This window comes from Artemia sp. Qi Xiang Cuo, chromosome 12, assembly GCF_049724085.1.
Source record: "Artemia sp. Qi Xiang Cuo chromosome 12, ASM4972408v1, whole genome shotgun sequence".
NCBI lineage: Eukaryota > Metazoa > Arthropoda > Branchiopoda > Anostraca > Artemiidae > Artemia > Artemia sp. Qi Xiang Cuo.
In genome coordinates this window covers 52,452,470-52,701,464 of record NC_142805.1, presented here as the reverse complement: position 1 = coordinate 52,701,464, position 248,995 = coordinate 52,452,470, and the positions used below count along the sequence as shown (strand labels likewise).

Genomic DNA, 248,995 nt, shown 5'->3' with positions numbered 1-248,995 from the left:
TATGTGACAGGCAAAAGTATGGGATTATTTGGTCTCTGAAATATAGACATTAGTACAAGATTTTCATAAAATACAAAAGAGTACAGTTATGAAATATGTAATGAAAAACAAAAGGATCTTGACTTTAAAATAAAAATTACTGGCTTTCAAGATTGGAAACTTATATGAAAAAAAAACAAATTGTTTCAGAAACTACTACTACTACTAACAGCCCACAGCAGCCCCAAATATCACCCAAGAACAACACAGCTATGCACACTCCTTTTCTATCTCAATCAAGTAAAATATTTGGTGAGGATGGAAGGACATTTTTTTTTCTCAGAGATAGCAGCTGTTGGAAGTGGTGTGAAGAAGAATTGAGACAGTTTGTATATATCAGAGAAAAGCTTAAAATCTAAGCTATACATCAATATGGTTATTATTAAACTTATTTAATATCAATCACTTGAAATTATTAGTTTATTGACTTAGCTACATGGACCTCTTTTTGGAAATATTAATTATCCTATTTTGATGTATATGTCCTTTCGGTGTTTGAGTTTCATTTACATATGAACAGAAAGCTAACTTTCTTCTGATTCTAGAAATTTCACTTTTATTGTTTGATATTTATTCTATAAATCAAAAATACTAAATATAATTTTTTCTCTTCAATTGCATTTATGCTGACAAATTATTGGTTAAAATTATACCTGTATATTAGCACTACAGGTCCAGAGGACCTTAAAGCTCTGCCCAATCGGACAACGTTAAAGGGGGGCTGTGGTGGGTGGGTCTAAACTTCCGGCCCAGTTTACCCCATGAAGATAAAGTCGGAGGAGGATGAAATTTTGCAAGTTTCTTAGTTTGAGCTTGGGCTACAAAATGCGATTACCGCCGTCTCTCTGCGACCTCTAGGACCTGAAATCGCTTAACATTGTGGTGGGTCGCCTCTTTATAGAGGCACAAGTGTGCCTCCTTGATATACCGAACTGTCTATTGTGGACTTTCCGAAAGGTCTGACTTCTGTTTTATTTGTTTTGGAAATGTGGAAACAGACGTATTATTTTCCATGGAGTGTGTCTACAAAAGTTGCTGAAGTTTTTTTGAGTTTATGGGAACTGCAAAGTAAGAATTTTCTAAAATGTCTGATATTTGTTTCTGAAATGCCAAAACAGATGTGCAATTTTTGTATTTCCTCTCTTCAAGGAGTATCGCTAATAAAATATAAAAGTATCATAATATATAAAAGTATTATAATATATAAGTAAAATATAAAAATATAAAAGTAATAAAATATAATAAAATTTAAAAATATAAAATAAAATAATAAAAGTATCGCTAATAAAATATAAAAGTATCATAATATATAAAAGTATAAAAGTATTATAATATATAACTAAAATATAAAAATATTAAATATAATAAAATATAATAAAATATAAAAAGATAAAATATAAAATAATAAAATTATTGCTAATAAAATATAAAAGTATCATAATATTTAAAAGTATAAAAGTATTATAATATATAAGTAAAATATAAAAATATAAAATATAAAATAATAAAAGTATCGCTAATAAAAGCCTGGTATGTCTGAAACATTTTCAAGTTGCTAGAATTGTCTATTGCAAACTGTCGAAAAGGTCTGACTGTTGTTTGGATATTTGGAAACAGCTGTGTAGTATTGTTTTCCAAGAAGTGTATCATCAAGTACATAGTCTATAAAAGTTGTTGATTTTTTGAATATCTGGGACTGCGCTAGTGAGAGCTTTCTAAAATGGCAGGTAGATATATTTGCCTGAAATCCCGAAACAGATGTACAATTTGTCCTTTTTTTTTCTCCCTCTTCAAGGGGTGAGGTATGAGTAATAAAAATTCGGTATAAATGAGATTTATTCAAGTTACGACAACTGCCTATTGTGAACGTTCAAAGAGGTCTGTCTATCGTTTTATTTTGTTTAGAAACGTGGATGCATTTGTGGTGTGGTTTACCAAGAAGCGTCACCAAGTATAAATAGCCTATAGAAGTTGCTTAGGATTTTTTGAAGCTCTGGGTTCTCAGTTCTAGTTAGAACTTTCAAAAAAGCCCCTTTTTTTGTGAAAAACCGAAGCAGATATGCCGTAAGAAATGAATTCTAAGAAAAGATAGTTATATTCAATAAAAGTTGGGAATATTTCTATTGGAAACTTTCTAAAATGACTCTTTAAATACCGTAAAAAATATGTAATAAAAACGTTTATTTTAAATGTTTTGTAAATTATATCCAAATATGTTTAAAACTTTTGTTTGATTTTTTTTTTTTTCAATTATTTGAAATTTATACTTTTAAATTTATAAAACGCCTTACCAATCGATGTTATCTAAAAAATTTAGAAAGATTTGCTAGATGTTTTCCTGAGAAATTTGGGACGGATTGTTTTTGGTACCCGACTGACGGACGTTATTTTAACAGTAGGCTATACGACAATTGTAGTTCAATCCCGCTTTCTAGGGCTAAAATGAGAGAAAGGTTGAGATGGCTAGGGCACGTTCTGCAGATGAAGTATGGGGGATGTCCGAAGAAAAGCGGGCTAAACTGACAGCAGCTTGTTCTTGGCTGCAGTGGGAGGATGTTGTACGGAAAGATTTAAGGGAAATGGAAACTCTCTGGGAGGGTGTAAAGAGAGAGGCTCTGAATAAATTGGGATGAAGGAGGAGCGTGTGTAGCTGTGCTGGCCTCAGGCAGCTTGGTGCTGTGGTCAGTTGTTATTATTACCAGTAGTAATAATCTTGTAACTCAAATCTCTGTGGATATTTCCAGTAAGAACTGAACAAAAGCTGAATTTTGAATGAAGCTGAACCTTTTGGTTGGAGTATTCGGTTTTATGTTGACCAACTTGTAAAGAGCTGACATAAGGTCAACAACAACAACAAAAAATAATTGTTATGTTAACTGTTTATTCTTTTTTTTTCGTATTAATTTAACGGTAACGGCGAGCGGCGTGTCGAAGAAAAGAGTAACGTTACTGTCAAATATACTGTATAACTAATGTTATATATTTATGTAGTATGGGGGGGGGAGGGGGTAAATTCCCGCAAAACAACATATAGGAGGAGATAAGTATTTAAAACGTTTTAACATGGTTTTCAGAATTTTCTAGTGTTTCTTTTAGAGATGGCCCGGGCAATATCGTCAATTTTGGAGGGGGCAGATTCATCCCTCTAGGGCTCGAACATTTTCTTTTTAGGTATTTTTATGGAATTTTATACAGTTGTATTTTCATTGGAAAAAATTGCCCCTCCCCCAGGTTTGAAAATGTATTTTGTCCTCCCTTTGCAACATTTCGTGAATTAACGCCAGTGGTTCATATACAAAAATGATACCAGTTTGATTTACTAATAAGGAAATTAATGCCCCGAAAAGCAATGATTTAACCCATCTGTAACTAGCTTAGTCTAAAATTTATCTTGGTGTTGCTTGGTTCTGGAACCCGATGCTTTAAAAACGCTTATGTGTTTATGAAATAAATTATAAATTGAAACTATAATGCTCAGGGTCTTTCCGTAACTTAACTTCTTGAGACTATGCAGTGTCTTCGGCAAGTGTTGAAAGTACCTAAGACGGGATGCTCATTTAATGCAATTAAATATAAAAAAGTTCTTCAACTGAAAGTAAGGTGCAACACTAAAACTTAAAACGAACAGAAATCATTACGTATATGAGGGGGGGGGGGGGTCGGGGTAAAAAAATCGCTCTTGACGTTAAAGGCTTCTATAATTTTAAAAAATATTATTATTTTTATAATTAAAATAAAATTGTTTTTATGTAGTAATTCTTAAATAAATTATAAATAATACACCATTGCGCTTAAAGAGTGAGGTTCAAAGCACCACCAACCCCCTCAGCCAAAAATAATACGACTACTAAGAAATATGTAGGACTACTTAATAATTTTTTTTTTGTCTAGAAACTTTCAAAAAATTCATTTCGTTAACGAATTTTTGCTATTTGTCTAGGAGCTTTCTAAAACACTTTAGAACTATTTTCTGAAATAAGTTGTCATATGCAGCCAAAGATAATACTAAGAAACGCATATTTAAGAATTTTTGTGTTTGTCTAGGAATTTCCTAAAATATATTTTTTTTTAATTTTGTCTAGTGACTTTCTAAAATATTTTCTAAAGTTATTTTCTGAAATAAGTTACCAGATGCAGCCAAAAAAAACAGTATTAAAAACGCATACTTAAAACTGTCTTATTGTCTAGCAGCTTTCTATCATTTCGTTTTAATTTTGTAGGAACTGCAGATAATTTCGGATACCACACTGCCTTTCCATGACGATAAAATAAAATTTCAAAATAGGAATACAATCATTTTTAATAGACAGTGTATAATGAATTTCACAAAAAATACCAGATATTTCGGTCACACATACAGTGACCGTCATATACAGTGACTGTATATGTGACCGAAATATCTGTTATTTTTTGTGAAATTTATTATACACTGTCTATTAAAAAGGATTTTATCCCCATTTTAAACTTTGATTTTATTGTAGGAACTTTCCAAAACTGTTTTTTCAAATAAGCTATCAGATGCAGCCAAAAAGAATACTAAGAATTGCGTACTTAAGAATTTTTCTTTTTGTCTAGGAATTTTCAAAAATATTTGTATAATTTAGTCCAGGTAACCGGTGGATGTGATAACAGATATTTACTTCTTTTTTCTAAGAATTGGGTTATCAATTACAGCCGATTTTTCTAAGAATTGGGTTGTCACACGTAGCCGCAAGAGAGGCACTGGGAATTTTCTTGACAGTACTTTCTAAAATGTTTGGTAATTATTCGGTTTTTTTATTAGATACGGGAACAGATGTCACAGGCGTCAAGTATGGAGGGAAGAGGGACTCCTCCCCATTATTGTTGGTGACTTGGTATAAAAAAAACTTAGTCGGGAAAATCATTGTTTTACTGTACTGTCTCACTATTTAGATTCCAAAAACGAGATGATTAGGATTAATATGACAATAATTTTAACTAATATCTTCTTTATCTTTTTTGTAGACTGGGGGCGGGGGAGGGACCCCCAAGAATTTTCTGACACCCTCATTTCTTGTTTTTTCTGTTTTTCACTCTTTTTTTTTAAAGTAAATTTGTCAATTTGGTCAATTATTGGCACCCGTGTCACATGTCTGCAATACAGGGACCCTTGGGATCATTTCCTGCTTTCAAGATTTTTCTGTTTTTAGTACAAGTCCCTCCGTTTCTTGTTTTAATTGGGGGTTCTCCAAATTAAGAATCATCCCTCGTCAACAGAAATACACATATAAATTAAAGATAATGATACTAAAAAAAGTAATCATTTTTAGGCAAATAATCAGGGTCGCATTCACGATTTTTTTGGGGTGGGGGGGGGGGGGTACAAAAGGATTTTTTTCGGGGGTTTTCTAAAAAAATAAAACTGCATCAAAAATTTGTTTCTATTCATTTCTATTACGTTTTTACGAGTCGAACACATATTCGGGGAGGGGGGGGGTTCAAACCCCCTAACCCCCCTGGAGTAGGGGGGTGATTATTTTAATTTGCAAGTTCTCATTTTTTCTGGTTACTTCTGGTTGTACTCGGGGGGGGGGTATTAGCCCCCCCCCTCTTATTTGTAAATGTATTTTAAAATTTATGAATTTCAATTAGTCAGCGTCAGATTTGAAATATGGAAAAAAGTATGTTCGATATTTAAAATTTTAGTATAACATAAAATTTCTTTGTTTCAGACAACTTCGTGGCAGAATTGGAAGCAAACCTAAAGCATATTGAAGTTGTACGAGATTATGTTAAGATTGTACGCTCTTATCCCCTCATTGATTTAGATTTTTTAAAGAACTTGAAGGAAATTGGCGGTAGAAACCTAGAGTAAGTATCATTTTCTTTAAAAGGTGTATCACCAGGGCCACTAAGAGAAATATTGAACACAAGAATCAAGTATCAGGGTACTCAATGACTTTTGTTGGACCCATTAGTAGTCGTATTAGGCCTCATAATCTGGGGGGGGGGCAAGTTTTAGGCCTCATAATCTTGGGGGGGGCAAGTTTTAGGCCCCATAATCTTGGGGGGGCAAGTTTTAGGCCTTATAATCTTGGGGGGGGGCAGTTATACCGCAGGAGAGTAAAAATGAAAAACAAATTGAATTTAATGTCATAAAAATGGGGGGAGGGGTTTCTGCCCTCCTGGCAAGGCCTAGAACCGCCACTGAGCAGGACCAAAAGATCAGTCTCTAGGGTCTCGAAAAAATGTTTTGCCCAAAGATCAATCAGAAGCATTGTCAAGAGAAATTTTTGGGCCGGAAGATTAATCGCCATGGCCGTTGAGCTAGATTTTTGGGCCCATAGCTCAATCAGTTATCCACTAAGAGTATTTTTTGTCCAGGTATGGGCACTTGTTCGGTCACTCTTCATCGAGATAAGGTTTCTGAACTATAGGAAGAAAAGAAGCAAAAAATATTCCTTTTACAAAAACTGACTCTTTAATTATATTCAAATAAATTTTCTAGTTTTCTTCCTCGCGTGTTTTCAATCAAGTCAAACTGATTCCGGAGGAAAACAAGAATTCGGCATTGTTATACATTTATATATATATATATATATATATATATATATATATATATATATATATATATATATATATATATATATATATATATATATATATATATATATATATATATATATATATATATATATATATATATATATATATATATATATATATATATATATATATATATATATATATATATATATATATATATATATATATATATATATATATATATATATATATATATATATATATATATATATATATATATATATATATTACATATTTATTAGGCTGAATAAAAATGATAAAACATTTTGTGGGTGGTTTTTGATAAGTCCACCTGGTTTTGCCTCACAGCTGGGGGACCACGCTAAAATATTCAGAAGAAGTTTTTTTGGGGACGGGGAAGGTGGTCTTGAAATTTGTGTTGGGGGGGGGAGGGGAACGGTGAAAAGCCTTTTCTGACCCTTACAGAAGAGTATACGATACGATTAATTTATGCCTTTCATCCGCCAGGCCAAGTAAGAGAATAAAGGATTCTTTTTTTTTCATCTGCTTCAGGGATCAGATCCTCAGACTTAGTTTAAAAAAAAAAATCAAGTTTTTATTTCTTGCAATACTTTTTTAGGTAATTTTAACATGTTCTCATTGTTTTGTTTCATGGCTGAGGGGCCAAGCTATAACGTTAAGCGGCATTCACAAGCGTGCCAGCTAGAATCCCATGTCTAGACATTTGTCTAGCCAGAATTCAATGTCTAGGCAACGACCATTCACAAGTTCGGCGCTTAACTAGACACGCTAGACAAGGCGCTTGGCTAGACATTGAGTTCTAGACTCTAGAACTCAATGTCTAGGATTTTCAATTACAACCAATCAGAATGTGTCAAGTTCCACTATTTTCATCTTTTATGTTTACATTTTTAATCTGAAATTTCATTTTTGATTTCTCATTTATTGTTTTTCATTTTAGGCAAATATGCAAAACCAGACATAATAGTGAAGCACATTAAGCCAATTGCTTGGCTTATCTTGTCCATTATCTTGTGACAGTAAAAATAGAGATTAAAATTTTGAAAGTTTTGCCCACATAAGCTCTCTTGATTGGCTAGAAATGACAATTTGAAACTAAATTTGTAGTTTTAGCTAAGCACCGAATTTTACTTGTGAACGGTCATTGCCTAGACATTGAATTCTACCTAGACACGTGTCTAGACATTGGATTCTAGCTATACACGCTTGTGAACGCCACTTTAAAGAAAAGTTTTTAAGTTTTGTTCTTATGTTTTATAGCCTTATAGGAATGGAAATGCTTTGGTGGTTCGAGACAATGAGAACCTTCAAGATTTGTTCGGGAACAACACTAAGCTCAGGATTCTTCGTGGAAAGCTGAGTTTTTCATTCAATGCTCGCCTTTGTCATCGAAAAATTATCGAGCTGAGCACTCAACTGGGTATGGGTATCCCGTCTGACTCTGACGTCTCTCGCTTTACAAATGGACAAAAAGCTTCGTGTAAGTAAATATTCCCATGTCCGAAAGAAATGGTTCATATCGCTTTTCAAAAATTCTCGTGTTCGTCAGATCCCTCAAATTGGTGCTGAGCCCCCCTCACCAATCGCTTCGAATCCTCGCTATCGGTGGCCTGGTTCAAAAATACCAGAAAAAAGCTTTATCTAATAGGAAAATCTATGCGTGTGATCATTACATTATTTGGAAATAATTTTTGTATATTATATTGGAAGGAATCGGAAAGGGCATGTTTAATAGATTAAACAAATAAATACAATAAAATTATTTATGTTGCTGTGTTTCTGATGTTCTTTTATGTTGTTATTGTATTTCATGCCTTGGCCATGGTAATAGGTGGTAAGCAGAGTTGGCATCCGGTGAAAAAAACCCGCTAGGGGTTGTTTATTTTTTGTTCCTTTAGTGATTTTCTTCAATAATCGAGTAATTTATCTGATTTAGGAATTTTTTTTTGCAAGATAAAAATCGCTACCGTAGTAATAGTGATAAATCACTAGGGGTGGCAACCCTGGTGGTAGGTGACGTTGACATTCTTTTTTTCACTTTTATTGTAGTGTTTGTTTTTCATTTTATTGTTTCTTCTTTCCTCCTCTTTCTCTTTCCCTCCCGGCCGTAAAACTTTGGCTGTAAAACCATTCCCGGCCATAAAAACTTGCTGTTAAATGTGAAATTGAAATTTTTCCTGTTCATATTTGTTGCTATTATTGAATAAACAAATTTTGAACTCTATTCTTCGGTATTATTTTGATACTAATCATTTGCATCTCTATCCATCATTTTTATTGTTGACATTTTGTATCACTTTTGTGTTACAAAGTGTGACTCAAGTCATACCATTCAGGCTGCATTCTGGTGAACCTTTTCTGTATATTATAATGAATCTGACCCTGGTGAATCCTTTCATCCCTAACATTGGTTTTTGTGTCGCTGAAACTGTGAATCGCAATTGTGATGCAAAGTGAGATTCAAGTCATGCCATTCAAGCTGAATTCTGTTGACACCATTCTATTGAGCAATCTTGTTTTTCATTGTTACAAAATCTTTCGTCAACTAAGGAATCTAGATTCAATCTGGTTTCTCTTATATTTAATTCTACATGGAAAAACACAGAAGAAGACGTAAAGGGATAAAAGACTTGAATAGAAATGAAAATTTCGCCGAAGACCTAAGAATAAGTGAATAGTATTGTTGGTTAATTTGTGTATGTTGAGAATAAAAGACATGAAGAAAACTTGTCAAAGGTGGCTTATCTTTTTTGGAGGAGTGAGGCTTTTTTTTGGGGGACCATAAACTTGGTCCCCAAGTTTATTGAAGCTTCTTAGTAATAAACAATCTTTTTTTTACTTACTACCAGTTTGATTATTTATGGTGTATTCAGCAAAATTTCGTTTGTTAATCATTGAGAATTTGCTAGGATTAGTGCTTAACGGGAAAGGCTCGTTTACTTCTGAAAAAGGCTCATCCCCTTCATCCCCCTTATTCAGGCATATCATCCAGAAAAACATAGCCATCCGAAGCAGGGGCGCGCCCAGGGGCAGTGCTTGAGCACCCCAATCAAATTTAAAAATAAAATTTATTTTTGTCACTGTCCCCCCCCCGCTCTGAAAATCTTCTATTTTTGTGTCTGATATGAGGAGTTATAGACATAAGTGGCTAAAATCCTCTCTATGGGGATAGATATTTTTAGGATAATTCTTCCAAGAAAAGTTCAACTTTCCGTAAAAATTATGATTATTATTTCAAAAAAATTCAGTAAAAAAAATTAACTAATAATATTCGGTACTAATGTCGAAAAAACGCCATCTAGTGAGTGGTGACAATTGTCATTTTTTGTGTAAGAATAATTAATTTAATTAGTATAATTGTTTAAATTGGGGCAGTAACAAATGTCTAATCTCGGTTTCTGACAGAAAAACCATTGCGAAGCTTGAAAAATGCCAAGAATCGCCAAACGCTTTATTTGTAGACCCTAGCGCCAGTTTCCGCTCTTACAAGTCCCATACTCTTTGGATCAGAATAGAAGGAGCTGCTCAAACTCAACTGGTCGTATGAATAAATATTAAAAGTTGAAAAATAAAACTACTGTCAAAAGATAGTAATTGAAACTAAAAATAAGGGAGTATATGGAGTTAAAAGAGTTGTGAAACGACTTTTAAAACTTATGTTACAAAAAAGGACGGTATATAGGCTAATTGTATATCTTCGCAAATTTAAACTTCCATTAAAATTTACCATTTCGGTTTTATTTTTAGCATTTTTTTAGTTACTATTGTATTTTATCTCATTGTCATATTAGTGCAAACACGCTGGAAATTTAAAGGATACAGTGTCAGCAGATATAATAGGTATAGGTCTAAACAGCCAAAAATATTATGGCAATCAGAGGGTTATTCGGCTAGGATCTCTTCCTCAAAGAAAGTCGTGAGGCTAGTCGTGATGAAGTGAGGGCCGGTTCACATGGATGTCGCCAGAGAGGCTAACGCAATGGCACACTGTAGGAGAAAAAGAAATTTTATTTGCGACCTCAGATCCTTTATTTTGTTTTCCCGCTCCTCTCACGGTCTTTATCCTCTGATCTACTTAAAACTAAGTCATTTTATTTGAATAATAGTATTACACCCTATTAACACAATTAAAATGCTTTAAGTGATTGCACCAAGTCATTGATAAATGGCCACCCGTCCATAGAAATCCTCCCCCCCCTGCGGTGCAATTTTCTGGCGTTTTTTTGTGGTTCCTATATGCTTTGTGTCATTAACATATCATTTGTTAATTTTTTTTCAACTATTTATAAAAATATTTTTTTTTTTTTATTATTTATAAAAATTAATTACTCTATTAATATTTACTCTATAAAAAAAGACGACAAAAAATAGCTGAGCCATCCTTGTGGGTACATTGCTGTTTTAAATTTATCAAGGTCGGTCTAGACTCTAATGCTCTGTTTCAGACGAAGGGCGGAAAAAAAGCTTTATTGGTAAGTAGGTTCTTGAGGCCTCTTCCACGTGTTCATGTCGAGACATTTTTTTTCCGCAATCATGACCCTCTGGGGCGCAAGTCTGTCTACTCTGCGTACTATGATGGAAAATTCTACTACGCCATTCAAACTTAAAAGACGGAAAATTGTTGCTGAATATAACCTACTAATCTACTGGACTGTATTTTTAACGCCTCAACTATTTCTGTTGAAGAATTGGATTTGCTTTCAAAGACGAAGAGGAATAGGCTAAAATTCAAATTGAAAAATGCTTCAACGAAATATTAGCGTATTCACTGAAGATACAAAGAGCTTTGAAGGAGAAAAAAATGGTACTTTCCCATTATGCGGCCCTTTCGGGTTAAACGCTATAGAGTAGGCAATGATAGCGTGGTTTTCATTGCGTATACGATATTAAACTTTGTTTTTTTTTGTGGTTTAGGAGGGGGAGGTACCTAGATAAGGTTACGTATTTAATATATGGTATGCTTTGCCCCCCCCATAATGTGCAAATATATAGCCCAAATTTGTTTCTAAACTATTATATATTCATCTTATTTTATTTAATTAGCATTTAACCAAACTTGAATTGTGAGAAAGGCCCGCATAATGGGAAAGTACCAAAAAATATTAGAAAAAAATTGGTACTTACGTATTATAGCGACCTCACTCAAGAGGTAAAGTTAGGTTAATCATAAGAAAATATACCAAAATATGATGAAAATATAATACTTTAGTAACAAAATTATGGAAACTACAACAGAGAATCATAGAAAGGAGGCCTCCCAGAACGCATTATATTAAACCTAGCCTAACCGCCTCTATATATTGAATATTTAATTAAAGTATACCTGAATCTCACTCAGGCTAAGCTAATTATCTCCGAGTGCACACAGAGAAACGGATTTTACATCAGATCAATAACAACAGAATGGTCGATATAATTCGCAAGTACAGAAAATTCATATGCCCCCCCCCTGCTAGCCATACAGGCACTTATTATATCCGTGAAATAGAGCTTGATAAAATGTTTCAATGTGTCGATAAAGGGGGGATTTACCGCCCCACCCCCACCGGCCCGGACCTCGGTTTGTTTTTTTTTAAATAAGATTCGTTGCGTTTTTGAGAGCCCCCCCCCCGTTTTTATTGAAAATCGGACAAATTTTCTCGGGTACATAATTATATGGACAGAATAAGTGCCTGTAGGTCTGGCAAGGGGGCATATGCCCGATGTTGTGTTTCAGGTGTAATTGCAACATCTCCTGAAGAGACTGGTGTTTTTTGTTTGTTTCTTTCAAATGAATAAATCCGATTATTCAAATCCCAATTTATAGTAGATTCATGGATAATTAATTCTTGACCAAAGACATTTGTTTTCACGCGAAAACTTTCTAAAGGTCCTTCCTTAAACTTTTCTTAAAGAGACCTAAATTTTCATCTTAGTATTTCCCATAAAGTGTAAACAATTTATTCTAAAAGTTGCTCGTGAAAATTGTGCAATCTAACTGAAGCTAAGCTACAAGTTGAATTACTTTTGTATAGGGTCGTCCTAGGGGAAAGATATGAATCCACGACACCTGGGACTATTGGAGGGCGCAGGAGATCGTCAGTCCAATAAATCTTCAAGTATTTCAAAAGTTAAATGTTAATAAGCTGCAGGGGTGAATGTGTTGAGATATAGGGGTATACCGTTACTTTCTTTTGTTTTATTCAATATTTTAAATAAACCACTATTTTAAGCGTTATTTCGTTTGGTTGCTGCAACAAATTTAAAAATGCTTTCAAACTCATTTTCAAACAGTTCGTGGTAACGAACTGTAAGTAAGGAGCGACCCGGCTCAATGGTAACCGAAACTCTAAAAAACGCAATTTTGATACCAGTTGATACATCAAAAGAATCAGATTTTAATTCTGATTTCAAATATATAAGTTTCATCAAGTTTAATCTTACCCATCAAAAGTTACGCGCCTGAGAAAATTTTGCTGATTTTCGAAAAAGGGGGAAAGACCCCCTAAAAGTTATAGAACCTTGATGAAAATCACACCATCATATTCAGCGTATTAGAGAACCTACTGTAGAGGTTTCAAGCTCCTATCTACAAAAATGTGGAATTTTCCATTTTTTGCCAGAAGAAAGATCACGGATGCGTGTTTATTTGTTTGTTTTTTTTTGTTTTTTTTTCCCAGGAGTGATCGTATTGACCCAGTGGTCCTAGAATATCGTTGGAGGGCTCAAAGGAACGGAAATTAAAAGTTATAGTGCCCGTTTTAAGTGACCAAAAAAATGGAGGGCAACTAGGCCCCCTCCCACAGACTTTTTTTCCCAAAGTCACCTTGTAAAAATTTTGAAAGAGCCATTTTGCTCGCACGGTTGGTAATATTCTAACTATGTCTTTTAAGAGGACTTTATCCCTTGATGCCCCCAGGGGGAGGGCTAAAAGTTAGGAGCTTTACCCACTTTTAACAGCTTGTCTTGGTTATTGAGACGCATACAGACGTTTTCAGGGGGAATATTTTCTGGTAGGGGTGGGGGTGGGTCGGGGGTTATATGGGAGGATCTTTTCATGAAGGAAGTTTTCACGGGGGAAGGGACATGGCTATGAAGGGGGCGCCGGATTTCCCATCATTATTTAAAACAAAAATCAGAAATTAAATATAAAAAAACAAGTTTTTCAACTGAAAGTAAGGAGCAACATCAAAACTTAAAACGAAAAAAAAAAATATTAGCTATATGATTGGGTTCACCTTCTAGTCAATGCCTCGCTCTTTAAGCCAAAGATTTTTTAGTACTTTCATAAGAGCTATTTATTCTAATTAACGGCCTTTGTGATTAAGGGGTCATTTTTAAATAATTGGAACAAAATTCGAACTTTAGCATAACTAAGGTTACGTAAGTTAATTTGTAAATTACGTCAGAACCAAATTTAGAGACAGCCATTTAGCAAAAGAAAAGTAAAATTTTTATGCAAATTTGTTTGCTTACCCAATGACGGTGAGCCAAAATAAAAGCTGCATTAACTAAAAAACGATCAGAAATTAAATAAACAAACAAGTTTTTTAAACTGAAAGTAAAGAGCGACATTAAAACTTAAAACGAACAGAAATTATTCCGTATATGAAAGGGGCTGTCCCCTCCTCAACGCCTCACTCTTTACGCAAAAGTTTGACTCTGTCTCACAACTTTATTTTTTAAAACAATAAAAAACTTTAGCGTAAAGAGCGAGGCGCTGAGGAGGGAACAGCCCCTTCTATTTTTAGGAAAGAATGTGTCACTCCGTAGCATTATGGCTTCTGAAACTGGGATGCTTAATATATACCTTTTCGATACTATTTAGTTGACTGGTTATATCAGAATTTTGACATAGTATTTTGGCTCTCTTACGCCATTAAATAAAAAAAACAAGTTTTTTAAACTGAAAGTAAGGAGCAACATTAAAACGAACAGAAATTATTCCGTATATGAAAGGGCTGTCCCTCCTTAACGCCTCGCTCTTTACGCTAAAGTTTTTTATTGTTTTAAAAAATAAAGTTGCTAGATAGAGTCAAACTTTAGCGTAAAGAGCGAGGCGTTGAGGAGGGGACAGCCCCTTTCATATACGATTTCGATAATAGCCCCTTTCGATAATATCAATATTTAAAACAAAAATCAGAAATTAAATATAAAAAAACAAGTTTTTCAACTGAAAGTAAGGAGCAACATCAAAACTTAAAACGAAAAAAAAATATTAGCTATATGATTGGGTTCACCTTCTAGTCAATGCCTCGCTCTTTAAGCCAAAGATTTTTTAGTACTTTCATAAGAGCTATTTATTCTAATTAACGGCCTTTGTGATTAAGGGGTCATTTTTAAAGAATTGGAACAAAATTCGAACTTTAGCATAACTAAGGTTACGTAAGTTAATTTGTAAATTACGTCAGAACCAAATTTAGAGACAGCCATTTAGCAAAAGAAAAGTAAAATTTTTATGCAAATTTGTTTGCTTACCCAATGACGGTGAGCCAAAATAAAAGCTGCATTAACTAAAAAACGATCAGAAATTAAATAAACAAACAAGTTTTTTAAACTGAAATAAAGAGCGACATTAAAACTTAAAACGAACAGAAATTATTCTGTATATGAAAGGGGCTGTCCCCTCCTCAACGCCTCACTCTTTACGCAAAAGTTTGACTCTGTCTTACAACTTTACTTTTTTAAACAATAAAAAACTTTTGCGTAAAGAGCGAGGCACTGAGGAGGGAACAGCCCCTTCTATTTTTAGGAAAGAATGTGTCACTCCGTAGCATTATGGCTTCTGAAACTGGGATGCTTAATATATACCTTTTCGATACTATTTAGTTGACTGGTTATATCAGAATTTTAACATAGTATTTTGGCTCTCTTACGCCATTAAATAAAAAAAACAAGTTTTTTAAACTGAAAGTAAGGAGCGACATTAAAACGAACAGAAATTATTCCGTATATGAAAGGGCTGTCCCCTCCTTAACGCCTCGCTCTTTACGCTAAAGTTTTTTATTGTTTTAAAAAATAAAGCTGCTAGACAGAGTCGAACTTTAGCGTAAAGAGCGATGCGTTGAGGAGGGGACAGTCCCTTTCATATACGGAATAATTTCTGTTCGTTTTAAGTTTTAATGTCGCTCCTTACTTTCAGTTTAAAAAACTTGTTTCTTTTATTTAATCTTCTTTAAAGGAATCAACGAATTGGGTTTTATTTTCATACCAAAACATATTAGCAGTTGCACTTCGACTATAGTCATCTGAATATTCTAGTACATTTTTAATAGTCAGTGATCCAAGGCTCGCTATCGTTCAAAAAAAGGGAAGGGGTGGCTCACATCAGCTGCAGTTGGTTTGAGGGTGGGTTCTAGGGTAATCGGGGGCGCTTACAACGAATATCGGGGTATACAAGTTTGTATGCGTGTAGAACATGGTCATTTTAGCCTATAAATTGATATTTGGCCTGTAACGACGTCATACCACTCTTGATTTTTTTTTTATTGAAATTAACTGAAAACTTTATAAAATTAACTGAAATTAACTGAAATTTAATAAACTTTAAAATTTAAACTTTAAAACTTTGAAATTTAGTAAAATTAACTGAAAACTTTATAAACTTGACATATTCTGAATCCTAAGAAAAAGTACTTTCACTTGGTATTTTTAGTTTTTTTCCCCACAACTTTTATTTCTTTAGTTAATTTCTATTTAATTTTGAAAACAAGGGTTTTTTTAATATTCCTTTTCTTAGTTTTTTCAATTTTTCTGAAATTTTTGCCTGCATAAGTTTATTTTTTTATGCTTTATTTGAATTTTGCTTGTCATTACGAGTCAAACTTTGAGCCTTTTTAAAAAAAATATCAATTCTTGAGCAACTATTTATTTTTTCTAAATAGCGTCATAGGTTTCAGAAATTAGCCTACAATGACCAATTTAAAAAAAAAATTTTTTTGCTGTTAAAAAAAAATGAAAAGGAATCAAACTGCACTTCATTCTAACCGTCCAAATGTCCTTTACATGTCGTTAATAAAAACAAAGTCGAGACTGAAATCTGCAAGAATATCTAAGCGTTTGAACAAGAAAATCCCCCCCAAAAAGAAACTTTTCTGAATAGTGGCGTTTTACTCTAAATATTTTCAAAAAAACCTATAATTTTTATTTCACCAAACGATAGATCGCTCTTTTTTGAATCAAATAATTCATTTACATTCAATCAATCAATCAATTCATCAATCAATTTATTCAATCAATAAACTCAACAAAATACACTTCAATATAAACTCCCCCGTAAGGCTCTCTGGCCAGGAAAAAAACAGGGGAGAAACAAAAATGAAACAAATACAGAAAAAACAAAAACATTTTCAACATCATACATTCACACCTTTAAGAGACTCAACACAAGAAAGCAAAAAACAAAATCGATAAATAAAAATAAAATCATAAAATACAATGATCCACATAAAAATAAAGAAGCAAAAAAATATATCCAGTTCTATACAAATAATATTTTTAACCAGGAAAAAAACACAACAGATGCCTCGTTCTGCGATCGCATGCGCGAATTTGGTTTCCACAGCAAAAAAAAAAAAAAAAAAAAAAGCCGAGCATCTTACATATCGGGTTTTAGTTGCATAAAGTACTTAGCCATAAAAGGCTAATTTCTCCTCTATAGGCTAAAATCGTCAAGTTCTAGATTAGTGCGAGCATGTGCACCCCAATATTCATTTTAAGCACCTTAGATTACCCCGGTATCCATAGTCAAACCAACTGCGGCTGATGTGAGCCACCCCCTCTTTTTTTTTAACTATAGCGAACCTTGGATCACTGAATATTGCATAAAGTACTGAAAACTACGACATAAAAGGAAAGGATATTCCGGCAACAACGATTTTAGGGGGTATCTGTTGTCTTACGTGAGGCACACCATGTTGGTACAACTAGTTATGAAGCGTGTAAACAGATAGGAGATGCGTTGGACAGCATTGCTCCGCTTTTGTCGAAGCACAACGAGTCCAGATCTACCATAAGGAATCATAGCCTCTGGATCAACTATTTAGATCTTATCCGTACCGGAAACGACTATCTTTATGCTGAAAGAGCTGCGGACTAGGGATCACACTTAAACACCACAAAAGAGAAGATTTCGATTTTCTTAGTACCTGGAAACGATAAATACGCCGCAGTTGCGCTTAACTACCTAGAAAAAACGCTACGCCTGCCTGAAAAAGCGCCAGAAGTTCACAGAGAGTTTGTAAGTGGCAATTTTGTTGTTAGGAAAACAACCGTGCCGTTTTGCAGCATTGCATGTGATCTGGCTTTATAGTCGACCGTGAATCTGGACATCAAAGGTCATCGAAGAGTGTCTGGTATCTTTGGTACGACAACGAATGAAAATGCCAGGGACGGATATCTGGCTACTCACCCCTTTCTCACAGCAGCCACCAGAACGCTGAAAGTAAACCTGAATATGGATGACGAGGCAATGAAGCATCATGAAGATACCACTACGTTTACGAATCTGACAATAAAAGGTAAAAATCGGGTTGTGGACTTGGTAGAGTTGCTTGGAAACCCCTTGAAGACAACGAGAACAGAGGTGTACAACTTTATGATAGGGGATGAGCTCCAGAAGCCGTAGCAAATAGTCTGCTGAACTTCCGAGACATTGCCTTCGAAACCATGAGCTCGTATCTCAAAGGGACATCCACGAAAGTAAAAGTTGTCATATTGCCAACTTTCGCCTCTGTTGCCAAAAAAGGAAAAAAGAAAGAGCCACAAAAAAATGTTTTGGGAAACTGAGCTGCTTAAACGATTTCTGCGTCTTGCAAATTCAACACAAACTTCGTCCCTCTGTAAGCTGCTGAAGTACGAGCTACAGCCATATCCGGCCTCACTTGCAATATCATCATCAAGTCGTAGGGAGCCTCAGCTAAGTACTGGTACACAGTCAACAGCCTTGAACTACATTCTGTAATAGTCTGGCTTGCAGTTATGACCAAAAATTATTCTACATACACTTTTTGAAGACTTTCCTTGATCTGACTGTATAGTTGATGTCATGAGTGTCATAGGGTGTTATCGACCAGAACAAAATGAGACACTAGCAGATTTTGGAATAAGAGTTTACGATGGGATTCTTAGGAACATACCCGAAGCTTGTCAGTCTATCCATTTGGTTGGTGACAGGTATGACCGTCTTAGTGACGATAGAACCCATGATTACTACTCGTACAACCTCAAAAAAGTATCTGGCTGTCGAGAAAGAAGAGGAGATCCTAAAGGAAATATTCCCAGCCCGTTCACTTCCTCCAGCAAAGTTGCAACACTCTGAGACGGGATTCTCAGTAGTTTTTTTCGAGGTCTGGGAGTACAATTTTTCAACCCGTCTGATGGTTCATCTCGCTGGAGGTTTCGAGAGTCCATATAAAGCTGTTACCGTTACGCCTCATGGAAGCTCTATTGATGACAATATCTCGTCTTGCCATGAGGAGATAGACACTCAGATATTATACCACACGGCAGTTGCCGCAAGACGAAAGAGCACCCTTGTGATAATACAAGCCAACGATACTGATATCGTCTTACTAGTTGCATACTACTTCCAGTATCTTGCTAATCTCGGCCTCAAGCAGCTCTGAGTTAATTTTCCGTGCTACTGCATACCTATGCATACGGCAGCACAAAACTAAGAGTAACCTTTTGCAACGCCTTGCCGCTTGTCCACAGCTTGATTGGATGCGACACCACAAGCTTTCTGTACGGAATTGGAAAGGTCCACTTTTTTCGAGCTGCGAAGTCTTCAGGACTTTGTTGGAGTCTTTAGGTGATGAAGTTCGAGCCCTTGCAGAGAAGCCATCATCTGCGAAAAGTGATGGTTTAGTCAACGTCTGTAAGCAGCTTGTGGTTACAGTGTATGGCAGAAGTGCGACTAACTTCAATAGTCTGAATGATCTTCGAACACTTTTGTATTCAAGATTGGAGGATTTGTGGCGTTTACCACCAACTGATATCTCGTTTCTGCTTCATTTGAAAAGGTGCATTTTCCAGTCACTGATTTGGATCCAAAGCCACAAGCCCTGTATTGCTTTACCTAAGGGTACCGATATGGGCTGGAGAATTGAAGATCATGAACTAAAGCCAGACCTAGTTTCTGCGATAGCGCATGGGCTAGCATCGTTTTCGTTTTGCAACTGTGACAAGAGGAAGTGCGGCTCGCACTGCAAATGCTCCAAAATAGATTTCTGTAACAGCGCATGCAAGTGTGGAGCTGACCCCCAAAAATGCCTACTTTCCGATGTGAATCAGAACAAGTCCCAAGACGAAGATGAAGAAAAAAAAAGAGATTTGAGCCACTGTTTCATGTTCAGTTTTTGCTACTTGATTTTTTATTTGTTTTGATATTAAACTGCTAATGCAGTCGTCTAATCCTTACTTTCAGCTGACCATGACAGTTAACGTCTACTACGTCAGTGGTCGTTCACCCGATCAAACCAATTGGATCATTAGCCCCTGCTATGCTGGGATTTAAAGAAAATAGAATCTTAAATCAGTCTTAGTCACCTCTGCACCACACGGGCTTCGCCACCTTGAGGCTCGTATATGAGCCTACGTAAGCCAGATTTTATTACTACTACAGAAAAAATAAATAGTTGCTTAATAATTAAGATTTTTTGGAAAAGAGGCACATGGTTTGATTCGTAATGACGAGCAGAATTCAAATAAAGGATAAAAAGTATAACAAATTCGCACCTGCGATCGCAGAACTAGGCATCTTTTTTTTTCCTGGTTAAAAATATTAGTTATATAGAATATAAATACATGATTTAATTCAAAAAACAGCGATCTGTCGTTTGGTGAGATAAAAATAATAGGTTGTATTGAAAATATTTCGAGTAAAACGCCACTATTCAGAAAATTTTATTTTTTTTTTTTGGGGGGGGATTTTCTTGTTCAAACGCTTGTATATTCTTGTAGATTCTAGTCTCCACTTTGTTTTTATTAACAAGGTGCAAGGGACATTCTGACGATTCGAAGGATGAGCGGTTTTATTAGTTTTAATTTTTTTTAACAGCTAAAAAAAAAAAAAAAAAAAACTTGGCCATTGTGGGCTAAATTCTGAAAGCTATGACGTTATTTAGAAAAAAATAAATAGTTGCTCAAGGATTAAATTTTAAAAAAAAGAGGTAAATGGTTTGACTCGTAATAACGAGCAGAATTTTAAAAAATCATAAAAAAAATATACTTATGCAGGCGAAAATTTAAGAAAAATCGAAAAAACTAAGAAAAAGTATATTTAATTACTTGTTTTCAAAATTAAATAAGGGTTAACAAAAAACATAAAGATTGTGGGAAAAACTAAAAATACAAGGTGAAAGTAGTCGTTCTTAAGATTCAGAATATGTCAAGTTTATAAAGTTTTCAGTTTATTTTACTGTGTAAAAAAAAAATCAAGAGTAGTATGACGTCCTTATAGGCCAAATTTTATTTTATAGGCTAAAATGACCATGTTCTACACGCGTGCGAACTTGTGCTGCCCGATATTCGTCACCAGCACCCTCGATTACCCTAGAATCCACCCTCAAACCAACTGGAGCGAATGTGAGCCACCCCTTCAAAGATAACGGTCCCTGGATCACTGACTATAACAGTAGTGGTTATACCTACATAATCATTGTTGGTATACCTTCATATTTTCATTACATTTTCCATTGATAATATATTCAGCATTTCTGAACAAATTAAATCCATTATTTGTTAAAGTAGCTTCATTATTTTATAATTATTTTGCATATTTGTTCCATCCAATCGTGTTATTTTCACTTTTGTACAAAGGTAATTATCACTTGGTAGAATCCAGGATTCCAAATCTTTTAAAATGATATTATAATTTAATTGTTGAGATGCATTCACATTGTTTTCTCTAATTTCTGTATATTCATATTTGGTTCTAGAATTATCAACAATAGAATTTTCAAATATTTCCCAATAAGGAGTAACAACTTGATTCACTGCCATTTATATACGGAAGAAATTATTTAATAAACTTTAAAAGATTTTTAAACAGTGGAGGTGGATCTTCGATTGTCACTAAGGGGTGCAACAAGAGCATCCCCTGGGTTTTAATTTAAGACCCTTCCCTAAAATCATTGCATTCAATAAGTGTTTCCGCTGTTCATCAAGATGTTTATTGAAATATCTCTTGTTATTTGAAACTATATCTTTTAGAGATCGTACATCAATTAACTCTATTTGATCGTAATCTAGTCAATCTTTTCAATGTTCAGTCGCTCTATTTTTATATAGTTCCAGTCGATGTTTAATCACAATGTTATAGATACAACGAACTTCATCTTTTCTATTTCTTTTATGGATGTTTTGAATATTTCAGGATTGACAAAATTTTTAAAGAAACTACTAATCCTGCTACCATGCAGTTTTATATGCAATAACTGTTTCTTATTGATCAACATTTATTATAGATAAATTTTACTAAAGAATTTCCTAAAGGTTGGATGATATACTGATTGAGAATCGATCTAGGGATGAATTGAAATAACGAGTTAAGAGATAATTTAAACCTTCTTCATCATACAACCCATTGGGTATAACAACGTTTACCCATTCATCCTTATTTTGTTCCCTGTAATCAAGCGTATCATTTTTAAATTGATCACTAATGCTATACCATAAATACCATAGTGTATATTGAGTTAAAGCTATTTCACAATCAGAGTTTCGATCTAACGTGATTGGATGACTTGTATTATACTGTTCGATTTCACGTTTGTTACGAATAATAATAATCGAAACCGTTTATTAGAAAAGTATTTTTATTCATAAAATTCAAATTTTGATCGTTTTTGTAAATAGTATTATAGTTATTTTTCTTAATAATTTTATGTTTGAAAAATGAATCAAGCTGGCCAATAGCGTCATTTCTCATTTCATCAGACGTACTTCCAGCTTCTCTGCTACCTAGCAAACTATATAATTTTTCAATCATATCATTTGCATTCATGTAAATTTCAGTTTCTTGCTCAGGTTGTATATTTAATAGCTTTTAACCTTCTTCTGTATATTTTTACGAACTGAGACTTTTTTTCTAATTCACCAGATTTATAACCTTTCATCTTTCCTCCACATCTTTCAATAAGGGTTCCTGAATCATCTATTGCATCTGTTAAATATTGGTAATTTTTTAAATAAAAACGTAGTGATTCAAAATAGAATCCAACAGACTCATAGTATTCATTTCTTTCTCTCAAAAGTTGTTCTTGTATCCCAGAATCAGAGTTACCAATAAAATTTGGTGTATTCGGGTACAAAATAACTTGCCTCCAGGGAGCTTGAAAACTTAGTGGGTTGCTTAAAGATTAATCCAATCGTTTAAATCATTTTTTAAAATCAATTTCATTTTCATGTAATTTGTTAATAATCATATTAGTAGTTTTTATCTTCTACTTCAACGATTGGAGCCAATTTTTCAGCATAGTCACGAAATCTCTAAGGACTTGCTTTAAGGACCGTTGTTGAACTATATTAAATAAAAAAAAAACTAGTTTTTTTTAAACTGAAAGTAAGGAACGACGTTAAAACTAAAAACGAACAAAAATTATTCCGTATAAGAAAGGGACTGTCCCCTCCTCAACGCCTCGCAACTTTAGCGTAAAGAGCAAGGCTTTGAGAAGGGGACAGCCCCTTTCATATACGGAATAATTTCTGCTCGTTTTAAGTTTTAACGTCGTTCCTTACTTTCAGTTAAAAAAACTTGTTTTTTTTATTTCATTTTTGAATGTTTTTGAATTAATATAGGTTTTAATTTTGGCTCACCGTACAAGAATAATTAAAACAAACTTTGCATATTAATTTTACTTTTATTTGGTTAAATGGCTTTCTCGAAACTAGTTTAATTTTATTTACGAACGTTTTTATTAGTAATAAATATAAGTAACTTACGAATTAACTTACGTAGCGAACTTCTATATTCGTATATTTTTCATACTTATATTAGGGGGCTCGCCCCCTAGTCAATACCTCGCTCTTTAAGCTAAATTCCGAATTTTATTCCAATTCTTTAAAAATGACCCTTAATCACAAAGGCCGTTACTAAGAATAAATAGCTCTTATGAAAGTACTAAAAAATCTTTGGCTTAAAGAGCAAGATATTGACTAGGGAGTTAACCCAATCATACACTTAATATTTTCTATTCGTTTTAAGTTTTGATGTTAGGCTATTCTTTTAAAGGATAAAACAGGTAAGGAAATTATTAATGCTTTTACAGATTTATTTAAAAATAGAAAACCTAAAAAATTACAAACAAGTAAAGGTAAAGAATTTGTTATGATAAATGTTCAAGTATTTTTTAAGAGTCGTGAAATTCATTGGTTCTCATCTGAAAGTGAATTTAAAGCTCAAATCGTTGAACGGCTTAATAGAACAATCAAAGAGAAATTATGAAAACATTTTACTCATAACAACACAAAACGTTGGATAGAACAATTATAACAATTCTTTTCATCGATCCATCAAAATGAAACCAATAGAAGCGATTAAAAAAAAATGAAAACAAGGTATACACTAATTTATTTCTTGGTGTCGACATTCAAAAAACATACATAAACAAATTTAATGTTGGTGATTTGATTAGGATTGATAAAATTAAAAGTGTTTTAGATAAAGGTTACCGACCCATTTACACAACTGAAGTGTTTCAAATAGCTATAGTGAAACATAAAACCCCTATAACGTGGGAACTTTCGGATAAAACTGGTGAACTCATTATTGGTGTTTTTTTACGAAAAAGGACTCGAAAGTTATTCAATAAAAACTTTCATTCTATAAATGAATCCTATAAAGTTGAATAAGTTGTTAGTGAGTATAGTGAAAAGTAGAGAAACACAAAGAAATCAAACAGTTCGTGGTAACGAACTGTAAATAAGGAGCGACCCGGCTCAATGGTAACCGAAACTCTAGAAAACGGGTTTTAGATACCAATAGATACATCAAAAGAATCAGATTTCAATAATAAAACAACAGAGTCTCTCAAACCCCGTAAAGCTATTTTAAAATGTATAAGAATTATTTATTTAACAGAAATCCTCGCTTTTTGAATGAACAACAAGTAAAGAGAAAATCACACGGAATAAAACAACAGAGTCCCTCAAACCCAGTAAATCTATTTTAAAAGGTATAAAAAATATTTATTTAACAGAAATCCTCGCTTTTTGAATGGTCATCGATTAAAGAAAAAAACACATGTAATAAAACAACAGAGTCACTCAAACGTCGTAAAGCTATTTTAAAAGGTATAAGAATTATTTATTTAACAGAAATCCTCACTTTTTGAATGAACACTAAGTAAAGAAAAAAATCACACGGAATAAAACAACAGAGTCCCTCAAACCCCGTAAAGCTATTTTAAAAGGTATACGAATTATTTATTTAACATAAATCCTCGCTTTCAATTGAACGGAAAAAATATAAGAATTATTTTTTTAACAGAAATCCTCGCTTTTTGAATGAACACCAAGTAAAGAAAAAATCACACGGAATAAAACAACAGAGTCCATCAAACCACGTAAAGCACTTTTAAAAGGTATAAGAATTATTTATTTAACAGAAATCATCGCTTTTTGAATGAACGCCAAGTAAAGAAAAAATCATAGTGAATAAAACAAAAGAGTCCCTCAATCTCCGTAAATCTATTTTAAAAAGGTTTGAGAATTATTTATTTAACAGAAATCCTCTCTTTTTGAATGAACACCAAGTAAAGAAAAAATCACACAGAATAAAACAACGGAGACCCTCAAACACAGTAAAGCAATTTTAAAAGGTATAAAAATTATTTATTTAACAGAAATCCTCGCTTTTTGAATGAACACCAAGTAAAGAAAAAAATCACACGGAATAAAACAACAGAATCCCTCAAACCCCGTAAAGCTATTTTAAAAGGTATAAGAATTATTTATTTAACAGAAATCCTCGCTTTCAATTGAACGGAAAAAATATAAGAATTACTTATTTAACAGAAATCCTCTCTTTTTGAATGAACACCATGTAAAGAAAAAATCACACGGAATGAAACAACAGAGTCCCTCAAACCCCGTAAAGCTATTTTAAAAGGTATATGAATTATTTATTGAACAGAAATCCTCGCTTTTTGAATGACCATCAAGTAAAGAAAAAATCACATGTAATAAAACAACTGAGTCCCTCAATCCCAGTAAAGCTATTTTAAAAGGTATAAGAATTATATATTTAACAGAAATCCTCGCTTTTTGAATGAAGAACAAGTAAAGAAAAAATCACACGGACCAAAACAACAGAGTCCCTCAAACCCTGTAAGGCTGTTTTAAAAGGTATAAGAATTATTTATTTAACAGAAATCCTCGCTTTTTGAATTATCATCAAATATGGAATAAAACAGCAGAGTCCCTCAAACCCCCCCCTCCCCTGCCCTCAGAAATGGGGGAGCGAAGGGCCTCTGAGTCTTCCCCTTGAGGCAGATCCCATTTATTTTCGATTCTGAGTATTTTTGGTTTTCCCTCCTAAATTGACAAATCCTACACTCCAATTTGCAAATCTCATTACCCCTTTTTAAATGTCAATCAAATAATTCTGATTATAGTGTCCAATTTTTTAATAACAAAAAAAAAACCTGTCTGCTTTTCAAAATGTTCGTATTTGGAACTCTGTCAGTTAACACTAAGAAGTGAATTGGGTAATCCTCTAGCAAAAACAAAAGGCTTAGCAGTGATTACGTGTCATTTTCGACCCATTGCTGGCGACAATTCAATCAGAGCAGAGTTGTGTAAATGGAATTTCTTTTCGCAAATTGAGTTAGCTTAATGCAAATGAGATATAATTTTGATATTTCTAATAGTGTTTGCGATACTGGGGCAAGATCTCAGATACCTTTAAGCTACAGGCTATTAACCGGATTCAATATGTACCCACAGTATTTCCATACACCTATTAGCCGATAAACCTGTCTGGTTGGCCCAGAAACTTGTCTGGTTGGCCCAAAAACCTGAACTCCTAGCTCTGAATCTCTTTGAAAAGGTGTAGAGCTTCTATAGAATAACGTTGAAATTGCTATACCTCCGAGCAAATCCAGAAGGCCATGTGAGGGAGTTCTGAATCTCTTTGAAAAGGTGTAGAGCTTCTATAGAATAACGTAGAAATTGCTATACCCCCGAGCAAATCCAGACGAAGCATACTACTATCCTATTTTGAAATGCCTAGTTTCTATTTAGAAAATTACCAATATTTAACAGATGCTGTAGATGAATCAGGAACCCTTAATCAAAGATATGGAGGAATGATGAAAGGTTATAAATCTGGTGAATTAGAAAAGAAAAGTCTCAGTTCGTAAAAATATACAGAAGAAGGTTAAAAGCTATTAAAATAACTTTGATACTATACAACCTGAGCAAGAAACTGAAATTTACATGAATGCAAATGATATGATTGAAAAATTATATAGTTTGCTAGGTAGCAGAGAAGCTGGAAGTACGTCTGATGAAATGAGAAATGACGCTATTGGCCAGCTTGATTCATTTTTCAAACATAAAATTATTAAGAAAAATAACTATAATACTATTTACAAAAACGATCAAAATTTGAATTTTATGAATAAAAATACTTTTCTAATAAATGGTTTTGATTATTATTAGTGGTAAAAAAAGTGGAATTGAACAGTTTATATACAAGTAATCCAATCACGTTAGATCAAAACTCTGATTATGAAATAGCTTTAACTCAATATACAGTATGGTATTCATGGTATAGCATTAGTGATCAATTTAAAAATGATACGCTTGATTACAGGGAATAAAATAATGATGAATGGGTAACCGTTGTTATACCCACTGGATTTCATGATGAAGAGGGTTTTAATTTTTTCTTACTCGTTATTTCAATTCATCCCTAGATAAATGCTCAATCGGTTTATCATCCAACCTTTAGGAAATTCTTTAGTAAAATTTATCTACAATACATGTTGATCAATCAAAAACAATTATTGTATACAAGACAGTACGGTAGCGGGATTAGTATTTACTGTAAAAATTTTGTCAATTCTCAATTATTCAAGACGTCATAAAAAAATATAAAAGATGAAGCTCGTTCTATGTATAACACTATGATTAAGCCTCGACTGGAATTATTTAAAAATAGAGTGATAGAATATTGAAAAGATTGAATAGATTACGATCAAATAGAGTTAATTGATGTACGATCTCTAAAAGATATAGTTTCAAATAACAAGAGATATTTCAATAAACATCTTGATGAACAGCGGAAACACTTATTGAATGCAATGATTTTAGGGAAGGGTCTTAAATTAAAACCCAGGGGATGCTCTTGTTGACACCCTTAGTGACAATCGAAGATCCACCTCCACTGTTTAAAAATCCTTTAAAGTTTATTAAATAATTTCTTCGTACATAAATGGCAGTGAATCAAGTTGTTGCTCCTCATTGGGAAATATTTGAAAATTATATTATTGATAATTCTACAACCAAATATGAATATACAGAAATTAAAGAAAACAATGTGAATGCAACTCAACAATTAAATTATAATTTCATTTTAAAAGATGTGGAATCTTGGATTCTGCCAAGTGATAGTTACCTTTATACAAAAATGAAAATATCACGATCGGATGGAACAAATATGCAAAATAATGATAAAATAATGAAGCTACTTTAACAAATAATGGATTTAATTTGTTCAGAAATGCTGAATATATTATCAATGGAAAATGTAATGAAAATATGTAGGTATACCTACAATGATTATGTAGGTATAACCACTACTGTTATAGTCAGTGATCCAGGGACCGTTATCTTTGAAGGGGTGGCTCACATTCGCTCCAGTTGGTTTGAGGGTGGATTCTAGGGTAATCGAGGGTGCTGGTGACGAATATCGGGCAGCACAAGTTCGGACGCCTGTAAAACATGGTCATTTTAGCCTATAAAGTCAAATTTGGCCTATAACGACGTCATACCACTCTTGATTTTATTTACATGGTAAAAAAAACTGAAAACTTTATAAACGTGACATATTCTAAATCCTAAGAACAAGTACTTTCACCTGGTATTTTTAGTTTTTCCCACAATCTTTATGTTTTTTTGTTAACCCTTATTTGATTTTGAAAACAAGGTTTTTAAATATACTTTTTCTTAATTTTTTCGATTTTTCTTAAATTATCGCTTGCATAGGTATATTTTTTTATGATTTTTTAAAATTCTGCTCGTTATTACGAATCAAACCATATACCTCTTTTTTTAAAAAAAAATTTAATCCTTGAGCAACTATTTATTTTTTCTAAATGACGTCATAGCTTTCAGAATTTAGCCTACAATGGCCAAGTTTTTTTTTAATTTTTTTTAGCTGTTAAAAAAATGAAAACGAATCAAACTGCACATCATTCGAACCATCAGAATGTCCTTTACACGTTGTTAATAAAAACAAAGTCGAGACTTGAATCTACAAGAATATACAAGCGTTTCAACAAGAGAACCCCCCCCTCCTTCAAAAAAAAGAAAATTTTCTGAATAGTGGCGTTTTACTCGAAATATTTTCAAAATAACCTATTGTTTTTATCTCACCAAACGATAGATCGCTCTTTTCTGAATCAAATCATGTATTTATATTCTATAGAACTAATATTTTTAACCAGGAAAAAAAAGATGCCTAGTTCTGCGATCGCATGTGCGAATTTGTTATATTTTTTATGCTTTATTTGAATTCTGCTCGTCATTACGAATCAAACCATGTGCCTCTTTTCCAAAAAATCTTAATTCTTAAGCAACTATTTATTTTTGCTGTAGTAGTAGTAAAATCTGGCTTACGTAGGCTCATATACGAGCCTCAAGGTGGCGAAGCCCGTGTGGTGCAGAGGTGACTAAGGCTGATTTAAGATACTATTTTCTTTAAATCCCACCATAGCACGGACCAATGATCTAATCGGTTAGATTTGGTGAACGGCCACTGATGTAGTAAACGGTAACTGTCACGATCAGCTGAAAGTAAGGTTTTAACGACTGCATTAGCAGTTTAATATCATAACAAATAAAAAATCCAATATCTAAAACTGAATATGAAACGGTGGCTCAAATCTCTTTTTTTTTCTCCGTATTCGTCTTGGGACTTGTTCTGATTCACTTCGGAAAGTAGGCATTTTTGGGGGTCAGCTCCACACTTGCATGCGCTGTCACAAAAACCTATTTTGGAGCATTTGCAGTGCAAGCCGCACTTCGTCTTGTCACAGTTGCAAAAAAAGCGATGCTAGCCCATGCGCTATCGCAGAAACTAGGTCTGGCTTTAGTTCATGATCTTCAATTCTCCAGCCCATATCGATACCCTAAGGTAAATCAATACAGGAGTTGTGGCTTTGGATCCAAATCAGTGACTTGAAAATGCACCTTTTCAAATGAAGCAGAAACGAGATATCAGTTGGTGGTAAACGCCACAAATCCTCCAATCTTGAGTACAAAAGTGTACGAAGATCATTCAGACTATTGAAGTTAGTCGCACTTCTGCCATACACTGTAACCACAAGCTGCTTACAGACGTTGACTAAACCATCACTTTGCGCAGATGATGGCCTCTCTGCAAGGGCTCGAACTTCATCACCTAAAGACTCCAACAAAGTTCTGAAGACTTCGCAGCTCGAAAAAATTCACTTCATCACTATGCTCTTCCTCTTGTCTCTTAATGTACAATACAGTGAAATTGCTCATTTTTGTAATATTCCAAAGAAAACAAAATAATATTCACAATAATACTATCGAACAAAATCCAATTCAGAACTGTGACACTAACTAGCTGTTTCCCACTTTATATAGAGTATTTTCCAAGGCTATGGGGTTTTTTCCCCAAATCCTGTTGACAAATCAGTTAAGTAACTAGGTTTTCCCCCAAAGTCTTCCATTGTTGAGAAACTAATTAGGTTTTCCCAAAATCTTAAATTGTTCACAAACATGCTATGGAACTAATGTTTTTCCCAAGGTCTCTATTGACAAAAACATTTCTGGTTTTTTTCCCCGTGACCTTGAGCTTAGGACTCAGGGACTACGTACTCCCTATCGAAGGTGTATAGCGGCACAGTAAATAGTATCTAATATACTACTCACATCCAAGAAGAAAAGTTATGTCAATCCTAATGAAAAATGCAAAATCTCATGAAAATATCATACTTTAGTTTATATAATAATATAATTTGGACTATATAGTTGCACATTAGGGAGGTGTGGGGGTAAAGTAACCTAAACTCACCCCCCCCCTAATGTTCAAATATAAGTAGAGTTGCTCGTCTGGATTCTAAGATGCCCCCGTACAAACAGGTTTTTTCTAGGAGTTACATATAAAAACACAATTTGCAAAGTTTAACGACCCAATTTAAATGTTCAATGTCTTTTTTTTTTTTTAAATATAAACAAACTCTTTGCCAAGATGACAGACGAACTTTAAAAGTTAAATGTCTTTTTTTTTTATTTAAAAAAACAGGTGTGTCTTATTTTTACTCGCCTATTATTTTTTGTATATAATCAGGTTCCATATTTGATTATCCATCAGTTTAGAATATTTTATATTCTATATATCATTTTTTATAATTACATAGAAAAAATTGATAATTATAGACTTTTTATTGTGAGTAAAAAATATTTGCATTATTAAAAATAACGTGTAATTAATATAATTAAATCATTATTTAATTAAACTATAACTAATGGATGATTATACACTTAGAAATTACTTCTTTAGTTTACGAGATTTGCGAATTTTTTTCGAAGAGGTATTAGAGTAAAAGTATTGCGATGGTTAAGAATGCCTCACGGGGTAATTAAAGAATGGGGTGCTTACATCAGATACTTAATAGATTTGACGATTACAAGAGACATTGCTAGAGTCAAATATATTTGGTGTTGGTGATATTATGACCCTCCAAGTCCCCTGAGGATAGGGCTGCACAGTGTATCGGTATCGGACGTATTATTTTTGGGCGTATTGCTATCGCAGGTATCTATACAGATTTTTAGTAGCTCGTATAAAAGATATTACTCATATCTACGTTCTTCCTATAAATTAAACCATCAGCAACTTCGATTTTAAATTTTACCGGCTTAAATTCCAATCTGCTTAAACTCGTAAAAAAAAAGCCAGTCCTGGATAGAGCCTAAGCTATCTATATTTTAAATACGATGCATAAAAAATAAAACAATATGGTCTGTCTGATATTTATTCAGAATATTAATGAGGGCACCGTTCCCCCCTCCCCAAAACCAAAGCTCACGTAGGATAAAATAAAAATAAAATTTTTTTTATTTTTAAATTATTAACTTCAATATTTTAAAACTTATATGATTAAATTTCAATCTGCATAACATCTTAAAAAAAGAACGCCAGTCCTATATGGAGCCTAAGTTATCTATATTTTAAATACGATGCATACAAAAATAACACAATTTTGACTATTAGGTCCATTTGATATTAATTTTCAATACGATGAATAAAAAAACACAATTTTGACTATTAGGTCCGTTTGATTTGGTGTGTTTGATATTTATTCAGAATATTAATGAGGGCGCCGTTCCCCCCTCCCCAAAACCAAAGCTCACGTAGGATAAAATTTTCTTATTTATTTTTAAATTATAAAATTCACTATTTTAAAACTTATTGGATTAAATTTAACTCTGATTAAAGGCTTAAAAAAACGACAGTCCTAGATAGAGCCTAAGCTATCAATATTTTAAATACGATGCATAAAAAACACAATTTTGACTATTAGGTCCAGTTGATATTTATTCATAGTATTAATGGGGGGCGCTGTTCCCCCCCCCAACAACCACCCCTCAAACAGGATAAAAGAAAAAAAAAATTTTATTTCTTTTTAAATTATTAAAATAACTATTTTAAAAATTATAGGATTAAATTTCAATCTGCTTAAACTCATAAAAAAGAACGCCAGTCGTATATGGAGCCTAGGCTATCTATATTTTAAATACGTTACATAAAAATAACAGAATTTTGACTATTAGGTCCATTTGATATTAATTTTAAATACGATGCATCAAAAATAACAAAATTGTGACTTTGATTTAATATGTTTTGTTATTGTCAATAATTTTAATAAAAAAAACAAACTTTTGACTATTAGGTCCTAGGTTGTTTGAGAATTTAGTATAATGGGGGGGGCAATTCCCCATCCCCAACCAACCCGCTGCATTATTTACCAATTTTCTTATTAAAATTAAATTTATGCAAAAACATATTAAGAAAATAATATTATTAAATTAAAATATTAATAAAGTCGTAAAAAAAACGACATTAATGTATATATAAAAATATCTAACTAAATTCTAATAGCGGCATAAAAAACAACATTTAGTCGCGTATTACAGTGTTAGCGGTATAATTAGTCGAAATGGGGGGCTATGGTACAACTCCCCAGAACAAAACAACACACAGGATAAAATAAAAAAATGTTATTTCTTTTTCAATTATGAACGTCACGATTTTAAAACTTATAGGCTTAAATTTCAATCTGCTTAAACTCATAAAAAAGAACGCCAGTCGTATATGGAGCCTAGGCTATCTATATTTTAAATATGTTACATAAAAAATAACAGAATTTTGACTATTAGGTCCATTTGATATTAATTTTAAATACGATGCATAAAAAATAACACAATTTATACTATTAGGTCAGTAAGATATTTATTCAGAATATTAATGGGGGCGCCATTCCTCCTCCCAAGAACCAAAGCTCTCGATTAATAAAAGAAAAAATTTCATATCATTTTAAATTATGAACTTAACGATTTTAAAACTTATAGGCTTAAATTTAAATCTTCTTAAACTCGTAAAAAAGAATGACAGTCATAGATGGAGCCTCAGCAAGTTATATTTTAAATACGATGTATAAAAAATAACACGGTTTTGACTATTAGTTCTGTTTGTTTTTTTTTTAGAATATTAAAGGGGGCACCGTTCCCCCTCCCCCAACACCAAAGCTCACACAGGATAAAAGAAAAAAATTGTATGTCTTTTTTCAATTATTAACTTCATGATTTTAAAAATTATTGGCTTAAATTTCAATCTGCTTAAACTCGTAAAAGAACACCAGTCTTAGATGGAGACTAAGCTATATATATTTTAAATACGATGCATAAAAAAAGTAACACAATTTTGACTATTAGACCCGTTTGATATTAATTTTAAATACGATGCATAAAAAAATAACACAATTTTGACTATTAGGTCCTTTTGATATCTTTTCAGAATATTAATATTCCTCACCCCCCTCCGCAATACTAAAACCCATCCCAACACATTAAATATATTGTGCATATTTAAAGGAGACGCATTGCTCGTTAATCAATTTTTAGTCTTAAATATGATATATTTCTACAAGCTTGTTAAGAACCGTTTTAGCCAAAATACCCTCTACCTGAACATCTGTCAAAAAGCGTTTGAATTTTGGTTTAGATATGTGGTACGCTTTCAATCAGAAACTCAAGATGATAATATAGTTAAAAGTAGTTATACTAAAATTTGAACTTATCGTGAAAGGCGAGGTGTTGAAGAGGAGGGAACCCCCCTCATATACGTCATAATTTTGGTTCATTTTAAGTTTTAGTGTTTCTCCTTACTTTCAGTTGAAATTTTTTTTGAATATTTCTAATACACTAAAACATAGAGCGCTACAAACATCAGAATCAACTTTAGAGGGAAAATTTATCTGTAAAAGAGGGGTTATTATTTCCTTACTAAATTTTTCTTCTTTTTTTTTAAGGAGGAATTGGATTCATGCAATTACTCTCCCCCTGAAAAACGACCGAGATGGAACGATACCACATCGATGCAAGCTACCAAAATACATGGTGAAAATATCCCTTTACACATTGACAACGATTCGAGTGAAACAAGAAAACAGTTAAGGGCACTTCTAAAAACACAGAAAAAGGACAAACAGACCCTTCTGTATAATGGTAGAGATGTGAGACGCTTTAGTCTATTAAATCACGCAATTAAATACCCTTTGATATCGTTTTACCCAGTGATATAGTTATGCTAAGCATTACAAAACACGAAAATTCTTAAACGACAAAAGATATTTTTTTTTTTTTTTTTTTTTAATTTTTCTTTAAATTTTGTTTTAGAAATTAAAGGATATTAAATTTTTAACAAGTTAAAAACGTTTAATATTTTTTTTTTTATAGTTTAGGTTAATATTGAGCCCTACGTGCCTGAAATCATGAATTATGATATTTAATTATCTGTTTTTGTTTTAAGACACCATAGATAGTTGAAACTCTACATAAATATCTTCATTTTTAACCTAATTGCGTATAGTTTAAATAATTCTAGGAGGATGAAGTATTTTTCTACTTAACAACTGCATTAATAACTTCCAAGATGATAGGACAGTATGACACAGAATTTATCAGTTACCGAGAGTTCAATAACTCCCCTCGCAATGACTTCCAAGGGTTTTATGACTCCTCCCCACACTGAATTCAGATGGTTTTAAGACTCATCTCACGACTCATAACTCAATTCAACCTTGAGTGAAGGTATAAAAGTTTGATGAAGTATTTCTCTGCTTAACAACTACATTAATAGCCTCCAAGATGATAGGACTGTATGACACCGAATTTATCAGTTTGAAAAAATCATCTTGCGGTGTTATATTCGAATGTGCTTTTTATTATTGTCTATGGATCTCGAAGAAATTGACTGTTATCATTGGTTAGTGAACTATAATCTGTTTGAGTATGATAAAAGCTTGTGGAGTACTACATTACGTTATATAAACAGACTGGGATTCTATGATAGAGTGATTACACCACTTAATAATACTAGTCAGGAACTGAGAAATGTCCAGGAGGAAGTCAGTGAAATTTGCAGCTTTTTCGGAGTTGAAGCGCTCTATGTAAAGGGCAATGTACCTACAGATAAAGTTTTAATTCAAAAGTGTGACCCTAGGATTCCACTTTTCAATCTAGAAGCGTTTAAGTGTCCTAAATTTGAAGGGGGCTATCACCGTCCTGAAGACGAGGTTAGGTTCTTCGCACAGTGGATACCTAAGAACATACCTGATCGGGATAAATCCATAAGACATGTTAAAAACTATCCTATATCATGGGACCAGCGTGTGTGGATGTTTAAGAGTGAACTCTAAGTAGTATATTTATGTGAACATTTGTTGTTGTTGTTTTTTTCTCAAAAAAAAAATCTGTTAATACATTTAAGCAATAAATATCTTTAAGCTTAACCCCTTCATGTTCTTTAGAATAGTATTTATTCAGATGACTACTGACTCAATACGGGATACAACCTGATAACCAAATTCAATATTTGTTATCTACCAGAAACTTCATGGAAAATGAACAGCTCAACATTAACTGTTTTACCGCTTGATCAATTTCAGACAGAAAAGATCAAAAGATATAAAAACTTTTTCTATCTTCTACGTAAAAATTTAGAATAGAACTTTTAATTTATTTATGGGTTGACGAACTTAAAAACTGATGTTGAAGATTTTTATTTTTCTCTGGAGAACCTAGAATTGAAATGTAAGTTCTTTAATAAAATTCGGAATTGAGTTAACTTATCATGATCACAGAATAATTTTTTCTATATTCTACGAAAAATTTGGATCACTACTTTAAATTTTTCCATCTCTTTGAGAAAATCTGAACTGAAATGAAAAATTTTTAGTTTCTCTGGGAAAAAAATAGAATTGATCTGTAAGTTATTTCTTTTTTCATTGAGAAAATTCAGAAGTGAACTTGAACTTTTCTTCACCACATTGAGAAAATTAGAAATTAAATGAAGCTTTTTATCTTCCTGGAAAATATTCACATTCATAGTATAACTTTTCTTATCTTCTACACTAAAATTTAGAAAATTACTTTAAATTTGTTTATGTCTTTCGGAAAAATTACAGAATTAAAGTGGAGATCCTTATCTTCATAGTGAAATATTCATGATCAAGGTGTAACTTTTTATATCTTCTACAAAAAATTTGGATGAAAGCTTTAAATTTATGTCTTTGGGGAAAAATCTGAATTGAAGTTGACCATTTTTATATTATTTGTAAGAATATAATTGATCAATAACTAATTTCTTTTTTTATTTGTAAAACTCAGAAGAGAAGTTAAACTTTTATTAACTTCCTTGAGAAAATTTAAAATTGAAGTACAACTTTGTCTTTAGTGAAAATATTCACACTGGAGTTTTTTATCTTCATTGAAAATATTCACGATCAAAGTATAACTTTTTCTTGCAAAATACAAAATACTTGTTACAAAACCAAAAGATTTCTAACAACATTAAAAATAGTTCTTACATAATATAAAAGTTCAAACAAAATCAAAAGCAGTTCTTACAAAACAGAAATAATTATTAAAAAATACAAAAATTTTTAAGAATTCCAAAATAGTTCTTACAAAACAAAAATTATTCGTAATAAATACAAAAATACTTTACCCAAATCCACAATAGCTCTAACAGAATATAAAATACTTTGTGAAAAATACCAAATACTTGCTTCAAGACACTAAATTTCTAACAACATACAAAATAGTTATTATATCATACAAAAAATTCAAACATATTCAAAAAATAATTCTTACAAAGCAGAAACAATTCTTTAAATATACAAAAATTTGTAATAAAATCAAAAATAGTTCTTAAACAACAAAAACTATTCTTAAAAATAGAAAAAATCCTTTACAAAAATCAAAAATAGTTCTAAAGAGTTAAGAATATCTTCTGCAAAATATGAAATACATGTCACAAAGCACGTAAATTCTAACAACACCGAAAGTAGTTCTTACAGGATACAAAAAGTTCAAACAAAATCCGAAAATAGTTCTTAAAAAACAAAAATTATTCTTACGAAATACAAAAATATTTTAGACAAATCCAAAATAGTACTAACAGAATAAAAAATAGTTGTTGCAAAATTCGAAATACTTGTTACAAAACAAAAAGATTTGTATGCATTTCCTTGGCACCTTTCCAAACGAGCGGGGACTCCCCACTGGTTCCTACATATTGCAAAAAGTGAGCAGTACGAAAACTCCACGTTTTCAACCAGACTGGTTTTTTAGGGACCACTCGGGAGAGAGAGGTACCGACGACAGCGCTTGAGTACATTTTTTTAAGGGTCAGTGACACCAGGTTACGTGCGCCCCCGGAACCGGGTCGAAATGAACCTTAAAAAAATGAAATAAAGATCTGTCGACTTTACATATCTCTCCCGATTGGTCCCTAAAAAACCAGTCTGGTTGAAAAGGTGGAGTTTTCGTAATGCTCACTTTTTGCAATGTGTAGGAACCAGTGGGGAGTCCCCGCTCGTTTGGAAAGGTGACAAGGAAAGGCATACAAATAATTTTGTTTTGTAACAAGTATTTTGAATTTTGCAATAACTATTTTTTATTCTGTTAGTACTATGTTGGATTTGTCTAAAATATTTTTGTATTTCGTAAGAATAATTTTTGTTTTTTAAGAACTATTTTCGGATTTTGTTTGAACTTTTGTATCCTGTAAGAACTACTTTCGGTGTTGTTAGAATTTCCGTGCTTTGTGACATGTATTTCATATTTTGCAGAAGATATTCTTAACTCTTTTAGAACTATTTTGGATTTGTGTAAAGGATTTTTTCTATTTTTAAGAATAGTTTTTGTTGTTTAAGAACTATTTTTGATTTTCTTACAACTTTTTGTATTTTGCAAGAATTGTTTCTGATTTGTAAGAATTATTTTTGGAATATGTTTGAATTTTTTGTATGATATAATAAATATTTGGGATGTTGTTAGAAATTTAGTGTCTTGAAGCAAGTATTTGGTATTTTTCACCAAGTATTTTATATTCTGTTAGAGCTATTGTGGATTTGGGTAAAGTATTTTTGTATTTATTACGAATAATTTTTGTTTTGTAAGAACTATTTTGGATTTCTTAAAACTGTTTGTATTTTTTAAGAATTATTTCTGTTTTGTAAGAACTGCTTTGGATTTTGTTTGAACTTTTATATTCTGTAAGAACTATTTTTAATATTGTTAGAAATCTTTTGGTTTTGTAACAAGTATTTTGTATTTTGCAAGAAAAAGTTATACTTTGATCGTTAATATTTTCAATGAAGATAAAAAACTCCAGTGTGAATATTTTCCCTAAAGACAAAGTTTTACTTCAATTTTAAATTTTCTCAAGGAAGTGAAGAAAAGTTTAACTTCTCTTCTGAGTTTTCTCAATAAAAAAAGAAATTATTTATTTATCAATTATATTTTTCCAAATAATATAAAAAGTTTCCACTTCAATTCAGATTTTTCCCCAAAGTCATAAATTTAAAGCTTTCATCCAAATTTTTTTTAGAATATATAAAAAGTTACACATTGATCATGAATATTTCACTATGAAGATAAGGAGCTCCACTTTAAGTCTGTAATTTTTCCGAAAGACATAAACAAATTTAAAGTAATGTTCTAAATTTTAGTGTAGAAGATACGAAAAGTTATACTATGAATGTGAATATTTTCCAGGAAGATAAAAAGCTTCCTTTAATTTCTAATTTTCTCAATGTGATGAAGAAAAGTTCAAGTTCTCTTCTGAATTTTCTCAAATACAAGAGAAATAAATTTTATATAAAGAAAAGAATGTACCAGATAAACTAAAAATTTTTCACTTCAGTTAAGATTTTCTCACAGGTATGGAACTTAGTCATTGATTGGTCAAAATTTTTAGTATCCTATATTAAATATTATTAGGTGATCATGAAAAGTTAACTCAAGTCCGAATTTTATTAAAGAACTTACATTTCAATTCTAATTTCTCCATAGAAAAATAAAAATCTTCCACATCAGTTTTTAAGTTCATCAACACATAAATAAATTTAAAGTTCTATTCTAAATTTTTCCGTAGAAGATAGAAAAAGTTTTTATATCTTTTTGATCTTTTCAGTCTGAAAATGATCAAGCTGTAAAAAAGTTAATGTTGAGCTGTTCATTTTCCATGAAGTTTCTGTTAGATAACAAATATTGACTTTGGTTATCAGGTTGTATCCCGTATTGAGTCGGTAGTCATCTGATTAAATACTATTCTAAAGACCATGAAGGGGTTAAGATTAAAGATATTTATTGCTTAAATGTATTAACAGATTTTTTTTTGAGAAAAAAACAACAACAACAAATGTTTACATAAAAATACTACTTAGAGGTCACTCTTAAACATCCACAAACGATGGTCCCATGATATAGGATAGTTTTTAACATGTCTTATGGATTTATCCCGATCAGGTATGTTCTTAGGTATCCACTGTGAGAAGAACCTAACCTCGTCTTCAGGACGGTGATAGCCCCTTCAAATTTAGGACACTTAAACTCTTCTAGATTGAAAAGTGGAATCCTAGGGTCACACTTTTGAATTAAAACTTTATCTGTAGGTACATTGCCCTTTACATAGAGCGCTTCAACTCCGAAAAAGCTGCAAATTTCACTGACTTCCTCCTGGACATTTCTCAGTTCCTGACTAGTATTATTAAGTGGTGTAATCACTCTATCATAGAATCCCAGTCTGTTTATATAACGTAATGTAGTACTCCACAAGCTTTTATCATACTCAAACAGATTTTAGTTCACTAACCAATGATAACAGTCAATTTCTTCGAGATCCAAAGACAATAATAAAAAAGCACATTCGAATATAACACCGCAAGATGATTTTTTCAAACTGATAAATTCGGTGTCAAACAGTCCTATCATCTTTGAGGCTATTAATGTAGTTGTTAAGCATAGAAATACTTCATCAAACTTTTATACCTTCGCTCAAGTTTGAATGGAGTTATGACTATTGAGATGAGTCTTAAAACCATCTGAATTCATTGTAGGGTGGAGTCATAAAACCCCGGGAAGTTATTGCGGGGGGAGTTATTGAACTCTCGGTAACTGATAAATTCTGTGTCATACTGTCCTATCATCTTGGAAGTTATTAATGCAGTTGTTAAGTAGAAAAATACTTCATCCTCCTAGAATTATTTAAACTATACGCAATTAGGTTAAAAATGAAGATATTTATGTAGAGTTTCAACTAGCTATGGTGTCTGAAAACCCAAACAGCTAATTAAATATTCTAATTCATGATTTCAGGCACGTAAGGCTCAATAGTAACCGAAAAAATAAAAAAAAAAATATTAACCTTTTTTAAATTTTTAAAAATTTAATAGCAATTTATTTATAAATCAAAATGTACAGAAACATTAAAAAAAAAAATATCTTTGGTCATTTAAGAATTTTCGTGTTTTGTAATGATTAGTATAACTATATAACGGGGTATAACGATATCGCAGGATATTTCATTGCGTGATTTAATAGACTAAAGCGTCTCACATCTCTACCATGATACAGAAGGGTATGTTTGTCCTTTTTCTGTGTTTTTAGAAGTGCCCTTAACTGTTTTCTTGTTTCACTCGAATCGTTGTCAATGTGTAAAGGGATATTTTCACCATGTATTTTGGTAGCTTGCATCGATGTGGTATCGTTCCATCTCGGTCGTTTTTAGGGGGGAGAGTAATTGCATGAATACAAATCCTCCTTAAAAAAAAAGAAGAAAAATTTAGTAAGGAAATAATAACCCCTCTTTTACAGATAAATTGTCCCTCTAAAGTTGATTCTGATGTTTGTAGCGCTCTATGTTTTAGTGCATTAGAAATATTCAAAAAAAATTTCCACTGAAAGTAAGGAGAAACACTAAAAATTTAAAATGAACCAAAATTATTACGTATATGAGGGGGGGTCCCTCCTCCTCAACACCTCGCCTTTCACGCTAAGTTCAAATTTTCGTATAACTACTTTTAACTATCTTATCATATTGAGTTTCTGATTGAAAGCGGACCACATATCTAACACATAATTCAAACGCTTTTTGACAGCTGTTCAGGTATAGGGTATGTTGGATAAAACGGTTCTTAACAAGCTTGCAGAAATATATCATATTTAAGACTAAAAATTGATTAACGAGCAATGCGTCTCCTTTAAATATGCACAATATATTTAATGTGTTGGGATGGGTTTTAGTATTGCGGAGGGGGGTGAGGAATATTAATATTCTGAAAAGATATAAAAAGTACATAATAGTCAAACTTGTTTTATTTTTTTTTGAATCTTAATTAAAATTAATATCAAAAGGGTCTAATATTCAAAATTGTGTTACTTTTTTTATTAATCGTATTTAAAATATAGATAGCTTAGGCTCCATCTAAGACTGGTGTTCTTTTTTACGAGTTTAAGCAGATTGAAATTTAAGCCAATAAGTTTTAAAATCTTGACGTTCATAATTGAAAAAGACATACAATTTTTTTCTTTTATCCTGTGTGAGCTTTGGTTTTGGGGGAGGGGGAAAGGTGCCCCCTTTAATATTCTAAAAAAAAAAAAAACAGAACTACTAGTCAAAACCGTGTTATTTTTTATACATCGTATTTAAAATATAAATAGCTTAGGCTCCATCTAGGACTGTCGTTATTTTTTAAGAGTTTAAGCAGATTGAAATTTAAGCCAATAAGTTTTAAAATAGTGACGTTCATAATTGAAAAAGATATTAAATTTTTTATTTTATTAATAGCTAGCTTTGGTTTTGGGGTAGGAGGGACTGTCGCCCCCATTAATATTCTGAATAAATATCTAACTGACCTAATAGTATAAATTGTGTTATTTTTTATGCATCGTATTTAAAATTAATATCAAATGGACATAATAGTCAAAATTCTGTTATTTTTTATTCATCGTAAATAATAGATATAGAGACGCTTCCACCGCGACTCCGGTCGTTCAATAGTACTTTATTAATATTATTTATAAATTATCCTATAATAAATTTAAACTTTTATATAAATTATGAAAAAGTAATAAATATTTTTTTCTTAGTTAATTCTTTATCGGTTTGTCTTTTTATTGGTACAAGCGCCCCCCAAAAATCCTATTACTCAATATAAATCGTAACGCATAGTACAAATTGTGTTTTTTATGCATCGTATTTAAAATATTTATATCTTAGGCTCTATCTAGGACTGTCGTTTTTTTTATACTTTAATCAGATTTAAATTTAAGCCTATAATTTTTAAAATAGTGATGTTTATAATTGAAAAATAAATAATAAATTTTTATACTAAGTAAGCTTTGGTTTTGGGGAGAGGGAATGGCGCCCCCATTAATACTCTGAATAAATATCAAACTGACCTAATAGTCAAAATTGTGTTTTTTTATTCATCGTATTTAAAATTAATATCAAATGGACCTAATAGTCAAAATTGTGTTATTTTTTATGCATCGTATTTAAAATTAATATCAAATGGACCTAATAGTCAAAATTCTGTTATTTTTTATGTAACGTATTTAAAATATAGATAGCCTAGGCTCCATATACGACTGGCGTTCTTTTTTATGAGTTTAAGCAGATTGAAATTTAAGCCTATAAGTTTTAAAATAGTGACGTTCATAATTTAAAAAGACATAAAATTTTTTTTATTTTATACTGCGTGAGCTGTTGTTGTGGGGAGGGGGACCAGCGCCCCCATTAATACTCTGAATAAATATCAAACGGACCTAATAGTCAAAATTGTGTTTTTTATGCATCGTATTTAAAATATTGATAGCTTAGTCTCTATCTAGGACTGTCTTTTTTTTAAGAATTTAATCAGATTGAAATTTAAGCCTATAATTTTTAAAATAGTGATGTTTATAATTTAAATATAAATAATAAATTTTTATACTACGTCAGCTTTGGTTTTGGGGAGGGGGGAACGGCGCCCTCATTAATATTCTGAATAAATATCAAACAGACCTAATAGTCAAAATTGTGTTTTTTTATTCATCGTATTGAAAATTAATATCAAATGGACCTAATAGTCAAAATTGTGTTATTTTTGTATGCAACGTATTTAAAATATAGATAACCTAGGCTCCATATACGACTGGCGTTCTTTTTTAATAGGTTAAGCATATTTAAATTTAATGCTATAAGTTTTAAAATCGTGACTTTCATAATTGAAAAAGAAACAAAAATTTATTTTTATTTTATACTACGTGAGCTTTTGGTTGTGGGGAGGGGGGACCGGTGCCCCCTTTAATATTCTGAATAAAAATCAAACAGACCAAATTGTGTTATTTTTTATGCATCGTATTTAAAATATAGATAGCTTAGGCTCTATCCAGGACTGGCTTTTTTTTACGAGTTTAAGCAGATTGGAATTTAAGCCTGTAAAATTTGAAATCGAAGTTGCTGATGGTTGAATTTATAGGAAGAACGTAGATATGAGTAATATCTTTTATACGAGCTACTAAAAATCTGTATAGATAGCCGCGATAGCAATACGCCCAAAAATAATACGTCCGATACCGATACACTGTGCAGCCCGTTCCTCATGGGACTTGGAGGGTCATAATATCACAAACACCAAATATATTTGACTCTAGCAATGTCTCTTGTAATCGTCAAATCTATTAAGTATCTGATGTAAGCACCCCATTCTTTAATTACCCCGTGAGGCATTCTTAACCATCGCAATACTTTTACGCTAATACCTCTTCGCAAAAAATTCGCAAATCTCGTAAACTAAAGAAGTAATTACTAAGTGTATAAGTATCCCTTAGTTCTAGTGTAAGGAAAGAATTTCTTCCTTAACTTAATGACAATTTCTTTTTAATAATGCAAATATTTTTTACTCACCAGAAAAAGGTTAGAATTATCAATTTTTTATATGTAATTATAAAAAATGCTATCTCGAATATAAACGATTCGAAACTGATGGATAATCAAAAATGGAACCTGAATATATACAAAAAATAATAGGCGAGTAAAAAAGAAGAGACACCGGTTTTTTGAACTAAAAAAAAAAGACAATTAAATTTGAAATTGCGTCGTTAATCTTGGCAAGATGTGTGATTATCTGTAAAAAAAAAAAAGACAGTGAACTTTGAAATTGCGTCGTTCCTCTTGGCAAAGAGTGTGATGATCTGTAAATACTAGAAAAAACCTGTTTGTACGGGGGCATCTTAGAATCCAGACGAGCAACTCTACTAATATATAGTCCAAGTAATAGAAGTCCAATCCATTCTGTCACCGGTTATTTGTCTTTGTGGCTATGAAACTGGTTTTCGTAGATCGTACATTATCTTTAGAATACTGTCATCCCCAGATCTATCCTCAGGGACTGCGTCGGTCATGTTAAATCTAAAGGTATAGTTTTGGAACCTTTCAACTAGTGCTAAACAAAATGGCAATCTCAAACTTTTAATCGAACAATATTTGGGGAAAAAAGAGACATGGGAGGGTGGCTAATAGCCGTCCGATCTTTTTGGTCAAATAAAAGGGACACCAGAAATTTTAATTGCCGTTCAAATGACCCTTTCACGATGTTCTAAAACCGTTGGTTCGATGCAATCAGCCCTGGGAAAAAAGGAAATTAACGCGTATCCGTGATTTTTCTTCTGGCAAATAATATAAAATTCAACACTTTTGTAGATAGGGGCTTGAAACCTCTACAATCAGGTTCTCTGATACACCGAATCTAACGATGTTATTTTAATTAAAATTCTTTCACTTTTATTGGGTGTTTCCTCCCTCTTTCAAAAATCAGGCAAATTTTCACAGTTTCTTAGCCTTTTATGGGTAAAACTAAGCATAATGAATCTTATATAATTGATAAATTAAACGAAAACTTACCAAGTTTGAAGTTTGATTGTAGTTCTACTCCAGAGAATGAGCACTAGTGCAGCTGCGAGTTTAACTGAGAAGGACACGTGCAATTGCATTGATTGACCAAAACAACGGCAGCATTTAATGGCCTTTGTAGTATCCGCTGGTTAAGCTCATAACGAAACGCTCAGAATTCCACAGGAAGGGAAATTGGGAGGACAGTTGAACTCTCAGCTACGCTGGCGCTCCTTCTTTGGGTTAGGATTACAATCAAACTTCAAACTTGGTAAGTTTTCGTTTAATTTATCAATTCTACTCCAAGAGGACCGCCTTAGCTCCGGCTTGGAGTTCAGCTGAGATTTTAAAGTTCAGCATGAGCTAAACCAACACTAATGATCAAAAATAGCCCTCTTCATTAAAAGAGGCTGTTGTACAAAAATTCATTTATAGGAAGATATTTCAAATATAACAAATTACAGTGAGTAATTTCAAAAGACAGATAACTGTTGACCACTTTCAATTGGTTTATTATAGAACCTTGCAAACGTTTTGGCATTTGTCCTGCCTACATATTTTACGATTTGATCCACATCAACTCCTCTTGCTTTAAGGTGGGACGTTGAGGCAGACCTTGTGCTATGAGCACCATAAACACTGATATCTATACCTGCAAGAAATAAAACTTCTTTTTATCCATCTAGAAATAGATGACTTGGACGCAGCAGTATGAGGCTTATGATATGTAAGAAAAAGTGCGTCGTTTCTATTCGGATATGATGTCTTTTTAACATACCTAGCTTGGTGCGTCGCCGGACACGGGGACGACTCTTAATAAGGCCGAAATTTAACTACTAATTTGTGGTTGCCCGGTTTCGATGTTTTTAACAACACATTGATTTGAAAATCAAAACTTCCATCGTCATTATGTATCATATTACTAAGTGATAAACTGGCCAAAAACTGAACTCTTTCACAAGCTGATAAAATCAATAAAACTGCTAATTTTTGTGTTAGTGTCTTTGATTGAAGATTTTTGATATCCCAAGCTGGCAATCTGAAGAGACCAAATACGCGTTTTACATCCCAAATGCTAGAAATCTTGGGTAGACCAGGCCTTCTATTAAAGACACCTTTCATGAACTTCTTGTTGATGTGATTACTGCCTAACTGAAGGCTTGGTAAAATTGCCGATAAAGCACTCCTCGCAGTATTAATAGCACTGTATCCAACACCTGAGTGAAAAAGTTCCGCTAGAAAGGTCAAAGTCTCCGGTAGAGTTGCTTCCAAGGCCTGGATTGTGTTTCTTTCGCAAAAGTCGATCCATTTTTCAATGTAAACTTTGTACTGGCGCTTAGTCGAATCCTACCATCCATCCATGATAATATCGACTGTGGAGGGAGAATATCCTTAGTGGTGAAGCCCTTGACGGAGACGACACAAGCCGCTAGGCGTAACGTCTTGGACAATGGATGGTGCAAGGTCGGTTTCTGTGGGAGAGACAAAGTAAAAATATCATTTGGTAGAAATATTGGACTTCCTATTAAAAGCTTTAATAGTAAGGGATACCATACTTGTGTGGTCAAATTTGGAAAGATCAAAATACCAGTGGCCTGATCTGTTTTCACCTTCTGAAGGGTCCTCAGAAGTAAACTGAATGGGGGAATACATAAAAGAAATAAGGCTTCCAATTCAATGCAAATGCATCTACGAAATAACATTCTGGATCTGGTTTCCAAGAAACAAATGGTTTAATCTGAAAATTTAATCTAGTCGCAAACAAATTAATATCTATTGACTGACATGCCAAAAAATTCAAAATAATGAATATTTTAGAATCCAATTTCCATTCCTTTTCATTATCAAATTTTCGTGATGCTTTATCCGCGATATTAGCAACCCCAGGCACATGTTCTGCAGATATCCACCCTTTGCCCTGCAATACTACCTGCCAGACCTTATTTGCGAAATAATTACAAAATTTAGATTTTGATCCTCCCATTTTATTTATATAAGCTACTGTGGTTATATTGTCAGAACGCAGCCGAACATGCATGCCTTTAATATCATGGGCAAAACATTTTCATCCCAGATAAACTGCCTTCGTTTCTAAAACATTGATATCAAATCTCTTCTCTTCAGAGGACCATTCACCCGTGGCCGTTTTCATGGAATATTCATCCACGAGTACCCAACCTAGTTTCGACGCATCACTACACAAATATTTGCCAATTGATCTAGACATGTGAACTGCATCTGTAAGGTTTTTGACAACCTTTTCTTTAATATGCTCAATTTCTAGCTCAAGAATCGCATTTGCTGCCTCTAAAACGCAAAATGTTGAGTGAACAATTGTCCGCTGCACTTGAAGTGCCTTAGCATCCCTCTATTTAGCCTGTGATGAGAGAATAGCTCAAATTTCACTATTCACCTTTGGAGGAATAGTTTTATCGGTATTCGCAGCCCTATGGTGGCGCTCAAATAACTCTTTTAGCTTCACTATTTCCAAAGGCTCAGAGAAAGCTCTACTTGCAACTTTGGCAAGTTTCTTTTGGATCTTGGGACCCTCTTTGGTACCAGAATGTTCTTCAGAAATCTTTTTTGAATAGAGCGTCATTTGACGTGTTTTCTTTTAATCTTTTACCTTTTCCGGAGAAGCCTTACGCTTTGCGTCATGGATTTTTGTGGGGCTCCGAGAGCAAGATTTTTCGTTCCTAGAACTAATTTTAGGACTCCGAGAGCCATATCAAGCACTAGTTTGAAACTCTGGGCTCCGAGGGCCATTTGTTTGATCCCTATCACTCTCACTTGAGAGTATTCTGCGACGCGAATGAGCTTTGTATTGCCTTCCACGCCTCTCACGATCATAATCTTCATCGACTAAATTGTCCAACAATCCAATCACTATCACTCATTATTTAATTTGGTCCAAATCAAAGCGAATACTAACGTCAACTGGTGTTGCTTTGGTCAATCGAGGCGATTGCACGCGTCTATCTCAGTTGAACTCGAAGGTGGAGCTAAGGCGCTCCTTTTGGAGTAGAATTTGAATCAACTTAATAAGCCGATGATATACTGATTGATGTCAAAATTGCGTTTCAAGAATTTCGGTTACTATTGAGTATTGTAGCTATATTCTTACAGTTCGTTACCGCAAACTGTTTGATATATTAGCACACAAATCCAAAAACTTAAAAAATAGGATGTTATCTCCGTTAATTAGGTATTTCAATTACAAATCAGAAAATTTGGAGAATTATTGGAGTTTTGATTAGATATTAGAAGTAGAACTCAAAATCATTAGACAATTCCCAGAGTAGATATCCCCCTCCCCCTTAATCCCAACCGACTTCAATCATCGAACTACAATCGATTTAATCTACCTATCTATTTATGTTACAAATCCTATTATAAAACGCACTAAGTCCTATTTTCTTTTTCAATTATTTATTTTATTTATTTAGAAAATTATATTTAATGTATAGGGTACCCGCGATCTTATTTTTCAATCATTCAATTTCTGTTCTATTTGAAGATGTAGAGGGTGTATTCGTATCCACCATTCACTCCAGTTTCAAAGGTTTTAGTTTTAACGGAAGAAAATCTAATTTAGAACTGATACATCACAGAAAAAAAACCATAAATATGAAGACAAAAATTCGACCTGAGCAAACGTTATAAAATAGGAAGTATAGAACATTTTTGCAATTTCGCGATTAACCAGTTCACCTATTATCTTGATGATAATGCTCTGAGGTAATATCTGATATGAACATATGGTGGGAAATCGGAAGTTTCAAATGCGGCATATTAGCACAAATGAAAATCTGAAACATATAAGGAATGATAATGTATTACTGTTTTGTGGGTTTTCTTTTTTTAAATAGCTTCTTGTATAATTTATTCGACTGAATCATAAATATTTGAGCTATGTATTGGAAAATAACTATAATTAGGAAAAAAATCACTAGTTTTCAAATGAAAATCACTATAAATCACTAGCTAGAAAAAATCACTAGAAATAGTGATAAATCACTAGGGGTCGCAACAAGGCCGTAACCAGGGGGGGGGGGGACCCAGTTTGAACCCCCCTTCCCCCGAAATTTTTGACCGAGTCGAAAATTAGTAAAACCTAGGCAAAAATCAGTATAATTAGTTGAAAACTGAGTAAAAAATTAGTAAACCCCTCCCCCCGAAAAAGTCAAAAATTAGTACCCCCCCCCCCGAAAAAAATCCTGGATCCGCCCTTGGGTGGCAACCCTGGCAACAATGTTTAGATGTTCAGTTCAGATTATACGGCTGAAGGATGTGGACCTGAGTGGCCGTGTAGTCAAGAGGGGTCCGAAATTCGTCTCATCATCATCGGCTGAAGGATGCTGAGTTAGAGACCTACTAAAATTTTGAATGTTAAATTAGGTTATAGCACCATTAAAATAATGGGACTAAATTAGGTGGTAGCCCCATCCCGTTTAAATAATGCGTTAATAGGAAGCTTTATTTATTTTAAGCGTAGGTTTTCAGGCCAAAAAAAAGAATTAACTAACTCAGATCCACAACAGGAGTAAACCAAATATTCACAAACAATAAAATTGTTTGTCTTGGGTGAAATGAAATCTGAATTTCGAAAGGAAATTTAACTTTTATCAGTACCTAGCGTTAGAGCTTCTGATCCAACAAGCTAATTTGTAGGCCTAGCCTAGTGCAATTAGAACCGAATAAATTAATCTGATCATATAGTGTCTGGAGCATTGCAATTAGAAGCAGGATAAATTAGGTCTTCATTTAGTATTTGTCCCTCATTAGAATCCTATATCCCGTAATCAGCGTGTTGAACCTGAGCCATTCTCCTGTGTTTCCAATGAAGCTCTAAATCATATTAGAGGAAACAGGACAAAGGTCAGAGAGATAGAATGTGTTCTAAAGAGGAATATTCCTACGTGTAAGCATGATTTATACAAAGGATATATATCCCTGAATTCTGGGTCATAGAGCCTTGTAAGGGGGGGGGTATTTCATGTTTTTGTTATTTTTTGGATAATAAATCTTACCTTAGTTGGATTAATTCGGACATGAGCGCAGAAACAGGAAACATTCTTTCCCGAAATGTCTAGATTCTTTCTATATGTTTCACATAATTAGATCATTTCCTTAAAATAAACTCATCTCTTTCAGTGATAAACCCTTACGTATGCACAGGGCTTAGTGTCCTCCTGAAACTATATTGGAATCCTTATCCAATATTGATATACACAGTCTACACAGAAAAATAATGTTTTGCGACTGTTTTATTAAGCAATAAAAAAGTTATAAAAATAAAGGCTTTTATTGCATGGGTAAGAGGGTATATTGGACAACTGACACTCACGGTCTTGGTACTGGCTGGCTTCATCATTTCTAAATTTGGGATTTTTCGGACGTCGAAACTTTAAAGCTCGCTAACAGAGGGACTGTAAAGTCTAAATTATCTCTGGGAGAGTCCCCTTTACTTTAGCTGCGTGTCAATCAAGTTTCAAGCGGTTCGTGTCATTTTCGTGCAGGTGTATAGAGATCGGAAGTGGAAGACACCTATGAGGAGGGTGATGGGTGCTGGAGAAGTTAAAACCCACGTTGAGCTTTCAATGATCGAAATTAAAATCCCTGTGTGGTTATGCCCGATGCGAGCTGCACCATGCCTACCGTTCTGCTAAAAAGGTCAGCAGTGAGAAGGGGTCTGTTGGAGGGCCAGCGGGCGCACTTTGTCCCATTTATGCAAATTGACAAGTTTTGAATGATTATGGCTTATAAAAGGTATGCAATTCCTAAATCTCTGCTCAAATTTGGGGGAAGATAGGGGAGGGTAGGAAGGATCAAAGGACTAATTGGCGTCTCCAATCATAAAGATTTAAGTTCCATACACAAATTTGGTTTTAACAAGATGCAGCATGCCTATATTTCCTACCAAAATGAGCCTGTGAAGAATGAGACACTTGAATAATTGATGAACCCTAAAGATTCGCTTGCACACTATACTTGCTGCATCTTTTTATTATTCAGATACCCCAACAAATAAACAATTTCCCAAGAGCTGTTTTAGGACCTTGCTTTCACTCAAATCTAAACTTGAAAAACTTGAGATACGCCTTTCGTCTTGGATTTGACGACAGGTCAACAAGAGTATGGCTTTATCCTCATCTTCTACTTTTGTCAGCCCATTTTTCATCTTTTCCTGCAATCGTTCATTAATCATAAGGGACAACTTCCATAAATTCTGTTGACTTGGGAAGAAAATGCTTCAGCTTAGGAGCGAAGCTGTAATGGACTGCTCAGATTAAGGAGTTTCTTTGGGATCCATTTCTCATCAGACTTTTTGGTTAAAATTTTTCGGTTGTAAAAGGAACCAATGAATGGGGATATTAAGATACCTTTACGAATAGGATAAGCCATGTACCAATAGACCGGTTCATTTAATCAAAATTTGACGCTTAATCTAAAAAATGAAATGAAGAATTACTGCCCTTTGACCCACCGAGAGTAGTGGCGTAGTGTCAAAACCCTCAGAAACTGGGTCTCAAAGGAACCCAGTGCGAAATATTTTTTTTTTATTTGGGAAACTATATTACAAGTATAGTATCTTTTTTCAGTGCAGAAAACTGAAAATAAAGAGAGAACTGGTGCCAAAATGTCTGATAAAATTGATATTATAGTCACAGTTAGGGCCCGCATCCATGATTTTGTTCCGGAGATGGGGGGTACCAAATAGCTTTACAAAACACACAAATAGTTTGTTTACATACATGTTTACCTAATTTACGAGCTGGACAAAAATTTTGGGGGACGATAGGGTTCAAAACGGGTAGCCCCTGGATGCGGCCCTGGTTTAAGTATTCAACTCTACAATGCAGTTGTAGCCCAAACAATATTTTGCTTCCAATACCCAAAGTCACTGCTTTGACAAGCCACTGTCCATTTGCATCGGCAACACATTGAAAAACAAGGGTGAAAGGGGGCACGGGACAACGGGGAAACTTATCACTGAAGCTTAGTATTGACTTTCAATGGCACTGGTTAAACTTGCAAAAACAATAAAAATGCAATGTTGCTGCGAATGCTTTAGCATCACAAAACTTAAATTACGTCAAACAAAATTATTATTTCTATAGAAAATGTACATACTGTTGCCTGCATGACGGCTTCCATAAAAATATCTATCAGAAATGAATTATATGGCAGATTTAATAGCAAAAATGAGGCTTTCAGGAAATAATTTATGGACAAACAATTTTTTTTTGTGTTTAGTTAGGGGCTAGGCGTTCAACTCCCCCCCCGCAGAAAATACTCCCTCGTGGCTCGGTGGTCTCCAATCACTTTCAACTTATAAAAAAAAAGACTAGAGCTCTCAATTTCTGATCGAATAAGCATCCTCCAAAGTTTCCACGACCATGAGGTAGAGGTGGGGACGAGGGAGGGGCCGTCCCACTCCAATGTGGAATAAATTCTGCTCGTTTTGGGGTTAAATATTACTCTTTAGTTTCATAATAACAGCATAGACCAAACATATTCCCGGAAGTAAAAAAGGATTAAATATCAATTTAACATTTTTGATACGTTTTTCAATTTTTTTGTAGGGGGCTCATTACGTCAGAAATTGAGAGTTAGTCCTTTTCTTATAAGTCGAAATTGATCGGAGATCAGCCAGCCGCAGGGGAGGGGGGGGGGTCCGGATTCCGTTTAGTTATTACAAATTTAATTTTTAATTTTACGGACCTGTAACAGATATAAGTTTATTTTGATTATATCAAAAACTCTACTTCTTAGGACAATATATTCATATCAGTGGATTAATTAGTCTCAGATCTATCCATTCATCGATTCGGAATTACGATATCTTTTTGACTTCTCCCTAGAGAATGGCATAAATTTACAAAAAAAAAAAAAAAAGGTCTTTTCTTCAATGATTTTCAACCTATTTTCCAATCTAAAAAAAATGCAAAGCAAGTTTCGAAAATACACCCGGTAAATGGATAAAGTTGGACTTCAGCCATCAAATGACAGCAAAGTTGTCGTCTTGTGGGGAAACATTAAAATTGCTGGACCCACAGCATAAATATTCTACAGTATGGAAAATATGGTTCAGAAGAGGAACACATCATAACGCGTGGAAAAGGAAGCTTCCCTTTGCGTCACAGCAATAGCTCCAGTTGCTACTTGGCATTCCCATCACAATGTGCCAAAAATTTGTCAGTACGCACGCGCGAAGGCGGAGTCATGAGAAATGTGCGAGACTGATCTGTCCCAAAAGTCTTTAGCGGAGAAGATAGGAATCTATCGTACTGTATGATATTTATGTTGTGTGCAGGACCGCGGAAAACTTGCACAGGGGGGGGGGGGGGTATAAGCCCTTTATCGATGCGGAACGTCGCTTCAGTTTGAACAGAGGAAAGTTTCTTGAAAAAAACACACACTATTTTTCGTCAAAGTTACCATACCTAACAAATCTAAACAGCCATTTGAACAGTAAAGAAATCTAGTTTCAATTGCTTTTTGTTTATTAAATGAATATTGTAAAAATAATATAAAATGATTCCCAATAATTCTTCATCGAGCACCTGAAAAAAAAACAACGTATTAAACAACCGAAGAATTACAAGTCATAAATGCTACTCTAAACAAAGAACCATGAAATATTCAAAACAGTTAAGTAATTCAGTAAGTAACTGAATTGGTGAAAAACTATTCTATAATATTTATTATATACACAAGTACAAAAATAAATTTTGATTTCGGGGCTGTCACAAAAAAAGGAAAAATCTGACTTCTGCTCTCAAGGTCGAAAAATCTGACAAAAAACTGACTTGATACGGTGCTTTCACCCAAAGAAAACACAAATTTAATACGTCAGAAGACATTAGCCAATAGCTTCTGGCATGCTCGTAACTAAGGGGGAGGGGGTCACTGGGTTTAACCCCCTATGAAATTTTGTCAGACTCGTATAACGTACCGGAAAATAATGCAAGGGAATTTTTTTGACCAATTTCTAAGCTTTTATACCCCCACCCCCCAAAAAAAAATCCTGGATACGCTCTCTAGCTTAGTTTCAGAGAGGGATGTTTAGCCAAAAACAAAAAAGTTGACTTGCTTTATCTGCTGTCACCATCAATATAGTGCCCAATCACAAATTTTGCATACCTTTTTTCTTCATTTACTTGTAAAATTACAAAAAAAAAACTGTTAGTGATGATTATGAAAACTCACAACCTTTTTGATTCCCCCGAAAAAAAAAAAACATTAGGGGAACTGTTTCAGTCAGAAATGATGAAACGAAAGAAAGAAATAAGATTTAATGCTAGCACTGAATCTTATGAAGAAAAAACAGATAATCAATCTGAAGTAGTGCCTTGACAGATCGTGCCCAGTGCCTCGCTTGCCTAGAAAGAGTTTAGCCGAAATTTTTCTGACTTATTGTAGAAAATATAAATTGACGGCAGGCCTGCGATTTATTTCAGTAATGATCCTAAAGCTAATAATCAAGTATCTTGAAGCAGGTATAAATACATGACAGGATCTTTCAGGCCCGTACCCCCTCTACATATTGAGGTTATTCCAACATTTCTTATAATTTCCTTTGTTCTCATATAAATCACCAGTTTTCGGAGCCTTTCTTCGTATTTTTTAAAACCTCAGAAATTTGGTCGAAATTTAAAGTGGAGGAGATAGACAAGTACTTGGTGCTAAGAGGCCACTGTGGCACCACGAAGTAATAGCATAAAGAAAGGTCAGGGACTCGGAGTTTTTGCTCGGTTCACCAACCTTAGCTCCGGATTCAGACTAACCCACAGATCCCAATGGAAGATATGTTGATCAGTCTTGACAAATACTGGATTTTGTCTCTTAATGTGGGGAGAAGGCAAGTACTAGGTGTCCCCAGGAGAGCCCTGTGACTGCAAGGGTGTCTTCTCCCTTAAGAAGAAGTGAATGGCAATACTCAGGTTGTTCTATATTTCCCATAAATAAAATTTGGATTGCAGGTTAGTACACCCATCAGAATGAAATCTTATTTCAGAACATATTTTTCTTAACAAGGAAAAGGAAAGCCTCTGTAAACTTTTATCATACTAATCTAAAAATTAGTGAGTCCTTGTATACATCCTGTTTAAATTAGGTTTTTCTCGTCGTTAACGAAAATACGCATGGAGTTCGCTAAAAATACCGTTACCTGGCGTTTAGATTCATTCATAACAAAATTTCTCTTTCTTTTTTTATCGGAACCGAAAATAAATACTTATTTCTCTTAAAAGACGTGTAGCGTTGTAAAACGGCAAAATTACTAGGAAAAAACACTAAACGTTATGACAGTCTGTAGGATAAGATTTAAACAGAAAATTGATTTTGTTCTGTTATTCAAGACTATAAATAAGACAAATAAATGATTCAGGGTGCCACCTGAGAGGCTCAATTGATACCCGAATTTCTTTAGCTGGAGTAACGAAATGTATTTCGTGGTAACAAAATACAGTTCGGTTTCCGGTGATTTCCCCCTGAGAAAATTCCCCCCCCCCTCGGAGATTTCCCCCGGTAACCCCCCCCCCCCCGGAGATTTCCCCCGGTAACCCCCCTCCCCCCGGAAATTTCCCCCGTAGGAGATGCCCCCCCCCCGTCATTATCCCCCACTGAAAATTCTCCACCCCCTCTAGGAAATAATCGCCACCGGAGACTATCCTTGCCTCAGACTTATTTGCATCGGATGTCGCCCATGGCTCAAAAATTGTTGCAAAATTCTTCTCTTTCTCGGCGGCCTAAAATATAGGAGCGAGTGGAGTACACTTTTTAATGGCCAAGTAAATAGTTGGTTATACATGGTAATACATGCACGGTTAAAACGCTACACTTTAAAACTACCATTACTTACAATAAGCCTCAGGAACTCCAATGACACAGCGTTCCCGTAGTTTTTTATCCGCTGTAGAATTCTGGTATTGAAATCCACTCACTTTTTCTTAATTAGTTCACTGGACTGTACTGCCTTTGCCTGAGTCACAACTACCCTGTTAAGTACTTGTTTACACTTGAGGATGTCCAAGAACTTCCAAGGGCTAGGGTGATGAGCCGAAACTGATGACTGAAATCTTCTATGAAAACCCTCAACATTGCTGTTTGTCCTGGGGAGTTCATCTTTCGCTCTGTCGAACATATTCCAGACACGGGGCGGAAAGTTGCAAGGCACTCTCCTACTTCCACGTATTCTACCGATGTAGTTATCTTCAAAGTAGGTGACGATCGGCCCAAACACATTGTCAGTAAGTTTTGCTACGACAGCTGTGAATCCAGAATGTACTTCCGAAACGGGCATGAATGCAAGAGCAGCTAGCATTTGGACGGAGACTGCAAATTCATGTTCGTCCCTATACCTCGTCTGAAGGCCAAGGTTTTGTACATTCCTGTAGATACTCTGGCTTAAGTGAAAAAAAAACAGCCCTTCACTTCAGTGGCTGGAAAGCCTTTCCTGAAGGAATCCTGCACGCCCAACTCGAAATCAGACAATACAGATGTTGGACCTCCATTCGTCAAATGAGAATTTAGTTCGGTAAGAATTTTCGTATACGTGTCCTCAGACTTGTTAGGCAGCAGTGCGTAAACGCATGGAATCACGCGATCCTCGTACAGGCAGTGCACAACGTAAAGCTGAATTCTAATGTTTGGTACGGACGCATCAGTTCAGCTCCTCGATTCGTCTTCTCACTGGTTCGTCGACAGAACGTTTAAGACCGTGCCAGAGTTGTTCTACCGCTGCGGGGTTTCAAGCGTCTCGGTTGCTTTCCTACTTCATCTGGTTGCGGAGTTCCTGTACTTGAAAGTTAGACTGGTTGGGAGCATGTGAATGTTCGTTCAAACGCCCAACCATAGCAGCATCCTTCACTTTGATCTTTGCCTTACACTCGCCAAGCCTTTCCACCGCCTGTCGTCTCGAATTTTTGAGTCTCCTAAGAGGGTCAGAATCTCCTCCAGGGGAAAATTTCGAGGGGGGAGAAATCTCCTACGGGGGGAAATCTCCTAGACCCGGTTCGGGTTCCGGTGATTTCCCCCGAGAAAATCCCCCCCAGAAATTTCCCCCCGTAGGAGATCCCCCCCTCTCGGAAATAATCGCCACCGAAGACTACCCTTGCCTCAGACTGTAATTCACCTTACAAGTAAGTAGTGTTGGGCGATAACGTAATTAAACAGTACATCGATATTTTTACTTTCGATATTCAATAATCGATATATCCATTTCGATATTTCCGATCAGTTTATTTTGTTCGGATTTACTCTTGACTTTCCAAAAGTCCAATAAAAAATTGTAACTAAAGCTTGCTTTGCACAATTTTTGTAAAACTTTGAGTAATATAAAACCAAACAATAAAAACAAACTTCGATTGCATAAATTAATATAATAGAAATCCAGATTTGACATTACTTGGGCTCGGAATAAAGAAAAATAACCTACTGGCTCTACTTTTGAATATTCAAAATCAGTAACATGTCAATATTTTTCCCTGAGAATTGATTCTACCTTTCAGTGATTAAATAAATAAGGCTTTTTTTTTAAATGAAAGTAAGGATCAGCATTAAAACTTAAAACGAACACAAATTATTGCATATATGAGAGGTATATTACTCATATATGTTTTTTTAGCATAAAAAAAGCTTCTTGTTCTAATTAAGCGACCCTTTTGTTTCAGAGGTTGTTCTTAAAGAATCTGGACAAAAAGTCAAATTTTAGCGCATAGAGCGAGGCATCCTCCCGATGGAAAGTTTACCTCGCAGAAAATTCTCCATACTCCCAATGGGAAAGTATCTCTCTCGCAGAAAATTTCCCCGGAACATCTCTAGATGTAAAATTAAATCAACAAAGAGAAAATAACATAAATTTCGTAGAGGAGTTCCGGTAAATTTTCCCCTTGTAAGTTCACCCTCAGAAACTTCCCTGTTCATAGAAAATTCTCACCCTGGCAAGTCCCTCCTCCGCAAAAAATGCATGTTTTCTTCCCAGGCAAGATACATAATGTACAGCCCTTCCCCCAGGTACTGTGGAGGGACGTTAAAATTTATCCAGAATATCTTTAGATGAAGAATTGAGTAGGCTAAAAGGAAGTAGGAAAATTTTGTTAATTTCTGGCAAATTCTCCCATGTAAAATTCTCCTTTGTAAGTTCATCCCCGAAAACTTCCCTGCACATGGCAAATATAACTCGTAGAAAATCCCCCCCCCCCAAAAAAAATTATTCCTTTCCCAAAAATGGCTGTTTACTTACAAATAAAAAAAAATAATATACGTAGACAACAGGCAAAATTCATAACTTACAGCCCTTCCCGCAGGTTGTGGGGGGGGGGGGGTCATGTCATTTCTAGACGCACAGTTATTTGATCTTTCAGATATGCTGAACAAATTGGATATCTCAAAATTTTGATCGGATGACTTCGGGGAAAAAGGGCGAGGGAGGGGTTTAGTTGCCCTCCAGTATTTTTGGTCACGTTAAAGGGACACTAGAACTTTAAATTTTCGTTTGAACGAGCCCTCTACATATATTCTTGGACCATTGGTGTGGCACGATCACTCTGGTGAAAAAAATATCAATAAATACGTATCCGTGATCATTCATCTGACAAAAAATACAAAATTCCACGTTTTTGCATATGGGAGGTTGGAACCCTTGCAGTTGGGTTCCATAATACGCTGAATCTGAAGGTCTGCCTTTCATTAAAATTCCTTGACTCTTTGGGGTTGCTTCTCCCCGTTCTCGAAAATCAGGCAAGTTTTCTCAGGTTCGTAGCTTTTGATGGGTACACTAAACTTAATGAAATTTACGTATTTGGAATCACCATATAAAGGTAATTCTTTTGATGTACATATTGTTATCAAAATCCCATTTTTTAGAGTTTTGACAACTATTGAGCCGAGTCACTCACCCGCCTTGGAACTGATTACCTCGTACTCATATTCCTGAGACTCGTATTACGAAACTTCCACGACTTGAATGGATCAGTTTTTCTTGGAACTAAACACTCTCTATTGAAAATCTCTAGAGCCTTTACAGATTCGGCTGCTGGCGAAGCATGCATTGCATTGACTACTGAAACTTCGCCATATACTCCTCACAAACTAGCTTGATTCTGTCACGGCTGAATCACAGGGACATTTACGGCACTTGCATCTATTGATACAGATTCAGCAGCCAGAAAGGCCAAATACATATCTCTCTCTATTGTACTCTGGAGAAAATCATCAGTGGAAATATAAATTTTCACAAAACACAGATCAAGATATGTGGCCATCATGACGGGTAAGATCTAAGCAAGGGATATAGGCCTAGAAGGCATTTTATACAACCAATTCCTTTGGAGGTCCTCAGCAGTATTTGAAAATCCACCTTCACTAAACGTATTTTGAATTTGAGAACAGCTATGCCAACTTATGGATACACTTATCTATGCTGTGTATCAGCATGTATAAGGTAATGGATTAAATAAATAGTTGTTCTTCTTCTCGGCCATTTCTGAGACAATTTTCTATGTTGGATTTTTTATGCAGGACACTCACCGGTAAATACCAGAAAAAATTGAAAATAGTCAATAATTTTCAAATATCGTTATCGATATTTACGTTTCGATATTCGATATCGATATCTGCTCCGATATATCGATATATCAAAATCGATATTGAATATCGCCAAACACTGCAAGTAAGGAGCGACGTGGCTAAGTAGTAACCGAAACTACAAACAGAATGTTGATATCAATGGATACATTAAAAAAATAGGATTATCATGCTGATTCCAAATATACAAGACTCATTAAGTTTAGTGCTACCCATCAAAAGCTACGAGCACGAGAAAACCCGCCTAACTGTCGAAAAAGGGGGAAACACCCCCTAAAAGTCAAGGAATCTTAATGAAAATCACACCATAAGATTCAGCGTATCCGAAAACTTCACCGCAGAAGTTTCAAGCTCCAGTCTGCAAAATGTGGATTTTTCTTCCAGAAGAAACATCACGGATGCGTGTGTATGTTTTCCCCATGGGTGATCGTAACAAACCAATAGTCCTAGAATATCGAAAAAGGGCTCATTGGAATGGAAATTAAAGGTTCTAATGCTCTTCTTAAGTGACCAAAAAGATTGGAGGGCAACTAGCCTCTCTCCCATACCCCTTTTATCGTTAAAGTCCGATCAAAAATTTTCAGAAAGCCATTTGTTCAGCATAGTTGAAAAGTCAATACCATTGGGGGGTAACATGACCCTCCAAAGCCACCCAGGAAAGTTCTAAGTCATGAAATTTTCCCATTGTTTACGTATAGTATTTGTTATTGGGAAGCATAACATATTTTTTTTTTTTTTGGGGGGGGGGGAGAATTTTCTACTTGGAGGATTTTCCGTGGGATGGAAATTTCTGGGGGGTGAACTTTCCAGAGGAAATTTTACACAGGGGGAATTTGCCAGGATTCCTATACAAAATTCTTTTCCTTTGTCTTACTTTCTCTTTGCCGACTCAATTTTACCTATGGAGATGTTAATGGGAATTGTCCGGGGGGGGGGGGAGGAATTTCTACCGAGTTGGAATTGTCTAGAGTATCTTTCCATAAGGGGGAGAGAGGATTTTCCGCAGGAAAATTTCTCCATGGGGGAGTTTTCCATGGGATAAATTCTCCAGAGGGAATTTTCTGCGGGAGCAACTTATTATAAGAGGGGGAGGGGGTGTTTTCAGGAAAACTATTTCATGGAGGAGGGTATTTCCGGCTGTTTGTTTTAAAAACAAACACAAATTAAAGTTTTTTTTTAATGAAAGTGCGCTAAGAAATTTTTTCACCCGGAATCGTCCGCAAGAAATATTCCTGGAAGGGGGGGAATTTTACATGGGAAGAACTTTCCATGGAGGGAAGGAATTTTCTTTGGAGGGGTAGCCAGATTTTCCGGCATTATTTAAAACGATCAGAAATTAAAAAAAAACAAAAAAAAACAAGTTATTTAAATTGAAAGTAAGGAGCAACATCAAAACTTAAACGAACAGGAATTATGACGTATATGAGCAGAGCTACCTCCTTCTCAATGCCTCGCTCTTAAAGCTAAAGTTTTTTTGTTAGAAGTTCTAAAAAGGCTAATTATTCTAATTAAACAGCCCTTGTGTTTCATGGGTCGTTTTTATATAATTGGGACCAAAAGTCCAACTTTAGCGTACAGAGCAAGGTATTGAGGAGGGGGCAACTTCCCACAAATAGGTAATAACTTCTGTCCGTTTGAAGTTTTGATGTTGCTCCTTACTTTCAGTTGAATTTTTTTTTATTTAATAAGAACAACAGCCAGGTTTAACTTTAAAATATTTCTGAACAAAGATAAAATATTGGAAGTTCATAAATCTGATTTTACATTTTTTATTACAAGAAGCGAAGGAATAATAACCTCAAAAAGATATTTTTTCTGAAAATACAAATTTGACTACTTTACCTCTGGGGACTACTGGTGACATACTCTAATGGTTGATCGGCTAGTTACGATAATAACTCCGTCATCTTGCAAATCTTTCAGGGCATCTTCAAACATTTCACGAGTGATCATCTAAAATTAAAGACGTAACTTTTACCTCACAATTTGATTTCCGTTTACAATACTGTTTATGGAATAGTCTAAGCACCATATCCAATTTATATATATATATATATATATATATATATATATATATATATATATATATATATATATATATATATATATATATATATATATATATATATATATATATATATATATATAGTCAAGACTCAGTCCTTCACTATATAAACAAGTTACACTTTTTCCACAATTATTGTTTCCATGCATTACACATTATTATCCAGAGGGACATATACCGGATGGGTACTTCTCCAGCGTCACGACAAAATATCACCCTAGGATACGTTACACATATCAAACATGTTTGAGTATATTTGTAGAGCCCACGGGGTACATAGATAAATCTATATAGAAGCGGAAATCCCGTACGCTCAGGAATTGGCAAACAGTTGAAGAAAATGGAGCAAAAAAAAAAAAGAAAAAAAAAGAAGTAATGTCCCTAAGGAAAAGCAAGTCTTCCGTACAAGTAGAGCCTTGTCACAAGTAGTGTATTGGGTCTATACAACGACATTTCCGGTACACTCAGGCTCTTGATGATGATCTAGCATCTCTCCTAAAAGGCATTTGTTTTGAAGACCCTATTTGAACTGGTGCAGCCCATGATGGATCAAATTCAGGTATTGTCACAAAATCATAAAATGCGACTTGCTCGTGAAAAAAGTGATGCAGTAGTATTCGTAAGTAAGAACAAATTGAAAGACCTTGCTAAAAAAATGTATTGTCACCTCATATCGCTGAAAAACCAGGCATGAATATCTGGGGATTCGCGTTACATAGCGAAAGCGCGGAAAGCCACCACTCCTCTAATCCAATGTCAAAGAACCATAGGCAGCGCGCTAGCGCTGCCTAAGTAAAGAACGATGTGGGCACAATGTATTTTTTTTTTCTTCTTCTTCTTTCTCCATACCTGGGCACTTCGTATCGAAGGAGTTGTCGTAGAAACTTCGAAAAGGGCTGATTCGATTGGAAATTGGAGTAGCTAGTACCCTTTTAAACAATAGAAAGTGTTTAGAGGGTAACTAGCCCCCCCCCCCCACGCCCATCATTCCCCAAACACATCCAATCAAAATTTTGAGATAGCCATTTTGGTCAGCATAGACTTATTTGCATCGGATGTCGCCCATGGCTCAAAATTGTTGCAAAATTCTTCTCTTTCTCGGCGGCCTAAAATATAAGAGCGAGTGGAGTACAAGTTTTAAATGCCCAGTAAATAGTTGGTTATACACGGTAATACATAAACGGTTGGTTAAACTGTTCACTTTAAAACTAGCATTTATTGCAAGAAGCCTCAGGAACTCCAGCGTCCTGATGTTCCCGTAGTTTCTCATGCGTCGTAGAATTCTGGCATTTAAATCCACTCACTTTTTCTTAATTGGTTCACTGGATTGTCCCGCATTCACTTGAATCACAACCGCCCTGTTAAGTGCTTGTTCGCGCTTGAGGATGCCCAAGAACTTCCAAAGGCTAGGGTGATGAGCCGAAACTGAAGACTGAAATCTTCTATGAAAACCCTCAACATTGTTGTTTGTCCTGGGGAGTTCATCTTTCGCTCTGTCGAACATATTCCAGACACGGGGGGGGGGGAAGTTGCAAGGTACTCTCCCATTTCCACGTATTCTACCGATGTAGTTATCTTCAAAGTAGGTGACGATCGGCCCAAACACATTGTCAGTAAGTTTTGCTACGACAGCTGTGAAATCCAGAATATACTTCCGAAACGGGCACGAATGCAAGAGCAGCTAGAATTTGGACGGAGACTGCAAATTCATATTCGTCCCTATACCTCGTCTGAAGGCCAAGGTTTTGTACATTCCTGTAGATACTCTGGCTTAAGTGAAAAAAAAAATAGCCCTTCACTTCAGTGGCTGGAAAACCTTTCCTGAAGGAATTCTGCACGCCCAACTCGAAATCAGACAATACAGACGAATACAGACATTCCCCAAACACATCCAATCAAAATTTTGAGATAGCCCTTTTGGTCAGCATAGACTTATTTGCATCGGATGTCGCCCATGGCTCAAAATTCTTGCAAAATTCTTCTCTTTCTCGGCGGCCTAAAATATAAGAGCGAGTGGAGTACAGTTTTTAATTGCCCAGTAAATAGTTGGTTATACAGTTGGTTAGTCAGCATAGTTGATTTCCAGATAGAAAATAAGCTTTTGAGGAGGACACTCCCCTACAACCCTCGGGGCAAGGGTTTTAAGTTATACACTGGGGGCATATAAGATTTTTATAGAAGGCGTTGTCGCAGAAACTTCAAAAAAGGGCTCATTCGATTGGAAATCCAAAGGGCTAGTGCTCTTTTTAACAGTCGAAAGTGATTGGAGGGCAACTAGCCCCCCACACCCATCATCCTCCCATACACATCCAATCAAAATTTTGAGATAGCCATTTTGTTCAGCGTAGTTGATTTCCAGATAGAAAATATGTTTTTAAGGAAGACAATCCCCCACAACCCTCAGGGCAAGGGTTATAAGTTATGCCCAGAGGGCAAATACAGTTTTTATAGAAGGCATTTTCGTTAAAACTTCAAAAACGGCTCATTCGATTAGAAATTCAAAGGGATAGTGGCCGTTTTAATAGTTGAAATTAATTTGAGGGCAACTAGCCCTCCCCACACCTATTATTACCACAAACACATCCAAACAAAATTTTGAGATAGCCATTTTGTTTAGCGTAGTTGATTTCCAGATAAAAATATCTTTTTGGGGAGGACACTCCCCCACAACCCTCGGGGCAAGGATTTTAAGTTATACCCTGGGGGCATATTAGGTTTTTATAGAAGGAGTTGTCGTAGAAACATCAAAAAAGACCCATTCGATTGGATATCCAAAGGGCTAGTGCCCCTTCTAATAGTCGAAAGTTTTTGGTGGCCAACTAGGCCCCCCCACGCCCAACATTCCCCCAAACGCATCCAATCAAAATTTTGATATAGCCATTTTGTTCAGCGTAGTTGATTTCCAGATAGAAAATATGTTCTTGAGGAGGACAGTCCCCTACAACCGTCAGGGCAAGGGTTTTAAGTTATGCCCTGGGGGTATATAAAGTTTTTATAGAAGGCGTTGTCGTAGAAACTTCAAAACAGGCTCATTCGATTGGAAATTCAAAGGGCTAGTGCCTTTTTAATAGTCGAAAGTGATTGGAGTGCAATAAGCCCCCCTCTCACGCCCACCTTTTACCCAAACACATCCAATCAAAATTTTGAGATAGCCACATTATTCAACGTTGTTTTAAGTTCTGTAAATTAGGTCTTTGAGGATGAAAACCCCTTCACAGCCCTCAGGACAAGGGTTGTAAGTTATGTCCTGGGGACATATAAAGTTTTTATAGAACGCGTAGTCGTGGAAACTTCAAAAAGGGCTCATTCCATTAGAAATTGAAATGGCTAGTGCCCTTTTTAATAGTCCAAAGTAACTGGAAGGCAACTAACCCCTATTGCTTCCCAAGGACGGAACCTGATTAGCACTTTACGGAAAAAATATAAATGTTTTTACGTTCATAACTTTAACGAATCAAATAACTTTAACATTTTGATGACTAAACATCAGCATATGTTTATTACGGTAACAATGCATTCATTTGTATTTTTTCAGTAGTGATAATTTTGATCTGGCCTTGGGAAGGCACAGGGGTTTTGCGCCCTAGTTATGTTAATTTCTGATCAATTCGAGTTTGAGTCGGTTTTTTATTGTAATTTCTGTTCGTTTTGGGTTTCATTTATTTATCGATGCTGATTTGTGGTAGTTTCACGCATGGTAGATTATTTGATTTTATTTTTGCTCATTTTTGGTTTAATGGAGTTGTTTACTTTTCTTTGAAAACTTATTTTGTGGAAAGTTTTTTAATTAATGGCGGGAAAAAACTGGGTCTTAGTGCCAGACAAGATTACGTAAATATGTCAGACGGTACTCAACCAGTTCTGTCGTAAGGTGTGGTGTCCTATGTTACTTCGACTCAAGTTATAAGGCACATTACTCTTTTAACTTATTTACACTAAGTTCCTCCCACAGCTGAAGACGTATAAGACAGCAATAGATCATCTCTTAACAAAGAGGCTACTTGACTTTGAAATCTGTTCAATATTATTTGGAAGAAAACCTTGTCTCCAATCGTCTGAAGATTGATTCCTCTCCAGTTCTCGTATGATGATCTTTTTTCTTTCTTTAAAAGTTGACAATAACGGCTTTCTCCCAATCTGAAAGGAGTGTCTCAGCATTCCAAATCATTGCCAACGTATAGAGGTCTTAGGCTCTCAGATGTGCTTAAGTAGCTCTGGCGGTATGTAATCGTGGCGAGCTGCTTATCCCAATTTACCACCTTCAGTACATTGCCTTGCATGTATAGCGATCTGCTGTCCCCACCAATAGCAGCTTGTTCAGCTTCATCTACTGGGTTTTGGATATATATAATTTGTATCCTCTCTGGCAGACTTCTTACGTCTTTATTGACATTTTTGTATTAAACTTCTTTCACCTACAGAAATTTATAAAAAGGAATAAAGTAATAAAAATGTTGGCCAGCTGAACATTCCTGATCAATAGACTCAGAGAAAGCAAATACGAAATGGGAAAGCGAAAAACCATCGGGACAGCTGCAACTCATTACCCCTTAGAAATGAGTAGAAATTGAGCAGTAGAAATGAAGTAGATCAGGGAATAGCGCTGCTCCCCCAAAATATTGGAATTATTTATTAAACAGATGAATCACCGATTTACTGAAAATCAGGGATATACAAGAAATCCCAGACTTTGTTCACTTTTGCACACATTCAAACCTCTGCATTCCATGGAGCCATACAAATCCTTGAAACAAATACTTCAAATAAACACCTGCAAATTACAATTTTTCAAGTTTTTTTTTTTTAGGAATAGAAGTGGAATACGTCTTGAAACTTTGTGTCACATTTCTTGTTTGAAGCTAAAAGTCATGGACTTTGAAAGCTCTCACAGATAAACATTATGATGTCCTGGCATCACCCTTTTTGAAACATTTCTATTTTGAGGCTCTTCTTCTGATAGTCGAGTCAAACGTTTTTTGAATCATCGAGGCCAATGACAGCAAAACGCACACACCCAATACATAAATAGGTTTTCCTTTTGAAGTATAATCGGTATCGTCTTGAACAGACAAATAACTTCGAAGAATGGATAAATGGTCAAACCGTGTTCTATTAGACATGTTCCCTCTGAGTTGAGAATCCTCACTTTCTTATTTTCTTCGCCAGATAACTATATAAACGAATAAAATGAAAACCTATCAAGTCACCTTTCATAAATACTTCGTCGACCCCCCCCCCACCAAAAAGAAACCCCTTAGAATTTAAGAGTTTTGAATAAAACACATGTAGTTACCCACCAGTGCCACCGGGACTTGTTTGCTTTAATAGTTGTATAGATATATCATAGTTGTGACACTTTGCAAATTCAGCTAAATATAGCTGAATTTGGAGTAAATTTTCAACGATATAGTTTACATTATTTTAACTGACTAGCACTACATAGTCTTTTGAAGTTATAATACCTGCATCATGCGTGAGTCACAAAAGTTGATTTTGTTCAAAACTCTAGTGATCTTAACTCAAGCTGGCGTAGTAGGCACGGTGCATGAGAGCCTATCATGTTCTAGTGTGACGAAGAGGACAGAACTTGGGGAAATTTTTAATCCTTCTTGCCAACAAAATATCAAAACCTGGATTTTTACTAATATTTTGTTTGTGTTGCAATAAATGTTCATTTGATATATATATACATATTCGTAAGAGCCGTTCAAATTATGAAACAAATAAAGAAAACCAAGCCCGTTCGAATACTAAGTTCCTTGGCTTAACTGAAGTCCTGGCTTAGTATACCCACCTAAGAATTATGACATCAAAATGATCTGAGACTGATAATAAAGCTTGGTGAATAATATTCTAGGAATGACGCTAGACAGTCAAAGCTAGATAAGTAAAGCTTTAGGGCGAACTTTCTAAAACATGGATAAATTTCACAAAAGGTAAAAATATAACTTCGAGAAGGAATATGAACTTGCGCTATCGATTCGGCTAGAGACTCAGCAAGATAGTAGAGCTTTAGTGGAGGTCCTATCCTTGCATGGTTAGTACTATATACGAGAAGAGCATTGCTGCGGTTAATGTGGGAAGTGAGCTTAGTAATTGGTTTCGCCATGATTTGGGAGTTAAGCACAGTTACGTTCTATCCCCATTTGTATGGGTGGTTTTCATGGAATTTGTTCTCGGCAGACTTACAAAGTCACTAGCGACATTGAACCCTCTCATCTCCACACAGGAAACTCGAGAAGAGAAAGTCAGCATACATATACAAAAAAAAAAAAAAAAAAAAAAAAAAAAAAAAAAAAAAAAAAACCACCAGATGTAACCCTATTCATGACACTAAACACATTTTTAGCTATCCGAAAAATCACAAAACAGGAAAACTAACAAACAACCAGGGGAAAAAAGGGATTCAAATCGGAAGGTAAAAGTCTCCTAGACTTATTATGCTGATGGTTTGAGTGTCCTAGATGAAAATGTTGGAAAAATGAATGATTTTTTTTGAGGTTTTGAGAATTGACGGTAATAGGTTTGAAAATAAATGTCAAGAAAACTAATTTGCTTAGAATAGGAATAGATGAAAGTCAAGAGGTAATGTTGGGTAACGAGACGATCGATCAAGCTTTACTTACTTGGGTAATATTGTTAGTAAAGATGGTGGATGCAGTGAAGATATTAAAGCAAAATAACGAAGGCCCAGGGTGTTTATTTGGCATTTGAAAAAGGCTTGAAAGAATATGAAGATTAGTCTGCGAACAAAGATCAGTATATTGGAAGCTACAGTGACTTCAGTGGTGAAGCATGTTTCTGACATTGGGGCGCATCAGAAGACGGAGGAAGATTTGTTAGATGTTTTCCAGAAGAATAGTCTATAGAATGTTTTGAGTACCCGTTTCACTGAACTTATTTTAGACTCTAAGCTGTACGAAAAATATGGTTCAATGCCGTTTTCAAGGAATATATTGAGAGAAAAGTTGAGATTGATAGGACACGTTTTGCGGATGAAGGATGACAAATCGATAAACATCGTTCTTTTTGGCCCTCCATCTAAGGCCAAATAAAAACAATCCTCAAACGAGGTGAGATGAGGTCACAAGAAAGGATTTCAAGGAAATTGGAACTTTTTGAGAAGGTGTAAAGAGGGAAGCTCTGAAGAGATAGGAATGAAGGAGGCACATTGTGTTGGCCTCAACCGGGTCGGTGCTACAGGGAGTAAGTGCTAGTAGCAGCAGCTACCACAACAGTTTCAGAAGTCAAATCGACTAAAGATATTTTTCCTTAATCTGGATTTATTGTTGGATGCAAGTACCATAATCTGAAAATTCCCCGCATAATTTGAGCAAGGTTGTCAGGTGTTGCAAGGCATTATCATCGACGGTTTCATGCCTAAAAGTTGCACATGACATTTTGACGCTCCCGAGATAACCATAGGCAGCGCAATCGCGCTGCCTAAGTAAAGAACGATGTTGGCACAATGTATTATTTATTATTTTTTCTTTACACCAGGGCATTTCGTATCGAAGGAGTTGTCGTAGAAACTTGAAAAAGGGCTCATTCAATTGTTAATCGAAATGGATTGTGCCATTTTTAATAGTCAAAAGGGATTGGAAGGCAACTAAAACCCCTTTAACGCCCACCATTTCCCCAAACACATCCAATCAAAATTTTGAAATATCCATTTTCTTCAGCGTAGTTGATTTCCAGATAGAAATGATGTTTTTTGGGGACACTCCCCTACAGCCCTCAAGGCAAGGGTTATAATTTATGCCCTGAGGGCATATAAGGTTTACATAGAAAGCGTTGTCGTAGAAACTCCAAAAGGGGCTCTTTCGATTAGAAATTGAAAAGGCTAGTGCACTTTTTAATAGTCGAAATTGATTGAAAGGCAACTAGCACCCCTTCCACGACCACCATTTATCCAAACACATCCAATCAAAATTTTGAGATAGCCATTTTGTTCAACATAGTTGAAAGTTCAAGGTTTTTATTGAAAGCTTTGTCGTACAAACTTGAAAAAGGGTGCATTCGATGGGAAATTCAAAGGGCTAGTACGCTCTTTAATAGTCGACAGCGATTGGAGGGAAACTAACCCCCCTGTCACGCCCACCTTTTCCCCAAACACATACAATCAAAATTTTTAGATAGCCTTTTTGTTCAACGTAGTTGAAAGTTTTTGAAATTAGGTCTTTAATGATGAAGACCCCCCCCCCCCAACATCCCTCAGGGCAAGGGTTGTAAGTTATGCCTGGGGGCATGTAAGGTTTTTATAAAAAGCCTTGTTTAAGAAACTTCAAAAAGGGCTAATTCCATTGGAAATTGAAATAGCTAGTGGCCTTTTTAATAGTCAAAAATAATTGGAGAGCAACTAACCCCCTTCTCACGCCCACCATTTTCTCAAACACTTAAAATCAAAATTTTGAGACAACCATTTTCAACGTAGTTGAAAGTTCTGGAAGTTACGTCTTTGAGGATGACAATCCCCTCAGAGCCCTCAGGGCAAGGGTTGTAAGTTATGCCCTGGGGACATATGATTTTTTTATAGAAAGCGTTGTCGTAAAACTTCAAAAAGGGCGCATTCAATTGAAAATTGAAAGGGCTAGTGCCCTTTTTAATAGTTGAAAGTAATTAGAGGGCGACTAACCCCCCCTCTCACGCCCAACAAATCCCCAAACACATCCCATAAAAATTTTGAGATATTCATTTTGTTCAATGTAGTTGAAAGTTCAGGAAATTAAGTCTTTTAGGATGACAACCTCCCTCAGAGCCTTCAGAACAAGGGCCGTAAGTTGTATCCTGGGGACACATAAGGTTTTTCTAGAAAGTGTTGTCATAGAAACTTCAAAAGGGGCTAATTCAATTGGAAATTGAAAGGGAAAGTGCCCTTTTAAATAGTCGAAAGTGAATGGAGAGCAACTAACCCCCCTCTCACGCCCACCATTTCCACAAACACATGCAATTAAATTTTGATATTGCCATTTTGTTCAAAGTAGTTGAAAGTTCTGGAAATTATGATTTTGAGGATGACAAACCCCCCAAACCCCTCAGGGCAAGGGTTGTAAGTTGTGCCCTGGGGGAATATAAGGTATTTTATAGAAAGCGTTTTCGGAGAGACCATATTTGCTTGGAAATTGAAAGGGCTAGTGCCCTTTTTAATAGTCAAAAGTGATTGGAGGGCAACTAGGCCTCCTCTCAAGCTCTCCATTTCCCCAAACACATCCAATCAAAATTTTGAGATAGCCATTTTGTTCAACGTAAATGAAAGTTCTGGAATTAGGTCTTTGAGGATGAAACTCCCCCCATTGCCCTCGGGGCTAAGGTTGTAAGTTATGCCCTGGGGGCATATGAGTTTTTTCTATAGAAAATATTGTCGAAGAAACTTCAAAAAAGGCTCATTCCATTGGGAATTGAAAGGACTAGTGTCCTTTTTAATAGGCTAGTCGAAACTGATTGGAGGGTAATTAACCTTCCTTTCACGCCACCCATTTCCCCAAGCACATCCAATCAAAATTTTGAGTAGCCATTTTTTAATGTAGTTGAAAGTTCTGGATATTATGTCTTTGAGAACTATCGCCCCCCCACCCCTCAGAGCAAGGGGTGTTAGTTATGCCCTAGAGGTATATGAGGTTTTTTATAGGGCATTGTAATAGAAACTTCAAAAACAATGAAAGTCTAGTGCCCTTTTTAATAGTCAAAAGTGATTAGAGGAAAACTAACACCCCTCCCCGCCCACCATTTCCCCCCAAAAAACCAATAAAAATATTGAGATAGCCATTTTGTTCAATGTAGTTAAGAAGTCCAGAAATTATGTCTTTGAGGATGACAATCCCCCCACAGCCCTCAGCGCAGGTTTTATAGAAAGCGTTGCAGTAGAAACTTCAAAAACGGCTCATTCGATTGGAAATTGAAAGCGCTAGTGCCCTTTTTAATAGTTAAAAGTGATTGAGGGCAACTAAATCCCCTCTCAAGCCTACCATTTCCCCAAGCACATCCAATCAAAATTTTGATTTCAACAAAGCGTTCATCGTAGTTGAAAGTTCTGGAAATTAGGTCTTTGCCAGCGTTGTCGTAGAAACTTCAAAAAGGACTCATTCAATTGGGAATTGAGAGGGCTGGTACCCTTATTAATATTCAAAAGTGATCAGAGGGCGAATGCCCCCCCCCCATGGCCATTCTTTTCCCCAACACTTCCGGTCAACATTTTGATATAGCAATTTTGTTGAACGTAGTTGAAGGGTTCGGAAATTAGATTTTTGAGTATGACAGACCCCAACATTCCTCAAGGCTAAGGTTATAAGTTATGCCCTGGGGGCATATAATGTCACATAAAGTCTTGTCATAAAAACTTCAAAAAGGGCTCTTTCGATAGGAAATTGAGGGCTGTTGCCCTTTTCAATAGTCGAAAGTAATCAGAGGGATAATAGCCCCCCCAACACCCATCATTTCCCCAAAAAATGTCTTTTAAAGGTTTCTTTCTTTTAAATGAAAAAATCTTTTAAATGATTTTGCTTATAACTTTAAGAAAACAAAACTTAATTAAGATTTAAAGAATAAATATCAGCATATGTATATTAAACTGACAATGTACATTTTTTTCAGTAAAGTACAAATTATATTCAGGATTTTAGAAAGCATATGGTTTAAAATCCTACTCAGATTTATTTCTGCTTGTTTTGAGTTTGATTTATTTTAATTTCTGTTTGTTTTGGGTTTCATTTATTTATTGATACTCATTTGTGATAGTTGTATGTTTGGTAGAGTATTTGTTTTTTTGTTAATTTTTTGTTTAATGGAATTCTTTACTTTTTTTGAAAAACTTATTTTGCGCAAAAAGTTTCTTTGATTAATTACCAAAAATAGTTTGACGAGTAGGGCAAAGTATATTAAATCACACTCTGAGGCTCCTAAACAACAATCTCCTGCTAATGCTCTAATATGTCACACAATACTGGGAAGATCCCCCAAAAATGAATCTGAATCTTGATAATCACTATATAATTACTTATATCAACCCTAAACAAGGTTTTTTTTTAATTTCCCAATAGAATGCACATTCCTTCATAACTTATTACGTTTTATGAAACCAAGACAGGAAAGGATATAATAAATGAAAAATAAAATGAAATAGGTGAGAAAACCAGGATTTTCTCAGCCAGTGGCAAATTATGAAGACGAAGAACAAGCAAATATTTCGACAAGGACCTCCGTGAAGTCGTCCTCAGCCTCAGGTAGACTTCACCTTTCTGAAACTTCGATTTTCACTGGATATACGGGCAGGATGTCTTAAATTAGACTGGGGGAAAATATGAATTGAGTCTTTTGAAATTATGTTGCTATAAATTGAGCTTAAGGAAATATTTCCTGAGTCCCTAACTATAGCCAAATTCCAGTTTATATATATATATATATATATATATATATATATATATATATATATATATATATATATATATATATATATATATATATATATATATATATCAGTTGTATCTTTAAAAGATTGCGGCCATTTACAGTAGATATTAAAGTTACCTCCTCAAAAAGAACCAAATGTTCGGGATTTTGAAAGATATGGGGGGCCAAAGCAGAATCAAAGCTATTGAACTGTTCGTTCTAAGTTTTAAGTATGTTCGAACGACTTGGCGGGGATCATTGTCGAAGTATTTGCGTGTTCTTCGTCTTCATAATTTGCCACTGGCTGAGAAAATCCTCGTTTTCTCACGAGTGATTATGTAGTGATTATCAAGATTCAGATTCATTTTTCGGGGATCCTCCCAGTATTGTGTGACATATTAACGCATTAGCAGGACATTATTGTATAGGAGCATCAGAGTGCGATTCCATATACATCGCCCTATTAGCAACTCGTCACCGTCCTTATTTTTAAAAGTCACTAAACTGAGCCAAAGTCGGTCCCCTGGTACTAAAGAATTGACCAGTACCAACAATAATTACTATTCTGGCTATCAGAATAAAATAAAATATAAATTTTGTTTTCTAGAAGGGAATTTGATGAACTGAATGCACAATCTTCTTCTAGAATGAAATTTTGCCAAGATCACTGTCAAACTACCCTTGCAAATATTTATCCCCCCATTTGGTATTAATACGAGCAAATTATTCTCCTTAAACAAATATTACGCCTCTACTATTGACCTACAGGAGCACACCTCGTTAATCACATTTTAGGTGGATTTCAATAACAGTGTTGCTAGTCCGGTACAAAGAAAGTATTCATTACCTAGGAAACGTTGATAAACCTCTCATGACATTTTTCAACCGAACATGAAGACAAAAGAAAGGTTTCATTTTCACGAAGTATACTTAATCAAAGCCATATTTCCGGAGAGAATTAGACAACAAAAAGATCAAGATCCAAAACCTCAATTATAACGTACACCAAAGATTTATTGAAAAAAGCAGGTTTCATGACGACCAAAGAAAAACCGAGAAGGAAAACAAACGATAAAGTTACTAAGGCGTTCACATGACGTTTCACCACGTGTCTGCCTTCAGAAGTAACTCCTGATATTACTTAATTGTATAAAGGACACATGCTAAGCGTCAATTCAAATACGCAATTCCAATTTTGCTTTATGTTGATGGCTATGATGATTCATCAATGGGTTTACCCTACCTTTTCAAGTCATAGAGTGTCTCGGGGAAGCTTTTAAGCATCATGTTTATTTAAACTTGAATTATTTTTTATACATCCGTAATTTTTATTATAGGCAGCGCAATCACGCTGCCTAAGTAAAAAGCGATGTTGGTACAATGTATTATTTATTATTTTTTTTTCCTTTAGACCAGGGCACTTCGTATCTAAGGAGTTGCCAGAGAAACTTGGAAAGAAGGCAACTAACACCCCTTCCACGATCACCATTTCCCCAAACACATCCAATAAAAATTTTGAGATAGCCATTTTGTTCAGCGTAGTTGATTTCAAGATAGAAATTATGTTTTTGAGGAGGACACTCCCCCACAGCCCTCAGAGCAAGGGTTGTAAAGTTATGCCCAGGGGGCATATAAGGTTTTTATAGAAAGCGTTGTCGTAGAAACTTCAAAAAGGGCTCATTAAATTGGAAATTCAAAGGGCTAGTGCTCTTTTTAATAGTCTAAAATGACTAGGGGGTAACTAACCCCACTCTAAACCCCGCCATTTCCCCAAATATAGTCATTCAGAGTTTACATTGAGCCATTTTTTCAACGTAGTTGAAAGTTCTGGAAATTATGTCCTTGAGGATGACAACTCCCTCCCCACAGTCCTCAGGGCAAGGGTTGTAAGTTATGCCCTGGGGCGTATAAGGTTTTTATAGAAAGCGTTATCGTAGAAACTCCAAAAAGGGCTCATTTGATTCGAAATTGAAATGGCTAGTGCCCTTTTTAAAAGTCGAAAGTGATTGGAAGGCAACTAACACCCTTCCTCGCCCACCATTTATCCAAACACATCCAATCAAAATTTTGAGATAGCCATTTTGTTCAAAGTAGTTGAAAGGTCCAGATATTATATCTTTGAGGATGACACTCCCCCCACACCCTTCAGGGCAAGGGTTGTAAATTATGCCCTGGTGGCAAATGAGCTTTTTATTGAAAGCTTTGTCGTAGAAACTTGAAAAAGGGCTCATTCGATTGGAAATTCAAACGGCTAGTGCCATTTATAATAGTTGAAAGCAATTAGAGGGCAACTAACCCCCCTCTCACGCCGATCTTTTCCCCAAACGCATCCAATCCAAATTTTTAGATAGGCATATTGTTCAACGTAGTTGAAAGTTTTTGAAATTAGATCTTTGAGGATGATAACCCCCTCAGGGCAAGGGTTGTAAGTTATGCCCTGGGGGCGTATAAGTTTTTTTTTTATAGATAGCGATGTTGTAGAAACTTCAAAAAGAGCTCATTCAATTGGATATTAGAAGGGTGTGTGCCCTTTTCAATAGTAAAAAGTGATTGGAGGATAGCTAACACCCCTCTCACACCTACCATTTCCCCAAACACATCCAATCAAAATTTCGAGATTTTACTCGACGTAGTTAAAAAGTCAGGAAATTATGCTTTTGAGGATGACACTCCCCCCATAGCTCTCAAAACAAGGGTTGTTAAGTATCCCTGGCGGCATATAAGGTTTTTTTTTATAAAAAGCCTTGTCGTAGAAACTTCAAAAAGGAATCATTCAATTAGAAATTGAAACGCTTAGTGCCCTTTTTAATAGTCGAAAGTGATTAGAGGACAGGTAACCCCCCTCTTACGCCCACCACTTCCCCAAACACATCCAATCAATATTTTGAGATAGCCATTTTGTTCAACGTAGTTGAATGGTCCGGAAATTATGTCTTTGAGGATGACAACCCCCTCACAGCACTCAGGTTAAAGATTGTAAGTTATGCCCTGGGGAATATAAGGTTTTGATAGAAAGCTTTAGGGTAAAAACTTCATAAAGGACTCATTCGAATGGAAATTGAAAGGGCCAGTGCCCTTTTTAATGGTCAAAAGTGATTTGACGGCAACTAACCCCCCTCTTACGCCCGCTATTTCCCCAAACACACCCAATCAAAATTTTGAGATAGCAATTTTTTTCAACGTAGTTGAAGGTTCTGGAAATTATGTCCTTGAGGATGAAACCCCCCTCCCCCCGCCGTCAGGGCAAGGGTTGTAAGTTATTCCCTGGGGGCATATAACGTTTTTTATTGAAAGCGTTGTCGTAGAAACTTCAGAAAGGCTCATTTGATTGGAAATTGAAAGGGCTAGTGCCTTCTTTAATAGCTGAAAGTGATTGGAGAGCAACTAACGCCCCTCTCACACCCCTCATTTCCTAAGACACATCCAATCAAAATTTTGAGGTAGCCATTTTGTTTAACGTAGTTGAAAGTTCTGGAAATTAGGTCTTGAGGATGACAACCCCCTCACAACCCTCAGGGCAAGGGTTGTAATTTATGCCCTGTGGGCATATAAGGTGTTTATAGAAAGCGTTGTCGTAGAAACGTAAAAAGGGTTCATTTTATTGGACATTGAAAGGGCTAGGGCCCTGTGTAATTGTCAAAAGTAATTGGAAGTCTTGATATTTTTATTGTAAAGATTGATGTGGATACAATGTATTTTTATTTTTTTGTTTAGACTAGGGCAGTTTGTATCGAAGGAATTGTTGTAGGAACTTCAAAAAGGGCTCATTTGACTGAAAATAGAAAGGGCTAAAGCCCTTTTTAATAGTTGAAAGTGATTGGAGGGCAACTAATCCCCCTACCCCACCCACCCTCCCGTTTGACCATTATTTTTAAGAACTAAACGTTGCCTTAAGATTAAATCAAAATGTACTGTGTTAATGCTAATACCCAATAAGGGTATTAATCTCAGCAGTACCCCAAAAACGACTGAGGGTATTATGTTCAAAACTTTCGGGGCTACTTCTGCTCTTAAAATTTAACCAAACCAAAAGAGAGTAAGTGTATCCAAGCTATCAAGTTTTCTATTTCAGGTCAACTAGAGGAGGTATGAAACTAAATTAAACACTACTATTTGTGTCCAATTTTTAAAAGGGCGTTGTTAAAAATTGCTGAAAATTTTTCTCCAGCATACAAATAGCAGGCCATACTATAAAGTCTTGAAAAACGGAAAGATTTCAAGTATAATTTTATTTTTCCTTGAAAGGACTATGTCAATATCAAACGAACAGAAATTAATTGAAAAAATTTTCCACAAAATAAGATTTTCAAAGAAAAATAAAGAACTCCATTAAACCAAAAATGAGCAAAAATACAATCAAACAATCTACCAAGCGTGAAACTATTACAAATCAGCACTGATAAATAAATGAAACCAAAAACGAGCAGAAATTAACATGAGTAGGGCTCAAAACCCCTATGCCTTCCTAAGGCCAGAACATAGTTTGCACTTTACTGAAAAAAATAAAATGAATATACATTGTCAGTTTAATATGATATTTGATTTATTAAAGTTACTGAAGTAAAAACATTTATATTTTTTCAGTAAAGTGCAAACTATGTTCTCGCCTTGGTAAGGCATAGGAGTTTTTAGCCCTAGCCATGTTAATTTCTGCTCATTTTGTGTTTCATTTATTTATTGATGCTGATTTGTGGTAGTTTTACACTTGGTAGATTATAAATATATATATATATATTATATAAATATATATATACATATATATATATATATATATATATATATATATATATATATATATATATATATATATATATATATATATATATATATATATATATATATATATATATATATATATATATATATATATATATATATATATATATATATATATATATATATATATATATATATATATAATTATGAATGCATTTTAGTTAGCAGTTAAAACACAGGACAAACAAGGGCAGTTTCTAAAAAGCTAATTTCTGCTTCATATATATATATATATATATATATATATATATATATATATATATATATATATATATATATATATATATATATATATATATAAAATTATGAATGCATTTTAGTTAGCAGTTAAAACACAGGACAAAATTTCTAAAAAGCTAATTTCTGCTTCAGATTTGCCTTTTAACATAGATATTTACTGACTCACACCACAAAAAAAAGAAAAAAGAAGAAGAAGAAAGGCATTAAATAATAATTATCTAGAGTGCATTATGAATAAGAAAAAACTTTGAGAATAAGACAAATACGAATTCTTTTACAGAAAGTTCTGTTAAAGATTTATTGTCTTTGATTTATTCAATTTTTTTGGGGAGGGGGCGGGGTATTTTCCTCTGTTCTTATATCCATTAACCATTTCCTAATTCAAAAAAGCTGTATTCTTGGAACTAAGTATTAAATCAGAAACTAAGGGGAAACAATCTTTTGATCTTACACTGAAAAAAAAAAAAAAAAAAAATCATTTAAAGATATACAATGAATTGAAAGTCTCTTGCCTTTTCTCTCATAATCCTAATTAACAAATTTTACTCTAAGGGGTTAAAATTTTGCAAAGGAATTGAAAACAGCAGTCATTTCAGCTCATCTGTGCAAACCACATATTATTGGGCAAACCACATATTATTGGGCTAACTGATCTCCCTTTTGGTAGTTATTAAGAAAACGTTAAGAACAAAGATAAAAAAGTTTTAAAAGATTTAGAAAAAGATTATTCTCTAATAATAACGAAAGCGGATAAGAGCAATACAGTAGTAATCCTAGAAAAAGATGATTATGATAGTAAAATAGAAACAATTCTAAATGATACTTCAACATATAAAAAACTTAACTCAGAATCAACTGAATTGTATCTTAAAAGATTAAGAAAAGATTTAGAAGACCTTAAAACAAATGGAAGTATCACACCCCAGATGTATTACAAGTTCTTTCCGAGGGGATGAGTTAGCCCAAGAATGCCAAAAATACATAAAACAGGTATCCCTTTAAGACCTATAGTTTCAACAACCAATTCACCAACGGTAAAAATCGAGAAATGGGTAGCAATGACACTTAAACCTTTATAGTATCTCCAAGATTCGTATATAAAAAACTCGGAATTCTTAAAAGATAAACTTATAAGTGTAGAAATATCAGAAGAATCTAGATTGTTTAGTTTTGATATAAAATCAATGTATACGTATATTCGTTTTGATAAATCGTTAAGTATTTTATCCAAAAAACTTGAGGGACATAAAAATGAGATAGAAGAATTATCTTCGGGAATCGAGCTGGAAATTATATTAAATTTAGTTAAAATAACTAGCAGGTATACTAATTGCTTCACGTTTAGAGATAATTTTTACCATCAAATTAGGGGATTGGCAATGGGAGGGCCTTTAAGTCCGTTGTTAGCAAATATTTATGAAGAGTATGTAGAAAATTTATCTATAGAAACATATTTTTTAAAACATAAATTTTGGGGCAGATATATGGATAATATTGCAGTTATTTAGGATTATGGAGAATTACATATTGAGGGTTTTTTGGAACTGTTATAGTATCTGAGGGGAGAATTAAGTTTAACAATTGAAAAGGAAAGCTAGAGTGATTTACCGTTTCTAGATATTTTGATCCATAGAAATAATAACGAACTAGCGTTTTCAATTTACCGTAAACCGACTAATAACAACCGTTACTGGTCTTTCGCATCAAATCATCCGATCCAGGTAAAAAGGGATGTGGTTATTTCTTTAGTTGATAGGGTATTAAAATTAGCATCACCAGAATACATAAGCAATGAACTAATTTTTATTAAGAATATTCTAGCAGGTAATGGCTCTCATGAAAATATGATTTCTTAAATAATTGAAAAAAGGAAAAAAAAGTTGATGGAACCAGAAATATTAGAAGATGGGTCAAATGAAGAAACAAATTACATAACTTTGCCTATTATTCCAATATTGTCAAAAAAATTAACAAGAGAATTAAAAAAAAACATAATATAAATACAGCATTTAAATCAGGACAAACTATAAGCTCTTTGTTAAATAAAGGGAAAGACAAGGTACCGAGAAATTTGCAAAAGGGAGTATACAAAATTCCATGCTCTCGTGGTAAATTTTATGGGGGAAGAACACAACAGATTTTAGAAAATAGGATACAGCAACACAAGAATGCCATAGATTGCTCTCTAAAACAAAATAAAACACCGGAAACTTTTGAGTCAGCTGTTGTAAAACATGTTTATAATTTTTATCATCACAGTATTTTATTTAATCAAACAAAAATAGTAGATACGTCTGTAGGACTTTTACAAAGCTTCAGGGAAATTATAGAAATAAAAAAGATAATATATTAGTATCAATAGAGATGAAGGGGAATTTAGGATCAATTCAATTTATAATAGTTTAATTAAAAAACAGGTAAGATATTCAACCTGTACTGATTTTAATACTAGTTCTGAAACGAAAGATGACCTTGCGAACAAAGGTCAGAATGGGTTAAATGCTGGGAAAAGTAAACGAACTGCAGCTAAGCTTGCAAGCAAATGAACCCGTTCAATTTATAATTCAAACGTTGGTTGATGAACTTGTGAGATTTATTTAGGGGTTATGGGCCGGGGGTTAGCTGACCTTTATTGTTTTGGTTTAAGTATAAACATATTCTTCATTTTCTGATGAAAAATGCTTTATAAAAATTGAAACCCGTTTTTCTTGCTTAATTTTCGTGAGAGAGAGAGAGAGAGAGAGAGGGAGGGAGTGAGAGAGAGAGAGAGAGAGAGAGAGAGAGAGAGAGAGAGAGAGAGAGAGAGAGAGAGAGAGAGAGAGAGAGAGAGAGAGAGAGAGAGAGAGAGAGATAGAGAGAATTTGTCCCCCCAAATTTGCAGCGCTTTACACTATGATTACATATACTATGATGTCAGGAATTTTTCCAGCCACCAGTTTCTGAAAAATTTAATTTATTGTAGTTTATTGAATCGAGTGCGAGGGTAAATATAGTTTATTCCGAGGGGAAAATGTGGATTTCATTTTTTATACTTAGCAAATGGAAAAGAGTATTATTAGACATTCATTATAATCTCTCTTAAAACTATTTCTCATTCGCATCATACTTCATTGACAATTTTCAATATAATATCTTCCTTTATTCTCATCTGTTCTATAGAAAAATATGATTTAATTTCTTTCAACGACTCAAGAAAAAAAAAGCTTTTTAAAGCCAATAGGCTTAGCTATCTAGAGAAGTTTTGAAAAGAAGAATTTCTTTCAGAAGCTTCAAGTGAAGCATAAAAATTTGATATGTCACAAAAGATAGTCGATAAACTTCGCCTTCAATAGCTTTTAAATTGGGAATCATGAAGAAATATTAAATTAACAAACAAAAACTTGAAGCATCGGATATAAGCGAGAACAAAAGTGCTCGTGCTCAGAAGAAACGAATATACTTGACATTTTTCCTGTCTAAACGTTTTTTTTTTTAACAATAAATAGCAGACATCGACTTTCTATTTTTTTTTCTATATATTTTTGTTTATTGAGGTATTCTAACATTGCTTTAAATATTTCAAGAACATCTCTTAGAAATTGGCGTTCTATTTTAAAAAAAATATTACTCAGCGTGAACAATCCCTTCTATTTGAAAATTTCGGAGTATATAAAACTTCACAAACGGAAAGAAGCTAAAATCAACGCTGTAAGCCAAAAGCCAAAAATTTCCTTTTTATTTAAATAAATTTCAACTTACTCAAATAAAGTCGTACCTTCATTTTGACAAAACAAAAGGAAACCCAAAGCTTTCTAAAGCTGACTTTTCCCAAAGAGTTTGAACTTAGTACCATCAGCCGTTCCGGAGATATTTGTGATGCACGTTTTAGACAAAGTACATGCATGTAGCCTGTTTTGAGTTAATTTGACATCCTGGTCAACTCTTCCTGACGGTTTCAACTAAATACCCCATTTCATTCTTGAGATATCCTTTCTATGCCATTTTGACAACCTGGATAATCTTTAACTATTTATGTTTAGTTCAAGAGTAGTAGTAATAGAAGTAACAATAGTAGCAGTGGTATTAGTAGCCTTGAATATTTTAGCTTAATACCCTTAGCCACAACAGTAATAATAATGCGCACATAGTGCCTTTCGGCTAACTGAGCATCCCCCTCAATATGTCCTGACAACTTAATACTCTACGCGGTTCCTTAGATATTACTGACACGCCCTTTTGAAAACCTGCATGCACATACTGTTTTTTTTTCTTAAGTTCATTATCCCTCTGAACATTCCCTGAAAGTTTCAGCTTAATTCACTTATCCTTAGAATAAGTGACACTAGTAGAAATAGGAGGAGTAATAGAAGCAGTAATAGTAGTTGTAGCATGAATTTAGTGCCTTTTGGTTGTTCAACACGCCCTGAAAGTTTCAGCTGAATAATTTATAAGGGTATCAGCAATCTATTGCTGATACTCTTTTTTGACAACCTGCAAGCACATAGTTTTCATTTGGTTAAAAGCCCTTATCAACATTCCCTAAAAGATTCGTCTTAATATCATTATCCTTAGAAAAAATAGTAGGGGTATGATTAATAGCAGGAGTAGGAGTAGTTGCAGCAGAAACAGTTGTAGTAGTACTAGTAGCGGCAGTAGCAGTAGTAACAGTAGGGTACACATAGTTCCTTTTGGTTAGTTCAATATTTTTCTCAACACACCCTGAAAGTCAAATTAATGATATGTTGCTGATACTTCCTTTTGACACCCTACATTAACACAGCGTTTTCATTTAGTTCAATATACCCCCTCAACATTTTCATAAAATTTCGTCTTAACACCCTTACCCATAGGGAAAATAATAAACTAGCAGTAGAATTAGTAGGAGTAGCATACATATATTGTCTTCTGCTTCTTCAGAATCTCTCTCAACGTCTCCTAAAATTTGATTAGTTCAATATCCTTCTCAACACACCCTAAAAGAGTCAAATTAATGAGATATTGCTGATACTTCCTTTTGACACCCTACGTTAACACAGTGTTTTCATTTAGTTCAATATCCCCCTCAACATTTTCATAACATTTCGTCTTAATACTTTTGCCCATAGTGAAAATAGTCCACTAGCAGTAGAATTAGTAGGAGTAGCATACACATATTGTCTTCTGCTTCTTCAACAATCTCTCTCAACGTCTCCTAAAATTTGATTAGTTCAATATCCTTCTCAACACACCCTAAAAGAGTCAAATGAATGAGATATTGCTGACACTTCCTTTTGACACCCTATGTTAACACAGTGTTTTCATTTAGTTCAATATCCCCCTCAACATTTTCATAACATTTCGTCTTAATACTTTTGCCCATAGTGAAAATAGTCCACTAGCAGTAGAATTAGTAGTAGTAGCATACACATATTATCTTTTGTTTAGTTCAACATCTCCCTCAATGTGTTTTAAAATTCTAGTCTTTTCACTTTAAGCAGTTTCTGAGATACGCCCTTTTTGCAACATGCATGCCCATAGTGTGCCTTTGATTTAGTTTAACATCCCCCTAAACATTCCCTTAAAGTTCCATATTCTAACCCTTAACTTCAGTAGTATTAGTAATCGTAGTAACAGGAGTAGTTGTAGTTGCAATAGTAGGCAAATAATGCCTTTTGGTTAGTTCAACATACCTTGAATGTTTTAATTTATTAATTAAAAAAAAATTCCGAAAAAATAAGTTTTTCAAAGAAAAGTAAAGGCCATTTTAAACTTAAGCTCAGGAGATATAAATACCTGTTAAAATTCAAAACGACCAGAAATTACTATTAAAGAATAAATGAAACCCAAAACGAACAGAAATTAAATAAACAAATAGATCTTAAAGCGAGTAATGCTTAGATTGAATATGAAAATCAAGCTTAAAACGAAAACAAATATTTTGCTATTAAAGTATAAATGAAACTTAAAATTAACAGAAATTAAATAAACAATCAATGCGAACAAACATACAATATATATTATGGAAATTAATAAATAAATCTTAAAACGAGTGAAACTTAAATTTAATATTCAAAACAAGTTTTAATCGAACAAAAATAGCTACAAACAAGAGTTTGGGTATCGTCTCACTGCAGAAGCCTAAGACCTACTGCGTCATTGGCACTTTACTGAAAACAAATTATATTACAAATTTTTTCTTTTGTACTTAGTATTGAAAATAAATATTAAAATTACAGTAAAATTTTGAACTGATGAGCTTTTAGCAATTAATATCATTATGCAAATAATTTCTTAGACCACACTGCTTTTCCATTAAAAACAAAAAAAAATTTTTAAACACGAAAAACGGGTTTTAATTTTCTAACAAGCAGTGAACTACAAAACAATTAATTATGCACAAAAGCTCCGAATATTTCGGCCCGACATCCGGGAGCCTTTCTCAACGGAAAAAAAAAAAAAATAAATAAAGCAAAAAAAAAAAAACTTAAATTACATTACAATAAAACATACTAAACACATAAAGAGAACAAAAAGCAAAAACGAAAGAAAAATATAAATAAATAAGAACAAAACTCACATATTAATTAAACACTTCCATGCACTGAATGTCTTTCAACTGGCCTCCTCTCAGTATATAAATGGAAATATATTAAATAAACACTTCCATGTACTGAATGTCTATATTGATTCTACTCGCCTCCTCCCAGTATATAAATTGAAATCTATCAAAAATGAAGAATATATTTATACTTAGACCAAAGCAATAAAAGGTCAACTAACCCCCCGTCCATAACCCTTAATTAAATTTCACAAGTTCATCAACCATTTTATGAATTATAAATTGAATGGATTCGTTTTGTTGCAAGCTTAGCTGCAGTTCGTTTACTTTTCTCATCATTTAACCCATTCTGACCTTTGTTCGCAAGGTCATCTTTCGTGTCAGAAATATTATTAAAATCAGTATTGGTTGAATATCTTGCCTGCATTTTAATTAAACTATTATAAATTGAATTGATCCCAAATTCCCCTTCCTCTCTATTGATACTAGTACCCCCATATATTCTCTTTTTTATTTCTATAATTTCCCTGAAGCTTTGTAAAAGTCCTACAGACGTATCTACTATTTTTGTTTGATCAAATAAAATACTGTGATGAGGAAAATTATAAATATGTTCTGCAAACGCTGACTCAAACGTTTCTGGTGTTTTGTTTTGTTTTAGAGCGTAATCTATTGCATTCTTGTGTTGTTCTAGCCTATTTTCTAAAGTTTGTTGCGTTCTACCCACATAAAATTTTCCACAAGAACATGGAATTTTGTATACTCCCTGTTGCAAATTTCTCGGTATCTTGTCTTTCCCTTTATTTAACAACGAGCTTATATTATGTCCTGATTTAAATGCTGTATTTATATTATGTTTTTTTAATTCTCTTCTTAATTTTTGTGATAAAATTGGTACAAAAGGCAAAGTTATGTAATTTGTTTCTTGATTTGACCCATCTTCTTCTAATATTTTTGGCTCCGTCAACTTTTTTTTACTATTTTCAATTATTTGAGAAATAATTTTTTCCGGATATCCATTAACTATTAGAATATCCTTAATAAAAATTAGTTCATTTATTATGTATCTTGGTGATGCTAATTTTAATACCCTATCCACTAAACAAATAACCACACCCCTTTTTACTTGGATCGGGTGATTTGATGTGAAAGACAAATAACGGTTGTTACTAGTCGGTTTACGGTAAATTGAAAATGCTAGTTCATTACTATTTCTATGGATCAAAATATCTAGAAACGGTAACTTATTCTCTGTTTCCTTTTCAATTGTAAAAATTAACTCTCCTCCCAAATTATTTAAATGTTCCAAGAAACCTTCAATTTCTGATTCCCCGTAATTCCAAATAACTAAAATATCATCCATATATCTGCCCCAAAATTTAGGTTTTAAAAAATATGTTTCTATAGCTAAATTTTCAACATACTCTACATAAATATTTGCTAACAACGGACTTAAAGGCCCTCCCATTGCTAAACCCCTAATTTGATGGTAAAAATTATCTCTAAACTTGAAATAGTTAGTATATCTGCTAGTTATTTTTACTAAATTTAATATAGTTTCCAGTTCAATTCCCGAAGGTAATTCTTCTATCTCATTTTTTCGTTCCTCAAGTTTTTTGGATAAAATACTAAACGATTTATCAAAAGGAATATACGTATACATGGATTTTATATCGAAACTGAACAATCTAGATTCTTCTGAAATCGTTTAGTATTTTATCCAAAAAACTTGAGGAACGAAAAAATGAGATAGAAGAATTAACTTCGTGAATTGAACTGGAAATTATATTAAATTTAGTCAAAATAACTAGCAGATATACTAACTATTTCAAGTTTAGAGATAATTTTTACAATCAAATTAGGGGTTTAGCAATGGGAGGGCGTTTAAGTCCGTTGTTAGCAAATATTTATGTAGAGTAGGCTATGTTGAAAATTTAGCTATAGAAACATATTTTTTAAACCTAAATTTTGGGGCAGATATATGGATGATATTTTAGTTATTTGGAATTACAGGGAATCAGAAATTGAAGGTTTCTTGGAACATTTAAATAATTTGGGAGGAGAGTTAATTTTTACAATTGAAAAGGAAACAGAGAATAAGTTACCGTTTCTAGATATTTTGATCCATAGAAATAATAATGAACTAGCATTTTCAATTTACCGTAAACCGACTAGTAACAACCGTTATTTGTCTTTCACATCAAATCACCCGATCCAAGTAAAAAGGGTGTGGTTATTTCTTTAGTGGATAGGGTATTAAAATTAGCATCACCAGGATACATAAGAAATGAACTAATTTTTATTAAGGATATTCTAATAGGTAATGGCTCTCCGGAAAAAATGATTTCTCAAATAATTGAAAAGAGGAAAAAAAAGTTGACGGAGACAAAAATATTAGAAGAAGATGGGTCAAATCAAGAAAAAAATTACATAACTTTGCCTTTTGTACCAATTTTATCACAAAAATTAAGAAGAGAATTAAAAAAACATCATATAAATACAGCATTTAAATCAGGACATAATATAATCTAGTTGTTAAATAAAGTGAAAGACAAGATACCGATACATTTGCAACAGTGAGTATACAAACGTCCATTTTCTTGTGGAAAATTTTATGTGGGTAGAACGAAACAAACTTTAGAAAATAGGCTAGAACAACACAAGAATGCAATAGATTACGCTCTAAAACAAAACAAAACACCAGAAACGTTTGAGTCAGCGGTTGCAGAACATCTTTATAATTTTCCTCATCACAGTATTTTATTTGATCAAACAAAAATAGTAGATACGTCTGTAGGACTTTTACAAAGCTTCAGGGAAATTATAGAAATAAAAAAGATAATATAAGGGGGTACTAGTATCAATAGAGATGAAGGGGAAGTTGGGATCAATTCAATTTATAATAGTTTAATTAAAATGCAGGCAAGATATTCAACCAATACTGATTTTAATAATATTTCTGAAACGAAAGATGACCTTGCGAACAAAGGTCAGAATGGGTTAAATGATGAGAAAAGTAAACGAACTGCAGCTAAGCTTGCAACAAAACGAATCCATTCAATTTATAATTCATAAAATGGTTGATGAACTTGTGAAATTTAATTAAGGGTTATGGACCGGGGGTTAGTTGACCTTTTATTGTTTTGGTCTAAGTATAAATATATTCTTCATTTTTGATAGATTTCAATTTATATACTGGGAGGAGGCGAGTAGAATCAATATAGACATTCAGTACATGGAAGTGTTTATTTAATATATTTCCATTTATATACTGAGAGGAGGCCAGTTGAAAGACATTCAGTGCATGGAAGTGTTTAATTAATATGTGAGTTTTGTTCTTATTTATTTATATTTTTCTTTCGTTTTTGCTTTTTGTTCTCTTTATGTGTTTAGTATGTTTTATTGTACTTTAATTTAAGTTGTTTTTTTTTTTGCTTTATTTATTTTTTTTTTTTTTTCGTTGAGAAAGGCTCCCGGATTTGGGGCCGAAATATTAGGAGCTTTTTTGCATAATTAATTTTTTTGTATTTAACTGCGTGTTAGAAAATTAAAAACCGTTTTTCGTGTTTAAAAAATTTTTTTTGTTTTTAATATCATTATGCATCATTATGCATGTTCGCTTTGGGTTTCATTTATTCTTTAATAGTAATTTCTGGTCGTTTTGAGTTTGAATTTTAACAGGTATTTGTATCTCCTGAGCTTAAGTTTAAAACGGCCTTTACTTTTATTACAAAAACTTATTTTTCGGAAAGTTTTTTTTTTAAATTAATTTTTGTTCGTTTTTGATTGCAAAAAGTTTCAAGTTTTTATGGCATGGGGGGGGGGGGTGCTTACTGTCCCATTATTCTTTACTTTAAAAACGGATATAGAACTTTCAATTGAAAACGAATAAGGATTTTTTCAAAGTCTATAAGATTACATATTTGTAAAAAAACTTATATATGAACAATAGACAGCTTGCACAACTTGTGGACAGCGATTGACAATAATGAATGGATTGAAAAAATAGCTCCAGTAAGTTGGTTTAGACCATTTCGCTTGCTGACACAAAGGGTTGACGACTGTTTGGAATTGACCTTAATAGGAATTTGTGTGCCAAAGCAATTTTGCATCTATTACAGAGTATGTATTTTAACCTTATAATTGGATAATTATAACAGATTTCCTATGTGTTCTTCACTTGAAAAACCCCTTCACATAAGTTATAAACCCTCCTTAATAGGTTATGCCCCAGGCCATTACTTAAAATGCCTACCCCTGGGCCCTGGTGGGCTGTGTCGACGCCGGAGTTTTTTGTTATCAGAACTTTGAATTATTTTAACAAAATGTCTATCTCAAAATTTTATCTGATGCATTTAGGGCGTGGAGGGGGGAGAGGGGCTAGTTGCCCTTCAATCTTTTTTGACTCTTAGAAAGTGAACAAGAACTTTCAATTTTCAGTCAAATGAGCCCCCTCTAAAGTTTATACGAGCATCCCTTACATAAGAAATAATATGAAGGATTCGGAGAATCCTTAAATTACAACCCTTGCCATGAGGGCTTTGGGGGAGTTGTAATCCTCAAAGACCTAATTTCCAGAACTTAAAACTACGTTTAATAAAATGGCTGTCTTAAAATTTTGATTGGATTTGTTTGGGGAAAAGGTGGGCGTGAGAGGGGGGTTAGTTGCCCTCAAATCACTTTCGACTATTAAAAACAGCACTAGCCCTCGGAATATCCAATCGAATGAGCCTTTTTTGAAGCTTCTACGACACCGCCTTCTATAAAAAACCTTCTATGCCCCCAGGGCATAAATTACAACCCTTGCCCTCAGGGTTGTGAGGGATTGTCCTCCTCAAAAATATATTTTCTATCTGGAAATCAACTACGCTGAACAAAATGGCTATCTCAAAATTTTGATTGGATGTGTTTGGGGAAATGATGGGCGTGGGGGGGGGGAGGGGGTTAGGTGCGCTCCAATCACTGTCGATTATTAAAAACGGCACTAGCCCTTTAATTTCCAATCAAATGAGCCTGTTTTGAAGCTTCTACGACAGCGTCTTCTATAAAAAACTTATATGCCCCCAGGGCATAACTTAAAACCCTTGCCCTGAGGGTTGTGGGGGAGTGTTCTCCTCAAAAATATATTTTATATCTGAAAATCAACTACACTGAACAAAATGGCTATCTGAAAATTTTGATTGGATGTGTTTGGGGAAATGATGGACGTGGGGGAGGGGGGGAGGGGGCTAGTTACACTCCAATCACTTTCGACTATTAAAAAGGGCCCTAGCTCTTTAATTTTCAATCGAATGAGTCTATTTTGAAGTTTCTACGACACCGCCTTCTATGAAAACCTAACATGCTCCGAGGGCATAACTCAAAACTCGTGTGCCGACGGCTGTGTCGGCGAGTCCTCCTCAGACACACATTTTATATACGGATATAAGCTACTCTGAACAAAGCGGTATTCTAAAAATTGTTTTTAATGGTTCTTAGGAAAAGGATGGGCTTGGGGGGGGGGGCTATTTGCCATGACAACATTTTTGACTATTATAAAGGAAACTAGAACTCTAGATTTTCATTCGAATGAGCCCCTTTTGAAGCTTCTACGACGACCTTTTCCATATGAAGTGACTATGGAAAAAATAATAATAATAAAATGCCTTTTACTATATGGCCTTTACTATAGGCAACGCTACAGCGTTGCCTCTGATCACTGCAAGCCGTTCTTGAGATATTGCTGATATACCCATTTGAAAAACCGCATGCACTTAGTGTTTTGGTTTAACTCAATTTACCCTCAGTATTCCCTGAAATTTACACCTTGCTACTTTTTAGCCTCAGTAGTAGTAGAAGTAGTAATAGTAGCACCAGCAACATCAGTAGTAGTAGTAGCAGCTGTAGTAGTATACACACATTGCTTTTTTGGTCAGTTGAATACCCCACCCCCCATAATGCCCTGACTGTTTCAACTTAATACCCTAAGACGCTCCTTATTCCCTGAAATTTAAACCCTAATACTTTTTAGCCTCAGTAGTAGTAGTAGTAGCAATAGCAGTAGCGGTAGTAGCAGCAGCAGCAGTAGAAGTAGCAGCTGTAACAGCATACACATATTGTTTTTTGGTCAGTTGAACACCCCCCTCATAATGCCCTGAAAGTTTCAACTTAATACCCTACGACGTTCCTGAGAAGTTGCTGATACGTCCATTTGATAACCTGCATGCAGATAGTGTTTTGATTAAGTTCAATACTCCCCTCAGCGTTCCCTGATAGCTTCGTCTGAATACCCTCAGTTTTTTTTTGAAGACCAAGGGTCAAACATTTCACCCTTTTCCAAAAACAAATACTATATTTGAACAATGGGCAGATTACATAACTTACAGCCCTTTCAGCTATGCTGAAAAAAAAATGGCAATCTTTAAATATTGATCGAATGTCTTTGGCGAAAAAAGGGTCAGAGTAGGAGGCTGGTTGATCTCCAATCACTTTTGACTCTTGAAAACGGCTTTAGAACTTTTGATTTCCAATAGAATGAGCCTCTTCTGAAATTCCTACGACAACCCCTTCCATACGAAGTGGTGATTTGTAAAAAAAAAACATTGGTGAAAAGAAAAAAATACATAGAGCCCACTTTGCTCTTTACTTAGGCAGCGATATTGCAGTGCCTATGAAATGGTTACTCACAAGCCAATATTTCATGCAAATCGTTCGCGTTTACAACAAACATTATTAAAAATTAACACGAAAAGAAAACTTGATTTTCTTATGGTAGTTTTATTATTATTATTATTTTCAATGGTTGACAGACAATAAATTAATTATTACAAAATTAACGAACGAACTGTTCAGATAGGATTGCTCACAGAAAGGGGTAAACGAAACGTCATATGCATGAATATAATTATCAACTAAAACGACAGTTGAGTGACAGAACCTGGATTACACACATAGGGAAAATTCAAGAGATTATTTCTGATTCAAGAACTTTAGAAGGAAAATACGGCAACTACTATTTTTAATTTATGCAGAACTTTTAACTTCAAGAATCGAACAGCTTTGGCGAAATAAAAAAAAATGTGCAGAAGAAAAATGAGGATAATTCCAGCAAGTGAAAAAAAAGGGGAAGATACATATACAGTATTTGAATCGAGATCTTCGCTCAACCGTCCTCAGTAGAAAAAAGTAGATAAAGTAAAAAGAAAAAAAAAAAAAAAAAAAAAAAAAAAAAAAAAAAAAAAAAATATGGATAATAGACCCAACAACGAATTAAAAACAAAACAAACCTCAAAATAAGAACTAAATAAAAATAGAACCTCTCGAAGTAACAATGAAAGGACAACTCTTTATTTACGTCAAGTGGCGGTCTCGACCAAAATATCTGCATATTTATATTGTCTTATTTCACTGGCTGGATTTATCTTTTTTTCTTCTTCAATTTGTTTTTTTCATTTGTCGTCAAAACTTCACTTCAAAACAAAACTTATCTTCAGAAAACGTGAAAGTCGTCCTTTCACCATTACTTCAAGAAGGCCTCTTTTAATTTAGTGCTTGTTTTGAGATACGTTCGTTTTTCTTTTGTCGCTGGGTCTTTTTTTTTGTATATTTCTTACTCTTTATTCACCTTTTTGCACTGGCAACGGTCGAGTGGAGGTTTTGATCAGATGTTTTTTTTCACTGGCAGGAATTATCTTAGTTTTTTCTTCTTCACAGTCATTTTTTCATTTTGTCATTCCTTGCCTATGATTTTAGAAATTAATTGAGCAACTTTGGAGTCATAACTGTAAAGTTAAACTGTTTTCAAACCATGACAAGTGTGCCTCAGGGCGAGGCTACGTAACGAGCTGGTAGGAGGCACAGAAAAATAAGTGATAAATGTCTTGACTCATTCTTACCAACTGAATATAATACATCAACCAAACATAGCACCTTCCTAAAACTAATACCACTAAGATCATGCCTGCACATAAAGGAAGAGGCGTGGAAGAGGGTGGGGGAGTAGATCACATTTAACAGAGGTAATTGAAAAATGAGTTTGAGAAATGCATTTATTTTTACCTCTCCCTCCAAGATAAATTCTTTTTTCAGGATGAATCGTCTTACTCTTGCATTAAGGTCGGACCTGTGCGCAGGTATGACAATGATACTTGTTTCCTCCTTTGTTATTCCCTCTTTTGATAAATAAATTTTTACTAGATATACATAACGTAATGTTATATCAATTGCAATTTAAGTATTTCACCAATACAGTAGAACATAAAACAGTACATGGCACTGAACAGTAAATAACGAGCAACTTTTCTCTTCAACCAGAGAAGACAAATATAATTCTTGCAACTATAGCCTAAACACATAAAAGGAAATATAATTTTAATGGTGACTTCAAAACTGTAACGTTTATTTGTTTTTGTCATCAATCATGTTATCAGCATAATTTTTTTCCAAATAACTACAAAAAAAACGGGAAGACACAAAAAAGAAGGTATGTTCTTCATGAAAGTAATACTATCAAACTGATCATGTTTTAGTGTCCTAGAGCTGAGGTTGCAGGCCCCTATCTACAAAAAATAAAAATATTAACGATGCAATGAACAACTGATGATACAAATAAAGAGGTATGTTCTTCATGAAAGTTATACCATCAAACTGATCATGTTTGAGTGTTCTAGAGCTGAGGTTACAGGTCTCTATCTACAAAAATAAAACATTACCGATGCTACGAACAACTGATGATACAAATAAGGAGGTATGTTCTTCATGAAAGTTATGCCATCAAACTGATCATGTTTGAGTGTTCGAGAGCTGAGGTTACAGGCCTCTATCTACAAAAATAAAACATTACCGATGCTACGAACAACTGATGATACAAATAAGGAGGTATGTTCTTCATGAAAGTTATACCATCAAACTGATCATGTTTGAGTGTTCTAGAGCTGAGGTTACAGGTCTCTATCTACAAAAATAAAACATTACCGATGCTACGAACAACTGATGATACAAATAAGGAGGTATGTTCTTCATGAAAGTTATGCCATCAAACTGATCATGTTTGAGTGTTCGAGAGCTGAGGTTGCAGGCCCCTATCTAACAAAAATAAAATATTAACGATGCTATGAACAACAGATGATACAAATAAGGAGGTATATTCTTCATGAAAGTTATACCATCAAACTGATCATGTTTGAGTGTCCTAGAGCTGAGGTTGCAGGCCCCTATCTACAAAAATAAAATATTAACGATGCTATGAACAACTGATGATACAAATAAGGAGGTATGTTCTTCATGAAAGTTATACCATCAAACTGATCATGTTTGAGTGTTCTAAAGCTGAGGTTGCAGGCCCCTATCTACAAAAATAAAATAATAACGATGCAATGAACAACCGATGATACAAATAAGGAGGTATGTAATTCATGAAAGTTATACCATCAAGTTGATCATGTTTGAGTGTTCTAGAGCTGAGGTTGCAGGCCCCTATCTACAAAAATAAAATATTAACGATGCTATGAACAACCAATGATACAAATAAGGAGGTATGTTCTTCATGAAATTTATACCATCAAAATGATCATGTTTGAGTGTTCTAGAGCTGAGGTTACAGGTCCCTATCTACAAAAATAAAAAATTACCGATGTTATGAACAACTGATGATACAAATAAGGAGGTATGTTCTTCATGAAAGTTATACCATCAAACTGATCATGTTTGAGTGTCCTAGAGCTGAGGTTACAGGTCCCTATCTACAAAAATAAAACATTACCGATGCTATGAACAACCGATGATCCGAATAAGGAGGTATGTTCTTCATGAAATTTATACCATCAAACTGATCATGTTTGAGTGTTCTAGAGCTGAGGTTGCAGGCCCCTATCTACAAAAATAGAATATTAACGATGCTATGAACAACCGAAGATACAAATAAGGAGGTATGTTCTTCATGAAAGTTATACCATCAAACTGATCATGTTTGAGTGTCCTAGAGCTGAGGTTGCAGGCCCCTATCTACAAAAATAAAATATTAACGATGCTATGAACAACCGAAGATACAAATAAGGAGGTATGTTCTTCATGAAAGTTATACCATCAAACTGATCATGTTTGAGTGTCCTAGAGCTGAGGTTGCAGGCCCCTATCTACAAAAATAAAATATTAACGATGCTATGAACAACTGATGATACAAATAAGGAGGTATGTTCTTCATGAAAGTTATACCATCAAACTGATCATGTTTGAGTGTCCTAGAGCTGAGGTTGCAGGCCCCCATCTACAAAAATAAAATAATAACGATGCAATGAGCAACCGATGATACAAATAAGGAGGTATGTAATTCATGAAATTTATACCATCAAACTGATCAGGTTTGAGTGTCCTAGAGCTGAGGTTGCAGGCCCCTATCTACAAAAATAAAATATTAACGATGCTATGAACAACCGAAGATTCAAATAAGGAGGTATGTTCTTCATGAAAATTATACCATCAAACTGATCATGTTTGAGTGTTCTAGAGCTGAGGTTGCAGGCCCCTATCTACAAAAATTAAATATTAACGATTCTATGAACAACCGATGATCCGAATCGTTCGAATTAGTTCGCATTGCCTCAGGATCTGTTATTTATGCTGATGAAATAGTATTTAGGAGTGGCGTTAGACAGGGGGGAGGATATTATTGTTGTCTAATTTAAATTTGTGTCTAAAAGATTGTTTTTTTCCATTAAAAACCTATCGGGTTTACTTAGCAGTTGAAATTAGTTATTTGGTTTATGCTCATCACATTAGTTAACTTAGTCGGTCAAGGACTGTGAAAATTGAAAATTTTAAGATTTTAGCCAATGAGTTGAACAAAAAAGAACTAGAAATTAGCCTGGCGAAATGCCAGGATTTTGATATTAATTTGTGATTTGTGATTTGTGTGATTTTGATATTAATGACCCTCTTGGCTCTCCTCCTCTTGATTGGGGTAGTGATTGGATTTTTCATGCTTTGGACTCGGTGATATACCTAGGTGTCCCATATTCTTCTGTAAAAAGACCATCACCTCTTTTAATAGTAAGCCATCTGGAAGTTAAGATAAGAAAGACGTTCGGTTCCCTTAATCTTCTGCGGGGTAATATGAGAAGGGATATATTAGGTAGACTGTATCAGTCAATGGCTCTACCTTAGATTAGCTTTCCAGCAGTGATTTTGAAAACTTTTCAATCTTGTACTTCATCTCAAATTAATGTTGTGTATTTTAGATATCTTAAATTTCTACTAGGTTTTCCGCTAAGTGCTCGTAATACTTGTTTAAAATATATGTATGGAATAAAGGACCTGCTTGATGTAATAAAGATTAAGTGTGAGATTTTAGTTCAAAAGGCTCTAAATTATCTTGAATATAGAAATTTATTCCCGTTTTTTGAAAAATCTAACCGATGTTAACCGATTGACGTAGATGGTTGTATTAATAGGTATTTCTGGTCTTGTTAATTGTAGGTTGTGTCTTTATATTTTATATTTATTGATTGTACTCCTCATAGTATATCCTGAGGGGAAATAAAAATATTATTATTATTATTATTAATAAGGAGGTATGTTCTTCATGAAAGTTATATCAACAAACTGAGCATGTTTGAGTGTCCTAGAGCTGAGGTTATAGACCCCTATCTACAAAAATAAAATATTACCGATGCTATGAATAACCGATGATACGAATAAGGAGGTATGTTCTTGATGAAAGTTATACCATCAAACTGAGCATGTTTGAGTGTCCTAGAGCTGAGGTTGAAGGCCCCTATCTACAAAAACAGAATATTACTGATGCTACGAACAACCGATGATACGAATAAGGGAAATAAAACACATTTACTTACAAGCTGTGAACCCTCTCTGAACTCAGAATACAATTTCTGATAGCCCAAAGTGGAAACGCTTCCTTTGGATTCAATTAGTTGTTTGAGTGCTTTGGCTATTTCAACACGTCTCTTTCGACCAGCGGAGCTTATCCCAGTTGTCAGAATAGATACATCGATCTTACCAGACATCGGATCAGTTGCTGATTGCTTCAAAGCCTCTCTGGAAGTTATCAAAAATTTGAAATAAACTTCATATTTGCACTATCAAACTGGTAAAATTATTTATCATGCAGAATAGTATAGGCAAAAAGCAATGGTGCCCCAAGCCCCCTCCCTCAAATCCGCTTTTGTTAATGCCTTGTGTAATCCAATAGACATTTTTTATTGTTATACAAGTACTATAATCAGAGCAGCTTAAATCTGGTAGTTTGAACCGTATTTTTAGGTTCTTTGGCACTTTTGAGGACACAATTTTATAGATTCTAAAAACACAAAAAAATGAGCAAATTATATGGGAAATTTTAATTATATGAATCATTGTAAAAATGTCGAACAATAAGGCCTTTCCCAGTTCCCAGTGTATAGCCTCATTATAAACTATCCCTTGTATAAGAACTGCCAACTCCTGTAATAACTTCAGTTTTATGTGTTCTAGAGAAAAGCAAAGCAATAATAGGAGAATCTTTTCTTTTTGGATTAATTAAAAAAACTTTTTACATAATATAAGTTTTTCAAAAAAAAAAAAAAGTGAAGAACTCCATTAAACCAAAAATTGAACAAAAATATAATCAAATAATCTACCAGCCATACAACTGCCACAAATCAGTATCAATAAATAAATGAAACCCAAAACGAACAGAAATTAAAATAAATAACAGAGTCAAGCTCAAAACGATCAGAAATTAACATGACAAATTATATTCTGGCTTTTAGAAAGCATAGGGGTTTTGAACCCTACTCATGTTAATTTCTGCTCGTTTTGAGTTTGACTGTGTTTTATTGTAATTTCTGTTTGTTTTTGGGTTTCATTTATTTATTGATGTTGTTTGTGGTAGTTGTATTCTTGGTAGATAAATTGATTCTATTTTTATTCGTTTTTGGTTTAATAGGGTTCTTTACTTTTTTTTTTGAAAAACTCATTTAGTGGAAAATTTTTTTATTTATTTAATTCCTGTTCGTTTTATATTGAAACAATCTTTTTCAGGGAAAAAGAAAACATTAGTTTGAATCTTTCCGGTTTTTCTTTAAGAATTTATAGTTTGGCCTGCAATTTCTATGCTGGAGAAACTTCTTTAGCAATTTTTAACAACACAAACCCTTCTGAAAATCATGAAAAAAATAGTAGTGTTTAATTTAGTCATATATATCCTCTAGTTGACCTGATGAATAAAAAATAATACCATTCCCAAAAATTAAATCTATGCTCATTCACAGCTTGGATACTGTTACACTCTTTTGATTTAGTAAAAATTTAAGAGCAGAAGTACGGTAGTAATAAAAGCAGCCCCGAAAGTTTGAGCTTAATACCCTCAGTCCTTCTTGGTATACTGCTGAGATGTCTTATTGGCAACCTGCATACAAACAGCGCGTTTTGATTTAATTTTAAAGCAACATTTAATTTTTAAGCATTTTGGGCAAATTACATTACTGGGGGGGGGGGGGTTGACTAACCCAATAACCCTAGATATATAGTTATTAGACCGTTCAGCTATGCTGAACAAAATGGCTGTCTTAAAATTTTTATTGAATGTCTCTGGACAACGAAGGCCCGAAGAGGAGGGCGAAATGCCTTCACTTCTTTGTGCCCCTTGAGAGGGCCCCTGAACTTTAATACCTGGTCAGATAGGCGTTATTTGAGCGCTGATGAAGCTGCTGACCGTGGTAGAACATTACGGTTCATGCTCTTATATGTCCTGTAGTGCTTATATGCCTTTTTAATACCTGCATGCATATAGTTTGTTCGTTTAATTTAAACTCCCCCTAAACATCCCCTAAAAACTTCAACTTAATGCCATTAGTGTCGTTAGTTACAGTAACCGTAGAAGCGGCATTAAATGTATGCACACAATGTCTTCCACAGTGTAGTTGCTAGACCGTCCAGCTATGCAGAATAAGATGGCTGTCAAAATTTTGATTGGAAGTGTCTGGAAAATTATGAGCTACAGAGAAGGGCTGATTGCCCTCCATCACTTTTGACGCTTTAAACTGAACTAAAACTTCCCATTTTCCACCAAATGAGCCTCTTCTAAAGTTAAACAACCATCCCTTCCACAAAATCCTTATATGTCCCGCGGCCCAAGGCTCTGGTGGTTTGTATCAACCCCAAAAGCCTTTTTATATGATATTTGGACTATTTTGAATAAAATGTCTAAAAATATTCTATTCGATGTATTCCGGGAAAAACGACGTGTTGGGGGGGGGGGGGGGGGTAAATCACTTTGAATCTTAAAAAGGGCACTGGAAATTCACATTACCAGTCCAATGAGTCTCCTCCGAAGTACATACAACCACCCTTTCTATAAAAACCTTATATGCCCCTAGGGCATAACTTACAACCCTTGCCCTGAAAGCTGTGAGGGCGGGGGTGTCTTCCTCAAGGACATAATTTCCAGACTCTTCAACTACAATGAACAAAGTTGCTATTTGCAAATTTTGATTGGATAACTTTGATGAAATGATGAGCGCGGGAGGGGGGGGCTGGTCACTCTTATATAACTTTTGACCCTTAAAAAGGGCACTATAACTTTCAATTTCAAATCAAATGAGCCTCATCTGGAGTTTATGCGACAACCCATTCCATAGAAACCTTATATGACCCCAAGCCATGACTTACGAACCTATCCCCCGGGCACTGGGGGGTTGTGTCAACCCTAGAAGCAGTGTTTTAGTTTTTTGGACTATTTTGAGCAAAATCGTTATCTCACAATTTCAATAAGATTCATTTGATGAATCGGGGTAGTGGGGGGGGGGGGGGTGGGGTTAGCTGCCCTCCATCACTTTTGACTCTTAAAAGGAAACTAGAACTTCCGATTTTTAACCAAATGAGCCACGGTTCTTGGGTTTGTTTCAACTCCAATAGCCTCCAAAAGACTATTTTGAATATAATGGCTATCTCAAAATTTCTATCAGATACATTTTGGGAAAATACGACGTGTGTGTGTGTGTGTGGGGGGGGGGGGCGGGTTAGCTGCCCTCCAATCACTTTGACACTTAAAAAGAGCACTAGAAATTCTGATTACCAATCCGATGAGCCCTCTCCGAAGTTTATATGACCACGCTTTCTATAAGAACCTTATATGCCCCCAGGGCATAACTTAAAACCCTTGCCCTGAGGGCTGGGGGGGATTTGTTATCCTCAATAGCTTACGGACCTTTCAAATACGTTGAACAAAATGGTTATCTCAAAATTTTGATTGGAAGTGCTTGGGGAAATGATGGGCATGGGAGGGGGTGGTCATTTGCTCTCCAATCACTTTAGACTAATAAAAAGGTCCTCTCAATTTCCAATCGAATGAGCTCTTTTTGAAGTTCCTACGACAACACTTTCTATAAAAAATTCATATGCCCCAAGGGTATAACTTACAACCACGGTCCTGAGAGCTGTGGGGGGTTGTCAACCTCAAAGACATAACTTCCAGACCTTTAATCTACGTTGAACAAAATGGCTATATCAAAATGTTGTTGGGAAGTGTTTGGGGGAAATGATGGGCGTGTGTGTGTGTGTGTGGGGGGGGGGGTTCTGCCTCTGATTACCTTCGGCTGTTAAAAAGGGCACTAGCCCTTTCAATTTCCAATCAAGTAAGCCGTTTTTGAAGTTTATACGACAACCCTTTCTATATAAACATTATATGCCCCCAGGGCATGACTTACAACCTTTACCCGGCGGGCTGTGGGAGGAGTGTCATCCTCAAAGATGTAGTTTCTGGACCTTGCAACTACGTTCAACAGAAGGGCTATCTCAAAATTTTGACTGGATGTGTTTGGGAAAATGCTAGGCATGGGGGGGGGGGTAGTTACCCTCCTGGGCGTGGGGATATTTTCAAGAGATGATAAAATTGTGAAAAATGACTAACTGCTATTTTAAAGTCCCCCGATCAGAAATAGCTGGAAAGTTAAGAACTCCTGGTTTCCTACGTAAATTGGATCAACAAGTTCAATCTCTTTCTTGCTCAGCAATCACAGTGGTAACGAAATAAAGAAATGAAAAAGATGATAGGAAAAAATATCAAGTCAGACACTTCGGATATCATGGTGATATATTAACAAAAGGGGCGGAATAAAATATCCAAAAGCGACTGCAAATAGTCTAACATCGGAAAAAAGCAACACTTGTACACCAAAAATAAAAGATAAAATATGCAAAGAGATGCCGGTGATCATTTTCTTACTTTTCTAAGGAATAGCATGAATAGAGTAACGCCTAAGCTTATATCTGTTGACAGCAATTCAAATTACTTTTAATTACAAAATAGTGGGCAAGGACAAGAATATGAGCGGAGAAAGACAGCGAGGGATTACAGCTCGAAATACGACAAATATACTTGAGCACAGGGGGAGTCATTTCTTTATCGATCGTAAGGAAGTAAGGAGCCTTGGGACCACGTGTGCAAAAACAATATTAAAAAAATGAAATGTAGATTTTATTACCGAGCATAGTGGTGAATCTATAGGCGGTATTTTTCGTATTATACATTTGACGGTCTTTTTATTAGCCCTATGATTTCCCGGTGGTTGTGAGGGGGGGGGGGGTTGTACCATGCATCAAATTATTATACAAATTAAAAAGACTGGGTATACCTATGAAGCCTATATGCCTCTTCTACATCAATCAACTCAACGACATTTGATAGACGCATTTTTGCATGAGCTTCGGCCAAGCGAATGAGCGACTCTAGTTGACGAGGATAGGCAGTAATCTGACCTCGACCAGCGCCAATTCTTCTCATGTCCACATAAACTTCAATTAGACGTGTACCAGCTTCATCATTAAGCTTTGGATGTACCATTTCTTTGGCATATGATATATAGTCTCTGAGAATATTCATGTCCTAAAAACAACACGAATAGTTTATTGAAATTAGTAACACAGTGCCATCTTATCCGGTTCCCTCGTTACAAATGGGTTCAAATGTCAAATTGATTACGTCAACAAAAAGCAGGCAAAAAGTTGACAAAGATATATAACCAGTTTCTACTATAATGTTTCTTGTAATTGTAATTCGAAAATTTTAGGAATTTTACTAAGCGTTTTGGCTGGTATAAACGTAGCCTAAACTTAGTAAATAAGAGACAATATTTTTTTCTAATAAAAAAAAAAATAAGAGCAAAAAAAAGTTGAACAGATACGATCAATTTCTATAATTCCACGAAAAAATATGGCTCATAACTTGGTTTGGAGTTGTAGCTAATCAGTAAATACAGTTTATGTCGACTTTCAGGTGTTCATTATCTTTGGTAAAACAATCTTCGGGTTGGGCTTTAGAAGATTGGCCAATGAGAGAATGGGCTTTAGAGAATGTTCGGGTTAGCCAAATATGAACATATTTGGCTGAATATGTTAAAAACTCACTAGAATGAAGATGCTAACGGAAAATACAAGAAATAAGTATGAAACACCAGGAGACACTTTTGGATTGGATTGATGTTACCGTAAAAAACAAACAACTCTACTCTAGAATAATTGAAAAACTCATTTTATGATCGTTCTATAATTGTATTTTTCCGGTTTGGCGCTAAGAAATTAAATAGGGAAGAATTCCACACAACAGACAAAGTCCAGTCCTGTGATGGCGCAGTGGGATTGACCTTAGCTTGGTAATAAGCGAACTAGAGATCGAACCCTTCTGTAGCAAATGTACTGCATCGCCGACGAAGGGCCCTTAGTAGTCAAGAAGCGTCGTTAATCCTATTACTTACTTACAGACAAAATCCTTTGATTATGCAGCTTCATCGAGCTACTATTTCACACAAAAAAGTTGGATTACGGCCGTTTTATCCTGAATTTATCCGTCGTGACAGCGCATCAGCCAAGTGGATATAAGACTCTTAAAATAGGATTCAGAAGTACCAGTGGAACAAACAAGTTCGTAAAACATTTTATAAAACGGAATTGTCAAATTGCAACCCGTGGAACAGGTTGTTTATGCAACCTATAAAACCAATTTATAATGTGCAAGCCAAGACCCACGAATTGGCATAATCCGCAATTCGAAACAACAATATTGCCTGCCATACAGGTGGTCAAACTCAAAATGTAGGTTATGAACCAAAGGCGCATGCAAGATTTTTGTTCGAGGGGAGGGGGCTACATAAAACTTCAACAGTGCATCAAGAACTTATTTATGTGCATTTCTGTTTCGTTTTTACGAGTCGCACAAGAATTTCGTACAAGTTACCAATATTCTTCGATATTATCTTTATTCTCCGGTTATAATATTAAATGTCCAGCCAATGTGATCCATATTCTGACAGTGCTGTTGACATAAATACTTTATTCTCTATTATCAAGGGGAAATTATCTTTTATCTGTTCAGTGGACCCTTAAGAAAACCAAAAAACAAGGAGTATTTCACTATTTCATGGGTAATCAACGATGCTAGGGAATATACTAAGTTTGTGTCTACCTTAGTTGGAAAAAAGTCGACAATATTTCATTGATGCCTTGACAAAAATCTGGCCTTAATGTCAATTGGTTTCCTTAGACTGTAAGTAATTGTCTCCGTGTGTTCACTTCATTTCGGATAATGATAAGTTTATGCCAGATTGTCTCCAACGGCTAACAACTTAAAAGGGACGGAGAGAACTGATTGAAAATGAACAGGTTAAGCTATAAAGCTGTAATGGTATATTTTTCCGTACATGCAAAAGAATTCAAGATCCCGACAAAAAAGATGCGACAGAAAAACTCGGAATTATCATCACTTACTAACAATTACAGTGAAATATACAACCTCTGTAACATTCGGCGCTAAAACAACCTCACATGCATCAATGACCGTTCTCTAAAAAATACATCAGCCTTACCAAGGAACAGACAACCGTTATCCGTTTGTCTGTGTACAGACACAGACAAACGGATAATTTTCTTTTGAGGTTACTACTACAACTAACAACTCACTGCAGCACCAGGTCACACGAGGCCAACGCAGCAACACACGCTCCTCCTCCATCTCTACCTATTCAAGTCCTCCCTCTTTACACCCATCAAACAAGTTCCCATTCCTCTTATATCTTTCCTTACGACATCGTCCAAAGCCATTTGGGCAAGACCTGCTTTTCGTTTGCCCCTAGACGGTTGGTCGATAAGGATGATCTTTGGCGATCTATCATACTTTATCCGCTGAACGTGTACTAGCCATCTCAACCTGTCTCTCATTATAGCCCTAGAGAGCGGGATTGAACCATATTTGGCATACAATTTCCTGTTTGAGAGACGGTCAATCAGTCGGATACCCAAAAGAATTACCAAATCTTCCTCCGCCTTTCAAGCCACCCACGCTTAAGAAACATTTTTGACCACTGTCATCACTAGAGCTTCCAATATTTTAATCTTGGTTCGCAGACTTATCTTGCAATCCTTCCAAACTTTTTTTTCAACTGTGAAAAAATACCCTAGGCCATGGCTATTCTACTTCAGATTACTATGGGAAAAACCCATGTTTCAAATAAAATTGGATTTCTAAATGGGCCTTTTTCTTCTCAGCGAATCCAATACTTAACAGGTTCAATACATACCACCATCTTGATAACACAATTTATCTCATCGAGTCGATCACCGCATTTGGACAAACCGCTGGGTCTCTCATGCATATTCTTAGCAAAAGAGATTCCCCTACATTAGAAAGTCTATCAGCCTAAGACTCCTAATTTAGAGTTTATCAGCCTAAGCTTCAATGGGATGTGCCTGTGACTTCTATTATGCTCAATGCGTAATCGCTACATGATGATCAGGAGGGATAGTTAAATGAGAGAACCACAATCATGTTTTTTTGAGGGGCGGGAGGATTTTGAAACAGCATCTGATTCTGAGTTACCTCATTCGATATTAACTTATTCCACTTCAGAACCCCCCCCCCCCCGCACCTCAACCACCCATTTTGGCACGTCCTGATACCAATCTTCTTACCACGAGAACGTTACGAGGATCACGTGTATATATCTTCAAACCCAATATATAGCTTTAATTGCTCCTACGTGTAATATCATTTTTATAAACTACTTGTGTATCAGCCAAGTGCCATGGGTTGTTTTCTGGGTTGGCTGCACACAACGTAGATCAAGTTTACTAAAAAATCACGCGCAAGTTCATATTATTCATATGTTCATATGATATTTTTCAACATATGAGGGGGCCTAGCTTCGTTAAGAAATCCCTGAAAGATCTGATTTTGTTAACTTAATTATTTCTCTTTATTCATCTTTCTATCGGCGACATCACAATTAACAAACTAACCAATTTCACGATGATGCACGATTAAGACAAACAAGACTACACAATTTTGAAGACTAAGACAAAAAAAGAAATTAGCCAATCATCAGAGGAGGGAAACATGAAATTAGCCAAAAGATAACCCGGTAAAACGTAGCCTTTATCAAGTTTAATAAATTTATGATCATGAAAAAAGGGTTTTGGCTTTGAAAAGCAGTATCTAAAAAACTATAAATCTCAAGTATGACTTAACACTAAGATCTTACACAGATTAGAAGCCTTTCAATAAAAGCGGTAGGTACAATTTACAAAATTAACACATTTTCAACATTGCTGCAATGCCTAAAGAAATTTGAGGAAGAACTAACGTTGCTTAGGGAACGCAAAGTGTTGCAACAGCCTCTGGCCGACAAAATTGCTACGGAAGCAATAATTTGATTTTGCTTTTTAGTGATTGATTGAATGCCATGGTTTTCAATTCATACAAACTTTACAAATGGCACGTTTTAAGATGATTTTTTCAATTAAAAAAAATATATACATGTATTCCTTAAAGACGGTCACAGAATATGATGTATTCTTAAAGCTAACTTTATTCTCTATTTCCTGACACCCAGTCAATTTTGTGAGTTTTGAATCGCGCGATATACAAAAGCCAACACTTTAATACTTTGCACCAAAACATAATACCTATTACGATCCATGGAGTTATTTTTAAAAGTGCAGCATCCATAAACAATGCAAAGTTTATAAGTTTACTATTTTTTCAAAATAAACTGAGATCGGTGGCAAAAAGGACAAAGTTGTGGTACTAATTGTGTTGCTCCTGCAACATAACTAAGGCATCCTGATCTTACGCATCCAAAAATTCTACATTTTAAAAATATTGTTGCTTTTATTGCGTCAAATCTGTCAAGAAATATGTTATGTTAGAAAGGTGGTCACAATGAGGGTATTGTATGCAGTTGCAGAATTCAGACATAGTTTGCACGTCAAAAGACTTCTGAAGCCACTGAGGGGTTGTGCAAGAAAACTGCCACAGGTTGGTTCTTTTACAGCATGAATTGTAGACACTCAAAGGAAGACATTTAAGCAGGACTACCACTCCTTTGAATCTTTCCAAGATCAAGGGATTTTAGTCCTTAGTATAGAACCTCGAGAAAAACAAGTAAATCATTCTCATTTAATATCTTTGATTTTTGTCAAACCTTCAAATTTCTGGGAGCGAATCTTTGGATTTTTTTTTAATTTTCGCTGGTAGCCCTGCATCGGTGCCAAAGAGAGGGAGAGTATATTCACCGACGGAAACTCGGTTAGTAGACTTTCAAAATATCAATAATGGATTATATTCAAAGGTAGATTTATCCCTTTCAAAAGAATTCAATAAATAGTCAGAAATGATGTAATTTCCCATAGGAAAATACTTTAAAAAGACAAAAAAAACTTTGAGGTGAAAAAAAAAAGTTCTGGAAGTCAAATTAATTATAATCACTGTTACACAAAGGAAAATGTAAAGGTCGGTCTTTAATATAACAAAACCAAACTTTTTTTGTTTAAAGATTCACTGCGAGATTGATGAAAGAAAAGGAAAAATACTGATTTCTCATCATTAATAATTCCACCCTAACAGACCAGTTTTCGGAGATTATGGTATATTTGTCATCAGTGCAAACAGAAAAAAAAAAAAAGAGTCAGCACGACCTCATTATGTAATATCGGTCTTTTGAGGAGACATCCCATTTGTAAGTTGTCTTTATTTCTGAAAGCGAGAAAAAGAAAAGAAAAAAAAAGAAAAAACTTTTTAGTTGTTGGGACACATCATGTGTGCAAAGCTAAATACTGAAGATTAGTAAGAAGTGACGAGACAAATTGCTGTAGCTCAGAAACGATTTGTTTAATTATTTCTAAGCTTTGGCTACTTTTCAGCACAGTACCCAGCAACATTTGCACATTTGACCCATGGTTGCTGTAGTTTGTGTATGCCTCTGGCATAGATTTCGAAGCTACTTTTGCACCTGATTTCTAAGTTTTTCATCGGATCGAAAATACTTTCCGTTTGGAGCCTCTTTAAGGGGTCCAATCAAATAAAAGTCTGATGAAGGAGGTTGAGGCAGTATGAGTGATTTGGAGGTATCTCTCATCCCAGTTTTGAACTGTTTCTTTAATTAACAGTCCCATATGCCCGCGCATTGTCACAATCACACCTTAAGCCAAGAGTCGAAAACTTTTGTCCAGATTAAGGTTTAAGCCATGCTAGGGTTTAAGCCATGCTTACAGTTTTTATCAAAAATTCGTGGTAACGAACAGTAAGGAGCGACGCCGCTCAACACTAACATAAACTCTAAAAACAGAATTTCGATATCATTAGATATATCAAAAGAATCGGTTTATTATGCTGGTTTCAAATATATAAGATTCATTAAGTTTAATGTTACCCATCAAAGACTACCAGTCTGAGAACATTTGCATGATTTTCGAAAAAAGAAGACCCCCACCCCTAAAAGTTAAAGAATCCTAATGAAATCACGCCATCAGATTCAACGTATCTGAGAACCCTAATGTTGAGGTTTCACGCTCTTATATGCCAAAATGTGGAATTTATAATTTTTTTGCCAAAAGAAAGATCACGGTTGCGTGTTTATTTGTTATTCTTTTTTTTTCTTTTTTTTTCGGGGGTGATCGTATCGAACCAATTGCCCTAGAACATCGGGAGAGGACTCATTAGAACGGAAATTACAATTTTATTGCCATTTTTAAGTGACTAAAAAGATTGGAGGACAACTAGCCGCCCTCCCACAACCCTTTCCCCCCAAAAACGTCATATCAAAATTTTTAAGTAGCCATTTTGTTAAGCATAGTTGTCAAATAACAACACATTTGGAGATAATAAGACCCCCCACAGCCCCTGGGGAAAGATCTTTAAGTTATAAAATTTGCCCATTATGTACGCATAGTCTGTTATTGGGAAGTGTGCATACATTTTTAGGGTTGGGGGTGAATTTCCTACTGGGAGGGATTTTCCAAAATTTCTATATGAAAATATTTTTATTTATCTTACTTTCTCTTTGCTAACTCAATTTTACGTGTGATGTTAAGGGGTTCGGATGAATTTTTCCCAGGATTGAATTGTCTAGAGGACCTTTCTTCTAGAGGAAAGATATAGGGGGGGGGGGATATTTCCATGGAGGCGGAGCCGCATTTACCGGCATCATTTAAAAAAAAAAACGATCAGAAAGTAAATAAAAAGCAAGTTTTTTCAACTTAAAGTAAGGAACAACATTAAAACTTAGCACAAACGGGAATTATCACGCATATGAGGGGGTTGTCCCCTCCTCAACACCTCGCTCTTTACGCTAAAATTTTAATTTTGTCCCATTTCTTTAATAAAGACTCTTGAAACACAAGGGTTGTTTAATAAGAACAATAAGAAGCTTTTTTAATTTTGAATTGAATTTGAATGTTGATTTTGAATTGCAGTTATCAAGTATTTTGCAGTAGGTTGCATCAAGGCATGGCTAATTGTAGAAAGAGAAAAGCCAAGACAGATAGTCCAAGTAATTGAGATGCAAGAGCAAGAACGAGTGAAGAGCGAGGCGTTGATAAGGGGGCAACCCCCCTCACATACGCAATAATTTCTGTTCGTTTTAAATTTTAATGTTGCTCTTTACTTGGAGTTGAAAAAATTGTTTTTTTATATTTATAAATTACAAGGGCTTACCTATTATAGCTATCTTGAAAATCAACAAACCATTAACAGCCAGTATTACAATGATATGCTCACAAAAAAGTAAGCCCTGCCATTCGAACGAAACGTAGTGGATGCACGGCCGTTGCTAATCAAGTAGCACTTACCCAAAATTATACCAGGGATCAAAGAACAAGTATTAAAAAAAAAAAAAAAAAAAAAAAAAAAAAAAAAAAACCACGAGTTGTAGGAGCACGGCAGTAGTAAAAGCAACCTTGTGTAGACAGTATAAAATTTTGACTTTCAAAAGTTCAAGTTGAAAGTCAAGAATCTAAAATAGCGTGCAACTAAAACAGAGATAAACCTTAAATTCTGAGAAAGTTATGAGGCAAGCTCGTAATTTTGTCAAGTGGTAAGTTTGTCTCGCATGTCAAGATAAATTTGTAGGCAAGTTTGCCAAGGTTAAGTTATCGCTATAAGTATCCAAACTGACAAGTCTGAGTGAAAACAAAAAAATCTCCGAAGTCTTTCCAACAGTGAAAACAAAAGAAGAGTCCTTTAAATACCTATCCAAAAACGAATAAGTTTTATAAGTGCATAAACAGGAAGCTTTGACAATTATAATCCAAATTTTGCCGGCCGGAGAAACTAATTTTTTAATTTCGATCCTAAATACAACTTACTTCCTTGACTAAGACTCCTATTAAGATGGGCACTGTGCCAAGAGAGCTGAGACCTTCAAAGGATATGGTATTGTACAATTGTTAGAAATTAATCGACCGCGATGTCAGTTACTTGCAAAAAGGGCAAGCCCCACCCGGTCGTCGGAAACAGGGCCTGTCTCTTAGACGTTTCCTACAATATTACAAGGGGAATAAGTCATGCCATTCTGACAGGAATATATACACCGGTGACTAAATCGGTGACTGAGCTTCTTCACCAGAGTCTTGATAAACAAGGTGATGGAGTTGAGATGCTACAGCTTGCGTTTGAATAAATCTAAGTCCTTCAAAGCGTCTCCGGCTTCAATGTGCCTCCGGTGTTTATTTTTCACCTCAGCAATAAACTTCAGCAGAGTTGATGACACCGATCAGGCCCCACGGGAATCTGAAACAAAAGCGATTTGGACATTAGCAAAAAAAAAGACATTTTTTCATCAGTTCAATCCGGCTTTGGAAGTAAAATTCGGTTCCTGTTAGAACCGAGCATTTAAATTTCAATTCTCTAACCACTACTGTTTAAAATGAAGTTTCAAATTTGAAAGTATCACAGAACGAGGCTTTATAAAACAATAATTTCATTCAGTGCAGATTGAAAATTTCTAATAGCCAAAACGAATCCTATGTACACCTAAGCGGCAACCTATAATTGTATTCATGATTCTAACATTTTTTCATAGTAAGGTCAAGGAGTGATAAGTCAAAGAAAGCAGTTCAATAAGCCTTTACCCTGCAAGATGAGAGGGAAAAAAGTTGGTGACGTGCTGAAGTAGATAGGCTTAAACAGGACAAGTCAGAAATAGTTTCGCAATAGCTCCCCATTATATAGGCAACGCTACAAATTAAGTTTTAAATTTCATAAATCCTAGTGTGATACATACATCCATTTATAATCAATATGCTAGTATTAAGCTTTATGTTCCTCAGAAACAAACGATTTTGCGACAAGCATGTAGCTGTAAATTGCTCCAAAATAACAAAATACTTGTAGCATTGTATTTATTGATCCCAGATATATCCATTCACCGTGCCAGAATTTCAATATTACTTAAGACTTTTTCTTGTAGAACGATCTAAATGAGCTAAAAATATGAAAATTGTCCCCTTTTCAACAATTTTTTAGTCTAAGTATTTTCAGTTTAAAAACCCTGCACATACGAATTCGAAAATCTAATTCGGTAGATGGATACAACTGAATCTCAGCTATGAATTGACAGCAAAGTTGTTGTCTTCCGTTGAAAACGGAAGAAGAGCAGAAAAGAAACATGTCAAAAATTACAAGGTAACCATAAACCTTAAAAGTGACGAAACCAAATAATGCTCTTGAGAAACAAAAATAAGGTTAAGAAGTCGTTCAATTAGAAAGAGAGGAAAGAAGTAAGTTTTTCTTTTTGATACAACGAAAGGTCAACTGGATAGTTTTGGGAATGGTCCAAGTGAAAAAAGGCACAAATATAATAGAAAAAAGAAAATAAATAACAGAAAAAAGCAAATAGTGTAGCTACAATTTTGGCCAAGTCTTAATGTATTTAGCGGCAAATTTTCCGAGCAGATTGATTGTATCTCCAAAAAAGTTCGTTTTCATATTGATTGCAATCTGACATTCTTTAACTTGTTTCCAAAAGTTGAGTTGTTGGTTTGGTGCCGTTTCATTGGCACTTAATTTCCCGCGAGAACGACGGACACTTCAGTACATAGCCAAATAGCCTATTGTTTCGTAAATTCGTATCAACTGTTTCAAGTGCTTTGTTGTGACAACACTGTTCCCTCATAAAAAAATAATAATTTTCGCCTTTTGTACAAACTTTGCTTTTTACATAATGCTGCTTTTTTTAGGGACTTTTATGCTTCGTTCTATACTGAATCACGAAAGATGAGTAGGCCTACATACAGTTAAGTATGGATTTAATCAAATAGCTGTTTTTAATAAAATTTGCTATTAAGTGGGTAGAATATTTCTGGAAATTCTGGGCACTATCTCGGAATGTGATTTCACATTCCAGTATGCTTTCTTTAGACTTCTGAAAATTTTTTTTGCTTGTAAATTCGGCTACAGATTCATAAAAAAATAGTCTTTGTCGGTCTGAGACATCATGTGTGTAGAAGATGCATGACTGTTCGTATCAAACAAAATTACAATTAGACAATCACAACACCCACATGGGAAGATCAAACTGACATTGCTTGGGTAATGTATAAATTTTGGTCACTCAATCTCTTTATACGCTAAGGGTTTTTTTTCTCACAAGCTTCCTTTGAAAAAAAATTTTTCTTTTCTTTGTTTTACGTGTTTTCCGCAGAGACAGCGAAGCTCCTTAGTTTATTAATTTTGAAGTTAGTTAAAAGATTAAGAATTGTGTGCTTTTTCACTGAACAGCATAAAGATAATTCGAAAGCTCTATGTGATTATTATGTGATATCTGATATCACATTATTATGTGATATCTTTTTTTTACATTGAGACAAATTCTGTAAAAATAACAAGCTTAAATTGAGCCAAAAATTATATGCAACCATAGTTGCTACAAAGTTAGTTCTATCCAAATTTCTTTATTGATTTTTCAGCTGGACAGAAATATGTCTGTGCATCCAACATTTGTCAATTATAAACACAAAAAAAACGTCACAAGACGATTATTATTGGCTGCTATCATAAAAACGTGTGGCTTTGGAAGAAAACGATTCTGTATTATTCTAGTTATACTTACTAAATTCTCTTCTTGCTCCTGGTCACGTGATCGATAGTAAAGTTGAACGAGATGTCTTGCCAACCGCCTGTCATATGTGTCATTTTGCGGGTCTAACATAAGGAAAATTAAGTCGAATCTGAAAAGGAGATCATTTTAGTCTAAATTCACATGCATACACTTTCATACAATTGATCTTTTTCCAGTTCTGTACAGTCACATGGATTAATTCCTAGTAGTCCCTCATCTCCACGAATTCGTCCTTGGTTACAAAGCTTTCGTTATTAATTCTTGCGATAAGAGAAAAAATAGGAGATCTTGAGCTTTGAAGATGGAATTTCTTTAATAAAAAGGCAAGAAAAAATCTCTTCCTGACCTGCCATCAAATATACATTATATACAGACCATTTACATTCCAGTTCAGTAATACCATATCGATTAATTCCTATCAGTCCCCCGTAACCATTTATTCTCTATTGGTTACATAGCATTTATTAATAACTAGTCAAACTGTTTGTCGGAAGACAGACCCCTTGTATCCCGCCCTCCCCCCCCCAAAAAAAAAACAAACAACAACATACAATAGCTTTTAATGAAAGTTTCAACTGAAAACCCCAGCCGTTAGACAAAACTTGTAACAAACAAACTACGTACAAAATTCGTTACCTTTTAATAAAACCCACTGACTGTATGTAATCTTTATAAGGACAAATAATCTCTGTCATTAGGCTTCAGACAAAACAAAACGTATGCTGTCTTGTAAGCATCTGAAAATCAAAAGGATGAAATAATTCCTTCAGTTACTGACTGTAGAATATTCCGTCATTTTTTTGAGATTAGCGATTGGTTGGGCATTACGGACACTTAATAATTATAGAAAATAAGACCAGAGAAAAAGATTACGTATAAAAGTCGAGAATAAACCCTTCTTTAATGCAAAAAAAAACCTCTTATACTCTGAAGTGAAGTATATATTTCATGGAGCATTCACTTACTTGTTCACTACCACCCAAAAAATTAATTCCAATTAGCCTCCCAATTCTATATATTCAAAGACGGTTACATAGATTTCATCACTTGTTCACAATAACAAAGAAGAAAAAGGTGTAATTTTTTCAGAAGAGACCTTACTTTAATGAAAAAAAAAAAATTCGTTCATATTTTGCGTATAGACAATTCTGCAATGGCTATGACGATAAAGAAATCTGGGACAAATTCAAAAGTGGCAATTACACCATCAAATGTACCTTTAACGTAAAATTCCCCCCTTCGAACCCCCTCCAAGCAGAGAAATCCCCCCTGGAAATGTCTGTATACTTCTCAATGACCAATACTATACGTAAACAATGGGCAAAGTTCAAAACTTGCAGCCCTTCTCCTGGGGACTGTGAGAGGTTAAGTCATCCTCAAAGACATAGTTCATAGATTTTCCGACTATGCTGAACAAAAAGGCTATCTCAAAATTTTGATCTGGTAACTTTGGGGAAAAAATGAGCGTGGGAGGGGGGTTAGCTGCCTTCCAATATTTTTGGTCACTAGTTAAGGCCACTAGAACTTGTGATTTCAGTAGTATGTGACCTTATACTTTGCTTGAAGCTATAGCAATTTCTACGTTATTCTATAGAAGCTCTACACCTTTTCAAAGAGAATCAGAGCTCCCTCACATGGCATTATACTATGTTCCATCTTGTGCTAGTTAGGACCTTGCATAATATGTTATGAAGGACAAGTTTTTTTCTGACATAATTTACGTAGACTAGATTTATACTTCATGATATACATGTCTTTTAGGGTAAATACGTGTCAGAAAACCGGTGCGTCTTGTTTAGCTGCCAATATACATCAATTATTTTTTTCTCGTATATATTCAAGTTTCAGATTAGAATTTTTTACAGTTTGAATAGTTCATTCATTCTAGCAGTATCAAATATTTTTGCAATCATTTACATAGATATGGAATATTCTAAGCAACTTCTGGTGAGTAAAATTTTCTCATTATTATAATAAAAAGAAATCAATTTTTTTTGTCTCGTCATTAAGTTAATGAAGAATTTCCTTACTTACGCTTTTTTTTTCATCGTGCTCTTAGCTCTTTCAAAAAGCTTCCTTATTTGAAATATTAAACAGTCTATGTATTTCAATTTTAGTAAATATTCAAAAAGAGAGGTAGAATAGATATACCTTTATAACATGCTAAAAAAAACTTAAGCGTATAAGGTGAGATATAGGCTAGAGGACGAACCATTTATATACTCAATAGTTTTTAGTTTAGGCTATGTCTAGGAAACTTTTTCTTCCTTTTTTCTGTGATTTTAAGTATTTCGTAATTTAGGTATATAAGTTTTAAAAACTTTGCATATAAAAAAAAATATATAATTGTCAACTTTTGTGTTTGATACTATGGAATTGAGGGTTCAATGCCCTCCGTTAATATTCTGAATAAGTAAGAATTGAGCTAGCTAATTAAATTTTGTCATTTTTTATTTCAAATTTTGGGGGTTTAGTACCGTGATATTCGTAATTTAGGTATATAAGTGTTAAAAGCTTTGCATATAAAAATATATAATTGTCAACTTTTCGTGTTTGATACTATGGAATTGAAGGCCTAATGCCCTCCGTTAATATTCTGTCTCTTTTGAAAATGCTGTAAAAAAAAAAAAAAAAAAAAAAAAAAAAAAAAAAAAAAACTTAAGCGTATAGGGTTAGATATAGGCTAGAGGACGAACCATTTATATACTCAATAAATTTTAGCTTAGGCTATGTCCAGGAGACTTTTTCTTCCTTTTTCTGTGATTTTAAGTATTTCGTAATTTAGGTATATAAGTTTTAAAAGCTTTGCATATAAAAAAACAATATATAATTGTCAGCGTTTTGTGTTTGATACTATGGAATTGAAGGTCCAATGCCCTCCGTTAATATTCTGAATAAGTAAGAATTGAGCTAGCTAATTAAATTTTGTCATTTTTTTTCAAATTTTGGGGGTTTAGTACTGTGATATTAGTAATTTAGATATATAAGTTTTAAAAGCTTTGCATAAAAAAAATATATAATTGTCAACTTTTCGTGTTTGATACTATGGAATTGAAGACCTAACGCTCTCCATTAATATTGTGAATAAGTAATAATTGAGCTAGGTAATTAAATTGCATCATTTTTTCAACTTTTGGGGGCTTGATATTAAAGGGGTAGTACCCTCCTGTAAGATAAATAGTTTGAAAACTGAAAATGATTTTTATTTTAGAATGCCGTTTATCAATCATCGCAGCAAAAACGTGCAAAATGGAATGAAGCCCACGACAACGCTGAGACAGGAGTAATCAAGCCAAGTGCCAGCTCTACACAAACTTCTATGCAACCTGGCAGGAAATTCAAGAGGGAATGGATGCTTTCATATAATGCGTCAATCTCATCCAATCAAGAATGGGGGGGGGGGCAATCCTCTTCATGCTTTGCCAGGAACTCCAGATGTACAAGTGCAGTCAGAATTTGTAAGGGTATATAATTTTTTTTCTTTCAGTATTTTCAAAAATACGGCAAATTTTCTCCAGCACGTAATTTCCGCTGTGTAAAACTTAAATTTGTTTATAAGCTATTTTATAATAATCCTATTTCATTTTCTTTCATTAGCATTAACCAAATTAGCAGTATATAAAAGAGTGGTTATAACACAGAAATAGCAAATAGCTTATCATACTTTTCTATAGATTTATAAAACTTTACCTGTAATTTCTCTTTTAAGCAAGATATTTTCTAATGCAAAAATCCATTATTTCTTTAAACAAACTCTATATAAACAAATCACTATTTCACAGTTGATGGTTGAACAAACGTTCTTAAACTGGGATGTGTTTTGCACTTAGCTTTGTGCGCGTTTAATCCTTTATCAAAATAAGCCATCGGGAAGGTTGAAAATTTGAATGTTAATTCGACAGGTATAATTTGAATGTTAAACGCTCGTTACAAAGTGGCTTTCAAATGACTAGATGTTTTTATCTTAGATGAAGAGAGATATTAACACAGGAAAAAGGATTCTTAATAATTTAAAATGTGACAACGCAGTGTTATACAAAAACAATATTTGGACGAAACCGTTTTGGACATTTTAGGCAATTATTTCAGCGAAACAGTTACAGACATTTTAGAATATGTTTTCGAAAAGGATTTGAGGCTGAAACTCTAGGGTCGTTATATTACACAAGTTCTATTTGAACAGTGTTGTGAAGTCCTCTACCCCAACTCAAAAGGGCTCCGATCCTCCTATTCCGAAGGAAGCTCCCGGTCCTCATAGGTCCTTCCTGGGGCTCTAAAAAGGATAATCCAGCCCTCATTCAGGTAAACATACAACTAAAATGAACATGATTTTTTCAAATTGATGAAATAATGCTTATTTCACATAAAAAATAAAACCTTTTTTCTACAGATTTATGAAATAATAATGCCGTTGGATGATGAAACATCAGAATTTAAAGGACAAATTCTATCACCGCCAATGGAGTTCAGAGACGAACCTACATTAGTTGTAGATAATATGGAATGGAAAGGGGGTTTCCTTAACAATGTTTTTTTTGAGGACATAGCTAGCCTAGACGATTTAACTTGTGATATTGATATGATAGAGGATCCGGACTGGGTAGATAGATTTATGCATGAACATTTAGGCGATGTTAGTAGTGCAACTGAACCGGGTCCTCGTAAAAAAATTACGTCGCAGGACAATACAGGCTGGCTTGATCAATTGTCCCCAAACACCTTGGAATATGTACAGGGGGACCTCATGTCATCTCCAACCATTGCAGTTGAACAGACGGGGGGTATTGACAATTCTATGCCAGCTCCCACCCTTCCGCTTAATGATACAACAATGCAAATTGTTGGGTCTAATTCTTCCGGGGACATTTTTAACGACAACTTTACTATTAGTGAATTGGGTCTTGTGCAAACAGGTGCAGGACATGAAAATAGTGCTATGTCCTAAAAATTACGTGCATTTTATTTGTTAGTGTCTGCTCTAAGTCACATGCAAACATATAGGGTAAATTTTAACCCCCCCGAGGAAAACGTGATTGACGAGGGTATTATTTTAACTGACCCTGTGAATGCTCTCCATAGCTACATCGACAGAATTCGAGCAAAAATTGAGATTCAGATTCAGAAATGGGGGGGGGGGTCAAGGGGGAGTTAAAGCATCAGTGAATCAAAAATTTTATTTACAAAAGGGAACATCCCGGGATATTTTTTATTTTCATTTTTCAACTGGCAACCAGACTTTTTACCCAGGTCTAAATGAATTTGAAGACAACTTTTTCAACTGGGTTAATAAACTAATATCAACTTTGGACACGTTTAATGAGAGGGGAAGTCAAATGAGTCATAAATAAAAAATCTTGAAAGCTTTGCTAGTAACGTTGGAGAAAATGTCCCTCAGGTAAAGTTTTACTGTTTAGAGAGGAAATACTTGGTGTCCTTGAAGGGAATAGCTATGTTTAAAAAAATAAATAAAAATCTTGGGGTGGGGGTGGTTGTTCTCCAGTATGACACTGAATTTGTAGATGGGGGAAAAAAACCAAATAAAAAGGGGTTTTTTATTCAGTGAGGACACCGATGGTGGAAAATGTTAAAAATTGGGTTTGGATTATTTATGAACCTCCAAAAGATGTAAACTCCTATGGTCATTTTTTTCCCTTTACAGCAATAAGTCAACTCCTATCCCAAGATGTCAAGAGAGGGGAACATTTCTATTGCCCCATGTGTCTTTCCCCCTTTAGATCTGAGCGAACTTTTTCAGACCATATGAGCCATTACAAAATTCGTGGCAATCAAAGAACTGAAATGCCGGCAGAAGGTAAAGACACTTTACAATTTAAAAATTTCCAAAATTCCCTACTACAAGTTGATAAATATCTTTAGATTGTGCAACAAGACTGGTTGACGTATCAGACCCATCAATGCCAAATATAGTCAAAGAACACAAACTAGTTGCGTGTTCCTACGCGCATGCCCGTCGCAATTCCAACAATAAAATGCAGTTGGAAGAGTTTTTTTGGCTATGGATGAGGAGGGCAATATGGAAAAACTATTAGTATTTTTAATAAAAACCGAAAACGGTGCAATTTCACGAATGTGTCACACACAACTACCCAATGAAATTGTCAGATAAAGAGCAACTGGCATTAGAAAAGGGGACAATTTGCTGGGTTTGTAGGGATGCTCTTGCCCCAAAAGACAAGGTTCAGGATCACGACCACCTTATTGATCCCAATTCAACGGGTGGGCTCACAATTCGTGTAATTTAAAAATTAAACAACAACTTTTTCTTCCGGTTTTTATACATAACTCTAACTACGATCTGAAGTATGTGCTACCAGCATTGGCGCATCTTCAAAGAAATGGAACAGTGGATGATGCATGGGTGATAGACAGCTTTACGTACAAAATCATACCTAAATCATCGGAAAAGTTGCTTGTTTTGGAATTTATGTGGAAATTTGTTGAAGCCGACGTTGAGTACACGAATAAAATTCGCTTTTTAGATTCCTACAGTTTTTTCCCCAAATCATTGAGCGAATTAATTCAGGTACAGAAAAACGATGACAGTTGCAATGCTTTCCCCCTTCTCAAGCAACAATTTCCAAATGATTTATATGATTTGTTGACGGTCAAGGGCATATATCCTTATGATTATTATTGTTCCATGTCGAGATTCGCCGAGGAAACTATTCCTTCGATTGAATCGTTTTACGATAGTCTTCACGATCGTAGTTGCACCCCCGATGAATAGAGTTTTGCTAAAAAAGTTCGGGCAGAGGGAGGGTGTAAAAATGGATTTGACTACTGCAAGCTGTATTTTTCGAGTGATGTGTTAACTCTGTTAGACATTATGTGTAGAAATACGGACACACTTCATGGGTAGTTTAATCTTGATTTGGGCTATTATTTTTCATATCGTCATTTGCTTATGAACCATATCCTCTAGATTAGTGGGGAAAAAATTGGGCTGGTCGCATATATCGATCATCATCTATTCATCAACAGTACAATAAGGGGTGGATTCGTTTTTTATGGGGATTGTATCTTGGAAACTGATCCAACTGGAGAGAAGACAGGGACAAAATCGGATGTAGTTTTCCTTGATATAAATTCTCTCGACCTCTTTGCCATGTCCCATTATGTACGACCTTTTGGTGATTGTAAATGATTCAATGATCCTCAAACTCCCCATTTCCCCAACAGTGACGGCGACAGTGTTGAGGCAACTGGGCCGGATGGATTGTTTTTTGACATTAATGGGGAGATACCAGTCGAGCTTCACGATTCAGTAAAGGATTTTGTTTTCCCATGCATCAATAGATCTGTGACTAAGGACTCTTTGAGCCCTCGCAGAAGGCGTTTAGTCGAGGTGGACGGATTGCATTGGTCACCTTCAAAACAAAAACTTATTGCTGACCTTCTACCAAAAAAACAATGTTGTATGTCGTATGGATTTAACATGGAGGTGCGAAAACTGTTTCTACGTCACACAGCTTCACAAAGCGCTACTGTTTAGCCAGAATCCTTCTTTGAAATCATATGTTGACACCTTTGTTAAGAAACGTTCCGCAATATAGAAGGAGGCTGAAAAAGATATTTATAAACTCATTTTGAATTCAGCTTTCGGCAAAATGTGTGAGAGTGTTCGCAATAGGAATCGTTGTGACGTCGTGACCAATCCCAAACAAAGTGCTCGAATTATTGCCGATCCCAATTACACTTCCTTCAAAATCATTGGCCCGGACCTGGGACTATTGAATAGGAAAAAAGCCGGCATTATACTAAATAAAAATATTGCTACAGGCAGTGCTATCTTGGAGATCTCTAAAAAGCTCATGTTGGAATTCTACTACAAGGTGACTAGGGTACAGTGGCCGGAAAAGGGGCAAGTAGAGGTCTGCTACGGGGACACAGATTTTCTACTGTTAAAAGAGAAAACCCCAAATCTAATTCATGATTTGGCGCACGGTGAACTTATCAGTTCACGGATGGACTACACCATTTGGGGTGGTCATTACCCAGAGCTAGTGAAACGTCGGGCACCAAATCAGCTTTTATTTTTTAAATCAGAAACGGGAAGCGACATGATTTCCCGTGGTATGTTTGTAAGTCCGAAGGTCTACTTTATACAGACACACGACGAGGAAATTAAGAAACGTTGCAAAGGAGTGCCCACGCGCTATGTGGATAAGAATTTTAACATGGACATTTATAGGAAATGTATTGTTGAAAATACTGTTCCGCGAGCCAAATTGCTGGCAATTCGTTCCCTCAAATACAGGAACTTAACTGTAAATGTAGACAAAATTGCCATGAGTACCATTTCCGACATGCTCTATGTTTGTCAAGACGGTGTGACAACCCTCCCCCTTGGTCACTATTTAACTTCAGACGGGTCCGAATGTGTTATCCATAGGGAAAGTCTCGGTTTGAATAAAGTCCTGTAAATTTTTTCCTAAAACCTTTGGGGGGGCCTCGCGGCCAGGGGGAGGGGGGGGGGCGGCCGCCAGCGGGGGACGCACCGCCACTATCAAAGTTATCTTTTTTTTTTACTTAGAGCAGATTTTTTTTTGTAAATGTTTCATTAATAAAAGTGATATTTTTTTCAAGTGCTTTAATCTAATGTTGTATTTTTTTTATATAAATAAACAAAAAAAAGTGTATTTATTTGAGAGTTTTTTCTCAGTTTGCATATATAAGTGTTGTATTTTTTATTATAAATAAATTTAAAAACAAGTATTTTTTTTTATGTTTAATGTGCTTTTTTCAAGAATTGTTACTTTTTTATGAATATAATAAAAGAAAATATGATTATTTATTCGTCTTCTTCTTCTTATTATTATTCTTGAAAAGAGTAGTAGGGAAATTATTTAGTCATTAGACAATTATGGTCTACAGTTAGTTGTCCAGGTGAACTGTTGAAGGGAACATGTATCAATTTAAAACACCATTCAGATCGTTTCTGTGTGGGCCCTCAATGTCGGGCAAAACAACACTCTTAACTAAAATAATTAAAAACTGCGATAAAATATTTGTTGAAAAGCCAAAAAAAATCTACTATTGTTACAGTATTTGGCAGGAGTCATACGACAAAATAAAAGCAATTGCTGCCACCATGGGTTTGGTGCAGATACAATTCATGCAGGGACTTGATGCTTTCTGCATTATTGAACAAAACTCTTGGCTAATCATTGACGATCTGGCTAAATCTATTGGACAATGGTCCCAAAAAATATTACAACTGTTCACTGTTTACTCTCCTCGTGAACAGATGTCCGTTACTCTGGTTCTACACAATCTCTTTCATCAGAGCAAATGTATGCGAACACTTGCTTTGAATTGCACCTACTATATCATCAACAGAGTTGTTCGTGATTCTAGCTCACTAATAACCCCCGATAAACAAATCTATCCAGGTACCCCTAAATTTCTGCTCTCAGCATACAATCAGGCAACTAATAAACCCTACGGTTATATCCTATTGGATCTTAATCAAAATACACCAGAGGATCTGCGTGTAGTCACAGATATTTTCGACAATGAAATTACAGTATACCTCTCTTTGAACACTAAAGTGACTTATTAGTCACTATCATAACACTGAAAAAACTACATCAAAATAGACATTTATTTTCAGTTCTAAGCTCTTCAAAGAACTCGACTAGAAAGACAATACTCAAACACGATATTGTAAATAATTTTATTGGTCTTATATCCGAACTTTGTTTAAAATTGACCAAGGGTAATATTCAGCTGCCATAAGTAGTTAAGCAACAGGCAAAGCAACATCGTTCCATTGTACGTACATTGGACTCTAAAAAGAAAGGGAAGAATTTTAAAAGGAAACGACTTCTTCAGGCGGGTGGTAGCTTTTTCACACTTTTACTGCCAATAATTGCAGGACTTGTAAACAGTTTTCTCAAGATGGCAAAACCATATAAATTGACTCCAATAGAACTCGCTCTCTCACCCATGGAACACTTTGAGTACAATCTGAGTAAATTCCTTGACAATGAAAATATTGAGGATGATAAAAAACTGCTTTTACTTCAAGATGCACCTCGCCGAGTGGACAAGCACAAGTCCTATCGGTCGAAGCCTACTGCTGCTGGTATTGATCCCGAAAAAGAATCATCTCCTCAAGAGTCTACTGCTGCTGCTGGAACACAATTAAAAAAGTAGGAACTGGTTTCAATTTTATTTAACTTGAGATATCAAAGGCGTAGAAATTATTGCGACCCAAGAACACGACTACTAGTCTATATTTTGGAATGTAGTCCCGATCATATTCAAGTTGAGAGTAATGGAAAAGGGATAATAAATCGGAGCAAAAGTTATAATCTAAATGATTTAATCTATGGCATGGTTACAAATCGTAAAGGACTATTATCATTTGACACTCATCTATACAACCTTCTAAATACATTAAACTTCCCCAAAAGTCTTATTGGCAATAGACAAATTCTAAAAACAATTAAATTAACATGCATCATCATCATCATCAACATTGACACCATTAAAATATGAACTTGAAGTAGAAGAAGATTTTAAATCAATTTTGGAAAATACTAGCACACCACTGATAGCTAGACAAAAGCAAAGACGTATCAAGTCAACGTCACCATCAACATCATCACCACCAACAACCAGTATACAAAAGGGTAGCGGACGTTACACAACGTGTTTACGTTCAAAATGGTTGAAGTTCTGAAAGGTGTTTGTAAAAATATTGGTGAGGCGGGGAGTTTAAGTTCCCCCACCACTTTTTCCAAAGTCACTGGTGTTCAGACTAAAAGTGCACAAGACTATCTACAAAATGAATCAAGTTACACTCTGCATAGAAATCAGACTTCGTTCCAATCAATATCGAAAAACTAAAGCCTTTTACCCATTGCATATAATGCAAGCAGATCTCCTGACTCTAGATGAGATTCAAAGACGATACAATGCACTGTAAAAATACATCCTAATTGCAATCAGTGTTTACAGTTATTATAAATATTCATTTCCATTGCAATGAAGGATAGGCGTTGAAGTTTATCAGGCAATTGAAAGTATTCTCGAAGAGGACTCGTATACCAAATGTAAACGGATCATGGTAGTGACTTTGTTAATCCCCATGTTGCAAAAGTATTAGTGAAATATAGTACACTGCTCTATCATAGTCACAGTCCTATTAAGGCTGCATTGGCCGAACGATTGACAAGTAATATTCAAATTTTAATTTCAATATTTTGTGTATTGAAATACGCATCGGATTTAATTTTTGAGTTAGATAAAATCATGTTGATTTATAATCATCAACCTCATCGAACACTTTACAGCTCAATCTAAACAAAAGTTCACCACTTTGATCATGATACAATTGACACCTTTCTTAAACAGTATTCCATTGAATTGGTTGTCAAGAATAAAAATAAATTCCATATCGGTTAGAGTTTCTGAAGTAATGAGGCAACTAATGTATATGAAATAGGCACTAACTTGTGGTCCACCAAACTTCTTAAAGTGGCAACAATCCTAGATACTAAACCCATAACTTATCGCCTGTGTGATACCAAAGATGAAGAAATTCTCGGTGGTCTTTATGAGTTTGAATTGAAAAAAGTTAAAAATGCTAGTGAAATCTATCAAATTGAAAAGATATTAAAGACACGTACTCACAGGGACAAGAAACTGATACTTTTTTGGTGGCTAAGATATAACTCTGATTTTGGTTCTTGGATCGGTGTTGAAGATATTGACAATGCCCAATGATTTATGTGTAACTTTCATGTCCAACGTGTCCGACCCTCTCTACAACGACTTGAATACGACAAGTGATTCTTGGACCAAACTCTCCCCCGTCATCAAATTTGACGGTGTGTATGAAGTGGCTCTTGTCAAATGAATTCTCAAAAATACCTATGATATCCTGAGAAAGGATCGTGTGTATGATATAAAAGTTATACCATTCGATTGGACTATGAATGGGAGGAGCTATGTCGACTATGAATGGGTTCAAGCACTTAAGCCTAGCGACTATACACATGCCAGATTGAAATATATTGAATGTGATAATATGAGAGATTTGTGGTGTACAATCAATAGAAAATCCCATATCGTAGGACTGGGACAATAAATTTTAATTACTACTTGGAAAATGATAGGACTTAAATTAGCTCACCTCTTGATACTGACACAATTATTCTCAATAATTATCTGAGAGATGTTCTTGGTTTTAAACAGAATATGATCAATGGCAAAAATGCTGGCACCGTTTACGGGATGGATCAAGTTATATTTGCTGATTATCAACCTGGTTTCGCCTTAGCCTCTTGCATATTTGTCTATGCATCTTTTGTGGAAACGTTGTAAATCGGTAATTCAATTATCCCCCTCCTACGTGTTCTTGAACGAAAAACAACTCATGAATTTGGTCATCACTATAATATAAAGCATCTTCAGTATGTTCCTGTAAACACTTCGTATTTGGAACTCTGCCAGTTAACACTAAGAAGTGAATTGGGTGATACTCTAGCAATAACAAAAGGCTTAGCACTGATTACATTTCATTTTTGACCCATTGTCAGCGACAGTACAATCACCTAAAATGAACAAAAGGAGAATTTCCTTTGTCTGTCCCAATATAGATTGCTCTGTTGGTGCTTTGAGTCCACGTTAGTTAGGCAATGAATTGGGCTATCACAAGGATCACGCTAAAGTGTATTGCGATGGTCTTGGAAGCTGGTTTGCTATGCTGTTTCGTTCTGCACTACACCTTTCTTGAAAATATCTTGTACCTGCTGCATCAAATTTTGCTGCCTCCACACTACAGGACTGGGGGTCGGGCAAGAATTTCAAGGAGAGTGTTAAGGAAAATATTAGATCTTCAGCAAGAGCCGTTGGTGAGCAACTAAAATCTCGACAAAATGGGGAGGGATTGAAAATGATGCCTTCGCGTCATTCACTCATCAGTCTCCACCCAGGCAGGAAGAGAGTGACACCAACAAGGAATTTGGGGAATAAAACATGGAAAACCAATAAGCAGAAGAAGAAGAAGAAAAAGAAAAAGATTCTTAAATAAAAGAAGGATTTCTTCTCTTAAGATGACTTATCTCTCCCACAAGGAATCATATCAATCAATCAGCTCCTCATTGTATCTATTCAATGCTGAAAATGTTAATGTCAGTATCAAGTATGGCTACTATGAACAATTTCATCCCCAACAGCCCCTCTCGGAAAATATACACTTTCAAATATTTTCCAATGAAGACTATTTCATTGATTTGTCGTCAACATTTATTGATTTAAATGTTGTGGTGAAGAAAAAGTCAGATAATACAACTCCAAAGTCCGGCGATGGTCTCTCCTATGAAAACTGTATTCTACACAACCTATTCAAACAAATTAATGTATTTATTAAAGGAACATTGGTGAGCACTAGCAATAATTTATCAAACTATGCAAGCTACATACAATTTATGATGATGACACCAAAGGCATACAAGGAGTTGAGAGGAAAATCATTGGGCTATGAATATCCAACAGGTGTTGATACTGACGGTGAGTTGACTACTGCAGTGACCCAGGAGTATCATCTAGTTAGAAAATTAAATCTTGAGATATTCAATATATCCCAATGGCTACCCCCCAATCTCAAGATTGACATAAAGTTACAGATGGCCCCATCGAATTTCATTTTGAGAAAAACACTTCCTGCAGCACCCGATGCAAATGTCATTATCACATCGGCAATTCTCCACGTCCGATAACAACAGGTTATGAGCTCTGTTGCACTGGCAATGGAAAAGCTAAGAGCCAATGGTAACAAAATTAAACTTCTTGTCCCCCATACGATCAATAATCAACGTGACATTGCCAGCGGCTCTCGTAACTATAGCGATTCATCATTTATCACTGGAGAAATCCCATCATAATTGGCTCTGGTTTTTGTGAAGAGCGGTAGTGCCGTTGGATCCTGGAGTGCATTCCCCCCATGATTTTAATTTTTTCGGTCTATCTAGACTTGTGTGCAACGTGAATGGTATCCCACTGTACACTCTATCATTTGAAAAAAAATCCTATAGAATTCTGTATGAGTTGACCATGCAATCCCTAGATCATGACTCTCAAGTATTTGAAAATGGAATAACCGATTCAATGTTTTCAAAAAATCATGGGGTTATTTTTTTGGATTTGTCAGGCACACAGGACATGATTATAGTACGAACAGAGAATTTACGTAAAGAATATACATTTGCTTATGGTCTGACTGAGAGTATCACGCTAAAATCACTGATTCAATTTGAAACCTATCTGGAAATCACAACCAACGGCAGTGGGGTGTGATTACTAGACCTAGCACCATGAACACAAACCAAATAATCAATGTATTTCGTATGGATCCATACATGTCCTAGTACAAGTCCTATTGCATACCTTCGGACTTCATTGAAAAAATTCCAAGTGTTAACAATACCCTGATAATTGTTAATAGCACTCCATCGACTTTGAAGACCGGTCATTGGCTATGCATCTTTCAAACAGCGAAGAATATTGAATTTTTTGATCCTCTTGGCCTATCGTATAAATTGTACGCTCCATATATCAGCAACTTTATTGAAAGCAGTGGGAAAACCATTACTCAAAATCAACGAAGAGTACAGGATTTAACGACTAAGACAATTGGCTTTCATGCACTACTCTTTTTCATGTTCAGATGCCGTGGCTACACCTACAAGCAGTTTCTCAACATCTACGTTGACTTACCTCGATTGAACGACTTTCTAGTGGAGAATATACTTACAAGTGTATTTAATATTGATTTTAGTGCCCTACGAATAAAATGTTCTAAAAATGTATGTGAAATTGTTTATTAATAAAAAAAAAATTTATATACATGATAAAAACGACTTTTCAACTATTTAGATTTTATCCAGTAGTAGTTATTTGTCGACAAAAACTAGTCCAGGTAGATTATCTGAATTCAAGGTGTACTGATCCTGATGTATTGCAAAGTAAGGGTCACATTTTCTACAGTAAATCGTCAATTCCCTCTTGTCATATCTCTTTGTATAGTTAATGATACTATTCTCATTCATTCTATAGAATTCACATGTTTCAATTTGCTTATTTGAAGCAATTTCATAAACAGTGTCCTCAAGTGTCGAATCACATTCCGTCACAGCCAAATAAAAATCAGTGGGCTTATAATCATAAGACCCATTGTCTTCACAACAATGACGTAGAAACCATATTCTTTTGTTGTTCCAACAGTTGAATCGTTGACCCGGTTCCTCCTCCCCGAACAATCTAAAACCACGACGATACCAATCTCGTAGCAATAAACTAAAATCACGGTTAGGATTCTTTCCAATCATACCGGGATATGTATTCTCCCACTGATTACATTTATCATAGTGACAATTGGAGCATAGGTAACCTCTAGGACGAGCTACACATATCTCTTCAAGACAGGAATTATAATCTTTAATTTACACAGCGTATCCTCTATGGAATTTACACGGGTTGCACAATCTACGCTTTTTATCATAATCATGAACCATTTTGCAATTCTCACATGTAGACCAGCTACCCTGTGTTGTACATACATAGCGGACATGTATGGAACATTTTTTCATGTGTTGACACTCTCACTGCCACAATGAGACTGAGCTAGCAACAACAAAAATTGTCTGAGATACAGAGAGAGAGGAGTAAATCATCCTTGAGCACCATCTTTCTCATGAAAAAAAGTCCTAAATTTCTAAACTAAGGTTTAAAAGCATATCTACAATATCATTTTGCCGTGTCTTGATCAATATATCAATAAATTGTGTAAATGCATTTGGACCACGACGTAGAAGCTTCATACAATAGTCTAATGATGTAGAATAACTTTTCATGATATTGACAAGCATTCCCCGAGAAAATATCTTCTTTTGAATAGATAGCTCTAGAAAATGGTCATCTAGAATCAAACTTTTTTCAATAAGAATTAGATTCCCCATGATTCACTCTTTCTCGAATCTATCCATTTTTTTTAGAGTCCTAACTCTCTCACAATCAACTTCAGCCTAACTGGAATTTTTTCTACTCTAAAAAAAATATGCGATAGTCTACTATAGAAAGAAAAAAAAATACCAACCATTAAGAAAAAATTCTATTTAATATATTCACAATGATAATGATTGATGCATTTTGTTCTCATCAATTTTTTTCGATAGGTCATCTAAAGCTGAACTACGTCTACTCGTATGTAGAATATTCAATTTTACAGCAAAACATAGCTGCTCCTCCTGCTTAAATTTGCTCAATGATATCACGTATCTAGCATACATAGTGTTTCATTCAAGACATAGTCTGCAACCAGAGGTTATTTCCACAACCACAATGGGTACTCATGTATCATTGCTGCTATTATCAGCACCATCACTTATCTCCAATAATGTAAATGCACCACTCATTTTTCTGTACTAATATCTTCTCAAATAAACTACTTTCTTTGAATTCAATTCTCTTACTAATATGAATTGTAAAGAAAACTATTCCTTTTATCCAAATCCCAATCACCAATCAAGTTATACTCACTCTCTTTGAAAAGGTGTAATGTCTTGTAGAATCCCCATATGCATGGGGATAGTCACTCTCTTTGAAAAGGTGTAGAGCTTCTATAGAATAACGTAGAAATTGCTATAGCTTCAAGCAAAGTATAAGGTCACATACTACTGATTTCTAATTATGTGAGCCCTCTCCCGATCTTCTAAGATCAGTAGTTCGACACGATCACCTCTGGGAAAAAAAAAGCAAAAAAAAAAGAAAAAGAAAAATTCCACATTTTTGTACAAAGGAGCTTGAAACCTCTACAGTATTCTCTGGTATGCTGAATCTGATGGGGTGATTTTCATTAGATTACTTCATGTTTTGGGGGTGTTTCCCCCTTTTTCAAAAATTGGCAAATTTTCTCAGACTCATAACTTTTGATGGGTACCGTTAAATTTGACTAATTTTACATATTTTGAATGAGCATCGAAATTCAACTGTTCTGATGCATCTATTGTAATCAAAACATTTTTTAGAGTTTCGGTTACTATTCAGCCGCATCACTCCTGATGCGGTTCGGTAACACATTTACATACAGTTCGTTACTCGAACTGTATGAAAACACAAGTTTTTGAAAAACTAAACAGTTTTTGAGATTAAATTACTTCTCAATTCTATCTCGTTCTGAACCTTCTTGTTTTCTTATGGCGTTTGTTTCTTTTTCCGTAAAGTCCCTTTTTTCCTTTCTCATCCTTTTCCCTGTTTTCTAATGGCGTATAAGCGACCGAGTACCCTAGATACATATACCGAAGTAAAAAGCGAAACTGAAACTAAAACAATTAAATTACTCAGTAATCTTAGATAAAATTTAATTTCTTTCCCATTCAAATATTACCTAAGAATTATTTATTTCCAACAGTAGCAGTCTCGTTGCCAGTACTTCCAATGAGTTTGAAACACCAGGCCTGGAGCTATTTAGAAGCTTCACAGCTTAAATTTCTTTTTGTTTCTTATTTATTTAGAGTTTGTTTTGTTATATTATTTATTTCTTTTTCCTTTTGAAAGTAACGAGAAATAAACTACTCTGTAATGGGTTGTAGTTTGAACTTTGTAATGGGTTGCATTGGCATCTGTGGATGGAGGTATGGTCTTGCTCCCATGCAATAGATGGACAGCGGTAATTAATAGATGGGGAGTCACAAACACATGTTTGAAATTGTACAATAAGTAGCCAATGTTTCAGTGTGCATCATATTAATAATTGTTAGTGAGGGCGAGGAATTTTCCTTATTTTGATCACCATTTTTATGTTAAATTCACTCTTATTTTTGGAAAACTCTCGCAAAACACGAACACACACACAAAAAAAAAAAAAAAAAAAAAAAAAAAAAAAAAAAAAAAAAAAAAACGGCTTTCTCATTGGACATTCTAATTCCTGATTTCCATTTTCGATTTGGGTTAAGACTCATTCTCAACGACATTTTACTAAAACTGAGATTAAGCTACCGTCAATTTTAGATGATCACATTTCATAAAATTTCCATAGAATTTTATGATTGGCAGAAAAATTCGATAAAAAACTGTAATTACCTCAAATTAGCTGGTCTCTAGCAGATTATCAATGAAAATATAAATCAAACAATTCTTAATACAGCAATCAACATTAAAACAGTCAATGAAAAAGAGACTCGTAAAAAACATGTTAAGTTAAAAGTTGACTTTTTATTGATTTTTTTTTTAATTTGCTACCAAGGTGGTTTAAATCTATAAAAATATATAGATACCCCATTGCTTCATTTTGCATTCTATATTGCTATTGTTACTAGACATTAAAATTTATTTTACTGTTTTGAAAAAATATGTTTTTTTGGCGAAATATAAAGATCTGAATTTTTGGTTACTATCCCGATTGTAAAAACAGAAACAAGACATCATCGAGTGGGTTGAGAGAAAACAAAAGAAAAGATTTAAAGAATGTGCGAATTCCACGGGAAGGAGTGGAACATTAAAGCTGTGAATAGTAGGGTGGGAAAGGAGCTGACCAATAAAAAAAGGAGATAATAATAATATAATTCCATAATAATATAATCGATCCGAGTCTGAAATAACATCTTATTAGAGTTGGAGTCTTAGTGAAAATCTGATTTTCACAATTGAGCTGTCAACGAATGTAAAGATTTTATATTCCGACAGTCAGCTTTATAATTTTGATCGTTAATAAAAAACCTCTACTGAAATATCCCCCCTTTAAGATTTTCAAAACGTGTGTCTTCGACACTTGAGACTGTAATTTAATAATACTCTAGCCAATAAGCATGCCAAAGCCTTTTCTTTTAATAGGCATGAGATCAAGAGAATCCTATATTTCTAGGATAGTCTCCACTTCAAAAACGAGCCTAAGACACGAGCCAGAGAAATAAAGAAGTAATTGATCTTTGAAAATGACGTAGCATTTTGATTTAACTTCACATGACCTAAAAAACGACGTTCATTGAAAAGATAAAGCGAAAAATGTAGTGCAATCGAAACATCATTTATGCGTTAAGATATAAAACTCTCGTTTTGAAACTCTTAACTGGTTCACTATGATAGAGATAGAATGTTCCCAAATAACCTTAAGTATTGGACACAAAAGTTGAGAAAGGACACTGAAATAAGGAAAAGATCCCGAAGTCTTACTAGAGATGGTGGTGAAATGAAGCAAAGCGAAATTTGGGACCCAAATTCCATCCTATTACTCAATAAATGAAAATTGTTCTATTAAAAACCATTACAGATCACTACGATTTAAGCCTCTTATAAGACAATCCTACACACTTTTTTTTTTTTTTTTAGCCTTTTTTCCCTGTATTTTTTCGTTTTCATGGATTACTTTTCCGGGCGATATTACCTCTTGGTTTATGTTTTGACAGCGAATTTGAACTCAAATAAGACTGAGGATTAGACGACAAAGGACCGGTTCAAATACCAGTTGATTTAACGAATGATTTATAATATCCTATAGCTGCAGGCGAACTTCAACAACTTATAATTTCATATAAAAATCCAGCTGGCCAAGAAATTATCTATATATGTATAAATAAAAGCTATACCAAACTCCTTTTCCTGTCTGTCTTTGACAGCACCTAAAACCCATTTGAGACCTGTTTACCTTGAACAGTAAGTAGGTCTTGTATTCAAAGCTGGTAATGCCAGCCCTCCTTCTTATTTGCAATAAAGTGATAGCAGAGATTTTAACAATTCTAATAAAAAATAAACAATTTAAAATTGAAACAATAAAATATACTTGCCTAGAAAGAAGTGTGTGTGGTAACTGAATATTTTCAATAATTGTTCTTTTAGTATTCCACTGAGATTCAACTGGATTTGCTGCCGCAAGCACTGAAGTCCTGGCATTTAACTGACAAATAATGCCAGCTTTAGCAATGCTCAATGTCTGCTGCTCCATTACCTAAAATGCATTTTTTTATCTCTTAAAACAGATCGGTATAAGCTTACAGCAGTCGGTATCCATATATGATTTTTTCTGAGCTGAGTAAAAATGAAAAACGTGTTCCTTTGTCATACCTGAGAGGTTATGGCTGAAAATTTTGTGTTCTATTTGATGTTCCGAGAAAGTTACACACAAATTTAAAAGAATGTTGAGACCCCTAAACAACTGGGCTGAACTAAACAAAAACGGAAGCACACGTCCAGCCTATGCAAAAATCTTTAATAATACATAGTAAATCCAAATAATATTCCATTATTTTATATTTACTGGGATATTTAACATTTTTTTTTAATTTTGAATACGTTTATGGGAAATTTATCCCCCACTTCAATCAAACACGGCTAGGTTGAACATTGCTGCTAAGCCCATGCAAAATTATCCACTTGAAAATGTCTCAACAAAATTTCGAGACAAACAAAACGAAAACAGCAGACAAAACAGATAAAGATGGATTAATCAGCTAAAAATGTAACATTTTGTATATTTCTAGGTGTAGATGGCACATAAAATGCAGTTATTATTTCTGAAAAGTGAAGAAGTTATGACCACTGAGAGGAAGATGGATTAAAAAGTGATTTTAAAAAAGAGAGATTAGAAAAAAAGAGAGATAAGAAAGAGAGAGAGATAAAAGAGAGAGATAGAGAGAAAAAAGAGAAAAAGAGAAAGATAAGAGAGAGATAAGAAAAAGAGAGATAAGAGATTAGAAAGAGAGATTAAAGAGTACAGAAAAAAGAGACTAAAGAGTATAGAAAAAAGAGATTAAAAACAGATTTTCTAAAACCTGCAAAATGAAGACAAATTTAAACTAACAAAAAATCTACAAATTCAACGATATAGAAACCATTGGTACATTTGACATTAGCATGATCTTTATACTCACTGAAGAATTAGTTCAAACACACAGCATGTATTTTGGCGAGTTCCTTTTGTTTTTTTCTTCCTTGCCCCCAGCAAAGATTTCCTAAAATTTTTGAAACAGGCAAAACCAGTTATTTAAGTCTGCTTTTCTATTGACGAGGTTATTAACAAAATTCTTATTAGATAACTTGTGGCTGCTTGCGTGTCACAATGTTTTTTCTTTATTTCCTGGTGTTGGTTAAGATAATAAAGCTATGATTGCATCAATCATAGTCAAATAATTGGCGTGCTAAACTTGAAATACTTTGTCTGCGAGGACAGGGGTTCGATCCCTGGCGTGGTCAGTTATTTGGTTTGGGATGAGGGTCAGTGGTATGACTCTGTAAGCTCAGCCAGAGTCAACCCAGCTCTAAATGGATACCTGGAGAAATCTGAGGAAAGTTAACAGGATCGGTGGGCGAAAGCGCAGGATGGCTGGCCCCCAGCTCCCCATTACACTTCCTGGCTTAAGGGCCATGAAACAAAAAAGGATCAGCACCACCGGTAGGGACTGTTAAGTCCAGAGCCGAATTATTTACCTATCAATCAGAAACTTGAGAAAAAGTAAAAAAAAAGTTAAAAGAAGTCTATTAAATCGCGTTATTACAAAGTTTAATCGGAAAACAAAGTTTAAATGGTTTTAATTTTATATAAAATTTATTTAATCTTGAAATTAAATATAGCGCTAGATACTTAGTGAATACAAAAGCAAATTGTTTGCCAAATTTCCAAATAACAAATACTATATGTGAACATTGGGGAAATTGTGTAACTTACACCCCGTTCCAAAGGAACTATGGGGGGAATGTTACCCCTGAAGGCCAAGGCCGTATCCAGGGGGGGGGGGTTACCCGGTTTGAACCCCCCCCCCCCCGAAATGTTTGTTTAACTCGTAAAAACGTAACGTAAATGGACATAAACAAATTTTGTATGCGTTTTTTGAGGTTTTTATGTACCCCCCCCCCCCAAAAAAAAATTAGTATCCTCCCCCCAAACAAAAATCCTGGATGAGCTTCTGCCAAAGCATAGTTATTACTATTGGTAATACAAACCGTTTAATGTGGATATGACTAGTTTATTCGGAGACAAATAAAATAAGGTGGGGAAGTGAATGAAGAGGACCTGTCTTTGTGGTGCTGCCACTTGTGACAATCAATTGATAGGGGCAATCAAAGGGCCCTAATAAACTTTCCCCCAAAGTTTTAGAATCTTGCAAATATTTTTCTAGGTGGAAAAAAAAGTGTGAAGTTCTCGCCACCCGCATATATGTTCCCATAAATTTACAGAAAGATGAAACATCAGTGGGAGGTGACAAAAAACACTGATTCCGTCGTAGTGAAGCGAAAAACATACCCCTTTATTATTATCATTGCGATTCAGAGGAATTTAAAGAAGGTGGAATCTGCGACTTAGTTCTGTTTCTTTGCTACTATTAGTCTACTACTAACAGGAGAACTGAGAATCCTTTTTAGGGAAACCCTCCGACATAGATTTTCAATTCAATTCAATTTATTGAAATAAAAAAAAGATGAAACATAACACCAATAATAATATGGATCCTGGAGGCGAACTTGTTGAGGACCATAACAACAAAAAATTAAAAATGAACACGAGAGAGAAAAAAAGAAGAAGAAAAAACAGAAAAAAAGAGAAAAACACGGGTAAATTAAGGCAAATTGATTAAAAATTTTGAGATTTATAATATCAAAGTTTAGTAATATTATTATACAGCGTGCGAAAACTTGTGGATAGCTCGATACTGGAGGGTATTATATTCCATTGAAGTATAGATTTATAAATGGGGGATCGCTGGGCGGAGCTAGAGACACACTTGGGGACAATAAAGGAGCGGTTGGATGAACGGAGACATAGGCCTTCAGAATTATTGAAATTCAATTAAGATAATGATTAAGGATGGGTGTTTTTATGGTAATCGGAGTGTGCAAGGGATAAATTAAATTTTTCTAGGATTTGTTCAAAAGTGGTAATGTCGAAATTGGAGTACAATTCATTAGTGGGATACAGTCAGGGCATCCAAAAAATTGCTTTGATGGCACGGTTTTGGGCAGTTTTTAATTTATTGGTAACTGAAGGATAAGTGTTGCCCCAAACATATCCGCAGTATGAGATATATGGGTAAATAAAAGAGTAATAAAGAGTGACAAGGAAATCAGGGGGAAGAAAATTATTCACACGATTAACCATACTTACCTGTCGCAAGATTATTGCTCTGATGTAGGAAACATGAGTTGCAAATGATAGGGAGGAGTCTATGTGGACAACAAGAAACTTGGCAACTTCGACCTGCGGGAGGAGATTGGTGGAATATTTTAGGCCAAGTGCTTGCTGAGCTTCATTTTTTTTGTAAGGGGTTTGAAATAATACAACTTGACTTTTCTTGCTGTTAATGGTCATGCAGTTAACGAGAGACCATTCCTGTACTCTATTCAGAAGGATTTGAGCAGAGGTGACGACGGATGGTAAATTAGGGCCGGTGATGAAAAAGTTGGTATCGTCAGCAAAAAGTACTGGGTGCACTGATGGACCCAGGCCTGTAAACAAATCATTAATATACAGGAGAAGAAGTATTGAACCAAGAACAGAGTCCTGTAGTACGCCCCTCCGGACAGGTAGAGGATGCAAGGTCATGCCACCCAGGCTCACACTCTCTACTCTACCAGAGAGATAAGAGCCGAACCATGAGAAAGGAATTCCACGACTCCCATTTTTCTTAAGTTTACTTAATCACCCCCAATGATAATTCCGGCCCAAAGAATGAGAGATAAACATACCGACACCCCTTTCGATGTTTTTAAGGCCAATCTTGTACCGGATTAGCGAGGTACTACCAAGTTCAGCAATAACAGTTTACAGTTAAAGCCATACTCTCTCGTTATTAAGGGAAATCAACGACTCTGAACTCTGAAGGATTAATCCCAAATGAAAAGGAAGAAAGACGTCAGAAGACAATTCTCTCAAGCACTTTGGATACAACTGGGAGAAGTGAGATTGGACGATAATTACTTATCTCAGACGGATCGGACGGCCTTTTTTATGAATCAGGATAACAATTGCTCATTTAAATATTTCTGGGAAGACTCCATTGATCACAGACAGGTTTGCTATATGCACAATGGGTTCACAAACATAGGAAGATGCAGTTCTAAGAAGCTTATAACTTATCCCAAGGAAGTCAGGTGTACTACTATTAGAGAAAGATTCGATAACTTGAACCTCATTACTATCAGTTGGAGAGAAAAACATGGATCTGGGATTCTTACTAGGGTGTACTGACTCGGAGGGGAAACAGGAGTTAGCATTTCGAATATTGGTGAAATAATCATTAAAAGCATCCGGTACTGAAATTGGGTCAATTAATCTGCCACTGATGTCCTTAAGATTAATAGGTATAGATCTTGAATTCCTTTTTTTTTAAAGAATTTCATTTATTGTTGACCAAATTTTTTGCAAGTTCCCTTTGCAGTGAGTGATTTTTGAATAATAATAATTTTTTTTTGCTTCACGGATGAGTTTGGTATATAAGTTTTTGTATTTTTTATAAATGGTTAGGTCAATAACGCTACTTGTTTTGCAAGCTAACTTATATAGGTCATTTTTACAGTATGAAGAGATTATCAGGCTATTGGACATCCAGGGGTGAATATAGGTAGTTTTTCGGTTTGATTTACAGACTGGAAAGGTTGAGCTGATAAGATCACTCAGTCCCTGTGTAAAACCATTTGTGGCTGAATTAACATCCTGACAATCCAAAACCTTTGACCAATCAACGGATTTCAAACGATCCGTGAACCGGTTCATATTCACAATATTATATATTCTATTAGACGTAGGGGTATTAGTTCTAGGGTGTTTAGTAATTGGTTGGAATGGTAGGGAGAGATAGATTGGAAAGTGGTCTGACAGGTCAGAGAATATTATTTTGGAGGACAGGTGGTTTCCTAGGGAAGTGGATACAAAAATGTTATCAATCACAGTAGCTGTAAACCTCATAGGATTAACTCTAGTAGGAAAAAGGATTGTGGAAAGAAGACCACTTGAGGTAAATGTTTCAAAGAAGGTATCGCAATCATTATTATTGCTAACATTTAGTAAATTACATTTGAAGTCCCCAAAAACTATTGCCTTCTTTTGCTGGTAAATTAATAAAACTAGAAAAGTCATCAAAAATATTACAAAAGAAATGTGTCGGAAATGAGGGTGGCTTATAAAAAAATGAAAAAATAAAAGAATTGCCGTCAACACTCATATCAACAATTATTGAATAAATGCATATATTATTTATAGGTTGCGAGAATAAGGATTCACAGTGTAATATCCTGGTGAATTTTCGACTAGACCGGATGTAAAGAGAAATGCCACCAGAGGACTCGGTTAATTTTCTTTCAATATGAATAGCTTGAAAGCCAGGGAGGGAAAATTCATTAGTATCATCAATTTCTGAAAGCCACGTCTCCGTTATTCCAATTACGTCGAAAGGGCAGCAACAGTTAATTAAAATTAAATCTTTAAAATTAGTCCACCTATCTCTTATGCTTCTGATATTAAAGCAGATTATATTAAGTTTCGTCTCTTCCATTAGATTAGGTTTAACATTTTGTACAAAATCAAAATTGTCGAGATATTCACAGTTAATATGGTTTAAGAAGCTATCACGGCTAGCTAAGGGGCTATCTAAGGGGCTATCAGGGCTAGCTAAGATTTAAACGTGCATTTACTACCGTTACTGCTAACAACTGACAGCAGCAGCAAGCCACCTGAGGTTAACACAACTTTACATGCTCCTCCTCCATCCAATCTATTCAAAGCCTCCCTCTTTATACCCTCCAAAGAAGTTTTATCTTCCCACGGCATTTGGGGACGACCTGCTTTTCGTTTGGCCCTAGATGGCATGCCAACAAATACAGATTTAGCAATCTGTCATCTTTCATCCGCAAAACGTGTATTCGTTGAACATTCTAATCTCGAATCGCAGACTTATCTTCCTATTTTTCTGAACTTTCTTCAACTGTGAAAAATACCCTGGGCCTTGGTAATTCTACTTTTAACATCTTCACTGCCCCCACTGTCTTCTACTAAAAATACTACCTTGATAAGTGAAACTCTCCACTTGATCGATCTTCTCGTTACCCAACATCATCTCTTCACCTTCACTTATTCCAAATCTTAGTGGCTTTATCTTCTCAACATTAATTTTAAAACCTATTCTTCGATTCATTCATTTTTGCTAACAATTCCATCTAGGATGCTTAAATAATCAGCATAATCTAAGTCAAGGAGAGTTTATCTTTCCCAATTGATCCCCTGTTTTCCCATTGCCTTTGCTGAGCTACTTAGGACAAAGCTCATCAAAATCATACATATACATTGGGATAGAACGCAACCTGCTTAACTCCTGATTTAATACGGAACCAGCTACTAACCTCATTTCCTATCTTAATTGCGGCAATGTTATGCTCGTACATAGGACTAATCACTTAAATGTATTTATCTGGTATATTATACAAGGATAGGACCTTCGCTAAAGCTCTTCTTTCAGTAGAATCAAACGCCTGCTCATAATCTATAAAACTGATTATTAAAGGGGTTTGATGACTCAGGCACTTCTAAATTATTAATTTAATAGTAAAAATTTGGTTGACACACCCTCTCTCCTTCCTTAAACTACACTGTTCTCCTCTTAAAACTGTATCTAAAGCATCTCAAGGGTTTTCTTAAAATCTCTAGGTATTTCCCCCTTTTCAAAAATCATATTTATAATCTTTACTAATTTATCTCTAGCTTCACAACTGCCATAACAAAAAAAAACTCATTTACTACACTATCAGCACCTTATTATTTTTAATCCTTTTGTTACTGTCACTAATTCTTCCGCACAAAATAATTATTCCTTCACGTCCAAAGTGTCACAAATTATTTATTCTTTTCTATATCTTTTCCTGCAACTCTATCCCGGTTGAGCACATTCTCAAAATTTTCTACCAATCTCTCTTTAACTCTTTCCGTGTCACTAATTGTGGCCCCGTTCTTATCTTTTACTGGGACAAGTCAAGATTGACTATTCCCATTCAATTTATTAACACACCAGTCCAATATTTTACTTTTATGCCGCATGGGTGCATCTTCCAGATTTTCAGTAATTTTATCCATGGCGTCCACTTCATACCGGCTTGATTCAAGTTTCAACGCTTTCTCCACTTATTTTAAACTCCTTTTGTTTTCAAATGATCTACCACTCGAATAATTCTTGTAAAAACACCTCCTCCTCTATATTAAACATAACGTATTTTCAATAATATGCCCAGCTGCATTTCTAATTTCCTTACATAAGACACCATCAGCGACTTCACAAACTATTTTCTTAAAATTATTCCATCTATCTTCTACATTGTCGATTTTAGACTCTCTAGTTTAGTTTTCAACTGTTCCTGGAAAGTATCTCCCAAATTCTCCTCTTGGAATCTATCAACGTCATAGCTTCCAGGAAGGTAGTTGCCCTTTCGAAATGTCAGCTTTGGATTAACCCTAGCACTGGTGATCTTTACTTCAATAACAGCACTCACATCAATAATGGCACTCCTATATAAGTAGGAATGACCTATCGACTCCCAGACGAACACATGTGCTGCCATCTACAATTTAGTCTAACGCTGACGGGCTATACTTTATTCAAGGATTATCGATGCAAGAACGGGTCAATAACCCCTTTTTTCAAGGTCAATTTATTTGTTGTTTTCAAGTGTATTGACTCCGGAGTGCAGTTTGCACATGCGCCTTAACGGTGGGGGAAAATGTATTGATCTATAACTCGTGACTGGGCACCATATAAGGGCATAGAATACTGAACGAACACCGTGCTGCCATCTACAATTGAGTCTAACTCCGAACGGGACTCCATTTATTCATGGCTTATTAATGTCTAATGGATGATGTCAAGGTCGATTTATTTGTTGTTGTTGTTTGGCCAGGTGTAATGACACGAGGGGTGATTTACATAATCGCTAGGGGAATGTATTGATCTAGGGGAGAGAATTTCCGAGAACTTGATATACATAATCGGTGGGGAGAATGTTTTGATTCAGGAATGGGAAACAGGAAGTACATGCCTCCTTCTAAGCCAATCAGAGAGTCGGTTAAATCTCAATCTAAGCCGAACAGAGCGTCGCTTACATATGGTTTCCCATAGAATCGCAATTCGCCCTAGAGATTTCATATATAACGGACATGCGTTGTGATTAAATTATCATATAGTTCCAAGACATAATGGATAAAACAACGAATATTATTGATGAGCTAGAAGCCTTGGCTACAGCGATTTATAATGTGAGTTCTGTTTAGTACATTTTCATTCTTTATTTTCAAATAAAATTATTTTCCTTGGTCACCCTCCAGTAAATTCAGGTAAATCCCCCCCTAAAAAAACTCCACTATGCTATCTTTATAGTCGTTAGAAGACTATAAAATATGCTCTTTTTAACCATGTAACCCCACCCCCCCCCGTTAACGACTTTAATTCTTTCATTGGAAATAATACTCTTTTTCGATAAATTTTTGCTTTCTATATCCTATCTAAAGTGTCAACTGACTTCTGTCAACCCTTAGCTATTAATATGCTGATTCCATTTAAGCCGTCAGCCTATCTTAAATAGGGTTAATTATCGCATCCTGTCAACAGTCATCCGGTATCTACGAAACCAGGGATTTAAGCTTTTTGTAGGTTTCACAGAAATACACTTTTTTTCCAGTCGAATTAGCGATACAGTAAATCTTATAAATTGCAAGGGGAGCTGGTGACAGTTATGATAAATAGTTTCATATAGTATTTGTTTTTCATTTTGAGTACTCAGTGTTTATATGGGGAGAGGGGGGAAGGGGCTGTGCCTCGCTTCTAGCAGCTTCGCTGCAAGGTGAAAATAAACTGTTCCCCCCCGTTAAACTCAAGGGGATAGATTCATTGTACAGACATGTACACCCTTTGACAAGAAAACTAATGTAGTCATTCCTATATATATATATAACCCTGACAAGTTTAGTGTTTGGTTAGCTTTTATTTATCCGCATATTTATCAGGTTGGCTATTTTGAGATCTAGATTTTAAATCATTGGCTTGGATTTGATGCAGCTGCTGGCCCTAAGGAATAATAATAGTTTTTTTAATTTATTTTCTAAATAGTAAAAATAGAATTTCTATGCTTTTCGGGTCCGATTTCTCACAAGTTGTGTATTTAATTTTAACTCTAAATGGTAAAAAAAGGAGCTGCTGACTGTCGCAAATTTTACCTTTTGCTTTGCTGAAAAGGGGGGAGTGAGGCTTATTTGAGACAAATGCTTTCTAGACAAAATTATGGCTAGGCTAGGGGGTTGGGGGGTACTAATTTTTTTATTCTGTGAAAAAGGGGGCAATTATTTCAATACTAACCTTTTTCTCTTCTTTTAAGGACAATAATGAAGAATGTATTGCCCCCCAAACACCTAAGAGGGCAAGGGAGGATGAGGCTACTCCTTTAAGACCGTCAATTATCAAATACACTGGCCCATCCAACCCCCATTTCGGCTATTCAAGACCAACGCTGCCTGCGCAAGCTACATCCTCAACGCAAGCCCCTGACCATCGATCTGTCGCTCAACCTGATGTCGCTGTCAGAAAGTTAAAAAGAGATTGGATGGATGCATACATGATGGCAAGCCCCAGTGCTCCAGCCCCTCAAGCCCGTGACATCGCTGCCCCACCTACACAAGTTCAGGAGGTTGCCCTCCAGCATGCTTCGCCAGGGGCTTCAGGCACTCAACTGCAGCCGAAATATAAAAATGTGAGCATTTTTTTTTACCTAACTTATAGAAATATCTAAACAACAACAAACCCATTTTTCATCGCGCTGTAAAAGTGTGTGTGTGTGTGTCTCAGAGATATTAAAATATTAACCCCCCCGCCCCAACCATTGTTTTAAATTTCTCTGCTCCCCCCTCCTTCAGAGATATCTAAATATGTTTTTTTTTTGCTTTTCAAAGAAAACCACTTTTTATTCTAATCTTTCCTATTTTCTCTGGTCCACAGTAGACATAAACTTCGCTATCTTTTCGCTATCTCATAATAATATTTTTCGTTAATTTCTAGTGTTGTCAATTACTGATATATTGACTAGATTATTTTAAGTCAAAGCAGAATGCTATTTTTTGCCATTGAATATTATAGTTTTAAGGATTCGGTCTTCCAACAATCGACTCATTTCATCAGTCGGTCGGTCAGTCAAAGCCTGTCAAAAGATATTAAAAGAAAAATTGCTCCCCCTTTTTAAATCAGGTCAATTTTCGTATACAGGGGAGGGGGTGGCCGCTGCGGCGGCCGAAAAGCACCGCGGGAAGCGCTTCGGGGCCCACTGGAGCGGGCCGGGGGCGGGTCGGAGGGGGGCATTAAATAGTGGAAATTGGAAATTGGGGGGGGGGGGTTGTTTGAACAAAATCAAAACCTTCTATGTCATCTTTTAGATTGTATTAAGTTAGAACTTTCAGAATATATATATATATATATATATATATATATATATATATATATATATATATATATATATATATAAAGTAGAGAAGTAAATACTACTGCTAAGCAGCACATTTTTTTAAAATAATAATAATCCAATTTTTTTAAAAACAGTAGGGGTGATTTACACACTTTGAAAATACGCTATTTTTCATTTATAGGTTGTTCTAGTTCCATACTCGCCATCTCCACCCTGCTCGTCAGTTGGAGAAGGAGAGGACGCGCATATGGGGCTTTACAACAACAATGAAATATCTCAGCAGGTCAGCGTTAATTCATTTGAATTTATTCCTGATAACATTGATGACTTTTTAAGTGATTTTTTTTAAATGTTGATAATAGCACAGTTGGGCAGGACGGGGACTTGAGTCCAAACACACTACAAATTTTAGAAGATTTTTCCAATGAGTTAACAGGGAAACCTCCCCCCACTGATAACATACTTACACTTCAATCGAAGGAAGTGCCTTCCCATAGCCCTATTATTGAACAATGTGGGGGAGGGGGTGGTAATAATAATATACAAGAGGGGGAGGTGGGGGAGGGAGGTAATATCCAATTTACGACTTTTCCCGAATTTCAACTCTCAACCACAATTTTAAATACAATAGTTGTCTACACTGCAATCTTTGGAGACCCATTTAATTCGCTTTTGTGTGGTGATTTTGTGTTTGACCTTGTAGAAATTGTTCATGAATATGTAGATAAAATTCGTGCACTGCTAGAGAACCAAATTCAGTTGTGGGGAGGAGGTAGGGAATCAATTAAGGTTTCTATTGTTTTAAAGGTGTTTTATTTAAATGAGGGAAAAAGTGAGGTTTACCATCATTATGTAAACACCGAGATGCGAGTGATCTATCCAAATTTAGATAATTTTGAGGGTGTTTTTTCCGAGCGGATAGGTCATATTATCACGCATCTCGAGAATTATAGCGTAAATGGGAGCGGGTCTGCAGTTCTTTATGTTGAAAATTTAAGTGTTAATATCTGTAAATTTAAGAATGATTTTATTTTAAGAGGGGGGCAGGTTGGGAAAGGTCAATAGTTTTAAAATATAATCCAGATTTAGTAGGTTGTCGTGGTGTCCAGCGGATCTGTTTTGAAACAGCTCAAAATTTTCAAGTACGCTTACCTCATATCAGCATTCAAGCCTCTAGCACGTGACGCTACCAAGACGAATTTAGACCACTGGGCTGTACAAGGGAAGGAGGGGTCCAATTTTCCCATTGTAGATTTCACTTGTTTAGAGGGAAAATACCCAGTAACGCTAAGATCTATTGATATTTTTGAAAGGGCCAATTCCCATTTAAATATCGGCGTTACTGTGGTTTAATATGAAACTGAATTTAAGGATGGGGTTCGTTCTAAAAAGAAGGGGGTGGTGTTCCAAGTAAGGGGTCCGTCGATTAAATTGGTCAAACACTGGGTTTGGTTGTAGTACGCACCACCATCTAGTGACCTAGCCAATTCAATTGGCCATTTCAACCCAATTACAGACATTAGTAGAGTTCTGGGGGAGGTTAAGACACTAGGGGTATGTTTCTACTGTCCGACATGCCTGTCTCGATTCCGTAGCAATATAAAGCTACGGGATCATATGAAGCACTGCAGACGGCATGGCTAGCAGTCAGTGGAAACGGTTTCAGGGGATATGGCCATTTCAAGTTTTACAAATTTCCAAAACACTCCTCCAGAGCAATAAAATCTCGTTGGATTGTGAAGCGAAGCCGGTGGAAGTGAACGATCCTCGATTTCCAAACCGAATCAAAGAACATCAAGCTATTGCAGTGTCCTACGCCCAAGCACAAAGAGACAGTTCTAACACCATGTAGTTGTTAGAAATAGTAGAAACACTGGATGAGGGAGAGTGCATGATCAAGAGACTGACTAAATTAATTGGCACCGCTAATGACGCTATTTCTCGTTTGAGAAATACACATTACCCAATGGTGTTGTCTGCAGAGGATCGTCTCGCGATTAAAAATCAAAAAATATGCTGGGTTTGTAAGAGGGAGTTTGAAGGGGGAGGGGGGGATAAGGGGACTAAAGGGAAAAGAGGGGGGAAGGGGAAAGTCAGACCACAATCACTTGTGGCAGGAAATATCCTCTGGGGGTAGTAATTTTAGAGGGGTAGCGCATCAATCGTGTAACATAAACGTTAGCCAGCAGTTTTTTATTCCAGTTTTTATTCATAATTCAAATTATGATTTAAAATTTATTTTACCGGCACTGGCACGTATGCACAGGGAGGAAGGGGGAGTAGATAGTCCATGGGTAAATAATTCATTTACCTATAACATCATTCCCAAATCGGCCGAGAAGTTGGTGCTTCTCGAGCTGAAATGGCAGGTAGTAAATAATGGGCATACGTGCTGGAATAAAATCAGGTTTTTAGATTCTTTGAATTTTTTTCCCAAGGCATCGAGTCAATTGATTCAAGTGCAGAAAAGTGACAATTTTGATAGTTTTCCTTTGCTTAAACAGCACTTTCCAGACAGTGAAAAGTATGACCTATTGACCTGTAAAGGGGTATATGCATACGACTATTACTGTTCTGGCGCTCGCTTAAGCGAGGTGAAACTACCTCCAATTGAAGCTTTCTATAATTCCCTCACCAGCAGTGAATGCACTGCCGAGGAATATGAATTTGCCAAGAAGGTGTGGGCTAAGGGGAATTGTAAAAATGGGTGATATTATTGTAGACTGTACTTGGCCAGTGACGTTTTAACTCTGTTAGACATAGTCTGCAAGAACACAGACCAAATCTATTCAGAGTTCGGGCTAGATATAGGTTATTATTTTTCCACACCACATTTGGTGATGGACTTTATTTAAAAAATTAGTAGGGAGGAAATAGGCTTAGTTACCGACGTTGATCAACATCTTTTTGTAGTAAGATCAATCAGGGGTGGGTATGTTTTTCATGGGGATCGTGACTTGACAACCGATCCAAACGAAAAAAACACCGGTGCAAAGTCAAATGCAGTGTTCTTGGACATGAACTCATTATACCCCTGGGCAATGTCTCAATACTCTTTGCCGTGTGGGAACTATCAATGGCTTGAGAATCCTTGTGAGTTCCCCGACATTACCACCGTCGTGGACAATGGACCACAAGGATGGTTCTTTGAAATTGACCGGAACATTCCTCTGGCGCGTCATGATTCAGTCAGGGATTTTGTTTTTTCCAGTATCAATCAACCAGTAAGCAGGGGCTCATTGAGCCCCAAGAATTGATCATTGGTTGAGAATATGGGGATGCATTGGACCCCCTCTAAGCAAAAACTGATCGCTGATTTGGACCCTAAGGAGAATATCGTTGTTCACCATGTGCTTTTGCACTGGATGGTGAACAATGGTTTCAAGATCACCAAAATACATAGGGTCCTGCCATTCAGTCAGAAACCATACTTAAAGACGTTTATCGACACTTTTGTTGATAAACGCTCTCGGGCAAACAGTAAAGTAGAGAAGGAAATGTACAAACTCATTCTAAATTCAGCGTTTGGCAAAATATGTGAAAGCGTACGCAACAGATCTCGCTGCGACGTCGTGACTGACCCTCAAGAGGGTGCACGGATTATTGCCGACCCCAATTTTACAAAGTTCACGAGCATAGAGGCTTTATGGTTCTTATACACAGGAAAAAGAGAAATGTGGTACTGAAAAAGAATATAGCAGGAGCTAGTTCAGTAATTGAAATTTCCAAAAAAGATCATGTTGTCTTCTTCTTACAATATTTGCTAGGTGCAATGGCTAAGGGAGGGGGAGGTTCAAGTTTACTAAGGGGATACAGATTATATGCTGTTAAAGGTATAAACCGAGGACTTATTAGGGGATTTAGAAAATGGGGAACACATCAGCTCGCGGATGGATTTGACCAACTGGAATCCATTCTTCCACACCGAGTTGGTGAAACGTCAAGCTCCAAACCAAGTGATAATGTTAAAATTAGAGACGGGGATTTATTTGATATCCAGGGGGATTTTTCCGGGTACTAAAGTTTATTGCGTAGAAACACATAACGGGGATGCAAAGCAGGCGTGTAAAGGGGTGCCTACACATTTTGTAAAGAGCGATTTCAACATGAGCGTGTGCAGAGACTGTGTAGAAAGTAGCCAAGTGCTGAGAGCAAAAGTGCTTGCAATTCGCTCTCTACAGTATAAAAATTATACTGTAAGAGTGGGAAAGAATGCAATATCATGTATATCCGACAAAGTCTATATGCTCAAGAATGGCGTAGCTGTACTGCTACATGACCACTATCTTATTTCAGGCCGGGTTGAATGCATAGACTATCGCAATCAACTTGGTCTGGATAAATTAACCTAACCAGTAACCCAACCTAACCTAACAACTAACCATTCATAAATTAACTAACCTAACCTCACCTTAACCCAACCTAACCCAACCTGTAGCAGCAGCAGTGACGACAACTATTGTATACAGTTTTTCCAACATCGCCCCAGGGGGTAGGGGGTCCCGCCCGTGGCTGGCCTTCGGCCCCGTGGCTCCCCGGAGAGTGGAGGGGAGGCCCCGATTAAATTTATAATGTTCAACTGTGCTATTTTTTAAAGTTCATGTTCCAAGTGTTCCAAGTGTTTTTTTGTTGTTTTTTTTCTAGTGATTTACTGTACATATAGTGTGTGTTTTGTGTGTGTGTGCTAATATACAAAAAGTGTGTGTTTGTACAAAAAGTGTGTGGAATTGTACAAATAGTGATGCTGAACAAAAAGTGTTTTTTAAGACAATAAGTGTTGTATATATAGTGTTATTGTTGTTGTAGTTCATGATTGAACAGAAGTGTTTTTATAATAAATGTTGTACATAAAGTGTTATTTTTGTTGTTCATGTTTGAACAGATAGTTTTCATGTCAAAAAAATAACCATGAAATATTGTTTTTGTTGTTCTTGTTAACGTACTAGATAGATCTATGGGAAAATTATTACTACTACTACTTAGTCACTGGACAAGTATGATTTACAGTTAGTTGTAGTCCGACTGTTGTCAACAACAGCAGCAGCAGCAACATGCATCAATTTAAAACACCCTTCAGATCGTTTCTGTGTGGTCCATCAATGTCGGGGAAAACAACACTTTTAGCTAAAATAATTCAAAATTGTAATAGAATGTTTTTGGAAAAACCAAAGAAAATTTATTATTGTTATAGTATTTGGCAGGAGTCCTATGATCAAATAAAAGCTATTGCCACACCCATACCAATACAATTCATACGGGGACTTGATGTTTTCAATAGTATTGAACCAAACTCGTGGCTGATTATTGATGATTTGGCTGAATCCATTGAACAGTTCTCACAGGAAAAGCTACAGCTGTTCACCGTTTGCTCTCATCCTGAACAGATTTCCATAACCCTAATTCTACACAATCTGTTTCATCAGAGCAAATGTATGCGAACCCTTGCTTTGAACTGCACCATCTATATCATCTACCGAGTTGTTCGTGATTCTAGCTCACTATTATCTCTCAATAAGCAAATATACCCCGGTGCCCCTAAATTTCTGCTGTCAGCGTACACTCAGGCGACAAATAAGCCCTACGGTTACATTTTGCTAGATCTTAATCAGATTACACCCAAGGATCTACGTGTAGTCACCAACATTTTCGACAATGAAATTACAGTATATCTTCCAGTGAACAGTAGAAAAAGCTATTAGTTGCCATTATGACACTGAAGAAACTACACGAACAACGGCATATATTTTCCGTTTTAGGCACTTAAAAAACTTCCACTCAGGAAGGCCATACCCAAACATTGTGTTGACAATGATTTCATTAATCTAATATCTGAACTTCGTTTAAATTTAACTAAGGGCAATGTATACTGGCCAGAAGATGAGTGACAACAGACAAAGCAGCATCGTTCCACTGTACGTGCCTTGGCTTGCAAAGACAAGAGAAAAATTTTTAAAAGAACACTTATCCTCCAAGCGGTCGGTAGCTTTTTTACACTTTTACTGCCAATAATTGCAGGACTTGTATACAGTTCTCTCTAGAGAATGAACCCTATAAATTGACGCCATTTTGACGTCGAACATTTTCCCTCTCGCCCGTTGAAAATTTTGAAGACAATCTAAGCAAATTCATTAATGATGAGAATATTGCCGATGACAAAAAACTGCTTTTACTTCAAGATGCATTGCGACGTGTGGACAAACATAGACATTATCGTGAGAGACCCACCACTGTCACCGTCACAGATCCCTCTAAACAGGAAACATCTCCTCAAGATTCAGCAGTGCAATCAAAGGAGAAAGAATTGAATTCCATAGTGTCAACAATTAGAAACCTATTGCCAGTGACCAATCGAGAACAGAGTAAAAGAGTATTATCTTATCTCATGTTGGAAACTGGTGATGAACATCAAGTTCAAGTCGACAGCACAGGGAAACGAATTATAATGCATCAAACTTCCCCAAAAGTCTCATTGGCAATAAGCAAATTCTAAAGAAACTAAGAGAATATAGTCCTCCAACAACGCCAACACCATTTAAAAAAAAGAAGATTCAATATTGGAAAATAATAGCAGCAGCAGCAGCAGCAGCAATGATTTTATAACACCTGTGACTGCTAGTCAAAAGCGAAGACGAATTGATTCACCCTCCAGTGTGCAAAAGGGGAGTGAACATTACACTTTACACTACGTGTTTGCGTTCAAAATAGACGAAGTTCTGAAGAATGTCAATGAAAATATCGGTGAAGCGGGAAAGTTTAAGTTCTTCCAAAACGCTTTCTAAAGTCGCCTCTGACAGCACATTAAAAAAAGCAAAGGAACATCTACAGAATGAGCCGAGTTACATACTGCATCGGAATCGCAGGCTTCGTGGCATACAATCTCGACAAACTAAAGCCTTTTCCCCTCTGCATATAATGCAAATGGATCTTTTAACTTTAGACGCAATTCAACGACGTCACAATGCACCCTACAAATATATTCTGGTGGTAATAAGTGTCTTGAGCTACTATGCCTATGCCATTCCATTTAGGTCAAAGAGAGGTGTTGAAGCTGCTCAGGCCATTGAAAGTATTCTTGAACAAGATTGCTATAGAAAAATTCAATCGGATCGTGGTAGCGAATTTGTTAATCCCAATGTGCAAAAGGTTCTATTGAAATATAATACAGCACTTTATCATAGTCACAGCCCAATAAAGGCTGCATTGGCTGAACGTTGATAAGTACGATTCGTCTATTAATTTCAAGATATTGTACACTGAAAAATACATCTGCTTTTATTCATGATTTAGATAAAATCATGCAGATATACAACCATCGACCCATCGATCATTGTCCAACTCAAGCTTTCGGGAAGTTCATTGCAGTGAAAATACATTTGATGCTTTTCTAAAGCAATATTCCAATGGTGAAAAAGAAAAAAAAAAGTGAAGAAGAAATTCAATGTTGGTGATACTGTTCGAATTAATAGAACCACCAATATTTTTGAAAAGGGGAATTATTTATGGAGCACTGAACTTTTTAAAGTGTCCAAAATACTGTACACCGAACCCACAACATATCGGCTGCGAGACACCAAAGATGATGAGATTCTCGGCGTTTTTTATGAATATGAACTGCAAAAAGTTAGAAACACTAGTGAAATTTATCAAATTGAAAAGATATTAAAGAGTCGTACTCGTAGGGGCCAGAGACAGTTGCTTGTTCGCTGGCTAGGATACAACTCTGATTTTAATTCTTGGGTCAGTGCTGAAGATATTAACAATGCCCAATGATTTCTATGTGACTTTCATGTCCAATGTTTCTGATCCTCTCTACAATGACCTGAATAGAACAAGTGATTTTTGGATGAAAATCTCCCCAACCATAAAATTCGACGACAATGGAAAATATGAAGTGGCTTTGTCGACTGTATTCTCAAAAATACCTACGACGTCCTGAGAAAATATCTGAAATATGAAATAAATATTAGACCCTATGATTGGCTGCCGCCACCCTCAGATGATCAAAAACACATTCAAAAGATCAATAGGATGGATTATCCATATATTGAATTACCCTACGAGGAACTCACCTGTATGAATGATTTAAGTCGTTCTATTAATAAAAGAATTTCCGCTCGTAAAAAAGGAGCTTTTCATTTCAACTATTCAAAGGAGGATGGTAAAATCTAGGTTAGTTCACCTGTTGCCAATGAAAAGGTTATTCTCAATGAAAATCTAAAGGATGTTCTTGGCTTTAAGCTCAATATAATCAATGTTAATAGTACTACAAACACTAATTTCATTTTTGCTGACTACCCGCCTGCCTTCTCCACGGGCACTTGTATATTTCTCTACACCTCATTTGTGGAAACATCTCGGGTTGGTAATTCAAACGTTCCCCTCCTACGAGTTCTTAAACGAAAAACCAATCAAGAACATATTAACCACTACAATATAAAGCATCTTCAGTATATTCCCGTAAACACTTCCTATTTGGAACTCTGTCAGTTAACACTAAGAACTGAATTAGGTGATCCCATAGCAATTTCAAAAGGTTTGGCTGTGATTAAATGCCATTTTCGTCCTATCGTTCAACAACAAGATGTCTAATAGAAAAGTGGTATTCATTTGTCCTGATATTGACTGCTATGTTAATACTCTTGGCCCAAGACAACAGGGCAATGGAATGGACTATTACAAAGGGCGTACTACAATGTCTGGCTATGGTCTTGGCAGTTGGTTTGCTAAGTTGTTTCGTTCTTCACTACCTCCGGCTAGAAAATATCTTGTACCGGCTGCAACAGATTTTGCATCCTCTACACTATACGATTGGAGCTCTGGCAAGGAATTAAAACAAAGTGCTACGGAAAATCATAGGTCCAGTGTGCGAACCCTTGTCGAGAGATTAAAACAAAATGGTAAAGGTTTAAAAAGGTCGAGAAAATTTGCAACACTCATCAGTCTCTACTCAGGTCGGAAACGAAAGACATCACCCCTGTCAAAGAAAAGAAGGAAAAAGCCGACACGTACTGTAAACAGTAGAAGAAGAAGCCACAGGAAGAGAATTGTTAGATCGAAACTAGATTTCTTTTCCTAAGATGTCCTACCTACCGCATACGGATTCTCAACCTTCAGTCACCGCCTCATTGAATCTATTCAATGCTGAAAATGTTGATGTGAGTGTCGAGCATGGATACTATGAACAATTTTATCCTCGACAACCCCTCTCCGATAATATTCGCTTTCAAATTTATTCCAATGAAGACTACTTTATGAACATGTCTTCGAGATTTATAGATTTACAAATGAAAGTCCGGAAATCCGATAATACAATGCCAATTCGGGCCGATGGAATATCCTATGAAAATTGTATATTACATAATTTATTTCGTCAAATCAGTGTCTAAATCAATGGCACGCTGGTGAGCACAAGCAACAATCTGTCAAATTATACAAGCTATATGCAATTCATGCTGATGACACCTAAGTCATACAAGGAATTGAGTGGCACCTCCAATGGATATGAATATATTACTAATACTGATAGTACAGATGCACTTAAAAATACTACAACTAGTGAATTACATCTAGTTGCAAAAATATATCATGAAATATTTAATATACCCCAATGGCTACCACCCAATGTTAAAGTGGATATAAAACTGACGCTTGCACCATCCAATTTCATATTGAGAAAAGAACTTGCTGCCTATCCTGATGTAAATCTCTCCCTAACCTCAGCAATACTTCATGTACGCAAACAACAAGCCATGAACTCTGTTGCTTTGGCAGTGGAAAAACTTTAAAGCAGTGGAAATAACATTAAACTACTTGTTCCTCATAGAATCACCAATCAACGTCATATTTCCAAGGAATCACACACCTTCACCGACTCATCCTTTATCAATGGCGAAATTCCGTCAAAACTCGCTCTGGCATTTGTAAAAAGCGCCAGTGCAATTGGTTCATGGACTGGATGTCCACATAAATTTGAAATGTTTGGACTTTCATCTCTTGTGTGCAAAGTAAACGGCATCCCACTCTAAAATCTATCTTTTGATAAATCATATAGAACATTGTATGAGTTGAACATGCAAACCCTAGATCATGATTCGCAACTATTTGAAAATGGTATAACCGAAGATATGTTTGCTAAAACACATGGTATCATTGTACTAGAATTGTCTGGCATGCAGGATATGAGTATAGTACATACGGGGAGAGTGCGTTTAGAGTGTACATTTGCTGACCCATTGGCTGAGAGTATTGCACTAATCTCACTAAATCAATATGAAACCTATTGGGAAATCACTCCCGAAGGCAGTGTTCTACTAGACTTGGTACCATGAACACCAGTCAAATAATCAATGTATTTAATATGGACCCCTACATGTCCCAGTACAAATCCTATTGTCTGCCCTCGGACTTTCTTGGAAAAATTCAAAGTGGAAACAATAGCTTAATTATTGTTAATAGCAGTCCGTCGACTGTGCTGGCGGGTCATTGGCTGTGCATCATTCAAACAATGAAGACGATTGAATTTATTGATCCTCTTGGTGTACCCTATACATTCTACAAACCCCACATCAGCAACTATATTGAGAGCAGTGGGAAAACTATTATTCAAAATCGGAGGAGAGTGCAAGATCTGACGACTAAAAGCTGTGGCTTCCATGCACTACTATATTTTGTGTTCCGATGTCACGGCTATACTTACGAGAAGTTTCTCAACATTTATGGTGACAATCCACGTCTGAACGACTTTCTAGTGGAAAATATCCTCTCAGACCTGTATAATATAATTTTCAGTGCCGTAAGAGTAAAGTGCTTAAAAAATGTTTGTGTATTTGTTTATTAATTTCTTCTTCTTCGGTGTAAAGGCAACTGTCGTGAACCACTAATGCCGGTAAATCATTTGAAATCACTGTATATTGATCTTGATTGGCTGCAATGTTAGGGTGACATTTTCTACAGTACAATGTAACTTCACTCTTGTCATATCTCTTTGTATAGTCAATGATACTATTTGCATTCATATTATGAAATTAACGAGTTTCAATCTGACTATTTGACGCAATACCACATATAGTGTTTTCAAATGGTGAATCACATTCGGTAACTGTCAAATAAAAATCACTTGGTTTATAGTCATAATAGGCAGTGTCGTCGCAACAATGACGTAGAAACCAAATTGTCTTGTTACCCCAACAGTTGAATCGTAGACCTGGCTCCTCCTCCCAGAATAATTTAAATCCACGACGATACCAATCTCGTAGAAATAAACTAAAATTACATTTGGGATTCTTTCCAATCATAGCGGGGTAAGTATTCTCCAACTGATCACATTTATCATAGTAACAATTGGAGCACAGATGTCCTCTAGGGTGAGAGTCACAAATCTCTTCAAGACATGAATTACATCCTTTAATTTGTACTGCATAACCTCTATGTAATTTACAAGGATTACATAATCTGCACTTTTCACTATAGTCATCAATAATTGTACAATTCTCACATTGACTCCAACTGCCAAGAGTGTACATGCATAATGGACATGTATAGAACATTTTTTTTGGTTTCCGATGTCAGTTGACTCCCTCACAGCTAAAACGAAACTGATCGTTCCAGCCGACGGATAAATTCAAGGTGGAGGAATGAGAGAGGAGTAACTCTGTGACGTCACCTCTTTGGAATGGTGGGGGAGCCATCTACATTGAATCCATTGGCAATGTTTTCAAAAATATATCCACTATATTATTCTGCTTTGTTCCAATTAATATATCAATAAATTGAGTATAAGCATTTGAGTCACATCGACAAAGCTTCATACAATAGTCCAATGGGGGAGAATCAGTTCTCATTATATTGTCAAGTGTTCCCCGAGAGAATATCCTGCGTTGAAGAGATAACTCGAGAAAATCATCATCCAAAATCAAAGATTTTTCATAAACACTAGATTTGATCTAATTCTCTCTTTCTCAAATTTATTCATTTTTCAATCATTTCACTCTGACTGCTGACTGTAGACTGACCATGAATTGTTAGCCCTAACATTCTAACAAAAAGAAAGGGAACATTTTCGATTTCGAAACAATTTTATTGGATAATTACAACAATAATACTAAGCATGTACAATTAGCGATACTGTTCATTGTCTTGGATATGTTTCTCTAATGCACTTAAAGCACATTGAAGTCTATTCACATGTGCTATATCAACTTTTGCAGCGAAACATAATTAATCCTCTATTTTAAATTTGCTCAAGGATATCACATATCTTGCACATACTTCATCCCATTCCAGGCAAAGCCGTGATCCTTTCGTGATTTCCACCGCAATGTTTGGTGCTCTTGTATTATTGCTACCAACTCCACTATCAACTTCTAATAGGGTAAACATTCCACTCATCATCAGCACACATATATCCAAATGAGTAAAGTCAAACTGTTCTAACTCCTTTGAATTCTATTCACAGACTAATATAAACTATAGCAAAAAGCCTTTCCTTATATTCTCTGCAAGCCTCTCCCGATAATATGTAACCCAACGTCTGTTTGGATTATAAGTATAATTACCCGACTCTCTGATTGGTTTAGAAGGAGGTATGTACTTCTTGTTTCCCATTGCTGAATCAAAAAATTCTCCCCATCGATTATACAGTCAATTTCTCAGAAATTCTCTCCCCTTCGTGGATCGATAATCCTTGAATAAATTATAGCCCGTCAACGTTAGACTAAATTGTAGATGGAAGCACATGTGTTCGTCTGGGAGTCGATAGGTCATTCCTACTTATATACCCTAGTATCTTGGTATCAATCCTGTCAATCTTCTACTACTACTACTACTAACAACTCACCGCAGCACCTAGCCACCTGAGGCCAACACAGCTACGCATGCTCCTCCTCCATCCCACTCTATTCAAAGCCTCCCTTTTTACGCCTGCCCATGAAGTTCCCATTTCCTTTAAATCGTTCTTTATGACGTCCTCCCACCCCAGACGAGGACAACCTGCTTTCCGTTTAGCCCTAGACGGTTGGTCAAAAAGAACAATCATCGGCAATCTGTCATCCTTCATCCGCACAACGTGTCCTAGCCACCTCAACCTCTCCTTCGTTATAGCCCTAGAGAGCGGTATTGAACCGCATTTTTCGTTTAGCCTATTGTTTGAAATACGGTCAGTCTGCCGAGTACCCAGAACAGTCCTTAAGCAATTTCTCTGGAAAACATCTAGCAAATCTTCATCCGTTTTTTGGAGCGCCCATGCTTCAGAGCCATATTTGACCACTGTCATCACAGTGGCTTCTAATATTCTAATCTTGGTTTGCAGACTATTCTTCCAAACTTTTTTAACTGTGAAAAAACACCCTGAGCCTTGGCTATTCTACTTTTGACATCTTCACTGCTCCAACCATCTTTACTAATAATACTACCAAGGTAAGTGAAGCTGTCTACCTGATCAATCTTTTCATTTCCCAACTTCACCTTTTCACCTTCACTAATTCCTAGCCTTAGTGACTTAGTCGTTTTAAATCCAAAGCAATACCCCAGTTCCAAGGTGAATTGAAAGACAGTTTTACTGATAAGTACAGGAATAATGGACTTCAAATTAACGTAAAATAGCAAAAGTGATGTGTTTTTATACGCTTAAAAAGGACGTAGTTCGCCCTGAACCCTGGTTCCCTACCACTTCAACTGCAATTATTCTTGGTGTGACTTTCAGTACTGACTGTTCTTTCAGCTACCATGTTTCTAACCTTATAAAAAAGGGCAACTATGCCTTGCGATCACTGACTACACTCCGACGACTAGGTTTTCCCAGTGAAGACTAGCGTATATCTACTATATGTGTCCCTTGCTAAAATATGCGTACCCTGTTTGGGGACCATAGGTGCACAACATTGACTACTTAAGTGACGATCTCGAGGCTGTTCAAAAACAGGCAGCAAAATCATGCTGGGCCCCAAATATGACACATATGCAACTGCAACTGCAACTGCAACGTTGAAAATACCTACAATTGAAATAATGAAGATTCCATCTCATGTGTGAGTTTAAACAGTCTCTCCTCACTGATGATAAAGACAGTATGTAGTTGTCCACTCTTATTGCCCCCAAAGCCAATACTCGAGACATGAACAAGTTCGAGCCAATAAGATGCAGAACGAATCGATTCAGCAGTTCTTTTATTGCGTTTTATACAAGTGTTGTAGGATATATCGTAATTTAGTTGAGGCTTTTGCCGATACTATGAAAGTTGTTTTAAATAAATGAATCTTGAATACTACTATGACTGATACCCTGCACTTCTAGTCATAAAATGAGCAACTAGCATTCTTTTATTAACACCTTCCCAGGCTAAATAAGACTAAGCAGCTTCTTTATTCATCACGAGCCCTTCTACCTGCCCATGTGCCCATCCTTCATTTCATGCTTTATACCCATGGGACATGAGTTTCTGAAACTCACAATAAGTCCAGTTTGTAGCGCTCGAATCGGTCAGTCAAAATATCGATACGATAGTTGTTTTTCAACGTTGTAACATTCCAAGTTGCAACTTTTATATTCTTTAAATCACTGGAATTATTATGGCCCCAGGAAAAGCAATGGTCCCAGCACTAGTGCAGGACGGGCACTAACACATTTTTTCAAGCCTAAATGACGCCCTTAAGCCGGCTTAAAACCTGACAGCAAGAAGTTCCTGCGACCTCCAGTATGAATTGAGGCTCTGTACAACCTTGAGCCCATCTTGGTCTCAACATGGTTTTCCATGCTTCGCGATGCTCTTCTATCAACAAGATTCGAAATTCTGCACAGGCAGTCTCAAGATTATTATCTCCGAGTCAAAATATATTATGCTACTACGCTGAGGAAACCCATAATAGATAGCCCAAAAAAGCCCAAGAAAACAGACCAAACCCAAAAGAAGCATTAATCAGAATCCAGTGCAAATGCTGTGTCATACTAGGCTATAATTTAATTGTTGGGCACCACTCCTCAAGTTCACCCTACAGCGTTGCTAGCAGTCACGGTTTTGGTTTGGAAAACACGTGAAAGGTCCACCCTGATGTCAATATTAGGTCACACAACCAGGATTTTCCTGTTAGGTCTAGTCTTGGCTCAAAAAATGGGACTTCTCCATAAAAAGCTCACAAAAAGAAGCAAAACACGATCTTCTACTCTTTTTTGGAACGAAAAACGAAGAAAATGTGTTTTTTAATCAAGTGTGTGTTTTCCCATCCTTGGAAGTTCTCTCTACCAATACTCAACCCTAAGATTATAGAGAAAAAAAGGAGAAATTAGCTATGACTTAAAAACAGCAGATTTTTTAGAGAAAGAAAGCCACAGAGCTCAAAAATAATATGCAGTTTTCCTTTTGCTTTTGCAATGCTTTTTTCAACGACAATATACTATCTGAATCTGTAATTAAAAAAAACACAATGGGTATTGCACTTAGTAGACTGTATAATATAATAGTAGAAATACTGAAGAAAAACAGTATACCACTCGAGATTATTCTATTTGGTTAAATTCTAATGCTGCTTTTTCTTATCTTTTGAAAACTTCAGTTTGGTTCTTGTTATTTACTATTCAGAAAAATCCTCTCCTTGCTCAGTATTTTCTTCATTACCTTTAATTTATCCACTTTGTTTATAGGGTCTACAGGAATCAACAGTCTTTTGAAGCCAAATTATTCGCAAAGAATAAAGCACGATGAACGTAAGCTCTAAGAATATTAAGTCATGATTACAGTCAGATAAGACTAATCTAATAAAATGATCTAATTCCTTAACGAAGAGAGAAAACTAAAAAAGCTAGGGATCTGTACCTCTTTTAATGCTTTCTAGAATCCCTAATTTTGCTTCCTAGTCATGTTGTATAAGAAAGTTGATTACCTTCCCGTTAAAAAGGACTAGACAAGGAAATTATATCACCAAAATGAAAAAACAAACAAGATCCAAATGAGAATATGCAGATATGTGAAAAGGAACGTTGATGACAAGAATTAATGTCATGGAATCCAGTAATTTAGATCGGTTGGTAATAAGCAGGGCACGTGCAAGTTTTCATTCTGGTACCAAGAATAATAGTAAAAACCAAAAACAGTCAGGATTTGCTCTCATGGTAAGGTTAGGTTTTAATCCACTTATTGCATTTTTTTTTTGCTTGTTTTAGGCTGATTCCTTTCTTGTCCAATTATGTATAGTCTCAACAGGCCAGATACGTTAAATTTTTCGATTATATTTTCAAAACTATTAAAAATGTAAGGATAAAGCTACATAGCTTCTTGTTCGAAAATCACATGTAATTGTTTTTGCTGCATTGAAACATGATTTTGAATTTGAAGTTATCGTGATTTCGAATTTGAAGTTATCAAGTATTTTGCAGTAGGTTGCATCAAGACATGGCTTATTGTAGAAAGAGAAAAGCCAAAACAGCTAGTCCAAGTAATTGCAGAGGTAAATAATTTCTTAGACCACACTGCTTTTCCATTAAAAACAAAAAAAAATTTTTTAAACACGAAAAACGGGTTTTAATTTTCTAACAAGCAGTGAACTACAAAACAATTAATTATGCACAAAATCTCATAATATTTCGGCCCCACATCCGGTAGCATTTATAAACGTAAAAAAAAATAAATAAATAAAGCAAAAAAAAAAAAAAACTTAAATTAAATTACAATAAAACATACTAACCACATAAAGAGAACAACAAGCAAAAACGAAAGAAAAATATAAATAAATAAGAACAAAACTCACAAATTAATTAAACACTTCCATGCACTGAATGTCTTTCAACTGGCCTCCTCTCAGTATATAAATGGAAATATATTAAATAAACACTTCCATGTACTGAATGTCTATATTGATTCTACTCGCCTCCTCCCAGTATATAAATTGAAATCTATCAAAAATGAAGAATATATTTATACTTAGACCAAAACAATAAAAGGTCAACTAACCCCCGGTCCATAACCCTTAATTAAATTTCACAAGTTCATCAACCATTTTATGAATTATAAATTGAATGGATTCGTTTTGTTGCAAGCTTAGCTGCAGTTCGTTTACTTTTCTCATCATTTAACCCATTCTGACCTTTGTTCGCAAGGTCATCTTTCGTTTCAGAAATATTATTAAAATCAGTATTGGTTGAATATCTTGCCTGCATTTTAATTAAACTATTATAAATTGAATTGATCCCGGGTTCCCCTTCATCTCTATTTATACTAGTACCCCCATATATTATCTTTTTTATTTCTATAATTTCCCTGAAGCTTTGTAAAAGTCCTACAGACGTATCTACTATTTTTGTTTGATCAAATAAAATACTGTGATGAGGAAAATTATAAAGATGTTCTGCAACCGCTGACTCAAACGTTTCTGGTGTTTTGTTTTGTTTTAGAGCGTAATCTATTGCATTCTTGTGTTGTTCTAGCCTATTTTCTAAAGTTTGTTGCGTTCTACCCACATAAAATTTTCACAGTATTTTATTTGATCAAACAAAAATAGTAGATACGTCTGTAGGACTTTTACAAAGCTTCAGGGAAATTATAGAAATAAAAAAGATAATATATGGGGGTACTAGTATCAATAGAGATGAAGGGGAATGTGGGATCAATTCAATTTATAATAGTTTAATTAAAATGCAGGCAAGATATTCAACCAATACTGATTTTAATAATATTTCTGAAACGAAAGATGACCTTGCGAACAAAGGTCAGAATGGGTTAAAGGATGAGAAAAGTAAACAAACTGCAGCTAAGCTTGCAACCAAACGAATCCATTCAATTTATAATTCATAAAATGGTTGATGAACTTGTGAAATTTAATTAAGGGTTATGGACCGGGGGGTTAGTTGACCTTTTAATGCTTTGGTCTAAGTATAAATATATTCTTAAATTTTGATAGATTTCAATTTATATAGTGTGAGGAGGCGAGTAAAATCAATATAGACATTCAGTACATGGAAGTGTTTATTTAATATATTTCCATTTATATACTGAGAGGAGGCCAGTTGAAAGACATTCAGTGCATGGAAGTGTTTAATTAATATGTGAGTTTTGTTCTTATTTATTTATATTTTTCTTTCGTTTTTGCTTTTTGTTATCTTTATGTGTTTAGTATGTTTTATTGTAATGTAATTTAAGTTGTTTTTTTTTTTTTGCTTTATTTATTTTTTTTTTTTAACGTTGTTTAAGGCAAACCTATGTTGGGGCCCAAAAATCTTATCTTTTGTTCAAAAATTAATGTTTTGTAGTTAACTGCTTGTTATAAAATTAAAAACCGTTTTTCGTGTTAAAAAAATTTTTTTTTGTTTTTAATTGCAGAGGCAAATGTTTAAATGGCTGCGGCACGGGTAAATGGCGGGAGTAAGGATGACTCCTTATTGGACACATACTTGTATGTTAGTTTTTGGCGAGGCACGCCTGCCTAGAGTCTCAGGCAGGTTGACCAAGAATTTAAAATTGACATAGGATCATCAGATTTCCAAGAATGAGAGGCAAACAAGGCACGCCCGCCTATGGTCTTAAGAAGGTTGACCAAGAATTTAGAATTGACATAGGACCATTATTTCGAGGTGGAATGTGAGTTTCACAATTTTTATCCCGAATGTTAATTCAACTAAGGGCGCGTCTAGGATTTTTCTTGGGGGGGAGGGGAGGGGGTAACAAAATAAACTAAAAAAAGCGGATCAAAAATTTGTTTATATGCATTTATGTTATTTCATTACGAGTCGGACAAAAATATCGAGAGGAGGGGTTCGAACCCGGTACCCCCCCCCCTGGATACGACCTTGCGTTCAACCGTAACATTTCTCTTTCTTTTCGTCAAAGCACGTAATGTAAGAGAATTCTCAAATGAAAAGACTTTCCATTCCATCTCATATAATAACTCCTTACAGTTCGTTACCATGAACTGTTTGATTTAAGCCAAGTCCTACATAATACGACCTGGCTCAAATTTACCCAGGCAACGTTACCAGGCTGTACTAGGATACAAAGAACGTTTTAAACTATATGGAAGTAGTATACTTCCAGACCAGTGGGCCGAAATTATTATCTCAAACAAGCATAATTGTTACAGCTTACATTTACCTAGGAAACAATAGTATACTTGAACAATGTTTTAGAAAACAATGGAACTTTAAAGGACTGGGATATTCCGAAAGCGGAAAAGCACAACATTAGGAGGACTTCACAAACACCTGAACTTTTCCCAAAAGAAAAAAAGAAACAAGGTAAACTTCAGAAATCATTTCGGTTTACCATGTGTAATAAGAGATTAGTTGCTTTTCTAATTTATTGTCCACCTTCCAATATACAAAGTGTACACAAAATTAAAGGGGGAAAATTATCAATTTTGATTACCATATATATATATATATATATATATATATATATATATATATATATATATATATATATATATATATATATATATACATATATATACATATATATATATATATATATATATATATATATATATATATATATATATATATATATATATATATATATATACATATATATACATATATATATATATATATATATATATATATATATATATATATATATACATATATATACATATATATACATATATAAATATATATATATATATATAATATATATATATATATATATATATATATATATATATATATATATATATATATATATATATATATATATATATATATATATATGTATATATGTATATATATGATATATATGATATATATATATATATATATATATATATATATATATATATATATATATATATATATATATATATATATATATATATATATATATATGGACTTGTATGTTAAATAATTGAAATCATTCCCCTCCCACTTTTTATTACTCCTTGCGTAAAGTATACTTTAATAATTTTTCGGAATTCTGTTTATAGAGTCTAAACTTCTTTAAAAATTGTGCCCACCCCCAATCTCCTCACATTACCAAAGAAAAAGTATACAAAATAAAAATTAACAAACAATCTCAATAATTTCCATCTTCCTTTTTATTTATACCATTTTCTTTATTTATCCCCTCTTTGTGTTTTTATTAACGAGCTTAATTCTATTACAAGTTAAACTAGTTTTTCTGTTTTTGACACGTCTACTTATGTAATAATTTGTTCGTTCTTTTTTAACCAATTTTATTATGAGTTAGTTTCAAATTCATACTCGGCCCATCTGGAATTGTGATATTCATTTTGAAAAAAATAAAAAAAATCTTATTTTAATTCATTAACAACCGAATTGTTCCCATAGGTAAAAAATATTTACACGCAACAAGGCACGCAACGCAACAAGGCGTGATAAAAAGTAGTTGCATGTCAAATTTAGATTCATCACTCTCTAATTAGACTCAACAATATACAAAGTGCAAAATATCAAAGGGAGGAAAATAAGCAATTTTTACGAGGATCATTATTACGACAGATGAAAATCTTACCCCTAGCGGAAATAATATATGGCTAGAATATGTTTAAGAATCAGAGGCAACGATGTAGCGTTGCCTATAGTAAAGGCCATACGGCTCCAATGTTTTATTATTTATTTATTATTATTATATTTTTTTTTCCAGTGGCACTTCATATGGAAGGGGTTGTCATAGAAACTTCAAAAGGGGCTCATTCGATTGGATATCAAGAGTTCTAGTGCCGTTTTTAATAGTCAAAAATTATTGGAGGGCAACTAGCCCCCCCCCCAACGCCCCTCATTCCCCCAAACACATCTAATCACAATTTTAGAGATAGGCATTTTGTTCAGCGTAGTTGATTTCCGGATAGAAAATATATTTTGAGGAGGACAATCCCCCAAAACCCTCAGGGCACGTGTCGTTAATTATACCCTGGGGGCACATATGGTATAAGAATATAACGTTGACTTTGAGACTTCAAGATAGACAAAGGCAATGTGAAATTCAATAGGCTATTGCCCCTTTTAATGTTCGAAAACTATTGGAGGGCAACTAACCCCCTCCCCCCCACGTCGATCATTTCCCCAAACACATCCAATCAAAATTTTGAGATAGCCATTTTTTTCAGCGTAGTTGATTTCCAGATAGAAAATGTGTTTTCGAGGAGGACACTCCCCCACAACCCTCAGGGCAAGAGTTTTAAGTTATACCCAAGGGGCATAGAAGGTTTTTATAGAAGGAGTTGTCGTAGAAACTTCAAAAAGGCTCATTCGATTAGAAATTGAACGGGCTAGTGCCCTTTGTAATAGTCGAAAGTTATTGGAGGGCAACTAGCCCCCCCACGCCCACCATTCCCCCAAACACATTCAATAAAAATTTTGAGATAGCCTTTTTGTTCAGCGTAGTTGATTTTCAGATGGAAAATATGTTTTTGAGGAGGACACTCCTCCACAACCCTCAAGGCAAGGGTTTTAAGTTATGCCCTGGGGGCATATAAGGTTTTTTATAGAAGGCGTTGTCGTAGAAACTTCAAAAAGGGTCATTCGATTGGAAATTCAAAGGGCTAGAGCCCTTTTTAATAGTCAAAAGTGATTTGCGGGCAACTCGCTCCCCCACGCCCACCTTTTCCCCAATCACATCCAATCAAAATTTTGAGATAGTCATTTTATTAAGCGTAGTTTTAATTTCTGGAAATTAGTGTCTTTGAGGTTGACAACTACCCTACAGCCCTCAGGACAAGGGTTGTAAGTTATGCCCTGGGGGCATATAAGGTTTTGTATAGACAACGTTGTCGTAGTAACTTTAAAAAGGGCTCGTTCGATTGGAAATTTAAAGGCTAGTTCCCTTTTTAATAGTCGAAAGTGATTCTAAGGCAACTGACATTCCTTCCACGCTCACCGTTTCCCCAGACACGTCCAGTCAAAATTTTGGTATAGCCATTTTTTTCAACGTAGGCCTAGTTGAAAGTTCTGGAAATTATCTGTTGGAGCAGGACACTCCCCCGACAGTCTTCAGGGGCAAGGGTTATAAGTTATGCCCTGGGGCATATATGGTTCTTATGGAAGGAATATTCATATAAACTTCAGAGAGGGCTCATTTGATTTGAAATTGAAAGTTCTAGTTAACTTTTTAAGCATTTAAAGATATTGGAGGGTAACCAGCTCCCCCAACAAACCCGTTTTTCCCAAATGAATCCAGTAAAAATTTTAAGATAGCTATTTTGTTCAAAATAGTTCAAACACCATATAACAAAAATTTCGGTGTCGACCACCCCCCCAGAACCGGGGAGCGGCCGTTATAAGTTATGCCCTGGGGGCATATATGGGTCTTATGGAAGGGATGCTCGTATTAACTTCTAAGAGGAATCATTTGATTGGAAACTGAAAGTTCTAGTTCACGTTTTAAGAGTCAAAAGAGATTGGATGGCACCTAGCCCCCCCCCCCCCACTCCACGCCCTTTTTCCTCAAACCCATCCGATAAGAACTTTGAGATAGCTTTTTTTTTTTACATTTCTAAAAGACCATATAATGAAAACCCACGTGCCGACACACCCCCCCAGGGCCCGGGGGCAGGTGGTGTAAGTTATGCCCTTGGGGAATATATGGTTCTTATTGAAAGGATGCTCGTAAAAAAATTCAGAGATGGCTCATTTGATTGGAAATTGAAAGTTCTATTTAAGTTTTTTCAGTCAAAAGAGATTGGAGGACAACTACTCCTACTTCTTACAAAAGTTTAAAATCAAAACCCTGGAAAACTGACGACATGATCTGTGCCTCCGTTTTGGTGATAATGCGAGAACCAACATCCAAAATGAAAACCTTTTTCCAGGTTTCCATAATCCAGAACGGAAGCCTCTCCCAAGAGAGGCAAAAATCCCATCCCCGTTTTATAAACTGTAATTACTAAAACAAAAAGATATTTAGATAGCTTTATACCAATCTTCACTAAAATCCTTAACACCATCAATACCTCTTAATGAATCCTTTTTTTTAACTCTTTTGACACTCTTGTTTTTTTTTTTTTTTTATGACCTATTTTATGGTATGCCGTTTTATGACTAAATTTTTACCTTTAATGTAGGACCTGTTTGATATGACATTATTCTAGTCCCTTTAATATTTCTCTTAATTGTTTAATTTAAATTTGTCTATATTTTGTCTGTTTATATTTCTTAATGTTTTGTTGTCCCTGAACCTAATTTCATTGAAGTGCTTGTGATGGTTGTTGTTTACTTCATTTTTTTGACACGAACTTATATTCGGCGATATATTGCTTGTGAAAAGTTTTAAAAATATAGTATTATTCTATTCTATTCTAACTAGCTCCCCCAAGCACATTTTTCCCCAAATGCATCCAATAAACATTTTGAGATAGGCATTAAGTTACAAATTTCTCAAAAGTCAGATAACAAAAACTCAGGTGTCGTCACAACCCCCCAGGGCCCGGGAGCAGGCGTTGTAAGTTATGCCCTGGGGCATATATTGTTCGTATGAAAGGGATGCTCGTATAAAATTCAGAGAGGGCTCATTTGATTGGATATTGAAAGTTCGAGCTCACTTTTTAATTGTCAAAAGAGATCCGAGGGTAGCTATCCCCCAACCCATCTGATGAAAGTTTTTAGATAGATATCTTGTTAAAAATAGTTCAAAGTTCTGATGAGAAAAAATCGGGTTTCAATAGAACCCCCCAGGGCACAGGGGAAGGCGTTCTAAGTTATGCCCTAAGGGCATATATGGTTCTTATGAAAGGGATGCTCGTATAAACTTCATGAGGGCTCATTTGAATGGAAATTGAAAGTTCTAGTTAACTTTTTAAGAACCAAGAGAGTTAAACTAGCCCCCCACGCTCTTTTTCCCCAAACCTATCCCCTACAAATTTTGAGATAGCCAGTGTTTTGGACATTTTTAAAAAGTAAGAGAACAAAAACACCCCCCAAAGTCGAGGAGATAGGCTTTGTAAGTGTTGTCCTTGGGGTTTATATGGTTCTTATGAAAGGGATCCTAGTACAAACATTGGAGGGGGCTCATTTGATTGGAAATTGAAAGTTCTAGTTCAATTTGTAAGAGTCAAAAGATATCCGAGGGCAACTAGCACCCCCCCACACACCCTTTTTCCCCAAGCCTATCTGATTAAATTTTTATAATAGCCATTTCATTAAAAATAGTTCAAAGGTCAAATAAGAAAAAATCCTGTGTCGACGGAACCCGCCAGGGCCCGGAGGCAGGCGTTATGAGTAATGCTCTAGGGGTAGGCTATATATAGTTCTTATGGAAGGGATGCTTGCATAAACTTTGGAGAGGGCTCATTTGATTTGAAATTGAAAGTTCTTGTTCACTTTTTAAGAGTCAAAAGAGATCGGAGGGCAACTAGCCCCTCCCCCACCCTCCTCCACGCCCTAAATGCATCAGATAAAAATTTGGAGATAGACATATAGTTAAAAATAGTTGAAAGCTCAGATAACAAAAAATCCGTTGTCGACACAGCCTCCCAAGGCCCAGGGGTAGGCGTTGTAATATGCCCTGGGGTCATATATGGTTCTTATAGAAGGGATGCTCGTTTAAACTTCCGAAAGGGCTCATTTGATTTGAAATTGAAAGTCGTAATTCACTTTTTAAGTGTCAAAAGTGATTGGAGGACAGCTAGCCTCCCCCCACACTCCATTAAGTTTTTTCCCAGAGGGACCTCATATAGAAGGGGTCGTACTATAAACTTAAAAAGGGGCTCATTTGAATAGAAAGAGACAGTAATAGTGCTCTTTTTAAGAGTAAAGAGTAATAAGAGATCAAATATACCCTCCAATCCTTTTTCCCCAAATAAATTGGATAAACAAATTGAGGTTGCCATTTCTTTAAAAATAGTTGAAAGATCATATAACAAAAACACCTTTACGTATGGTCATTTCGTTAAAAATAGTTCAAACATCAGATAAGAAAACTCCTGTGTCAACCCCCAACAGGACCGGGGAAGACGCTGTAAGTATTGCTCTGGGGACATATATGGTTCTTATGGAAGGTATGCTCGTATAAAATTCATAAAATTCAGAGAGGGTTCTTTTGAATGGGAATTAAAAGTTGTAGTTTATTTTCTCAGAGTGAAAAAGATCAGAGGGCAACTAACCCCTCCCGTCCTCAACGCCTTTGGGCGTATCGGATGGGGAAACCCATACGATAAAAATTTCAGGTGACTATTTTGTTAAAAATAGTTCAACCATTAGATATTCAAAATCCGGGGCCGACCAAGTTCCTTCGGTTCCAAGGCCAGGCGTTGTAAGTAGTACATCGGAGGTATGTGTGATTTATATAGAAGGGATGCGTGTATGAATTTCAGAGAGGACTCTCTGACTGTATATAGATAGTTCTAGGATACGTTCGAAGAGTCGAAAGAGACCGGAAACTGGTCTAGCCCTCCCGCACCCTTTTTCCCCAAACCCGTCCGATGCGAATTCTGAGATAGCCGTTCCGTTTAAAACTATTAAGACATCAGATAATAAAAAGTCTGAGGTTGACACAAACCCATTTTTTCACTTTGATATTGTTACTTTGATACCAGTTTTGATACTTTGATGAATATTTGATTTTTTTTAAGTTTGATTTTTAAATAAGGAATTTTTAAAAACTTGAAATATTTTGCAATCAAAAACTTTCCGAAAAATTAATTAAAAAAAAAATTCCGAAAAATAAGTTTTTCATAAAAAATTATAGGCCATTTTAAACTAAAGCTAAGCAGATACAAATACCTCTTAAAATTCAAAATAAAAACGACCAGAAATTACTATTAAAGAATAAATGCAACCCAAAACGAACAGAAATTAAATAAACAATCATAGCAAAAACATACAACAAGTAATAATATAAATGAATGAATAGATTTTAAAGCTAGTAATGATTATATTGAATATGAAAATAAAGCTTAAAACGAGAAAAAATATTTTGCAATTGAAGTATCAAGTAAACTTGAAGCAAATAGAAATTAAATAAACAATAAATGCAAACAAACATACAATAGATAGTAATGTAAATTAATAAATAAATAAATCTTAAAACAAGTGAAACTTAAATTGAATATGCAAATCAAGCTTAAAACGAACAAAAATCACCAATAAAAAGAGTTTGGGTATGACCTCCTTCTCCCACTGTAAAAGTCTAAAACCTACTGCGTCATTGGAGATTTACTGAAAACAAATTTTATGACAAGTATTTTCTTTTGCACTTAATATTGAAAATAAACATTAAAATCATAGTAACATTTTGAAGTGGTTAGCTTTCAGCAATTAATACCATTATACATAAAATATTCAGTTTAATTTATTAGCTCTTTTTAAAGTTGTTAAAGACGAATATAGTTTCCCTACAGACAAGTGTTTGGATATTGCCTCCTTTTCTAACTGTAAAAAAAAAACAAAAGCCTACTGTGTCATTGGCGCTTAACGGAAAACGGATTATATTACAAATATTTTATTTTCCAGTTCTTACAGCATTAGAAAAAAAATACAATTACAGTGAAATAAATTCTTGAACTGATGGATCTTTCAACAATTAATGTCATTATTCATCAAATATTCAATCTGATGTTGTTTATACTTCACAATACTGTTCAAGACGCATATAGTTTTCAGTAAAGCGCCAATGACGCAGTAAGCTTTAGATTTTTACAATGAAAGAAGGAGGTGATACCCAAAATCTTGTTTGGAATGATTTTTATTCGTTTAAAGATTGATTTGCGTATTAAATTTAAATTCTATTGGTTTTAAAATTTATTTATCCATTTACATTACTATCTATTGTATGTTTGTTCGCATTGATTGTTTATTTAATTTCTGTTCGTTTTAAGTTTCATTTATACTACAATAGGAAAATGCTTTTTTTCATTTTAAGCTTGATATTCATATTCAATCTAAGCATTACTCACTTTAAAATCTATTTATTCATTTATATTATTACTTGTTGTATGTTTTTGCTATGACTGCTTGTTTAACTTCTGTTCGTTTTGAGTTTTAATTTTAAAAGTCATTTGTATCTGCTGAGCTTAAGTTTAAAATGGCCTTTACTTTTCTCTGAAAAACTTATTTTTCAGAAAGTTTTTCTTTAATTAATAACAATGAAAAGGTGATAACAATAAGAAAATTAAACACAATAATATTAAACTGATGACGATATTCATCGCTTACAGTTAATTAATCACAATATTAAATTGAAAAAATAAAAAGTTAAAAGTTAGAATGTCAAAATATTCATGTTTCTTGTTAATATTAAATGAAAAAAACAAGTTTTTTTAACTGAAAGTAAGGAACGACTTTAAAACTTAGAACGAACAGAAATTATTCCGTATATGAAGGGGCTGTCCCCTCCTCAACGCCTCGCTCTTTACGCTAAAGTTTGACTTTCTCACAACTCTTATTTTTTTAAGCAATAAAAAAACTTTACCGTAAAGAGCGAGGCGTTGAGGAGGGGACAGCCCCTTTCATATACGGAATAATTTCTGTTCGTTTTAAGTTTTTAAGTCGTTCCTTACTTTCAATTAAAAAAAACTTTTTTTTTATTTAATTTTTGAACGTTTTAGTAGGGTGTATCTTTTGAATTCCCCCAGACATATACCCCTTCGAATCCCGATCCGGACACTTTTTTTTAAAACTCCCACGAGTACACCAAATATGGGCACAGGTTTTTCTGGTAGGTATTCTATTCTACAGGTCATTACACTCTTTGCCAAGAGATTTACGCAATTAATTAAACTTGTATTATAAAACCAGCGCATCTTGTTTCGAGTTTTAACGGACAATTTTTTGAAAAGCAGACAGTTTTTTTTTTCTTGTTTAGCATTTGCAAAAAACGGTTAATTAGTGAGTGGAAAATTTTTTAATGCTTTTAAAATCGGAGATGTTTGATTAACATTTGCATAAAAAGGGGTTATTGGATTTGTGAATTGGCGGAGATGCCATGATTATGTACTGTATAATACACAAGTGATGTTTTGGAGCGTATTGTCAATTTAACGAGAAATGACTGAAAAGTGTTTTGAGGGAGATGGGTTGCATGGAGGGTTGAGGGGCATGCGCGGTCAGGTACCGGGGGGACTGTGCCTCGGAGGTTTCGGTTATACAGGGGCTCAGTTACCAGGGGGTTCAGTTGCACGGGGGTTGAGTTAAATGGGGATTGAGTTCCACGAGAGTAGTGCTTTGTCGTGGTTTAGCTTGTCACAGTTTTAAAAGAGCTTTACGGGGATTGAGAGACTCAGTTGCCGGATTCAGTGTGGTTTTTCTTTACTTGGTGGTCATTAAAAACGAAATTTTTGTGTTAAATAAGTAGTTTTTGTATCTTTTAAAAGAGCTTTAAGGGGTTTGAGAGACTCAGTTGCCTGATTCCGTGTGGTTTTTCTTTACTTGGTGGTCATTAAAAAAGAAAATTTAGTGATAAATAAGTAGTTTTTGTATCTTTTAAAAGAGCTTTACGGGGTTTGAGAGACTCAGTTGCCAGATTCCGTGTGGTTTTTCTTTACTTAGTGGTCATTAAAAAAGAAATTTTTGTGTTAAATAAGTAGTTTTTGTATCTTTTAAAAGAGCTTTCAGGGGTTTGAGAGACTCAGTTGCCTGATTCCGTGTAGTTTTTCTTTACTTGGTGGTCATTTGTTGTATCTTTTAAAAGAGTTTTACTGGGATTGAGAGACTCAGTTGCCTAATTCCGTGTGTTTTTTCTTTACTTGGTGGTCATTAAAAACGAAATTTTTGTGTTAAATAAGTAGTTTTTGTATCTTTTAAAAGAGCTTTAAGGGGTTTGAGAGACTCAGTTGCCTGATTCCATGTGGTTTTTCTTTACTTGGTGGTCATTAGAAACGAAATTTTTGTGATAAATAAGTAGTTTTTGTATCTTTTAAAAGAGCTTTACAGGGTTTGAGAGACTCAGTTGCCTAATTACGTGTGGTTTTTCTTTACTTGGTGGTCATTAAAAAAGAAATTTTTGTGTTAAATAAGTAGTTTTTGTATCTTTTAAAAGAGCTTTACGGTGCTTGAGAGACTCAGTTGCCTGATTCCATGTGGTTTTTCTTTACTTGGTGGTCATTAAAAATGAAATTTTTGTGTTATATTAGTAGTTTTTGTATCTTTTAAAAGAGCTTTAAGGGGATTGAGAGACTCAGTTGCCTGATTCCGTGTGGTTTTTCTTTACTTGGTGGTTATTAGTTGTATATTTTAAAAGAGATTTACGTGGTTTTAGATACTAAGTTGACTAATTCCTTGTGGTTTTTCTTTAATTGGTGGTCATTAAAAATGAAATTTTTGTGTTAAAAAAGTAGTTTTTGTATCTTTTAAAAGAGCTTTACGGGGATTGAGAGACTCAGTTGCCAGATTCCGTGTGGTTTTTCTTTACTTGTTGGTCATTAAAAACGAAATTTTTGTGTTAAATAAGTAGTTTTTGTATCTTTTAAAAGAGATTTAAGGGGTGTGAGAGAGTCAGTTACCTGATTCCGTGTGATTTTTGTTTACTTGATAGTCATTAAAAACGAAATTTTTGTGTTAAATAAGTAGTTTTTGTATATTTTAAAAGAGCTTTACGGGGATTGAGAGACTCAGTTGCCTGATTCCATGTGTTTTTTGTTTACTTGGTGGTCATTAAAAACGAAATTTTTGTGTTAATAAGTAGTTTTTGTATCTTTTAAAAGAGCTTTACGGGGTTTGAGAGACTCAGTTGCCTGATTCTGTGTGGTTTGTCTTTACTTGGTGTTCATTAAAAACGAAATTTTTGTTGTAAATAAGTAGTTTTTGTATCTTTTAAAATAATTTTACGGGGTTTGAGAGACTCTGTTGCCTGATTCCGTGTGGTTTTTCTTTACTTGGTGGTCATTAAAAACGAAATTTTGGTGTTAAATCAGTAGTTTTTGTATCTTTTAAAAGAGCTTTACGGGGATTGAGAGACTCAGTTGCCGGATTCCGTGTGGTTTTTCTTTACTTGGTGGTCATTAAAAATGAAATTTTTGTGTCAAATAAGTAGTTTTTGTATCTTTAAAAGAGCTTTAAGGGGTTTGAGAGACTCAGTTGCCTGATTCCGTGTAGTTTTTCTTTACTTGGTGGTCATTTGTTGTATCTTTTAAAAGAGCTTTACAGGGTTTGAGAGACTCAGTTGCGTAATTCCGTGTGGTTTTTCTTTACTTGGTGGTCATTAAAAACGAAATTTTTGTGTTAAATAAGTAGTTTTTATACCGTTTAAAAGAGCTTTAAGGGGTTTGAGAGACTCAGTTGCCTGATTCCATGTGGTTTTTTCTTTACTTGGTGGTCATTAAAAACGAAATTTTTGTTGTAAATAAGTAGTTCTTGTATCTTTTAAAATAACTTTACGGGGTTTGAGAGACTCTGTTGCCTGATTCCGTGTGGTTTTTCTTCTTTTCAGTAAAGACACTCAATATCGTAAAATTGTCTAATTCAAACTTTTTTAAAACTTCGAAATTTTTCAAATTTATTTATTTTTTTATTTTTGTACATAACTTAAAATGTCAAAATATGCTTACAATTCTAACAATTGTACTCTATGATTTCTCGGAGACACGATGCAGTTTTCCCACTGATACTCTATGGCCGGTTATCTACACGACCTAGTGTACTGCAAGCATTAAATTAGTATTTTGTACGCAGTGGAACGGTAAACACATAAGTAATTTCTTTAAAAAAAAGTGAATATGGAGAATTTTAATAAAGTTTGTTCACATGACAATGTTATTTTAGCATTAAATGCCGACAAAGAGAAGTATTTAAACTATGAAACAAGTAGAAGTGGTAGCACTATTGGAAAAGTATGCATGCATTGTCATGACAGTAAGGAATTAAATTTCTTTGGAATACCGAAAAGATTCCATTATACAAATGGTGGATATGCGAGATTGAGATCTCCAGAGATGATTGCACTCAAAGAGAATGCCAACATAAAGATAATCGTTGATGATAGAGGACAACTCCTTGCTACTGTTGCAGGTAACACATTACCTACTGATACATCCAATCGTCACCTTTCGGGTATTAGCATTCAACGGAAGGTCAATAAAAGAAAGGCCTACTCTTCTACTAATATCGTAAACCATTTCTTGGCTACGTGCCGAAACTGTTACCTGTGTAAAAATAATGTGATAATAGACAGTGAAATTGCCAGAAAAATAAAAAGGGCATTGTCAGAAAATATCACTATGGAATATCAAGATGAATCGATGAAAAACAAAGCACCAGCAAACGTTACTACCATTAATCAAACAGTCGATGAATCGAATAATAGCAAAGATGAAACGTATATTGAGCCTGTTGATGAGACACCAGTAAAAGTTGTGTATGACTCAAAATGGAATAATGATTATTCTACTGATTACGAACTAAGAGAAGACAATTGCTATAATATCAAGAGAGAACATGGTGAACTATTTTATGGAACAGATTCAAAATGTCCAAAGTTGATCATTGATATTAATAATGTATCGTAATATATTTTTTGTATTAATATTCTACATAGCATTATTTCATTAAAAATATATTATGCATTACATTGTTATGTGTTCATTATTTTTAGAGTAAGCTAGCATATAAAACGTTTAGAATGTCTAATAAAACGTCGGAGATGTAAGAAAAGGAATTTGCATACATCTATTGTCAGACACATGGGAACAAATTCTTTCTTGAATTCGCCTCCTGGATACATAAAAAAAGACATTTCATTCAAGAAATTATGACGAAACTCTAAGTAAGCAACAAACTCTTTCTTGAAGTTACCTCAAGGATACACAATGCAGAAATTTCATTCAAGAAATTATCAAAAATTGTAAGTAAGTAGCAAATTCTTTCAAAAATATGTTAATACGTTTAAGTAATAGATATCTTTAAGCTTAACCCGTCTTTATTCTTTAGAATAGTTTTATTCGTTTCATTAAATTATGAAGAAATTGTAAGTAAGTAACAATAGCTTTCTTGAATTCGCTTCCTGGACACAATACAGATATTTAATTCAAGAAATCGTAATAAATTCGCAAGTAAGTAATAAAGTCTTTATTGTTTTCCCCTATTGGATACACAATACTGAAATTTCATTCAAGAAATTATGAAGGATTTGTAAATAGGTAACACACTGAATTTACCTCATGGATACACAATGCAGATTTTTCATGTAAGAAATTATCAAAAACCTTAAGTAAGTAGAAAATTCATTCTTGAATTCGCCTCCTGGGTAAATAAAAAAGACAATTCATGAAAGAAATTATGAAAAATTATAAGTAAGTAGCAAATTCCTTCTTTAATTCACCTGATGGATAAACAAAAAAGACATTTCATTCGAGAAATTATGACAAAATTCCAAGTAAGTAACAAACTCTTTATTGTTTTCATGACTTAGATACACAATGTAGAAATTTAATTCAAAAAATTATGAAAAAATTCTCAGTAAGTAACAATTTCTTTATTGAAGTCAACTCTAGGATACACAATACGGAAATTTCATTTAATAAATTATGAAAAAAAAACAATTTATTTCTTGAAGTCAACTCTTGGATACACAATACGGAAATTTCATTCAAGAAATTATTAAAATATTTGTAAGTAAGTAACAAACTCTTTTTTTTTTCAAATATTGTATATACAGTACATATAATTAATTAAATAAATTATTAAAAAATCTCAATTAAGTAACTTTTTTTTATATTTATCAAAAACAATTTTCAATTAGATAAAAGATGTAGAAATTTAATTCAAGAAATTAGTAAAAAATTCTAAGTAAGTAACAATTTATTTATTTAAGTCAACTAATTTATAAAAAATAATTAAATTTCATTCAATAATTTAATGACTTATATACACGATGTATAAATATTATTCAAGAAATTATGAAAAAATTCTCAGTAAGTAACAATTTCTTTCTTGAAGTCATCTCTTGGATACACAATACGGAAATTTCATTCAAGAAATTATGAAAATATTTGTAAGTAAGTAACAAACTCTTTATTGATTTCACCTCTTGGATATACAGTACAGATACTTCATTCAAGAAATTCTGAAAAAATCGCAAGTAAGTAACTTTTTTTTGTCTTTATCAAAAACAATTTTCACTTAGCTAAATGATGTAGAAATTTAATTCAAGAAATTATTGAAAAATTCTCAGTAAGTAACAATTTCTTTCTTGAAGTCAACTCTCGGATACGCAATACGGAAATTTCATTCAAGAAATTATGAAAAAATTTTAACTAAGTAGCAAATTCTTTCATGAGTTTACATCTTGGACAAACAAAAAAAAAGATTTATCGTTAAAGAAGTTATGAAAAAATTATCATTAACTAAGAAACTCTTTCGTGTTTTCACGAGTTAGATATACGATGAGGAAATTTAATTCAAGAAATAGTGGAAAAATACTCAGTCTCTGAAGCAAATTCTTTCCTGAATTCACATGTTGGATAAACAAAAAAGACATTTAGTTCAAGTAATTAAGACAAAATTCTAAGTAAGTAACAAACTTTAGTGTTTTCACGAGTTAGATATACGACGTATAAATTTAATTAAATAAATTATTAAAAAATAAAAATAATAATTTGAAATTAACTTATTTATTTCAAAGTTTGTATAAACAAAATAAAATGGCATTTCATTCACGAAATTATGACAAAATTCTAAGTAATTAACAAACTTTATTTTTTTAACGAGTTAGATATACGATATAGAAACTAAATTCATGAAATTATTAGAAAATTCTCAGTAAGTAACAATTTCTTTCTTGAAGTCAACTCTTCGATACGCAATACGGAAATTTCATTCAAGAAATTTTTAAAACTTTTTTAATTAAGTAACAATCTTTTTATTGATTTCACCTCTTGGATATACAGTACAGATACTTCATTCAAGAAATTATGAAAAAATCGCAAGTAAGTTGCTTTTTTTTTTATTTATAACAATAAATTTTCACTATTTTCACTTTATCACAAACAATTTTCACTTTACGCGCACGTAACCTCGTCTAAATGAACCTTAAAAAAATGAAATAAAGCTATGTTGACTTTGCATATCTCTCCTGATTGGTCCCTAAAAAACCAGTCTGGTTGAAAACGTGGAGTTTTCGTACTGCTCACTTTTTGCAATGTGTAGGAACCAGTGGAGAATCCCCGCTCGTTTGGAAAGGTGCCAAGGAAAGGCATACAAATAGCATGTAGTTTCAAAACGTGTTTAATCACGTTTCTTGAATGAAGTATATGTACTGTATATTCAAGAGGTGAAATCAATAAAGAGCTTGTTAATTACTTACAAATATTTCTTATAATTTATTGAATGAAATTTCCGTATTGTGTGTATCCAAGAGTTGACTTCAAGAAAGAAATTGTTACTTACTGAGAATTTTTTCATAATTTCTTGAATTAAATTTCAACATCGTGTAGCTAAGTGAAAATTGTTTGTGATAAAGAGAAAAAAAAGCTACTTACTTGCCTTTTTTTCATAATTTCTTGAATGAAGTATCTGTACTGTATATCCAAGAGGTGAAATTAATAAAGAGTTTGTTACTTAATTACAAATATTTTCACAATTTCTTGAATGAAATTTCCGTATTGTGTATCCAAGAGTTGACTTCAAGAAAGAAATGGTTACTTACTGAGAATTTTTTCATAATTTCATGAATTTAATTTCTACATCGTATATCTAACTCGTGAAAACAATAAATTTTGTTACTTACTTAGAATTTTGTCATAATTTCTTGAACGAAATGTCTTTTTTGTTTTTTTTTGTTTATTTAAAAGTTTAATTAAAGAAGGTATTTGATACTTATCATGAGAATTTTTTCATTATTTCTTGAATTTAATTTATACGTCGTATATCTAACTCGTGAAAACAATAAAGTTTGTTAATTAATTATAATTTTGTCATAATTTCTTGAACGAAATGTTTTTTTTGTTTATCAAACAGGTGAATTCAAGAAAGAATTTGCTACTTAGACTGAGAATTTTTCCATAATTTCTTGAATTTAATTTCTACGTCTTATATATAACTTGTGAAAACAATAAAGAGTTTGTTACTTACTTAGAATTTCGTCATAATTTCTTGAACGAAATGTCTTTTTTTTTGTTTGTCCAACAGGTAAATTCATGAAAGAATTTGCTACTTAGTTACAATTTTTTTCATAATTTCTTGAATGAAATTTCCGTATTGCATATCCAAGAGTTGACTTCCAGAAAGAAGTTGTTACTTACTGAGAATTTTTTAATAGTTTCTTGAATTAAATTTCTATATCATTTAGCTAAGAGAAAATTGTTTGTGATAAAGATAAAAAATAGTTGCTTACTCGCAATTTTTTAACAGTATCTGGAATGAAGTATCTGTAGTGTATATCCAAGAGGTGAAATCAATAAGAAGTTTGTTACTTACTTACAAATATTTTCATAATTTCTTGAATGAAATTTCTGTATTGTGTATCCAAGAGATGACTTCAAGAAAGAAATTGTTACTTACTGAGAATTTTTTCATAATTTCTTGAATCAAATTTCTACATCGTGTATCTAAGTCAGGAAATTCTTGAATGAAATTTCCATATTGTGTATCCATGAGTTGAATTCAAGAAAGAAATTGTTACTTACTGAGAATTTTTTACTAATTTATTGAATTAAATTTCTACATCGTGTAGCTAAGTGAAAATTGTTTTTGATAAAGATAAAAAAAGGTACTTAATTGCGATTTTTTAATAATTTCTTGAATGAAGTATCTGTACTGTATATCCAAGAAGTGAAAATAAAAAGATTTTTTTACTTACTTACAAGTATTTTCATAATTTCTTGAATGAAATTTCCGTATTGTGTATCCAAGAGTTGACTTCAAGAAAGAAATTGTTTTTTTTTGATAATTTCTTAAATGAAATTTCTGCATTGTGTATCCATGAGGATTGTTACTTACTGAGAATTTTTTCATAATTTCTTGAATTAAATTTCTACATTGTGTATCTAAGTCATGAAAACAATAAAGAGTTTGTTACTTACTTGGAATTTTGTTATAATTTCTCGAACGTAATGTCTTTTTTGTTTATCCAGCAGGAGAATTCAAGAAGGAATGTGCTACTTACTTACAATTTTTCATAATTTCTTTAATGAGTTGTCTTTTTTACTTACCTAGGAGTTGAATTCAAGAAAGAAGTTACTAATTGCTTTAAGGTTTTTATTATTTCTTAAATGACCTTTATGTATTATGAGTCCCTGAGGTAAAATGAGTGTGTTACCAATTTACAATTCATTCATAATTTCTATAATGAAATTTCAGTATTGCGCGTCCAATAGGTGAAAATAATAAAGACTTTATTACTTACTTGCGATTTTATTATGATTTCTTGAATTAAATATATGTATTGTGTCCAGGAAGCGAATTCAAGAAAGCTATTGTTACTTACTTACAATTTCTTCATAATTTAATGAAATGAATAAAACTATTCTAAAAAATAAAGACGGGTTAAGCTTAAAGATATTTATTGCTTAAACGTATTAACATATTTTTGAAAGAATTTGTTACTTACTTATAATTTTTGATAATTTCTTAAATGAAATTTCTGCATTGTGTATCCATCAAGTAATTTCAAGAAAGAGTTTGTTGCTTACTTAGAGTTTCGTCATAATTTCTTGAATGAAATGTCTTTTTTTATTTATCCAGGAGGCGAATTCAAGAAAGAAATTGTCCCCATGTGTCTGACAATAGATGTATGAAAATTCCTTTTCTTACATCTCCGACGTTTTATTAGACATTCTAAACGTTTAATATGCTAGCTTACTCTAAGAATAATGAACACATAACAATGAAATGCATAATATATTTTTAATGAAATAATGCTATGTAGAATATTAATACAAAAAAATATATTATGATACATTATTAATATCAATGATTAACTTTGGACATTTTGAATCTGTTCCATAAAATAGTTCAGCATGTTCTCTCTTGATATTATAGCTATTGTCTTCTCTTAGTTCGTAATCAGTAGAATAATCATTATTCCATTTAGAGTCATACACAATTTTTACTGGTGTCTCATCAACAGGCTCAATATGCTTTTCATCTTTGCTATTATTCGATTCATCGACTGTTTGATTAATGGTAGTAACGTTTGCTGGTGCTTTGTTTTTCATCGATTCATCTTGATATTCCATAGTGATATTTTCTGACAATGCCCTTTTTTTTTTTCTGGCAATTTCACTGTCTATTATCACATTATTTTTACACAGGTAACAGTTTCGGCACGTAGCCAAGATATGGTTTACGATATTAGTATAAGAGTAGGCCTTTCTTTTATTGATCTTCCGTTGAATGCTAATATCCGAAAGCTGACGATTGGATGTATCAGTAGGTAATGTGTTACCTGCAACAGTAGCAAGGAGTTGTCCTCTATCATAAACGATTATCTTTATGTTGGCATTCTCTTTGAGTGCAATCATCTCTGGAGATCTCAATCTCGCATATCCACCATTTGTATAATGGAATCTTTTCGGTATTCCAAAGAAATTTAATTCCTTACTGTCATGACAATGCATGCATACTTTTCCAAGTGCTACCACTTGTACTTGTTTCATAGTTTAAATACTTCTCTTTGTCAGCATTCAATGCTACAATAACATTGTCATGTGAACACAGTTTATTAAAATGTTCCATCTTCACATTTTTTTAAAGATATGACTTATGTGTTTATCGTTCCACTGCGTAAAAAATACTGATTTATTGCATGCAATAAACTAGGTAGTGTCGATAACCGGCCATAGAGTACCAGTGGGAAAGCCGCATCGTGTCTCTGAGAAATCATAGAGTACAATTGTTAGAACTGTACGCATATTTTGACATTTTAAGTTATTTGCAAAAAGAAAAAAATAAATAAAGTTGAAAAATTTCAAAGTTTTAAAAAACTTGAATTAAACACTTTTAGAATATCGAGTGTCTTTACTGAAAAGAAGAAAAACCACACGGAATCAGGTAACAGAATCTCTCAAACCCCGTAAAGTTATTTTAAAAGATACAAGAACTACTTATTTACAACAAAAATTTCGTTTTTAATGACCACCAAGTAAAGAAAAAACCACATGGAATCAGGCAACTGAGTCTCTCAAACCCCTTAAAGCTCTTTTAAAAGATACAAAAACTACTTATTTAACACAAAAATTTCGTTTTTAATGACCACCAAGTAAAGAAAAACCACACTGAATTACTCAACTGAGTCTCTCAAACCCTTTAAAGCTCTTTTAAAAGATACAGAAACTTACCACAAAGTAAAGAAAAACTACACGGAATCAGGCACCTGAGTCTCTCAATCCTCGTAAAGCTCTTTTAAAGATACAAAAACTACTTATTTGACACAAAAATTTCATTTTTAATGACCACCAATAAAATAAAAACCACACGGAATCCGGCAACTGAGTCTCTCAATCCCCGTAAAGCTCTTTTAAAAGATACAAAAACTACTGATTTAACACAAAAATTTCGTTTTTAATGACCACCAAGTAAAGAAAAACCACATGGAATCAGGCAACAGAGTCTCTCAAACCCCGTAAAGTTATTTTAAAAGATACAAGAACTACTTTTTTAAAACAAAAATTTCTTTTTTAATGAACACCAAGTAAAGACAAACCACACGGAATCAGGCAACTGAGTCTCTCAAACCCCGTAAAGCTCTTTTAAAAGATACAAAAACTACTTATTTAACACAAAAATTTTTTTTTTAATGACCACCAAGTAAATAAAAACCACAAGTAATCAGGCAACTGATTCTCTAAATCCCATTAAAGCTCTTTTAAAATATAAAAAAAATACTTATTTAACAAAAAAATTTCGTTTTTAATGACCACCAAGTAAAGAAAAACTACACGGAATCAGACAACTGAGTCTCTCAAACCCCTTAAAGCTCTTTTAAAAGATACAAAAACTACCTATTTAACACAAAAATTTCATTTTTAATGACCACCAGGTAAAGAAAAACCATACGGAATCAGACAACTGAGTCTCTCAATCCCCGTAAAGCTCTTTTAAAAGATACAAAACTACTTATTTAACACAAAAATTTCATTTTTAATGACCACCCAGTAAAGAAAAACCACACGGAATCAGGCAACTGAGTCTCTCAAACCCCGTAAAGCTCTTTTAAAAGATACAAAAACTACTGATTTAACACAAAAATTTCTTTTTTAATGACCACCAAGTAAAGAAAAACCACATGGAATCAGGCAACTGAGTCTCTCAAACCCCTTAAAGCTCTTTTAAAAGATACAAAAACTACTTATTTAACACAAAAATTTCATTTTTAATTACTAACACTTAAATACAAACCACAGGGAATCAGGCAACTGAGTCTCTCAATCACCGTAAGTCTCTTTTAATAGATACAAAAACTACTTATTTAACACAAAAATTTCGTTTTTAATGACCACCACGTAAAGAAAAACCACACGCAATCAGGCAACTGAGTCTCTCAAACCCGGTAAAGCTCTTTTAAAAGATACAAAAACTACTTATTTAACACAAAAATTTCGTTTTTAATGACCACCAAGTAAAGAAAAACCACACGGAATCAGGTAACTGAGTCTCTCAAACCCCTTAAAGCTATTTTAAAAGATAAAAAAACTACTTATTTAACAAAAAAATTTTGTTTTTAATGACCAATAGATAAAGAAAAACCACGCGTATTTAGTCAACTTAGTCTCTCATACACTTTAAAGCTCTTTTACAATATACCGCAAATGACAACCAAGGAAAGAAAATCTAAATGAAATAAGGCAACCGAGTCTCTCAAACCCCGTAAAGCTCTTATAAAAGATACAAAAACTACTAATTTAACACAAAAATTTAATTTTTAATGACCACCAAGTAAAGAAAAACCACCCGGAATCCGGCAACTGAGTCTCTCAATCCCCGTAAAGCTCTTTTAAAAGATACAAAAACTACTGATTTAACACAAAAATTTCGTTTTTAATGACCACCAAGTAAAGAAAAACCACACGGAATCAGGCAACTGAGTCTCTCAAACCCCTTAAAGCTCTTTTAAAAGATACAAAAACTACTTATTTAACACAATAATTTCTTTTTTAATGACCACCAAGTAAACAAAAACCACACTGAATCCGGCAACTGAGTCTCTCAATCCCCGTAAAGCTCTTTTAAAACTGTGACAAGCTAAACCACGACAAAGCACTACTCTCGTGGAACTCAATCCCCATTTAACTCAACCCCCGTGCAACTGAACCCCCTTGTAACTGAACCCCTGTATAACCGAAACCTCCGTGTAACTGTACCCCCTTTAACTGAACTCTCATGCAACTCAACCCTCCATGCAACCTATCTCCCTCAAAACCCTTTTCAGTCATTTCTCGTTAAATTGACAATACGCTCCAAAACATCACTTGTGTATTATACAGTACATAATCATGGCATCTCCTCCAATTCACAAATCCCATTACCCCTTTTTTGCAAAGGTTAATCAAACATCTCCGATTGTAAATGCATTAAAAAATTTTCCACTCACTAATTAACCCTTTTTTGCAAATGCTAAACAAGAAAAATAAAACTGTCTGCTTTTCAAAAACTTGTCCGTTAAAACTAGAAACAAGACGCGCTGGTTTTATAATACAGGTTTAATTAATTGCGTAAATCTCTTGGCAAAGAGTGTAATGACCTGTAGAATAGAATACCTACCAGAAAAACCTGTGCCCATATTTGGTGTACTCGTGGGAGTTTTAAAAAAAAGTGTCCGGATCGGGATTCGAAGGGGTATATGTCTGGGGGAATTCAAAAGATACACCCTACTCGTTTTTGAATTAATGCAGGTTTTGATTTTGGCTCACTGTACATGAATAATTAAAACAAAATTTGCATATAATTTTACTTTTATGCTTAAATGGCTTTCTCGAAAGTTGTTTAATTTTATTTACGTTTTTATTAGTAATAAATATACATAACTTACGAATTAACTTACGTAACGAACTTCTATATTCATATATTTTTAATACGTATATTAGGGGGCTCGCCCCCTAGTCAATACCTCGCTCTTTAAGCTGAAGTTCGAATTTCGTTCCAATTCTTTAAAAATGACCCCTTAATCACAAAGGCCGTTATTTAGAATAAATAGCTCTTATGAAAGTACTAAAAAATCTTTGGCTTAAAGAGCGAGGTATTGACTAGAGGGTAAACCCAATCAGTAATATTTTCTGTTCGTTTTAAGTTTTGATGTTACTCCTTATTTTCAGTTGGAAAACTTGTTTTATATATATTTAATTTCTGATCTTTTTTTTAAATAATGCTGGGAAATCCGGCGCCCCCTTCATAGCATTGTCCCATCCCCCATGAAAACTTCCTCCATGGAAAGATCTTCCCATATAACCCTCGACCCACCCACCCCCCTACTACCAGAAAAATCCCCCCTGAAAACGTCTGTATACTTCCCAATAACCAATAATATATGTTAACATTGGGTAAAGTTCATAACTTTTAGCCTTCCCCCCGGGGACTTCGGGGGATTAAGTTATCCTAAAGGACATACTTATCATATTTTCAACCATGCTGAACAAAATGGCTATCTCAAAATTCTGATCAGGTGACTTTGGGAAAAAAATTAGCATGGGAGGGAGTCTAGTTGCCCTCCATTTTTTTGGTCACTTAAAAAGGGCACTAGAACTTTTAATTTCAGTTCCAATGAGTCCTCCCACGATATTCTAGGACCACTGGGTCGATACGATCACCCCTGGAAAAAAACAACAAAAAAAAACAACAAAAAAAACAAATAAACAGGCATCCGTGATCTTTCTTCTTGCAAAAAATACAAAATTCCACATTTTTGCACATAGGAGCTTGAAACCTCTACAGTAGGGTTCTCTGATACGCTGAATATGATGGTGTTATTTTCATTAAAATTATATAACTTTTATAGGGTATTTCCGTTTTTTTCAAAAATCAGCCAAGTTTTCTCAGGCGCGTAACTTTTGATGGGTAGGACTAATCTTTATGAAAGTTATATATTTAAATTCAGCATTGAAATCTAATTCTTTTGATGTATCTATTGGTATCAAAAACCCGTTTTCTAGAGTTTCGGTTACCATTGAGCCGGGTCGCTCCCTACTTACAGTTCGTTACCACGAACTGTTTGAAAGAACTACCTACTAAGAAAAATGTATTCCTTGGTAACCATAGTTTCACATAAGTCTGACTTGGTTAGTTATCAGTTCAAACCGCCAAAAAGCACATCTGAGGGGCTTTGGATATCTATCAGGATAGATTATTAGAATAGTGCACAATAACACAGAAAGCATCAACATACCTAGCAACAGTAACAAAGCAAAAAGAAGCTATAACAAGCCCCAAAGCAGCCAACTTCGCAGTCTCAAGAATTTACAGACAAATTTATCATTATGTACTTATTTTTATGCTTCTTACAGTCATATTAGCTCCTTTTACAGGCTAAGGAGCCCTAGTAGAATAGTTTAGCGTTTTATTGTGGGTATATTTAACCATGAATATATCTTATCACATACCTTTGAAAGCAATGTTTATTCTTTTTCATATTATTTAAATTGTCATTCATACCAAGGCCGTACCCAATTTTTTTTTTCGGAGGGGGTTTTACTCCATTTTTTTTTTGGGGGGGGGGAGTTATACAAAAAAAAACTCAAGAAACGCATACAAAATTTGTTTATATCGATTTTTGTTATGTTTTTACGAGTCAGTCAAACATTTCGTGGGGGTTTCAAACCCCCCTAACCCTCCCTCTGGGTACGGCCTTGATTCTTACTATAAATTATCTATAATTAGTGACAGAACTAAAGAGATTAAAAACAATAAGGTCCGGGTGTTGCTAGTGTGGTAAATAAGTTTTTAAATATGGTGGTTGTGAGGTTAGAGATAAGTTACCGAAGACTATGAATATTATTTTTGAAAAGGGGGATGTATCTAGCGATTTTGGGAAAATTCTAATTAAACCGTCCATTAGAAAGGTGATAAGAGTGAGTTTGGTAATTATATAGGCATTATCCTGGTTTCTGTAGGAAGCAAATTTCTTAGTATGGTGATGCTTTTTAGACTTAGAGATGCTACTGGTAAAGTTTTAAGTGAAGAACAGTGTGGTTTTAGGAAGAGCGGAGGATGCGTCAACCAAATTTTCACTCTTAGATTAATAGTTCAAAAGTGCCTGGGTCATCAAACGCCTTTAGTCCTCAGTTTGACTGATCATAAGCAAGCGCTTGATTTAGCTGATAGAAAAGTGCTTCAGCGAAACACATTAAAGTAATTAGTGCTACGTACGAGGATAACATAGCTGCGGTTACGGTAGGAAAAGAGGTTAGTAGCTGGTTTCGGTTTAAGTCAGGAGTTAAGCAGGGTTGCAATCTATCCCCATTTATATGGATCATTTTTATAAACTTTGTCCTAAGGAGCACAGCAAAGGCAATGGGAGAACCCGGAATCAAATGGGAAACTCTCCTAGGCTTCGATTATGCAGATGATTTAAGCATCTTAGATGAAGATTTTAACAAAATGAAAGAGCTTTCCGAGGTTTTGCGAGTTCAGGGTGCAAGAATAGGATTGAATATGTTTGAATATTCTTAGATGAATAATCGAGGAGCGTCTGAGTCATCAAACACCTTCAGTCCTCAGTTTTATTGATCATAAGCAAGCGTTTGATTTAGCTGATAGAAGAGCTTCAGCGAAACACATTAAAATGGTCAGTGCTATGTACGAGATTAACATTGCTGCAGTTAAGGTAGGAAATGAGGTTAGTAGCTGGTTTCGTGTTAAGTCAGGAGTTAAGAAGAATTGCGTTCTATCCCCATTTATATGGATTATTTTGATGGACTTTATCCTAAGGAGCACATGAAAGGCAATAAAAGAACACGGAATCAAATGGGGAAATAAATCTCCAAGACTTTGACTATGCTGATGATACAAGCATCTTAGTTGAAAATGTCAGGAAAATGAAAGAACTTTTCGCTTCGAAGGAGTTGTCGTAGAAAGTTCGACAAGGGCTCATTCGATTGCAAATTGTAGTGGCTATTGCCCTTTTTAATAGTCAAAAGTGATTGGAGGGCAACTAGCAACCCCCCCCCCCACGCCCATCATTCCCTCAAACACATCCAATCAAAATTTTGAGATACCCATTTTGTTCAGCGTAGTTGGTTTCCAGATAGAAAATATGTTTTTGAGGAGGACACTCCCCTACAGCCCCCGGGGCGAGGGTTTTAAGTTATGCCCTGGGGGCATATAAGGTTTTTATAGAAGGGGTTGTCGTAGAAACTTCAAAAAAGGCTCGTTCGATTGTAAATCCAAAGAGCTAGTGCCCTTTTTAATAGTCGAAAGTGATTGGAGGGCCACTAGGCCCCCCCCCCCACGCCCATCATTCCCCCAACCACATCCAATCAAAATTTTGATATAGACATTTTGTTCAGCGTAGTTGATTTCCAGATAAAAAATATGTTTTTGAGGAGGACACTCCCCCACAATCCTCGGGGCAAGGGTTGTAAGCTATACCCTGGGGGCATATAAGATTTTTACAGAATACGTTGTCATAGAAACTTCACAAAAGGCTCCTTCAATTGGAAATTCAAAGAGCTAGTTCACGATTTAATAGTTGAAAGTGATTGGATAGTAACTAACCCCCCTCTCACGCCCACCTTTCCCCCAAACACATCCAATAAAAAATTTTAAGATAGCCATTTTGTTCAACGTAGTTTAAAGTTTTGGAAATTAGATCTTTGAGGATGACAAGCCCCTCACAACCCTCAGGACAAGGATTGTAAGTTATGCCCTGGGGGCATATACAGTTTTATAGAAAGCGTTGTCGTAAAAACTTGTAAAAGGGCTCATTCAATTAGAAATTGAAATGGCCTGTGCCCTTTTTAATAGTCGAAAGTAATTGGAAGGCAACTAACACCCCTTCCACGCCCACCATTTCCCCAAACACATCCAATCAAAATTTTGAAATAGCCATTTTGTTCCGCACAGTAAAAGTACAGGGAATTAGACCTTTGAGCATGACACCCCCCTAACAGTCTTTGGAGCAAGTGTTATAAGTTATGCCCAAGAGTCATATAAGTTTGTATTTAAATTTTTGTCGTAGAAAATTGAACAAGGACTAATTTAATTGGAAATTCAAAGGTCTAGTGCCCTTTTTAATAGTCGAAAGTGATTTGAGGGCAACTAGCCCCCTCTCTCGCCCTCCTTTTCCCCAAATACATCCAATCGAAATTTTTAGATAGCCATTTTGTTCAGTGCTGTGGATTTCCAGATAGAAATTATGTTTTTGAGGAGGAAATTTCCCCACAGCCCTCAGGGCAAGGGTTGTAAGTTATGCCCTTGGGGTATATAGTTTTTTCTGAACGCGTCGTCGTGGAAACTTCAAAAACGCTCATTCGATTGAAAATTGAAATGACTAGTGCCCTCTTTAATAGTTGAAAGTGAACGGAAGGCACGTAACACCGCTTCTTCACCCACCATTTCTACAATCATCCCATCAAAATGCTGAAATAGTCATTTTGTTCCACGCAGTTAAAGTTCAGGACATAATACTTTAGAGCAGGTCACTTCATCGACAGTTTCCACGGCAATGGTTATAAGTTATGCCCTGGGGATATATAAGGTTTTTATTGAAATGTTTGTCGTAGAAACTTGAAAAAGAGCTAGTTCGATTTGTTAATAAAAAGTCTAGTGCCCTTTTCAACAGTCAAAAGTTATTGCAGAGCAACTAACCTCCCTCTGATGCCCATTATTTTCCCTACCACATACAAACAAAGTTTTTAGATAGCCATTTTATTCAACGCAGTTAAAAGTTTTGGAAAATAGGCCTTTAAGGATGACAACGTTTCCCCCCCACAACCCTCAGGGTAAGAGTTTTAAGTTATGCCCTGGGAGTATGTAAGGTTTTTATTGAAGGCGACGTTGTAAAAACATCCAAAAGGGCTCATTCAATTGAAAATTGAAAGGGCTATTGTCCTTTTAATAGTCGAAAGTGATTGAGGGGCAACTGACCCCCCTCTCACGCCCATCATTTCCCTAAACACATCCAATCAAAATTTTGATACATCCATTTTGTTCAACGTATTCGAAAGTTCTGGAAATTAGGTCTTTTAGGATGATAACCCCATCAGAGCTTTTAGTGCAAAGGTTGTAAGTTATGCCCTGAGGGCATATAAGGTTTATATAGAAAATTGTTGTAGATATTTCAAAGGGTGCTCATTTAATTGAAAATTAAAATTGCCCTTTTTAAAAGTCGAAAGTGAGGGGAGAGTAATTAGCCCCCCTCTTACGCCCAGCATTTCCCCAAACACATTCAATCAAAGTTAAGAGATAGCCATTTTGTTCAACGTAGTTGAAAGTTCTGGAAATTATGTATTTAAGGATGACAAACCTCCCAGAGTCAATGGGCGAAGGTTGTAAGTTATGCCCTGGGGGTATATAAGGTTTTTAATGACAGAGTTGTCGTAAAAACTTCAAAAGGGGCTCATTCAATTGGAAATTTAGATGGCTAGTGCCCTTTTTAATAGTTGAAAGTGATTGGACGGTAACTAAACCCTCTCTCACGCCCACCATTCCCCCAAACACATTCAATCAAAATTTTCCGATAGCCATTTTGTTCAACGTAATACAAAATTCTCGAAATTAGGTCTGTGAGGATGACAACCTCCCCCCCCCAGCCCTCAGGAGGGTTGTAAATTATCCCCTGGGGGCATATAAGGCTTTTATTGAAAGCGTTGTCGTAGAAACTTCAAAAGGGTTCATTTGATTGGAAATTGAAAGGGCTAGTGCCTTGTTTAATAGTTAAAAGTGATTGAAGAAATACTACCGCCCCTCTCACGCTCACCATTTTCCCAGACACATCCAATCAAAATTTTGAGATAGCCATTTTGTTTAACGTAGTTGAAAGTTCTGGAAATCAGGTCTTAGGGGATGACAACCACCTTCAGAGCCGTTAAGGTAAGAGTTACAATTTATGCCCTCGGGGCATATAAGGTGTTTATAGAAAGTGTTGTCGTAGAAACTCAAAAAGGGCTCATTCAAATGGAAATCAAAAGGTTTAGTGCCCTTTTTAATAGTCGAAAGTGATTGGAAGACTTGACATTTTTATAGTAAAGATCGATGTGGGTATAATGTATTATTTTTGTTGTTGTTGTTTAGACCAGGGCACTTTGTATCGAAGGAGTTGTTGTAGGAACTTCGAAAAGGGCTCGTTTGATTGAAAATAGAAAGGGATGACGCCCTCTTTAATAGTCGAAAGTGATTGGAGGAAAACTAATCCCCCTCCCACGCCCACCATCCCATTTGACTTTGTTTAAAAACTAAATGTTGCCATAAGATTAAATCAAAATGCACTGTGTTAAGGCTAATTCCCAATAAGGCATCTCAGCAGTGTCCCAAGAACCACTGAGGGTATTATGTTCAAACTTTTGGGGCTGCTTCTGCTCTTAAGATTTAACCAAATCAAAATAGCATAAGTTATCCAAGCTATCAAAGAAAGTAAACAGATTTGTTTTGCGAATGGTATCAAGTTTTCCATTTCAGGTCAACTAAACGAGGTTTGAAGCTAAATCAAACACTTCTATTTGTGTCCAGATTTTTAAGAGGGTGTATGTTGTTAAAAATTGCAAACAAATGAATGTGCATTGTCAGTTTAATATACATATACTCATATTTAGTAATCAAAATGTTAATATTATTTGATTTATTAAAGTTATAAAAGTAAAAACATTTATATTTTTTTCAGTAAAGTGCAAATTATGTTCTGGCCTTGGGAAGCCATAGGGCTTTTGAGCCAAACTTATGTTAATTTCTGCTCGTTTTGAGTTTGACTCGGTTATTTATTGTAATTTCTGTTCGTTTTGAGTTTCATTTATTTATCGATGCTGATTTGTGGTAGCTTCCTGATAGATAGATTATTTGAGTTGAATTTTCTTCCTTTTTTGTTTAATATAGTTCTTTAATTTTCTTTGAAAAACTTATTTTGTGGAAAAAGTTTTTTTTAATTAATTTCTGTTCGTTTTAAATTGACATAGTCTTTTCAGGGAAAAATAAAATAATACTTTAAATCTTTTGTTTTTTTTAAGACTTAGTAGTTTGGCCTGCTATTTGTATGCTGGAGAAAAATTTTCAGCAATTTTTAACAACATACACCCTTTTAAAAATCTGGACACAAATAGTAGTGTTTAATTTAGTTTCTTACCTCCTCTAGTTGACCTGAAATGGAAAACTTGATACCATTCGCAAAAAAACCTGTTTACTTTCTTTGATAACTTGGATACACTTACGCTATTTTGATTTGGTTAAATTTTAAGAGCAACAGTAGCCCCGAAAGTTTGAACATAATACCCTCAGTCGTTCTTTGGATACCGCTGAAATTCCTTACTGGGAATTAGCATTAACACAGTGCATTTTGATTTAATCTTAAGTCAACATTTGTTTTTTAAACATAATGGACAAATGGGAGGGTTGGCGTGGAAGGGGAACTAATTACCTTCCCATCACTTTCGACTATTAAAAAGGGCATCAGCCCTTTCTATTTTCAATCGACTGAGCCCTTTTCGAAGTTCCCACGACAACTCCTTCGATACGAAGTGCCCTGGTCTAAACAGCAATAACAACAACAACAACAAAAAATAGTACATTTCATCGACATTGATATTTACTATAAAAAATATTACCCATATTACTCACTTCGGAATGATAAAAAGGACTGAGGGCCTTTTGAATTAAAATCACATTAATCCATAAGAAAGACACAGTATTGCCTATAAGTACCGCTTCTGCCCCTAGTAAAATACTAGTGGCCCTTACCCTAAGCTCTGTTAAGAGGGTTGTCATCATCTATAACCTATTATCAGAACTGTCCACTGCTTCAAACAACACGGTAGTTTCTAAACGTTGATTCCAGGTGTTTGGGTGACGTGTAGACGTAAAACGGGTAATAGTCGCTCTTCCATTACTTTGAACTATTAAAAATGGCCCCAGCCCTTTCAATTTCCAAACAAATGAGCCATTTTTAAGTTTCTACGAAAAAAATTTCAATAAAAATCTTATATGCCGCCAGAGCATAACTTACAACCTTGCCCTGAGTACTGGGGGGGGATGTTATTCTCAAAGACCTAATCTCCAGAACTTTCTACTACGTTGAACAAAATGGCTATCTGAAAATTTTGATTGGATGTGTTTGGAGGAATGGTGGGCGACTAGCCCTCTCAATTTCCAATTGAATGAGCCCCTTTTAAAGTTTTGCGACAACTCTATCTATAAAAACCTTATATGCCCCCAGGGTAGAACTTACAACATTTGCCCTTGGGTCTCTGGGGGTTGTCATCCTTAAGTACATAATTTCCAAAACTTTCAACTACGTTGAACAAAATAGATATCTCTAAACTCTAATTAAATACTTTTGGGAAATGTTCACCGTAAGAAGGAGGTTAATTACTCTCTGTTTACTTCGACTATTAAAAAGAGCGATTTCAATTTCCAATCAAATAGGCCCTTTTCGAAATTTCTATAACAACTTTCTATATAAACTTTATATGCCCCCAGAGCATAACTTACAACCCTTGCACTGAGGGCTCTGAGGGGGGTTATCATCCTATAAGACCTAATTTCAAGAACTTTCAATTACGTTGAACAAAATAGATATCTCAAAATTTCGATTGGATGTGTTTGGGAAAATGGTGGGCGTGAGTGGGGAGTTAGTTGCTCTCCAATCCCTTTCAACTATTAAAAAAGGCTCTAGCCCTTTCAATTTCGAATTGAATGAGTCCTTTTGAAGTTTCTACGCTTTCAATAAAGACCTTATATGCCCCCAAGGCATAACTTACAAGACAACCCTTGCCCTGAGGGCTGTGGGGGAGGGAGGGGTTGTCATCTTTAAAGACCTAATTTCCAAAACTTTCAACTAAGTTGAATAAAATGGCTATCTAAAATATTGATTGGATGTTTGGGGAAAAGGTGGGCGTGAAAGGGGGGTTAGTTGCCCTCAAATCACTTTCGACTATAACAAAGGGCACTAGCCCTTTGAATTTCCAATCGATAGAACCCTTTTTCAAGTTTCTATGACAAAGATTTCAATAAAAACCTTATATGCCCCCAAGGCATGACTTATAACCCTTGCCCTGAAAACTGAAGACTGTGGGGAGAGTGTCCTGCTCAAAGGTATAATTTCCTGAACTTTGAACTACGTGGAACAAAATGGCTATCTCAAAATCTTTATTGGATGTGTTTGGGGAAATGGTGGGCTTGGAAGGGGTGTTAGTTGCTTTCCAATCCCTTTCGAAAATCCAAAAGGGCACTAGCCATTTCAATCTTCAATCGAACGAGCCCTTTTTGAAGTTCCTACGACAACGCGTTTTATAAAAACCTTATATACCCCTTGGGCATAATTTACAACCCTTGCCCTGAGGGCTGTTGGGGGGTTGTTATCCTCAAAGACCTAATTTCCAGAACTTAAAACAACGTTAAATAAAATAGGTATCTCAAAGTTTTGATTAGATGTGTTTTGGGAAAAGGTGGGCGTCAGAGGCGGGTTAGTTGCCCTTTAATCACTTTCGACTATTAAAAAGGGCACTAGCTCTTTGAATTTCCAATCGAATGAGCCTTTTTTGAAGTTTCTAAGACAACGCGTTTTATAAAAACATTATATACCCCTTGGGCATAATTTACAACCCTTGCCCTGAGGGCTGTTGGGGGGTTGTTATCCTCCAAGACCTAATTTCCAGAACTTAAAACAACGTTAAATAAAATCAATATCTCAAAGTTTTGATTAGATGTGTTTTGGGAAAAGGTGGGCGTCAGAGGCGGGTTAGTTGCCCTTTAATCACTTTCGACTATTAAAAAGGGCACTATCTCTTTGAATTTCCAATCGAATGAGCCTTTTTTGAAGTTCCTACGACAGCGCCTTCTATAAAAAAACTTATAAGCCCCCAGGGCGTAACTTGCAACTCTTGCCCTAAGGGGTTTGGGGGACTGTCCTCCTCAAAAACATAATTTCTATCTGGAAATCGACTACGCTGAACAAAATGGCTATCTCAAAATTTTGATTGGATGTGTTTCGGTAAATGGTGGGCGTGGACGGGGTTTTAGTCGCCTTCCAATCACTTTCGACTATTAAAAAGGGACAAGTCACTCCAATTTCCAATTGAATGAGCCCTTTTCGAAGTTTCTACGACAACTTCTTCGATACGAAGTCTAAAGGAAAAAATTAATAAATAATACACTGTGCCAACCTCGTTCTTATATGCCCCCAGGGCATAACTTAAAACCCTTGCCCTGAGGGTTGTGGGGGAGTGTCCTCCTTTTTACTTAGTCCTCGTTCTCGAGTGTCGCCGTTCTTTACTTAGGCAGCGCGATCGTGCTGCCTATGATTTATACAACAACTTTCTACATAAACATTATATGCCCCCAGGGCATAACTTACAACCCTTGCATTGAGGGCTCTGAGGGGGTTATCATCCTAAAAGACCTACTTTCCCGAACGTTCAACTACGTTGAACAAAATAGATATCTAAAAATTTTGATTGGATGTGTTTTGGAGAATGGTGGGCGTGAGAGGGGCGTTAGTTGCTATTCAATCACTTTCAACTATTAAAAAAGGCACTAAGCCTTTCAATTTCCAATTGAATGAGCCCTTTGGAAGTTTCTGCGACAACGCTTTAACTAAAAACTTTATATGCCTCCAAGACATAACTTACAAGACAACCCCTGCCCTGAGGGCATTGGGGGGAGAGGGATTATCATCTTTAAAGACCTAATTTCCAAAACTTTCAACTACGTTGAATGCAATCGATATCTAAAAATTTTGATTGGATGGGTTCGGGAAAAGGTGGTCGTGAGAGGGGGGTTAGTTGCCGTCAAATCAATTTTGACTATTAAAAAGGGTAATAGCCCTTTGATTGTCAAATCGAATGAGCCCTTTTTCAAATTTCTACGACAAAGATTTCAATAAAAACCTTATATACCCCCAGGGCATAATTTATAACCCTTGCCCTGAGGGTTGTGGGGGAATGTCCTCCTCAAAAACATATTTGCTATCTGTAAATCAACTACGCTGAAAAAAATGGCTATCTAAAAATTTTTTTTGGATGTGTTTGGGGGATTGATGGGCGTGGGGGGGGGGGCTAGTTGCCCTCCAATCACTTTCGACCATTGAAAAGGGCACTAGCCCTTTGAATTTCCAATCGAATAACCTTTTTTTTAAAGTTTCTACGACAACACCTTCTATAAAAACCTTATCTGCCCCCAGGGCATAACTTAAAACATTGCCCTGAGGGCTGTGGGGGAGTGTCCTCCTCAAAAACATATTTTCTATCTGGAAACCAACTACGCTGAGTAAAATGGCTATGTTAAAATTTTGATTGGATGTGTTTGAGGGAATGATGGGCATGGGGGGGGGGCTAGTTGCCCTAAAATCACTTTCGATTATTAAAGAGGGCACTAGCCCTTTGAATTTCCAATCGAATGAGCCTTTTTTGAAGTTTCTACGACAACGCCTTCTATAAAAACCTTATATGCCCCCAGGGCATAACTTAAAACCCTTGCCCTGAGGGTTGTGGGGTAGTGTCCTCCTCAAAAACATATTCCCTATCTGGAAATCAACTACGCTGAACAAAATTGCTATCTCAAAATTTTGATTGGATGTGTTTGGGGGAAAGATGGGCATGGGGGGGGGCTCCAATCACTTTTGACTAGAAAAAAGGGCACTAGCCCTTTGAATTTCCAATCGAATGAGCCTGTTTTGAAGTTTCTACGACAACGCCTTCTATAAAACCCTTATATATCCCCAGGGCATAACTTAAAACCCTTGCCCTTAGGGTTGTGGGGGAGTGTCCTCCTCAGAAACATATTTTCTATTTGGAAATCAACTATGCTGAAAAAAATGCATATCTCAAAATTTTGATTGGATGTGTTAGGGGGAATGATGGGCGTAGGGGGGCTTGTTGCCCTCCAATAACTTTTGACTATTAGAAAGGGCACTAGAACTATCGATTTCCAATCGAATGAGAACCTTGTGAAGTTTCTACGACGACCCCTTCCACATGAAGTGCCCTGCTCTAAAGGAAAAAAAATAATAAATGATACATTGTGCCAACAAGGTTCTTATATGCCCTCAGGGCATAACTTAAAACCCTAGCCCCAAGGGTTGTGGCGGAGTATCCTCTTCAAAAACATATTTTCTATCTGGAAATCAACTACGCTGAACAAAATGGCTATCTCAAAATTTTGATTGAATGTGTTTCGGTAAATGGTGGGCGCGGAAGGGGTTTTAGTCGCCTTCCAATCACTTTTGACTATTAAAACGGGCCCAAGCCACTCCAATTTCCAATTGAATGACCCCTTTTCGAAGTTTCTACGACAACTTCTTCGATACGAAGTGCCCTGCTCTAAAGGAAAAAATTAATAACTAATACACTGTGCCAACCTCTTTCTTATATGCCCCCAGGGCATAACTTAAAACCCTTGCCCTGAGGGTTGTGGGGGAGTGTCTTCCTTTTTACTTAGTCCCAGTTTGTTGTCTCGTTCTCGAGTGTCCCCGTTCTTTACTTAGGCAGTGCGACCGCGCTGCCTATGATTTATGCAACAGCTTTCTATATACACCTTAATTGCCCCCCGGGCACAAGTTACACCCTTACATTGAGGACTCTGAGGGGTCTATACTCCTCAAAGACCTAATTTCCAGAACTTTCAACTAAGTTGAACAGAATGGATATCTCAAAATTATGATGGGATGTGTTTTGGAAAATGGTGGGCGTGAGAGGGACGTTAGTTGCTATTCAATCCCTTTCAACTATTACAAAAGGAACAAGGCTTTTTAATTTCCAATTGAATGAGCGCTTTGGAAGTTTCTGTGACACCGCTTTCACTAAAAACCTTGTATGCCCCCAGTGCCTAACTTACAACCCCTGCCCTGACGGCTGTAGGGGGAGTGGTTGTCATCCTATTAAAGACCTAATTTGCAAAACTTTCACCTACGTTGAATAAAATCGATATCTAAAAATTTTGATTGGATGTGTTCGGGGACAAGGTGGTCGTGAGAGGGGGGTTAGTTCCCGTCAAATCACTTTTCACTATTAAAAAGGGTGATAGCCCTTTGAATTTCAAATCGAATGAGCCCTTTTTAAAATTTCTACGACAAAGATTTCAATAAAAACCTTATATGCCCCCAGGGCATAAATTATAACCCTTGCCCTGAGGGTCGTGGGGGAGTGTCTTCCTCAAAAATATATTTTCTATATGGAAATCAACTACGCTTAACAAAATGGCAATCTCAAAATTTTTATTGGATGTGTTTGGGGGATTGATGGGCGTGGGGGGGGGGGGCTAGTTGCCCTCCAATAACTTTTCACTATTAAAAAGGGCATTAGCCCTTTGAATTTCCAATCAAATGACCTTTTTTTTAAGTTTCTACGACAACACCTTCTATAAAAACCTGCCCCCAGGGCATAACTTAAAACATTGCCTTGAGGGCTGTGGGGGAGTGTCCTCCTCAAAAACATATTTTCTCTCTGGAAACCAACTACGCTGAGCAAAATGGCTATCTTAAAATTTTTATTCGATGTGTTTGGGGGAATGATGGGCGTGGGGGGATAGTTGCCCTAAAATCCCTTTCGATTATTAAAAAGGGCACTAGCCCTTTGAATTTCCAATCGAATGAGCTTTTTTGAAGTTTCTACGGCAACGCCTTCTATAAAAACCTTATATGCCCCCAGGACATAACCCAAAACCCTTGCCCTGAGGGTTGTGGGGGAGTTTCCTCCTCAAAAACATATTCCCTATCTGGAAATCAACTACGCTGAACAAAATAGCTATCTCAAAATTTTGATTGGTTGTTTTTGGGGAAATGATGGGCGTGGGGGGGGGCTAGTTGCCCACCAATCAATTTCGACTATAAAAAAAGACGCTTGCCCTGTGAATATGTAACCGAATTAGCCTGTTTTGAAGTTTCCACAACAGCGCATTCTATAAAAACCTTATATGCCCCCAGGGCTTAACTTACAACCATTGCCCTGGAGGCTGTGGGGAAGTGTCCTCCTCAAAAACATATCTTCTATCTGAAAATCAACTGACGCTGAACAAAATGGCTATCTAAAAATTTTGATTGGATGTGTTTGAGGGAATGATGGGTGTGGGGGGGCTTGTTGCCCTCCAATCACTTTCGACTATTAGAAAGGGCACTAGAACTATCGATTTCCAATCGAATGAGCCCTTCTGAAGTTTCTACGACGACCCCTTCCATATGAAGTGCCCTGCTCTAAAAGACAAAAATAATAAATGATACATTGTGCCAACATGGTTCTTATATGCCCTTAGGGCATAACTTAAAACCCTTGCCCCAAGGGTTGTGGCGGAATTTCCTCCTCAAAAACAGATTTTCTATCTGGAAATCAACTACGCTGAACAAAATGGTTATCTCAAAATTTTGATTGGATGTGTTTCGGTAAATGGTGGGCAAGGAAGGGGTTTTAGTCGCCTTCCAATCACTTTCAGCTATTAAAACGGGCACAAGCCACTCCAATTTCCAATTGAATGAGCCCTTTTCGAAGTTTCTACGACAACTTCTTCGATACGAGGTGCCCTGCTCTAAAGGAAAAAATTAATAAATAATACATTGTGCCAACCTCGTTCTTATATGCCCCCAGGGCATAACTTAAAACCCATGCCCTGAGGGTTGTGGGGGAGTGTCCTCCTTTTTACTTAGTCCCCGTTTGTTGTCTCGTTTTCAAGTGTCGCCGTTCTTTACTTAGGCAGCGCGATCTTGCTGCCTATGATTTATACAACAACTTTCTACATAAACCTTATATGCCCCCAGGGCATAACTTAAAACACTTGCATTGAGGGCTATGAGGGGGTTATCATCCTAAAAGACCTAATTTCCAGAACGTTCAACTACGTTGAACAAAATGGATATCTCAAAATTTTGATTGGATGTGTTTTGGAAAATGGTTGGCGTGAGAGGGACGTTAGTTGCTATCCAATCACTTTCAACTATTAAAAAAGGCACTAACCCTTTCAATTTCCAATTTAATGAGCCCTTTTGACGTTTCTACGACAACGCTTTAAATTAAAACTTTATATGCCCCCAGGGCATAGCTTACAACCCTTGCCCTGAGGGCTGTGGGGGAGGGGTTGTCATTTTTAAAGACCTAATTTCCAAAACATTCAACTATGTTGAACAAAATGGATATCTAAAAATTTTGATTGGATGTTTTTGGGGAAAAGATGGTCGTGAGAGCGGGGTATTTCCCCTAAAATCACTTTTGACTATTAAAAAGGGTACTAGCCCTTTGTATTTCTAATCGAATGAGCCCTTTTCAAGTTTCTATGACACAGCTTTCAATAAAAACATTATATGGCCCCAGGGCATAACTTACAACCCTTGCCCTGAGGGTCGTGGGGAAGTGTCCTCCTAGAAAACATATTTTCTACATGGAAATCAACTACGCTGAACAAAATGGCAATTTCAAAATTTTTATTAGATGTGTTTGGGGGAATGATGGGCGTGGGGGTGGGGGGGGGCTAGTTGCCCTCCAATAACTTTTGACTATTAAAAAGGGCATTAGCCCTTTGAATTTCCAAACAAATGACCATTTTTTAAAGTTTCTACGACAACACCTTCTATAAAAACCTTATCTGCCCCCAGGGCATAATTTAAAACATTGCCCTGAGGGCTGTGGGGGAGTGTCCACCTCAAAAACATATTTTCTATCTGGAAACCAACTACAATGAGCAAAATGGCTGTCTTAAAATTTTTATTGGAAGTGTTTGGGGGAATGATGTGCATGGGGGGATAGTTGCCCTAAAATCCCTTTCGATTATTAATAAAGGCACTAGCCCTTTGAATTTCCAATCGAATGAGCCTTTTTGGAAGTTTCTACGACAACACCTTCTATAAAAACCTTATATGCCCCCAGGGCATAACCTAAAACCCTTACCCTGAGTGTTGTGGGGGAGTTTCCTCCTCAAAAACATATTCCCTATCTGGAAATCAACTACGCTGAACAAAATGGCTATCTCAAAATTTTGATTGGATGTGTTTGGGGGAACGATGGGCGTTCGGGGGCGGGGGGAGGGGGTGGTGTAGTTGCCCTCCAATCACTTTTGACTATTAAAAAGGGTACTAGCCCTTTGAACTTCCAATCAAATGAGCCTTTTTTGAAGTTTCTACGACAACGCCTTCTATAAAAACCTTATATGCCCCCTGGGCATAACTTAAAACCCTTGCCCTGAGGGTTGTGGGGGAGTGTCCTCCTCAAAAACATATTTTCTATTTGGAATTCAACTTAGCTGAACAAAATGCCTATCACAAAATTTTGATTGGATGTGTTTGGGAGAATGATGGGCGTGGGGGGGGGGGCTTGTTGCCCTCCAATAACTTTCGACTATTAGAAAGGGCACTAGAACTAGCGATTTCCAATCGAATGAGCCCCTTGTGAAGTTTCTACGACGACCCCTTCCATATGAAGTGCCCTGTTCTAAAAGAAAAAAAATAATAAATGATACATTGTGCCAACCTGGTCCTTATATGCTCTCAGGGCATAACTTAAAACCCTTGCCCCAAGGGTTGTGGCGGAGTATCCTCCTCAAAAACACATTTTCTATCTGGAAATCAACTACGCTGAACAAAATGATTATCTCAAAATTTTGATTGGATGTTTTTCGGTAAATGGTGGGCGCGGAAGGGGTTTTAGTCACCTTACAATCACTTTCGACTATTAAAACGGGCACAAGCCACTCCAATTTCCAATGGAATGAGCCCTTTTCGAAGTTTCTACGACAACTCCTTCGATACGAGGTGCCCTGCTCTAAATGAAAAAATTAATAAATAATACACTGTGCCAACCTCGTTCTTATATGCCCCCAGGGCATAACTTAAAACCCTTGCCCTGAGTTATATGCCCCCAGGGCATAACTTACAACCCTTGCATTGAGGGCTCTGAGGGGGTTATAATCCTAAAAGACCTAATTTCCAGAACGTTCAACTACGTTGAACAAAATGGATATCTCAAAATTTTGATTGGATATGTTTTGGAAAATGGTGGGCGTGAGAGGGGCGTTAGTCGCAATTCAATCAATTTTAACTATTAAGAACGGCACTATCCCTTTCAATTTCTAACTGAATGAGCCTTTTGGAAGTTTCTACGACAATGCTTTAAATAAAAACTTTATATGCCCCAGGGCATAACTTACAACCATTGCCCTGAGGGCTGTGGGGGGAGGGGGTTGTCATCTTTAAAGACCTAATTTCCAAAACGCTCAACTATGTTGAATAAAATCGATACCTAAAAATTTTGATTGGATGTGTTCGGGGAAAAGGTGGTCGTGAGAGGGGGGTTAGTTCCCGTCAAATCAGTTTTGACTATTAAAAAGGGTAATAGCCCTTTGAATTTCAAATCGAATGAGCCCTTTTTCAAATTTCTACGACAAAGATTTCAGTAAAAACCTTATCTGCCCCCAGGGCATAATTTAAAACATTGCCCTGAGGGCTGTGGGGGAGTGTCCACCTCAAAAACATATTTTCTATCTGGAAACCAACTACAATGAGCAAAATGGCTGTCTTAAAATTTTTATTGGATGTGTTTGGGGGAATGATGTGCATGGGGGGATAGTTGCCCTAAAATCCCTTTCGATTATTAATAAAGGCACTAGCCCTTTGAATTTCCAATCGAATGAGCCTTTTTGGAAGTTTCTACGACAACGCCTTCTATAAAAACCTTATATGCCCCCAGGGCATAACCTAAAACCCTTACCCTGAGTGTTGTGGGGGAGTTTCCTCCTCAAAAACATATTCCCTATCTGGAAATCAACTACGCTGAACAAAATGACTATCTCAAAATTTTGATTGGATGTGTTTGGGAGAATGAAGGGCGTGGGGGGGGGGGGCTTGTTGCCCTCCAATCACTTTCGACTATTAGAAAGGGCACTAGAACTAGCGATTTCCAATCGAATGAGCCCCTTGTGAAGTTTCTACGACGACCCCTTCCATATGAAGTGCCCTGTTCTAAAAGAAAAAAATAATAAATGATACATTGTGCCAACATGGTCCTTATATGCCCTCAGGGCATAACTTAAAACCCTTGCCCCAAGGGTTGTGGCGGAGTATCCTCCTCAAAAACACATTTTCTATCTGGAAATCAACTACGCTGAACAAAATAGTTATCTCAAAATTTTGATTGGATGTTTTTCGGTAAATGGTGGGCGCGGAAGGGGTTTTAGTCGCCTTACAATCACTTTCGACTATTAAAACGGGCACAAGCCACTCCAATTTCCAATGGAATGAGCCCTTTTCAAAGTTTCTACGACAACTCCTTCGATACGAGGTGCCCTGCTCTAAAGGAAAAAATTAATAAATAAGACACTGTGCCAACCTCGTTCTTATATGCCCCCAGGGCATAACTTAAAACCCTTGCCCTGAGTTATATGCCCCCAGGGCATAACTTACAACCCTTGCATTGAGGGATCTGAGGAGGTTATCCTCCTAAAAGACCTAGTTTCGAGAACTTTCAACTACGTTGAAGAAAATAGATATCTAAAAATTTTGATTGGATGTGTTTTGGAAAATAGTGGGCGTGAGAGGGGCGTTAGTCGCAATTCAATCACTTTCAACTATTAAAAAGGTGCTAACCCTTTGAATTCCAAAACAAATGAGCCCTTTTGAAGTTTCTACGACAAAGCTTTCAATAAAAACTTTCTATGCCCCAGGGCATAACTTACAGCCATTGCCCTGAGGGCTGTGGGGGGAGCGGTTGTCATCCTTAAAGACCTAATTTCCAAAACGCTCAACTATGTTGAATAAAATCGATACCTAAAAATTTTGATTGGATGTGTTCGGGGAAAAGGTGGTCGTGAGAGGGGGGTTAGTTCCCGTCAAATCACTTTTGACTATTAAAAAGTGTAATAGCCCTTTGAATTTCAAATCGAATGAGCCCTTTTTCAAATTTCTACGACACAGATTTCAATAAAAACATTATCTGCCCCCAGGGCATAACCTATAACCCTTGCCCTGAGGGTTGTGGGGGAGTGTACTCCTCAAAAACCTATTTTCTATAAGGAAATCAACTACGCTGAACAAAATGGCAATCTCAAAATTTTTATTGGATATGTTTGGAGGAATGATGGGCGTGGGGTGGAGGGCTAGTTGCCCTCCAATAACTTTTGACTATTAATAAGGGCACTAGCCCTTTGAATTTCCAATCGAATGACCTTTTTTTTAAAGTTTCTACGACAACACCTTCTATAAAAACCTTATCTGCCCCCAGGGCATAACTTAAAACATTGCCCTGAGGGCTGTGGGGGAGTGTCCTCCTCAAAAACATATTTTCTCTCTGGAAACCAACTACGCTGAGCAAAATGGCTATCTTAAAATTTTTATTCGATGTGTTTGGGGGAATGATGGGCGTGGGGGGATAGTTGCCCTAAAATCCCTTTCGACTATTAAAAAGAGCACTAGCCCTTTGAATTTCCAATCGAATGAGCCTTTTTTTCAGTTTCTACGACAACACCTTCTTTAAAAACCTTATATGCCCCCAGGGCATAACCTAAAACCATTGCCTTGAGGGTTGTGGGCTAGTTTCCTCCTCAAAAACATATTCCCTATCTGGAAATCAACTACGCTGAACAAAATGGATATCCCAAAATTTTGATTGGACGTGTTTGGGGGATTGATGGGCGGGCGGGGGGGAGGGGGTTAGTTGCCCTAAAATCACTTTTGACTATAAAAAAGGGCACTAGCCCTTTGAATTTCCAATCGAATGAGCCTGTTTTGAAGTTTCTACGACAACGCCTTCTATAAAAACCTTATATGTCGCTAGGAGATAACTTAAAACCCTTGCCCTGAGGGTTATGGGGGAGTGTCCTCCTCAGAAATATATTTTCTACTTGGAAATCAACTACGCTGAACAAAATGCCTATCTCAAAATTTTGATTGGATAACTTACAACCCTTGCACTGAGGGCTCTGAGGGGGTTATAATCCTAAAAGACCTAATTTCCAGAACGTTCAACTACGTTGAAAAAACTGGATATCTCAACATTTTGATTGGATGTGTTTTGGAAAATAGTGGTCGTGAGAGGGACGTTAGTCGCAATCCAATCACTTTCAACTATTACAAAATGCACTAGGCTTTTCAATTTCCAATTGAATGAGCCCTTTGGAAGTTTCTACGACAATGCTTTAACTAAAAACTTTATATGCCCCCAGGGCATAACTTACAACCCTTGCCCTGAGGGCTGTGGGGGAGGGGTTGTCATTTTTAAAGACCTAATTTCCAAAACATTCAACTACGTTGAATAAAATCGATATCTAAAAATTTTGATTGGATGTGTTCGGGGAAAAGGTGGTCGTGAGAGGGGGGTTAGGTCCCGTCAAATCACTTTTGACTATTAAAAAGGGTAATAGCCCTTTGAATTTCAAATCGAATGAGCCCTTTTTGAAATTTCTACGACAAAGATTTCAATAAAAACCTTATATGCCCCCAGGGCATAACTTATAACCCTTGCCCTGAGGGTCGTGGGGGTGTGTCCTCCTCAAAAACATATTTTCTATAGGGAAATCAACTACGCTGAACAAAATGGCAATCTCAAAATTTTTATTGGATTTGTTGTGGGGATTGAGGGGCTTGGGGGTGGGGGGCAAGTTACCCTACAATCAGTTTCTACTATTAAAAAGGGCATTAGCCCTTTGAATTTCCAATCAAATGATCTTTTTTTTAAAGTTTCTACGACAACACCTTCTATAAAAACCTGCCCCCAGGGCATAACTTAAAACATTGCCCTGAGGGCTGTGGGGGAGTGTCCTCCTCAAAAACATATTTTCTCTCTGGAAACCAACTACGCTGAGCAAAATGGCAATCTTAAAATTTTTATTCGATGTGTTTGGGGGAATGATGGGCGTGGGGGGATAGTTGCCCTAAAATCCCTTTCGATTATTAAAAAGGGCACTAGCCCTTTGAATTTCCAATCGAATGAGCCTTTTTTTAAGTTTCTACGACAACACCTTCTATAAAAACCTTATATGCCCCCAGGGCATATTGCCTCAAATCACTTTTTCAAATCTTATTGCCTCAAATCAAATCACAGGGCATATCACTGAGGGTAGTTGCCCTCAAATCACTTTTAACTATAAAAAAGGGCACTAGCCCTTTGAATTTCCAATCGAATGAGCCTGTTTTGAAGTTTCTACGACAACGCCTTCTATAAAAACCTTATATGTCCCCAGGGCATAACTTAAAACCCTTGCCCTGAGGATTGTGGGGGAGTCTCCTCCTCAGAAACATATTTTCTATTTAAAAATCAACGACGCTGAACAAAATGCCTAGCTCAAAATTTTGATTGGATGTGTTTGGGGAAATGATGGGTGTGGGGGGGCTTGTTGCCCTCCAATCACTTTCGACTATTAGAAAGGGCACTAGAACTATCGATTTCCAATCGAATGAGCCCTTGTGAAGTTTCTACGACGACCCCTTCCATATGAAGTGCCCTGCTCTAAAAGACAAAAATAATAAATGATACATTGTGCCAACATGGTTCTTATATGCCCTCAAGGCATAACTTAAAACCCTTGCCCCAAGGGTTGTGGCGGAATATCCTTTCAACTATTAAAAAAGGCACTAGGCCTTTCAATTTCCAATTGAATGAGCCCTTTTGAAGTTTCTGCGACAACTCTTTAACTAAAAACCTTATATGCCCCCAGGGCATAACTTAACACCCTTGCTCTGAGGGCTGTGGTGAGAGGGGTTGTAATCTTTTAAGACCTAATTTCCAAAACTTGCAACTATGTTGAATAAAATGGCTATCGAAAAATTTTGATTGGATGTGTTCGGGGAAAAGGTGGTCGTGAGAGGGGGGTTAGTTCCCGTCAAATCACTTTTGACAATTAAAAAGGGTACTAGCCCTTTGAATTTCAAATCGAATGAGCCCTTTTTGAAATTTCTACGACAAAGATTTCAATAAAAACCTTATATGCCCCCAGGGCATAACTTATAACCCTTGCCCTGAGGGTCGTGGGGGAGTGTCCTCCTCAAAAACATATTTTCTACATGGAAACCAACTACGCTGAACAAAATGGCAATCTCAAAATTTTTATTGGATGTGTTTTGGGGAATGATGGGCGTGGGGGTGGGGGGCTAGTTGCCCTCCAATAACTTTTGACTATTAAAAAGGGCATTAGCCCTTTGAATTTCTAATCAAATGACCATTTTTTTAAAGTTTCTACGACAACACCTTCTATAAAAACCTAATCTGCCCCCAGGGCATAATTTAAAACATTGCCCTGAGGGCTGTGGGGGAGTGTCCCCCTCAAAAACATATTTTCTATCTGGAAACCAACTACAATGAGCGAAATGGCTATCTTAAAATTTTTATTGGATGTGTTTGGGGGAATGATGTGCATGGGGGGATAGTTGCCCTAAAATCCCTTTCGATTATTAATAAGGGCACTAGCCCTTTGAATTTCCAATCGAATGAGCCTTTTTTGAAGTTTCTACGACAACGCCTTCTATAAAAACCTTATATGCCCCCAGGGCATAACCTAAAACCCTTGCCCTGAGGGTTGTGGGGGAGTTTCCTCCTCAAAAACATATTCCCTATATGGAAATCAACTACGCTGAACAAAATGGCTATCTCAAAATTTTGATTGGATGTGTTTGGGGGAACGATGGGCGTGCGGGGGCGGGGTGGTGTAGTTGCCCTCAAATCACTTTCGACTATAAAAAAGGGCACTAGCCATTTGAATTTCCAATCGAATGAGCCTTTTTTGAAGTTTCTACGACAACGCCTTCTATGAAAACCTTATATGCCCCCAGGGCATAACTTAAAACCCTTGCCCTGAGGGTTGTGGGGGAGTTTCCTCCTCAAAAACATATTTTCTATCTGGAAATCAACTACGCTGAACAAAATGCCTATCTCAAAATTTTGATTGGATGTGTTTGAGAGAATGACGGGCGTGGGGAGGGGGGGGGCTTGTTGCCCTCCAATCACATTCGACTATTAGAAAGGGCACTAGAACTAGCGATTTCCAATCGAATGAGCCCCTTGTGAAGTTTTTACGACGACCCATTCCATATGAAGTGCCCTGCTCGAAAGGAAAAAAATAAAAAATAACACATTGTGCCAACATGGTTCTTATATGCCCTCAGGGCATAACTTAAAACCCTCGCCCCAAGGGTTTTGGGGGAGTATCCTCCTCAAAAACACATTTTCTATCAGGAAATCAACTACGCTGAACAAAATAGTTATCTCAAAATTTTGATTGGATGTGTTTCAGTAAATGGTGGGCGCGGAAGGGGTTTTTAGTCGCCTTCCAATCACTTTTTACAATCACTTTCGATTATTAAAACGGGCACAAGCCACTCCAATTTCCAATGGAATGAGCCCTTTTCGAAGTTTCTACGACAACTTCTTCGATACGAAGTGCCCTGCTCTAAAGGAAAAAATTAATAAATAATACACTGTGCCAACCTCGTTCTTATATGCCCCCAGGGCATAACTTAAAACCCTTGCATTGAGGGCTCTGAGGGGGTTATCATCCTAAAAGACCTAATTTCCAGAACGTTCAACTACGTTGAACAAAATGGATATCTCGAAATTTTGATTGGATGTGTTTTGGAAAATGGTGGGCGTGAGAGGGGCGTTAGTTGCTATCCAATCACGTTCAACTATTAAAAAAGGCACTAACCTTTTCAATTTCCAATTGAATGAGCCCTTTGGAAGTTTCTACGACAATGCTTTAAATAAAAACTTTATATGCCCCCAGGGCATAACTTACAACCATTGCCCTGAGGGCTAAGGGGGGGAGGGGTTGTCATCTTTAAAGACCTAATTTCCAAAACGCTCAACTATGTTGAATAAAATCGATATCTAAAAATTTTGATTGGATGTGTTCGGGGAAAAGGTGGTCGTGAGAGGGGGGTTAGTTCCCGTCAAATCACTTTTGACTATTAAAAAGGGTAATAGCCCTTTGAATTTCAAATAGAATGAGCCCTTTTTCATTTTTCTACGACACAGATTTCAATAAAAACCTTATATGCCCCCAGGGCATAACTTATAACCCTTGCCCTGAAGGTTGTGGGGGAGTGTCCTCCTCAAAAACATATTTTCTATATGGAAATCAACTACGCTGAACAAAATGGCTATCTCAAAATTTTTATTGGATGTGTTTGGGGGAATGCTGGGCGTGGGGGTGGAGGGCTAGTTGCCCTCCAATAAGTTTTGACTATTAAAAAGGGCACTAGCCCTTTGAATTTCCAATCGAATGACCTTTTTTTAAAGTTTCTACGACAACACCTTCTATAAAAACCTTATCTGCCCCCAGGGCATAACTTAAAACATTGCCCTGAGGGCTGTGGGGGAGTGTCCACCTCAAAAACATATTTTCTATCTGGAAACCAACTACGCTGAGCAAAATGGCTATCTTATCGAATGAGCCTTTTTTGAAGTTTCTACGACAACGCCTTCTATAAAAACCTTATACGCCCCAGGGCATAACTTAAAACCCGTGCCCTGAGGGTTGTGGGGTAGTTTCCTCCTCAAAAAGATATTCCCTATATGGAAATCAACTACGCTGAACAAAATGGATATCTCAAAATTTTGATTGGACGTGTTTGGGGGAATGATGGGCGTGGGGGGGGGGGGGCTAGTTCCCCTCAAATCACTTTTGACTATTAAAAAGGGCACGAGCCTTCTGAATTTCCAATCGAATAAGCCTGTTTTGAAGTTTCTACGACAACGCCTTCTATAAAAGCCTTATATGCCCCCAAGGCATAACTTAAAACCCTTGCCCTGAGGGTTGTGGGGGAGTGTCCTCCTCAGAAATATATTTTCTATTTGGAAATCAACTAAGTTGAACAAAATGCCTATCTCAAAATTTTGATTGGATGTGTTTGGGGGAATGATGGGCGTGGGGGGGGGGGGGGCTTGTTGCCCTCCAATTACTTTCGACTATTAGAAAGGGTACTAGAACTATCGATTTCCAATCGAATGAGCCCCTTGTGAAGTTTCTACGACGACCCCTTCCATATGAAGTGCCCTGCTCTAAATGAAAAAAATAATAAATGATACATTGTGCCAACATGGTTCTTATATAACCTCACAATTTTTATTTCATTTTAATTATACGCTCATCAAAGTTCTCAAATTATCTGCAATATCTTGGCTGGAAAAATAGGCTCGGACAAAGCGCAAATAACACTCCGACCTTTAGAATGTTTAGGGAGCGGCAGCCCTACTCCTGTTTGTGATAATTTTTGTTCATTCCCACTTTGACTTGATTATTCATTAAAGTTTCTGTTCATTTTAGGAGTCACTTACTCATCTAAAGTAGTGTCTGTTAAATTTATGTTTGACGTGATTGTTTATTTTAATTCTTTTCCTTTTAGGTTTCATTTATTTATTGATAGCGGTTTCTGTCTCGTTAAGTTTGAAATATTATTACTTTATTTCTGCTCATCTTAGGTTTTAATACAGCTCTTTATTTTTTATTTTTTGAAAAATTACTTTTTGGAAAACTTTAAATCGGTTTTGTTGATCATTGGTTGAACTTTTCGATCTTAATATTTAGAAAGCCTCTAAGGATCTCAATATTCAATAAATACAAATTTGAAAATATTTAAACTTCATTTAATTTTTCCGAATAATTTCGGTTCATCGATGCAATTTATTTCAAGGCATCAATGAAAATCCTTTGGTGTTAGAAAAGACAAAATCAAGTTCTAAAGCCCCTTAATGAAAAAAAAATGAGCATTAGCCGTCAAAGTTTATTCAAGATCTGTACGGTTCATCAGTATGCCTCTGCAGAAAAGAATTACTGTGTTTTTTTTTAAGGAATACTTTCATTCTTGCATAACTATTCTATGTTTTTGTAAAAAAAAAAAGGGGGGGGGGGAATTACTCGTACAGCCACTATTTATCTTGTATAAAAACATTGCTTCTTTGCTTCATTATCTAATTATTTGTACATTAGATTCTATAGATATGAAACGACAGCCCCGGGACTTGTAATAAGGATTTATTAAAAAGAAAATTCCTAATAGAAGAAGCAAATAAGATATTCACCTCATGAAGAACACTTCTGGTTGAATCACTCATCTTGTCAAATTCGTCAATGCAACATACTCCATTGTCTGCCAAGACAAGGGATCCACTAGAAAAAAAACCTCTATTAGTTCCTATTAGAGGACTTTTTGGACAGAAACTGACCTGATGAAAGTGTTTTATTGTTTTTAGGTTACTTGCTTGACAGAGAAGATTAGTTATTCTCAACGTTCCACGTGGAATAGCGAATCACAAATTATTATGTTTACTAAAATGAGACAAGACTAACAAGTATCTGGATTACTATTGGGGGGTGCACGTGCAATATATAATACCAGACAATCTCACAAGAATTTATCTATACGTGTATATATATATATATATATATATATATATCAGGGCCGTATCCAGGATTTTTGTTCAGGGGGGTTTTTACTAATTTTTTACTTATTTTGGGGGTTTTTACTAATTTTTGACTCAATTTTCGACTAATTTTACTGATTTTTACCTAGGTTTTACTAATTTTCGACTTATTTTCTAGTCAGTCAAAAATTTCGGGGGGGGGGGGGTTCAAACCGGGTAACCCCCCCCCCTGGATATGGCCTTGATATATATATATATATATATATATATATATATATATATATATATATATATATATATATATATATATATATATATATATATATATATATATATATATAATAAAAAAAAAAAAAAAAAAAAAAAAAAAAAATCATCGATTTTTCTTGGCCCAAAAATCGATCGAAATCCATAGGTTATTTCAAAAACTTTAACCGAGTCGAAGAGTCATTCCCTTACGAAGGTTAGAGTTCAAATCATATCAAGTACTTTTGTAGGTTGTCAAGCAGCTACGGGTAGGCCTCAATACCCAAATGTATTAATTGAGACATTCAAATGGAAAAGTTGCTTACTAACAGATTTGACCATAATGTGTGTCAAGGACATCTACCCAATTTTTATTAGGAGCCTTCCCAAGAGCCCTCTTTCTTCATAAGAACCAAACATACCATTTTTTTCGTTATTTTTTTTTTATTTTGGTGCCATGGAGGACAAATATTAAAGCTGCATATATTTGGAAAATAATTGGTATCTTTTCTGTTTACGTTGAGGAACGATGGGATTATTTCAAACTACTAAATGAGGAATAAAAAAATTGAATCACTAGATACTTCCAGGCGCATTCAAAAAAAATTTTGCTGGAAGAAATATGTTAATTAGTTTTTTTTTAGTTACACTAATATAGATTTTTTCCAAGATTCCAATTTCAGGCTAATGAAAGTTTTGCAAAATACATCATTTGAAAAATCACTGAATTTACAGTTTTTTTCCGATTACTTCACTAGGTAGAAGATGAATACCATTTATATGCCTTTTAACACTAATTCTAAATATACCAGTTGCTAACCTCACAAATGTATGGACCCCTGGTAGGGCTAAGAACATGTGTGGAGCCCTGCACAATTCATAGCACGCGAAAAACAAGATTTGCCAGCACAGGTGATATATTAGTTTGTTCGATAGCTTTATTCAAAAACGACTTGTCCTGCCCTCAGTTATTCTAGGGATAATTAAATGTTTTGTCTGCTTTGACTTGATCCTGGACAATCATGTAGACTATGGCTCCATCCTGATTCAGGTGCATTTTTGTTGTAGTATCAATAAAAGAGACAGTTTTCTTTTTTGTTTTTCTATTCTACAACTAAGATCGTCTCACTTTTTCTACTTTATTTCTCATTTATTTTTGCATTGTAATTTGTTTTTGGTTAGATCTTGAAAAATCAACTTGCAATAAATTGCTGTTGTTTTATTTGGTGTGAATTGAACGAGGGAAAGTCAGAACCAGTCAGATAAAAAAAAAAAAAAAAAGGTAAAGAATACGGCATAGGACTTTACAATCCCTACCAGCGGTGCTGATCTCCATTTCACTGTCCTTCAGCCAGAAAGTGCATTGGAGGGTTGTGGGTCAGCCATCCTGTGCTTTCGCATAACCTTCTGTGCTTTCGCCACAGATTTCTTCAAGTACCCATTTAGAGCTGGGTCAATACTGACTGACCTTAGAGAGTCAAGCTACTGACCCCCGTCCCAAACTAAGTAACCAGCGGCAATAGGAATCAAACCCCTTTCCTCAAGGACAAAGGATTTCAAGTCTAGTATGCTAACCACTCGGCTAAGACGGCTCATATATGTTAGATATGATCATTCCTTATAATTCTGAAAAAAATTCTACGGAAATTTTGCTCATAACTTCACAGATATCAAATAAGTTGCTCAAAGCCGAATGTCACAAGTATTTACTGTTCCAAACTTACGGAAATGCGTCTAAGATTATACCAAATAGTTATTTTATTATTATATACAAAAATAAATTAAACAAAAAAAAGAAGTCATAGATAACACTTTCCTCAAATTCCACGTAAAAAAAGAAACAAAAATATTTTTTGTTATATATTTTGAAGGCAAAACCTTTAACGTAAATGTAATATGTTAAGTGTAACGGTTAATCCATACTACATCGCAAAACCTTTCACACTAGCATAACTTACGACCTTATGTTACGTTAAGTCATCTTACAGAGGAAATTTTGTCCGTAAAGTAAGCAACACTTAATTAGAGTCGAGGTGTACTCAGAATTTTACATTACACAAGTTCATGTCAGGTTACGGACGTGTTCAACATAGCAAGAAACCAAATAAAATTTATGGATACAATAGTTTGCTCATGACGATTGTGATGAATTTAGACACTGATTCTGATGGTTTTATGGATTTTTACATCAGCCCAGCGTGAAGGGACTTCACACTATACTTGACTTAACGTAATTTAACTACTTAGTAAATAAATTACGTTCATCTGAATTACGTTACGGTCTTCATAGAAAATTACGTATGTGGGATGAAAGCCGCTTAAAACGCCCTTGGTACCCCCTCTTAGAACGCCTTGCATAATTGAGAGTTGAGTGTTTGTATACAATGTAAAATATACAGCTATATTTTTGTTATTTATTTAAATGTAGCTTCTCTTTATTTGTTCTGAATTCAGTCTGTTTCCTTGTTCTTTTTTTCCTACTGTTAGAACGTCATGTATATTAGAGAGTTTGTCTATAATTTAAGCATAAACTTGATCTTATTAGTCATCTATTTTAGGTCTAGTTTCCATTTATTTGCTATGAAATCAGTTTATTTTCTTGCTCTTTTTTGTTTAATTTTCCTTCTTTCTGGTTTGTGCAGTATTCCGCCTGCTGTATCACGACTTTTTGATGGCTATACAAATAGATAAAAAATATTATGCAAAGAGAGGGATATACTTAGGTTATCTTCTATATATTATATTCTGCACAAGATCTTTTTACTCCTTTTGCTTCTTTCTCTCTTTTTCTTCATTCCGGTTTATGCAGTATTTACACTATTTCGTGACGATATAAATAGATATATATATATCTAAAGAGTGTTACACTTTAGCTAGTAAACTTAGAGTAAAAATCTTTTTATTAAAAACAGATTTTGCTGAATAAATTTTTTGTTTTATGCTTCCTTTTCTTTTTCTTCTTTCCGGTTTGTTCAGTAACATGTGGAAAGAGAGGGTTACACTTTAGAGTGTGGGTCTTCTAGTCTTCTATATATTCTATTCCACACAGCCTTTTTCCACTGTATGCTTATTTTCCTCGTATTATATCAAAAAATGAATCTTCTATTCAAATCAATTTTTTTCCTGGACATTAGAAATTTCTAGGACATAAAATTGTTTCATAAATTCATCATTCTCCATAGTAATCTAATTGGAGAAGCTTCATTTGAAATCGAAGTCTTTTTTGCTTAAAGGCAAAAGTAATTACTAGAACATATTTACTGAAATGGTTCATTTTCACTTTGAGCTATTCAATACCAATTATAGCCAATAGCTGATAGAGGTAAACTACTTCATCTTTTCTATGTACCACGTACTAAGCAGCTTTCCAGTTGAAACAGAGTAAAACTTCCTGCGAAATTCATGATTTTTCAGACTGCTGTGCAGAGTGCTACAAAGTTTGGTCAAAAACGTTAACTTTTATTGGAGCCACTGCCTGTAAACACCGCAGACACAAAGCGAGTCAGCCGAAAAGTACGATTTATCTTATAATTACAAAAAAATTAATTGTTATTTTTTTGTATTTTAGCAAATTTTTAACCGCCTGAAATAGACCAACCCCTCAAAATATTTTTGCACATGGGCCATGATATAGGATTATATTCAACTACAAGTATAATATGTCTGATAGCTGAAAATACGAGATTGGTAAACATAACGTTCAATCTGTTGTTCAAAAATATTTCTTTGCCTGATATCCTACATTCTTTTGGCATCTTACTCCAAATGTTCGGTAAGTGTCTGTAACACCTAGCCAATCACGTAAGGTTATACGACGGGAAGGGGAAGCAAATATTTTTCCAGAGTATTTTTGTTTTGGTGGTTTCTGATCATCGCAAAAGTGTACCCTTTTTTGTCTCACGGCTGGGGGATCGAGCTGAAATAATAGGGAACAGTATTTTTAGGGGTTGGAAATTTATACGAGTACATGAGACTTTTTTTTTTTTTTTTTTTTTTTTTTTTTTTTTTTTTTTTTTTAATGGCTGGGAAAATTATAGGAGTAGCCTAAATGCGACAACTGTTTTTTTTTTTTTTTTTTTTTTTTTTAATGGCTGTCGTCCGATGGGCTATTTTGGTAGTCTATCATATTTCGTTATGCTGCCCATGGTAACAAAATTATTCACATACAGGGTTCCAGCTAAACAAAAAAATAATACCAAAAGAACGACTCTGAAAAAAATAAGGAGAGTAAAGATATCACTCACGTTTGGAGAGCCAATTGGCGCGTTTCTGGGTCTTTGGTGACATAGGCTGTAAGACCAACAGCAGATGACCCCTTCCCTGAAGTGTACTGGGATCTTGGTACCAGATGAAACACATATTGCAGAAGTTGCGACTTTGACGTACCTGGGTCACCACAAAGGAGGATGTTGATTTCCGATCTGTGAAAGGACAATAACTTATATAAAAGTGTGTTAGAAGGAATTATTGTCTAGGGCTATCTTCTGAGAGGAGTCGAATTTAGCTTAAACAGCGGGATTTTACTTCACTCAGTATTTTGATCAAGACCGAATTGAATAGGTGCGAGGCCCTTTTTTTTTTAGAGTCCTTTCGATATAACAAATATTTAAACAAAATAAACCTGCATAGTAGTTTACGTATTTAAAGCAGTTCACATATGTAGTGCAAAATCTCTCTAATATAGGGATATCCCGATTAAATTAAAAATTTTACATGCACTTTAACGGGTATCAGTTTTGTCTATTATAAAATATATATCATATAATAATAAACATATTATTAATCTCATCCAGTAATGCAAACATAAAATAAATACATTTTCAGTTATTTGAAAAACTCATAATTTATTCCTTATCGTCAAAAATAATTTGCTTTAAATATCAAAATACTTTTTTTTTGTTCATTTTGCTTGTAAGGGGGTGCCTTTTCAAATACGAAACCCGGATGGGCCCTATTGCCCTTTATCCGGTCATGATTTTGATCTGAGCTGAAAAAATCTTTCTCTAGCATACAAAATTGTGTGATATAAATCTGTAATTGTGAACTAAGCAGGAAAAATAGAGGCCTTAAGCTATGCAAAAAATGTCAAAATAAGTTTTTCAAAGAAGATAGATTTAACAATGCTAGAAAACAAAATCTAAAATGCATCTCCTGAGACAATATAGATGGCACCCTATCTAAAAAGTAATACGTTTTAAATTACCAACTTTAGAAAAATTAATTTCCACTCTCCCAAGAACCCTTAAATAAACTGTCTGCATTCACAAGGATTTAATAATATTTGACTAAGTACGTTATTTCATCCCTCGGATCCTCCAAGCTGCCAACCCAGCATCAATTAATCCAAACAAATAACAGACACCTGAAAAAGATATCCCCTTAGGCGATATATTAAATATATTTTAAAGTAAAATACTTCACTTAGTACAGAATATTAATTACTAATAAAAACTGAAAACGGCTGAAAGAATAAATTTCATGGTTTCAGACCTAAAGTGACACACGAAATTTTTTTTCTAATTGAAAATAGGCTAAGCAACTTTTTGACGACGTGGACCAGTTACTAACTTCTCCTTTTTCTAAACTTATACGACAATGCTCTTCGCTAACGCCTTAAAGTAAAAATCCTATCTAACTGAATTCTAACATAATTTGCACTTTACTGAAAAAATATAAATGTTTTTACTTTCATAGCTTTAATAAATCAAATAATATTAACATTTTCATTACTAAATATCCGTGTATGTATATTAAACCGACAATGCACATTCATTTGTATTTTTTTCAGTAAAGTGCAAATTATGTTCTGGCCTACGGAAGTCATAGAGGTTTTGAGCCCTAATCCTGTTAATTTCTGACCATTTTGAGTTTGACTCGGTTATTTATTGTAATTTCTGTGCATTTTGAGTTTCATTTATTTATCGATGCTGATTTGTGGTAGTTTCACGCTTAGTAGATTATTTGATTTTACTTTTGCTCATTTTTGGTTTAATGGAGTTCTTCACTTTTCTTTGAAAAACTTCTTTTGTGGAAATTTTTTTTAATTAATTTCAAGATAAAACCATTCAAAATATCCACTGATTATGGGAAACATCATCAAGGCCATTTAGCCAACGCTGGGTTTGTGATATTTTTACACGCGGACACAGAAGCGTAACTTTTGGAATGCCACAGATGACAGGGAGTGGACCATGGTAATTGTGTTTATGTTTAATTATATAGAACTTATGAGAAAAGAAAGAAGCAGAAATGTGTAACCAAAAAATCATTACTTTTCCCTAGGTTACCAAACTGTCAGAATTCAGTTAGATAGGATTTTTACTTTAAGACGTTATCGAAAAGCATTGTCGTATAAGTTAGAAAAAGGAGAAGTTCTGGAGAAGAACTGGTCCACGTCGTCAAAAAGTTACTTAGCCTTGGGAAGGCATAGAGCTTTTGAGCCCTAATCATGTTAATTTCTGACCGTTTTGAGTTTGACTCGGTTATTTATTGTAATTTATGTGCATTTTGGGTTTCATTTATTTATCGGTGCTGACTTGTGGTAGTTTTACGCTTGGTAGATTATTTGATTTTAATTTTGCTCATTTTTGGCTTAATGGAGTTCTTTACTTTTCTTTGAAAAATTTGTTTTGTAGAAAGTTTTTTTTTTAAATTAATTTCTGTTCGTTTTATACTGACATAAAATTTTCAGGGAAAAAGAAAATAACAGTTAAAATCTTTTCGTTTTTTTTAAGACTTTATAGTTTGGCCTGCTATTTGTTTGCTGGAGAAAATTTTTCAGCAATTTTTAACAGCATACACCCTTTTAAAAATCTGGACACAAATAGTAGTGTTTAATTTAGTTTCATACCTCCTCTAGTTGACCTGAAATAGAAAACTTGATACCATTCGCAAAAAAATCTGTTTACTTTCTTTGATAGCTTGGACACACTTACGCAATTTTGATTTGGTTAAATTTTAAGAGCAGAAGTAGCCACAAAAGTTTAAACATAATAACCTCAGTTGTTCTTGGGTTACTGCTGAGATGCCTTATTGGGAATTAGCATTAACAAAGTGCATTTTGATTTAATCTTAAGGCAATATTTAGTTTTTAAACATATCGGGAAAACGGGAGGGTGGGCGTGGGAGGGGAATTAGTGGCCCTCCAATCACTTTCAACTATTAAAACGGCACTAGCCATTTCTATTTTCAATCGAATAAGCCCTTTTCAAATTTTCTACGACAACTCCTTCGATACGAAGTGCCCCGGTCAAAAAAAAAAAATTACCCACATTGCTCTTTACTCTAAAATAAATAAAAAAGTTTTTTTTTAACTGAAAGTAAGGAGCAACATTAAAACTTAAAACGAACAGAAATTATTCCGTATATGAAAGGGGCTGTCCGCTCCTAAACGCCTCGCTCTTTACGCATAAGTTTTTTATCGTTTTAAAAAATTGCGTTGTGAGAAAGAGTCTAACTTTAGCGTAAAGAGCGAGGCGTTGAGGAGGGGACAGCTCCTTCCATATACGGAATAATTTCTGTTGTGTTACGGATCCGCTGAATCTGATGGTGTGATTTTCATTAAGAACTTTTAGAGGGTGTTTCAACCTTTTTTCCAAAATCAGGCAAATAGTTTTTTTCCAAAATCACAAACTGTTTGAAAATGTCAAGCCTTCCAATCACTTTCTACTATTAAAAAAGGCACTAGCCCTTTCAATTTCCAATCGAATGAGCCCTTTTTGAGTTTCTACGACAACGCTTTATATAAACACCTTATATGCCCCCAATTAAAACCCTTACCTTGACGGCTGTGAGGGGGTTGTCATCCTCAAAGACCTAATTTCCAGAACTTTCAACTACGTTGAACAAAATGGCTATCTCAAAATTTTGATTGGATGTGTTTGGGGAAATGGTGGATGTGAGAGGGTCGTTAGTTGTTCTCCAGTCACTTTCAACTAATAAAAATTTACTAGCCCTTTCAATTTTCAATCGAATGAGCTGTTTTGAAGTTTCTACGACAACACTTTCTATAAAAACCTTATACCCCACAAGGAGATAACTTACAACCCTTGCCCGGAGGACGGGGGGGCGGGTGTCGTCCTCAAAGACCTAATTTCAAGAACTTTCAACTACGTTGAAAAAAATTGCTATCTCAAAATTTTAATTTGATGTGTTTGAAGAAATGGTGGGCGTGAGAGGGGGGGGGGGGTTAGTTGCCGTCCAATCACTTCCGAATATTAAAAAGGGCACTAGCCCTTTCAATTTCCAATCGAATAAGCCGTTTTTAAAGCTTCTACGACAACACTTTCTGTAAAAACCTTATATGACCTCAGGGCATAACTTATAACCCTTGCCCTGAGGGCTGTGTGGGGGCGTCATTCTCAAAAACCCAATTTGTAGAGCTTTCAACTACGTTGAACAAAATGGCTATCTAAAAATTTCGATTGGATGTGATTGGGGAAATGGTGGAAGTGAGAGTGGGGTTAGTTGCCCTCCAATCACTTTCGACTATTAAAAAAGGCACTAGCCCTTTCAATTTCCAACTGAATGAGCCCTTTTTGAAGTTTTTTCGAGAGCGCTTAATATATAAATCTTACCCAGGGCAAAACTTATAACCCTTGCCCTAAAAGCTGTTGGGGGAATGTCATCCTCAAAGAAATAATTTCCGGACCTTCTAACGACGTTGAACAAAATGGCCATATCGAATTTTTGATTGGATGTTTTTGGGGGAATGGTGGGCGTGATAGGGGTGTTAGTTATCTTCCAATCACTCGACAATTAAAAAGGGCACAAGCCATTCTAATTTTCAATCAAATGAGCCCTTTTTGAAGTTTCTACAACACTGCTGTCTAAAAAAATCTTCTCTGCCCCAGGGCATAACTTACAACTCTTGGCCTAAGGGCTCTGAGGGGCTTATCATCCGCTAAGACCTTATTCCTACAACTTTCAACTACGTTGAACAAAATGGCTATCTAAAAAATGCGATTGGATGTGTTTGGGGAAAAGGTCGACGTGAGAGGGGGGTTAGTTACCATCCAATACCTTTCGACTATTAATTAAAGACAAAGCTTTCAATAAAAACCTTATATGCCCTCAGGGCATAACTTACAACCCTTGCACTGAGGGCAGTGGGGGGAGTGTCATCCTCAAAGATATAGTTTCCGGACCTTTCAACTGCTTTGAACTCACTGGCTATCTAAAAATTTTGATTGGATGTGTTTTGATAAATGGTGAGCGTGGAAGGGGTGCTAGATGCCTTCCATTCACTTTCGACAATTAAAAAGGACATTAGTCATTTCAATTTCCAATCAAATGACCCCTTTTTGAAGTTTCTGCGTCAGAGCTTTCTATAAGAACCTTATATTCCTCCAGAGCGTAACTTACAACCCTTGCCCTCAGGGCTGTGGGGGGTTGACATCCTCAAAGACCTAATTTCTAGGACTTTCAACTACGCTAAACAAAATAGCTATCTCAAAATTTTGATTGGATGTGTTTGGGGAAACCTTGGGCGTGAGAGGGGGGTGAGTTAGTTGCCCTCCAATCACTTTCAACTATTAAAAAGGGCACTAACCCTTTGAATTTCCAATCGAATGAGCCTTTTTGAAGTTCCTACGACAAAGCTTTCTATAAAAACTTATTATGCCCCCACGGCCTAACTTAAAACCCTTTCCTTGAGGGCTGTGGGAGGAGTTTCCTCCTCAAAAACATAATTTTTATCTGGGAATTAACTACGCTGAACAAAATGGCTATCTCAAAATTTTGATTGGATGTGTATGGGGAAATTGTGGGCGTGGAAGGGGTGTTAGTTGCCTTCCAATCACTTTCGACTATTAAAAAGGGCACTAGCAATTCCAATTTCCAATTGAATGAGCCCTTTTCGAAGTTTCTACGACAACTCCTTCGATACGAAGTGCCATGGTATGGAAAAAAAATAATACATTGTGCCAACATCGTTCTCTACTTAGGCAGCGCTATTGCGCTGCCTATGATAACCTCTTCAAAGGGGTTAACCTACTGACCCACTTGAAATACTGGAAGCTGAAGTTGAGGAAGACAGTATTTTTTCATAAAATTTCATCGTAACACGTCTAGTTCTTTTAGCTTTTTTTAAGTTCTCCTGTCTTTCTTCTTGCATTCTAACTGAGGTGATCGTAATTAATGCAAAACTCCTCAAATTAACTATATCCAGTGACTTTGAACGGGAGTTCCCAATACCTTTAGACAATCTGGTTCTTTATCCTCTTCCCTAAGCTGTTGAATACCTTCAGTAGCCCCTTTTCCCGTTTATCCTCTTTACATATCTTCCCCCAGACCACAGATGGTATAGTCCTGCCCCTGTTTTGCATATTGACCTTTCCAGTAAATTTTCCGATTGAAGTGAATCAGTTCAAAAGCAAAACCTATACAATCATCTATAAAAAGGACAAAGTTACTCTTGTTAAGAGAAAAAAAAAATTAATTCCTTTCAACAAGAGAAGGACTAATATGTGTTTAAAAGTCGCAAAGTTAGCTTTAGGGACCTAAAGAAAGATATTTTTCCCGAGTCCCAATACCCTGTTATCCCTAGTTTCCCAATACCCTAATTTCAACCAAGGTCCCTCTTTCTTCCCCGATTTACTCCCACACAGAACAGTATTGAAAAATTGGAGCTCCTCATTGGTTGATCTTACTTCCTTCTTGTTCATATTCTGCGTTTAGAGAGCATTCTGCTGATAAAATCTAGCCAGATTTTATATTATACTTTGTTTTTTTAAACGCTTTTTTAACTTTGCCGTTTGAAATTTTTTATTTTATTTTAATCTATGCGTTATTTCTATTCATTTTCTATTCTCCTGTACCCTTTTGTCTTTTCCTTCCTTGCTGTACCGTTCGTCAGCTCCTTACTCTTTTTGTCATTTTTACTTTTTTGTGTATGTATGTGTGTATTTTTTAATTTTGATAGATTGCGATTTTACCCTTTTTAGATTATATCTGTTTAATTCATGCATCGTACCGCACGAGGCAGTAATTAAAGAATTAAAGAATATGGTACTATTATTTTATTACTGTACCATTTCCTTTAGAAGATGAAAATGCTGAAAGCATCGGCTGATAAAAATGTAGGAACAAATCTGTTTTTAAAATCTAGCAGGGGGGGGGGCATTTCTTCAATAAAAAACACCAAGAAAGGGCATTTTTCAGTGAAAATGCCCAGTGAAATTCTTACTTTTGACGCTTTTTTACTTGTTCCGTTTTGGGCTTTGAATCTATCTTCTTTTTGACTCTATCTTTTTTACTTTGTCATATTCATTTTTTGGGCTTTGACTCTATCTTCTTTTTAACTCTTATCCTTTTTACTTGGTAATACTCCGTTTTTGGGCTTTGCCTCTATCTTCTTTTTAACTCTTATTCTTTTTACTTTTTCATATTCTATTTTTGGGCTTTGACTCTATCTTCTTCTTAACTCCTATCTTTTTATTTTGTCATATTCCGGTTTAGGGATTTGACTCTATCTTCTTCTTTTTTGGTTTACAAATTTTCAACTAGTTAGATAATTCACTTGACAGTTTCACTTGTGGAACCGTTGTGGAATCGTGATCAATTATTGTAAACTGTCTTTCTTGTTTTTCATGTTTTGCACGATAGAGATGTAAAATAAAAAAAATATTCCCTATAAAAAAAAACAAATGTAATATTTCACTCACCCCCTACCACGGATAAATAAGTTTTAGGCCAGCCACAAGTCAAGCAGATATGCCAAAAAACTCTAGGATCTTTCATTTCGTATTTCCCATATCATCTTCTTCTTTTTTTCCTTTCTACTTAAACATTATAAACTTTAAAATAATTATACTTATAAGCTATTTTTTTAATAATTCTTGAAGACGTAATGTCCAATTTTCAAACACAAGAGGAAAACGACCTTGGATAATTCGCTGGGATTCCCCCCTATTTTTCTGGGGTTAGTTCCCATGATTTATAAAGTTTAATACATCGTTATAGATCAATATATCTGATACTACGCAACACTTATGACAGGAGAACAGAGGGAAAATATCATACAAAAAGCCAATTCATCCTCAAAATCCCCAGTAAGTACCATTGAATTTATGCAAGGACAAGGAAAAAGGTGTCCTGTAAAGATTTAGTTACTGCCTTTCATTTCTTTATGAAGATGCTCTTGAAGAAGGCAAAAGAGGACAAATAATAAAACTGAGAAGAAGCAATGGCGATTATGAACTATGGTTGCCGATTCGACGATTTATAATTTACTAGATTTTGACAGTAGATTTACTAGACTGAGCCCCGTTTTACTAGATGTTGCCAAAAAAGAGCGTGTAGCAACTTTCACCATGACACACGGAAAATCGTCAAAAAGGAGATGAAGCATTTTTATATTTTTAGACTCATTATAGTTTACACAGCTGAAAATGACATCCTGCTGTTTGCTCGAACGAGGCCAAAGACAACAGACAGCAGCGGAAGGATACAAGTGCCTTCTCGTTCTTTGAAAACCTGAAAATAACCAAAGCCAAGGAATACCTAAAAAATTAAGACTGAACTGGCATCTCGAATCCAACAGGTCAAAAAAGCTTTATTTCACCAAAGAACAATTTTATTTTTATACATCCAGTTTTTTGTCGAACATGAGTTTTTCAATGCCAATTAATTGTCCTTCACGATAAAATGAAAGTTCAAAATAGGGATAAAATCCTTTTTAATAGACAGTGTATAGAAATTCACAAAAAACACCAGATATTTCGGTCACATATACCGTCATCAGTAGTAAAACTAAACTTAAACAATTTAAAACAAAAGTTTATATACGAAATCAAATAAAACTACATATTGTTTAATTCTCTAATTCTTTTCAAAGCAAAGGCGGAAGCTAGCCTCTTTGACCTTCTTGGATTCGGTTCATTAGCGTTTAATGATATAACACTTGGACAAAAGTCAACTACATTGGGTGAATTGAACTTTACTCTGTCAGATCTTAATTAATTATCATAGATAGATTTCAGCCCAAATTTACCTGTGCCCCAATTCAAAGCAATATTCTTGAATAAGATTTTCTTTATTTCAAGAGTTTCACGAAAATTTTGCTTTAAACTCCGATCCCTAGAAATCAGAGACATTCTCGAACAAAATAAAATGGTCTCGGAAATAGAAAATATGTTCTGAAAGGGCTGAAGTAAAATCTCCAGACTTACAATCTTCGGCTTTAAAGCAAGATTCTAATTCTGAAGATTTTACTTCAGCCGTTTCAGAACATATTTTCAATTTTCCAGACCATTTTATTTTGTTCGAGGATGTCTCGTTGATTTCTAGGGATCGGGGTTTAAAGCCACAAGTCAAGCAGATATGCCAAAAAACTCTAGGATCTTCCATTTCATATTTCCCATATCATCTCCTTTCTTTTTTCCCCTTTCTCATTAAACATTATAAACTTTAAAATAATTATTCTTATAAGCTATTTTTTAATAATTCTTGAAGACGTAATGTCCAATTTTCAAACACAAGAGGAAAACGACCTTGGATAATTCGTTGTGATTCCCCCCTATTTTTCTGGGGTTAGTTCCCATAATTTATTAAGTTTAATACATTGTTATAGATCAATATATCTGATACTACGCAACACTTATGACAGGAGAACAGAGGGAAAATATCATACAAAAAGCCAATTCATCCTCAAAATCCCCAGTAAGTACCATTGAATTTATGCAAGGACAAGGAAAAAAGGTGTCCTGTAAAGATTTAATTACTGCCTTTCATTTCTTTATGAAGATGCTCTTGAAGAAGGCAAAAGAGGACAAATAATAAAACTGAGAAGAAGCAATGGCGATTATGAACTATGGTTGCCGATTCGACGATTTATGATTTAATAGATTTTGACAGTAGATTTACTAGACTGAGCCCCGTTTTACTAGATGTTGCCAAAAAAGAGCGTGTAGCAGCTTTCACCATGACACAAGGAAAACCGTCAAAAAGGAGATGAAGCATTTTTATATTTTTAGACTCATTATAGTTTACACAGCTGAAAATGACATCCTGCTGTTTGCTCGAACGAGGCCAGAGACAACAGACAGCAGCGGAAGAAGGATACAAGTGCCTTCTCGTTCTTTGAAAACCTGAAAATAACCAAAACCACGGACAAGCTAAAAAATTAAGACTGAACTGGCATCTCGAATCCATCAGGTCAAAAAAGCTTTATTTCACCAAAGAACAATTTTATTTTATAGATCCTGTTTTTTTGTCGAACATGAGTTTTTCAATGCCAATTAATTGTCCTTCACGATAAAATGAAAGTTCAAAATAGGGATAACATCCTTTTTAATAGACAGTGTATAGAAATTCACAAAAATCACCAGATATTTCGGTCACATATACCGTCATCAGTAGTAAAACAAAGCTAAAACAATATAAAACAAAAGTTTATATACGAAATTAAATAAAACTACATTTTGTTTAATTCTCTAATTCTTTTCAAAGCAAAGGCAGAAGCTAGCCTCTTTGACCTTCCTGGATTCGGTTCATTAGCGTTCAATGGTATAACATTTGGACAGAGGTAAATTATATTGGGTGAATTGAACTTTATTCTGTCAGATTTTAATAAATTATCATAGATAGATTTCAGCCCAAATTCACCTGTATCCCGATTCAAAGCAATATTCTTGAATAAGATTTTCTTTATTTCAAGAGTTTCACGAAAATTTTGCTTTAAACCCTAATCCCTAGAAATCAAAGAGACATTATCGGACAAAATAAAATGGTCTGGAAAATTGAAAATATATCCTGAAAGGGCTGAAATAGAATCTTCAGATTTAGAATCTTGCTTTAAAGCCGAAGATTCTAAGTCTGGAGATTTTACTTCAGACCTTTCAGAACATATTTTCAATTTCCGAGACCATTTTATTTTGTTCGAGAATGTCTCTGATTTCTAGGGATTGGAGTTTAAAGCAACATTTTCGTGAAACTCTTAAAATAAAGAAAATCTTATTCAAGAATATTGCTTTGAATTGGGATACAGGTGAATTTGGGCTGAAGTCTATCTATGGTATTTTATTAAAATCTGACAGAGTAAAGTTCAATTCACCAAGTGTGGTTGACCTTTGTCCAAATTTTATTTCAATGGACGCTAATGAACCGAATCCAGGAAGGTCAAAGAGGCTAGCTTCCGCCTTTGCTTTGAAAAGAATTAGAGAATTAAACAATATTTAGTTTTATTTGAATTTGTATATAAACTATTGTTTTAAATTGTTTAAGTTTAGTTTTACTACTGATGACGGTCACTGTATATGTGACCGAAATATCTGGTATTTTTGTAAATTTCTATACACTGTCTATTACAAAGGATTTTATCCCTATTTTGAACTTTTATTTTATCGTCATGGAAAGGCAGTGTGGTCTCTGACATTATCTAATTGTCCTTCAAAAAAAAAAAAAAAAAAAAATCACATGCCGTAAAATGGTAACCGAAAAAATCAACAAAATGAAGGTGGAAGCAAAAAGCGGACCAAAAACACAACTGAATCTGAAAGATTTTCAGTCTTTTATTCATAGTGACGTCAATTAACGAGAAATTAGTGGAGAGGGGGGATATATGCGTCAGATTCAGGGATTCAGGGGATGGGACGAACTTGTTTCAGTTGTTTCAATTAAAATACCAAAAGTACTTTTCGTTGCCTACACCAAATAAACGTACTTTTTAAATCTAGGGGGAGGGCAAAGAAATCTAGGGGAGCAAATGCCCCCTGCTCCCCAGCTGACAGCACTTGCTATTTATCAAGCCATCACAGTCGAATGGTTAGAAGACGGTGGTTCAAGCCCTGATGTCACGGGTTATTTGGTTTGGAACGGAGGTCAGTGGCGTGACTCTGTAAGCTCAGCCTGAGTCAACCCAGTTCTAGATGGGTAACTCGAGAAATCTGGGAAAGGTAAACAGGAAGGGAGTGCGAAAGCACAGGATGGCTGGCCCCAATCCCCATTGCACTTCCTGGCCGAAGGACCATGTAACGGAGATCAGCACCGCCGATAGGGACTGCAAAGTCCAATATCGTATTCTTTCCATTTACTTTTTTATTGGCTCATTATCAATTAGGCACAATTTTTTGTCCTGTAATTTAGGCTCATGCTGAACCAAAACCTTCCATTTTTTTACACTCATCAACAAGAGTTGGTCAAATTTGCCCATTCGAAAAGGCAGATTCCGAAGACAAAGTAGTTTTAAGTGCATTACAGCTGCAATTATCTAAGTATTCAAACAGTTTCTGCCGCTAATTTCATCACACTAGTGCTAAAGAATTGACGTTCTGTGCCGCCTGGTGCATGGGACAAAGCATTTAGGGTAAGCATGAACTTAAGTAGAACCAAAACACTGACTGACCGCCATCCTTTATTGAACTTTTTACGGGAGCCTCTTGCTTCCACATTTCAACAATGATTTCTCGAAGGTTATGCAACTTCTCATATTTGCTCTCCAAGTCTTCTAGCCTTCCCATTTTCTCAGCTTCAGTTTTACAGTCTCTCACAGTAAAGTTTTTCAACCTCTACAAAAAAGGAGAAAAGTGACACTCATTCATTGCCTTGGCAAATCCACTTCTGCAGGGCAAAAAGCTCTAAAAAATATGAGACCAGGGTCGTCCTGTTATGTTCTAGTGCGGAATTGGTTTGCAAGTTCATTGAGATAGGAAAGACACAATTTTGGAATGGCTACAACACAAAACCAACTGTCCACTTTAGACAGGTTTCCACTTTTGTCTCAGTATGTATACATAATCTTATGTTTTCGAGCTTGAAAAAATTTCCCAGATTCCCTACATTCAGGGTAATAAACTTGTCTTTCATCTTCTCCGGATGAATATAGCATTGAAGAATAGAACAATAAAATTTGTGCGTCCGTTTCAAAAGACAGTGAATCCTTGTACTATTTGACTACATCTCGAGGTTGAACTTAAGGAACTTTGTCAGTATCAGAGTTTACGCTCTAGCGCTGCTAATAGTAAAGAGCCATAAGACTTCAATGCATTCTTATTTATTTTTTTTTCCTAGAGCCACTTCATATAAAAGGGATGGTTGTATAAGCTTCGGAGCGGGATAATTCGATTGGAAATTTAAAGTTCTAGTGCCCTTTTTAAGAGCCAAAATTAATCGGAGGGCATCCAGCCCTCCCCCCCCACATGTCTTTTTTCATCCAAAGACGTCCCTTCAACATTTTTAGATTCCTACCATGTTCCTTAGGGGTTGAAATAACTCGCAGAGTCCCCGAGGCAAGGGCTGCAAATTGTGCAAAGTTTTTTTTTTTTTATTGGGAAAAAGGGGCATGTTTAACCCGGGTCTCCAAAAAGACTTAGGGTATTAAGGAAAAACTTCAAAGAAACGTTGAGAGAAATGTCACATAAAATCAAAACACACTATGTGCATGCTGGTTGTCAAAAGGGCGTATCAACAATATCTACTGATCAGCTGAGGATTTAAAATGAAACTTCCAGGGTAATTTGAGGAAGATGTTGAAGAATAATCGGAGGAAAACCAGCCCCCTTGACCGTTGCACCCCCTCCCCCTCAACACTGATCGATTTTTTGAAAAAGCCATTTTGTGCAAAATAGTCAAAAGGTCTAACAATTGTGCCTCCGGGGATGTCATGCCCCTACATCCCCGGCGCAAGGATTGCAACAAATTACACAATTTGGTCTTTCATTATATCAGGAGTTTATCATTGGCCAAAGAGCAAATGTTGAATTGTGGGTGAGTCAAAAAAGGATAAGGACATTAAACTACACTGGAAACACTGGCCTCTGCCGCTGAGAAAATTGGTCTGAAAATAAATTGGTCGAAGACCAAGATAATGCCCGTTGAGAAAACGCCGTCCAACCCCCTGTCATCTGTGGAAATTTGTGGCCAAACTGTAGAGGTAGTCAAGCAGTTTACCTACCTTGGTTCAATTGTCTGCTCAAACGGAAGCCTAGATGCCGAAATATCAGCAAGAGCGGCAAAATCAAACTCTGTCTTCGGTCGCCTTCTAAAAACAGTCTTCCATAAACCCATTTTGTGCAAAATAGTCAAAAGGTCTAACAACTGTGCCTCCGGGGATGTCATGCCCCTACATCCCCGGCGCAAGGATTGCAACAAATTACACCATTTGGTCTTTCATTATATCAGGAGTTTATCATTGGCCAAAGAGCAAATATTGAATTGTGGGTGAGTCAAAAAAGGATAAGGACATTAAAACTACACTGGAAACACTGGCCTCTGCCGCTGAAAAAACTCGGTCTGAAAATAAATTGATCGAAGACCAAGATAATGCCCATTTAGAAAACACCGTCCAACCCCCCTGTCATCTGTGGATATTTTTGGTCAAACGGTAAAGGTAGTAAAGAAGTTTACCTAACTTGGTTCCATTGTCTGCTAAAACAGACGCCTATATGCTGAAATATCGGCAAGAGCGGCAAAAGCAAACTCTGTCTTCGGTGGCCTTCTAAAAACAGTCTTCCATAAACCCCAGATCAGCCGCCTCACCAAAGCACGAATATATTCTGCTTCGGTTGCCAGCGTTATGCTCTATTCTGCCGAGACTTGGTCGCTGACTCCGACACAGACACTGAAGGTAGATGCCATCCAGACTAAACACCTCCGAAAAATCGAACGCTCCCGATGGTCCGACAGGTTACGAAATTCGAAAATCCTCAGGTCCTTCAAACTCCCACCTGTGTCCGAGCAGCTTGAGTCTCGCTCGCTGCGTTGGTATGGTCATCTGCTCCGTCTGCCTGCCCAAACACCCGCCCGGCTCATCTTCGATTTCGACCCAGCTGCAAACGGCTGGAGGCGTCCTAGGGGAAGACCACGCACCAGATGGGCGGACGTCATTTCGTGATCGACTCGCCTCCAGAAACATCAACCCGGCTGAAGCGACAACCCTCGCCCTAAACCGACCACTCTGGAGAAGACTGACGGCGCTGACAACTGGTTCCCTCTACGCTGGCGACGCTGCCGAGCAAGAGCTTTAATTGAAAAAAATAATTGACATTAAGGTGAAACTTCGAGGAATGTTAAGAGGTAAGTTGAACAACCCTCTGGGGATGATATAAACCCAAACAGCCTCTGGGGCCAGGGCTGTCACGTATATGGGAGTAAACGCAGCAGTTTTACCAACTCCTGCCGTGAGTTTACAGATGGTGCCATGCCACAATTTTCCATTTGGCTAAATAAAGAGCATTAAAATAGTAACATGATATGTACCAAAATCTGAATCTTGGTCGATAAATGCAGCAGTTTTATCGACTCGTGCAGTGATTTTACGTATGGTATTCGAAACAAATATTATGCTAATTATTGACCAAAAAAAGTTGGTAAAATCTCTTGCTCTCCCTCCCCCCAAACATTTGGGCTAGTAACGACCCGGCCCGGGCAACGGCTGTTAGTTATACAAGTTGCCCATTGTTTATTTATAAGGTTTGCTACTGGGAAAAGAAGCATGCTTGATCCTGGGTCTCCGAAAAGGCTCAGGGTATTAAGCTGAAAACCTTAATCGACACCTTATCAAAGAATAAATGAAGCCCAAAACGAGCAAAAATTAAAATAAATGATCAGATTAAATATAAAAATCACAGATAATGATTTAAATGAATAAATAAATCTTAAAACGAGAAAAAATCAAATTGAATATCCAAGTCAAACTTAGAATGAACAAGTTACTACAAACAGGAGTTTGGCCACTGCAACCTTACCCCTCCCTTAACCGTAAAGTTATAAAGCTTATTGTATCAGTTGCGCTTTACTGAAGATGAAAATATATAAAAGAGTATATATAGCATTTTATAAAAATTATATTATTAATATTATACTATTCATATATAAAATAAACATTTTAAGGACATACGTCAAAAATATAAAAATTACAGTGAAATAAAATCATGGATTGGTGAGATTTTTCAGGAATTAGAATCATTATGCATAAAATATTCAGTTTATTTTCATTAGTTCTTTCCAGTTCTTTTCAGTGATATTCATTATTATTGTGATTAATGTTTGTTTTTCGTCAATATTTAAAAAATTAAAGCTCACTGTTCAGAATGTATATAGTATTCAATAAAACGGAATAGGTTATAGAGCTTTTAAGGTTAGGGGCGAAGAAGGAGAAGGGGGCAGTAGCCAAACTCCTGTTTGTATTACAACGCAATTTCAACGAGTTCTTGAGAAGCTAATATTAGTGACGTGACTACTATTCACCCTCTGTGCCTTGGGTTCCGTTCTCCACAAACGGACAGCACCTTTTATGTTTTTTAATACACATCAAACACTTCACAGTAACGAACTGCAAGCAAGAAGCCACTCGGGCCAATAGTAAGCGACACCCTAAAAAAAGGAATTTCGATATCAATTAATGCATCAAAAGAATTAGCTTTTTATGCTGATTCCAAATACAAAGCTCACTAAGTTTGATGTTTTTCGTCAAAAGCAATAAACCTGAGAAAACTTGCCAGATTTTCGAAAAGGGGGGAGAAACACCCTTAAACTTATTGTCCCGATTTTTAAGACCGACTGCTGAAACACAAGGTCCGTTGAATTGGAATACGTAAAGAGCGAGAAATTTAGGAGGAGACAGTCCCTCTCATATTCGGAATCATTTCTGTTCGTTTTAAGTTTTAATGTTGCTGCTTACTTTTGGTTGAAAAAAAAGTTTGTTTTATTTAATTTCACTAAGCAGGCGAGCTGACTAACGAAAGCACGATGGAAGTCTGACTTTTGACAATTTCATGGATTTACCCTCTTTTCTTGGGTAGGCTCCCTTAGTGTTGAAGCATAATCGAATCATTTGGATACAGAACTTGTGGTTAAACGTACTTCATCAAGATCAATGTGTATCTGACAGTACGCAACAGAAATAAAAGGAGAAAAATTAAATATAAATTTAGTTACAAAAAAATCAATTCAGTTTTCCCTCCTTGAGATGGGTTCAAAAGACTCCCTCGAAGAAAAACTTTGGGCCGAAAATGATCCAATTCGCGTGTTTAACTAATGCCCCCTAAGCCTCTGGCAAAAGGAATCATGACTTGCAACCTGATGGTTTTTTTTAAAATAGAAAATACTCTCTTTTGGGGACCAGGAGCCCACTGACATTATCTGTGCAATGGGTGAACTAGCTTCACCCGTTGTATGATTTCATATGACTGTTTTCAGATCTGAAGATTACTGATTGGCTGGGAGTTACGGAAATATGCCAATTATACAAGTATATATTCCACTTTGACAATATGTCAAGGCCTGGACACCAATGTCTAAATAATCACACTTGGGCAGAGGGAAGCATTATGTCCTGATTAAAACTCTTAAATTCTTTTAACCCGCAATGTGTAATTGAGTAACGTCTAATTTTTCATTGTAACTTATAGGAAAAAACTAGCTTTGAACGTTTAATGTTTATTTGAACGTTCATTTGTTCGTGATAGAAAGGCAGTGTGGTCTTGGAAAAAAATACCTAAAGGTATTACGTCGTATACATGGGGAGATGTGACCAATCCAGAAAATTTAGTAATTTATCATGGGATGTATGTGAAAAGATACAAGGAAAAGCCAATTCATTCTCAAACTTTCCATAAAGTACCATTGAATGCACACAAGGACAATGAAAAAGGTGTCCTGCAAATATTTAGTCACTGCCTTTCATCTTTACGAAGAAGCACTTTGAATAAGGAAGAAAAGAAGAAGAAGAATAAACCTCCTTAAGTTATCAATTGCATTAAGTGTCTATTCAAAATGAAAAAATCCGTAGATAAAATATGCTGACAATCAAATCTAAGAAAAATATTACCTAACTTTTCACAAAAAAAGGAAACTAAATTCGTAACAAAAGTTTGTGGGCAAAACAGGCTACTATTATTACAGTCTTTAATTATTGTTTCAAAAATATATAAAAATTAGAACAGATTATGAAATTCAAGTTTGATTTTTTAATACAGTGATGACAATGGTGACAGTTGAATAATTTTCATCACCGTTAACAGTTACCCGTGCCTGTCCGTCAGTTCTCATCAGGATCACAACTGACCGAAGAAATTAATTACAAGATATAGCGTCAAAAATAACAGGACAAGAAAAAGAAATCACTAAAACCAGAAATTTAAAAGAGCCGGATTTTCAGATTTTAAATTTTTGGAAAGGTCTACGAGGGCAATATTTTTTAAAAAGCAATTTAAGTAACTTTTTTAGTATCTTTAAAGACACTTTTTGACTCACCTCCTGTTCAAACCTATGTCACTTACACTATATAATATAAGCCACTATTTTGTAAACGGTAATAAAAGAAGATGCAAAAATTCCTGTTTTAGGTACCACACTGTATAATGTGGCAATTTCATGTCTCGTGATCTCTTTTGTAGCTAAAAAAGAGCACAAGACTCTCAAATGCCCATTCGAATGAACCATCTTTAAATACAAGTTGAGTACTACGGACTATGGATGGTCATACGCGTGATCAACCTTCTCTAAAAAATCAGAAATATCGAATTTTGTCGACAGTTGCTTTTGGGTCCTCATACATGTTCGAACTCATTGCATAATTTCCATTAGAGCCACACCTCATTCTTTTAGGGGGGGGGGTACTATTTCTAATATTATATATATTTACTCTACCAATAGCTTTTAATCTCAAGTTTTAATAGCTTAAATTATTTCTTAGGCCTTAAATTCAATGTATTTTTTATATTTAGGATTACCATAAAAAGCCGAATTTTTGTGTAGATTATCTTTAACTGATAAATTAATTACTTGCTATCAAAATTTACATGAATTTTTCATCATTTATGTGAGTGTTTTGTTCGTTGCATAGTTTCGGTAGCTGCTTCAGTATAACTATCGTTCTTTGCAGTTATAGAGTATAGCGTTATATGTCGATTGAGTTTTGAATAAAATAATATATCCAAACTAGAATATTGGACAAAAAATCTTTTACGCAAAAAAAAAAAAAAAAAACATTTCAAATTAGAACACTTTACAAGCCTCATGAATAAGAAGCTAAAGATATGATGAAATCAACAAACTGTCCAGAAACAATGTACTATCAAAAACAAATATAATTACTTGTCATTTTACACTAAAACAAAGTAACCAAAAATTAACTTAAAATATTAAATTGTCCTTATAATACTTAATTACATTTCTGAGTTTTCTAATTTCAATAATTCATAAACTTTCAAAATTCTAGAATCAAGGTTTCGCTTAACTAACATGTTCTCTGAATTAATTTTTTGAAGTTTCTTTTTCACAACTATGAGACCTTGCATAACACATTGTTATACCATTGAAGACGTGGAAACAATTTTTTCTTTGGAAACGAATTCTTCCGTATCAAAGAAAAAAACAGGAAGAAAACAAACTTGACAAGGTTAACAAGCCAATTTTGTCTTAGGCTAGCGACAGAGCCAAATCAAGAAACACAAGAAATTGAGTTCTAAGGACCCTCTTGGGACAAGGAAATAGCTTTACATCAATGCGAACCACGTATATAATTAAGAAAAGACCTTTTTAGTCCTTCAAGACAGCTTTGATCTTCTTTCTAAAAAGCATTGCATTGTGTTCAAACAAGGAAATAATTTGAAACAGGAACAAAAGATTATACCAAGAGGACGTAATTAGAATAAAGAATGATTTCTTGAAGACGTTAATCTTGACGAAAAAAAGTAAAGAGGATTAAAAAAAAAAAAAATCTACTTCAAAACAAGCAAAAATAATCCTACATACAAGGGAAGCTGATGCCCCCTCGACACGCTAAAGCCTGATCACTATTTTCTTAGGAACCGTTTAAAGGACGACCAATATAGAAAAAATAAAGATCCAGATGATGGTTTCTTTAAAATGCCAATCTTGAAAAAAAAAAAAAAAAAAAAAAAAATCAAGTCGAAAATTACAAGAAACAATGAAGGCAAACTGAAAAGTCACCAAAATTTATATTAATGAGGAAATAAAGACAACCAGACATTATGTAAAAAGATAAAATAAAGTGAAAAATCAACAGACAATACTGCGAATAAGGAAACGAAACCTTAACTGAACAAAAACTACCATAAATAAGCGCGTTGTTGCCTCTATCCTAAATCCGTTTAAAGGTTTAAATGCTGAAATGTCATATTTGACTTACTGAAAAAAAAAAAAACATTTTGATATTGTTTTTATTGTTGTTATAAAATCTTAAAAGTCACAATATAACTCAAACTTCGAAATTTTGGAACTTAATTTAGAAGGGCAGGTAAGGCATGCAAATCCATTTTCAACAGTCCCCTATCAAGGAGGGTGACGGATGGGGCTCCCTTTAAAGTAGTCTCAGGTTTGCTTTCTAACTCAAACTTTCAGAGTGCATCATCGAGAGGAAAAGAAACAATGGAGGGGTGTTTCAATGACTTTTAGACATTGGAGGTGGAGGGATTATTACCGCCCATCTCAAATCCCCTTGACGGCTTAAAAGTAAAAGTGTCATGTACGATTTACTGAAAACGCATGTATTTTGACGGTTTTTTCTACCATTATTAAAAAATCGCAATTTTACACAAACTTCCTGGGAAAAGTTGCTTTTGATTTTTGTTTGACGTTAAATTTAGCTTTACTAGTCCTTGAGCGTGTTCTCGGTCCAAAATGCAATTTAATTCGTATTTACTTCAAATTTAATACGAATTGACTGCGAACCTGGAACGGTTTAATAACTAATGGTTCTTTTTCGGCGAAACTTTTAAACTCAATATAACACGGAAAAATTTTCACAAATGGATCTATACAATTCCGTTATAGGACTTATAGTTGAAGAAATAATGGAGTCAGATGATGGATCAGAGGATGAGGAAGAGGAATTATTAGCCATGGTAATTGGGTTTACTGGCATCAGTTCTCTTGAAACTTCTATATTTTAGGCTGGTCATAGGACCTTGAACAGATTGGGCTCATATTCCTCAGACTCATTAGTTTGGTCATTTGCCTTGACTTGACTTTGGTCATTTGTCCCATTTTTCCCACTTTGATGATGAATGTACAGAAGTTAATTCAGTAAATACGCTAGTTAACCGTATTCACAAAAATTTAATACAAAATTTAATACGAATTTAATTTTCGATCGTTCCAGCTGTTCATTCGCTCTCACCTGGAACGAAATATTAAATTTTTATTAAATATCATTAACTTTTCGTCGGACCGGGAACACTCCCCAAGAAAGTACTAGTTTTCCTCGATTTTTCCTCCCTTCCCCAAGTCCCTAAGACTTCGCTATAGTGTCGTTTACACTTCAGCTAAAGAGAAGTACATTTTGAAAAGAGGTTTTACAATATATCAAAAGAAGCAAATAAAGTGAAATACTACTTCCGGGGAAATATTTGTACTCGATGCTAGTGTATTTGTGATAGTTAATTTATTTTTACTGGTGTAAGATGGCACTAATTTTCATCAATGTTTTCGTCGTCTTACATTTATTCCTTTCAAATACATAATTCTATGCTATATCTTGTAATACATATCAAATGACTGAATAGAACTTTCACTTGAAGCATACTATTTGGTTTTCATCCTTCTCGGACAGGGGGTTGACGAGTGACAGCACTAAGCTTATATGTGGCATTTTCTGTTGTTTTTTTTAAGCTTGGGTTCACTTCTCATCGTAATTTCTGAATTTTCTTATGGGGTATCGGCCACAGGGCCAACAATAACGTATACTAAAAATTTGAAGGCCTTTGCTTATGCACATAAACATTTGACTCTTCTTCCTACAAGGAAGGATTAGGACCTTAGGAACACAATAGCATCTTCATAACTTTTACTTTGAAGACAGGGGAGTTAAGTTGTGTCAAGACCCTTAAGGATTTGTTACATCCATCTTACATTGCTGTTATACAAGGCTCGTACCAAACTCTTAGGTAGTGGCGGTTCAAGTTGCTGGGTGACCGCAAAATTTAGACTGCCAATCAAATATTATACCATATACATTTACTCTTCCACTGGCTCCAGCTGATCCCCAATAGACTAGGTGAAAAAGAGGAATCTTATGCCATAAATGGAGCCGTTTTTTTTCATCTGGAGAGGTGCAAAGCCCAATTAAGCAAAGCCCAAATTGCAACTCAACTTAACTGCATGTTGACGTAGTTGCATTAGAACATACCCAGACCTATTTGCCAAAATGCTCTGATCAACCAAATCATATTGTCATGTACTTGATACGCTTTCAGTTTGAAAAGTAGAAAGATATGGTCAAGTTTGTCCACTTAATCCAACAGATCAACGGTCAGCCCCTTTCCCAATTTTAAAGTTTTAAGTCCCTTGATCATGTGACTAGACAATATTGATATCAACTGCCCCCCTTTTGGGAACCATACTGGTTGCTACTGATAAGGCGTATCACCCAAATGGTTTACAAGGCCGTGGTTAGTTTACCTCTCCGTGAACCAACTTTCAGTCCCAACAGCTTCATTAGGATCCAAACATTTTAGTTTTGAGCTCCTTAGTCTCAATGTACCTATCACCGAAATTTGAATCAGGATGCACATGAGGAAGTTTTTTACCCACCAAACATAGGGAGTTTTTAACCCCAAACTCTTTCTCCAGTGTAACAGTGAATTTTTGTCACATTAGAAAATAATTGGACTACAATAATGCAATTTTCAGCAGCAACTACAGCCCAAGTTGAGGTATAGAAACATATTTACAAGATAGTGCCACCACCTCTTTCTACTTTCAAGTCATGAAGGATTCTGCTCAAGCAGGTCTACACCTAAAATAACTTTCTAATAATTCAGTTTGGCCTGGAATCCAGTAGGCTATACATCTTGAAAACTACCTTACCATGTTTATGGTGGATATGCACAACTACATACGCAAAAAAGCAAATTATGAACTTCTAGGGTAAATATCAAGATTTTATAGAGGCGTGGGCCAAGACTCCACACCTTCTGTATGCGTGTCTGGTCTCCTGTGTGGGAGTGCAAACCAATCTACATCATGTCTACGCAATTTGCCTACCTGCTAGTATATTGCACTGAATTCTAAAAACATCCAGTATTTAAGTGATATTGCATTGATTGCGCAGTGATGAGAAGTTGCAGTGACTTTCTAACAGCATCTGGTATTTAACTCAATTAAATTAATAAACAGATAGTAATAACCAGGGTTGCTAGGAGAGGAACAATTGCGCTTTATGACCTTATTTTTCAGTTTGGGATGCGGGGATAAAGTGAGGACATGAACTGATACATACAGAATATTCTGGGTCACATTTGTTGGGCAAAGGGAGCACTGTAACAAGTAATTGTGCTTATTTATGAATGCTTTTATCTGTGTGAGCGGGCTACATATATGTAGTTTTTTTCTTCATGTTCCAAAAAGTATATTGGCTACAGATACGCCGGCAGGTAATTCGATAAAAAATATGAACAACTAGGGGATCAATAATTAAAATATTTAAATCTAGGGGCTGGATTGTTCCTAAGTAGAGTTAAAAGCCATACCAATTTAACACCTGTCTTTCTACAAGTATTTTGCCTTATTAAGGCATGGTCTACGGCTCTTTGGGTTTAGATTTGGAGGAAACATTCACCTTCTATTCTAAGAATTTTTGGCTAGTTCCTTCCTTCAGCCAATTATTCCAGCTCATTATAATTTTCTCGCAATCGTTCAGATTGTTTAAAAAGAGGAGGGAAAAAAAAGGACAAAAGGAAGAAAAAAAAAGATGATTACTGTGACTACTCAGATTAGAAGAGGAGTAAATTATAAGGATAAGATCTTTCCAGCTCTAAGACTACATGACTCTAAGGTGACTACTAGCGGAGGGGTGGAAAGTTCGGTGCCTTTAAGTTGAAGGCTGATTAAAGTGGATTTTAACTTAAGCGACAACTCGACAAGTGCTAAAAATTACGACGCCATAAACGAAAAAACTTGACACTAAGTCTCCATTCTGTTCTGCAATATCTGCCTGAGGAATAAAAGGACTAATTTTCGAAACAAGCTAATTGTAAAGGCAAATATTTTCGTTCCTTACACTTAGAAATAATACAAAAAAGAAAGTTTTAAAACTGAAAGTAAGGAGCGACATTATAACCTAAAACGAACAGAAATTATTCTGTACATGAAGGGGGATGTCCCTTCCTCAACCCTTGACCTTTATGCGAAATTCTTAAAAGTTCTTTAAAAATACTCTTCATTCATATTCAACGGCCCTTGTGCTTCTTAAGAAATTGTGACAAAAAGTCAAATTCAGCATAAAGAACGAAGGAAGAAGGAGTAGCCCCCCTCATATACTGAATAATTTATGTTCGTTTTAAGTTTTTATCTTGTTCCTTACTTTCAGTTGAAAAAACATGTTTTCCATTTGATTTCTTATCGTTGTTCGAATTATACCAGGATATCCCCTTCCCCCCCCCCCAAAGTGTAAAATTACCCCTGGAACTCCCCCCGAAAAACTTTCCTCCGCAGAGAAAACTCTCCTCCTTCTGAAAATTGCCCCCAAAACTTTCCGGATATTTTCCAATAACAAATAATATGTTGGAACAATGCGCAAGTTACTTAATTTACAGCCCTTTCCCCAGGGACTATATGGGGCCATGTCATCCCCAAAGGCATAGTTAATGGACCTTTCAACTATGCTGAATCAAACCACTATTGCAAAATAATGATCGGACGTTTTTTGGGAAAAAGGGGGCGCGGGAGGGGGGCTAGTTACCCTCCAATCTTTTTGGTCACAAAAAGGGCACTAGAATTTTTAATCCCCGTTCAAATAAGCCCTCTCCCAATCTTCTAGGGCCCTTGGCTTTATCTGATCACCCCTAGAAAAAAAAAAAAAAAAAAAAAAAAAAAAAAAAAAAAAAAAAAAAAACGCATCCATGATCTTTCTTCCGGCAAAAATACAAAATTCCTCATTTTTGTATACAGGAGCTCAAACCTATACAGTAGGGTTCCCTAACATGCTGAATCTGATGATGTGAGTGAAGAACACTTTACTTATGGGGTTTTTCCTCTTTTTTTTTGTGAAAATCGGACACATTTTCTCTCTAGTTCGTAGCTTTTTATTGGTCATCTTAAACTTGATGAATTTTATATATATGGAATCAACATAAAAAGGCAATTCTTTTCGTGTATTAATTGTTATCCCGTTTTTAGAGTTTCGATTACTATTGGGCCGAGTCGCTCCTTACTTATAGTTCGTTACCAAACAACTACGAACTGTTTGATTTACTAAATTGATTTAAAAAAAAAAGACAATTCTGTCATACCGCGATTTATCAAAAGAGTTTCGTATGAAAAATTTGAGCTAGGAATGTTTTAATTTTAAAGAAATGATGATCCTCTTTAAGGTTTCGCACCTCTGGCCGAAATTTTTCAAGCTTGTTTAGAAAATATTAGGGCTGATTTCGGATACAACTCGGACAAAAACTGAAAAATTTTCCGAGGCTTCTGGACACATATTGAAAACTAATCAGTGACAATCACGGAAATAGTCTTGTTGGAAATAGTTGACGTAGGAGCAGCAGTAGTAGTCAGGGTTGGAGTAATGATGGTAATAGCAGCAGCCATAGATAGATTAGATATAGCAGTAGCTATGGACGTGGCGCCTTCCTGTGGAACTGAATATTCTCCCACTTTCACTTTCTAGGCATTGTCCAAGGCAATTAATTTACCAATACAATGGGGTAGTGGTGATAACCTTTTTGCGGTGCCAAAGGGAGCAGCAGGCAGAAAAAGGTGCAACTGTAGCTAATTTCAGTCGCCGTCCAGCAATTGGCCACCCTGCCCAGTGTTTGACCCTGAGACACAGTATTTTGTTGAATACACTGTTGAAATTCGATGGACACACGGAAGCGTGGAAGGTTGCTCTGCAATCTATTTCGTCACTAAAAAGAGCACTAAAACTGAGTAGCTTTTTTTTTAAATAATTCATTCCAAAAGATGAGGCCAGGGCAAAAATAAAGACATGTGGCGCGTCACTCTTTGAAGTCAGTTTCATCTCATATTTCATATTTCATATATTTCATCCGCCCTCGTCCAAAACAGAGTTTGACATGGGTTGCGCAGATTATCGTTTTGAGGGCCGTGTTCAGCACGGGTTGTGGTCTTTTCAGAACCCGTGTTCAACCATGCTATTCAGGTGCGTTACAATTTTGAATAACCAGTGTTGAGTGTTGAAATGGAATTGGCTTAATTCCATTTTGAGTGAACAGACCTGCTGCAACCAATAGGCGAAACAAAATACTCAGAACTACTTAACCAAATAAATAATCAATACAACTAAAACTAGAAGTGGACTATCTTGGCCAGTTCCTTTGTTGTTGTTGTCACACAGAACCTACCAACTTAGCAAGTTAAATAGCTCAAATATAAGCCTTACCTAAAACCGCCTCGTCCAGAATTGCTAAAATCTTTCTTAGTTCCTCCAAAGAGCTGAAGTAGAATTCCCTTCTTAATATCCTCGTGTTCATAGATAGAAGGAGCAATAGCGTTGGCCAGTCTCTCATAAATATCAGGTTTTTTCGAAACTTCTTTAATAAGTTCGATTTTCTCTGGAGTGAACTTTGTTCCTTTCCTAAAAGTAAACATCCAGAGCGATTTTTAATTATTGTTAAAGTTTTTAATATTTAAAACAAGTCAAGAATACTGCACCAGAAGAACGTTAGTACATAAATCAAATGTAAAAATAACTTAATCAGAAAACCACTTTTTAAAACGACTAAACCATAAGAAACAACTTTGCCATCTTGAACCTGCAACTGTTATAATAACATATTTTAAAGGTTCTTATGATTATGTTGTATAATTGAAAAACACAGAGTAAGCATTATTAGTTGATTAATATGCTACAGTTGGGCGGTTTTGTAGAAACTTTTTACCTTTGGAAGCATGACCATAGGAAAATTTACTATATACTAATGTTTATTCATTCATAAAAACCAACCATTCCCGAGATTAAAAAGAAAAGCTTGCAGCGTAGAAACAGTAGTAAATGACAAGGTTTTCAGAAATTCCTAAAAGTAAACATTCACTGGGTGACTTTTAATTGCTGTTGATTTTGGGAAGAAGGGAGCCATTTTGAAGCCCATTCAACAGAAAAGCATACAAGCCAGTAAGTAATTGGATTCTTGTGTAAACAGAATAAGTAACAAAGGGAAACAAATTTACATTCCCTTATTTCTATTTTATCTTAATTTTTAATCATAATAGGGAGTTGCGCTAATTTGTACTTTATGGCTGTACGATAGGAGGTCAAGCCCCAAGGTGACAACGAATACAAGTCAATGGTAATTATGGATATTTAATCCTATCTAATAATTGGCTCTCTCCAGAAACTCTAGAAAAAAAAACTGTTAATAGAGAACCGGTTTATTTTTCAATATAAATACACGAAATGTTTAAAACCAACTAACCAAGTCCCTCTAGTTAAAATGGTAAAATTTAAACTTAATAAATCTCTTAGTTACAGTGCCGTGGATTCACATCTGACACTCAACATTTTTCATCGTACATATATTGAGAATAGATTCTTTTTAGAGTGAAGAGTTCCATTCATTCTTTTTCGGGTAAAAAGTTCCATTTGCAGAGTAAAAAAAAAATTGATACTAAAAAATTCTACGCATGCAGATAGATTAAGATTTTCTTTGCTTGTTTTTTCTTTTCTATGCCTGTCCTTCAACATACTCTACCGTTAATATGAGTATAAATAAAAGGGTTTATATAATCTAAAAGTCACCAGTAATGACTAGGAAGAAAAGAAGAAGCTGCAATCAGCAAAGACGTTATAATGCTGAAGTCATTGTTCAAAAATATCCAATAGCCAAATCCCCTTCAGGATATTTTATGGAATACAAGTTTTAAGTTTTCATAAGAGACTAAAGAATTCCTGATGTTCCTTTCCCTCAAAAGAAATCTACACCTTCTTACAAGGCCGTACCTAGGATTTTTTTTAGAAGGGTGTTTTACTAAAAAAAAATAATTTCGGGGGGAGGGGGGGGGGGTACACACAAATAAACTCAAAAAACGTATACAAAATTTGTTTATATCCATTTTTGTTACGTTTTTAAGAGTCAAAATTTCGGCAGGGGGGGGGGGGTCAAACCGGGTAACCCTTCCCCTGGATACGGCCCTGCCTTCTTAATCTGTTCGGTGCCATATGTATTTAGCTTATTTTTCTGCTGATTGTTCACCCAGGTTTGTTTTTACCTTCTTTTTTTTTAATCGATTAAAAAAAACTTTTTCCACAAAATTAGTTTTTCAAAGAAACGTAAAGAACTCCATTAAACAAAAAAAAAAAGCAAAAATAAAATAAAATAATCTACCAAGCGTCAAACTACCAAAAATCAGAATCGATAAATAAATTACTCCAAAAACGAACAGAAATTACTATAAATAACCGAGTCAAACTCAAAACGAGCAGAAATAAACATAAATTGGGCGCAAAACCCCTATGCCTTCCCAAGTCGAGAACATAATTGGCACTTTGCTGAAAAATATATAAATGTTTTTACCTTTATAACTTTAATAAATCAAATAATATTAACATTTTGATTACTAAATATCAGTATATGTATATTAAACTGACAATGCACATTCATTTGAAGTGATTGGATAGCAACTAACGCCCATTGCACCCCCACCTTTTCCCAAAACACTTACAATCGACATTTTTAGGTATCAATTTTGTTCAACGTAGTTGAAAGTTTTGGAATTTAGTTCTTTTAGAATGGTCACCCCCTCAGAGCCCTCAGTGCAAGGGTTGTAAGTTATGCCTTGTGGACATATAAGGTTTATATAGAAAGTTGTTGTAAAAATCATAGGCAGCACGATCGCGCTGCCTAAGTAAAGAACGATGTTGGCACAATGTATTTTTTTTTTTTTTTTTTTTTTTTTTATACTAGGGCACTTCGTATCGAAGGAGTTGTCGTAGAAACTTCGAAAAGGGCTCATTCGATTGGAAATTGGAGTGGATAGTGCCCTTTTTAATAGTAAAAAGTTATTAGAGGGCAACTAGCCCTCCCACGCCCATCATTCCCCCAAACACATCCAATCAAAATTTTGAGATAGCCATTTTGTTCAGCGTAGTTGATTTTCAGATAGAAAATATGTTTTTGAGGAGGACACTCCCCCACAACCCTCAGGGTAAGGGATTTAAGTTATGCCCTGGGGGTATATAAGAACGATGTTAGAATAACGTATTGTTTATTAATTTTTTCCTTTAGACCAGGGCGCTTCATATCGAAGAAGTTGTCGTAGAAACTTCGAAAAGGGCTCATTCGATTAGAAATTTAAGGGGCTACCGTCTTTTTTAATATTAGAAAGTGATTGAAAGGTGACTAACACCCCTTCCAAGCCCACCATTTCCCGAAACACATCCAATCAAAGTTTTGAGATAGCCATTTTGTTCAGCGTAGTTGATTTCCACATAGACATTACGTTTTGAGGAGAAGACTCCCCCATAGCCCTCAGGGCAAGGGTTGTAAGTTATGCCCTGGGGGCTTATAAGTTTTTTTTATAGAAGGCATTGTCGTAGAAACTTCAAAAAAGACTCATTCGATTGGAAATTCAAAGGGTTAGTGGCCTTTTTAATAGTCGAAAGGGATTGGAGGGCAACTAACCTTGGAGGGCAACTAGCTAATTCAATTGGAAATTGAAATGGCTAGTGCCCTTTTTAATAGTCGAAAGTGATTGGAAAGCAACTAACACCCCTTCCACGCTCACCATTTCTCCTAACACATCCAATAAAAATTTTATTGGAAGGGGTGTCAGTTAACTTTTCGAATATTAAAAAAGGCACAAGCCCTATCAATTTCCAATTGAATGAGCCCTTTTGATGTTTCTACGACAAAGCTTTCAATAAAAACTTTATACACCCCCAGGGCAAAACTTACAACCCTTGCCCTGGGGGCTGTTGGGGGAATGGTTGTCATCCTTAAAGACCGAATTTCCAAAACTTTCAACTACGTTGAATAAAATGGCTATCTAAAAATTTTGATCGGATGTGTTTGGGGAAAAAGTGGACGTGAGAGGGGGTTAGTTGCCCTCAAATCACTTTCGACTATTAAAAAGGGCACTAGCCCTTAGAATTTACAATCCAATGGGCCCTTTTTCAAGTTTCTACGACAAAGATTTCAATAAACCTTTGTATGCTCCCAGGGCATAACTTATAACCCTTGCCCCGAAGACTGTGGGGGGAGTGTCCTGCTCAAAGGTATAATTTCCTGAACTTTGAACGTCGTGGGACAAATTGGCTATCTCAAAATTTTTAGGGTGTTTTACCTTTTTTTATATTTAACATGGGAAGAATATGATACCTCAACAATCCATCTTTATGATAGGGTAAGCTTTAAAAGCTTATGTTCCCAGTGAAACATACAAGCCTCTACAGCTGCACATCTATAGACAAGAATCTATGGGTAAGAATGATATACAGCTTTCCTAAACGTAACGTCATATTCATCAATCCGACCCAAGGCCCTCACTTTCAGTAAAACTTTGGAAGTTAGACCCTCATCACTTTCTAGCAATAATTTTAAATTGGGTGACTGGAAAAACAAAAAACAAAAACAAAGTGCAAGTCGGGTTCCTTTTATGAGTTATGATTCTATGGAGTCTTTTGTGACAAATCAGATGTGGTTCACATCCATGCGAAGAATACCAAATATCGTCGTATCCAAAACCAAAGAGTTCAAACCAGAACACAAACACCTTCCGGTCCAAACCCAAACACCAAACGTTACTATAATCATCTTGAAGAGGGGGATGGGTGAAACCAGAGTTAGTAAGTTTTCGTTGGAGCTGTTTTTCAAAAGTTTCGAATAAAGAAAAGCCTGGTTAAAGGAAATAATTAAGTTTGGCTATATTTGAGAAATAGTACAGAAGATTAAGGTGTATAATTATGTTTTGTCATGTTGATTCAGCTATATTAGTTTTGGCTATCTTATGCTTTCGCGTTAACTTGGAGAGAAAATATGTAGATAAAGGTAAGATAAATATACTCTTTGCTTTAAATTAAAAAAGAAACGGAAGGTTTGCGAATGCTTTTTCTCATTTGTTTTCATTGTGCTGGAGAGAAAATACGTAGATAAAAAGCATGATAAATTATTACTTTTTTTAAGTTGAAAACCGGAAGGTTTGCAAAGCATTTTTCTCACTTGTTTTCATTATATTGGACAGAAATATGAAATTGCAGAGAAAATATGTAGGTAAAAAGAAAGATAAAAAATTAATTTGTTTAAGTTGAAAACTGGAAGGTTCGCAAAACGTTTTCTCACTTGTTTTCATTGTACTGAAGAGAAATATTGAATTGCAGAGAAAATATGTAGATAAAAAGCATGATAAATAATTACTTTTTTTTAAGTTGAAAACCGGAAGGTTCACAAAGCATTTTTCTCACTTGTTTTTATTGTACTGGAGAGAAAATATGTACATAAAAATAATAAATAATTAATTTGTTTAAGTTTAAAACCGGAAGGTTTGCAAAACGTTTTCTCACTTGTTTTCATTGTATTGAAGAGAAATATTGAATTGCAGAGAAAATCTGTAGATAAAAAGCATGATAAATATTTACTTTTTTTAAGTTGAAAACCGGAAGGTTTGCAAAGCATTTTTCTCACTTGTTTTCATTGTATTGGAGAGAAATATTGAATTGCAGAGAAAATATGTAGGTAAAAATAAAGATAAATAATTAATTTGTTTAAGTTTAAAACCGGAAGGTTTGCAAAACGTTTTCTCACTTGTTTTCATTGTATTGGAGAGAAATATTAAATTGCAGAGAAAATATGTAGATAAAAAGAAAGATAAATAATTCATTTGTTTAAGTTGGAAACCGGAAGGTTCGCAAAACTTTTATCACTTGTTTTCATTGTATTGAAGAGAAATATTAAATTGAAGCGAAAATATGTAGATAAAAAGTATGATAGATAATTAATTTGTTTAAGTTGAAAACCGGAAGGTTTGCAAAACACTTTCCTCACTTGTTTTCATTGTGTAAAAGTATCGACTTTGCTCAACAATGTAAACAGTCTTTTTGACAGCTTCACGGATAAGATTAATAGGATTTTTGGCACGCAAACTTTCCTCTTTCCATTTTTGCATCAAAGCCTTTTGTTTATCGTTTGAATGTATTTGAAAGAAAAGACAAAAGGTTTTCATGTTTCAATGGGATGTAACAGCAATTTGAACGAGTCATTGGAAAATAGAGGACATTCAATAAAAATCGTAAGATAAGCCGAAATAGCCATTTTATGGGAAAAATTTGAGGAGAAGCAACTGAATCATAGAAGATCTTAAATTGATTGTTTTATTTTGAAAACTTTGAAAGGAAGGTAGGACAATTAGCTTAAAACTTCCGTTTCCATCCTCTCCACTAAGGAAAGCGAGAAGGAGTAGAAAAAGACCTAATGGTACTTACGTATTATATCGACCACACTTAAGAAGTGAAGCTAGGTTAATCATAATGAAATATATCAAAATATGATGAAAATATAATGCTATAGTATCAAAATATGAAGAAAATATAATACTTTAGTAACAAAATTATAGAACCACAACAGAAAATTATGGAAAGCTGGCCGCCCAGAACGCATTGTATTAAATACCTAGCATAACCAACTCTATATATTAAATATTTAACTAAAATGTGCTTGAATAGTAGTTTATCTCACTCAGGCTAAGCTAATGGTCTCGGCTCTTAAAACCTTCAAAAATTCATTTATTCCAAGAAGACTTTTCTCAAAGCATCCTTAAATCATCTGCATAACCAAAACCTAGGTCTCTTTTATATTGTTTTATCCCCATAGGGCACTAAAACTTTCCACTCCTGTTCGAATGAGCCCTCTTCTGATATAATACAGTCATTGGTTCAGTGCCATCACCCCTGAAGGGAAAAAACAGCAGACAAACAAACACAGATTTTTAGAAACTTGAAAACCCGGGTATATAAAAAAAGGCTGAATGAGTGTAGGGTTTTCCTTAAATGCCCCCCCCCAACTATTTTTAAGAGCATTTTCCCCTCTTTTATAAAATTATGCTATTTTAATACGCTAATAACATTTGATAGATAATTTCAAGCCTAATTAATTTTACATATTTGGATTCACCACGAATGACGATTCAATTGGAATCATATTCTTTTGATATCGAGTTGTTTTTTATTTTTTATTTGTTTACTGTTGACATGTGTCTTTACTTACAGTTCATTACAGCCAACTGCTTGGAAAACCCAAGTTTTCTTTTCAATGACAATTCTGAGAAAAGTGCATTGGATCCGACTTATCTCTAGGTAACCTATTACCCAACGTGACGGTAGTTCGGATCTAATATTTAATAAAGCTAATCATAATTAGCTAATAAAGCTAATTACCCAATAAAGTAACTTCATAAAAAACCTGATGGAACGTGGAATATTCGTAAGAGACCAATATAGCATTGTATAGAAGAAAAAGAAACATTACAATATGAATAACAATAGCTACGAGCTGAATAGTCTCGACTGAAAAGCCCATGTTTGCTCAAAAAGAAGAAGAAGAAGCTACATGTCACGCAACTGCATTCATACATAAATTACTGTCCCATTATTTTTTTGAATACTTTTAAAACTCATATTCTTCCTCTTCAGAGGCAACAAAATAAAGCTCTGAGTCTATTGAAAAATTGCCTGCCTAGCCCGTTTTCTTACCCTGGTAAATCGTCAACAAAAAGTATCAAATTTTAAATATCCTTCCACTGGATCTTTTCTCTTCTTTCCATTCTGTTCTTTATGATTAAACACGTTCAAGGTCTTTTGCCTGAGTATTACAACGTTCTAGAGTTGCCTATAGTAAAGAGCCATAAGGCTTTCCAGAGCCACTTCACATGGAAGGGGTGGTCGCATAAACTATGGAGGGGGTTCATTCGAATGAAAATTGAAAGTTCCTGTACTTGTTTTTATAGTTGAATGTGATCGGAGCATAACTAGTCCCCCTCCAGTAGTAAGGCCATATAAGATTGAAAATATACATGTGCTTTCACAAGCCTGAGGCATGGATATGTGTATAGTATAACTGGTTACATTGGGTTACCTGGGTAACTTACCTATTACTATGAACGATACATGCCTTGGCGGACAGGTTTTCTAATGTGACACTCATTTTCTTGTGTGTCAATCGGTTAGAGAAAGCTGATGGTTACTCCATATGATGACTTGATTAGTCGGTTTTTTAAAAAACTTGGCAAGCTATAATGTACTCAAGCAAAAACCCTATATAATGTCCATACACTGCATTCCGATTTTCATTATGTTTTAACACATTGATTATAGTACACTATATATTATTAACTTTGAAAACAATGGATTCGTCAATTTTCAATGTGAGTACACTTTTCATTCTTTTATTCAAAAAAAAAAAAAAAAAAAAAAAAAAAAAAAAAAAAAAAACGTTTTACTAGTAAATTCAAATTTCAGGGGGACTTAGCCCCCTCCCCTCCAACAATACAAAATCTTAAGAATATGATGAGTATATTCGATAGAAACGGCAAAGCACGCTTTTTTCTATTATGTAAATAAAATCTCTCCTCCACAGCTATGTTTACAAGTTTTAATTGTTTTGAAAAAACAGTTCTTTATCATTCAGAAACAAGCTTTTTCCAAACATGTTGTATTTTTCCGGTTTGAATGAAAAGCTTGCGTGTTACAAAGAGAGTGATAGTTTTGGGAGTCAGATTTCACAGGCTCTTGCTATAAAAACTCGGCTTTACAGCTCTTAATGCTGTTCTGGGTGCTAAACGAGTCATTACCAAGGACTGGAATCCCCCCATAAGCATGGTGACATACGCCAACTGGCAAAATACTGGAAAAGGGTACAGAAAATCTGCAACTACGAGTGCCGCCATGGCTTCTGATTCAGATTGCTTCTGAGTGATGTTTAATGTCATATTTTT

General features: G+C 35.3%; 1 protein-coding gene across 1 annotated transcript; it reads right to left on the bottom strand.

Moving 5' to 3' along the window:
- Positions 1-53,734: 53,734 nt before the first annotated feature.
- On the bottom strand, positions 53,735-248,205 carry LOC148946263 (DNA replication licensing factor MCM4-like). Its single transcript, XM_089097647.1, has 10 exons — positions 248,150-248,205; positions 240,456-240,650; positions 214,396-214,572; positions 209,564-209,651; positions 132,017-132,177; positions 112,197-112,314; positions 101,454-101,704; positions 96,675-96,876; positions 61,706-61,816; positions 53,735-53,838 (listed from the first exon to the last, which is right to left on the bottom strand). Exons 1-9 carry the CDS (start codon positions 248,203-248,205, stop codon positions 61,715-61,717), a joined length of 1,350 nt encoding a protein of 449 aa, XP_088953773.1. The 3' UTR covers positions 53,735-53,838; positions 61,706-61,714.
- Between the last annotated feature and the right edge of the window lie 790 nt (positions 248,206-248,995).

Bases quoted from the DNA above. Each gene is read 5' to 3' on its own strand.
- LOC148946263 (XM_089097647.1), bottom strand. From the start codon at position 248,205: ATGAGTGTCACATTAGAAAACCTGTCCGCCAAGGCATGTATCGTTCAT. The intron at 214,573-240,455 runs GTAAGGCTTATA...GTCCTTTCACAG, and splicing joins TCTGGACGAGGCGGTTTTAG to ATCGGAAATCAACATCCTCC. The intron at 101,705-112,196 runs GTAAGTATAACT...TGTTGTTTTTAG, and splicing joins AGGAGCAAGAAGAGAATTTA to GACATGAATATTCTCAGAGA.